The sequence below is a fragment of the Xenopus tropicalis genome, chromosome 8, assembly GCF_000004195.4.
Source record: "Xenopus tropicalis strain Nigerian chromosome 8, UCB_Xtro_10.0, whole genome shotgun sequence".
NCBI classification, from domain to species: domain Eukaryota; kingdom Metazoa; phylum Chordata; class Amphibia; order Anura; family Pipidae; genus Xenopus; species Xenopus tropicalis.
The window spans coordinates 102,830,800-103,119,157 of NC_030684.2; the positions used below are offsets into that span (position 1 = coordinate 102,830,800).

General features: G+C 40.1%; 6 protein-coding genes across 12 annotated transcripts; 4 read left to right on the plus strand and 2 right to left on the minus strand.

The window, feature by feature from the left end:
- Nucleotides 1-5,222: 5,222 nt before the first annotated feature.
- On the plus strand, nucleotides 5,223-96,744 carry rtn1 (reticulon 1). 2 transcript variants are annotated; one of them, NM_001085350.2, is given in 9 exon segments: nucleotides 5,223-5,463; nucleotides 52,703-53,467; nucleotides 55,560-56,336; nucleotides 88,800-89,007; nucleotides 91,019-91,157; nucleotides 93,028-93,097; nucleotides 94,644-94,690; nucleotides 94,779-94,837; nucleotides 95,736-96,510. In NM_001085350.2, coding segments are annotated over 9 exon segments (2,295 nt in total). In that variant the 5' UTR covers nucleotides 5,223-5,273; the 3' UTR covers nucleotides 95,776-96,510.
- Nucleotides 96,745-102,136: 5,392 nt separating this feature from the next.
- Nucleotides 102,137-129,181, plus strand: LOC101732248 (putative leucine-rich repeat-containing protein DDB_G0290503). Of its 2 annotated transcripts, none has more exons than XM_031890720.1 (20): nucleotides 102,137-102,441; nucleotides 106,700-106,785; nucleotides 109,701-109,812; nucleotides 110,331-110,466; nucleotides 111,400-111,628; nucleotides 111,931-112,053; nucleotides 112,712-112,821; nucleotides 114,321-114,402; nucleotides 115,175-115,311; nucleotides 115,954-116,064; nucleotides 116,145-116,216; nucleotides 116,804-116,939; nucleotides 118,475-118,606; nucleotides 120,947-121,085; nucleotides 121,568-121,647; nucleotides 122,741-122,893; nucleotides 123,868-123,970; nucleotides 124,059-124,102; nucleotides 124,936-125,087; nucleotides 128,998-129,179. In XM_031890720.1, the coding sequence occupies exons 1-20, from the start codon at nucleotides 102,360-102,362 to the stop codon at nucleotides 129,068-129,070; spliced, it is 2,292 nt and encodes a 763-aa protein (XP_031746580.1). In that variant the 5' UTR covers nucleotides 102,137-102,359; the 3' UTR covers nucleotides 129,071-129,179. The 2 variants fall into 2 exon arrangements, with proteins under 2 accessions (XP_031746580.1, XP_004917269.1); XM_004917212.4 differs by having other exon boundaries at nucleotides 102,142-102,441; nucleotides 124,936-125,083; nucleotides 128,998-129,181.
- Nucleotides 128,831-137,896, minus strand: jkamp (JNK1/MAPK8 associated membrane protein). The gene is made up of 7 exons (XM_002933734.5): nucleotides 137,728-137,896; nucleotides 134,408-134,499; nucleotides 133,695-133,849; nucleotides 132,684-132,890; nucleotides 130,908-131,089; nucleotides 130,312-130,388; nucleotides 128,831-129,845 (listed from the first exon to the last, which is right to left on the minus strand). Exons 1-7 carry the CDS (start codon nucleotides 137,729-137,731, stop codon nucleotides 129,627-129,629), a joined length of 936 nt encoding a protein of 311 aa, XP_002933780.2. The 5' UTR covers nucleotides 137,732-137,896; the 3' UTR covers nucleotides 128,831-129,626.
- Nucleotides 137,897-138,048: 152 nt separating this feature from the next.
- l3hypdh (L-3-hydroxyproline dehydratase (trans-)) lies at nucleotides 138,049-149,237 on the plus strand. Its single transcript, NM_001008127.1, is given in 5 exon segments — nucleotides 138,049-138,685; nucleotides 142,790-142,959; nucleotides 143,184-143,306; nucleotides 145,096-145,233; nucleotides 146,346-149,237. Coding segments are annotated over 5 exon segments (1,047 nt in total). The 5' UTR covers nucleotides 138,049-138,195; the 3' UTR covers nucleotides 146,472-149,237.
- A 1,678-nt stretch (nucleotides 149,238-150,915) lies between these two features.
- On the plus strand, nucleotides 150,916-156,715 carry gpr135 (G protein-coupled receptor 135). Its single transcript, XM_002933733.5, has one exon. The coding sequence runs from the start codon at nucleotides 151,358-151,360 to the stop codon at nucleotides 152,831-152,833; it is 1,476 nt and encodes a 491-aa protein (XP_002933779.2). The 5' UTR covers nucleotides 150,916-151,357; the 3' UTR covers nucleotides 152,834-156,715.
- Nucleotides 156,716-161,321: 4,606 nt separating this feature from the next.
- On the minus strand, nucleotides 161,322-270,593 carry daam1 (dishevelled associated activator of morphogenesis 1). 5 transcript variants are annotated; one of them, XM_004917214.3, is made up of 27 exons: nucleotides 270,081-270,593; nucleotides 243,668-243,722; nucleotides 216,483-216,702; nucleotides 207,344-207,433; nucleotides 201,442-201,507; nucleotides 195,582-195,676; nucleotides 193,412-193,745; nucleotides 192,639-192,749; nucleotides 192,446-192,549; nucleotides 192,242-192,308; nucleotides 192,036-192,153; nucleotides 190,419-190,557; nucleotides 189,081-189,139; nucleotides 188,367-188,554; nucleotides 186,706-186,999; nucleotides 186,128-186,235; nucleotides 184,249-184,278; nucleotides 182,286-182,392; nucleotides 179,111-179,195; nucleotides 177,362-177,468; nucleotides 174,865-174,953; nucleotides 174,419-174,587; nucleotides 172,277-172,384; nucleotides 171,262-171,322; nucleotides 170,056-170,187; nucleotides 168,292-168,462; nucleotides 161,322-166,788 (listed from the first exon to the last, which is right to left on the minus strand). In XM_004917214.3, the coding sequence occupies exons 3-27, from the start codon at nucleotides 216,663-216,665 to the stop codon at nucleotides 166,579-166,581; spliced, it is 3,225 nt and encodes a 1,074-aa protein (XP_004917271.2). In that variant the 5' UTR covers nucleotides 216,666-216,702; nucleotides 243,668-243,722; nucleotides 270,081-270,593; the 3' UTR covers nucleotides 161,322-166,578. The 5 variants fall into 5 exon arrangements, with proteins under 5 accessions (XP_004917271.2, XP_012824478.2, XP_012824480.2 ...); XM_012969024.3 differs by lacking the exon at nucleotides 270,081-270,593 and adding an exon at nucleotides 266,001-266,094; XM_012969026.2 differs by lacking the exon at nucleotides 243,668-243,722.
- Between the last annotated feature and the right edge of the window lie 17,765 nt (nucleotides 270,594-288,358).

Below are 288,358 nucleotides of genomic sequence, written 5' to 3' on the forward strand. Positions count from 1 at the left end.
CTCATTGGTTGGAAACTCCTTGGCATTTTAAACCCTGAATCCAAATAGAAACATAATCCAAGCCAATTTGCAATGGTTTCATGGAATTTATTCAGGCAGGTGTTGTCTGAAATGTATTGAGGTAGCATGCAGGGTGATTATGAATATTTTCTTCTCTCAGACGATTTTCAACACGGCAGGTAATAGCAACACATTTGGAACTTGTCCATGTTCATTTAAAAGGGGACCTGTCACCCTAAGAAATAATTACAAATTATTTTCTATTTTTTTTTTCAAGCAAAATAATCTTTTCTTACACTATATACAGTATATACAGTAAATAATATAAATCTTGTTTTCTTCACTCTTGAAATAACACAATCACAGAAAGCAGATAGGTGCCATTTTATGTGACAGAATGGGGGACCTGATGTACAAGCCCACGCACTGGCTACACAATTAGATGGTGGGGAGGAAGGGGGAAAGTGAGTGCTGAATGAAATATAATAGTAATTGTCTGCCCTGCCTCTATGTCTAAGACATAGAGGCAGGGAAGGCAATATATGATTGACATTTGGGAATTTTAAATGCCTTTATAATGGGTATGAATGTATTAATAAAAAAGGGGATTGGGTTTCATTTTAATTTGAAAAATACTTTAATCATACAGCTTTATATGTCTGGGTGACAGGTCCCCTTTAATGGCAAATCCATGGACTTGAAGGTCAGATGATAGTTTCCAATGATTGTCATCTTAACCATCAGTGCATCTGTGAATCAAGTTGAATGCAACTTGAATGAAAAGGGAGCATTTTTGTGGCTGCCCACTCAGCTAGAAATAGCCCAGATGGCAAATTGTCTGCAATTGCAGTTTTTGCTATTGCCTTTACCTCTACCATTTGTCTCCTTGCTGCAGTAATTCATTTTTGCTCTGTGTTGCTGTCACTTACTGATTTTAGGGACCAACATTCAATATACTGTAAATACACAATATAAATGTCACAATATATGGCAGATTAGTAATTTATTCGGATTAACATTACATGGCAGCTCTGAAACCAGGACCACTAGCATCAGAATTTAATAATCAGCCCTGTAATTTCAGCTTATATTAGAGGCCAACATAATTTTTTGCCTGATAGTTTGTGATGACCCCTAAACAGCTGCTCTGAGCATGTGAGTGTCGCAGACACTTTCCAAGATTGGGAGCTCCTGTGACAACTGTAAAGTCCTGGATCATTGTTGCTATTGATATGCTGAAACTTTATGCTGGTGCAGTAAGTTCAGTATATTAAATATGGAATTTTTAGCCATATTTATTATACATTGTAGGTGGTAGTTCAGGATCTCCAGAGCGGCCTGCACCAATAGAGATCTTGTGCCTAAGGAATTGGGCACAGATGTCCTTTTGATGCAGAGTGCCAGAAATGACACAACAAAGATTGCCCTGGCCTGGATGCATTTCAGAAATAGCCTGAAACCACCCTTGCTTCCTCCAATTGACTGTTATGTAAACTGCCTAAATGTAAAAATACTGTAGTAGTGTGTGGTTTTAGGCTGAGAACCAAAAGTACTGACACTTGTGACTATTCCTTACTATGTTCCTATACTACACAATGATTACATATGCTGAGTATGTCACTTAGGTTCACAAATAATTCATGTAAGTGAAAGGATTTGTAAATGATAAAACAATTCATGTAAAATTACACAGGGTGCTTTTCTAGTTATTCAGCTTTTTATTAAAGGTTGATATATATATTTTCAAACAACAGTCCCACCTGCTGGTCAATTCCTTTGACTGTACAGTCAGAGAGATATATATGTTCAGGAGGAAACTGTTCTGATGTTGCTCTGCTGATCAAAAATATCAGAAACCTTGGATGGCTTTTCCAATTTCTTTCTTCAGCAGAGAAACATTAGAACAGTTCCTGTTATCCTTCTGAAAATATATTTTTCCAACCATACAAGCAGAGAAACCGACCAGCAGATGGCAGCGTTGTTTTGGGCCACAGTTTTTGGGTTACACAGTTTGCTATCCACAAAAATCCCTACATCTTTCTCAACTAAAGGAAACTGGGCCACCAGTGCGCCTCATTTGCCCATCTAAATTATGAAAAAGTTAAGTGGAGGGGAAGCCTACATGCCTCCTTCATTCCTCCTCTCAGGAATAAAGCACTGCTCTATGCTGGCACTGCTGTATCCATGGGCGGAAGTACATGTCTTTGAGTGAAAGGCCTACAGTGGTGCAAAGTACTGGTAAGGGTATAACATACAAAAAACATAGTGGACATCCCATTGGATATTTGTGCTAAAAACACATGCAAAGCTTTGCATGCCATCTTATTATTAATTTATTTATTTGTAAAATCTTACACAACAGGAGCAGCAAGCCCAGACTGGCAATCTGTGGATTCTGGCAAATGCCAGTCAGGCAGTTGTAATATGCCATAGACAATCACTATTTAGTGGGCTGGTGGGGGGCTGTTTGGGCCTCTCTGTCCTAGAAATGCCAGGGTCTATTTTGAATCCCAGTACAGGCCTGGTTGTAAGACCCCCTAACTACAAAAAACCAACATGATGCCCACTATGCATAGATATACCAAGTATGTGGCATTCCCAGACCCTGAATGAAAATAGCGTATATGAATTTTCTCACGTAAGGAACATACTCCTACATTAATCCCAGGACTTGATGTCCGGAAAAGGGGCACTACTCCAAAAAAAAAAAAATCTGAGCGGCAAAGTGCTGACGTAATTTAACATCCAGCACTTACTTTCGGAATACTGAAGGGCAATTAAACATTGAAATTATTTCCCAAAGTAATCTCACAAGCATCAGGAATGTGTATCAACTGACTTATCATTGCCAGTAATAAAAAAAAAAAATTTCTTGTGACAGTTGCTTTCAGCTGCCATAGACAGCACAATTCCACTACTCGTGACAGGGAGAACCAGCTGTAATTATGGTGGGAAATTTGATCACTGGTATCATAGATCATTAACTTCCCTTGAAAATGCAAAAAAACAGGATTTGTGGGGAAACGTAAATGTAGCCACTGAAAAAGTCAAAACAGTACTCAAGCTACCCATTTCTAGGCAAACTTGTTGTGCCAGGACACTGGGAGGTTTAGTGACTTGTGCAGGGTCACAAGGAGATGCACAGGAGGTAACTGAACCCGAGTCCCAGAGCGAGATTTCCCACTGAAGGCCGACGCCCTAAGCACTAGGATAGCCTCCCTCCTCCCACTTGTAGGAGGTCTGGTCTCTTGTCTGTTACATTTGAGCGGTTGACATGTCCTAACTCTGTGATTGAAACATGCTGGGTTAAAGCCCACTGCTTGCACCAAGACCTTGTATAACTAGGGGTACTGTTTAATAAGTCCGAGTATGAATCTGGAAAATGTGCTGCACTATGTATAGCACAATAATAAGCAAAATATCTATTTGAAAACCATTTGACCTGAAAGCAGTTGCTTGTGTGGTTATCCAAGCTGGAAGTAAGCCCTATGTAGGTTATATGAGAGAGGTTCCATAGCAGGCTGGCTGCCCACTATTATATGGCATATGTTCTTTTTGGTTTTTAAATGTTTGTATTGACAGACATATTGCTAAATAGTTTAGAAGTAGGATGGACAAACAGGAACAGAGCTGCCAATCAGTGGGAAATGCCAGAACATAAGAGACTTTAAGGGAAGTGGAATAAACACAGATTGGGATTAGGTGAGTTCCCTTTGTGCTGCAGCCATAAACAGCCATGCCTCCACCCAGGGCCCACCTATTGGATCGATTGGGTCTGATAGGGCCCCGCACCCATGCGGGATTAAGCACAGTGTCGGACTGAGATGCCAGGGGCCCACCAGAAAACTTTGGACCATAGGTCCACTTTCTAAACTATTATTCCTTCTCTCCTCCCTCAACCTCTTCATTATCCAAATCTCTTTTCTCTCTCCTTCCATCTCTTTTTGCCATACAGAAATAGGAAATGACCATGCAATTGGCCAAATAGTTAGAAGCAAGAGGTCCCACTGACACCCTGACAACTGGGTCCACCGGGAGTTTTCCTGGTACCCTGGTGGGCCAGTCCGACACCGAATAAGCACACAATGCTGTCCAGCCCACCCCTAACAACATATGCCTGACAATGCAGCTATGTGTTCCTGGACATTAAACACAAATTGGGCACTGCATTCATAATGATATTCCAGGGAGTAATAGGCAGGCACTATTTCCCCACCCAGCCTTGGGGGTCTCCGCAAAAATGGTCCCAATAATTTATGAGGCCCTAATATCAAATGGTCTAGTGGAGTCTAAAGCCGGCCACACACACACACACACACTGATATCGTACAAAACCTAGTTTCGTACAATATTCGGTGCGTGCAAGGCGCATCAATGAGACGAACAATATCGCAGGACCGTCAGATATTGGTTGCCTAGTCAATCGGGCACCGTTGAGCAAAAGCTACATTTAGGGCTGAATCATCAGGTGAAAGTAGAATCTCTATTGTTTCTACCTCCATATCTGACGATTCAGTTCTGAACATCAGTGGCGGGAAGAAATGATCTTAGAGCATATGGCCACCAAGGGCAGGCCAAGCCGACCGGGCCCCTAGGCAACCTGGTCGGCCACCTCGTCCCCCCCCCCCGCGTGTGCTATAGCGTGCATGCGCAGTCGGGGGAGGGGGCGGTGGTTCGCGATGCTATAGATCAGTGCCCCCACTGCGTAATGACAAGCGGTGGGGGCAATGACTAAAGTGAGTGGGGCTAGGGGTAGGCAGGAGCGGCTGCCTGGTGCCCCCCAATCGTTGCACCCTAGGCAGCTGCCTCTTCTGCCTACCCCTAGTTCCGGCCCTAATGGCCACCTTTAGTAAACCAGGTCCACTACCACTCCAATGTCTTCTGCTCCCTCTTTATCAAACAGCAATTAAAATCATCTGACAAGATCAATTATTAATGTGTAGAATAATGCAAATTAAGAAGCTGCAGCACTGGATTAATTTCTATCTGTTGTAACCTAGAACTGCAAGCGTTAATCCCTTCAGCGCCAGACCCTCTCTCCAAAGTTAGGCGCCGTGTTGTCCAGCGCTAGAAGGGTTGTAGGGCGGGGGCTTTGTATGCAAAACGCCAGGGTGTGATTGGTCAGTTTGTGGCATGACGTATGGGTGGAACTAGTGGAAACTACACAAGCCATTTGCACCTGCGTAACGCTCCAGTGGTTGTGGCACCCTTCAGGAGACATTGCGGTACTGACCCGTCCCCTCCCTCGCTTCGGATTCACAACTGTCAGAGCCATGGCCGCTAATCCGGAGGTTTTTAGCGGGCGGCTGGAAGGCAATGTGGCGGCTGCTAGGAGACCTGGGAGCGCACAGGAGGAGGAGGGCGAAGCTGCAGGAGGCGCCTTGAGCTGTGTGGACCAAGGAAGGACCATCAAAGCTGAACAGGCAGGGCATCCAACCGTTGCCATGGAAATTACATCCACAGGTAAACTGGGTGCCAATGAGCCCCTCGTTTTATTACTCTTTCTTTGTGGATAGTCCCTCCTAGGCTTCAGTAATGACAAGAAGTGAAATCCTTAAGGGAAAGGAAGATTTTTCTGTAGTGCTGCAAACTGGTGCCAGTGGCCCAGTCACAGCATAGCAACACTTTCTGGATATGTATCCACCCGCGGCCGCCTGGCTCTTCTACAACCCCCTGGCTACCCCCTGCTTGCCGTCCAGGGTATGCTGGGAATTGTAGTTTAATAGGAGCTGAACGGCCACAGGTTTGGAAATTATTGCTGCGTGGATAGGTAACTTAACTATACACATCCTGGTAAAACTTAGGGAACTCCAATGCTGCTGCAGGATCTCTTGGCAAGCTAAGGTGTGATTGATTGGCAAGCTGTGCCTGCTGTTTTTACTGGGCCGGCCTTAGTAGGGGGCAAGTTTCATGGCAAAGAGAGTGATATTGTTTGGATTTTGGATGAAAAGTGACATTGGTATTGTGTTTTTGGGTAAGGTTGTTAGCTCTAACAGCAGCTGTAAATGTATTCAGCATGCACCTGGAAGGCATAGAAATACCTTGCCATTCTCCCATTTCACCTTCTCTCAAGCTGTCACATTTATTTCATTTGTTTATTTCATTTGTTTTGAAAAGTCAATGCCATAGATAATTAAAGGGGGGTTTTAAATTATTTGCCTTCTTGTGGGGCTACAGTTATTGTTTATTTATTGTTACTTTCTATTACTTATTTTCCTGATTGAGCCCTCATTTATTTTCTAGCCTCTCGTTCAAACCACTGCCTGGTTGCTAAGGTAAATTGAACCCGAGCTGCTGAACTAGCCACTCCTGGTAAATCTAAGGGCTGGACATCCCAACGGCGAGAATGTAAATCGCCGGTGGGATGGCATACGCGGCACCGGGAGAGGCAACTTTGGCGATTTCAGCAAATCGCAGGCGCCGCGTATGTTATTCCACCAGCGTTCCACCACCATTCTCGCCAGTGGGACCACAGTTCACGGGCAACTAATCTCCTTGTCTGTCACGGCCCTAAGAGCCAAGTTTTTTTTAAACAGAAATCAAATCCAGCCCCTCCCTTCCATGGTCTCTGCATTGGAGGTAAATTCATGGAGCACAGAAACAGAAATGGTACTATAAGTAGAGAGGATATTTTATACATGAAAAAAGTATAAACCTAGAGAATTACAGCAGAAATTACAGCAGAAATTAATTTAACCATTCATGGTACTTGAGGGTTTTGCTCTCTCGATAATGTGACCCATTGTGAGTAAGCAAATACCTGTGCTGGTTGTGTTGTGTGGGGGGTCAGGAATAATTGGGTCCCTATAATAACACCACCGCTGAACATGCATGTACAGAGATTTTACAGAGTATGATCATTTTCTGCCTGAACTGTATGGTCAGTTAGTGTAGTGACTCATTCACACAGATGGACCATGGGGCTATATCAACTAAAATGTAGCGTGAAAGCAGTTGAAATCACCCCTGCTGCCTCTTACTTTGTTCAATAAGAGTCACTAGAATGTGCCACCGTTGTTGTTTACCTGAAAACGCATTTGTGCTTTAGGATACTGCCACATGGGGCTGATTCTCAGCCTGTGAGTAAAGACAGACTGAAAATCAGCCAATCAGCTGGCCTCTCTCGCTTCTGTGTCTGCACTCACAGGCACTGCATCAGCCTGGGTGCAGACACACAGAGCGGATGACAACAATATGCAGGCAGAGAATCAACCATGTGTGGCTCTAGCCTTAGTTTTGATAAGAGTGGAAACAATTTTGTCTCAAACAGTCCCTTTAAATCTGTTTCAGATAACCACTATTTTTTCGGCCCTGGGCAGTAACCCAGCTCCCCTGATCTGCCACAACCAGGCCCGGAATTGTGGCAAGGCCACAAAGACCCAATTGTAGGGCGGCACAAATTTAGGGGCGGCATGCCGCCCAAGCTGCAATTAAACTTTGCTCACATACGTAGCAATGGGGACCGGACACGCAAAAACTTTAGTTCATCGTCTCCCCACTGCTTATGTGAGCTAAGTGGGCGCACATGCAGGCGGTGAAAGGGGGCGACCTCGGGGTGTGGGGTTATCAAATCCGGCCCTGGTCACAACTCAAAAATGGCAAGTGTAACTTCTCTCCAGTTAACCCAATGACAGGTTGACTGTGCTTGGTCCTTCTTGTTGGAGTCAGCAAAGTGATTTATTTATGTGACAATATGGGCATAGTGCCCCAAACAACTTTAAGGGCTTTTTTCAAGCCCTTTGACTTGAGAACAGGGGCGTAACTACAGAGGAAGTAGACCCTGCGGTTACAGGGGGCCCAGGAGTGTAGGTGGCCCCAAAAGGCCCTAATTAATGAACAATTTTAATATATCTTGATAGAATAGGTCAACTTACCAATGTTTTGGGGTCCTAAATTGAATTTGCTGAGGGGCCCTGTAACATCTGGTTATGCCACTGCTTGAGAAAGTGCTTGAGGAAGTGCAAAATGTTGTTTGGGGAACTGTACCCATATTTTCACATAAATCACTTTGCTGATTTTGACTTGTGCTGTAATTCAATTTTATTAATGCAAAGGACCTGTGACTGTCTTTTGTGGCTTGTGTTGACTTGGGGAATGCACTGAAGTGCAGGTATTTTCAGTGCAGAGTACTTTTTGTCTCTACAGAACATCACACCTTTGTCTTTTTACATTTCCTAAGCATATCAATTGGAGCTGTGGTTGATAGTTACAGGTGCCCTTCTGCTGACACCATGTGGGACAAAACAGTAAAATGTAAATATTTTAAGTTATTATCATAGAGTTTAGTATTCAGTCTGAGAGGGATTCTGTGATGAAAATAAAGTATTGTAGTTTTGGATGGATGTCACCATGGGTTAGTTTAATGTGTACTGGCATTTTTCGAGAGAAAAGTTGTATAGTAACTGCTTTAAAATGTATTGGCACATCATTGTAATTGCATGAGTATTGATTTTCTGGGAATTTCCTGATAATTTCTCTTTTCTTTCTGGCCAAAAACAGAAGCTCTATGTTGCTTTATGGCATGGATTTTAGATGTATTCCCAGAATCAGAGCGTGTGTTTGGACACATGCCCTGACTCTGGGAATACATCTAAAATCCATTAAATACCATTTTTCTGAAATGTTCTTATACATAACTACATTGCTGCTTGGAATGCCTGTGGCTGCCTTAACAATTAGGTTGCAGTCACACCTGGCATATCATCCCCTTGTCTCCTGTGCACACGCTTTTTTTGTGCTTTTTTTGTGTTTTTTTTGGGCCGATGTCCATCCCATGTAGCTGCACTAGGCCTGCGCTGTGTCTGTCAGTGCAGCTACACTGAGCTGCAGATAAAAGCAGAGCTTCTATTTTCCTGCCTACAAAATGTAGGTAGAGAGAAGAATACAGTAGGCTTACAGTAAAGGCTGTTGTTGTTCTTACAGTAGCTTAACTGTACATTTTCCCAAATGCAAACTTGAGTTTTACTCTGATAAATAGGCTCCTTAATGATTTATTTGTTTCATGATGACTGTATGGTTAGCAACGTTGCCTTGCAGCCCTGGGGTTCTGTGTTTGAATTCAGGCACTATCCTTTGAGCATTCTGGTTTTCTTCCACATACAGGCAGGTTAATTAACTAATGCTTAAATTAGCCCTGGTGTGACCCTGGACATTTTAATGTTTTCCACACAGCGTGGTACCATTTTTTGTCCAGGGAATAATGTAAAAGGTGAAACTGATACTGTTGTTATTCACAAAATAAAAAAGATGAAACAAAAAACAAGAAGCCCTAGTATGGGGAATCTAGATTTTGAGCTCACTTGTGCTGGGACTGATGTGAATGATAAATACTGTATGTGTCATTGCTTTATACATTTAGAATAATAACCTTAATATTTTTCCAGCTGCAAGCAACACACTCATGCTGTGAGCCACTGAAAGCCTTCCCCTGGTATGACTGGCTGATTCCAGCATGAGTCAGCTGTTTGTACTGCACTATTGAGAGACAGCATGGCTGGCTGTGATGCAGAAAGCTGATATGAAGGTTAAGGGGTTTGGCACTCATTGTGCATTTCACTAAGAGGAAATGCACCTCAAACTGCTATTGGCATCTCTTTTTCCCTTAAATAAAAAATGCTTGACAGCACTAGAACTTGTGCTTTTCAGCCCAAAATGATCTAGTAATAATTTACAGTCTAATAGCTAGCTAGTACCAGGGAATTAATGTGCTGAAATGTTCTGTCTCTGAAAGAGGGAACACACCCCATGCCATCAGTATAAGGAAACACAATAATAAACCCCTTATAGCTCAAAAACCATTAAATAATAGTATAGCCACTTATGAAAATGGAATTATTCAGCGTCTTTTACAGTTTGGGTGTGTGTTATCTGAAATTGTCATATATTTTAGACAATAGTTATGCAAATAGTTTTCATTTGAAAACAACAGGATTTGGCTCTGCAAGTCTAGCAATTCCAAGTTGTGCAATCTGAGAATATTTAATTCTTTATCATACATTTGGATAAATTAAAAAAATGTGCAGGGCAGCAGAGAGCGAAAAATAGAGATATATAATATATAGATACAATTATACAAATTTAAGTTATTTGCTTAAATATTTATTGCTAAGCAATATAGCAGAATATTTTATCATTTTATAACCTATTTCCACTGTTACTAGAAATACTTTTACTATTCATATTTGTTTTGCCCCAAAGGGCTTACAGCACAGGTGTTGGTGACAGTGGAACAAAGAGACCTACTGAGAGACAAGCCCAAGATCATAAGCTATCACGAATCAGCCTTTTACACCAGGTAAAATCTGTCAGTGACTCACAGCATGAGTGTGTTGATTGCAGCCTGAAATAAATGTTAGGTTGAGGAATATAGACTTAAATAACTAAATTATGGATGCACCAAATCCAGGATTTGACCAAGATTTGGCCTTTTTCAACCGAATGCACGTGCCTTAACCGAATCTGAATCCTTAATATCACATTGGTCACATAAGCACGGAAGCTGAAATTTCTTCACAGACCTGCGCGTGCAGATCGCTTTTGCCTTTCCATGACCTAAATTGCATATGCTAACAATGATTCAGTTTGGTTGATTCGAACTTCAGGCGAATCCCAAAATAGTGGATTCGGTGTTCCCCTAAACTAAATATATAAACAACTACAGGTAGAAGAAAAAAAAAAAATTCAGAAACTATTTGTGAAACAGGTTTTATAAATATCGACAAGCAAGCTGCTTTTCTGCTTTCACTTGTTGTGGCAGATAAAGCTGACTACCTAGCAAAGTAACTAGTTCTTTGGCCATACTTAACTAGTTGTTCCTGGCAAGATTGAAAAGAGTTAAGACTAAAGAAATCAGCTTTCAATGAGGCATGAAATAAAGGTTACTTTAAAGGAAAAGTAACACCAAAAAATGAAAGTATATTGAAGTAATTCATATTTAATGTAGTGTTGCCTTGCATTCGTAAGACTTATGCCACATGTGGTAGATTATTTAGTATTAAAAAGGATCAGGCTACATAGCAGATAAGCTCTGTAGAGTACAGTAACATTCTACAGAGCTGTTATCTACTATTGCCATTTAGCCCTATTTCAACTTCCTCCATGGCTACACCACAGCTTAATTATATAAACTATTGTAGTGTTCTGAAGCAAATACATCAGATTTTGTAGTTTTAACAGCACATTATATTTTAATTTATTTAACTCTTTTACTGCCAAGCACGTATGGCATACGTGCTGGCAGTAAAAGGGCTTAAACGCCAACGACGTGTCTCATACGTCGTTGGCGTTTAAGCGCTGCCCTCTGCAGCGGCGGCATGTGCCGCCGCTGCAGAGGGCTTCTAACAATGACAGCCCCCCTGGGCAATGTGCCAGGGGGGCTGTCATCAGGGTCCTGCGAGCCGATCGCTCGCAGGACCCTCCAGGAAGCAGCAGATGCGATCGCATCTGCTGCTTCCTGCTTCCTCCCTCTCCCCCAGCGCCGGCCCAAATGAGGAAGGAGGCGATCGGTCTTCAGGAACAGGTAAGGACTTTTTTTTTTATTGCATTTACACACTTTTACACACTTATACACACATTTACATACATTTATACACACTTACATACATTTACACACACTTACAGCACACATTTTAGCATTTTTTTATTTTATTTTATTTTTTTTTTTTTTTCATTTTTCACACTTTTATACACTTATTTACACTCATATACACACTTACACACTATCACACAACTTTTACACATGTACACACATGTATACACAAACACTTTGGTTTTTTTTTGTTTTGCTTTTTTTTTTTTTTTTTTTCATTTTACCACTTTGTTTTTATTTTCTTTTACCTAAAAACTGTTTATTTTGACAGCGTAACTATTGGATCAGATATTCTGGCCACTAATTACACTGTCATGTAACTTATTTTGTTGTTTCACTGATTTGCACAATTTTTGTGGTTTTATCACATTTTATCCCTATATAAGTGTTCCTGATCTGTTTTTAGCGTAGCTTTGCCAGGTGTAACTTTGGTGTACAAAAATAACTTTACCTATTTTGAATTCATCAGAATGTGTACTTTCCAAAAATATATGGTTTTCTGGGGGTCACTGTATAGTTAGGGGGGGGTTACTGCACATAATACGCTGACAGGGGGCTCTGTGTGCAAAAGCTGAGCTGGCAGGCGAGAAATCCTTATGCGCTATTTTCATTTAGGGTTCAGTACATACTGCAGACTTTGGTATATCTATGCATATTGGGCATCAAACTGTTCAGTAGGCCTCTGGTGTTCCTATTGGGGACGATTTGCCTTTGTACGCAAGAAATTGTGTGAGATAAATGTGACAAATTGCAACATTTTTAGGCAATTTTCTGAAATGTCATAAAAACCAATAACTTTAGGAAAGCTCTGCAGATTGGTACTTTGGTGTAGAAAGGACTCTTTACCCTTGTTGGATTTGTCAGAATGTGTACTTTCCAAAAATATATGGTTTTGTGGGGGATCTGTATAGTTAGGGGAAGTTTTGGCACATAATACACTGACAGGGGGCTCTGTGTGCAAAAGCTGAGCTGGCAGGCGAGAAATCCTTATGCGCTATTTTCATTTAGGGTTCAGTACATACCGCAGACTTTGGTATATCTATGCATATTGGGCATCAAACTGTTCAGTAGGCCTCTGGTGTTCCTATTTGGGGTGACTTGCCTTTGTACGCAAGAAATTGTGTGAGATAAATGCGGCAAATTGCAACATTTTTAGGCGATTTTCTGAAATGTCATAAAAACCGATAACTTTAGGAAAGCTTTGCGGCTTGGTACTTTGGTGTAGAAAGGACTCTTTACCTTTGTTGGATTTGTCAGAATGTGTACTTTCCAAAAATATATGGTTTTGTGGGGGTCTCTGTATAGTTAGGGGAAGTTTTGGCACATAATACACTGACAGGGGGCTCTGTGTGCAAAAGCTGAGCTGGCAGGCGAGAAATCCTTATGCGCTATTTTCATTTAGGGTTCAGTACATACTGCAGACTTTGGTATATCTATGCATATTGGGCATCAAACTGTTCAGTAGACCTCTGGTTTTCCTATTTGGGGTGACTTGCCTTTGTACGCAAGAAATTGTGTGAGATAAATGCGACAAATTGCAACATTTTTAGGCGATTTTCTGAAATGTCATAAAAACCAATAACTTTAGGAAAGCTCTGCAGATTGGTACTTTGGTGTAGAAAGGACTTTTTACCCTTGTTGGATTTGTCAGAATGTGTACTTTCCAAAAATATATGGTTTTGTGGGGGATCTGTATAGTTAGGGGAAGTTTTGGCACATAATACACTGACAGGGGGCTCTGTGTGCAAAAGCTGAGCTGGCAGGCGAGAAATCCTTATGCGCTATTTTCATTTAGGGTTCAGTACATACCGCAGACTTTGGTATATCTATGCATATTGGGCATCAAACTGTTCAGTAGACCTCTGGTGTTCCTTTTTGGGGTGATTTGTCTTTATCTGATCTTTATCAAGAAATTGTGAGAGATAAATGCGGCAAATTGCAACATTTTTATGCGATTTTCGAAAATGTCATATAAATCTGCAAACTTAGGAAAGCTTTACAGCTTGGTACTTTGTAGCAATAAGAAATATTTACCCATTATAGATTCGGGGGGATGTGTATTTTCCAAAAATATATGGCTTTCTGGGGTGAATGTACTTTTTTTGTAGCATTATCCCACATAAAGGATGTAAATGTGTTGATTTTGCAGGAGCTGAAATGATAGATCATATGGGGGTATGTTCCCATTGGGGCCCCTACATGCCACATACTTAGGTAAACCTATACATATTGGGCATCAAACTGTTCAGTGGACCCCTGGCGTTCAAATTTAGGGTGTTTTATCTTGGTACCTAACACTATGTGGGAGATAAGATGCTGCAAAGTGGAAGCTTTGAGGGGATTTTTGGAAATGTCATCAAAATTGCTAACTTTAGAAAAGCTGTGAGGCTTGGTACTTTGGAGTAGAAAGACATGGGTACCCATTTTAGATTCGGGGGAATGTGTACTTTCCAAAAATATATGACTTTCTGGGGTGAGCGTACTTTTTTGTAGCTTTATCCCACATATAATGATGTAAATGTGTTGATTTTGCATGAGCTGAAATGACAGAAATGACAGTATATATGGGGGTATGTTCACATTGGGGCCCCTACATGCCACATACTTAGGTAAACCTATACATATTGGGCATCAAACTGTTCAGTGGACCCCTGGCGTTCAAATTCAGGGTGTTTTATCTTGGTACCTAATGCTATGTGGGAGATAAGATGCTTCAAAATGGAAGCTTTGAGGGGATTTTTGGAAATGTCATCAAAATTGCTAACTTTAGAAAAGCTGTGCGGCTTGGTACTTTGGAGTAGAAAGACATGGGTACCCATTTTAGATTCGGGGGAATGTGTACTTTCCAAAAATATATGGCTTTCTGGGGTGAGCGTACTTTTTTGTAGCTTTATCTCACATATAATGATGTAAATGTGTTGATTTTGCAGGAGCTGAAATGACAGAAATGACAGTATATATGGGGGTATGTTCACATTCGGGCCCCTACATGCCACATACTTGGGTAAACCTATACATATTGGGCATCAAACTGTTCAGTGGACCCCTGGTGTTCAAATTCAGGGTGTTTTATCTTGGTACCTAATGCTATGTGGGAGATAAGATGCTGCAAAGTGGAAGCTTTGAGGGGATTTTTGGAAATGTCATCAAAATTGCTAACTTTAGAAAAGCTGTGCGGCTTGGTACTTTGGAGTAGAAAGACATGGGTACCCATTTTAGATTCGGGGGAATGTGTACTTTCCAAAAATATATGACTTTCTGGGGTGAGCGTACTTTTTTGTAGCTTTATCCCACATATAATGATGTAAATGTGTTGATTTTGCAGGAGCTGAAATGACAGAAATGACAGTATATATGGGGGTATGTTCACATTGGGGCCCCTACATGCCACATACTTAGGTAAACCTATACATATTGGGCATCAAACTGTTCAGTGGACCCCTGGCGTTCAAATTCAGGGTGTTTTATCTTGGTACCTAATGCTATGTGGGAGATAAGATGCTTCAAAATGGAAGCTTTGAGGGGATTTTTGGAAATGTCATCAAAATTGCTAACTTTAGAAAAGCTGTGCGGCTTGGTACTTTGGAGTAGAAAGACATGGGTACCCATTTTAGATTCGGGGGAATGTGTACTTTCCAAAAATATATGGCTTTCTGGGGTGAGCGTACTTTTTTGTAGCTTTATCTCACATATAATGATGTAAATGTGTTGATTTTGCAGGAGCTGAAATGACAGAAATGACAGTATATATGGGGGTATGTTCACATTCGGGCCCCTACATGCCACATACTTGGGTAAACCTATACATATTGGGCATCAAACTGTTCAGTGGACCCCTGGTGTTCAAATTCAGGGTGTTTTATCTTGGTACCTAATGCTATGTGGGAGATAAGATGCTTCAAAGTGGAAGCTTTGAGGGGATTTTTGGAAATGTCATCAAAATTGCTAACTTTAGAAAAGCTGTGCGGCTTGGTACTTTGGAGTAGAAAGACATGGGTACCCATTTTAGATTCGGGGGAATGTGTACTTTCCAAAAATATATGACTTTCTGGGGTGAGCGTACTTTTTTGTAGCTTTATCCCACATATAATGATGTAAATGTGTTGATTTTGCAGGAGCTGAAATGACAGAAATGACAGTTCATATGGGGTATGTTCACATTGGGGCCCCTACATGCCACATACTTGGGTAAACCTATACATATTGGGCATCAAACTGTTCAGTGGACCCCAGGCATTCATATTTAGGGTGTTTTATTTGGTTACTTTATGACCTGTAGGAGATAAGATACTATAGACTAGAAGCTTTGAAGCGATTTTTAAAAAAAATCACAAATTTTGATAAAAACCAATAACTTTAGGAAAGCATTGCGACTTGATAGTTTGGAGTAGACAGACAGTTGTGCCTATTCTGTATTCCCCAGAATCTGTTCTTTCCAAAAATGTACAATTTTCTGGGATAAACCTTCTGTTAGTGGAATTTTGGCCTTGAAATCCAAAGTATGCAGTTTTTTTGGAGCAGTGCTTTGGGAATTTGGTAGTGTACTGCTGGGAGTTTTTGACCTATACAAGTGAGAAATCTCCATAAAACTATATATATTTGGTATTGGCACGTTCAGGAGACATGGGACTTTCCAAATCAGTTGTATATTCGTGCATAAAATAATTTTTGTTTCTAGTATGTGTGATTATATTATGGAAAATTTGATTTTTTTTGCATTTTTAGACATTTAGAAGCCTATATCTTGTTACAGAATTGGAATTACACAAAAATTCTACCATATTTTGAAAGCTTAGGTTGTTCTGAAAAAAACGATATATTGTTTTCCTTGGTAAACTAAAAGTCCCCCCGAGGAAAGGCCCCTAAAGTGAAACAGTGCAAAATGTTCAAAAACTGTCTGGCAATACAAGTTCCGCTTTGACCAAAATGGCTGGCAGTAAAAGGGTTAAAACTCCTTTTTAGGTGTTACTGGGCAAAAGCACCATATCAATTATTTATGTCAGAAGAGCTTATACTTAAAGGAGAAGGAAAGGCTTATAAAGAGTTAATCTCAAGCTGCAGGCATACCTTCAGTTGACTCAATAGTGCCATTAAGTCTCCCCATATTTCACCTGTTCAAAAGATCTGAAGCCAAACAGGAAGAAAAAACGCTGAGCTGTGTAAAGAAAGTTCCCATAATGCTTCACTCCTGCACAGACATGCAGACCAAACTGAACATGCTCAGTTAGTAAGACTATGGGGCTGATTTACTTACCCACGAACGGGTCGAATGGAGTCCGATTGCGTTTTTTTCGTAATGATCGGTATTTTGCGATTTTTTCGTATGTTTTGCGATTTTTTCGGATTCTTTACGAATTTTTCGTTACCAATACGATTTTTGCGTAAAAACGCGAGTTTTCGTATCCATTACGAAAGTTGCGTAAAAAGTTGCGCATTTTTCGTAGCGTTAAAACTTACGCGAAAAGTTGCGCATTTTTCGTAGCGTTAAGTTTTAACGCTACGAAAAATGCGCAACTTTTCGCGTAAGTTTTAACGCTACGAAAAATGCGCAACTTTTCGCGTAAGTTTTAACGCTACGAAAAATGCGCAACTTTTTACGCAACTTTCGTAATGGATACGAAAAACTCGCGTTTTTACGCAAAAATCGTATTGGTAACGAAAAATTCGTAAAGAATCCGAAAAAATCGCAAAACATACGAAAAAGTCGCAAAATGTTCGTTTTCAAGTCGGAACTTTTCCAATTCGGGTCGGATTCGTGGGTTAGTAAATCAGCCCCTATGAGTCAGCTTTCTGCTGATTGGCTCAGATCCACATTCCTAAGGGGGGGAGTGAGTTTTTAGCATTCTTGAGGGGGGGAGCCAGTGCAGCGTTTCTGTGAGTGCTTATGGCTGTATTTACATAGACCTTTCTGATAAAGCTTACTTTTTTTTACCTTTTTTTACCTTTCTTTTACCTTTAAAGGAACAGTAACACCAAAAAATGTATATATTTCAAAGAAATTAAACTATAATGTACTGCTGCCCTGCACTGGTAAAAGTTTTGTGTTTGCTTCAGAAACATTATTAGAGTTTATATAAACCCTGGTGTGTAGCCATGGGGGTAGCCATTCTAAAGAAGAAAAGGCACAGGTTATATAGCAGCTAACAGATAAACCCTGTAGAATACAATGGTGTCTTATCTGTTATCTGTTATGTAACCTGTGCCTTTTCTCCTTTTTTCCAGCTTGAATGGCTGCCCCCATGGCTACACAGCAGCTTATTTATATACACCATAGTAGTGTTCCTGAAGTAAACACACCAGTTTTACCAGTGCAGGGCAACAGTACATTATATTTAAATTACTTTAAAACACTTTCATTTTTTGGAGTTACTGTTCCTTTAGGAATACTGTAATGGGAAAACACAAACAGATTTTTTTATATTTAATTTTGACATTTTGCATGGGGCTAGTCATATTCTTCATTTCCCAGGGTGCCACAACCATGTGACCTGTGCTTCAGTCACACTTTACTGCTGATCTGCAAGTTTGAGTAATATCAACCCCCCTCCCTTTCACCCCCAGCAGCTGATCAGCAGAACAATGGGAAGGGAGCAAGATAGCAGCTCCCAGTAGATATCAGAATAGCACTCAATAGTAAGGAATCCAAGTCCAGTTTAGGACTCCTCCAGTTACATGGCAGTAGGAAAAACAATAGGTTATCTGAAAGCAGTTCTAATGTGTAGATGGCGCCTACACAGCAATATTACAACTAAAAAAAATACATTTGTTGGTTCAAGAATAACATTTTAAATGGTAGAGTGAATTATCTGCTATGTAAACAGTGTAATTTAGAAATAAAAAGTATGCCATAAAAATCATGACAGTATCCATTTAAAGGTTAAGTAATGCCAGAAAATTGCTTACAAACTTCTCTCCCTGAATTAAACTCTGTGATTTTCGCAAGCTCTTTAGCTGATACTGAGGATGTGTGCCTTCACTCGGAGCCATCCTTTTGGCCCAGGTGCAGGCACACTAAGCTGAATTAATTCTGTCTGCTGCCTTCTGCCTTCATTTATGTCATTGTCTGCTCAGTTTGGCACTTGAGCATTCACACTGTGCCTCTGCACTGTTGGGTGTTACTGTACAACTTCACAGACAAGCCAGGAGAACCAACAGTGCACAACTATCCATAATATGTTTAAGAAAAAGGCAGTTGTAAAGGCTTTCCTGTGATCACAACAAATGACCAACATTTGCAAAACAAAGCATTATATGGGATAAAACAGATGTTTATTCCATGTAAAATAATCTGTACACTCCACTGATGCTGTTTATTATTTTTATGATGATTAGCTTTTGCCTTTACTTTTAATTGCTGGTTTAAAGCTTAATATATGCCATAAAGTTAAAGTTGCTGTTACATGGTCCACTGCTCCACCCATCCTTATGATCATAAGCCACAGCTTGTGATTTCAATACATGTTGTGTTTGCAGGAACCATTAAATATCTTTGTAGGCGGAGGATACAGGAACACATGCATCTTGCAGTGCAGATATTTTCTATATCCGGATGCTACAGTGAAAACAGCTAAAATGACTAATTACTGCAACAAACCTCTCTGTTTTACTGTGGACAGAACAATCTGCAGTAAAATTATTCTAATCATGCCCCAAAAGAGCATACAAAATAAGAGATCAAAAATTAAATGACTGGTTTCATCATTTCAGTTTTACCTTATGTGTTGTGTGCCAGCTATCTGTGGCCCTTTAAAGAAAAATCTTGTACTTGACCAACCTACCTCAGTTAAAATAATCTAGGCCAATATTTACTATGAAACCTAAAAACAGTCACGTGTCAGAAAAGACTCATGCTCGCTACTACAGGGATGCGACCTGTTATACAGAATGCCTGGTGTTTTCCAGATATGGGATCTTTCTGTAATTTGTATCTCCATACCTTAAGTCTACTAAAAAATAATTTAAACCAAGGGTCCTCAAACTTCTGACCCAAGGGGCCGTATCAAGGGACCCTCAGACTGTTGGGGGGCCGGACCGCCATCAACCGCACACCCCCCCTGGTGACGGTGGCGGCAAAATGCGGCCCAAACTGGTCACATTTCCCCCAACCCCTCCCCCCTGGCGGTCCCTTCGTTCCCGCTGAGTCCTACCTGCCGTCCTCCCTCTCAGCTCCCCCGTCCCGATCCCGCTAAGTCCTCTCTCTCCACTGCCAGGGGTGAGGACGCAGTGGGGGGCTGGGTAAATTTCCCCTGGGGGGGGCCAGAGCCTGATTTAAACAATAAACATTATTCATAATTCATTATATCTTACCTGGGATCAAATACAAGGTGCTGTTTATCTATTACAGAGAAAAAAGGAAATCATTCTAAAATATTTTAACTATTTGATTAAAATGGAGCCTTTCCATAATTTGGAGCTTTCTGAATTACAGATACCATGCCTGTACCAGATTTCTAGAATCACTGTGTAATAGGCTTGCCTTTTAGCATTCTGGTAGCACATGCCATACTAAAAGTAAGCAGCCACTGCCTTCAACAATATCTACACCTATCTATCCCTACTACCAAGCCAACATGGGAATAAAGGCTTATAATAGAGCCTCACAGATCACTTGTACAGATCAACTATGGAGGATGTGATCATTTTATGTGAACTAGTAGCATAGTTACCTTTGTATTTACAAATGCCTGCCAAGTTTTGTGACATAGAATGGGTTTATATAAATGAAAAATTTTGAGAGAGATTTAATGGAGCAGGTATTTTTTACATACCTGTATATAGCCTTACTAGTATTCAACTTCCCACCTACTCAGCAAGCTGGCTGAGTTTCTTTGGGCAAGGGGAAAAAGAAGGGGGGAATGAAGGATTTATCTAACCCTGTTCTGCCCAGTGTTTTACATAAAGTGGGATGATTATTTTTCATACTTTATGTTTGAGGGCGCTATGGTTGTATGATAAGGGAAAACGCCTCCAATTCTGGGGACCAGCTGTGCATTTCATATACAGTAGTGCTCATCATGCCTGCAGTTATATACTGTTCTCACAGCCACTGTTGTGTACATTAGTTAGTGATGGCTTTTATTGTCACATACTGCTGTGTTGAACATTATAAATACTTGTTTTATAGGACAGATACTGGTAGCGTTGAAACTGTTGAGGTTCTCAGAATCATGTTAATGTAAGGCAGCGGTTCTCAACCTGTGGGGGTTGAACGACCCTTTCACATGGGTCGCCTAAGACCATCGGAAAACACATATTTCTGATTGTCTTAGGAATAATTTTATGGTTGGGGGGTCACCAAAACATGAGGAACTGTATCAAAGGGTTGCGGCATTAGGAAGGTTGCGAACCACTGATGTAAGGGCTTGGGCCACAGGTCTAGGAGTAGTTTAGTTGAATTTGCCCACTAGGCTTTAAGTTGTAGTCATCCTCTGCTTATTGTTTTCCACTGTACAATATGTATATGGAACTGATGAAGCAGATGAATGTGATTCTTGAACAATCACACAAGAATAGGGAATAATCTGGAGCTGTGCGTTGGTAGGGATAGATACTTGGCAGATATGGGGTAGAACTTCTGTATACTATACTACAAGCTACCAGCATGTATTTTGCTGAATTTCTCCCAATTTGAAATTTTAGAGAGTCTAAAAAAGAGACCTTGCTTTCCTGTGTGAAAATGTTTCTTCTCCACAATCCACTTTACATGTTCTGAGGCAACCTGTAGTCTTCTGAGTGACTTATTGATGATATTATGGCTACTGTATTGTTCTGCTTCACTGAGTGCAACACACCAGCTGAATTCCCTTCCTGCTCAAAAGCCTGTTCTGATGAAAAGCAGACTGGCTCTGTTCAGTGTCGGCTGGAACAGTGAAGGTGCAGCTTTATCATATGTTGGCTTTGCTACCTGAGATATTACAGCTATGTTATATTTGACAGATAATCATCTCCATCCTAGAAGCTTGATACCCTGCAATAAGAATGTGATTACTGTAGCTCTTGAGAGCTTCACCATAAGAAGGAAACCAGTAGATAGTGTGGGTAAGGAACCCATCTGTTGGGCCCTAGCCTTGTGGATTCCCAGCTCTAAGCTTAGCTTGTTGCACAGTATTTTTTCTTTTTATCGCATAAGTTATCATCTTGTTTTGTGACCTTGCAAGTGTAGTTATATATACTGTACTGTACTGTAAGTGGATAACGCCACATGTGCCTGCATGCGAGTGTATTTCATTCATTTGAGTGCAGGCACAGGTAGGGACATTTTTGAACTTATGGAGCGTATTCTCTGCAAGTGTTTTTGGGCTTGCCGAAAGTACGCTCCATACACTACGTGTGGCATTAGCCTTAAAGGACATGTAAAGCCTACATTTACCTACAATGTATATCAGTTGGGCACATCTCCCCCACCCAAATGACATCATTTGTACAGCCTTACTCAGTATACAGACCCTTATTCAGCATACATTTCATCAAGAATACAGGTTCACACAGGCAGAACTGTCTTTGATAAAAGTTCTGCTTTGTTTGAGGTGAGCTCAGGAGAGGAGGGTAGGAGAAAAAAATTGAAGCAGACAGCTAGAGCTGAGTTTCTATGAACCAGCAATGCCATCTTTTGACTGGCTGCTAGACTGGAGGGTGAGTATAGTAATCTGAGTTTAGAACAACTGAGCATGCCCACAAGCCAACAGCCAAAGCAAATTCCTGAGGGAGGGGGCGAGTGGGTTACAGGAGGAGAAGGAAATTTAAGTGATTATGGAGATGTTGCAGCCTTACTATTAACCTCTGGACAACCAGTGTGGCAGGTATTGAAAGATTTCAAAGAGGCTGTTCACTGATTAATTTTTTAAGCTGCAAGTCTCAGTTCCCCCAAGAGACCTGTTTAACCTATTAGTTACAATTATATCTCAGTGCAGGTGTGGCTTGTTAACTTTCTGGGCTCTCTGCCAAAAGCTACTTTTAAATTAAATGTGAGAAACAATGTTTCTAACTGCAGGTGAAGCTACTTTTTATGTCAAAAGAGGGACTGTCCCGGGAAAATCAGGACAGTTGGGAGCTATGTGAGAGAAGAGAACTCGGAGAACGTCATGTAGATGGTAATGCAGTAGTACTATATTTTTATAGCATTCAAATCTCCATATTGGAAATGTCTGGTTATCTCAGAATTTGTATTTTTTTTTTTATTAGCTATGTTGGGAAGAGGTTTACATGGCTGACCATAATAGATAAATAGAAATCTCAGCTGAACACATTTACCTTGCCAATCCTTGTGAAACTATATCAGCAACAATACATTTATTTTGTTAATCTTATATGCATATGATTTAACATGTATAGTTGTATTTTATTAAATGGTCATTAAATCATCAGTTTCAGGCTTAGCTTACTAAAGCAAACCTGAGTGTTATTGTGCTATTTGTACTAAGCATATGCTGATTTTTATAATACACAGGGGACTAGCATTTCGGGTGAAAGATAATGGAAAATATAAAAAAAAAATGCCAAGTGTTGTTTACCTTAGGTTATAATGGACAAAAGTATGGTCACTTGTATGGGATCTGCCATGTGACCTAGGACCAAGAAAGCTAAGATCTTGGAGGATCAGAGTGGAGTTTAGCCCAAAAATGCTTGCTTTTGCATTCTGGGGACGATCTTCCCTTTCACTTTGCTATGTGTAGCTTCACGCAGGTGGAAGCCGGAATTGTAAGTGGAGCTATAGGAAGATGCTGATTAGAGTTGATCCACTTCTTTCCACCTGATTAAAAACTGCAGGTGGAGAGCTTTAGAGCTAACGCTCACTGTGACCATGCTTTAAGTCTGACAGGTGCAGGGGCTGCCTGGCATGCTGGGGGAAGTTAACGGTGGCCAGCTCTCCTGAAACTTATTTTCAGGTTTTCCTTGTCCTTTAAACATAAAAAAAACTGTGGTTTGCTACCATATTTTGTACTCTGCACACTGCCTTGCACTTTGTAAATTACCCCAGTAATATTCTGTATAAGACTGATCGATTGCCTCATATTGCGTAATAATTTTAAAAAACTTGTCAATGAAAATCTATATTTAATCCATGAAGTTCACTTTGCATATCCACCTACTCTTGATTTTTAAGGATTGACTGATTATATCTTCCCCCACTCCCGTGGGAAGGGTAATTAGTGTGAATATTTTTAAGTAATCTCGACACCTGTAAAATAATAATCTTCAGTAAATTCCTCACAAGCATTGTCACCCTGGTTGTGGTATTTTAAAAAATAAGCAGATGTAGTTTGTGTAGCTTTATTTGTAGCCCTCCCTGCACGCCACTGAGCCAGGCTGGGTATGAGACTAGAGGGGTCACTTCCGGATACATCCAAAATGAACTCAATGACGAGTGCATATTGATGTAATTCATTATGATAGTTCTGTCCAGACACACTGCTGCACTTCCTATGCGTTCCAATGTGTCCATCTTGCCATGTCTGATGAATTGATGCTGGGAAACCCTAAAGCTTCTGCCACCTTGGACCACATTTGCATCTCATATCTCTCAGTACCAATCTTATACTAATCAGATATCATTTCAGGGGCATTTCCTTTTATTACTTTGTTAATAAATTCCTTTTCCAGACTCTTTCTTCTCCAGGGACACTCATACTCCTGTCTGTGAGTACAGTATATATTTGATTTCTTCTTCCTTAGAGTGAAAATCAAATTATACATTCGGGATACTTGTTTTCTGTTGCAAAGGTGCTATGATATGTATTCCTATGTTATAGAAGCTGGAAGTCTATTTTCTACTTTTTGTAGACCATGGTCCTTGGCAGCCTACTAACATCTGGTTAGGCACAGCCATATATATGAATTGTTCAAAAAACCTACTTCTTTTCATTCTTTTATGGCTCCTAGTTCAGAAGTGTGCCACAATAAAAAAGAGGACAGTTGTTTGATATTGTACCTGGTTTGTGTGCTGCATGTACTACTAAAACAGTAGACATTTTCTTAAAGAGATACATTAAATATTTTATTAAAATTACCTAATTTGCTAAAATAGCTTAATTTATGTGAAGGTGAACCACCCCTTTAAGCACACACTAACGCAGACATAGCACCTCTGAGTGTCCCTTTTTTCTTGAATAGTTGTTTGGTATTCCATAGCATTGATAAAAAGCTCCAAAAGCCTTAAAGGGGAACTATCATGAAAATGAAAATTCAGTATAAGCTTCTTCATACTGAAATAAGATTTTCTCTAAATATAATCAATTACAACAGGAATAAAAAAAAATCTAAATATCAATTAAAAATTTGATACAATTTCTGAAATAATTAAGTTACTTTTCACTATGCCCCTCTCTGCATTTCTCTTCCTGTTGTAGTTGGGAATCTGATTTTGAAAGACAGTTAGGGCTATTGCAGCCTTTGGGGAGGGCTCCTTTTGCCTAGAAGATGTATTTGAGCTCACTCTCTTAAAATCATCAGAAATACTGTCTCTCTGCTTGCAGGTTTTTTTTAATAGCTCTTTTTTTAGGGCGCTTTCTGCACACGTTCCACTGTAGTGGATCTTTTTAATGTGTTCCTTCACCTACCTTACACTTGCTTGCATGTGTCTCAGTGAGTACAGCACGATTTGCAAGAATGAGCTGAGTTTCTTTCTGCGTTCCCATGTAGTTGAATGCATGAAAGATCCATGCACATGTGTGTAAGAAGCCTTATAATACATCTCTATTTATTTTATGTGCTTTTATCAATTTATAGCACTGGTATTGCCACTTTCAGCAAGTATACCTGTTTGATAAAATTATAGTTTTCATATCAATTCTTGATTTTATCCCTCTGCGGCAAATTAGAGAGGCTTCAGATGGGGTTTTTTGCCTTCCTCTGGATCAACTAGCAGTTAGGCAGGTTATATATAGGCATTATGGTTGAACTTGATGGACGTACGTCTTTTTTCAACCTAACTTACTATGTTACTATGTAATCATCTGAATCATAGTGAATAGTTATAACTAAAGTGCCTCCAATATTTAAAGTAACTCTCATAATTCAAATGTCTATGTCATTTTCCCATTATACATTTTTTAAATTAAACTGTTATTATTTATTTCCTCCAAAGGCTCTTTCTTGCCTAACAACATGTAAATATTAGAAACAAGCATAACTACCTTGTCAATAAATAGTAAAGCAAGAAAATACAGGCACACCTGCCTGATGCATGTCGGTAATTTAGTGAGGACTTTACAGAAACTTAAACAAGCCCTTTTGAAAAATTGTAAAAGCTGGACTCCTGGGTTTCTTTTTATGGTTGATGGTATTACGTGTTTTTTTTCATTAGCATCAAACTGTTTGATTAGGCTTGGGTGTGCAGATTTTTCTTTTTCTATTGTCTAGATCTGTTGTTTTAACTTTATTTAGTTTGCGGCTGTAGTCTTCACCCAGTTTGAACATTTGCCCCCAAATTTAAAATACCCATTATCCCATAAATAAATTAAAATTAATGTTTTCAAATCATGATCCCATTGAGGTGAAGATGGAAGTACTCATCAAAAGTGTTCAGTCCTTATATGTACAGGTGGAAGTCAGAAATACATCTATGTTTAATCTTTAAAGGGGAGCTACTGGGAAAATTTATTATAAACTTCATCATGCTGGAATAAGAACATCTGTAAATATAATCATTTCAAAATCCTGTATTGTTTCTGACATAACCAAGTTACTCTTCATTATACCCCTCTTAGCATCTGTTTTTTTCTCACTTCATGTGGTAGTTGGGGGTCTGATTCTGATTGACAGTTAGATCCAATACAGCCCTTGGGGGGGGGGGGTGGTGCTTTTTTTTCCCTAAAGCATGTATTAGACATCACTCCTTAAAAATCACCAGAAATCTTCATCTATATGCAGGATTTGTGCCAAAGGGAGTCAGATTTTGTTTGTGCTGAAATCAGTTATTTGAGTGAACTTTAATATCTCTGCTAATAAAGGGTGCCCCCAAAAATATATTGGATTTAACTCAAAATCAGACTCCCGACTTCTTCATGAAGGGAGAATGAAGAGAGACAGCTGCTGAGTGAAGAGTAACATGATTATTTCAGAAGCAATACAGAATATTTATTGATTATATTTAGATAAAAGCATCAAATGAATGCTGTTATAGCTGTATATGAAAAATCTCTTTAATGTTAAATATACAGGTATGGGACTCGTTATCCAGAATACTCAGGACCTGGGGTTTTCCAGATAAGGGGTCTTAAATTTGGATCACCATATTTTGACTACAAAAAAAATAATTTCAATATTAAATAAACCCAATTGTTTAGACACTAGTAAGGATTAATTATGTCTTAATTGGGATCAAGTACAAGGTACTGTTTTATTATTACAGAGAAAAAGGAAATCATTTCTAGAAATGTAAATTATTTGATTAAAATGGAGTCTATGGCAGATGGCCTACAGATACAAAATACAAAAAATATATAAAAAATACAAAAATATGATAAAAAATATGTCAAAACTCCCTGCCCGGTTTTCCAAATTAGGAAAATTGGGCAGGACTCTCTGAAATTGACATGGTGATTGGCCAGTCGCCACATTATAGCCCTACTCCTGTGACTTCAATGGCCTTCCCCATGATCTCACTGTCTTCCCCTCCCCGCCCCTGTGATGTCACCACCTGTCCCTACCTGGAGTAAAGAGCCAGTTCATGCACTTATGACTATATTTAATTTGATTGAAAGCTTACATTCAAATAAAACATTAATTATTTTTCTTTAAATTAGAACACAATGTTTGCATTGCTATTTATGCTTTGCAATATTCTGCCAAATTATGGGGTTAGAGAACAATACATGCATTTCAAAGACATCACAGCCATGTTCACAACATAAACTACTTTTCAAGTTGAAGTACATAAAAGTCAAGGTATGTTATGGCAACATATGAACTAATGCTGAGCTGTTAGAATTTGCTCTATAAATAGAGCACTTATACCAGCTCTGGGGGTGGAAACACATTATTGGTCTTTCATAGTAAAGTGCTTATGTTTAGCAGGAATATATATATATATATATATATATATATATATATATATATATATATATATGCATAGTAATGTAAAGCTTACCCATCAGAATACTGACATCAGTATAGATTAAGTTTTACAAAATCTTCAGATTTACAGACCCAGAAACATCATATGCTTTGGATCCAATTCGTATTCTATGACTCAAATTATTTTGCTTTATTGTGAAGTATTCTTGTGCTCTGGTTTCTATTGTCTTACTCATTTAATAAGAAATATTGTACTATAACAAAAAATCCCTACTGACAGCTTGAAAGTATTTGTTTAGTGAGATTAATTACCCTTGTTGTTAAAGCTGATATTCAGTACATTGATATATTAATAGGAATGTAGGCTTTCCTTTTCTCTATTGTAACATGTACAGACTTAATCTGCCCAAAGCCCTGCATTGTTTTATGCATAAATAAAATGACAGTCAGGGTAGCAATTAGAGAGGGCTTCATATTGCTTTGGCTTGGTTTTTCATCCTCTGCCGCATTCCCAGTGGACTTCTTGACTTGAAAGAGGTCTGCACCAGTTTCAGGCCTTTTCCCTTCACTGAGATTGCTATTAGTGGAAATCCTACACTCCCACTCGAACACAGCAATATACTGTAATAACCCATTCAATTTAACTCTAGCAGCACCAAGCTGGGTCTAATTAACTTCTTTCTAATGTCACAAAAACAATATCATGTGTACATTTGTCTTTGGATCAGAATACTTTATATTCCTTATTACATTTATATAGCACAGGGCTTATACAATGTTATCAGAATAGTAGAAGATATGGATAGAACATTAGAATTTGCTTGCAATTATCATTAAAGCATGAATTAATGTAGCTAAGGTATCATCAAGTACAAAGTACTGTTTTATTATTACAGAAAAAAAGGAAATCTTTTTCTTTAAATTAGAATAATTTGCTTAAAGTATACTCTGTGGGAGATGGTCTTCCTGTAATAAGGAGCTTTCTGGATAACAGGTTTCCAGATAATGGATTCCATAGCTGTACTTATAAATTGTAGTTGTATCTGGGTTAATTATAGTGTTGTTGGCTAGGAATCAACTTGAAATAAGCCATTCTCAGTAGCATAATAATGTGGTCACTAAAAATAAGATCACAAAATCCTAGAAATCTCCAATCTCCCTCTCATCTAACTGCAAGATATGCACTTCTGTGGGGCATTAACATTTTATGGAGATCCCAAACTCCACTCTGTCTGGGAATCCGGCTCCTTATTAACTTGTAGACTGGAATAAAGCCTAATAACTCTTCCAGTGCCATGTGGTGGAATTCACAAAAATTTACTGCATGGTAAACAAATAAAAAAATGCCTGGGTGTGTTATCTCTTACAGATAGTGTCCTGAGGACCTGGATGTGCATGGTACCACCTTGATGCCCAATTACTAACATTTCTACAAATGTATTTGTGTAGCAAGTATATCTAAGGTGGATAATTACATCCAAATTTTTTTCTAAATACAGTGGTGTGAAAAACTATTTGCCCCCTTCCTGATGTCTTATTCTTTTGCATGTTTGTCACACTTAAATGTTTCTGATCATCAAAAACCGTTAACTATTAGTCAAAGATAACATAATTGAACACAAAATGCAGTTTTTAAATGAAGGTTTACGTTATTAAGGGAGAAAAAAAACTCCAAATCTACATGGCCCTGTGTGAAAAAGTGATTGCCCCCCTTGTTAAAAAATAACTTAACTGTGGTTTATCATACCTGAGTTCAATTTCTGTAGTCACCCCCAGGCCTGATTACTGCCACACCTGTTTCAATCAAGAAATCACTTAAATAGGAGCTACCTGACACAGAGAAGTAGACCAAAAGCACCTCAAAAGCTAGACATCATGCCAAGATCCAAAGAAATTGAGGAACAAATGAGAACAAAAGTAATTGAGATCTATCAGTCTGGTAAAGGTTATAAAGCCATTTCTAAAGCTTTGGGACTCCAGCAAACCACAGTGAGAGACATTATCCACAAATGGCAAAAACATGGAACAGTGGTGAACCTTCCCAGGAGTGGCCGGCCGACCAAAATTACCCCAAGAGCGCAGAGACAACTCATCCGAGAGGCCACAAAAGACCCCAGGACAACATCTAAAGAACTGCAGGCCACACTTGCTTCAATTAAGGTCAGTGTTCACGACTCCACCATAAGAAAGAGACTGGGCAAAAACGGCCTGCATGGCAGATTTCCAAGGCGCAAACCACTTTTAAGCAAAAAGAACATTAAGGCTCGTCTCAATTTTGCTAAAAAACATCTCAATGATTGGCAAGACTTTTGGGAAAATACCTTGTGGACCGACGAGACAAAAGTTGAACTTTTTGGAAGGTGCGTGTCCCGTTACATCTGGCGTAAAAGTAACACAGCATTTCAGAAAAAGAACATCATACCAACAGTAAAATATGGTGGTGGTAGTGTGATGGTCTGGGGTTGTTTTGCTGCGTCAGGACCTGGAAGGCTTGCTGTGATAGATGGAACCATGAATTCTACTGTCTACCAAAAAATCCTGAAGGAAAATGTCCGGCCATCTGTTCGTCAACTCAAGCTGAAGCGATCTTGGGTCCTGCAGCAGGACAATGACCCAAAACACACCAGCAAATCCATCTGAATGGCTGAAGAAAAACAAAATGAAGACTTTGGAGTGGCCTAGTCAAAGTCCTGAACTGAATCCTATTGAGATGTTGTGGCATGACCTTAAAAGGGCAGTTCATGCTAGAAAACCCTCAAATAAAGCTGAATTACAACAATTCTGCAAAGATGAGTGGGCCAAATTTCCTCCAGAGCGCTGTAAAAGACTCGTTGCAAGTTATCGCAAACACTTGATTGCAGTTATTGCTGCTAAGGGTGGCCCAACCAGTTATTAGGTTCGGGGGGCAATTACTTTTTCACACAGGGCCATGTAGGTTTGGATTTTTTTTCTCCCTAAATAATAAAAACCCTCATTTAAAAACTGCATTTTGTGTTTACTTGTGTTATCTTTGACTAATAGTTAAATGTGTTTGATGATCAGAAACATTTTGTGTGACAAACATGCAAAAGAATAAGAAATCAGGAAGGGGCAAATAGTTTTTCACACCACTGTATATAGCAAAGGTGTACAAAGTGTGGAGCTTCCCCACAGGGATTAATTTGACGTAAAGCAATGTTATAAGACAGGGATCCTGAAACTACGGCCCGCGGCCTGGATCCGGATCGGGGGAGCTAGGAGAGAGAGGATGGAGTGGATAGTGGGAAGCCACAGCAGGGAGCAGGATTGGACCATAGTTTGACCCCGCAGCAGGGAGGGTGGGGCGTAGTTTGATGACTATAGTCAACAGTCTGAGACCTTGAACTGGCCCCCTGTTGAAAAAGTTTGAGGAGCCCTGTTATAAGAAGTAAAATGATCATGCCAGTTTATAAGTCTGCCAAATCCTTCCAGACACAGCAACTTGATTCCTCTCATTCCTGTCCTGCGGTGTCTCCTTCTCTGCCTCTGCACATATCAAACTGTCACTCTTCTGTTGGCAATGGCAAACTGACAGGAAAAAGAAATGCCATGGGTGATTACCTGTTGCTAATAAAATCCAATAAGTGATCAACAACAACAACACATTTTCACACACCTATACACATATAATTTGGTAAAAATGAAACTCAGAACTGATTTCAGGTGGTAAGAAGTAAAAATAAAAAAACTAATTAATCTGTGATATTTTTGGGGTATAAATAAATAAATACAGCAACAGTATTTTCTGCAATATGTAGTTCTCAAATGTTTATTTGCTGATCTTTTCTACAAGTCTACATATTTCCTGCACTTTTGGTTATATGTAATAAAGGTTGTTAAAGAATAAGTAAACCTTTTTTTTCTATTAATAAAATTAATTATTGCTTACCTTTGTCATTCTGTTCTTTCTGACCTGGTTCCTCAGTTATAAGCTGCTCGATTCCTCTCCTTCCTTGTTCAGAGTGAAGCCCTACCCCCACTTCCTGTTCAGGTCTCATCAAGAAAAAAAACCCTGCTAATGCACAGACTGGCTCCTACAGGTATTCAATGTAATGAGAGACCTGAACAGGAAGTGGGGGCGGAGCTTCACTCTGAACAAGGAAGGAGAGGAATCAAGCAGCTTGTAACTGAGGAACCAGGTCAGAAAGAACAGAGGGACAAAGGTAGGCAATTCTGGGAAGCTATTTAGAGTAATTTTATTAACAGAAAAAAAGGTTTACTTATTCTTTAAAGGGAAAAGCTTAGCAATTTGAGCAATTTTGCCTTTGTGAGAAAAGTTTTCCTTTTCTGCATATTTAATATATCTTTTGACAGCATATTTTGCTATGAAATAGATTGGCCACCACTATGCTGTATATGTCAAAAAAAATCTTACTTAAATCTTACTTATACTCCTTATTTTTATGCCAAAAATACACCACCTCTTTGCTACCTGTTAATGCAATCAAAGAACACGGAATTGGGTATGCCCGGGTTTAATCACACATAATATACTTACAATATAGCAGTGTGTTTTGATTAAACAAACTCTGCCTTAGGCTAACGTCCCACGGCGAGATTATTTGCTGCAATTTTTAAAAAGCAAGTTCCAGCGACAAGTTGCTAATTTTGTCCCTACTTAGAGAAGAATATAAATTGCCAGTACCTAAACCAACGATACTACTTCAAATCGCTTATCCCTCCGAATCACTATGAGACCCTTTTTCGAGCGATTTTACAAAGAAAGTATTGTAAATCAAAACTACTGGAATTGCTGAAAGTAAAACTCACTGAGCGGGAAGTCGCTGCGATTTCCCCACAGCACACCCCCATTGTCAATTTCTAATTGACGTGTTGCTGGAACTATCTTTTTAAAAATCGCAGTGACTAAATCTCCCCATGGGACATTAGCCTTAAAATCTCATGCAGGGGAGGAAGAGTGGTTTTGTTGTTTCTAGACAGCGTGGTGCTCTGGAAGTTTTTGAACCCGAGTAAGTGACTCAACACAAGACTTATGGCTTTAACATTTACATGCCACAAATCGTAGATGCTACAGGGTCTGCTAGTCAATTACCTGACTGATAAGCTGTTTTAGTGCTGCGTATGTTCTCTGTGCCACTTGGCTCGCTTAGTATTTCTGTGCCTGGCTGCCAAGCATTACGCTTTGCTTTATAGAGCATATACATCATTCATATAAGTTAGCACTCCATATCACATTTACTTGGACCAATTTTAACAGCAGCCAGTGAACCTTCCTGTATGTTTTTGGAAAGTGGGAGTAAACCTAGGTGCCCATGGAGACACAGGGAACTTCTTGCAGATAGTGCCCAAGCTGGAATCAAATCAGGACCTGACCCCTGCAAAATAGAAGAGCTGCCCTTATTATTATGCCCTTATTTTTATTCAGAGTTTACAGGGGCAGATCAAATTTAAATTCTTTTTAATGTGTTATTATACATAGGAACTTCTCAACTTATCTTCATTTTTATTTAATATATTTTTAATTATTTGCCCACCTATTCAACACCCACCTTCAGTTTAAAAATGTAAAGTACTATCTGTTTGTCAGAGGTGACCAAACAATTCTTCCTGCATTATGTTATTGTGATTGCTACTTTCTGTGGCTTATCTTTCTGTTCAGACCCTCTGAGCAGTTCTTGGATAAGTTAATACATTTCTTATCGTTATCCCCTTTAAAAAGTATCATGTTTAAAAGCAGGAAGCTTACAGTCAGATGTATATTAATATGCACTGGGTGGGTTTCAAAGAAGGGCAGCAAAAAACACTGCTTTGATTAGCTAAAATGGGGATAAGATGATTTACCATGAACAGTAATACAGTAATTCTCTCATGGAAAAAAGTTCAAGACAATTAATGTGTCACAGAGTCATGTCTTCTTAGTTTTCATTTAGTAGCAGATTTTAAATGACTTAAGGGAAGCATATTTCAACAGAGTAATTAGATAACTGTCCTTGATACAGATTGCCATTGCCATGGGACCTAACATAAATAAATCAAGTAAGATAGGAGGCAGTTTGGCACATTTGCCTGTAGCACTTTTTATTTTAACAGCTTTTGAGAATGAATTCAGATTAAAAATGTATTTAAAATATACATACTAAGTATACATACTTGTCATTTTCTTACATCTGAATTCCAAATACCTACAGATTTTGTATAATTACGCTTGGCACCACTCAGTCCTTCCTACCTTCTATTCTGAGAGCTGCTGCGCATATTGACGCAGGGGAACCCTGGAGCTAATGCCACCTTCTGAACAGGCAGTAGCTCCAGGGTTTTCATTTGTGTAGCACACTTGCACCTAAAGAATTGGGTGCAAACATCGCTCACACTGCCAAACACCCAATAGGATGCCAGATGTACTTTCACACATTTGCATCTGATTTGCAACAAAATGTGAGTGTAGTTATGTTAATTTTGATGAATTTGATAAAATTGTAGTAGGCATCCTTGCGGCGTGACCACAAGGATGCTGAGATTTTGGGGGAAAAAACACTGCATTGTGGGAAAAAAACAGCACTTGCGCTCATGGGCGTCCGCAGAAAATTTTCCAAGGGGGGGCAAGTAAGCTAGCATCATCCTGCAACAGACAAATATATATATATATATATATATATATATATTTTTTTTTTTTGCAGGATGATACTAGGGGAGGCTAAAGATGGCCCATACACAGACTGACCTACAGCTAATGTGACACTTAGTGGATTCGCTGCTGGCGTAAAAAGTTAACCTCCCAACTACCTCTTGCCGTTCCCACTGACTCCCAGGGATACTGTACAAAAGTGCGGGTGGGGGTGCTTTTTTTTTTTTACCCTAAAATGTTTAGGATGTAAAAGTATTCATACGCGCACTTCTGTTAGGGGATCTGCAAACATTTGTGTTTGTGATCAGTTAGCTTAAAGGGGTAGTTCGCATTCGAATTCACTTTTATTTTTAATGGTTTTTCAGTTATTTAGCTTTTTGTTCAGCAGCTCTCCATTTGGTATTTCAGCAGCTATCTGGTTGCTAGGGTCTTATTTACCCTAGCAACCAGGTAGTGGTTTAAACAAGAGATGGGAATATGAATAGTTAAGGGCCTAAGCCTACTTAGAAAAATAAGTAATACAAAATTATAATAATAATAAAATTGTAGCCTCACAGAGCAATATTTTTTGGCCCCCATTTGAAATCTGTATAGAGGCAGAAGAGAAAGGCAAATTATTCAAAAAAATTAATTAGAAAGACCAATTGCAAAGTTGCTAGGAATAGGCCATTTTATAACATACTAAAGGTTAACTTAAAAGTGAACCACCCCTTTAGATGTGTTTATGTTAGTTTTATAGCAAGAAAGGCAGTGGGTACTGACTCCCCATTATATACAGTGAGACGCAGTCCGTATTTACAAACCCAGCACATTATATACAGTGAAACACAGTGGGTACTGAGGGCAGATATTCAGGCCCTGGCACTATAACACTGGCACTGATACACAACATTGGCCCCACTGTAACTTACTATAAATGAACAAAACAATGACAAAAAAAAAAAATAGTAAGTGCAAAAAACAACAACAAATATATAAACACACAATGAGCTTTTTCAGAGGGAAAGAGTTAACTTACCCTCCATGTGTTAGGGTAGGGGATAGATTATAAATTATTATAGATGTCAGGTCAGGCAAAAAACAATTTAATGTCAGCTAGTGATTCTTTAGAACTGTATAGTGCCTGTGTATAGTACCTGTGTATAGTACCTGTGTATAGTGCCTGTGTATAGTACCTGTGTATAGTACCTGTGTATAGTACCTGGGTATAGTACCTGTGTATAGTGCCTGGGTATAGTGCCTGGGTATAGCGCCTGTGTATAGCGCCTGTGTATAGTGCCTGGGTATAGCGCCTGGGTATAGCGCCTGTGTATAGTGCCTGGGTATAGTGCCTGGGTATAGTACCTGGGTATAGTACCTGTGTATAGTTCCTGTGTATAGTACCTGGGTATAGTACCTGTGTATATAGTACCTGTGTATAGCACCTGTGTATAGCGCCTGGGTATAGCGCCTGTGTATAGCGCCTGTGTATAGCGCCTGTGTATAGCGCCTGGGTATAGCGCCTGTGTATAGTGCCTGGGTATAGTGCCTGGGTATAGTACCTGGGTATAGTACCTGTGTATAGTACCTGTGTATAGTACTTGTGTATAGTGCCTGGGTATAGTACCTGGGTATAGTACCTGTGTATAGTGCCTGGGTATAGTGCCTGGGTATAGTACCTGTGTATAGTGCCTGTGTATAGTGCCTGGGTATAGTACCTGGGTATAGTGCCTGTGTATAGTGCCTGGGTATAGTGCCTGGGTATAGTACCTGTGTATAGTACCTGTGTATAGTACCTGTGTATAGTGCCTGGGTATAGTACCTGTGTATAGTGCCTGTGTATAGTACCTGTGTATAGTACCTGTGGGATGAAAACTGCAGCAAAAGTTGAGAGTTGGTTCTTAGGTAAAGTTACAGCTGCAGATTGTTCTTTTCAGTCTTCATTTCTGTTTCCAGTTTGCAAAATCTCCCGATCCCTGTGTGCATCTGTGCTCTGATTGGTCAATTTTACTGTCTGTCAAGGAAGCTGTGCTCTGATTGGAGAATCCACAAGAAGAAAGATCCAATCGGAGCACAGCAAAAACGGGCTTGAGGGGAAAGTGCAGAAACGGAGTAAGGTTTTTGTTTTTTTGCTACTTTTCCAGGGGGGGCAAGTGCCCCCTCTTGCCCCCTTTTGTGGACGCCCATGCTTGCGCTTGAAATTGCACTTTGCACTTGCTGACGTACTTGCATCAAGCTGCATATGATGCAGGTTTTATCTTCCTGCTGGAACAAGCCTTGTGGCTGCTGCAAGTTAAACACTAAATGCCATAGTCTACATGCCCTTACATTTTTACAGAATTAACTAAGCATAGATCAAAATAGGGTCAGGATTCACTTGTTGATAACATTACCGTTTCATTCTCGACACTGGTAATTTCATTGATTTTTTTTTCCCTGAATAAAAGCAGTCAATCAGTTAACAACAACATTATTATTCTGCTCAGCAAATCCTTCCGCCAATGCAAGCCTTCATTTTATAAATTCACCATAGTAACTACCTAGCCCTTTATCTGTAATAAAAAATTAATCCTTCCAGACTCAACACTAAAGCTTTGCATTAGATACTTTATCTATCTATCTATCTATCTATCTATCTATCTATCTATCTATCTATCTATCTATCTATCTATCTATCTATCTATCATCTATCTATCTATCTATCTATCTATCATCTATCTATCTATCATCTATCTATCATCTATCTATATCTATATATATAATGTGTGTGTGTTGAACTCTTTAACACCACATGCATCTCATAGATTCAACTGTCATGGGAAAACATTTTTTTTCCCTTCAAAACACATCAGTTAATGGAGCTTCTCCAGCAGAATCCTGCATTGAAATCCATTTTTGAAAGGAGAAGGAAAGGCTAAGTCACTTGGGGGTGCCAAAATGTTAGGCACTCCCAAGTGACTTTAATCGCTTACCTTGTACCCTGGGCTGGTGCCCCTGTTAAGAGAAAACTGTAGCGAGCGCTTCCTTCCTCCGCGTTTCTTCTGCCTGCAAAATCCCTGGGCCATCGCACGCGCATTAGAGTGAAAAGCCGACTTTGTTAAAGTTCGGCTTTTCACTCTAATGCGCATGCACAAGCGTGCCAACGTGGAAGAAGGAGGCACTCGCTGCTACCCGGGCTGGTGCTGTTGTCTCTTAACAGGGGCACCAGCCCGGGGTACAAGGTAAGCGATTAAAGTCACTTGGGGGTGCCTGACATTTTGGCACCCCCAAGTGACTTAGGCTTTCCTTCTCCTTTAAAAGCACAAACATTTTTTTTTCATATTTAATTTTGAAATTTCACATGAGGCTAGCCATATTCTTCATTTCCCAGGGTGCCACAGCCATGTGACCTGTGCTCTGATAAACTTCAGTCACACTTTACTGTTGTACTGCAAGTTGGAGTGATATCACCTGTATTGCTAAAAGTGGTAGATATCAGAATAGCACTCAATAGTAAAAAAGCCTAGGTCCAGCATGACTCCTCCAGTTACATGGGAGTAGAACAAAACTGTTCTAATGTGTAGCACTGGCTCTTTCTGAAAGCTCAACTTAAAAAAATACTTTTGTTGGTTCAAGAATTACATTTTAAATGGTAGAGTGAATTATTGCCTATGTAAACAGTGTAATTTAGAAATAAAAAGTATACCATAAAAATCATGACAAAATCCCTTTAAGAAAAAAGTATTATGCACTAATACTGTTTACAGATATTGTTAAGCATGTGTTTCTAACTCAACCCATATCAATGCATGGAGAATACAGTACACACAACTGAGAAAACCTGTACTAAAATCTTAAAAATAATTTAATTTATGCAAAGGCTCCAGACATCACTTAAAGCAGTCCTCTCAGCATTTTTATCACTTTCCCTTGGATAATAACTTGAAGCAGATTCCCTCCACAGACTTAAAGCGGACCTGTCACCCAGACATAAAAAGCTGAATAATAAAAGTCCTTTTCAAGTTAAACATGAAACCCAAATTCTTTTTTTAAATAACACATTCATACCCATTATAAAGGCATTTAAAAATCCCAGCTGTCAATCATATATTGCCTGCCCCGCCTCTATGCCTTAGGCATAGAGGCGGGGCAGACAATACCTTTAACGTTCCTTTCAGCACTAGATGTCACTGCACTTCATATTTTTTCCCCTCCCTCCCCATCACCTAATTATGTAACCAGTGCATGGGTATGGGCATCTGGTCCTCCAACAAGATTTTGGGGTGATGCAAAGCTTGCCTTACTAACAGTGTCCACAAAATGGCAGCTGCCTGCTTTCTGTGATTGAATAGTTTCAAGACTGAAGGAAACAAGATTTATACTATCTGTATAGTGTAAATGAAGTTTATTTTGCTCAACTAATATGATAGAAAATAATTTGGAGTTTTTTCTTAGGGTGAAATATTTGAATCACATAACCACCAGAAATGGCCTTCTCATTAATTTTACTGAACATAGGGTACTGTAAATAGATATTTTTTTCTTAGCGACAATGACATTGCTTTATTCATTTTAATAAAGCTGAAACACTCAGCTGTTATCATGAACTTGCTAGCTTTTACTTGCCAAGTTTTTTCACATTTTTTTTAAATAAATAATGACTATTTGAGGTTTCAGAAAATACTTGTGCATATTTTTTCATTTGCGTTTTTTAAGCAGTTTTTTGGGGTAGATGAATGATTGTTCTGCCCCAGGACATAACTGGCCTGCCTCCTGACATCACAATCACTTAACCAACATCACCAGCCTATCCCTGTGATGCCATCACCCCATCCCCTTTGCTCTTGGCAAAAGTGGCTACAATACTTAAGATCAATCATGAGTGCCACAAGTAGGGGAATAAGGGGTCAGGTAGGTAGCACGGCCCTCTGAGATTCTACCTGCTTTATACCTGCTTGGATTTCTTGTATGGGAGTGGTATGATAGCAGTTGTTCTTATTCTACTTTTCTAGCTGTAAGCTTTGTACTGCTGGATAAGGTTGGAACCTATACGCCAGAGACAGAACTTGGTAATAAGAAAGAAAACTACCATGAGTCCGGTAGACAGAGTTGCAGCATCAATGTGGTGCAGTGTGCAGTGTGTGAATGGCTACCAGATCAGCCTGTTATAATTGCATCATTTAGCAATGCACCTTCATAACAGTCATCTCCATTCTGCAGATAGCAAAGAAGTTAATAAGCAATATGAATCACATAGTGTTACTGCTAAGTAGTAATATTGTAATGCATATTTAGGTGTAAATTTCTTTTCATATGGTGTCTCTTCATTTTATTTTTAATTATCTTATTTGGATCCAGTGAGACATGTTCCACAATTGCTGCAGATCTGTGCCAAGATCTTTACTTGTCATCAGAACTTAAAAATATGAGCTCTTACATGCAAAGGGAGAAATTTCCATTCATATGCGTTCATAATATTAGAATTAGCAACTAGTTTATATCATACCCTTAACACTGATGAAAAACTTACCTAAAATAGCAAATACACATTAATTGGCCCCCTAACTTTGTCTTTGCCTTGTCATTGCACGGCGAGGGCAGTGACCCCCCATGACATCATTGCGCAGTGCGGGGGAAGTGCTGAGGCGGCCGACCGGGTTGCCTAGGACGAGCAGTTGGCTTGGCCAGCCCCTGTCTCCCAATGATCCTGAAAAAATAGATAGCAATGGCACTCGCCCTTGCAAATTTTATTAACAAAATTTGTAAGGGCTCGACCTGCTTGTAAGTGCCATTGCCCTATATTTTTTGGAATTATTCAGGAGGGTGCCGATCCTTCAAGCATTGTGCACCGAACTCCTCACCTTGGAGTGCCAGGGTGTGCAAGGAAGGTCTCCAAGTTGTCCCAATGATCCTGAAACATGGATCCCAATAGACGTGGGGCTCACAAAGAAGTTGGTAAGCTTTTTCAGTGGATTAGGGGTTAACTAAATTGTGCTCAGTTTCTGAGAGGTATGTAACAGGGGGTCTATTATTGCCTGCACTGTCACCTGGCCTGGCTGGTAAAAATTATGCTTGGGAAGAAAGGAATATAGGAAGGAAATATAGGCAGACCAGTATATTTTTCCAGAAAAGGGGACAACCCTATATGCAATAAAATGTTATAGATGCACATCCACATTTTTACTTTTTGTCCACCTCTGGAATTTTCCTAGGGTAGTTTAGTGGTTCAGCCAAAGAGGGCATAGACTGGAATAGGGGATATTGGTGGCTTTAAGAAGCTGATCATGCATTAACCTTGTACATTTGCACAAGTATGTAGGCAAAAATGTTACTTGGCTTTTAGTGCTAATTTACAAACAAACTTTGATAAATATAGCACAACACTACTGCTTTTGAAAATATTGAACAAATGTGTTACATTCTCAGATGTCTATTATTACTGAGATTTATGATCTTACGTCTTTATACCCTTGAAAAGGCTCTTGGAATCTGGAAGGTTTCCATTTAAAGCCGAGACCTCCCAGACCCATTGATTTTCTGAGTAATGCAATCCATATTAAGCCACATAAAGACAGTTTTGGCAGAGACTCAGAAAGTGCTAATCGATTTATATTAGGTACCTTTTCGAGTGTTATGCAAGTAGAGTTGCCTTATACAAACTTTACTTAACTAATTCATATGAAAAGTTTACAACAAAAATGTGTGTATAGGAAAAGTTGACTTATAAGTTAGTGCTTGTTCTGATGGCAAACTGTAACCATGGTTTATTCTTATGCCTTTATATACAATCCATGTGTTGTTTGAAGGGAAAGTGAATAAAAAAATCTCTGAGAGCCAACTTAGTTCCACTGATTGTTACCTCTACCAACCACATTATAAAAATCCTTCCCAAAGTATCCAGAAGATTACAAAGAATTCTGACAACTGACACAAGGAATACTCACCTTTTCTTATTTAGCTGACAGATGTTAAACTGATAGAAAGAAGATTTTGCTGCCATACAGTAGTTATTGGTTAGGTTATCTCAGATCATAGATCACCAAATAATTGAGGATATAAGTAATGGAAGTGAATTTGAGCTGTATAATACTATACTGATCTGCTTCTGTTTATTTTCCTGGGTATCAAGCATCATGCTTCATGCTGAATATCATTATGTTGCTTCTGTGTGGATACACTCATAGAAACATATTTACATCTACAGATTTTTAATGCAATTGACTAATTGGCATCTTTGTGCAATATACATCCCATAGTGGATGTGCATACTTTGAAATCCCATTTCTATCATGGTAACAAATCCATAGGATTACAGGGTATGTGTGTCACTGTGATTTAGGCACCAGCTTAGTTGAGTTGGTGGCCACCATCTCATGCGTTATCACTTTTTAATTGGTTAATTTTGATTATATATTTTTTTTTTATTTTCAGTCAGGAGTTTTCATGTGTAAGGGGAGGGATTCTCTCCTGGGTATACCCATGTGACCATTCACCAGTTGCTAATAAGGATGAATTGCTTTATCCTTCTATAATATATTGTCTGAGTGCTCATTATTTGGGCCCATTATTTTTTTTAGTATTTTGATTATATGTTTACTTATCAGATAGTAAACACCTGTCAGACACCTGTCAGATTTACTGACTGTTTGTTGGAGCTGAGATAAAGAATAACCTCTCCTGCACTTCCCACAATGGATCAGCACCTGGGATTGAGACAGGACTGGTCACATGAATTGTCAGGCAATCAAAGTATATGAGGGGCCGAGGGTCAGGGCAGGCAACAAAAGATCAAAACCTGAAACAGGCAAAGGTTAGCAGGGATTCAACAGGCAGGAAAGCCAAAAAGTCAGGCCGGGTTCTGTAACAGGTTCTGGAATATTCAGTAAAGGCTCAAGAGTAACGCTGGTAGGCAGTGATTACTTCCCAAGGAAGTGCAGGCCTTGGCATCTATTTAAGCTCATTGTACATGCAGGCAGAGTTCAACACATGAGCGCTAAAAGCGACACAACACGTTGCACATGGGTGCCACAATGCGAATGCGTGTGAGCATTAGTTATGACACATGCATGACTCCAGCAGCACGAGGACAGGGACAGATGCACCCACGTGGTCTTAGCACCTTACAATTGGGAGCTCTAAACAAATTGCCCTGTTTATAAAGCATGGTGGAGGTGAGGTCAGTGAAAATAGCCTTGCTTTCAAATTAGTGCTTTATAATAGGAAAATATGGATTTTATATTTAAAAACAATTGGCAGAATGTAATTTCAACACAAGTCCTATTTATTGTGTTCATTTTTAGCAACTGTTTTTAGATTAACATTTATATACTAACATGTACAGTATATATTGTGAATGGCTTATCTATTAACTGCTATACAAAGAGAGACCCTTATCCCTGCTCGGCTGCTTCCATTGGTACAAATGAGATTATTTATTTGAACAATATTAGTGCTTTTAAAAAAATGCAGTTTTTATGAAGGCATGGTATTTGTTTAATTGTATATGAAGCCCTCTATTTTTTGGTGTTATTGTGCATTTTATTTATAGTTCTCCTAAATAGAGAAATACAGTTGTTATATCTGGTAGTGAAGTGGTGAATATGTCTTTAAGTAAAGGAACTTGATGCTGAACATTACTGTTCCTTTAAATTTAGTCAAATGAAAAGAAACCTTGGGCACACAGTCAGAGTCTAATTCATTTTGTATTAGGAATCAGAAAATGCATGCTGTGAAGCTGGGTGTCCTAAAAGCCCAAAGCAATGCAATATACAATATTTATATAAAGAGGAAGCCTTCTGAAGTACTGGCTGACCTAATTCTATTTCAAGTTTCTACATATTACAGATTAATGACTTTGCAGGGGAAGGATCTTGGAATAAAAGCTAAGATATAAATGAATCCCTTGTCTGTTGGTGAGGCCTTCATTGCAGTGCATATTAGTGAGTAGTGGGAAAGAAATGACAGGGAGATTAATGATTATCAGTGTCAGCATACGTCAGGCAAGGATACCTGCAGCACAAATGCTGCACTGTTCTTTGTTGTGAAAGGTTGCAAGATATTTATATCCCTTAGATACTGATCAGCAATCTGATTGGGTTTAAAATAGTGACATAGGTTTCAAATGGGTTTCAGTAATTGCCTTTTTTGAAACACAAAGTGACCTGTCCAGCTAATTAAAGTTGTAGCATTGACCAATAATACTTGTGGCAAATATAAATGTGAATGAAAAACCATGCTGATGTATATGTCAGTGTATTCATGGTTTGAAATGTTGCAACATTCTCATATTCATTTTACTGATCTGTAGACCAGGGCTGCTCTCAGGGGTGGATAGGCCGTAGTCCTTTTAGAGGCATGATCCCAGTTGGGGATGGGCCTGCAGTGGGAATGGGAGGGATTTGGGCAGATTAGGGATTGATGGGGCCACGTGATTTTCAAGTCAATTTTGGGTTAGGAAAAAATGGCACAGGTTTCAAGTGAGCTCCAGTGTTTACTTTTCTAAAACACAAATTCACCTAGCACTTTGCAATGATAATCCAAAACTAAAGAGAAACAAGCCACACCATTCCTCAGAGAGAGAAAAATCAAGAAGGCCCCCCAGCATGTTTTTTTTAGTCTACAAAAGTTATTCATTTCCTAGTCAAGATAAATCTATACTTGCTCTTTAACTATTGCTCTATGTCTATAAGACCATATTACTACCATATTATGTTATCACTGTTGCCAGTGTTAGTAGGGCAGAATCATATTCATTAGCTAAATCAAGTCAAGTGTGAAGCCCACTTTTTAAAGGTGGTGGCAACCATGGAGATTAGTCACCTGCAATAAATCTCCTATACCACAGGTGACTAATTTCAGAGCCATTGCATCATTGCAGGCACACAGAGTGGATTTAATTGCGTAATTGCGCAAAATCTGCACCATATGCCTGCACCCAGGCCAACACAGTGGTTTTTATCAGGTTTTATCATGGAGTTCTGAAGGGTGGGTCTGTCATACTGTATTTATTGCTTTGTTAATTCATGGATCGCAGAGTTGGACTGCCTTGCAAAAGGATCTCCTGGTGGACCTAGGCTCTAGTAAGCCCCAATGGAGCATAGTTTCTATTAGACCATTTTTATTTGCAACATAGAACTTTGTAAACATTTAGCACTATCTGCAACTAATTGCTTTGAGAGTGGTCCCTATACGGTGCTCTAGTGTGCCTTAGGAGGCCAGGTCAAACACTGATCGTTGCCTTACCTCCTCTAGTTTGTACTACTGACTATTCTCATTTTATGTTGGCTGCTTTAAACTCTACCTTTCCCTTTGTTGCTACTGCATCAGCCGATGTCCTTGGCTCTAACCTTGGCAACATATTCAGGGAGAGTACTTCCATTAAAGCGAACCTGTCACCTTAAGAAATAATTTCAAATTGTTTTCTATTGTGTTTGGCAAGCAAAATAAACTTTACTTACACTATATAAATTATTTTAATCTTATTTTCTTCAGCCTTGGAATTCACAATTGCAGCAAGCAGGCAGGGGCCATTTTGTGGACACTGTTATCAAAGCAGGCATTGTATCCTGCCAATATCTTGTTTCTGTGCCAGTATGGGGGGACCTGATGCCCATGTCCAAGCACTGGTTACACAATTACATGGTGCGGAGGGAGGGGGAATGTGAGGAGGGCAGCAACATCTAAGAAGTTCTGAATTGAAAGTGAAAGTAACTCTTTGCCCCGCCTCTATGCCTAAAGCATAGAGGCGGGGCAGGCGTTATATGATTGACTGCTGGGATTTTAAAATGCTTTTATAATAGGTATGGATGTGGTAATAAAAAGATTATTTTGGGTTTCATGTTTAATTTGAAAAGGGCTTTTATTATACAGCTTTTTATATCTGGGTGACAGGTCCACTTTAAATGCCTCTAAGAGACAAGGTGATTGTATCCTAGCTCTTATTGTACAGTGGACCAATGGCTAATTGCAATAGAATGGACAGGTCCCTTGTTACCTTTAAAAAACATGTATTAAAAGCTTTTGGGCCAAACACAAAATAAACAGTGGTGTTACAAGTACTCTTTATTAAGCTAAATTCAACTACGGTACATACTTTGTATTGCTTGACTCTTACCTTGGCTACGTCTTGTTACATACTGTTCCCTTCCTTCCTTTTGGAGCTCTAGCTGTTCCCCTAAAGGGGTAGTTCATCTTTACTTTTAGTATGATGTAGATAGTGGTAGTCTGAAACAATTATACAAGTTCTTTATATTTTTTTGTGTTTAATGAATTATTTACATCATATGTTCTGCAGTTCTCATCTTTAGAATTTTAACTGCAACTTGGTTCCTAGCAAAAAAGCAGCACTTTGAAAGATACAATGGAAGTTGAATAGCTGAGGGCTTGAATAGAAAAATAAGTAATAAAAACAAAGACTTAATAGAATGATTAAGCCTCACAGTCTACCTATTTTTGGTTACTATGTCAATGAACGCAAAAAACAGAATTTATCTTCAGGCATAATAGGGAAATCAAAAAATCATAAAGAGAAATGAAAATTGAAGGCCAATTAAAATGTTGTTTAGAATAAATCCATTTTATAACATGCTAACAGTTTGTTGAAAGGTTGTTGAAACTTCTGGTTAGAATGATAAATTTGATCCTGGTAAAAATCCTTGCAGCAACTGGTAGGCATGGCTCAAAGAAAGAGAGATGTATTCATTTGGATAGTATCTGAACAGTGGAAAGGGGTAAGGAAATACATAAAAGAAACCAAAATTATTGGTATGATTTTGGAACTGTGCATGCATGTAATATATATATATATATATATATATATATATATATATATAGTATTAAAATAAGAAGATGCATTTTAAGGACCGCTTTGTAATTTGCACTTGTGCTACATAAACAACTCTTTTAGCAAATCCAAAGCAAAAATAAAGTTTCGTAAATTTCCGCGACTTTTTCGTGCTTTGCATCTATTTGTGCAACAAAATCATATTTGTCGCAACGACTATGAAAGTTTCGGAATTCATTCAAGCTTCGGTATTGTGACTTTCTTTTGGACATGTTGGAGCTGCATTGGAGCTGCCATTGAGTCCAAAGTCAGAAAGGTTTTCGTGGCGCTTACGATCGTTCGGATATGAAAATTTCGTAATTTTTGTACAACCATCATACAAATTTTTGCGCAATTAATGCACATCTGAAATTATCGTGTTTAATCAAATTTTTGCCAATCATACTTTAAATTATCCTAATTCTACCCCAAAGTATAGAATTGTAATGGGATCCTCAAAATTGCATACATTTTTGGAAATGGCTATTTGTGTTCTAGGACATGTATAAAAATGCATAATTCTGGATATAATAATAATAATATTCTGGAATAACATTTCAGTAATTAGCAAACAGTTCACATAGAAAGACTGATCACTTGCATCTGTCCACCAAAAATAGATTCACCAGACTAGCAGTGAGGCCATTGCTGCTCGCTTGCGTCTTGCCAGGTTAAGTAAAAGTGCTATAATAGTGTGTATTTTTAAGTCTGATCCGGTACTAGAACTTCTCATTGCTACAAAATGATTCTTTCCCTAATAAAGAGATGTAAAAGTTTTGGGTTTTCTGGTATGCATGGCAGTTCTCTTGTGCTACAGGTAAATTAAGTAATACAGGATCCCATTTTTAAAATGTATATACATGAAGGTATATAATAGTAAATCTTTGTAGACTTTGTGGATTGGATGTTCACGAATCTCCTTCCTATACACAATGGATTTGGTTAGTCTCTGCTTTATTTTGTATGCGGAGCATGGTTGTGCAGACTGGAAAGCCCCCTAACACCTAGAATCCATGGGTTGAGCACGTTTAGATTCCTTGAGGTTTAATATGGGTGGCAGGCTCAAACTGCACTAAGACGGCATATGGACCACACTGAAACAAACAATAAACAAACACTCTTGGTCCTTTAACTTTCTTGTATCTACTTGACCTTACTAGCTTTGACATGGCTGACAGGTTTGAGTCAGATAATGGGTATACTTTGTCACTTTTTTTTGCTATTAATACTGAACGTTTTGTTGGGAGTGGGCAGGCCAGGCAGAGGAATGGGTGGATGGGGCAGGGAAATGGGTGGGAGGAGATAATGGGCAAGGCCTAGGCTGGTCTCTATATAAAAGGGGGTTATCTGTCGTAGAAAAAGGCATGGAACCGAGGAATTTTAGGTAGGGTCGCCACCAGATATGTTGCTGGTAAATTTGTAACAACAGCACTGGCTGTAGCTGGCGATTTGCCGGCTAGGCCAGTTAGATACTGTTGACAGCTTATCTAGTGAAGACAAGTATTGAGAGGTTTAGACAATAGTAGATTGTAAGTTCTTGCGAGCAGGGCCCTCTGATCCTATTGTTACTCTATATACCCTTGTTTGTTAAACTTTGTATGATCCCTGTTTGTTAAGATTTATTGTGAAGCACTGCGTAATTTTCTGGTGCTATATAAGTAGATGATGAGAGGTTATTTGTTTTGATTTTTACAAAAAATTCAGTATGGCCACTACTTTATTTACAGTAAAGTAGTACTCCAAAGTAATTATCTAAATGTTAGTATTTCTGGGTAATTAAAATGAACTAGTAACAGATAGCATATATTTCTCTCTTATTTGATAGAAAATGAAATGGTTCCTTGCTTCTTCCTTGTTTTAAGTGTCGCTTCTGTTGGTCTCTCGTCTACATCCCATGCAATTCAGCTAAGAAGATGCAGTTTAAATCAAAGGCTGAAATTGACAAATTATTTTGACACAGTTTCTGCTAACCCTCCCACACAGCTTTGCAGCACCACAGGAGCTGCTTACTGCAGTGCAACTAGCTCTCACAGCCAGGGGACAGAGAGATCATTCTTTCGCTGAATGCACATCTTCTTTGTAATGGAAAACTACTGTTCAATAAGGTTCAAACTGCACTGTCTATTATTAATGTTATTGCTGGTCCCCAGGCCCAAACTGGAAAGCTGTCCATTCTGGCAAACGCCAGAGGGGCTGCTGGAAGATGTCATAGACAGTCACTATTTATTGGGCTTGTGGGGGCTGTTTGACTAAAGAAGTAAGCTATAAATGTACATTGTGTGTTTGGTTCCTGTACCAGCCCTTTAGCAGGGAAGATCTGTGCCCCTGAAGAACCCCCAGTAGCTCCCCATTTTCTTTTCTGCTGATTCACTGCACATGCTCTGTGCTGCTGTCACTTACTGAGCTTAGGGACCGACTCAAAGTATATTGTATATAAAGAATATAAATGTCCTAATATAAGGCTGACTAGTAATTAATGCAGATAATTACTATATGGCTCTTAAACCAGTGCAATTGGCAACAGAATTTAATAATCAGCCCTGTAGCATCCATTTTTATAACAGACAAACCTCATTTTCTGCTTGATAATTTGCTACAACCCCTAAGCTCAGCTTCTCAACAGCTGCTCAGAGCCCACTGAGCATGTGAGTGTTGCATACACTTTCCAAGATTGGGAGCTCCTGTGACAAGTTTAAAGTCCTGGATCATTGTTGCTAGTGAGATGCTGAAACTTTAGGCTGCGCAGTAAGTACAGGGGTAATAAGGGATAGGGTACTTGAATACATTGCAGTTCACAATACTATTAGTTTGTGCCAGCATGGTTTTATGCGTAACAGATCTTGCCAGACTAATTTAGTCGCCTTTTATGAGGAGGTGAGCAGGAACCTTGATGCTGGAATGGCAGTTGATGTCATCTACTTGGACTTTGCTAAAGCGTTTGATACAGTACCTCACAGAAGGTTAATGATCAAATTAAGGAATATTGGCCTAGAACATAATATTTGTAATTGGATAGAGAACTGGCTGAAGGATAGAGTACAAAGAGTGGTTGTAAATGGAACATTTTCTAATTGGACCAGTGTGGTTAGTGGAGTACCGCAGGGGTCAGTCCTTGGGCCTTTGCTTTTTAACTTGTTTATTAATGACCTGGAGGTGGGCATAGACAGTACTGTTTCTATTTTTGCTGATGACACTAAATTGTGCAAAACTATAAGTTCCATGCAGGATGCTGCCGCTTTGCAGAGCGATTTGACAAAATTAGATAACTGGGCAGCAAACTGGAAAATGAGGTTCAATGTTGATAAGTGCAAAGTTATGTACTTTGGTAGAAATAATATAAACGCGAACTATCTACTGAATGGTAGTGTGTTGGGGGTTTCCTTAATGGAGAAGGATCTAGGGGTTTTTGTTGATAACAAGTTGTCTAATGCCAGGCAGTGTCATTCTGTGGCTACTAAAGCAAATAAAGTGCTGTCTTGTATAAAAAAGGGCATTGACTCAAGGGATGAGAACATAATTTTGCCCCTTTATAGGTCCCTGGTAAGGCCTCACCTTGAGTATGCAGTGCAGTTTTGGGCTCCAGTCCTTAAGAAGGATATTAATGAGCTGGAGAGAGTGCAGAGACGTGACACTAAACTGGTTAAGGGGATGGAAGATTTAAACTATGAGGTGAGACTGTCGAGGTTGGGGTTGTTTTCTCTGGAAAAGAGGCGCTTGCGAGGGGACATGATTACTCTGTACAAGTACATTAGAGGGGATTATAGGCAGTTGGGGGATGTTCTTTTTTCCCATAAAAACAATCAGCGCACCAGAGGCCACCCCTTTAGATTAGAGGAACGGAGCTTCCATTTGAAGCAGCGTAGGTGGTTTTTCACGGTGAGGGCAGTGAGGTTATGGAATGCCCTTCCTAGTGATGTGGTAATGGCAGATTCTGTTAATGCCTTTAAGAGGGGCCTGGATGAGTTCTTGATCAATCAGAATATCCAAGGCTATTGTGATACTAATATCTACAGTTAGTACTAGTGGTTGTGTATATATAGTGTATGTATGTGAGTGTATAGATTGGTAGGTGTGGGTTAAGTGTGCTGGGTTTACTTGGATGGGTTGAACTTGATGGACACTGGTCTTTTTTCAACCCTATGTAACTATGTAACATAAAATATGGCATTTTTATCCATATTTATTTTAAGGGGTTAGTTCTCCTTGAGGGCCTATTTTCAAACCCAGTCAAGACCTGTTGGCTCCAAAACATGTTTAAAATGTATATAGTAACAGATTACATGGATAGTCAAATTATATAACAGAAAATAAATCTTACTTTGTATATGTACGTCTGTAGAGAAATATTTACAATGAACAATGAATCCTCAATGGACAGAATTCTCCTTATGTGTCTTGTTCTGTTGCTCTATGGCGGCATTTGTGCTTTAATCACATGGGAGAATATCAGCCAAAAACACTTGTCAGGGAACGTTGCAAGTCTCTTTCCCAAGGGGGCACTTGCTAGTTGCTCCAGTAACACCTAGCCCTGATATCCAGTCCTGGCATGGTTCCTGACCCTGCATGGCAGAACTGGATGCCATATATACAAGGGCTTGTGCACCACACATTTTGATCAAGCTGAACCCCTTACTTTTCTGCAATTTGAACCTTTATCACTTGTATTGTTAGTGATATATGTTGATTCAAGGTCAACAGTGAGATAATGATTGAGTATGAAAGTCATACCTAGGAATATTCTTCCAAGAACCCAGGGGAAGAACCTCACGCAGCACTTCTGACCCCAAAATGTCTTTCTTATGACTGTCCTGGATAATCATTATTGTAATACATTTGAAGTATTATAGTACATGATATATAAAAAATATGTGAGATAGATAGATAGATAGATAGATTATACACAGAAAGTCACTTCTGGCCTCCAGTTAATCAACCCTGACATGGATAGACGCCTTTATGTTTTAAAAGTAAAAATAATTATTTTTTTCTTCAGTCTAACCCCTCCTTATATTCTTTTAAATAGTGCCCTTTGCTTTCTGCTCTTTAGCTCTTATAGAGTCCCCACTGTGAAGGAGATGTATTTCCAATGCTGTATTACAGTTATATAACATATATAATGTACACAATCACTAACAAATTTGACCAGAGAACAATTTATCTTAATAAATGATAAAAGGAGTAGACCATGTGATACCATTGGTGTTGCTAGATATTTGTATATAGTAACTTGCAGTAACTGGGAGAAACATTGAGATTTATCTGAACAGCAATTAATTCTCATAGAACATTCTGCCTTTCTTGTGCTAAAGGCTTGGGAAACCATCCGTATCATACACATATGTATGAAGCAGCTAGTGGTTTGATATTGGAAGCCTGGAATGCCAAGGTCTTCTGGATTTGTAGATGTCTTAGCTAATGATCTAGCACAGTGCTGTGCAACTGGTGGCCCATGCCCCCCTCTTTGTTTGGCCCCCACTAAAGTCTGGCTGCTGTGTTTGCTTACCTTTGTGTAAGATTTAAATGGGATCAGTACTGAGATTAACTGGCCACTGCGTTGTTCACACCTCAGATTCAGGCTGTAAGCCCCTGTACTATTCACACATGTAAGCCCTTGCATTGTTCACACCTGTAAGCTACTGCATTGTTTACATCTGTACCACTCTTCATTGCTCACACTTGTGAGACCCTGATAGGTTTCCTTGTTTCATGCCTTTCTTTGTCTGTGCCTGCTCTGCCCTCCCTGTGTGTGCCTCACTCTGCCTGCCCTATGCTGCCTGTGTGTGTCATACTCTGCCTGCCCTATGCTGCCTGTGTGCGCCATATTCTGCATGCCCAATGCTGCCTGTATGTGCCATACTCTGCCTGCCCTATTAATATGACTTTATAAACTTTTTTTATTTACATATGAGTGATATCCCTGCAGTGAACACCAACCATTTGGATTTTTGGTGTGCTACCACCATTAATGTGGATATGGTCTTAAAAGGTCTTTGATAACATGGGTGTGGTTTAAAGTAGGTATGGTTTAAAAAAGAAAGTGGTCAAAACTGGCTTCCATTATTGGCCCTCAACCATGTAGGTCAGAAAAATTATGGCCCTCAGTTACCATGGATATTAAACAGCACTGATCTAACAGATGTAATGTTAGAGCTGTGTACTTAAAATGTCAGGGCCCATGTATACAGAACTGCATCTACAGTCCAATGTCGATCCCACCAATTCTTGCCAAAAAAGATTTTCCAGCCTTCCAGAACAATAACCTTACTAAACCTACTCAGCAAGTGAGTGAGCCTGCAACTTACCAGTAGTGAATGGTAAATGTTTTCCTGTGGCTTATGTCACACAGGGCTATAAACAACTGCTATTTGGAGCTGCCTACGTTTCATTCTTTCCTGAGAGTGCATATAGAAAACCTGTTTCAAACAATTTGGTAACTACCCATTGACTCACTTTTTTTGCTGCCTCTTTGCTCATGAGACCCCAATAGTTCTAATGTGGTAGGGTCAAGAAAAGGTGCACGAGTTCAAGTGTTTTTTCAAAACATCTAAAATTAACTTTTGTTTATCCCTATGAGAATCACCTAAAAGTGCAAGCCCCACCACTTGCAGAATACACCCAAAGACAAGCACTCCCACTGCATGTTAAAAAACCATACAACAGTGTTAATAGTGCTATTATAGTCATATAAGTTTTTCTTTGTTTTTCTTTGTAATTTTAGATTTCACCAGTACTCTTCATTTACATGATGCTGAATCCAAGGAACTACCAGGAGATGAAAATGGCTTGTCTTACACATATCTGTCTTCTGATAAGCACTCTCATACAGATTCCACCTACTTTACTGGTATCTCCAAGAAAGGAACTGAGTCCCCAGACATAAAGGAATTCAGCGGTGTTGGGCCTCGATCACCCAAGGAGATACCAACATTTGATTCTCGTGGGTTACTTAGTTCGGATTCAGGAATAGAAATGACACCTGCAGAATGCAGTGAAGTGAATAAAAGCTTGGCTGACCCCACAGAGGAGGAAAAACAAGAAGCTTACAAATATATAGATATTAGCAGGTCACCAGACATGAAACCACAACAGGTTCTGGACAAGGATTTTGGAGAAAATAAAGCAAGCACCATAGGCCAGGCTGCTCCTACTGAACAACAAGCTTATGACAGTGTAACAATGTCTTGGCAAAAAGACCATTACAATGGGAACATATCTGAATATTTGCCCTATGTACCATATATGGAAGAACCAAGAAAAGACTTTGGCTTATATAATTCACCAACATCCAAAGAACCCAAATCAGCACCTGTGACAATTAGCTTTACTGGGATGGAAACTACATTACAAACAGAGTACCCAGAAAATCAGCAAGGCAAATCAGATAAAGGCTTAAAGCTAAGTCCTGATATGGTACCAACTGTTACTGTTTCAGAGCCAGAAGACAACAGTCCAGAATCTATTACACCCCCATCCACAGATGCAGGTAACAAGTTTTTGAACAAAATGTTTGGTCTAAAGCAGATCGTAAAAAATAATGACCACATGTGACCTACCAATAGGATGAACTGCCACAATTTGCCAACTGTCTGTGTTATGGTGCCTGGTTCTCCCTAAAATCTTACTGGTGTAATATCAGCAGTACACTCTTTAAAGTTAAACTATAGACCCATGTTCAGCATGAGCCAATAATAAGGCTGGTGTTGAAATGTTGCCAGGGGAGTATCTCAGTTATGGATTTAGAAATTATAAATTTCTAGCAGTTGTGATTAATCTGTTAATCTCAGGGCTCTCTTGTGTCTGTGTGCGCTGTACAGGTATAGGACCCGTTATCTGGAAACCCATTATCCAGAAAGTTCTGAGTTACGGGAAGGTCATCCCATAGACTCCATTATAAGAAAGTAATTATAATTTTTAAAAATTATTTCCTTTTTCTCTGTAATAATAAAACAGTACCTTGTACATTATCCCAACTAAGATATAATTCATCCTTATTGGAGGCAAAACAATCCTATTTGATTTAAATAATGGTTACATTATTTTTCAGTAGACTTAAAACTGCAGGTACTGAGCTCCCCCATTTTGCCCTTCTCTAATCATTGCTAATCCCCTTTTTAGGGCGAAGACACACTGGGTGATTAGTCGCGGCACGCGATTGGTAGCGGCAACTCGTGCATAAACCTTTGGCAGGTAAATCGTTGTGATTAGTCACTGCAGACGAATTATTACAAGTCGTGGTGACTAAGCGCCCCTTGTGTCTTCGCCCTTACTTTTGTCCCTCTTGTGCTTTTGCCCTGACCTGTCACAGTCCCATGGCTAGATCCACAGCTATGCCGGCTAGAATGTAAATCGCTGGTGGGATGGCGTACGTGGTGCCATGATTTGCCGAAGTCGCCCAAAGTTTCCCCTCAAGGCAACTTCGCGACGCCACGTATGCCATCCCACCGTCGATTTACATTCTAGCCGGTGGGATGGCATTGTGGGGAGATTAGTCGCCCGAGACAACAAAGATTTGTCGCGCGGCGAATAATCTCCCCGTGTGTCACTGCCCTTAAGCAATTATCAGAACTGATTTGTTTATATTTTTGCCATATTACTACCAATTTTTTTCCAGGTAGGAGTGAGCCATATGGGGCTTGTATATGGCTAGAATTTCACATTGGAATCTCCTGTCAACTATCAATCTTGCTTCAAGCTCACTTCTGCCTAGAAAAAAACTGTAGAGAAATTTGTACTTCATATATACTGTTTATATCACAGAATATTTTTGGTAGACAAATAGGGTTGCCACCTTTTTTTGCCGACAATACTGGCCTTGGGGTTGAGGTAGGCAGTGATGTCTTTTGGAGGTGGGTGTGATGACATAACAGGACAGGGAAGTAGGTGGATGGGGCAGGGCAAGGACGTGCCTTTGCTTAAAAGTTTTTGATTGGACATGGAAAGGGTCAGCGAAAGGCAAATACCTTGCTGGTAATTTAGTTATAACAGCACTGGCCCTCGATGATAATTAACTGGCTAGGGCAGTTAAATACCTGCCTGGTAGCAATTCTATAGATATATTAAGTTATTCTACCTTTTTGGCAGTTTTTAATTAAGCTGTATAACATATAAAACATGTTCTTGTAGAAAATATCTAGTTTGACAATAATAAAATGCCACATATTCTCTTCTCTGGTAGAGTTTTACAGCTTAGCAAATAACTAATCTGACACTGATTGTGCTGTGTTTAAATAGAACATCTGAAAATCATGTTTGACTATTTCTGTAACCAAATGCATTACACATTTCATTTTCATTGTATACCTGTTGTGTGTGTTAATACATAAGAATGTATTTGTTTTAGATTGAACACAATCAGTGGTAAAGCCATGATTGCCAAAAGTGTAAGCTTTTTATAATGTGGAACATATGAAAAGTTTTTTTTTTTTTAACATATTTGAGTTTTTGTTTAATTATTATTTTGTAGGATACTTTGTAGGATACCTAATATTGCCTTATCAGTATTAAAATATCCATTATACAGAAATGTTGTCACTATATAAAAGCAGTCTCATACGTTTTGTTTTGTATACACCCAGACGGATACACAGAACCATCTGGCTTGGAAGAGCAGAGAAAATACAAAATATCTGAAGACGAACTTATTAGTGCCATAAAAGCAAAGGAAGGAACAAAAGGGTTTTCTTCTGAAACAAATGAAGAAAAACAGTCTTATAGTTTTAATGTGGAAAAACAGGATTTTACAGTCTTGCCTACGCGAGATGCACCTGCACCACTTGATATGGAAGGTTCCAGCACAGAATCAGGTGACTCTGAAATAGAACTAGTGTCAGAAGATCAGGTGGGAGCAGAAGAGGCCATGCAGTCTGCATACATGACCTTCAGTCACATTGGTGGACCTCCACCTTCACCTGCCTCTCCTTCCATACAGTACAGTATACTTAGAGAGGAACGTGAAGCTGAACTGGATAGTGAACTCATCATTGAATCATGTGATGGTTCATCAGCTTCAGAGGAAAGTCCAAAAAGAGACCAAGACTCCCCCATGATGAAACCAATGATTATGGACATCATAGAAGAAGAAAATTTATCAAGAGCTGAAAGTTTTGATGCGTCAGACTTTGAATCGTGCAGTTTAAAAGAGAGAAAGCTGAACATGGAAAACCTGGCAGAGTCGGCTTGTTATTTAAAGGGTACATACCACACTGAAATAAGAGCAGATATGCCAAGCACTAAGAAAGAAGAATTGCTTCCACAGAAGAAATCACCAGAAGGTTCTGCTTACCAAAGTAAAGTCCTTGGAAAGACAAGTACACTGCCACTGAAGCCATTGCCATTTCTCAGTAAGAGAAAAGGTAACAAACTTTCTTTATTAAATATAAAATGTAAATTAAAAATGTGTTTTGCTTCTCTGGCCCAAAGGGCCTACAACTTGTTAGGGCTTTGGCACACGGGGGAGATTAGTCGCCAACGCGGGTGCCATCCCGCCGGCGACTTACATGTTCGCCGGCGGGATGGCGGGTCATGGCAACTCGGGGAGATTAGTCGCCCGCGAACAGGGAGTTTTGTCGCGGGCGACTAATCTCCCCCGTGTGCCAGAGCCCTAACAAGTTGTAGGCCCTTTGGGCCAGAGCCCTTACAGTACATATAGAATATGTTTGCCAAGATGCTTTAATCTTATTAATAGAGCTAAACAGGCCTACACTTCACACAGGTTAGTGCCTGCACTCCATTGGTCCACATTATTATTAAAAAAATTGGAAAAAGATTTTATTATATGTGAAAGAATTAAACTTTATATGGAAAGTTGCATGTCTCCCAAACATGGCAGTGCCAAGTATGTACAGTTTCATGGATATTCCTTGCATGTATAGACCAACATTTTATAGCAGTACACTACAGAATTGGTACCACAGTACCACACCGGACATTGGCATCTTTTAAACTGCAAGGCAAAAACTGGTACTAACAGCTAGTTCACCTCAGAAAACCATATATTTTTAGAAAGTAAACATTCTACAGAGTTTAAAATGAGTAAATATTTGTTTTCTCTTCCTATCTACCTGACTGAAACTTTTTTCAAAATTTTCAGTACTTGCACTTGATAGAATCTTATCTCCCACACGTCCTCTGATACAAACATAAACCGTCCTAAATGTGAATGCAAGGGGTCTCAGTTTAATTTCATCAAGTTTTTTTTATATTGAAATGTTTTAACAAATAAGCATTCAAGTTTGTTATACAGGTATGGGATCCGTTATACGGAAACCTGTTATCCAGAAAGCTCCGAATTATGGAAACCCTGTCTCCCATAGAGTCCATTTTAATCAAATAATTTATATTTTTAAAACTGATTTCCTTTTTCTCTGTAATAATAATACAGTTTCTTGTACTTGATCCCAACTAAGATATAATCATGCCTTAAACAATCCGGTTGGGTTTAATTCATGTTTTTTATGAAATTACAGAAAGATCCCTTATCTGGAATGCCCTTGATCGCAAGCATTCTGGATAATGGGTCCTATAACTGTAATTTAAAGTTTATTTGAATTAAAAAAAAACCTCTAAAATATACAAATTAAAAAATTGATTAAAAAGCCTCTGAGCTTGATTTAGAGAAATTAGATAGGCCATGCCTACAGAAAATATGCAGTGGAGGAAAATTAGCTTTACATTTTTTTAAAAAATATTTAAAAGGTCAGTGCTTATCCCATGAACCAAGCAAAAACAAATTCTTCTTAATTTTGTGATATAATATATTTGTGTCCTGTTCAACCCCCGTGATGGTGTGGTGTGAAGTGGTTTGAGACTTTTATTTCTTTTGGGAGGAGCTTGTGTCCATACAATACAGTGTATGCTCAAAAACTGGACTAAAATTAGGAACGCACTAAAATGAGGAATGTATATTTTTACTATATTTTCTTTGCCTTGACCAAATGTTTAGAAAACAGACTGCCAGCATTTAAATTGCTGTTGGCATACATAGCTGTTGCAATTACAATCTAAGCATTTCAGTAGCTATAATAGATAAAGGCATGCAGGCAATTTTAATTAAATACATTTGTAACACGAGGCATGTTTTGAGTCAGTGAAACCTAATTGATGATCACATATTGTTTACAATAATTTAATATAAACAGTTTCCCAGGATACATTAAATTTAATGGCAGATAAAGTGTTCTGGGTCATCTAATTTGCCCATGCTATAGCTGTATTAAAAAGATCAGGCTGTTATTTTAATTCTCATTCGGAACATCCCATGCCTATTGTTCTAATATCTACTAGGAACAAAGACTTTTTAGCTTGTCATTGTCTGTCTTTGTTTTTTAAACTAAATATATGGATTTGTCCTATGGAAAAAATAAATACATTTTGTAAATTTGTGAACCAGGTGTAGCTCCAGTTTTGGAGGATTTCCAAAATTGTTATGCTGTTGTTATGCTAATTCTCTCAGGATGCTTCCGCTCTAATTTAAGCTGGCCATCCAACGAACATTCGGATATTGATTGTAAGTTTAAATGCAATGATCTAAAACTAACATTCAGACTGAAATTGTAGGATAAAGCTCTAAAAATATCAAATTGGAAGATTTTCTGAACATTAAATAGTTGTCAGCAAGGATATTGTCAGATACACCTAAATTTTCTAACCTGCCCAGTCAACTAAACAACTGGTTGCCCACCCGGTCGGGAAATCGTAAGAAGCTATATTTCATATGATTATATCGGTGCATGTATGGCCAGCTTTAGTGATATAATGCCTTAGTTTCTACACAATAAAGACAATGTGCATCATTTAGAGCACTCATGTCAAACACAAGGCCCGCGGGCCAAATCCGGCCCGCCAGGCCTTGCAATGTGGCCCGCACTGCGCTGTCATAGGAGGCTTGTGATCTTGCGCCAATCTATTACGCATGCGCAGTACCGCCGCTCCCTAAGTCTTCGCCAGTGGCTCCTTCTGTCTTATGCCGCGGCAACAGGCCCTTTTATAAGGTTGCGCCCGTGCGTATGACGTCACACGTCAGCGACGAGGCGCAACCTTATAGTAGTGCCTGTTGCCGCGGCATAAGACAGAAGGAGCCGCCGACATCACAGGTCTGTTGGGGGTACTTTCTGTGGGGGCTCTGTGTGTGCGGGCTGGCTACTGTCTATGGGGGGTACTGTGTATGAGGCAATTGGGGGCACTTTGTGTGGGGGCTACTGTCTATGGGGGGTACTGTGTATGAGGCAATTGGGGGCACTTTGTGTGGGGGCTACTGTCTATGGGGGGTACTGTGTATGAGGCAATTGGGGGCACTTTGTGTGGGGGCTACTGTCTATGGGGGGTACTGTTTATGGGGGCAATTGGAGGCACTGTTTATGGGGGCAATTGGGGGTACTTTCTATGTGGGCACTGTGTGTGGGGTCTACTGTCTATGGGGGATACTGTGTATGAGGCAATTGGGGGCACTTTGTGTGGGGGCTACTGTCTATGGAGGGTACTGTTTATGGGGGCAATTGGGGGTACTTTCTATGGGGGCAATTGGGGGCACTGTGTGTGGGGGCTACTGTCTATGGAGGGGTACTCACTCATTTTAAATTCACATTTCTGGTTAACATTGTCAGTTTATGACTGTTCAGTAAACCATTCGGCCCGCGATTTAGGCTGGATTTTAGATTTTGGCCCCTTCTCTGATTGAGTTCGACACCCCTGATTTAGAGATATAATGCCTTCAGTTCTACACAATATAGACAATGTGCATCATTTAGAGATATAATGCCTTCAGTTCTACACAATATAGACAATGTGCATCATTTAGAGATATAATGCCTTCGGTTCTACACAATATAGACAATGTGCATCATTTAGAGATATAATGTCTTTGGTTCTACACAATATAGACAATGTGCATCATTGAAATCAGATGATTTTTTGTGTATTCAGGGGAATGTTTCTGCACATTTAATTTTCTGCTGGATTTGTATCCCTAGATAATTTTAACACTTCTATGGTATGCAGTAAGGGCAGGGTTAGCTTCTACCCCTTGTCGTTGAGCTCTTTACCTAGCTTCAATTGTGCAGCATTTCTTAGAGCACAAGTGCTTGTTAAATGAGTGCTAAAGAGTGTGCTCTTGCACTCTTTAGGGCTTTAGGACTTGCGTCCACTAAATGATCCCTATTATGCTTTAATTGACAGCTTGGCAGTGCCCTGCCCAACCGATATCTTGGCAAAATATGTCAGATATCTATTGACCAGGTTAGAAAATCTTGTGGGGTACTGCTTTGGCACATTGATGAAGTCCTTTCCTGACAGAACCCTCTAGATGCCTTTTTTTTACCGAAAAGTATTGGCCTATCCTGACTTGGTGGAAATGTGTAAGCCATCATAGCTTCATAGCCAGGCCCGGCTTTGTGGCGAGAAGACAAGGCTCCTGGGCCTAGGGTGGGACAAATTTAGGGGTGGTATGCTGCTCAGCAACCTGAACTTTGCTCACATACGGAGAACTGGTGACAGGACGCACAAAAACCTTCATCAGGTCCTGTCCCCAGTGCTCCGTATGTGAGATAAATGGATGTGCATGCGTGCGATCCTGAGCGAGGGGAGGGGGGCCTATGAGCACCATAATTAGAAGTACAGCATTGCATTTAGCAAGGCTTTATGCCATGATATAAAAGCATATTTTCAGCTGCAGGAAACGTGGCCAAAGCATTTCTAGAAATCACGGAACATCTGTTCTAATCAACCAAAAAAGGATAGTTTTAATAAGATTTGTTAACTTGATTTTGTGGTTTTGTTACAGTCTTTTTTCTCTCTTCAACCTGAAAGCTTTACTGACTTTTTGTTGCTAGGATTTTTGATTATAGCAATCATAAGTGCTTTGAATGATTTTGAATATTATTTTTAGACAAGGTCCAGGCTGCAGTGATCATGTGTGGATTGTTATAATGTAATAGGGGATTTAATGCCATGTTTGGGTGGGGCAGAGATAAATATTTGCATTTGGAAAAAACAGTATTTGTAAGGGACATTTTTGTGGTTATAATAGCTACTTAAAATAATGTTTCCCCACTTTCCTCTTAAATACCATCTTTAAGCACTAAGGTTAGAAAGGGGACTGCCAAGTCCCAGGTCCAGCAATACAATTCTGTATTAACTTTTCTTGCAGACAGTCAGTTTTATTAGGAGACAGTTATCTTGTCATTTTGTATATTTGTGGAATCTAGTAGGAAACCGGATTACCTTGTGGATACACATGCAGTCACAGGAAGAAAATACTAACTGCATTGTGCAGATTCCCCAGGTCTGAACTGAAGTCAGGACCACAAAGCAACAATGCAACCTCTGAGATGCAATTTATGTTGGGTTCCAGTTATCTCCTATATTGTAAACAAATATGTGCAGAATTCCATTAAATTTTATTCTTGTCATAGCCAGAATGGAAACTCTGCCCAGATACTGTACTCAACCTTTTTATAATTGGTAATAAAAGTGCCAGCATTTTGCTAACCCTGGAATCTGGAAGCAATTGCTCATAAAATTGTTATTTTTATCTTCCACATCCCATGTAACTTGAATAAGCTCACACTTCCAGGAATTGTGCAAAAATTATTTTTTTTCCACCGTTTACTTTCTTGTCAATTAGCAGTTCATTATCTTTCATTAACGCTGTTAAATCTCAGAAGGATTTTTTATGGCTTATTAGCTTTTAGGTGTTTGCTTCCAATGCAAAGCAATGCCACCATAAAATGCTTGTGGAATTAAATATTACAATATGCATATCAGTGTGCAAAGAGAATGTTTTGTACTGGGGACTAAATTGCAGGATTCAGTGGTGTGAACTAACAGCTGTAATGCAAGGCAAAGGTGGCCCCTGTGGTATTCTATAAAAAGAGCAAACATTTGGGAATTCAGTCTTGGTAAAGAAGGGGTGTTAGCTGGGGCAGCCATAGTACAGCCAATGATTTGAAGGTGTTGTTGTCTACAAACATGACAGCTTCTTAAGCAGTGGCATAACAACAGAGAAAGCAGGGACGACAGCGGGGCCCAGATCTTGGGGTCTGCTTCCGCCAATTTTTTTTCCTGCTTCCTCCAGTGGTTTAAATCTCTGCTCAACGCCAGCTCATTACTCCACTGTTCTGAAGAAAACAGTATTTGCACCTGGAGTACAATTCTACAGTACAGAATAATTTGACCCTTATCAGAGTTGTGGTCAATAGTGTGGTTTGAAGTGCGGCTCTTAAACCTTGCCAGGTATAAGAAACTTAGAAGTTTGCTCACCTCCTTTATGCAGCAAGTGCAAGTTGTAGTTTTTGGAAGTAAATGACATCCAGGCTGGAAGCAGAGCCAGGATTCCCTAGCTCTGTGCATGCTGTTACGCACTGTTTATCAGAGCAGACTGGATGGGCACACGGGTACTCGATGGTACAGTAAGTACCAGCAAGTTGCTACAAACTTATGTGGCCAAAAGTTCATTTTGTGAATAACAGCAATGTGTCCTCAGTTTTATGCCCAAACTAGAGTATGTTAATAAATGAGCCCTACTTTATCACATCACATGTTTTGTACTTGTTGGTATTGTCCACTGGTTAGTGCAGTTTTTGCATGGCAACACTACTATAAATGCCAGCCCTGTGAAAGGTATGTACTTCGTCTCACATGGCAGAATGTACAGGCCAGAATTTAAAGGGTTTTTCTTAAAGGAAGCCTGTACCCCCAGAAGGAATACTTAGTCAATATAGTTTATCATTTTAAGTGGCCTATTAAAAAATCTTAGCTAACTGGAATATATAAATATCAGTATTATTGCCATTTTACATATCTTCCCTTGATCCACCATTTAGTGATGGTCTGTGTGCTCCCTCAGAGATCAACTGACAGGAAATAATGCAGCCCAACTGTAACAGGAAGTAGTGTGGGGTAAAAGACAGCCATTCATTGGCTGATGTGACCTAGCATGTATGTGTGCCCTTTGTTTGTTTGCACTGTGAATAGTATGATCCCAGGGGGTGGCCCTTAGTACTTAAAATGGCAATTTTCTATTTAGGAGTACCCATTGGCACATACTTCTAAAAAAGTATATTTTTATGTAAAATGGTTTATTTAGATAAATCAGGGTTTAAAATATGAGCTGTTTTATGCAATATATTTATAAAAAATGCATTGTTCAGGGGTATAGTATGGGAAGCACAAGATACTACCAGATATAAAGAAAAATATACATTTCTGCTTTCTCTGCTGCCACAAGAGATGGAACTTTCTGTGATATTCAGAACCCCCTCATACTGTAAGTACAGTCGTTTATTAAATCTTAACCCAGGGGCCTAGGTGATGGTAATTAACTATTATTTTCAGGGTAGATTTGCAGAACATTTTCAGTCTAGTTCAGGAACCCTGACACTATTGATTGCTTGGGAAAGCATTATCGATAATATAACACATCACACAAACTCATGACATGATTGTGTTTTTGCAAGACAGTAGAAGAGGCCAAAGAGCAGTGAGATGGAGGAGTGTGTCGTGACTGCTTTCCTGTGCGGGAGGGAGATCCTCTTGCCTGAAGGGCATAAAGGAGCCATAAAGCCATTACAGTGACATGATCGCTTCAGTCAATACCAGAGAAATCTCTTAGACAAGATGCTCTGTCTCCTGTCTCTCCTGTGAGTGATTGAGCTGTGCTTACTGAATATACCCTAAGGGCAAAGAGACGAGCTGGGTGCATCGAGTAGCGGATACAGTGTACCTGCAACAGCTACCTCTCACTGGCCTTACTCTGGGTTTCTTTCTCTAGGATTTACCATAGGGCAAACACAACCAAAGGCTAAATCTGTTGTTTAAAGGAGAAGGAAAGGCTAAGTCACTTGGGGGTGCCAAAATGTTAGGCACCCCCAAGTGACTTAGAGCGCCTACCTTGTACCCCGGGCTGGTGCCCCTGTACGGAGGGAACAGCACCAGCCCGGGGCACCTGTAGACACCGCTTCCTCCTTCCTTTGCGCGCTGCCGGCGAAATCCGCCGTCCGGCGCATGCGAGGAGGAAGGAGGAAGCGCCGGCAGCTACCCCGGGCTGGTGCTGTTCCCTCCGTACAGGGGCACCAGCCCGGGGTACAAGGTAGGCGTTCTAAGTCACTTGGGGGTGCCTAACATTTTGGCACCCCCAAGTGACTTAGCCTTTCCTTCTCCTTTAAGTCCCATCCACTATTTTTCTATTCTATTTATAAATGAAATTACTGTGGGAGACAATAGTACTAATGTGCTCGTAAGTATTAATATGTTTTTAAGCTATGATTATGCAATGCAGGGTATATGTAGTTGTACAAATATAAGAAACATAATAGGTTTGAGACACTATTCTGTTGATCACAGACCTTTTCCATATGAGCTGTGGAGCAGCCATGTCTCCACCTAGAGTGTGAATGAGAGACCTACAGCCAATTAACCTTTAGGGCTCCTCTGCTGCAGAAGGTTCCCCCTTATAAAGGCACATGAGCTACCTGTGGCCTCCAGATATAACTGAACTACATTTTCTTGCATCCTTTGTCATAAGTAGTAGTTCAACAAGATCTCAAGAGCTGTAGGTTTCCCATCACTTGCTTTTAACTTTTCCATGTACTTTACAAACTATGCCAATAAAGAACAGACTCTCAGGGAGCAGATTTATGAAAAATCTAATTGTTTTGCTGTTGATTCATTTTTAATGATCCAGTTCAGTTATCAAAGCATTTTCCCACTTCACCTATTTTAACCAGAAAAAAAACCCATGCTGCCCTGAATATTGCATCTGCTCAAAATTGTATTTATTGTCCAAGGTGATATAGAGGTGTGAGAAGATTTGTGAGAAGCTCAGGCAACTTAGAAAATATTTTTAACATGTCTTTAATCAATTGTTTGAAAGTTATGAATGCTGGGATTTTTTTTTTTTTTTTTTCGTTTTAAAAAAACTCCCATTTTATTTCACTGGTGATAAGAAATCAAAGAAACTGACATTTTCCCCTAAACCTCTTTTAAATAAGTAGAGCCTCAGGTCCTTTTCCAGTTAATTATGTGATGTTTTTTGATCTGGAGGGATGCATTAAAGTAACAACTGTTGTAAATAATGATGTTGCCCTCAAGTGGTCATTCATGGAATAGTTTTTTTCTCTTGAAGCAGCTCTGGGAAGGAGGATTGCTTGTTTTGAGCCACTGCTTTGCAGATGGATCGCGTCTGGGCCGCCGGGGCCTACCAGGTTTACTCCCAATTCCCCAGCGGTCCAGTCCGACCTTGCCCCATCATGCCAAAGTCCTGCCCATTATGCACCCAAACCCTGCCTGGTCCTCTATGAGCACCACCCCCTTTGTGACCCATAAATCACACCTTTGCACTTCTTGGACGCCCTTTCTGCCATTGGGCCTGTGATTGAAATACTTCATGTACCCTCCTGATGGAGGCCCTTTCCAACCTAAAGTGAAAAAATGCTCTATTTATGAGTAGCCATTACATTTACATTATTTTTCTTGTTGAGAATCTAAGAATATTTTGATCTCAGCAAGAAAGCTTTTTTGCATGTCATTTTACTTATGGAAAAGGATTACTATGTAGGATTTTTACAGAGCCTATGACCCAAGGTGGACATGAGATCCCCTGCTTACCTGTATCTGCTTTCTTTCTTATTTCATATAATAATTAGATAAAACAGAGGGGGCATTATGAATATGAGCAGAAGTGCATATAAGCTCCATTAAGAGCATAGAAGTGTATATTTGGATCTTAATCTTCATTCATAGAGTTGGTTAAAGTTATTAAGCCTCTTTAAAAAGTTGGAGCTGAAAAGGCTATAAATTGATCACTGTAGCTCCCTGGGTTTTTAGTAATGTGCATGTCTCCTCTATGTGGCAAAAGTTTGGGAGGCAGGTGATCTATTGTTAAACACTCCATTCACCTCCAAATCACCCACTTGTGTATTACTCTAAACCAGGAGTCTTCAGCCTTTTTTACCTATGAGCTACTACATTAAAATTTAAAAAGAGTTGGGGAGCAACACAAGCATGGAAAATGTACCCAGGGGTGCCAAATAAGGGCTGTGATTGGCTATTTTGTAGCCCCTATGTGGACTTACAGCCTACCTAAGGCTTTGTTTCAAAGTACATCTGTTTTTATGCAACTAAAACTTGCATCCAAGCCAGGAATTCAAAAATAAGCACCTGCTTTGAGGCCACTGTGAGCAACATCCAAGGGGTTGGTGAGCAACTCGTTGCTCCTGAGCCACTGGTTGTGGACCACTGCTCTAAACTAGGGATGCACCGAATCCACTTTTTTGGATTCTGCCTAACCCCTGAATCCTTTGTAAAGGATTTGGGCAAATCCTAATTAGCAAATGCGAATTAGGTTTTGGAAGGGTTACATGTGAGCAGTGAAAAATTTTCAATTTCCGTGTTTACATGACAAAAAGTCACATGACTTTTTGGATTTGGATTTGGTTCGGCCAGGACCATGAATCTTGGCAAAATACTGAGCCGAATCCTGGATTCGGTACAGCCCTACTCTAAACTATACCCAAGGTTATCATCTTATTTTGATTTAAGCTTTTTTTTTGTAGTCCAGCCATTCCCCTCTTAAATTTTAGATTAAAGGAAATTCAAACTTTCCAAATAATTTTGGTTCAGAGATGGCACTTCTGAGCACTTTAGCAACTTATCCAAAATTAGAGAAAATATGTCCAAAACTTAACACAGATAGGAGGAGGCTCAGGTGCTCCATCCTGAGACTTCAACTAGGGGAGCAGATATAACCATATATTGGTAGTTCTCAAGGTAGATGTGTAAATATTAAGTAGAAGTCAGATGTAGCCTTACATATTTCGTGTTCTCACAATATATACTCATAGCATAAGCAGGGGCGATTCTGAACCTATCGCCGCCTGAGGCGGCTCCTGGATGCCGCCCCCCCCCCCCCCCCCGCTCCCCAGCGCTTACCTTCTGAGCGCAGGAGCGGGTCCGGGGGCGGTGAGATCGCTAGTGCAGAGAGCGCACTGAAGAGCCGAATTTCCGGTTTAAAAACCGGAAAGTCGGCTCTTAAAGTTACCAGGAGCGGCTTTTTGCCGCCCCTGGTAACTGGGGCGCTTCTGCCGCCTGAGGCGAGTTTCTCAACTCGCCTAATGGCAGAAGCGCCCCTGAGCATAAGTCTAGACAACAGGTGAAGACTGGTATTCAAAATGGGCTCTGGCATTTGTTACACAGAGGCCCAAACAGCCTCCCACCAGCCCACTAAATAGTGACTGTCTTTTTTGCCAGAATCAGCAGATTGCCAGCCCAGGCCTGACTGAGAACGCAAAATGCATATGGCTACCTCCGACTGTGATACTTCAATATTGATTTTAAACATCTGCCTTGAGAATGGCTCGATAAGTGGCTGCTGTACAATATATGGTTGTATTTTTGTAACTGATGTTTTTTCTACGTTTTAAGTCTTACTCTTAATATAATGAAATTAACACTACACCACCACCTTCTGGTCAGTTCTGTTAACTGGTCTGACAGTAGAAAGTTTCAGAAGAAAGGAAGCCTCCTGATGTTGCTCTGCTTAGAAAAAAGAACAGAGAAGGATCATGTGACATTTTTTCTACTGTTAGCCAGTATATAAACACTGTCAATATTTTAACTGGAAAACAAATTATTGTAAATTGCAAGTGTTTTAGAAGAGCACTCTCAGAAATCCATTTGTTTGAAGGGTTTAACAATCAAGCAACTATTCAAGGCCAGTCACAAAGGTTTAGTGGATTTGCTTTTCCCACATAATTGTGCTCTCAGAATTTTACCAGAATGATCTGTGTCCTCTGATATAAAGAACCCACATTGCATCCTGATAAATACATAATCACAAATCAGGGGCAATTTCAGACTCTTGAATCCTGGGAAAAACTTAATGGAACCTAAAAACATCACCTGAAAACAGTCATATGGCAACCATAATGTGCCAGATACAACAGTGTTTTGCTATGTACTATTATGGCCTGTTCTTTTATAGGCCCCCTAGTAGTCTGTAACCAAACATAAAAATGCATAAGGGTCTGTCCTAAGGCAAAACATTTAGATTCAAACTACAGCTTTCTCTGCCATATCATGCCTCCTCCTCTTGAGTCTGGTCATTGGTCATTGCTGTTTCTATTATCATTATTATCCTCATAATTGGCTTTAATATAGACATGCTCTGCAGAGCTTTACTGCAGTGGTTCATCATTCACATGAGCCTCTGTCCCACAGATCTTATACTAGAACATATTCCTCCCAGCTATTATTTACCCAGCACTGTTCCCTTAGATCAATTCCTCCACTTGCCCCAAGTACAGGCACAACTGGAGATCAGCCATAGTGACCTGCTGCATCCTTTCCATTCTGTACTACGATTATCCCCTTAGCTCATTCAGGTGAGCAGCTGACCCAGGAGCCTAAAAGTAGGGTCAACACATCGAGTGGTTTAGATGCCCAGTAACAGTACATGTCAGAACAGGTCACCTTGTATTGTACATCCTACATATTCACATACTTTTACCCAGGAGCTTTTCTGGCTAAGTGTTCTAATATGGCCCAAACAGGAACATAATGTGGAGTGCAAAACACAGCAATAGAATGTGTTACTGCATTGTCAAATCAATGCTATATCTTCGTTCTGCAATTCTAGCCCAAACTGTGCCATAATCCCACTGGAGATGTACAAGTGTTAACAAGAAAGAAGCCTTGGTGGGAATGGTCCCTGTGGAAGAATAAATGCTGGTGTTGCCATGGAGAAGCAGTCTGTCTGCACTCTAAATCAATAATTTTGCTTTGCCCTCATTACTAGGAGCTAAAAATAACCATTCCTCTCTTTTTTGTTAATCCCAACTAAAATATGCACAAAGAACCCAGTAAACTGTCTTAACAGAAAAAAGAAAATAAAAAATCATAAGGCTTTGGATTTGGATCAGGGCCTTATGGACTTTTTGTTGTTGAATTAAAAAGAGATGCTTAGAAATGTTTACTATAGAAATGGGGATATTGCTGCTGTCAAGGTAGAGCACTGATACATGTGACTTTGAAATCAGCCGGGCCCTTGTCCTCGCTGTAATGGTTCTAAGTGTATCATACCAAACTGATGGGCTCACAGAGCAATTCTGCCAGATTTTAAAGAACATGTTAAGATAATTTGCAGATTTTGAAAAGAAAAACTGGCACTTACTGCCTTAACTTCTGACCAGTAAATGTGTGGGAAGTCCACAAGTCCCCAGATACCTATGGGTCATCAGCTCACAGTAACACAAACAAAGAAAAGTGCCCTTACAGAGGTAGCGTGGTTACAAGAATGTCAAATGTCTTTTAATCACATTAAAAACTATTTGTCAAGCGCTCCTATATTAAAAAGTCTGCATTTTGCAATCCTTTATTTCACAGACAGATGTCACTGAGGTTGGTCTAGGGGGAGTATTTCTTTTTTTTGGGGAGTCAGGTTTTGACCTGGACAGCATGGTTTTTTAAGCGGCTGTCTGGGTCAAAACCTTTTGCCCAGTTTTCAAAATTCCAAAAACCGGACTGAAACCCTCGGAATTGCATCTGACGGACAGAATTAACCTGGCGGTTTGCTTGATGATGTAATCACGCATGCCCCTTTGTCCGGGTTTAAAGCTCGGCAAAGGTGGCAACCGTAATATATATATCATAATCAAAAAGTAAGGTGCACACTGAGGACCTTTTTGAACAAAGATTGATATGTTTTATAGTTTTTGAAGTATTTTGTAATGGAGTGCTGAAAACAACTAGTAAACTGTGTGTGTATATATATATATATATATATATACAGTATACTAGTCGTCCAATATACATAAACACATGATCAGTTGAAAGCACTCACGGCTCGGTATACTTCAAAATATCAAAATAAATTTTATTGCTCCACACTCACATCAACATCAACGCGTTTCGATCCACAGGGGATCATCGTCAGGATGATAAACAGAAGTGTCCAATGTTTAACTAGTATACACAACCAATCATTTTACACAATCAATTAAACATGATAATACAGTCATGGCCAAAATTGTTGGCACCCCAGAAATTTTTCCAGAAAATCAAGTATTTCTCATTTCTCTTGTGTGTATTGGAACAGGACAAAAAGGGAGGGAAAAAAGCAAATTGGACATAATGTCACACAAAACTCCAAAAATGGGCTGGACAAAATTATTGGCACCCTTAACTTAATATTTGGTTGCACACCCTTTGGAAAAAATAACTGAAATCAGTCACTTCTTATAACCATCAATAAGCTTCTTACACCTCTCACCGGGAATTTTGGACCACTCTTCCTTTGCAAACTGATCCAGGTCTCTCTTATTGGAAGGGCGCCTTTGCCCAACAGCAATTTTAAGATCTCTCCACAGATGTTTAATGGGATTTAGATCTGGACTCATTGCTGGCCACTTCAGAACTCTCCAGCGCTTTGTTGCCATCCATTTCTGGGATATGTTTGGGGTCATTGTCCTGCTGGAAGACCCAAGATCTCAGACGCAAACCCAGCTTTCTGACACTGGGCTGTACAGTGCGACCCAAAATCCTTTGGTAATCCTCAGATTTCATGATGCCTTGCACACATTCAAGGCACCCAGTGCCAGAGGCAGCAAAACAACCCCAAAACATCATTGAACTTCCACCATATTTCACAGTAGGTACTGTGTTCTTTTCTTTGTTGGCCTCATTCTGTTTTCGGTAAACAGTAAAATGATGTGCTTTACCAAAAAGCTCTATCTTGGTCTCATCTGTCCACAAGACGTTTTCCCAGAAGGATTGTGGCTTACTCAAGTACATTTTGGCAAACTGTAGTCTTGCTTTTTTATGTGTCTGTGTCAGCAGTGGGGTCCTCCTGGGTCTCCTGTCATAGCGTTTCATTTCATTTAAATGCCGACGCATAGTTCGCGCTGACACTGATGCTCCCTGAGCCTGCAGGACAGCTTGAATTTCTTTGGAACTTGTTTGGGGCTGCTTATCCACCATCCGGACTATGCTGCGTTGCAACCTTTCATCAATTTTTCTCTTCCATCCACGCCCAGGAAGATTAGCTACAGTGCCATGGGTTGCAAACTTCTTGATAATGTTGCGCACTCTGGACAAAGGCAAATCTAGATCTCTGGAGATGGACTTGTAACCTTGAGATTGTTATTTTTCCACAATTTTGGTTCTCAAGTCCTCAGGCAGTTCTCTTCTCCTCTTTCTGTTGTCCATGCTTAGTGTGGCACACACAGACACACAATGCAAAGACTAAGTTAACTCCTCTTCCTTTTTATCTGCTTTCAGGTGTGATTTTTATATTGCCCACACCTGTTACTTGCCCCAGGTGAGTTTAAAGGAGCATCACATATTATTTATCCACAATTTTGAAAGGGTGCCAATAATTTTGTCCAGCCAATTTTTGGAGTTTTGTGTGACATTATGTCCAATTTGCTTTTTTTCCTCCTTTTTTTGTTCTGTTCCAATACACACAAAGGGAATAAACATGTGTATAGCAAAACATGTGTTACTGCAATACTTTTCTGTGAGAAATACTTGATTTTCTGGAAAAATTTCTGGGGTGCCAAAAATTTTGGCCATGACTCATGCCCTCCCATATTAAAGGGGAACAAACATGCTAATTTCTTATCCCAAATACATCTTTTCATTCGAAAGTGATTAAAAGTTAAAAGAGTGATTATAAGAGGGCATGAATTTGGACATATTATCATGTTTAATTGATTGTGTAAAATGATTGGTTGTGTATACTATTTAAACACTGTGGAGCAATAAAATTTATTTTGATATTTTGAAGTATACCGAGCCGTGAGTGCTTTCAACTGATCATGTGTATTTTTTGGTGAGCACCCGGCGTGTGGCTCTGGAGTGGTGAGTGCCGTCAACGGAACAGATATATATATATATATATATATACTGTATATATATATATATATAAGAGAGAGAGTTTAAAAGGCACTCACCCAAATAAAAGGCAAGAAAGGCCCAGGTGCTGGTGCAGAGCAGTTATATTATGTGCAAATTTAATGGTCAACTTTTACCATTAATGCACATAATTTAAGTCCCATGAGCGCTCTGTGTTCTACATGCTGATATATATATAGTTTGTATTTTGGATCATTTTTTCATCACAGGGCCCTAGTTGCCACAAATGTTTTGCATCTCTATAAATAGCAATTTGTATTATGATTCTTTGCAGGGACACATTATGCAATGTGCTTCTGTTTTTCAATTATATTAAGTGTAAAATATTTTTTTTTAAATAATATTGTTCCAGTATATAAAATATATTTATGTAGTTTTATTTTTTAGCCACCATAAATGAGTTATGTAGCCATATTTGCCCACTAGATGGAGCATATGCAAACAGTGTTTTTTTCTATTCACAGAAGTAGCTTGCCATCCTGGCTCTGTGCTGTGACAAAAAATAAATGGGTTCATTGTATGTATGTATGTATAACTTTATTTATAAAGCACCACAAGGGTATGCAGCACTGTACAGTCTTACAGAATACAAAATTACACACAGGGAGGACAAGTGATATAATAAATAAATACAATAAATACATATATGTATATATATATATATATATAAGTGCCATGTGGTATGAGACACAGTAGGAAGGAGGTCCCTGCCCCGTAGAGCTTACAATCTAAGTGGTTGGGTAACATACAGGCACAAACTAGAAGGTAAGAGTGCACCAGGTATGGGCATTTGCCCTTAAGCGCAGGACTGGGCAAAATAATGTTTTAGTGCTCCAGAAGGTAACAGCTGAGCTTTTTCTTAAGGAGAGTGGGTGAGTTTTCCCTTCGGAGGGATTCAGGGATAGAGTTCCAGAGGTAAGGAGCAGCGAGATAGAAAGGTTTAAGACGAGAGAGTGCAATGGGTGTGGATGGTGTAAAAAGACGGAGGCTCTGAGAGGAGCGGAGGAGACGACCAGGAACATGTAGGGAGACCAGTGAAGAAATGTAGTGAGGAGCAGAGGAGTGAAGGGCTTTGAATGTCAGCAGAAGGATTTTGTAAGCTATCCTTTGCTTAACAGGCAGCCATGCAAGAGAGCTTAATTGAGGCTGAGCAGGTACCCTCTTCGGAGAGAGCAGGAGGATCCTGGCAGCTGGTTAACAGGAGATTGCAGTAATCTAAGCGGGAAAGGATAAGGTCATGGATTAGTGTTTTAGCTGTCACTTGTGAAAGAAAGGGGCGTATCTTGGCAATATTGCGGAGGAAAAAGCGACAGGTTTTGGCAGTGTTATCAATATGGTTAGAGAAGGAGAGGGACTGGTTAAAGATAACCCCAAGGCAGCGTGCAGAATTTACAGGGTTGATGGTCATGCTATCAATAGTAATGGTGAAAGGAGGAGGAGGGCCAGGTTTGGGCGGGAAGACCATGAGCTCTGTTTTAGCTAGGTTAAGTTTGAGCTGGCGTTGGTTCAACCAGGAGGAGATAGCCAGGAGGTTACCAATCTGGGTTTGAACATCAGCAGTTAGTGCAGGGGTGTCTAAATATATCTGGATGTCATCTGCATATAAGTGATATTTAAGACCAAAAGAAGAAATAAGGTCTCCTAGAGAGAGAGTGTACAGGGAGAACAGCAGGGGACCAAGCACAGAGCCCTGAGGCACCCCCACACTGAGCGGAACCGGGGTAGAGGATTTGTTAGCAAGAGCGACCGAGAAGGAGCGGTTAGAGAGATAGGAAGAGAACCAGGATGCAGCCTGATCCCGGATACCCAGAGAATAGAGAATTTGCATAAGAATAAAATGGTCGACAGTATCAAAAGCAGAGGAAAGGTCTAGGAGAATGAGGACCGAGTAGCGTCCTTTGGCCTTGGCAGTCTGGAGATCATTTGCCACTCTACATAAGGCCATCTCAGTGGAGTGCGCAGGCCGAAAACCAGACTGCATAGGGTCCAGCAGATTATGGGTGCAGAGGAAGTTAGTGACACGAGAAAAGACAAGACGTTCCAGGAGTTTAGAGGCTAGGGGCAGGAGAGAGACGGGATGGTAGTTAGAAAGGCAGGATGGGTCCAGTGTAGCCTTTTTAAGGATGGATTTGACACATGCTTGTTTGAAGAGAGAGGGAAAAGTACCAGAAGCCAGAGAGGAATTGAATATGTGGGTAAGAGCTGGAGTAAGGGCAGGGGCACACTGTTTTAGTAGGGATGAGGGCATAGGATCCAGCGAGCAGGTAGTAGGCGGAGAGGATCGGAGAAGCTGAGAAACTTCAGACTCTGTTACGAGATTGAAGGAGCTGAATACGGAGAGAGGAGTTTTAGGAAGGTTGAGATTACTGGTATCTGAGGGTTGGGAAAATTGTTTGCGGATAGAATCGACTTTGCTTTTAAAGAAGTCAGCAAAGTCCTGGGGGTTGTGTTCAGATATGATTGATTCATTAGGTGAAGGATGAAGTAGCGCGTTAAATATGGAGAATAAGCGCCGCGGGTTTGATTTATTATTATTTATAAGTGTGTTATAGTATGCTTGCTTGGCCTGGGATAGGGCAGTATTGAGGCACACCATAAGGAATTTATAGTGGAGGAAGTTGGCTTTCACACGTGATTTCCTCCAAATGCGCTCAGCAGATGCACAGGAGCGCTGAAATCGCGTCTGAGGGTTAAGCCAGGGACGGGGATTGCGGGCACGACTGCGTTGGGGCTGCAGGGGGGGCACGGATGATAAAATAGAGTTGTAGGTATTTACCAGTAACTCAGGATCAGAGGAAGCACAGGAGGAGGAGAGGCTAGAACTAAGAGAGTTAGAGAGAGCAGTTATATCAACCATTCGCGTGTTGCGAATCAGGGTTTTAGGCTGAGAGTTAGAGGGAGAATGAGACACGTGCGAGATAGAAAAGGAGATAAGATGATGATCTGAAAGAGGAAAAGGCTCACTGTTAAATGTAAATAGATCTAGATTTTTAGAAAAGACCAGATCTAGAAAATGACCATCCTTATGAGTAGCTATATTAGTCCATTGCCGGAGATCAAAGGAGGAGGTTGTAGAAAGGAACTGGTGTCATTTCATCCCAGGATATTTAAACTCTTTTAATTTAAAACCAAAATGTTTTTTTTTCTCCTTTTTCATTTGTTGGTTTTATGGGCTCAAGAGTCACTGGTTTTTGTTCCTTGTTGCTGGGTATGATACACTGCATTATGTAGCTGGTATAGAGACAGACAATATGCTTATTATTTTCACAGCTATACACCTCCCCACCTGCAGTTCCCTGTCTTAAAGAGCAACACATGTATTGAACATACGCCCAAAAATCAGACCTTGTCTTAGAAATAATTCCTGACTATTCTTCCTGAAGGCAAAACTATAAACTCCCATATGTTATTGGGTATAAACTGATTTAAATGATCTAAATTTAAATCTAAATTGCCCTTATCATGCCTATGTTGCGTAACTATAGAGGAAGCAGACCCTGCATTTGTGTGGGGGTGGGGCGGGGAGCAGGCAGGCAGCAGATCACATTTGGTTAGCTGTGCACCGGGTCCCTCCAAAGATTTTTTGCAGGGGGCCTGGTGCAGACTAATTACACCCTAAACCTCACCCCGCTGCCTCCTCTCTCTACAAACGGTTGTGTCATCTTATTGCAGTGAGTGTATATATATATGCCTTGGTACACATTGGGGGGAAGAAAATACAAAATCTTACACTCACAATTTTGACTCACAGTTTTTCCAGAGAAAATGTAAAACAAACAACAGAAACAGAAAAACTGAATAGAACAGGGAAAAGAAACTGAGTAGAAATAAAAAGGATGATTAACCCCATTGACAATTCGAATTATTTAGTTTCCTGGATGATAACTATCCAATACAGGGTATGTAATAAGAAGAATGGGGACAACCAGATAAAAGGATGAAGGTCAGACTGGATTAGAACCTTGTGTTGCAATGTAATTCAAAGCAACTTTCCATTATAAATTAAAAAAATTTCAGTGTTTAAAGTTGAACCCTGTTATCAGAACTGCCACTATAGCTGCTCCGTTTTTTCTACGTCCCTTCCATGTCAGTACACATGGGCAGTATTGCCCTTCCCAGCCTGGAGGTAGGACCTATACCAAAGCCAATCAAAATTAATCCCTACCTATAAGCCCACCTGACTTCCTTCTCACCACTGTTATTTTTTGTCCTACTGGACAGGAGGACACCTCACCCATTTGTCTAGAAAGTGATTTTGATTCTTCATTTTGTCTTTTTATTTATTTATTTTTTTTATTCTGTGTGGACACAGAGGGGTGATTCCCAATACACATAATATGCACATTGCTGACTAGTGGGAAGAAATGCAAGTGTGGCAAACTGGTGCTTATTGGGAAGGTGTGGATATTCCCACATTCCTGCCCATGAGCCTCAGTGCACTGGGCCTGGGGTCTTGTGGCATCCTGCTGACAGTCACTGCTATCTGTTAAGGTACATGTGTTTCTCTGGGTCTCTTTGCTATTGCTGTTTGATATCTAAAGTTTTTATTGTGAAAAATAAAAGTCCTCTGAGCAGACACAGCAGGTATGGGTGCTCATTAATAAACCAGGTGCTTCCAGGACTGACTGGGGGTTGCACTGCTGTAGCAGTATGGTATCTCCTTCCTTTCTCACAGGCAGTCTGCACCTAATAAGCAACCTTTCTCCAGGGTTATAACTGAAGTTTGCATTTTGCTGACAAGCTAGTGTTATCTAGTTATCTAGTTATTGTTATCTAGTCTTGGTGCAGGTTGCTGCCAGCCTTGGCCCTTGGTGCATGTGACTGTTGGTCTTTGCTGTGGTCCTTGGCATATATGGCTGCCAGTATGTGTTGGGGTCTTTGTCGTGTGTGGCTGCTGGCCTGGGCTGTAGCCCTTGGAGTACGTGGCTGACAGTTTTGCCGTTTGGCGCAGGTGGTTGCGGTCTTTACTACAGTCCTTGGCCCATGTGGCTGCTGACCTTGGCTGCATTTCTTAGCACATGTGGCTCTCAACCTTTGCTATGGTCCTTGGGGTATGTGGCTGCTGACCTCTGCTTTTGCAGGCATGAATGCTGCCCCTTGCTGGAGCTTTTGTCAGGCATGGCTACTGGCCTTTGTTATAGCCGTTGGCTAGCAGGGCTGATGGTTTGGTTTTCTATGACCTTGCTTTAGTCTTGTGTGCTATGGCTTACTAGCAATGGCTGGTGTGGGGACAAGTGTTTTTGCAGAAGCAGTAACCATTAGTACATCAATGGTTGCATGTGTAGAGGTTGTCTTGAGAGTCAAAAGTTGCAAGCACAGTGTTAGCTTATATGCTATTGCTTGTGTGCTAGCTGTATTTTGCTCTGGTGTTTTGCATGAATGGAAGCTGGCATGTCCTCCAGTGCTTTGCTGGTGTTGTTGCATGCATGTTATCTGGCTGTGCACTGGTGAATTTCATGCTGGGTGGCTAGATTGTGCAGTACCTAGCATGAGCATTGGCTGGTTGTGCACCAGTGGTTACACGCATGATTGCCAGTTGACTCCAGTCATGGTAGATCAGCTAACCAGCCTACAATCAGCAAGTTGGTTGTACAGTTCCTGAACCTGGCACCAGCAACTTGGTGGTTTGGTAGCCTCTTGAAGTTAGTAGTTTCAGTGTGTGTTAGGTATGTTCTGTATCAGGCTTGGGCCCCCTGGTATGTCCTTTTACTATGGGACATCTTCACATTGCATCAGCTCTGTTCTTGGATGATCTTCTTCTGGTCTCTGGTTGTTGTTGAGGTTGACTGCTGTCAACGCTGTTAGCTGCTACCTGTGTGATGGGCTAAAAATGGAAGCTTTTATACAATTTTCAGAAATGTCATTAAAACCAAAGTTTTTCAGTGTGGTAGATTACAGTAGAAAGACATATTTAACAATTTTGTACTTACCAAGTATATATCATATTCTGCAGGACTGCATTTAGTTCTGATGCAGCCCCAGGCACAGTCCTCCCTGCCCACCCCCTTCCTTTAGTCCGTGCATGTGCAGATTGTCCTGCTGTGCTGCGCATGCGCCAGAGGATCACAGTATCCCCCCTCCTTTCAGATTTGTGAGGTGCATTTTTGAAACTCTTTATAAAAACCTAGCCTAGTTAGCACTTCGGTGAAAGACTTATTTGCCCATTTTGGATTCATCAGAATCCAAAAATATATGGTTTCCTGGGATTAACCCAGTGTTAGTAGAATTAAAACTATTAAACTTTTGTGCATACAGGAGATATGGGACTTTCCAAATGAGTCGCTTTGTTGATCTTTCTGTTATATATCCCTGTACAATAAAAAGAAATATGATTTTAGCTTTTGCAGAATGGGGATTTAGAAGGCTAAGGTTGTCCTGAAAAAATGCTTCTCCGCCTTACACATTGAGACGAAACAGAGTAGCGCAGTGGGGTTCACAGGCGACATCATGCACAGCTTAATCTTCTGCTGTAAGCAATTGGTGACACTGAGCATAGACAGCGGAAGACGATCTGAACTGCACATGCTCAATTTCTGCCATCTTTGTGTGAGATGGTACCTGTGCATCCTGCTGCTTCTTGTCATTATGTGAGGTGGATAGGGCATTTAACGGGGGGGGGGGGGGGGGGGGGAGGGGGGCTGTTTGGCTGTAAGTTCTTGGTTTTTCTGTGCTGTGGAGCAATATCTCCCATTCACTCCCATAATGTTCCCATTACTTTTTCATATCCAAGGGTATAAAAACTTGTTTTTTCTGTACTCTGACTCCGGAGTGCAGAATCTACACAGTTTGTGTCAAATAAACTTACACCTCAAGTGGTCTCCCGAAACTGAATTTCCACCACAATAGCACAAACCATAAAAAACAGCCCCAGACCAATATTCCTTTAGAGTTGGTGTTGCACATGAAGGTAGGTTATGTTCTCCTGGCTTCCACCAGACACGTCTGATAGACTGTTACATGTAAAGCATGATTTATCACTCTTGATTTTCACCTCTCCAGAATCCAGTGGCATAAATCTTTATAGCACTCCTGTAACTCATGACATAGCACGTGGAGGTGTTAGGCGTGTGCATGGTTGCTTACTTACAAGGCCCCCCTACAAGTGAAGTAAAAAGAAAGGAAAGGAGCAGTGGGTGGTCAAGCAGCTGATGAGGAGGGGGAATATTCCCCTGAAGATTATTAGGTCATAGTTATACTACTGACTACAGAGATGCCAAACCTTTAGACTGGTGCAATAAATTCAGTAAATAAAACATGGCTTTTCTAGCCATATTCATTTTTAGGGTTTAGTTATCTTTTAAATTGCAGTTCTACAGTGTATACATGAGCACTTTACTGTACCTTTAGTTTTTGTTGACCTCACTTCCTAATGTTTTTGATGATTCAACATTTACCATAGATGTTATTTCATCAGCATTCAGGAATACAGTGATTGCACTGTGATAATTATAGAATTTGGATCAGTGTTAGAGCCTGTGACAATAACAGTAATGCACTGTAGGGACATTTACTACTAGCTTTTACTTGCTATAAATGTATTATTGTTTTTAAATTTAAACTCTTTAAAAAGCAATGCATATGAGATGGGACAGCATCATTTCAGTGAATTTTCATACCTCTTAAAATTGAAAAAAGGATAGAGCTACAAATTGTTCAAAACTGTGTAAAATATGTTTTGCTGCCACCAGAATTAGTTTATACAAAGAATTTAAAGAAATAGCACAAGGGTAGTGTCAGACTGGGCCGGCGGGGCACTGGGAGAAAACCCGCTCCTTGCCCTGCCTGGAGATAGGGATAAGGTGGGCACAGGCAGCGGCAAGGGAACAAAACTACAGGGTGTGGGGTACATGTTGGGGAGGTGCAGCTGGGGGATTCGTCACCATGTGGGGGCCTCTGTGGCTAGGGTAGGGGGGCCTTGAGGTGGCAGCTGTGGTGCAGGTCTGGACTGGGAGTCAAAATAGGCCCTGGCATTCAAGTACACAGAGGCAAAAACAGCCCCCCCCCCATGTCTATGGCATCTTACAGCAGCCCCTCTGGCATTTGCCAGAACCCACAGATTGCCAGTCTGGGCCTGCCCTGGTGGGCCCCTGACACCCCACTCTGAGACTGCATAAGGGTGATAGCAGACACAGCCTGAAGGAAATGTCCTGTCCTGCAGGCAATCATTTGATGCACTTGCTATACTTACATGCAATTATAAATATATCTGTTAGTAACTATTATCTCTGACTTGTAATTGGAGTTCTCTTTTTTTTCTGGAAAAAGAGCTGTGGCTGCTAGCATTGTGGCTGTCAGAGGTTTAGAGAGTTGTAGTTCAGCAATATTTGGCAGCCAGCTGACCACTCTTCTTAAAAGATGATGGCTCAAAAAAAGAAAAGAGCAAATTCAGTAATAGAAGAATACATAGATGGGATGTGGGCACTGGAAGGCTGTACAGTTTCTGATACACTGATGCTTTACAGCCATAGATCAAATGCCTGCATTATGAAAACAGCTAAAACTGGAAAGCAGAAGGAGCATTCAAATGGATGCAGCTATATGTGTCACCCTTCAGTGCCGTAAAGCTAGCGGGCTAATGCTTTCCAATTAGGAGACAAGCGTGCATCCCTGTTCTAATGGTACATCTCTGAGGCAGTCACATCACCATGCTGATTTGCTGCAGTAAAGACTGCAGCGTCTCCAGCCTGCCCTCCCCAACCCCCCCCCCCCCCCCCCCCCGTTCTGCTTACAGCATCAGTCTGTAGCCAGTGCATGCGAGCAGCAGTGATACCTCACCTATTCATGCTTTGGAATGCTACAGCGGTAATACTCAGCCTCAGAACACAGCAGCACTCGTACGCAACAGCACCAAGATGCAGGCCAGCGCCGACTCAACCCGGATGGAATGTCTCTGGAGCAACTGGAAATGCCAGGGTATTTTATTCCAGCTTTTTAGCCTAGCTTAGCTGCACACAAAGAGCATGTCTGTATGTCACAGCAGAGCTTTCATCTATTTCATTCTATATGTCTGAATTCTCACCAGGGCTTTGATAGCGTTATCCTGCAATGTCACCCAGGCTTACAGTGTGCGGGGCCACGCTTGCATGTTGTCTGCTCTTTTTATTTTCTGCCTTTTCTGGGCATAATTTGTCATATGGAATTAAGCCTTAAAAATAATCGCTGATCGATGATATGGAAGAACAAAGCCAGGGGCTTATATTAAGGGGACTCCCTGGCAGAGGTGGCACGCCCATCGTAAAACCCATGTCTGTTAGCGACACAAAGAAACGAAAGCTACAAGCCCCATAGCAATAGTACTGGATATGGAACCTAATTGCCTGCTCCCTTAATGCCTCATTGTTGGGAAAATATTAGGGTAATGTGTTGCTTTTCTAAATGAGATTGTGTATATATACCCATGGATTGTATCTAGCTGTCCCTTTTAGTAATGGGAAGAAAAGGATTTCCTTCAATGATACAGTTCTTATTATAACATCTGGGTGTGGCCCCTGAGCCATCCCTCTGTCTGCTCTTCAGCCATTTTTTTTCTAAAATTACATTTTGCATTACCCTTTGTTTTTTCTCGAATATTCAGTGGTGCTGGAGAATCACATTGCTCTACACTCAATATTTACTAAAAAATATATGACTTCCCCTGCAAGTAAGGAGATGTAAGGTGAGGGCTAAACATGTTGTTTTTTACTCAGCCTTTATGTATATTAATATTTTAGTTTCTTATTGTGTAAAAAAAAAAAAAATAACAAGGCTGTCTGATAATATCTAAAAACAACATGTATTTTGCATTTAGAAAATCCCAGCTCTCTGCTATGTCTCCAGTGATTTAATAATTCAGTCTGATACCTCAGGTCTTTGGTATCCATGGTTACACTACCCATCATAGCAGCAGCTCTCCACAGAAATAACACATTTACCCTTTAGCTGCTGTAGGGGCCTAATGCAGAGCAAAGAAATGTATGTTTGTATAAATATGTATCCAACACTGAAATTGAAATGCTTATTAAATATGCATCCATGCTTTATTGACACTAGGTCACACTGAATCTAGTCTTTCCTCATAATGGGTGTCATATGTAGTTACTAACTACAACTCCCATCATTCTTGGCAGCCAACAGAGTAGTTCAGCAAAAAACAGAAGCTTGCAGGTTTAGATATCCCTGCTGGATACATATTGATTAGCAAGGTCTTTGTCCTAGAAGTGTGTACGCCACAGAGGCAGTAAGGGAAATATTCATGTAGCCTATTGGGAAATGTGCTTGCATTTAATGTGTATATGTATATGTAAAACCTTACAGAAAGATTCACTATTAAATGCCATTTGTTGCTGGTAGCAAGTGGATTATTTTGTATCTAGCTGCAGGCCTAATTGGCTGTCACGTGCTTTTGCCCTATTGATTTTGTCTCTCCCAGAGCCTACATAAAATAAGCAGCAATAAAGAAAAAGCCGCTTCAGCCAGAAACATATTGTATTAAAAAGCAAGTATTTGCCACTGCCTTACACTCTAGAAAATAGAAGGAATCTGCCTCTAATAGATGTATTTCAATGAAAATGTCCCCAAAAACCTTGCTAGCAGCAGTCACCTGTTCCACTTCCTGCTGGATGATTTCCCAGCAATCTAGGATAGCCATCAGCTCTCAGCACTTTATACTGTAGGGTGCCAGCCAGTCAGCAACGTGGTGGACCTGACAGGGAACTGTAGACTATAAATGTCCTTTTCATAAACACAGAGCTGTCATTGGCTATTTGCATCCTACTGTGCTTCTGGGAAAGGTCCATTAGGGCACGCCCATCGCTAATCTGTGACGGATGCAGACATATAGTGCTTTTTTAGCCCAGACTAAAATCAGGATTCTTATATTTGTCATCACAACCTACATGATGTACAGCACCCTTTATGTTCCCCCTAGGGAGTCTGCTTACACTTGTTTGCCATATATTTGAGTCTAATTGCTCCGGATTTTTTTATTTGTGACAAAAAATTGGGGCATGAGGACCAAAGATTACCTAACCCCATTTACTTGTCCAGAATATTGCAGACAAAGGTTTTGGGAACCTGTGCTCCAGGGGCTGCTGCCCCACGCTTACCTTTTTTGCTTTGGAGTGGGTCAAAAGGGGACGCATCACTAAATCTGCACTTTTTTACAAAAAAAAAGATCCAAATTTGCAATTTAAAAAAAATGGAAACTCAGCTCTTAATCTTACTAGAAGCAGTTTATGGCCACCCCTGGTTTTCACCTTGCCTCATGACCCCGCCCTTGCACTACTATCATTTATTCTCGTGGTTATTGTGCTGTGAGTTTCTTGACTTGTTCCTCGGTCCCAAATTAAATCCAGACTATAATTCAAAGAACTGTTTTAGAATTAATTAAAACTATACAATAATTATTATTGCATATTTTAGCATGGAGACCCACCCTTAACCACATAAAAACCCAATTTGGGATTCCAAGCTCTATGTTAAAGGGGAACTATCATGAAGTCAAATTTACATTATAACTAGTTTTTGTTGAAATAAACATATTCTTTCATATGATTTTTTTTTTTTCTTCAGATAATAGCTTTTTTGTTTTCCACCCCTTTCCTGAAATTTCCTACTTTGGTCCTGGCAGTTTTCAAAGATCACCGTTGCCCACTTGAAACTTGACATCTAACTCAAGGTCTACATTGGATACATACCTGCAATGATATATAATGTTATGGGAAAAGTGTCCTAAGCAAGTCAGCCCCATAATGAGAAAACAGCAATTTCTTACTTTTAGCACTCCCACTATTGGCTGATAGATCAGAAGTTTTAGGTTTTTCAAAACAAAACAAGCTGCCAGCACCAAGGTAGGTAAGTTTGAAGAAGGAATTGGAGAAAAAAAATTAGAAAATATCTATTAAAATCATATTTAAAGGAGAAAGAAAGGTAAAAACTAAGTAAGCTTTATCAGAAAGGTCTATATGAAATAGAATCTCTCTGTTAAGCAATTCCATTTCCTACAAAAAGATGAATTAACACTATCTGAACTTCCAATAATACAGTACATATAACTGTTTAGTTACATAGACATAATTGATTCCATAGATTGAAAGGAACCTATGATAGTTTGTCTTTGCACACAAGGACTATTATCTTACCCCAATCATGCAAACCCTCCCTCACCTTGTTGAATTGTAAAATGATGGATTCTGGGACTTGAAAGTTACTTCACAATGGAACAAGGTGAGGGAGGGGTTGCATGAACTTATGTGGTGGGGAAATGGTCCGTTTGGGCAGAGACAGATTATCATGGTTTACTTTTGTTTTGTGGAGTCAGGTATGTCTGTGTTAAAAAAACATTAATATTTATTTTAGGCAATTTCAGATAGTGTTTATGCAATTTTTCTACAAACCCACAATAAAATGTGCTCTAGTTGATTGTAAGCTCTTGCAAGTAGGACCCTCTGACCTAATTATTTTAAGACCCCTGTTCATTGTAAATTTTTGTAAAGTGCTCTGTTTTTCACTTCAGAATGGTAAGGCAAGGGTTGCATTACACAGTGAGCCAAAGGTGGGTTAGAAAATAGGAGTATCATGGTTTCCTTTCAAGCTATGGAATCATGTAGGTCTGTGTAAAAAAAAAAATCAAAAAGTTCAGATAGTTCCTTTTATTACATATGGAGGATAAACACTTAGTTTGCCCATAAGCAGTTACCCATAGCAACCAGATGTTTGATTTTAAAGAGGTGACCAGTAAATGCTACCTGCTGATTGGTTGCTATGGGTTACTGCTCCTGGGCAAACTTAGTGCCTTTTATTACATAAATCCATGTAGCAAGGCCAACTAAATGGCTTCATAGCAAAAGGAGGGTACTACCAGTTGTGTAAGCAGACAGGATTTCAGGTGCAGGCTTCTTTGTCCTTATACTATAGGACTGGACACAGGATACAAGCAGTGATGTACTAAAGAGAAATTAGACCCCACGGCCACTGGGGGGCCAAGTCTGCTTCAGTGGCGTAACTACTCTGTAGTCTGGTCTCCCCTACAAAAAAATCTTTGGAAGGGCCCAGCACAGAGTGGCAAACTTACGCAGCCTCCATGCATCATCCCTATGTGTCGTCCCTACGCTATGACATGTTCCCCGCCCCCTCCTGCAATTGGCAGTATGGAGGAAGCAGCCCCACAGTCCAGGTCCAGTCTGCTTTCTCAATTGTTATGCCACTGGTCTGCTTCCTCTTCAACGGGTCCACCAGGGCAGGGTATTCCAGGCACAAGGCTGAGTGCTCGAGTGAGAATATGAAGCCCCATTAATAGAGGGATTAAATAGTGTGTCAAAATTCATATTGGTTGCACTGAAAGAGGAGAAAATGCAAGCAGGATCCAATGACAGCTATCCATTGTGGTGTCCTGGTCAAAGTATATCAAAATAAAAGGCAGGCTTTTGTACCAGACAAAAATCTAGGAATTCACTGTGGAGATCTGGCACAGGACATGGGCCTATATAGTTACATAAGTGCTCCCTTTTCTCAAGGGATGCATCCACGCAAAATGAAAGTGGCCCATATTACATGTTGTACTTTAGCTAATCTATATCTATACATGGCACTGCTGGAAGGGGTTGCCTCCATACTATTTTACTTGTACCCAACCACTTATCAACAGCATAGCAGAATATATTTTTTTTATCATTCGTCACATTTCTCCTCATATGTCATCTCCTCCACAGACTTATGGCGTTTAGAAACTTAAAAAAGAAAAGTTAAAATGTCTCCCATGCTATATAATAAGGCACAACAGGGTACTCAGTGCCAGAGCAATGCAATTCAAAGCAGCAGAGAATGAAAGAGCTGCTGGGTAAAAGAACACATGGAACATTATACAAAAGAAAGGAAATATGAGGGGCAGCACCATTGCACGATTAAAGCTTAAAAATCATTTTATGGTAGAAAACGCCTACTTCAGCTTTGCAAGAAATAACATTACTCTCTGCAGGATAACAGCTTTTCCTATGACTGTATGTGGAAATGGCCATTATTACATTTCCATCCCATTTCAATTGCTTATATAAAGTAAGGAAAAGGAAACATATACAGATATAAAGGTATTGCTGTTTGATACAGTCAGCAAAAATTCATGTTTAGCAATCAGGCTTTTATCCTTTGTGGGTGGGATTAGATCAGAGGGCAATGTTTGGATAAAAAAAACTCCAGGTTATTTCACATGGTGCTTACAGAAAGTTACTTTGCCAAACTGTTGCCATAAAGGATGTAGCACAAAATTGTCAAGAATATCATTGTTAAATGTAATGGAACCCGTGTCAGCAAAAGTAAGAGTGGCTTACATAGGCAATTCCAATAATAACAAGTGGTGTTCACGTGTGTTATTTTTTTGCCATATAGTGTTCGATAATTAAGTACCTTTAAGTCATTTCACATGCGTTACTGCTTATATCGCATGCGCTAAAATCCTGATTATCGCAAAGCGTTATTTCCATTGCATTGAGGTAATTATTGAATAGAAATTATGAAATGTGGCGATAATTACTGTAAAACTTAACGCCTCCCAGGAGTAGGCGTTACTAAACTAAATTGCACCTGGTGATTGTCTGTGGTGGCAAGATGGAGTTTGCAGCCGGATTTTTTCGTATGTGATTGCCCTAGAGCAGGGGTGGGCAAACTGCGGGCCACATCCGGCCCCTTGGCCTTTTTAATCCGGCCCGCCGCCGACGCCAAGTCTCATCACGCGAGACTTGGTGTCATTGGCGGGCCGGAATTAAAGAGACGAAGGGGGCGTAACGCTGGCCTGGCCCTGCCCGCCCTGGCCCGGTCCGGCCCGGGGGTAAGTAAATGGGGCCCGTGAGCCAAAAAGTTTGCCCACCCCTGCCCTAGAGTGATGCAGCCTCCAGTTTTCAGGGAAATGGTCATTTTCAGAACAGTAGTTTTCAGAAAGTAACAGTTACGTGCGTAATAGCGTGCGCTAATATCGCGTGCTACAAAATAATGCATAAATATATTGCATGCTTTAAAATAACGCTTAAAAATATGTCATCACTAGATACATAAAGACAATAACATCGCTTCTTAATTCTGACAAGTATCCTTTTAGTGAATCGATCGTTATTTCTGAAAATTAAGAAGTGAGAATATTTTTAACGCATGCTATACATATCACTCGTTTTTTCGGACTTTAGTGAATCAGCCCATAGTTGTGGTGACATAATTAAACTCCATACTTACCATCTTTGAAGTGGCTCATGGGTTAAAATAAGGTGTTCTTACTTACCTTTAAATTAGATTTTGCAAATATCTAGCTAATTATCTAGATTATGTTTTTTATTTCCTGTAAAAAATTGAACAACTTCTTCCTGGATCCTTTAAATTCACTTGCTAGAAGGTTTAACTTCGAGAATCAAAATCTCTAAAATCACATTATATTTCATGTGAAGATCTGTAAGATAAGTCAAAACTTACTTGCAACTTTTAGGCTCACTTTAAAGATTATTTGTATGACACATATATCTTTTAAGAGTGTTAGGATCGGATGTAATCCTTGCCAAGAACCTACAAGTTCTCCTTATTATTAAGCCAGGAGAGAATATGGTGATTTCTCTCATCCTCATTAAAAGACAAGTCAACCCAGAATATAATTTTTTGCCTAATAAAAGAAAACAAAATTCTTAGCAACTTTGCAGTATACAGCTGACAGACCTGGAGGAGACTGATCTTTGCAACATTGTTTAAAAAGTAACAACCAGGAGTTCAGCAAATGCTGCTTTCAATAGCAATTACATTTACAAATAATTTTTGAAGAACTGAAAATTTTTAATAAATTCATATTCTAAAGTTGCTTAAAATTAGGTTGCTTTTATTAGGCAAAAACTTATTTTTGGGGTTGACATGTCCCTTAACTGTCAGGTTTTCACCTTGCTTTCCCATCACAACCCACCAGCACTGTTGGTCAGAAAATGGCCATCCCTATTTAAACTCTTCCTTGACCTCACTTCCTTGCCTGAGCATTGGCCTTTAAAAGCTTTAACACAATGGCACATCCATAGTTATTGCTCTGTTATTGCTCCTGTTTCTGCTCTAGTCCTAGTTCTGTTCCAGTCCTATCTGGTCTTGCTGTTTCAGTTCTGTCTGGTTCTGTTCCTACTCCAATTCTGTTGCTGCTCCAGTCCCTGTCTCTTCGCCTGCTCCTTCTTGCCCATACCTGTGTCTTCACCCTCTCCAACCCACTCTTACCTGTACCTGTCTCTATGCCCCCTCTGTCCCGCTCCTGTCTCTATGCCTGCTCTGTCTCACTCCCGATTCTTCCTGCCTGTCCTTGACTCTTCGCTCACTCCATCCCACTCCTGCCTGTCCTTTACTTTTTGCTCGCTCCATCCCACTTTTGCCTGTGCTTATTCTTTGCCAAATCTGTTGTCCTACTGCCTGTCCCTGATTCTTCGCCAGCTCTGTTTTGCTTCTGTCTGCCCCTGACTCTTCGAAGGCTCTGTTCTGCTCCTGTCTGCCCCTGACTTTTTGCCAGCTCTGTTCTGCTTCTGTCTGCCCCTGACTCTTCGAAGGCTCTGTTCTGCTCCTGACTCTTTGCCAGCTCCTTCCCGCTCCTGCCTGTCCTGACTCTTCACCAACTCTGTTCTGCTCCTGCCTGTACATCCTGCTTCTGCATGTCCCTGACTCTTCACCATCTCCATCCCGCACCTGCCTGTCACTGACTCTTTGCCCTTTTCATCCCGAGAACTCACCAGCTGCTCTCCTGGCCTAATGGTTAAGAAGAGTGGCCAGAAACCTGTAGGTTCTTGGCTCAAACTGATCCTAACAAAGAGTGACCCTGTGCTGAATTATCCTATTCTAAACATTAAAACAGATATGTAATTGAGTACTGCCTGTCTATAGGTATTGTCCATGCAAGGTTGATGTAAATAATTCTCTTGTTTCTGCTTTCTTTGTAGCAATTGAATTATTATATTGGCGAGATATCAAGCAAACTGGGATTGTCTTTGGAAGTGTCCTACTGATGCTCTTCTCTTTGACACAGTTCAGCGTTGTCAGCGTCATAGCATACTTAGCACTTGCTGCTCTCTCAGCCACAATCAGCTTCAGAATTTACAAGTCAGTCTTACAAGCTGTACAAAAAACCGATGAGGGACATCCTTTCAAGTGAGTTGCCTTCTTTTTTTTTCTAGAGATGCTTATATATTCTTTCCAACCGCATTCCTTACTGGAGGCAAATAGATCAATCTAGGTGCATAATAACATCACATACAGAGCAGTTTTACTGAATGGAAAAAAGCCCAATGGTCTTATTGACCAAGCAATAAAGTTACTGCATCTCTATATATTGATCTCTTTTTCTGCTTAGCAACAACTGTAACTAGTATTGTTTTCAACACCTTTCCAAACACATATGTGTGTGTTATATTTAGATAGATGAAGACATAAATATGTGTGTTGTATGGTGTGTTTACAACCAGGAATTGGCACACACAAAGCATTGCTGGGTACAATTAAACCAAACAATAATACCTCCACCAGCCCAGTACAACGAAGGGAATTGAAGTTGCACTTTTTTGCCTTTAAGGACAGAATGCAAAATGGAACAAATGACATAATACTGCTGCTGTAAGCAGAGTTCCTCTCTGAATGGTATAACCTCCTCTTTATCAATTCAGACCGCCATCTGTCCACTCCATGTATATTCTGTAATGTATTTTTCCCCAGATCTACTATCCTACAGCCCCAATCAGAGGTTTGTTTTCAGATGTAGAGTGAGTACTACTTGCTGATTGTTTACTTGGGTTACTATACCAGTAGCAAACTTTGCACCTTTTTCTATATTACCCCTCAAAAATATAACCATACAATGGGTTCACCATGTCAAATCCTCATACCTCAGTATCCTTGGGCAGCACACATGTTGCAACTAGCACAATGTGCATAGAGATAATTAATTCTTCCTTGGAGACTGTACATTTTGGTAACTGTGGGTTAAGAAAAAGTGGCATTTATTTTAATGATTTACTGGCAGAGGCAAGTTGCAGTGTAGTCCTGAGTCAGGCATTTTTTTCACATTTGACTTTAGATTCTTTCCTAATAGGCAGAATATAAAGCTTTCTCTCTGGCATAGGCACAGCCTTGGACTAGGCACAATAAACAAAAGGAAAAGACTAAGATGCATTTAAGCCTTTTTGTTGAGCATGCTGACCTAGTTTCAATAACCATTGATGCTTCTGTACATTCTTGCCATATTAGGACCAGTCAAGCATCATATGCACATGAAATACTTACGTCAGTTATGAAGATTATTATTTTTTCTTGTATCCTGCTAAACTAATTTATATTGATTTTAATTGTTTAACAGTCTACTTACCCAAGAATGTTCTAGGTAGCTACAAGATAAACCTTCTAATCTTCCTGTGTGATATAAACCAGAGATTTGGCCTAGCTATATTAGGTTACTGCTGGAATATCATACAGATATCATACAGCATATTAAGGCAACTTTGCATGACTTTGGAAAACCAAAGGGATGCATAGGCCTTTCCATTGGCAATTCCCTTTCAGAGAGATCAGTTTCCAGCAGAGATCCATTGCAGGTGACTAATCTCTTCATGGGACATCAGCGTAAGAGAGGCAGTACTGCATGAATAATGCAGATAACCAGGGGCTTTACAGTGCTGCTGTAGAGACTTTCTTCACAAACGCAGTTATTCGGATGTTATATGTTAAAGGACAAATACATCACAAATACGTCACATCAGCAGAAAACCGTATTTACTGCTAATACAATTAAGACCCCCCCCCCCCCCAAAAAAAAAGATTTTATTGAATGCATGAGTTTCTATGTAAACTCCACAAAATCTGGGATAGGGACTAATGTAAATGTTAAACAATCTGTGAACAACCTCTATAAGGACAAAGACAGATGGGGCGATTAATCGTTCAAACCCCTGTTGTGGCAAATAAAAACACAATCATGGTGGCGATTAGTCTTCATGATTGGATTATAAAAATTGTATGTCTTTTCCCTATAGTGCTGCATAGTTGTCACTGGTACATATAATATACTGCTACATAGAATATTAATAATATATAAAGCAAATCAAATAGATGATGTGCCATTAGTTTCCTGATATAGATACAGATAAATGATGTTTCTTTGTCTTCACAGGAGCTACTTGGATATGGAAATTTCTCTGTCTCAAGAACAAATACAGAAGTACACAGACTGCCTTCAAGCATACACAAACAGCATTGTAAAGGAGTTGAGAAGACTTTTCCTAGTACAGGATCTGGTGGATTCACTTAAAGTAATGTTCTTTAGTAATAAGTTCATAAATACATCTACAAAGTAAAATGTTGTACTTTTACTAATACTAATTACTAATAAATTTGTTGCTTGAATTTCATGCTTCAGCTATGGCATCTGCTGGCTAATAGAAATATATTTGCTTTAGCAATGATTTATAATGGGTTGATTAAAGGCAACTATAATAAAGGCAGATAATTCACTCTACCATTTAAAATTTAATTCTTGAACTAACAAATGTATTTTTTAGTTGTAATATTGGTGTGTAGGCAGCCATCTCAGTGCCTGAGTCTGAGCTTTCAGAAGGAGCCAGTGTCTTGAACTAAAGATCAGCTAAAAATAATGTACTGGTTAAACCAGTACCCTGTGGGCAATTTTGATGGCTTTACAGATAATAGGTTCCATTCGTACAGACCTATCAGACTCTACTTTCTGGCTGTAGCCTAGAGATGCCTGTGGCTGATTTAGTGGCATGAAAATATAGGCAAAACACAATGGGGCTGATTTACTAATCCACAAACAATCCGAAGGCGTCCAAATGCGTTTTTTTCATAATGATCGGTATTTTGCGTTTTTTTTGTAAATTGTTGCGACTTTTTCGTAGCCGTTACGACTGTTTCGCAAATTGTCGCGACTTTTTCGTAGCGTTACGACTTGCGCCGAGTACGAAAGTTTCAGATTCATTCAAGCTTCAGTATCGTGACTTTTCTTGGGCCAGGTTGGAGCTGCAGAGTGCCATTGAGTCCTATGGGAGGCTTCCAAAATCATGCAAAGTCTGAAAGTTTTGCCCACCGTTTACAAGCGTTCAATACGAAAAAGTCGCGACAATATACGAGCAATTCGTAACGGCTACGAAAAAGTTGTGACTTTTCGCGCAAGTCGTAACAGCTACGAAAAAGTCGCGACAATTTACCATAAAGTCGTAACGGTGACGAAAAAATCGCAAAAAATACGAAAAAGTCGCAAAATCCGAATTTTTCCCATTTGGATTCGAATTCGTGGATTAGTAAATCAACCCCAATGAGTTAACGTTTAAACTTGTAGAATACATGATGAAACTGGAATGTGAGAGAAAATACTACCCCAGGCCAGCACGTATTTAGCAAAGGGGCATGCCAGCCTGCGGTCTGATATAAGTGATTACAATTATCTTGGGGTGCTTAACAAATTGACCCCCCCTCTGAGTCATTATCCCTTTCTTTGTCCTTTAATGCGGTGCACTCCTTCTGTTTGTTCTGCTGGGGAGTAAGTATGGAAATCAACTGAATACAGGGGGAACAACAAGGGGGCAAGCAAAGAACCTTGAGGCACCCGTACTTGTTAATACTTGTGGACAGCAGGGGATACCCCATTAGGAGAAGCCACTGGAACATTCCTATTTGCACCCCTGCAGCTTTGTGGCAATCAGTTATTCTATGTGCAACAATTAGTATGTTTAATCCAGTATATGGAATTTGCAGTTACATTAATGAGGACTTTGTTACAGGCAACTGCTGCCTGAAAAATTTATTGTGCAGCATTTAGAAGCAATGTGTGCCTATATCATTTAAGTACAACTGTACTTAAAGTTTAATTGCTGCCAGTTACTGCCTCAGCCCCATGAGGCGGCCTTCCTGATGCCACTGTTTTGCACTGTGACCAAGGCAAGGGGAGGGGGGGAATATTGCACTTTCTGTGCTAGAAGAAACACATTTCTGGTTCAATTGCCATGCTTTTAGGTTTGTACTGTTCATAAAATTCTCAAGAATTCCCTTGAGTTTATGAAGCAATGAAATATGGTATTGGAAGTAGCAAATATAAGGTTTTTGTTGCAGTGATTTATGTTGCTGTTCATACTAATAGCATCCTTGTGCCTTGTTTTTGTTTTTCAGTTTGCTGTCCTCATGTGGTTACTGACATACGTTGGAGCTCTCTTCAATGGACTCACACTTCTTATCATGGGTAATTAATTTTAAATGCATTTTAGTCCAATATATACCTATATTTTTATGTCTTGTATGGGATCATTTAACCAGAAGGCTCGAAAATATAGCAATGCCATTCCCCATAGTCACCTACCACTTTGTCTCTGTAATAAGACCGTGCCCTGCACTTGATGTTAAGGGAGCTAGTTATTCTAATAGTTATATGTTTTTAGTAGTCTAAAGACCCTTTAGTTGAAAAAAACCACATTGCAAGTATTCCAGATAACTGATTCCATAACTCTAGTGTGATTTTCATGTTAATATCAAAGTAGAAGAGAGCTTAATATATTACTTGTAACATGACTTAGCAATGTTTGAGCTGTGAGCAAGGTTGTAGCGACATGGCGATGGCGCCGGGCCTCCATGCAAAAAGATCTTTGGAGGGGCCTGGCATGCTGCAATGTGCTCATCTGTGGGCATGTAAATTATTAGTAGTGCGTTGTTGTATAATAATGCACAGTAGAGTAACTATAAAGGAAACTAAACCCCCCCCCCCCCCCCCGTCTGGGCCCTCATGAGGAGAAGAAAGCCTAACTTCTAAAATCTAGTTAGACTTTTTGCTCCATATAGATAGCCACCTCTACTACCGTTACCTATTTACTTTCCTACTAATTTCCTACTAATTCTTTAACAATTTTGTTCTGCACATTGTAAATTTTGAATTGAAACTGTTCTAGTTGGTAGGCTTCATTGGTCCTAGCAACCAGGCATGTGGTTGCTAGAACCAATAGAAGCCATTTGCTTATATCAATCCTACCTGTTTTCTAGTATAAAGGAAAACTATACCCCCAGAATTAATAGAATTAACCAATAGATAGTTTATATTATGTTAAATGATATATTCTTGCCAAACTGGAATATATATATCAGTAAATATTGCCCTTTTACATCCTTTCCCTTGGGCCACCATTTAGTGATGGGCTGTGTGCTCCCTCAGAGATCACCTGGCCAGAAATAATGCAGCTCTAACTATAACAGGAAGTAGTGTGGGAGCAAAAGGCAGAACTCTGTCCATTAATTGGCTGATGTGATCTAGCATGTATATGTGCCTTGGTTTGTTTGTGTGCACTGTGAATCCTATGATTCAGTTCCTAAAATGGCAGTTTTCTATTTAGGAGTACCCAATAGCACATACTACTAAAAAAGAAAATTTTTATGAAAATGGTTTATTTAGATGAAGCAGGGTTTTACATATGAGCTTGTTTCTACAATATATGTTTTTTAGAGACCTACATTGTTTTCCTTTAGAAATTACAACTTAGGTAGGTACTTAATAATAATATAAATAAATAATAAAGATCATTTTTTTGTAAATTGCATGTGACCTAGCCACTCTTACTTTGCTATTTAATGAATATAAATGGCATATTTAAGCAAGCCAGACACCATGCAGATTTTGGCTGTGTTCTTTCTAGAGTAATGAAGATAGATATTAAAGGGGGGGCACATATTTGCCATAAGAGTTGCATCCTACATAAGGTATTCAGATTAGTTTATAACCTTTCTTGTTATGTTTTTTACAGCGGTGGTGTCCATGTTTTCTCTCCCAGTTGTATACGACAAGTATCAGGTAAGCAAAAATAATGTCAGATAAAAAATATCAGGACTATAAGCCAGATCTACGAAGAGTAAACTCTGGCACAATTGCACTTTTTCAGGCGCAGATTGATCAGTACCTGGGACTTGTTCGGACAAATATGAACACCATTGTGACCAAGTAAGTTGTCAGATTTAATATAGTGTCATTAGTTGGAAGAGATCTGATATGCTTAAGTGACATTCAAATAATTGTACAGTATGTATATCAAACACATATATCTAGAAATGTCCCAATTAAAACAAAATCATTCATAGTTATCTACTAAGCTTTAATGTGACCACATCAATAGGCAAACCCAGGTCCTAAACATGTCACCAGATTGGTAAGCATGTATCTATGGCAAAAGCACCAAAGTGTGCAAAACCTTCAGCTCTGGTTTAGTAAAGCTTTGCAGTAGTGCTGCTCCTTTTCTGTATCATGGGCATTCTCATGTAAACCTTTTGAGATACTACTGAAATAGAAGTTAACAAACTGGCAACACCCCAAAATCTTGTGTATGTGCCAGAATGGGGGACCAGATGCACATGCCCATGCACAGGCTACACAATTAGATGTTGAGGAGGGAGGGGGAAAGTGAGTGCTGAATGGATGTAGCAGGCAATATATTATTGCCAGCTGGGATTTTTAAATGTGTTAATAATGGGGTTGGATGTGTTAATATAAAAATGAATTTGGGTTTCATGTTTAATTTGAAAAGGGCTTTTATTGTACAGATTTTTATGTCTGGGTGACAGGTACACTTTAAGTAATAAATAGTACATCAGTAATAGACAATTTTGGAACTGGTCTGTTTAGTTTTGGCAGGCACTGAATTCTTGGGTCAGGATTTGACTAAATCATAGTATGATAAATCCCAGCCCTAAAAGTCATGTGACTTTTCAACTTTGGAGTCTTCACAATGGATACATTTTCTTAATATTATGGTTTGGATTTGGTTCAGGATCTGATAGATTCAGTGCATCCTTAATTTCGTTCTGCTTTGAGCATTCTGACTTAAACCTTGTTTTATTTTCAGGATCCAGGCTAAAATCCCAGGAACAAAACAAAAAGAATAAAGTACACTGGGGAAAATTCAAGTGTTGGTAAATTATTCAAGTCTAATGTGGAAACAGCCGTGTTGCTACACTTCCGATTTATTGCACCGTTCTTTTTAACACACCGTGTTCCCAGAAACATCCAGAAAAAAAGCAAAGCAGCTCTCGGAGACCTGCTTCTCTGCTGTTAGAAATACTTACAATCAGCTGTGTCAGACACTCGAGTATAGTGAAGAGATTCAAAAGTGTACTAGTTGTGTTCTTCTTGTGTTGCTATAAAATGCATGACGTTGGAAGCCTATGTAATTTTTATCTCCCCCCTTTTTTTAGTGTTTTTCTGCTTCTCTCTGCAGCGCTTCTATAAATTAAAATGTGATATGTGGCTAGGGCTTCATGCTTAGGGCAATGACGCAATAGTACAAATTTGCTTCTTTGTCTCTGGGCCGCTGGTTGGATTTATCTCAATTATATATATATATATACGTAGAACTGTAGACTAATGTTTCGTGTTTTCCAGCACAAAAGTGAAAACAGTGTACGGTACCTCTATCCGTTTTGTATGACTAAACTTGCAGTACTCATGTTTTAAGGGATTGAGAGCCAGATATACATGTATGGTATGTAGAGAGCGTCAGCTTGTTCAATTTATTACGATTTGTATTACTTTCTCTGTAGTTCCTAGTGAACTTCTGGACTGAATATTTGCACTTATTATGTACTTGACACTGAATGCATAAATAAATGTTACTAAATGTATAAGGTTCTCTTTTTGTTGAGCTTGTAAAAATATTGCTATTCTACGAGTTAAATATCCTAGCATCGCCCAAACTCCAAGGTTAAGACAAGTATCGATTACTTGACTGTAAAAATCATAATAAATGTCCCTTTTTCACTGGTACAGACCGAATATTTACTGTATCTTTCTGCTGGCAGTATCGTACCTCACCTACTGTTTAAATACAAATGGGAATAAAGTGAAATGATTGCCAATGTGTTGTTCTCTATGTACTCATTCAGTGCATGTGACTAGGCCATTTGGTAAAACTGCCTCTTGATGGAACCCCGGCCCACTTTAAGTAGTAAAAAAAATGTCCAAAAGTGCCCTATAGGTATAAAGCAACTAATAAAAAACATAATTACTGCAGATCAGTGGTTGTCAGATTTTTTATTCAAGTCTACCTTGGAGGACTATATTTTGTTTTAGGCTTCCTGTATGAGCCATACATAAATATTTCCAAGAATATCTAGGGGAGTTTTCACTTCCAAATCTCCTAGCTGTGCTTTTATGAGTATCTAGAAGAACAAATTTGTATTATCCATAAACAGTAGCATAACTACCAAATAGCAGACCTCACTATTGCAGGGGGGCCTGGAATGAGGGGTCTAGTGTATGGTAGACAGTGCCCTACATTTCTCCACCTGCTGCAGACAAGATAGCCAATCCGGGCTGTGGACGGCCCCCTTGACATTGTTTTTGAGGGGGGAGGGGGGCTGGTCAGTTACACCACTATCCCCAAATCTCAATTTATTTGGTCTTCTGGATGACCCCTCTGCCAATGCTCCAGACTCATCTGGAGGGGACAGCCCCACAGTTTGGAAACCACTGACTGACTGGGCATTTTTGCAATAGGCAAACTATGTTTATGTATAATTGCACCATAAGTACATAAGTAGACAATCGTATCGCAGCAAAGTGTTTTTGGGTTTCTGTTTTGCAGAATACCACACTTTGAAGTGAATTTAGAGAAGCTAAAATGAAAATGACCTCTCTGTAAAATCACTCTCAGGTGGCAATAGATTTGTGTCTACATGAGACTTCATTATTTAGATATTTTGGGTCTCACCAAATTGCATGTTTGTCTTTGCATGTATAGCCCTTTTGAATCCGTTTAATCAGGCTCTGGTGGGATCAACAAAACAAAAAAAGGAACTCCAGAAATCCAAAAAGAAAAAAAGTCTTTATTGTACACTCATCTCATAAAGCCTAACATGTTTTGTGTCCCTCTGACAATTATAGGCTCTGGTGGGATCAAACCAAAGTTGCAAGGCCAAAATGGTGCATGCATGAGGTTAGCTCTCTATACAGAACTTCCTGGATATACAGTTCTCACTAATGATCCAATTGTTCTGGCCTGCAGGCCAATCCATCAGTGCAATCTGACCACCAATGTGTAGTATTCCAGATGGCATTTTAAGCGGCCAATTTTAACCACTTATTCCACAATACAGCTGAGCAAAGGAGAGGTTGATTCAAGTAAAGTAGCTTAACAATGTAGATTTTCCTCTAAAGAGAACAATACAGGTATGGGATCCCTTATCCGGAAACCCGTTATCCATAAAGTTACGAATTGCGGAAAGGCCATCTCCCATAGACTCCATTATAAGCAAATAATTTTAATTTTTAAAAATGATTACCTTTTTCTTTATTAATAAAACAGTACCTTGTAATCCTTATTGGAGGCAAAACAATCCTACTGAGTTTATTCAATATTTAAATAATCTTTTAGCAGACTTAAGATATGAAGATCCAAATTACAGAAAGATCTCTTATCTGGAAAACCCCAGGTCCTGTGCATTCTGGATAACAGGTCCCATACCTGTACAAACATTACAGGACATGCTATGGTTATAACTGGTACTAATGATATAACCACTAGTAAAAATTGTATGGTGAAGGTCAGTAATTGTAAACTGATTATGAAACAATGCTTTCTCATGCTTTGTTTTTATGTAACAAATTATCTACATTTTGTGTATGTTTTCTGGATTTTAAAGGCAATCTGCATAAATACAAAATGAGTATAATACATTTTTTTAAATGCGATTACACTTATTTCTGTTTTCCCTTGTACTGCTGTATTAAGTTTTTGCAAGCATCCTGTAATGTGTGTTACTCTGCGACAGACAGAAACAATTATAGGTCTTGCCAGAGTCAGCCTAAACAATCACAGTGAATAGGTATTTCTGAAATGTTGGAAGTCAGTTTCATGCAGATTTATGCATGGAAATAAATGGGCTAATTACACTGTGGTTTAATTTAACATGACTTCTAAATTGTATGTAACAAAGGTATTACTTTGTAAATAAACCATATTTTTTACATATTAGGTTATTCTCCAACAGCAAATTAAAGGGGAACTTAAAAAGAATGAATTGATATAAATGTACTTCTCTGGGTACTTTTGCAGTTATCATTCATTAGTCAGAAATTCTAACTGTCTATGCATTTTCTAAGCAATTCCTAGATTCAGTAAACCCTGGCATTGCTGAGCTGAGCCCAAAGTCTTGTATAATCAATCGGAACTAAATATGTAAAATACAGTAGCAAATATAAATTTGTATCTATAAACCTAAAGTGCATACATTTGGATTGCAAATACCATAAAAATAAATAAATTATCATTCACAAGGGAGCAAGAATTAGCACAGAATACTCTGCTAATACATAATGTGTGGACTAATATTTCCCAGTAGTTGCAAACAAATACACGTAAGATTTGCATATATGGTGTAATTATGGGGCTGACTTATTTTGTATTACTTTACAGAGATTATGATTATTTTGACAATTTGCAATTGGTCTTCATTTTTATAGTTTATGTGTTATTTTAATTATTTTGCTTTTTGTTCAGCAGCTTTTCAATTTGGAATTTCAGTTGGGATCTGGTTGGTTTGGTTTAAATCACCCTTGCAACCATGCAGTGGTTTGAATGAGAAAAATGAACATCAATTGAAAAGTTGCTAAGAATTTGCCATTCTGTAACATACTAACATTTAATTTGAAGGTGAACTACCTCTTCAAGCTGAATTTTCTATTTTTAACTTACATTACCCTTTAAGTTACACTACCACTAGGTAGTACAATGCAACAGCTTCTTTCCAGAAGGGTGGCAAGTTTGCTACCCACTGGACCCAGATAGGCAGGAACAGGAAGAAAGGAAATAAGGGAGTTGTCTATGAAGATTTTCATTCATCCAGGTCATGGTATATCCAGTATAAATACATTTAAAGCAACTGGACTTGTTTGGTAATCAAATAAGGGAGTTCTGGCCACCAAAGCCTTGCACTACCACATAAGGCAACAGAATGAAACAGTTAATAAAAGTGGGTCTATATGTATTGCGGTAGAATGGCCCAACAAATTAGAGAAAAGGTGAGTTTTCCCTTCAAGTTCTCCATAGTGGGAGATGTAACCTTTAAGGTAGAGGTTGATAAATGGAGAAGGTTTGCTCTGTTTAAAAGGTTGTGCTGTCTGGCCCTGGAAGCTATAGGGTTCTGGATAGAACAAGCGGATCAGGCAATCCATTCCAGTAGTCCAGCTCACCTATTGGAGCATACTTTCCACAGGAAGGCTGTCCTGTGGAAAAGGTATTTAATGGTATAGAAAGGTGTGAGACAGTCTCTCAGAGCAGGGCACAGAGCAGGAAGGATACCTCTCTGTGTTAGGACTCCCAGAGGGGCTGGGGTGCTGCCTGCCACTGCCAGAAGCAGAGGGAGCCCAGAATTGAGAAAGCTGCCAAGAGACTGAGGATCTAAGGAGCTGAAAGGAAAGCCAGGAGGCTGAGCTAATTCCCCAGAAGTGTTGTGAGTACAGGGGTGACCCCAACATTTGTGTTTTCCCACTGGTAGTCCAAAAGGGGCCCAGGTTAGTGAGGGAACTAATCTAATGTGTGAAGGTAGCGCCCAGAGGGCAGGATTTATTTTTATGATTTGTTTTGTATGCTGACATGGGCACCCCTGTGTAAATAAACTGCCTTAAAGCCAAGAAAGTGTCTGTCCTGGATCCCGCTAGTTCACAGTATATTAATTTTGAAATAGCTTGTCCCTAATTTTCAACCTGAATATATTTGGATCAGAGGTGCCCAACCAGTTGCTGGTGAGCAAAATGTTGCTTGCCACAATGCTGTTGCAGCGTCTAATTGCTGTGACTATCCTGCGTAGGCTACTGTATAAGTTGCTGTGTGGAGTAGTCGCCACAACTTTTTTAAAAAAGTTGCAGTGACTAATCACTGCATGTGTCTTTGCCCTTAAAAGGGGGTTACACCAAATCCGTGAGTACGACCTCTGGGGTGTTGTGAATGCTACAGCTGAAAAGTAGGAGTAACATCTGAGGGCTGAAAGTGTTTGATATTTGTACCATCAGAACAGCACCTATTAACAAATTGTGAACCTTTTCAGTGACAACCAAGTTATTTGAGAAATCAAGTTCTGTGTGTAAATTCACTGTGGTTAAATCTTCCTCCAAAAGTACAGGGAGGTCTCACCTGAAAAGAAAGAGTAACATACAAGGTACCAGTTAGCAACCTCTTTTCTAAAAGGTGTTACATTAGAATGGCTGGAATTTTTTTCCAGAAAAGGTGGCAACCCTACAATGGCTCTGTGTGGACCCAAAAACCGGCAGGGGTATGCCTGGGTGTGACCGGGTATGCCTGGGTGTGACCGGGTATGCCTGGATGTGACCGGGTATGCCTGGGTGTGACCGGGTGTGACCGGGTATGCCTGGGTGTGACGGTATGCCTGGGTGTGACAGGGTATGCCTGGGTGTGACAGGGTATGTCTGGGTGTGACCAGGTGTGACCGGGTATGTCTGGGTGTGACGGTATGTCTGGGTGTGACAGGGTATGCCTGGGTGTGACAGGGTATGTCTGGGTGTGACCAGGTGTGACCGGGTATGTCTGGGTGTGACGGTATGTCTGGGTGTGACAGGGTATGCCTGGGTGTGACAGGGTATGTCTGGGTGTGACCGGGTATGTCTGGGTGTGACGGTATGTCTGGGTGTGACAGGGTATGCCTGGGTGTGACAGGGTATGTCTGGGTGTGACCAGGTGTGACCGGGTATGTCTGGGTGTGACGGTATGTCTGGGTGTGACAGGGTATGCCTGGGTGTGACAGGGTATGTCTGGGTGTGACCAGGTGTGACCGGGTATGTCTGGGTGTGACGGTATGTCTGGGTGTGACAGGGTATGCCTGGGTGTGACAGGGTATGTCTGGGTGTAACAGGGCGTGGTCTAATGTGTCCCTCCTTTGAGGATTCAATTGTTAGCAGGTATATATTTGCATTCATGGCATTGGGGTGAAAATACAACTATAGCAGGTCAGGTTGTTCCTTAGGCCATAAAACCCCCAGGCAAATGTTATACTAATACATATAGTGTGGGGGACCAAATTTTACTTTCTCAGGCCCATGATTGAATAAATTGGTAATGGTCTTTCTGATTAAACTGTTATAACCATGACCATTAAAGTGGCGTCATTAAAATTACATTTTAGGATGGCAGTAACGTTATTTATTATTCACCCAGGTTTAATTGCAGCTTCGGTATAACCGAATACCCCTCACCACAATGTCTACATTTCTGTGCTTCTGCTTTTTGAACATACGACGTTTCATGTTTTCGTTTATTTGAATATCCAAATGCCACCCCCATGTACAGAAGAGTTGGTTGCGGCCGCCCCGCAGCACGAATGTGAGTTCCAATACGGGAGCTGGAGGAGCGTTCCATCTGCTCTTACAAGAGGGGTGGGAGAGCAGAGAGTGTTGGCTGTTGCTATAGCTACGAGTTGTTGAAGCAGCCGGCCTGGACCCTGTGGAAAGTGAATTTAAAATGGACCAGAACAGGAGCTCAGAACTGAACGTGTCCGACTGTACAGCGGTGTCAGCAGCATTAGTGCATTTGCTAGAAATCGGTAAGAAGACTCCACCGAAATATCAGGGCTCTCGTTTTACTCGCTAGCAGGTCCGGACTGACAATACATTTATTCGGGCAAATACCTGGGGGGCCGCTCAGTGCAAGTCAGTGCGTTTTCAGAGCAGCAGTGCACTTACCTGCTAATCCTTCTAGTGTGGCTGCCTGATTGCGTATCAACCAGTGGTGCCCTCTCCCCACCCTCTTACTCCCCCCCTTCTCCTCTCCGGGCACCCCCCCACCCTTCTCCTCTCCGGGCACCCCCCCACCCTTCTCCTCTCTGGGCTCCCCCCCCCCACCCTTCTCCTCTCCGGGCACCCCCCCCTTCTCCTCTCTGTGCTCCCCCCCCCCACCCTTCTCCTCTCCGGGCACCCCCCCCTTCTCCTCTCTGGGCTCCCCCCCCCCCCCCTTCTCCTCTCCGGGCACCCCCCCCCCCACCCTTCTCCTCTCCTGGCTCCCCCCCCCACCCTTCTCCTCTCCGGGCACCCCCCCCCTTCTCCTCCTCCGGGCACCCCCCCCCACCCTTCTCCTCCTCCGGGCACCCCCCCCCCCACCCTTCTCCTCTCCGGGCTCTCCCCCCTCCCCTTCTCCTCTCCAGGCACCCCCCCCCCCCCCCCCCCACCCTTCTCCTCTCTGGGCTCTCCCCCCCCCTTCTCCTCTCCGGGCACCCCCCCCACCCTTCTCCTCTCCGGGCACCCCCCCCCCCCCCACCCTTCTCCTCTCCGGGCTCTCCCCCCTCCCCTTCTCCTCTCCGGGCACCCCCCCCTTCTCCTCTCCGGGCTCTCCTTGCTCAGGTTGCTAAAGCACAGCGAGGGGCCGTAGAAACTTGAATTGGTGGGTGGGGATTGAACGCAAAACACCTGCATGACGTCACATGCATTGCTCTAAATACAAATACCCCAATGGATGTGACATCAACATTTTCAAAATCACTTGTATCCTGGGGCAAGCTGAACCGTAGTGAAAATGGGGAGTCAGACTGATCAGCAGTGTCTTCTGATACCTTGAATCATGAAATAAGAAACAGCAGCCAGCAATCCTACAGCTCAAGTCAGGTGACCAGCACCTTCATTTCTTAAGTGAGTAGGGGGTGCACATGGCTTGTTTAAAGGAGAAGGAAAGGCAAATTCACTTGGGGGTGCCAAAATGTTAGGCACCCCCAAGTGACTTAAATCGCTTACCTTTTACCCCAGGCTGGTGCCCCTGTTAGGAGAGAACAGCACCAGCCCGGGGTAGCTGTAGCGAGCGCTTCCTTCTTCCAAGTTGGTGTGCTGTGTATGCACAGTAGAGTTAAAAGCTGAACTTTAACAAGAAAGTCGGCTTTTCACTAATGCGCATGCGCCCGCCCAGGAAATTTGCAGCAGAAGGAAGCGCTCGCTAACATTTTGGCACCCCCAAGTGACTTTGCCTTTCCTTCTCCTTTAAGACTTTTTGGGTAACTGTCAGTGTCGGACTGAGATGGCAGGGGCCCACCAGAAAACCCTGGACCATGGGCCCACTTTCAAAATTGAATTCCTCCCTCAAACTCTGTATTATCCCAGTCTCTTTTCTACATATATTATATGCTCTATTCTTCCATCTATCAAGCTTCCTTGTTCCCATACAGAAACAGGGAATGGCCATGAAATAGGCTAAATAGATAGAAACAAGAGGGCCCACTGACACCTGGTACCTGACACCTGGTATCCTGGTGGGCCAGTCCAACACTGGTAACTGTGAACCTTCAGGTAGTTAACTGGCTGCACAATTCAGAGGATAGTGGAGGTAGCACTAATGCGTGTGCAATATACCTTTAAAGTATAAAGTTCACTTTTAGTGTGCTATAAAATATTTATTATTTAAATATTTTTAGTATCCGTGCAATTGGTCTTCATATTTGTTGTTTTATTTTATTTAAATTATTTGCTGCCTTTTTCTGCCTCTTTATGCTTTCAGACAGGCAGCCAAAAAACTATTGCTCTGAGAGGCTATTGTTATTCAGTACCATATCTCACCTAGTTGCTAGTTTAAATATGATCCTAGCAACCAGATAGCTGCAGAAATACCAAACTGGACATCTGTTAAACAAAAAGCAAAAGTCCCAATTAAGTGAGAAAGGAAACTCCTTATGGACCGTTGCAGGTTTATACGTGGGCTGCTTTTTACTCCAGTCCGTCCTGCTCACTATGGTGTCGGGTAGGTTTTGTGGTTAGTGCAGAGTGTGTAGTTTAGCTCTACATTCACCACACCCACACCCAGTACTCCCAATTCCCATCACTTTCCCCTATAAACCATAACTACCCAATCGCTGTATATGAAGGCCCTGCATTCTGTGGGTGTGTTGCCTCCTGCTAAAGAGCTGCCTGTGGGAAACTTTATATTATGTATTTATAGTATTTCTGTGGGCAGCACTTTAATATATTTAAAATATTTTCCAGTGTTGAGCCTCCTACAGTTAGGTCTACTACTTGCACATCAGCATACACTTTCTCAGAGGGGTGCTATACTCTTAGGGGTATATTTATCATGCTGTGTAAAAAGTGGAGTAAAACATTACTAGTGATGTTACTTATAGCAGCCAATCAGATGCTTTGCTTTGGTTTTCTAACTGTTGAAATCTAATTGCTGATTGGTAGCCCTGGGCAACATCACCGACGGGGTTGGACTGGGGAGTGCAAGGCCTCGGGGGCCCCTGCACCCCCAATGGCCCCCGCCGTGGCCTTCACACACCACCCCAGAGAGCCCCCCCCTCGGCCGAGCGCGCATAAATGAAACTTACCTGTGGTGCATCGGGGGAGGGAGACCGGAGGATCGGTGGAGAGCAGAGAGATCTGGGCTACCGGGGCCCACCAGAGCCAGGTTTTTTCCCAGTGCCCTGGCGGCCCAGTCCGACCCTGATCACCGGTGATGCTTCACTCTACTTTTTACACAGCATGATAAATATACCCCCTTATTGAGCATTGAGGGTGGCAACTTTAGGTTTGGAACTGTTACCCTGCTACAGCAGACACTTTTTTCCTTGGGACAAGGCATGTGACAGAGAAAGAACTGTAGAAAGGATGCCTACATAGAGGGATCCACTGGAGTCCAATGAAAACTAGGGAAAAATAAAACAATTGAAAAAATAGTTAATTCATTAGATGAATACAAAGGAAATAAAAAAGGTATGGTTTAGTTGCCCTTAAAGGGATTCTGTCATGATTTTTATGTGTACCTTTTTATTTCTAAATTACACTGTTTACTTAGCAAATTCACTCTACCATTTCAAATTTTGTTCATGAACCAACAAATGTATTTTTTTAGTTGTAATATTGGTGTGTAGTCAGCTATCTCAGTGCATTGTGCCTGAGTCTGAGCTTTCAGAAGGAACCAGCGCAACACATTAGAACTGCTTTCACATAACCTATTGTTTCCTCCTATGCCCATGTAACTGGAGGAGTCCCAAGACGGACTTTGATTTCTTACTATTGAGTGCTATTCTGATCTCTATTGGAAGCTGCTATCTTGCTACCTTCCCATTGTTCTACTGATCGGATGCTGGGGAGGGGGGACTGAATGATCAAATTAAAGCTCAGGGTGCCGTCAGATCAGGGACCCCATCAACGAGACAAAGCAGTCCACAATCTTATGGAAAAATCAAACCTGTCCGATTGAGATCTGCCCAATTTCAGGCTTGATGTTAGTCGGAGAGGCCCGTCGGTGGTGTCCATAAACAGGCAGATAAACTGCCAAAGTGGTCTAAAGGACCGATTTCGGCAGCTGAAATGGACCCACCTTAAAGAGTGACTGACACTTATCAGAGCACAAGTCACGTGGCCGTGGCACCCTGGGAAATGAAGGATATGGCTAGCCCCATGTGTAATTTCAAAAGTAAATATAAAAAAATATGTTTGCTCTTTTAAAAAATGGATTTCAATGCAGGATTCTACTGGAGAAACTCTATTAACTGATGTGTTTTGGACAGTATTCCACTTCCCTTGCAAAAATTGTGTTATGTAACAACAGGAGGTCTGTGCATAAACTAAATTTATTGTTGATAAGGGCAAAGGTACACGGGCTGATTAGTCACCCCGACTTTTTTAAAAAAGTTGCAGCGACTAATCAGCATGCCGCAAACGGCTATTTGTTGCAGTGACTTGTAAATTAACTTATGGCAGGTAAACCGCCACAATTAGTCGGCGCAGCCGAATTTTTAATTCACACCGACTAATTGCCTGTGTGCCTTCGCCCTAAGGCAATATTAATATAAATTAGATTCATGCTTTATATGTTTACTACAGAGAAACAGCTGAGACAAGAAGAACTGGGATTTGATGAAGAAGCTTTACAATATCTGATGGGGATTGCTGACGCCCTAAAGGAATTGGTAACTATTCATAAACTCAAGCATAACAGAAGGAGAACTGTCTTGAGGGAAATTTATTGCTGAGGGAAATGTATTTTTCATTCATTTTTTCATCAGAAATCGCCACTATAGTGTATAACTATTTGTATGCATAATACTGCAAGGAGATACTCTAAAGGTGCCCAGTAAAAGCTGCCAATTCTGTCCTTCCAGACATATCTAAGAAAGATATGCTCATTTGGTTAATCTCCTCAAATGAGCTGATTTTTTAACGTATTGCCATCTTAATTCTTGATAAACCACAGTGCAGGTAAGACGGGACTATGGGGTGGTCCATTCCTGCCAGGGGCGGGCCAAGCTGACCGGGCGCCCTAGGCAACCCGGTCGGCCAACTCCGCCCACCTCCCCGCCCCCCCCGAACAGCACATGCGCGCCAAAGTACAGGAGGAGGTGCCATTAGATCGGTCATTGCCTCCGCCGCTAATGACAAGCGGCGGAGGCAATGACAAAGTAGCACTAGGGGTAGGCAGGAGAGGCTCCTGCCTGGCGACCCTCAATCATTGCGCCCTAGGCAGCTGCCTCTTCTGCCTACCCCTAGTTCCGGCCCCGATTCCTGCCATCTTATGGGTGATCTGGTTCAGCCAAGGCTGTAATGCACATAACAGGGCTATGACTTAACTGGTGTTTTGACTGTGTCTGTACTATCAAGAAGTAATATGGCAGTCTTCACTACTACATGTCAGACGTTAGTGTTCCCGAGATGTTCCACCCTGTCACTGCTAGCTTCTGCCATAGGCATTGATGGAAAGCAATACAGACACTAAAGAACATTATGACTGCCATAAATTGGGAAAAGGCAAGTAGTATGTCTGTAAAGAAGAAATCAAGCAGCATGAATATTATAAGTGTCCAAAGAAATAAAAAACTGTGTTAGGGTGATGGGGTCATCATGTTATTGTTTGCAATAAATGGAATAAAATCTAATTTTATAGAATGACATTGTGTCATATTTATTATTTGTTTTTGCTTTCGTAGAATATGTTGAACAAACGGACTCACCAACGAGTGACATTTAATAAAGAGGGAAAACCTAAAAACTTTTAAAAAAAGTACATGCATAAGAAGAATCTGCTGGTGGTCTGTTGCTTCAGTATTTGAATAAGTGAATTCATTAACAGACAGACAGTAATATTTTAAACCAGTGCTGTCCAACTGGCGGCCTGCGACCCCCCTCTGTGTGGTCCCCCACCTGTCTGGCTGCTTTGATGGTTTACCTTTGTGTAAGATTTAAATAGTATCAGTACTGAGATTAATTGGCCCCCTGCATGGTTCTCACCTCAGATTCAGGCTGTAAACCCCCTGTGTTGTTTAAACATGTAATCCCCTGTGTTGTTCACACCTTTTAATCCCTGCATTGTTCCCCCCTGCAGTGTTCACACCTCAGGTTTAGGCTGTAATCACCCACATTGTTCACCTGTTCACACCTCAGACCTATCATTGTATGTACTGCCTGTATGGCACACAGGCAGCATAAGGTAAGAAGATTATGGCACATAGGCAGTATAGGGCAGGGAGGGTATGGCACAAACAGGTAGGGCAGGCAGAGTATGGCACACACAGGCAGGGTAGGGCAGGTAGAGTATGGCGCACACACAAGCAGGGTAGGGCAGGTAGAGTATGGCACACACAGGCAGCATAGGGCAGGCGGAGTATGGCACACACAGACTGCATAGGGCAGGTAGAGTATGGAACACAGGCAGCATAAGGTAGGCAGACTATGGCACATAGGCTGTATAGGGCAGGGAGGGTATGGCACAAACAGATAGGGCAGGCAGAGTATGGCACATGCAGGGTAGGGCAGGTAGAGTATGGCACACACAGGCAGGGTAGGGCAGGTAGAGTATGGCACACAAAGGCAGCATAGGGCAGGTAGAGTATGGCACACACAGGCAGGGTAAGGGCAGGAAGAGTATGGCACACACAGGCAGGGTAGGGCAGGCAGAGTATGGCACACACAGGCAGCATATGACAGGCAGAGAATGGCACACAGGCAGCATAGGACAGGAAGAGTATGGCACACACTGGCAGCATAGAGCAGGCAGAGTATGGCACACACAGGCAGCTTAGGGCAGGCAGAGTGCTGCCTGTGTGTGCCATACTCTGCCTGCCCTATGCTGCCTGTGGGAGGTGTACCTGGCAGGGGGTTGTTCTGGGAGTCTGTTAGTAGTTGGAAATAGCCATTAAATGGTCTCTAAGGTGTGTAATTATGTGCTGGTGGTTGCTGTGCTATCCACAGGGGAGGAGGATGCATATGGATTTAAGGATATGGCTTAATATGACATAATATAATTCTTTCACATATAAATGACGGTTGTTTTTACTGCACTAGCACCATTGTGATAAAATAGGTGTGGTTTGAAGTGGGTGTGTTTTAAAAAAGGGGAGTTGTCAAAACTGGCTTCCATTAGCGGCCCTCCACCATGTATACTAGAGAAATTCCGGACAGCACTATTTTAAACTATAAGGTAGGTAAGTTGGGTCTGAACTGTAGCCACAACCTGTTTGATTTAGAAGTCTGGGTGGACCCTTACTTAGCTTTAACATGAATGTCAGTCATTACATAAGCAAGTGCACAAGTTCTCCTGCACTTTGTGTGTTGGAAGGCAGAAGTGAAGGAAAGCAGGCCTGGCCAGAAATGTAAAATAGTCCCTGGTATTTCAAGTACACAGAAACCCAAACAGTCACCACAGGCCACTAAGTAGTCACTGTCTATGGCATCTTAGAGCAATATACAAGGCTGTCCAGCACTTTTACCCTATGTTTTCAGCCATTTGTAGATCTATAAATATTTACAGATAGTGAGTAGACTTCAAAATTTCTCACTGTATGATACATGCAATAATTACTACTTATATAAAAACTTTTTGGACCATTAGGAACATGCTAGAAGGGCTACACGTGAGCTCCTGGAAGAAGAAACAATAAGGACCAGCAAATTGAGATACAGAATTCAGCACCTCCCAGGAATGATAACAAAGGAGATAGAAGGTGATAATAATTTTATGGACTGGTATATGTAATATGTGCCAGCACTTCTCTCAGTGTTGTGCAAACTTTATAGGATTTGTAAGCAGGCCCGGATTTGTGGCGAGGCCACAAAGGCCCGGGCCTAGGGCGGCATAAACATAGGGGCGGCATGCCGCCCCGCCGCACGCAAATTTTTAAAATTTTGCTCCCATACGGAGCAATGGGGACCTCTCCCCACTGCTCCGTATGGGAGTTTTAACTTTGGCGCATGCGCATGCGCGTTAGCGCGGCGGCAGGGAAGGAGGAGGTGGTTTGCGCATGCGCGCTCGCACGGCGGGTGGGGGCGCCGAATTGGGGCGGCCTCGGGGCGCGTCGTTTAGAAATCCGGCGCTGTTTGTAAGGGCAAACAATAAGAAATGATGTGCCCCCACGTTCAGTATTCCCTGCTGTGTTGGTTTTACTGTAACAATCTGAAGTTAGAGTTATGGTTATATGTAATTCCCAAGGTTTGGCTTTATATTTGTTTATTTGTGTTTTAGAGGCAGTTTTAAGTGCTCGCCTGTTGAATGCCTCTGAGCTACAGCAGCTACAAAGTGAGTTAACTAACAAAATGCAGAAACTGGAACATGCTGTTCGGAGTCAGTCAGAGCTTGAAGAAATGAATTTATTTCTTAGGTATATTTTATTTCTTCCTAAAATTTATCCCAACAGATTACGTATATGGATTTGTTATCACAATAGTGCTGTAATCTATTTATCTAAAAAAGCTAAATATGGCTGAAAAGAGTGAAAATTAAAGTTGAATTCTAATCCCAGTGAGAAAAAGGGTTTCTATATGTTTGTGATGTGTTGCTTATTGTGAATGTTTGAGGTCAGTGCATAAAACGTAGGAGACCTGCATAACTGGATAACATTCAGCACCACACCTCAATATTAAAGACCTAAATACATGGGCCTATGTTGTCCTTTCATTATTTATAGCCACTGAACCTTTATAATTTCTGTGTGCATATGTGCACACCTGGGAACAAAGGGAATGGGGGGAGTCTTCAAGCATTTCTGTGCATTGAAATCACAGCCCATTTTAAATGTAATTGCAAAATGAAAGATTTGTATTCCAAAAAATAGTATCTACTACAGCCGGATTTATGCTGTGCAATTTCATGGATAGTTGACAGATTCCTGCGGCTTAAGGCCTATAAAAACAGTTAAAAAATTAGAAACACTCACTATCAATTGCAGTTTATCCAATTATTATAAAATTACATATTTCTTAATAATTTAAGATGTTTTTTTATTTCCATGCAAGGAGTTTAGTAGTTAAGGAATGATTTTATTAGGACCTTTTTCTATAAAAATGGTAAATGAGACATTGGAGAAAGACTGACATTATTTGATAATACAGTAATCTATAACTGTACTAGACAAGAACAACTGAATAGCTAATTGGATACTGCGGATTACAGGACCATGTTTCTTTTTCACCCACAAAATCTATAGTCATACCTGGGAAATATTTTCATTTTGTAATTCCATGTAAAAAACTTATTGCTGTGGACATTAATATGTATTAAATAATCACATTTTGTCATTGCTTTCAAATCCTAGTCAGCATGGTAAAACACTGGGGGATGCATACCAACAAGCTGTTGATTTACTTAACCAGCATATGGCAGAAAAGGCTTCTCTAAACATTATCGTAAATGAGACTCACGTGAAATGTAAAGATGCCCAAGATGCAGTTATTGAATACAAAAACCGAACTGAAGACCTGGCAGAAGACATGATAACTGAAAGGGAAATATTTTTTGAGGAAAAAAGACACTTGATTGATGAGGTGCCACTGCCTATTTATATTCTGTACATATATTTTATTTTTATATTTACTTTTAGGTGTATTACTCCTGTTCACTGTGCAGTAATGTTCAGGAGCACTATAAATTTACATATAATTCAATACCAGTGCATACATCCTAATTGTTTTGTTTTACATCTATCCATGTTTACTGTAGTGGCTTCACTGCCTCTTAAGGATTATACACCCTAATCTTTCCTACTCTGCCTTACTAGGTTATGTCTTAACTAACTTAAGGCAGTTTCAGAAGTAAAGTAACCATCTCAATACACCTCATGTTGCAGATTAAAGAGACAGAGCTAAATACAAGGGCCCAAGAAGAACAAAATAGTAAGAAAAAAGAAATTTATGTCCATCTGACCTCACTTCTATTTGATGAAGAGGAAAAGATAAGTAAAGAAAAAGAGGTAAAGAAAACGTGTTTTTTTTTTAAGCTTCTTGATTTGTTTCTCTTAGTTAAGGCTCACCAACCTCAACTGTAATAAACTTTCCTCAGCTATAAGTATTTTCTTTTATCAGACCTACAGCTTTTTATCCCTAGAAAATAGCTCTTTGGTCCCTATAGGTTTTCTACTGCAGACAAATACCGGTAACGGTTTCTTTTATAAAAATATAAAGTTAGCAGTATTACGCATATTAACTTATTGCACAAAAAACAGTTTGGCAAAAACATTATCAGAAAATTCATACAATACCAAATGACATCAGATTTCACCTGATGACCTCATCAGGTGAAATCTGATGTCATTTGGTATTGTATGAATTTTTTGATAATGTTTTTGCCAAACTGTTTTTTGTGCACTAAGTTAACATGTTTATGATACAAATTACCCCAACACTTTGTATTGTTACTGGTCAGTTCATTGTAGTTACAACTAGAATTTCTGTAAAAGGCCCTTGATTTGTTAATGTGGCATCATTTGAGGCTTCTTGCGGTGATCCACTGCATTTAGATTGCCACTGCCTTTTTATAGTTATTAATATACCTTTTGCGTTATATGTCACAGGCCAGCGTGATGGTATCCTAAAATCTTTTAACCAAATTCTTTATCTCTTTGCTAACAGATTATAGGTGGTATTAAAGATGAAATATTACTTTTACAAGCATCACATGCTCGACTGACAGAAAAGCTGGATGTCAAGAGACAGGAGTCCCAGAATTTGGCTCAAAAAATGTGAGACTATAACATAAACTGTAGTTAAAACCAAACACTTAGGGGCGTATTTATTATGCTGTGTAAAACTAATTCGCCGAAAAAACGGAGTAAAAAGCTGTGTAAAATAAATGGAAAAGATCGCCATCTGAACGCCAGATATTACGCCGGATATTATGCAGTTATTTTCCATAAGTTCCGGTGGAAGAAAAAACGCGTAAAATAATTACGCCAATTTTACGCCTTTTTACGCCATTTTTACATGGCGAAGCCTGGCGATGTGTGGCGAATTTTCTCGCCGTTTTTTACACAGCATAATAAATATGCCCCTTAGGGTGTAATATTGGTTAAAGAAAAACTGTACCCCGAAGAATGTAGGTCTCTGTGGTACCAAGGGCAGTAATTTTTCTGGCCTATGTGGTGGAGGGCCGATAATGGAAGCCAGTTTTGACCACTCCCTTTTAAAAACCACACCCACATGGTTATCAGGAGAGCTTTTAAGACCATACCCACATTAATGGTGATAACACACACAGGCAGCATAGGGCAAGCAAAGTATGGCATACACAGGCAGCATAGGGCAGGCAGAGTATGGCACACACAGGGAGCATAGGGCAGGCATAGTATGGCACACACAGGCAGGGTAGGAGATGGGCAAGTAGAGTAGGGAATGAGACGGGAAACATATCATGACCAATCATCAAGTAACTGATAATGATGAACAGTTTGTGCTAATATGTACAGTGATACAATGTTGGCACTGTTTCTACAGTCTGGTCTGCAGGTGCCAGTGTATGAAGTCTTACAGATATGAACAATGCAGGGGCTCACAGGTGTGAAAAGGGGATTACAGGTGTGAACAGTCCAGGGGTTTACAGCCTGAATCTGAGGTGTAAACAGGGCAGGACTAGTTAAGTGTCAGTACTCAGTACAGATACCATTTAAAGCTTATACAAAGGTAAGTAGTCGCAGCAGCCAGACAGATGTTTATTAGTATGTGCCACTTAATAATCCTAAATATAAAGTATGCCATTGTAAGTACTAAGGGCAACCCCCTGGGATCATATAATTCACATTACACAGAAACAAACCTAGAGCACACATAAATGTTTGGGCACATCAGCCAGTAAATGGACAAAATTCAGCAACTTTTTATGTAGATTCATATTTTAAAAAGTTGTTTTTTTGTGTCAGTATCACTTTAAGTATTTATACTAAAGGTATAGTTTTCTTTAAATAATATCTAGAAGATGTTCTCCAAGAAGATCAGTAAGACAGCTACTGGAAATAACAAGAGGGCTTCATGAGAAAGATAATAATATAAGGAATGCAAGAAAACTTGGGAAAACTTAAGTCCCAAGCCAAATCCGGTTTGGCTACACACATGGATTTTACCAAATACTGCAGAAAAATGCTAGGATTCCACCAAATACAGGAGTTGGTGCATTCCTAAATGATATCTTGTTGCACCATCACAGTAATTAGGAGTATTTTATACAACGTATATTTATGTTTTCTAGTTATCATTTTGAAACATGCATTGAAGAAATGAAAGACAGATACACAAAAGAAAGCAAATCACTAAATGAAAAGATATCAGAGGTAAGGAGAGGTTGTACTATTAAAACAAGAAAAAACTGTTCTGTAGAGGTAGAAAACCCAAACAGATGCTCAGTGCTAGGTGTACTACATAGGGTCTAACAACTGATATAGTGTATAGCGATAGTTTAAGTACATGACAGTGTGTTATTAGTTGCTTTGTTGATTTTATGGTGATATAGTTTTTCAAGATATATACAGTATTATAGGCACTAAAAGTGTTGCATTTGATGTTTATATCCTGTAAACTTAGTAACATGTCTAGCTATAGTATTGCTCAAATAGTACTGTAGAAAAGTATGCTTCTGTGTGGGTGCAAGCATTGTAGCCTGCAGTAACAGGGCAGTGGCCTGACAACTTTATCTGCATCTATATTTTGAATGCAGTACTGTAGTGATTCCAGTGGCCTTAAAGTACATGCTTAATTTTAAGCTCCTGGCTTGGAGGCAAGTTTTGGTTGCAAAAACAGGTGTAATGCCAAACAAAGCCTAATGTAGTCTGCCAGTCTACCGAATAACCAATCACAGCCCTTATTTGGCAGCCCTAGAAACATTTTTAATGCTTGTGTTGCTCCCCAACTCTTTTTACATTTGAATGTGGCTCATGGGTAAAAAAGGTTGAGGATCCCTGCAGTACTGTATAAATACTGAAATAGCATGGCAGAAAAATCCCCAACCGTCCCTTATCAGGGTTGTAAAATTTTGCTGATGTCTCTGTGTGTGAAGAGTTATTTGTACATAATGGATGTTTATGTTTCTGCAATAAACTTTTTTAGCTGGGTGAAGAGATGGATATAGTGAAAAAGCTTCATCAGACACTAACAGAACAACATAAGCAACTGATGGAAGAAAACCAGACGACTAGAGAAAGAGAGGACAAAGAATATGCAAAAAAACAAGACACGGCAAAACAGTATTCATATTCCTATGATAACTATTATTACATTTCTCTCTTAACGACCTGTCTGTTACACTATATATGTGCTGCCATACCCTGAATGATGTAACTTTAGCCCTTCTAGTACTATATAACTTATCACATAAAAATGCAGTTTTTATGTGATGGCAAAACTAGAATTTTTTTTTTATACTTTCTGTTTTTATCTTTAGGGTGTTATTTGCCACAAACTTTTTATAATCATGGTAGAATATTAAATGCACATAGTTGATGTCCTCAGTTACATACTTGTGCAAAGTGCAATATTCAGATACAAGTCGCCATTTTTTCTATAACATACTTAAAGTTAACTTAAAGGTGAACAACCCCTTTAAGATGCTGCCACTGCAGTGGACATAGTACCACCCTTCTTGGTGTTCAGTAACCTCTGAACTCAGGACATCAAAAAGTGGAAGTAAAGGGCTGCTTCTTTTGTATTAGTCTTCCTGTCCTGACCACTGCCATGCTTTAGTCCAGGACAAACAATTGGGGCACACAAAAATGTTCTGTAGTAACCCTTACTACAGATTCCTTTTCATTTATAATATCTGTAAATGAGGCAATAAATGAAAGAAATGAATTAGAGGCTTACGTAAGATGTATTGTTTCATCTGACAGACTTGAACAAATAAGAGCTGCCCTCAGTGAAAAGATGGAACTTTATGGAAAACTCAAAAAGGAGATTAAAATTCTGGAACTGGAAACTCAAAGACAAGTAGAAAATGGCAGGTGAGTTGCTGTGAATAGGAAAACTGAACAGTATTTTGTCATGAGAAACAGTCCCCAATTCTATCTCTATTTTCTTTCAGAAATCGCACAGAGCAATTAGCAGCTCGCGTTGAGGAGTCTAAGGAGGTGCTTGCAAAAGAAACACAGAATAGGTATGAGGGCTCATTTACTAATACCATAAGTGCAAATGCAAGAATTTGTGAAATTGCACCCATTCAGAATCAACCACTGATGGATGCTGTGCTTTGTATCAGGCCAGGCTTGTTTCAGCCAAAGCAAGTTTTTTAGAAACCACAACTATACTCATTTCCATGAATAGCTGTCATTAAAAAGATTAAAAGGTCATTAATGAAAAAAAATGAAAAAATTAATGAAAAAAATGTAGAAAATGCGAAAACCGCAACTTTTTTGTATTGACATACAAATGACAGTGTCAAAAAAACCTGAAAAGCTCTAAAACCACGAAGCAAAGAAACATCTTCCATTTGTAATAGGGACATCTGTCGTTGACTTCTACATTGACTTCTCAGCAGGTTTTAGATGGCGTATTTTTGCTTTCAGATTTGTCACGGTTTATTGGCAAAATAAATCGCAAAAAATTGTGTTTTTTTCCCCACAACAAGGTATATTACAGCAAAAATCATGAATCATGACAAAAAACTTGAGCATTACTAAATGCCCCCCTAAATGTGTTCATATACCAGTGTCAACATGCAATAAAGTATTTTACATCAAACAGGAAGACACTTCAGGTTAAGAGAGAAGAATTATCAAAAGACCTAGAACTCTGGAAGATCGCTGAAGAAACATTTACAAATCAGCTTAAAGAGAGAATTGCTAATGGCAAAAAGGATATTGCTGCCCTAACTAAAGAGGTAACACTGATTATGGCCTGCATGTTTTGATGAGCGTATTGGCAACATGTATGTACAGGTATAGGACCTGTTATTTAGAATGCTCGGGACCTGGGGTTTTACAGTAAGGGATCTTTCCATAATTTGGATCTCCATAACTTAAGTCTGCTAAAAATCATTTACATAGTAACATAGTAAGTTGGGTTGAAAAAGACATATGTCCATCACGTTCAACCATAATTTTTGTTTTTACATTTATTTTATTTTTTTTTAAATGTAAATTTAAATATTGAATAAACCCAATAGGATTGTTTTGCCTCCAATAAGGATTAATTATATCTTAGTTGGGATCAAGTACAAGGCACTGTTTTATTATTACAGAGAGAAAGGAAATCATTTTTAAAAATCAGAATTATTTGCTTATAACAGAGTCTAAGGGAGATTCCATAATTCGGAACTTTCTGGATAAGGGATCCTATACCTGTACATGTTTATTATCTGATACTATTGTATACCCACTGTCTTTTTAATTTTTGTTCTTGTCCATGCCATCCTGTGAAAGAAATATACATCCGAGATTGAACAGAGTCCTGTTGGTGGATGTGCATATGCACAATTGATAACAAATTATCTTGTGTATATTAGTTCAAGGAAAGCACAGTGTTTTCTGGACTGGCAATAAATGCTAACTTTGCTAAAATCTTTGAGAGAAGCTATATTTTATTTATTACAATGCTACTGACAGGTTTGAGATAAGTGAATATTCTGAATTCCAGTTACCTGCAAAGGCACATTCTTGATGTATTTGTTCTGATGACATGATAGAAGCACTGTAACATATCATAATAGTATTTGTGTATTCCTGGACTAAGCTTTGTTACTTAGGCAGATTCTTGAAAGTACAGGTATGGGATCTCTTATCCGGAAACCCGTTATCTAGAAAGTTCTGAATTATGGAAAGGCCATCAGCCATAGACTCCATTATGAGCAAATTATTCAAATTTTTGGAAATTATTACTTTTTTCTCTGTAATAATAAAACAGAACCTTGTACTTGATCCTAACTAAGATATAATTAATCCTTATTGGAGGCAAAACAATCCTTTTAGGTTTATTTAATATGTAAATGATTTTTAGCAGACTTAAGTTACGAAGATCCAAATTATAGAAAGATCCCTTATCCGGAAAACCCCAGGTCCCGAGCATTCTGGATAACAGGTCCCATACCTGTACATGTTAACTATAATTGCAGTCTTTTCCAACTCATTCATATCCCAGTAGATTAGAATAGCACTAAATAGCACTCATAAGATTTACAGGATTTAAAGAAAAAAATAAAGACCTGTGCTTTAGTAACCCATTAAGATCTATATCCATACTTGTGCACTACTGTTATTGTTAAATAATTCACTGCAAGCACAGATAATAAAGCTTCACATTGCACTGCCCTTGAACTTTCAGTGCCTGGTGTTTAGGAGTGCAGGCACTCTCTCAATGGTAAAACATTTCTGTTGGTATAATAGAATATGTATTCACTGAAGGGTTTTTATCCATTAGGTAAACCATCTTCTCAAAACCATAGAGCAGTGGGATAACCAGATCCACACCCTGACTGAGGAGATTGATAAAGCCAAAGAAGCATATTCAGACATGGAAAGAGGGTTGTCAGCAGAGATAGACAAACTACAGGTAACATGAGTTTAGCACATTCATTATTTTCTTTCTCTCTCTCTCTATTTTTAAAACAGTAAATTGTTGTGCTCAGTTTAAGGTCCTGTGTATACAGATAATTATAGTCTTCATTTAGTGCCCTTACAATGAATAGCATTGTTTGGCCAAAAGTGCAGGGATTCTGTCTCATTGTTTTTTGCCAAAAAGGTGGAAAATAAAAAAATGTTAGCTTAAATGATAGATCCCATACCTATATAAAAGTTGTCAAGAATAAAAACACCTCTATAGACCAAATGGCAAATATGTTCTATGGATGCTAGCAATAGAGGAGCCCTCTGTGCAGTATTCTTGGCAATTTTACAATGTGTATACAGGTGTTGGAAATTGTGTAGGAAAAAATGTTCTCTGCGGAATGGTACCACATAGAGATCAGGGAATTAGTTATGAGGGTATTGAGATTAGTAAGGGGGTTTGCAGGGTGACATTGTATGAATATCTGCTAAGCAGGTCCTATTACACACCAACAGAATGATTAGACATCAATGCAAGATTTTTGGCAATGGACATAACTATCTAATATCTAGGATTAGTAATATAGATGATTATTTTGTTATCTATAAATATAAATGAAAAACCTTGAATTATGGTCATCATGGAAATTTAAAATATTATAATATTCTGCATTAACTTCATTATCGTATTTTCCCTTATACAGGTATATATGCATATATAAGGTTTGTATAGGCCAAACTATATGTTTACCTCTAAACTAGCATATTCTGGCCTTATTTCAATATTATATTTCTGAAGGTGTATAGTATAACTAATATTGCGCTAAGGACCATGTATTTTAGGCTAAAATCTATGTATTAATTTAATTATAATCATTTTTGTTTTATACATAAAACATTTTGCTGCTCTTTTTGTTTTTGGACCCCAGCCCATATTGGAATGTGTTCGGGTTCACGAGCATTTAGGCCTGTGTTTACCAGTCATTAGCTTGCATATAAAACTGGATGCAAGTGCTTGCTGAGGTACATAGTACTTCCGTCCATAGACTTGCATTAACACTACTTATCAATCTGGATGACTTGCGGCTCAGCTTTGCTGTGAGTGTTGGAATTTACCTACCGGTACTTTCAAAATTGGAATACTTTGCACCTGCTCTGGCATCAAAAGATTTTACAACTTGGTTGACAGAGGAAATCTACAATTTTTTATTTTTAGTAGCTGGTTCTTTAGAAAGATTAGACTAATTATGCTTGGCAAGGCCAAATAGTACTCTTTCAAAATTCCATTATTGCCAATTAACATACTTCTACAAGTACTTAGGAATAATAAAGTACTTAGATAACAAGTACTTAAACAAGTACTTAGCTAATAAACACTTGGGTAGAGGTCTCACCCCCTTCGATGACCTTTGCATTAGCAATACACCCTTTACGATTACAATCCCAACTTTGTTGTTGGCTCCACCTTTGTTGCTGGCTTCACCAGAATCTGAGGTTGAATCTCCCAGAAAAGATACATATGAAGGGGTTAGCCAATCTGATATAGATCCAGGTGTTATAGTGCACTGGATAGTAATACAAACCCTATAGACTAAAACAAATACACCCAAGTGTTACCAACATATGCTGAAGGTGTAACCGGGCCACCAGCAACCTCCATCAGATCTTTTGGATCTGTTCATTTCTTACATCTTACTGGCAAAAGGTCTTATATCTATGTTTTATGATACTGGGTGATAGTCCCAATCCTGCTATTTGGGTAACACAAGGGGACACCAACCAGGATAAAATGAAAAAACAGCAGCACTCCGGAAATGTTGTAGAAAAAAGTGACTTTACTCAAGTGCACATAGCCAACAAGGGGACACCAACATTCCCATCTGGACCTTGGAAAGGCACCTGTTAAAATACCGCAAGTCAGTTACTTCTAACTGCGATTAGATGCTATAGAGGCTACATAGGCTAGGCAATGTCTTGTAAGGCGCATAACTATACTTGTAACTAAAATATGTTTCCAATAAAGCTCAGTGTAATGTTATTCCACTAGAAGCTGTATTTAGTTGTTACTTAAATGCTCAGTAAGAAAAATCTGTACTGAAAAATAAAGAATACTTTGCACAAGTGCAAGCCTATAGAGAAGGGAGTATACTGTGCACCAGTGAGCACATTCATCCGGTTTTATAACACGTTATCACAAATTAAAGTGCTAAAGACAGATTCAGATTTTTCTTGCACAAGTTTGGTGTAACTTTGTGTGACAAGTCTACCTATAGCTCCTTCATAATAATCCACATTCTCTATAGAAATAAATCTAATCTGGTCTTTCTGGTTCAAAATATATTTATAGGGACAGTTAAATCTTTTAAGTGAAAATCTTGTATCAGAGACTGAAAAATTAGCAAGTAAAATCAACCTCCTGAAGGAAGCAGAAGAGAAACACAGCATGGCAGAGAATAACTATGAGCGACTGAAAAATAAAGTTGCGGGTATGGATTAAAAGAAAATAATATACATTTTCAAAATAATGCCAAGTTTGACTAGCCTGACCTTAATGTATGTTTTTGCATGTGAGACTGCTTTAGTTTTTTTATGCAAGTTTAGTGTAATCTTTAGCAATAAATAAGCAGGACATTGCTGTTGTGAAGTTTGAGGTCCATGCAGCCCTATTAACTTACAGTGCCACACTTGTGCCTTTTTTGTTATTCTCCTTTTTGTAGGATTAAACAGAATTTCCCCTTTCTACCAGTTGTCTGTAGCAGGATTACCCCCACCATTTAGCAGCATCATCTCACTGTGCCTTAGCTCTCTGTGGCACACAAGGTGATTCCAGTTGTTTTATTGCTTGAGTGTTTTGTAGACTGAGAAATCACTATGATTTTAATTTTTATGCCAGGCCTTTCAAACACCGGGCCTTTCTATAATGTATGTTTTCCAAAATGTTTATGTGTCATTTTCATCTTTTTTCTAGAACTGAAAAACCAGCAGAGGTCATTAGAAATGTCAATGAAAAGAATTATCAAGGATATAGAAACAAAGTCAGAACTGAAGGTGATTTAACGCCCCCACCCTTTCTTTATTTGACACCACTGGCATAACTACATGCTGGCAAAGCCCCCTTACAAAAAAATCTTTGAAGGGACCAAGCAGCTGGCACACACAGCAACCCCTATTTCCCCCCCCCCCACTCACTTACATTCTTGCTGCCTGCCCCCTCTCTGGTAGGAGAGCTGCAGGAATGGGGTATTTCTGTACTATAGAGCAGGGCTGTCCAACTGGAAGCTTGCAGGAAGTATGTGCCCATCTAAAGGACTTTTATCAGCTCAAAGGCTACAAAAACTTCAATATATGACATCATCATTTTAATTGCATCTGTCTCTCCAACATGCTCTTTGAGCTATTATTGGCCCACTACATGTAATAAGTTGGTTGGACAGCACTTTCCTATTTGAACAACAATGTAATAAATAATTATTGTAAGCTCTTTTGAGCAGGGCTCTCTTCACTTCTTGTATCGGTTATTGATTGCTTTATTGATTGGCTTTTCAATAAAATGATCCAAGGCTATTGTGATACTAATATCTACAGTTAGTACTAGTGGTTGTATTTATAGTTTATGTATGTGAGTGTATAGATTGGTAGGTGTGGGTTAGGTGTGCTGGGTTTACTTGGATGGGTTGACCTTGATGGACACTGGTCTTTTTTCAACCCTATGTAACTGTAACTATATCCATCAAGTTCAACCGTTTTTGCTAGAAAACCTGCCTACCTGCTAGTGGCTCGTTTGTGTAGTGCACAGGGTTACAGGGCTCTCTTCCCAAACCTGTGTATCTGTATATACATATCTATAATAAACAAGAGTCCTGAGTAACCCGTTAAATTATTTCTTATATATAGTGCATTGTGTTGTCATCAGTAATTATAAGTGCTTAGTGACATCCCTTGTCATTTGACTCATTAAATGTGTCTGAAATAACGTCCTGTTGTGAAATGATTAATAATAAACTAAACATTTTTGCAGTTCCTTTATAAAGAAAAGATATAATTTGTGCAGCTACTTTATTCTTTCTATAGTTCTTTAAACTCTCAATAGAAATGAAAATAGCTGTAGGCAAATATGACTACTGTTTACTTATTTTGGCAGGAAACAAAGGAAATTGCATTGAAAAACCTACGCAGTGGTTTATTTGAAGAGCTGCAAAGTAATCTTGGGAAAATACTGCTAATTGAAAAGGATATCTATGAAGTGAACAGAAAATTGGAACTCGTCACCATTGAGAATTGCCGCCTGAAATTAGTGAGTAGTTTTATGCACCTTAATCCATCTGCCCACTGCACCAATTCAAACCCTCAACTCTGGCCTAGATATTGAAAGAACAGGAGCAAAATATGAAAGTAGTTTTGAAGAGGTTGTTCGCTTTTAAATGAACTTTTAATATGATGTAGAGAGGGATATCCTGAGACAATTTGCAATTGGTTTTCATTTTTTATTTTTTGTGGTCTTCAACTTTTTGTTCAGCAGTAGGGAGGGGGGAAATAATTCATGTGGGTCACTTCCTTTGATGCAAGCATTGCTTTCTATGATGAATTAAAAGCTGATGCACGGGTCATATAAAACAACGCCCGCATAAAAGCAATTATTTCGCCCATCCCTATTCAGCAGCTCTACAGTTTGGAATTTCAGTAGCTATCTGGTTGCTAGGGTCTTGTTTACCTCCTTAGCAACCAGGCAGTGGGTGAAATGAAAGACTGGAATATGAATAGGAGAGGGCCTGAATAGTAAGATAAGAAACAAAAAATAACAATACAAATACATTTGTAAGCGCACAGAGCAATAGTTTTTGGCTGTCGGGGTCAGTGACCCCCATTTGAAAGCTGGAAAAATGTAGAAGAGGAAGATACTTAAAAAACAATAAAAAATAATGAGACCAATTGCACAGTTGCTAGGAATAGCACATTTTATAACATACTAATAGTTAATGCAAAGGTGATCCACCCTTTTAAGTAATTAAAATATAACGTACAATTGCCCTGCACTGATGTGTTTGCTTCAGTATTGCTACTATCTTTCATATAAAATAGGACATGAATTGTCATTAAATTGTCTATTTGTAGCTTCTAGATCAACCAATATACACTTTAAATGTAGCTTTTTGAAGTTACTGGGCCTGTAATCATAGGTGCAAGTGAATTCTGGTGTAAGGAGAGGGTTGGTTTTTATAGAAAACTCTATCAAACTAAGCTATTTATCTAATACAATTTTATTTACAGTGTTGTGCACAATTCAAAGAAGATATTGATAAATCAGTCATGGAAGCAAACACACACTTGTCAGCTGCGCAACAAATACAGAGCAATTTGGCTATACTGATTGGTGAGTTATTCTTTGTATTATTGGTCTGACATGTCTCATCATTCTTTATGGTCTACCTGATCACTGTATATTTTTATTTTATCTTCAGAGCAACTCCATGACGAATGGGAGAAGGATAACTTTGTATGCAAAGTAAGTTTGCTTGAAGGCAGCCATACACAGTGCAGCCCCACATAGCATTTGACCAGGGGCGCTGTTGATAGTTAAGAAACTCGCCTTAGGCGGCAGCAGCCCAAAGGTTACCAGGGGCCGCAAAATCCTCAGAAGGGCCTGGTGCGGCCATTCCCTCTCCCTGGCCCTCTAGCGCCGCACTTCCCAGCCCCAACTACGCCGCCATAATTAAAGGTAGAAGAGAGGCCAGGGAGGGGGGGGAACACTACTATGTATACATAGTTATGCTACTGGTGCATCGGCAGATTACTTTTTTAAACCTTCACTATGGATAATTGGTTGGGATTGTTAGCCGACAATACTCTTAGCAAAATGATACTAAACAATACTATCCCTGTTTATATGGCCAACAGTAAATCTCAGCAAGGCTATAGCTCCAGTCCATAGTTTTCTCTAAAGATCCATGTTCTAAAGTGCCTGTATGAATGGAATGGCATATGCTTCAGATTCAGCAAAAAAAAAAAAAGGAACTAACACAAGTAAAAAAAAAAAAGGAAAAACAGAAACTTTTATTTTATATTAACTAAAAAATAATTGAACCTTATTGGAAGCAAAACAATCATATCGGGTTTAAGTAATATTTACATGATTTTTGTTAGTATGTGGAGCCAAATTAAGGAAAGACCTCTTATCTAGAAAAACACAGGTCCCAAGCATTCTGGGAAACAGGGCCCATACTTGTACAAATTTTGGAGGAGAATTTATTTCCTTTTAGTTGAATTTCTAAGAGTGAAGGCCTAAAGTAGACGACCACACATTTTCTTCCCTTAGTTATACTTTAAAAATGTTCTCAGGATTTTTCAGATCGAGATGAATCAATATTAGATGCTCTTGTACAGCTTATTAATAAAATTAATCGCCGAGCAGAGAAAATGGATTTTCTTAAAGGCAAGCTGCAGGACAAATTTTTGGGACTGGCTGCCCTTCTGGATACCAAAGAAAGTAGGTAAACTTAATATAAGTTGAATGTACACTATCACTTTTGCCTTTTCTCTAACTTTATCTTACATTAAATTTCAGTAACCTTTGTAGAAACACTTTTATTCATTTATAACCTGTCAGCTTGTAAATATCTTTGTTAACATTCTGAGAACAGGTACAGTGGCTTGCAGAAGTATTCGGCCCCCTTGAACTTTTCCACATTTTGTCACATTACAGCCACAAACATGAATCCATTTTATTGGAATTCCACGTGAAAGACCAATACAAAGTGGTGTACACGTGAGAAGTGGAACGAAAATCATACATGATTCCATACATGAGTCAATACTTTGTAGAACCACCTTTTGCTGCAATTACAGCTGCCAGTCTTTTAGGGTATGTCCCTACCAGCTTTGCACATCTAGAGACTGAAATCCATGCCCATTCTTCTTTGCAAAACAGCTCCAGCTCAGTCAGATTAGATGGACAGCGTTTGTGAACAGCAGTTTTCAGATCTTGCCACAGATTCTCGATTGGATTTAGATCTGGACTTTGACTCGCCATTCTAACACATGGATATGTTTTGTTTTAAACCATTCCATTGTTGCCCTGGCTTTATGTTTAGGGTCGTTGTCCTGCTGGAAGGTGAACCTCCGCCCCAGTCTCAAGTCTTTTGCAGACTCCAAGAGGTTTTCTTCCAAGATTGCCCTGTATTTGGCTCCATCCATCTTCCCATCAACTCTGACCAGCTTTCCTGTCCCTGCTGAAGAGAAGCACCCCCAGAGCTTGATGCTGCCACCACCATATTTGACAGTGGGGATGGTGTATTCAGAGTGATGTGCAGTGTTAGTTTTCCGCCACACATAGCGTTTTGCATTTTGGCCAAAAAGTTCCATTTTGGTCTCATCTGACCAGAGCACCTTCTTCCACATGTTTGCTGTGTCCCCCACATGGCTTGTGGCAAACTGCAAACAGGACTTCTTATGGTTTTTCTGTTAACAATGGCTTTCTTCTTGCCACTCTTCCATAAAGGCCAACTTTGTGCAGTGCACGACTAATACTTGTCCTATGGACAGATTCCCCCACCTGAGCTGTAGATCTCTGCAGCTCGTCCAGAGAAACCATGGGCCTCTTGGCTGCATTTCTGATCAGCGCTCTCCTTGTTCGGCCTGTGAGTTTAGGTGGGCGGCCTTGTCTTGGTAGGTTTACAGTTGTGCCATACTCCTTCCATTTCTGAATGATCACTTGAACAGTGCTCCGTGGGATGTTCAAGGCTTTGGAAATTTTTTTGTAGCCTAAGCCTGCTTTAAATTTCTCAATAACTTTATCCCTGATCTGTCTGGTGTGTTCTTTGGACTTCATGGTGTTGTTGCTCCCAATATTCTCTAAAGCTGATGCCACACGAGGCGTAGGGCTGAAATTTCCGGCAAGCGGAAAAACGCTTGCTGAAAATTCAGCCCTACGCCTGCTACTTGTGCCTGCACCCGAATGAATGGGATACGCTCGGGTGCGGTCACATGTAGCCGATATACGCATGAAAACACGAGAGAATGCAAAGTCTCGCGTTTTCATGCGTATATCGGCTACATGTGCCTGCACCCGAGCGTATCTCATTCATTCGGGTGCAGGCACAAGTAGCAGGCGTAGGGCTGAATTTTCGGCAAGGGTTTTTCCGCTTGCCGAAAATTTCAGCCCTACGCCTCGTGTGGCATCAGCCTTAGACAACCTCTGAGGCCGTCACAGAGCAGCTGTATTTGTACTGACATTAGATTACACACAGGTGCACTCTATTTAGTCATTAGCACTCATCAGGCAATGTCTATGGGCAACTGACTGCACTCAGACCAAAAGGGGCTGAATAATTACGCACACCCCACTTTGCAGTTATTTATTTGTAAAAAAATGTTTGGAATCATGTATGATTTTCGTTCCACTTCTCACGTGTACACCACTTTGTATTGGTCTTTCACGTGGAATTCCAATAAAATTGATTCATGTTTGTGGCTGTAATGTGACAAAATGTGGAAAAGTTCAAGGGGGCAGAATACTTTTGCAAGCCACTGTATATACCAATAATATACATGAAAATAAGCAGCAGGAAATAATATTCTTGGAAAAAGGTTTCAGACAGCACTGAAACTTGTCCTCATAACACTTATGTCCACTTTTCAAGGTAAACTACAACACCTGTGAAGAGATTACTGCTATTGACTTCTTAGGGCTGTGACAGATGAAATGCCATCAGCTAGAATGTAAATCGACAGTGGGATGGCATATGCGGCGCCGAAATAGCGGAAGCTTCCTCTCAAGGCAACATCTGCGATTTTGGCTAATCGCAGTGCCTCGTACGCCATCCCACCGGCGATTTACATTCTAGCCGGTGGGATGGCATTTCGGAGAGATTAGTTGCCCGTGACAAGGGAGATTTGATGCGCGGTGACTAATCTCCCCGTCTGTCACAGCCCTTAAGAGCTACTTCACTGCCTTCATTTTAATATTATCTGTATAGATTTGCCTAAATGAAATATTAAGACTTTAATAGATTTGATATTTTCTACATTTCCTTAAGTTTCAGTAAATGTAAGGACTGACCGGCCTAACTCATAGTTTATAGCTTTGCCTGATTAGCTATTGGCGCACTTGCAGCCTGGCAAAAAACTCTTTATAATCTACACTATGGCTCCTATTATGTTTATAATCCTATAGAAAAAATCAGATAGACGTATAGCTCTCCAGGGCACAACATGTGACACGACTGGGCCAAACAGGGCTGTAAATTTCACTTACCATAATAGACACATCTCTGTAGGTTTTACCATATAGCAAGACATCTAACAGCATAAGTATTTCCATGCACAATTTTGCTTGCTAATGTTTGTATATCTTTATACATAAGTCAATGCAGCCAAGAACTCTGGTTTTTCCTTACCCTTACTTTGTCAGCCAGTGGTACATGTAGTCAATGTTTAATCTCCGTGTGCAAAAGTCTTGAAAATACACATCATATGCGTATGGGCATTTAAATTACAATTTTTTTTTTTCAGGGAATGGTTATTTAGACTGATGGGTGATTTAGTTTGTCTCTCAGGAAAGATTTCAGCAAGATTTTCCCCATATTACTTACCCTTATTATTATGGTCAGTGGCTCACAACCGTAATTATGACCCCAAATACACAGGAACAGCTATTTTTAGAAGGCATTCACTACATGGTGCAATAAATGCTTTTGCTTTCTTAATGGTCGTACACTGCCAGATCTGCGAGGTTGCTAAGCAAGCAGATAAGCTTCATTTGCCCACCCACACACAGGTTCAATTATATCCTGGGTCCTATGGAGGCCTACTTGACAGACAGTATCAGTCTCCTGATGCAGTCCTTGTACAAGAGGATTTTCAAATCTGCACACTTGATATCTGCCAATTTTTGGCAAGATATCCGTTGGGCAGGCCCGTCCGTGGGCCCCATACATGCACCAATCTTTTTTGCCCCATGTAAATAAATGATGAACACTAGCCGAATAGACTGTAGCCTTTAGCAAGAATTAATGAAACTGTTTTTTTCTAAAAGAAAGCTATTAAGCTATTGCAGGAACCAAAGCAAACCTGTGTTTAAACACCTCAAACTCAAGGCATTAGCTCAAATAAGAGAAGACAGGGAAATTAATTAATGATAGAATTCTCTTTCTGTTTGCATTCCTCATATGAGCATTCCAAAAAAATGAAGGTGTTGTAGGAGTAATGCAAATTTGAAGTTGGGGCCATGACTTCACAATTCATTTTGTTTATTAAAAAAAGCTCTAACTTGTTTGATCACAATTTTTGCCTGTTCATCTTAATGCCTTTACTTTCACCCATATTTTTTAGTTTTTAGACACAGCACTCAATTAACTACATTTTCAATAACCAGAAATTAAGCAATCTTCTTTTATATTTTAGGTCAGCCTACATCTGTCATTGCTCACTGACTTGGAAAAGAGCACCAGATCTTTTCACTGATTTTATTTGTTGATGACGCAAACAAAACATATTATAGTTATGAACATTAAAAAAAAAAAACAGTTCCCTCGTTTCTTTGTATTCAAGAAACAATGTTTTAAAAAATAAATATATTAATGCTATAGCTTTTGGATGTGTTGCTTATTTCACCATCCATTATGTACAGATAAAGTCCATTGCACACACCATTGCTCACAAAGACAAAAGGATGCAGTAAGTAAAGCTATGTGCTAGAATTATTAAGGCTAATGTTTCCAACAAACACTAGCTTGGCATTTTTAGAGCCAGAAGGCAAAATGTTCCAGAGTGTAACCCTCCACATAATAATGCAGAAGAGCAAAGATAATGATGAGTCTCTTGTTATTATTTCTTCCACAAGAACACAATGGTAAAAGCACATGTGCAAAATATAGCCATAACCACATTTATCACATCACTGACGGCTGGTTTGGAAAGGCAGAACCAAAAAGAACCATAGTATTATACTCTTCTTTCCCTGATAATGGTGAAATAGTTGTCAGTTTAGGAATCTTCCTGGGTTAAATTAATACCCTATACCAAAGTTCCAGTTAATGCCCGCTGCCTTCTTCCAATCGTATCCGCGATGGGTCAGTGAATTTCGCAGTCAGCAGGTAGAAGAGAGTAGGCCCTGGGACTAGAGCAAGAAGAGGCAGATCTTTCTCAAATTTATCCACTCTTGAAATGGAGATGATTCCATATGCATGAATAACCCAGTGGCTGAAAAGGACGACAAGCCGTTTTTTCCTCACCAGGAGGTCCTTAAAGGACTTAAAAGAAAAAAGACAATAACATAAGCATCTACAGCAGGTATGAACATGTAATTCTAACTGTTACATCCACATGTTTTGGAATTATCCACACTCTCAAAAAGAAAATCCTTATTCCTACCAAATGTTTGTTTCCAGCTGTTTTTTAGTGGCTGTGTGTATAATTACTGTTACATAATGTCTTAATTATTCACTGTGAGGTTTTCATTCACACAGCTCCAATTACAGACAAATTCAGTGATGCACTTAGGTAAAGTATGCGGTTTAATATACCCTGTAAGTAATAAATGCCACTCTGAAGTCAGATGTAGTTTTATATAAGGTTAAACATTGTGGGAAGTTAAAATAATTTATAACTCTACTCACCCTATATAAATCTTTGGTTCCTAATCAACAGCGAACAGGAGATAACTAATGTATCACAAAACTCAACTAAACACCCAAACATTGTAAATGATAGTCATACCTCTATTTCTGAAGCAGACATATAGACAGCCAGTGTTATTAAAGATAACACAAGAATGATGTAAGGAAAAGCATAATCTAGAAAGCAAAAGAGAAGATTAGCATAAACAAATGGTTTTCCTCCTAAATTAATGTGAAATGTTGATGCAAAATGATCATTTGTTCTTTTCAGCTTTAAAGGGGATATATATACCCACCCGTATAACTAAATGCAGAATTGCTCAGTGTTCAGAAAAGCACTCTGATCAATTATACATTATTACAATACCTGGAATATGTCCCCTATAACAAATGTGAAATGTTCACAGAATCATAGGTAGATTATACTCCCATGATCATGTGAAGAAAACCCTGGGGTCTCCAGTCCCTCCTTTGCCCTGTAGGAAGGCTGCTCTAGATAAAACGAGCATTACACCCCTAGGGGTGGTGAATTATAATGCAGCAATTTGTCTCTTGCCACCTGTGCATAATAAAGACAAGCACCTTTACATTCAGAGAACGTTAATGACACAAATCTGGCTAATAATATTTTTTTCTCAAATAAACCAAAAGGAATTTCATTTTTACATTTGTGCAGTAAGATGTATTATGACTTACAAAGCAGACCGCCTCCTACTGCCTGGATAACTGTTAGGATTGGGAAAAAGTAAAGGGCTGCATAAATGCTTTTAAACCGGTCTGACTTTCCCAATCCGCAAGCAATCTTCTTTATCAGGAGAGGTCGGAGAATCATCATTAACACCAGGGAAAAGGCATAGTAAATAAATACAATTGTGTACCTGTAAAAAAGTATAAACATATGCAGTGAGATACCAGAAACACCAAAGTTCCTAATAGTCTAGATATTTTTGAATGTTGAATAATAGATTTAAATGTTGAAATCTAGATCCCTAATCACCATGCTAATTTCAAAAATGTTAGCTGCTAGATAGTAATATAAACCTTACTGCTAATCATAAGTAGCATTCATAATACCTGTACAGTCTTACATTGAACTTCAACATTTAAAATGGTTAAAAGCCAAAACAGAATGCTAAAGAACATGCTCAATAATTAAAAAGCTCTTAAAAAAAGAAGAAGAGTAGATTTAAAGCTGGAATATTAATAGATGAGGCCCTGTATAGAAAAATAAGTAACAGTAGCAATAACAATAAAATTGTAGCCTCGCTGAACAATAGATTTTTTTGGCTGCTGGGGTCAGTTAAAAGTCAGAAGGCAAATAATTCAAAAAGTGTAAGAAAAGCTTCTAAGAAGGGGACATACTAAAAGGTGAACTACCCCTTTAAGAGTTACCAAATTGGCAACCAGTGTCATTCTATGTACAGCAGACTGTAGCCACTAGGTATCCCCCATGGATTTGTCAGATGAATTTGAGCTGAATACAAATTTAACCTAGCTCTATCGGAAAGGTGAGCTTCAATTTTCTTTTATTTTATTATTAGACTTCTGTTCTTCTAGGCCTGCAGCTGAAAATGGTAACTAGTTGTCTGGTTCAGTGACTCCAGGAAAAAAAAATACAAGACTAATTATGAGGCTTATATTTTATCATTATTTATTATTGCTTATTTTCTACCCAATCACTCTGCTATTAATGTATTCTGACTTCCTAACTGCTGCCTGATCACTAGGGTACCAAACAGAGGAATAAGGGGCAAAATAAACTTTTGCTACAACTGAACACAAGAAAGCAGAATTGCTCCTACAGCTCCCCATTATGACTGTTTGTACTGTCAGGTTAAGGGAGGTCTGGGTGAGTTTTCTACAGATAAAAAGTTGATGGCCTAACTTTGGTAGTAATACTGGCCTATTCCTATCAGTTTTCATAGGAGAGTGTCAGTATCACTTTAAGAAATTATTTAAACCATAAATACAATGATACATTTAAAGGAACAGTAACACTAAAAAATAAAAATGTTTTAAAATAATTAAAATATAATGTGCTGTTGCCCTGCACTGGTAAAAGTTGTGTGTTTGCTTCAGAAAGACTACTGTTGTTAACAGAAATAGCTGTTGTGTTGCCATGGGGGCAGCCATTTAAATTGAAAAAAGGAGAAAAGGCACAGGTTACATAAGAAGATAACAGATAACTGTGTAGAATACAATGGGAATCTATGCTACTTATCTGTTATCTGCTTAGTAACCTGTGCCTTTTCTCCTTTTTTCAATTTAAATGGCTGCCCCCATGGCTACACAGCTGGGTATTTATATAAACTGTAGTAGTGTTTATGAAGCAAACACACAACTTTTACCAGTGCAGGGCAATAGTACATTATATATTAATTATTTTTATACACTTTCATTTTTTGGTGTTACTGTTCCTTTAAGCCGGTTGTGCCTTAAAACCCTTGCAAGTTATATGCCGGTAGTACTTACAGAGGATAGACGGCTTCGTGGGTACAGTGCAATGTTTTCACATAATCAGGGCTTGGGTTATAAAGCATCGTATACCAGTCTGACAGCTTCTTTACTCGGCACGAATTAAGATGCAGGGATCCTATGGGGTCACTCACAAGTAACGTTGCCAGAGCAGCTACTGTGCATTCAAATAAAGCTGTGATGTGTTGAAAAAGTGCACTGGAACTAAAAAAAACAAAAACAAAAAAATATATTTTATCTTACTGGAAGCATGGATGAATATTATCAAAATTCGTACTTATGTAATTTATATATTTTTTTCAAATAACATTTTGCTTAGGGAAGCCCATTGACTTCTACAAGACCTTGCAAGCTTTCAGATGCTGAATTTCTACATTTGAGTTTTTTTGCGTTTTTTTTCCCTCTTAATAAATATTGAAAATCTGCATTTTTTAAACCATACTTTAAATTCATGATTATTGGAGGAAAATGAATCACGTGAAAAAAAAATACAAATGTTGATAAATACCCCCCTTAGAAGAGAAAGTATGAGATAGCATGTTAAAAGTGAACATAAACTAAATTCTTCACTAAAGATTTCTATCGGCCCCATTTCAGTCCTTATAAAGGGGTAAAACATGGGGCTGATTTATGAATAGTTAAACTTCACAAATGTGTTTGCCAGCAGCAACCAGTCTGCATTTTGCTTTTAATTTTTCAACTTGTTGTAGATGACTGAATTACGGGAAGGCTGTCTCCAATAGACTTATTTTAATCAAATAATTCATATTTTCAAAAATAATTTCCTTTTTCTCTGTAACAATAAAACAGTAGTTTGTTCCCAACTAAGATTTTATTAATCCTTATTGGAGGCAACACAATCCTATTGGGTTTATCTAATGTATAATCATTTTTTTGTAGACTTAAAGTATGGTGATCCAAATTACAGAAAAGTCCTTTATTCAGAAAACCCCAGGTTCTGAGCATTCTGGATTATAGGTCCCATACCTGTATATTAAAACCAGTTACCTTTTTTTTCCTGAATACCACTCGACGAAAAACCAGTGCAATATCAAAGGCAGCATAGCCATAAAGCCTAGGTATAACCAGTCATACAACTCTGGAAATTCTAAACACTGTCTGCAGATCTTACTGTGATCAATGGTTTGACCCCTTGGACAGACCTGAAAAAGGAACAAAGAAGCAGCTTGCTTAGACAATGTTTTCACAATTGGCAGTGTATGAAAGTGGGAGCAGCCCATGCACTTCATGGTTTCAAACCTTCTAACCTTCGCACAGCTAATACATGGCATCTACAGTGTATCTGTAAGGCTGATGTCCCATGGAGAGATTTAGTTGCCCACGGCAGATCTCTGTTACCGTGAGGGACTAATCTATTCAGAATGCCTTTCCACTGCCAGCAATACGAATCGCTGGTAGAAAGCGCCTACTTATTGCTTCGATTTTCTGAAGTTGCGCAAAGGTGCCTGCAGGAAAAAAATGGTAGGACCAGCTTTGCTCATTCAATTGCCTGTGGTTTGTAATTTGCACATCACATCAAGCCACATATTCCCAATGTGCCATTTTCCAACAATACCCTTGCTATAGATGCTGGGCCTGCAATAGGAAGCCTGAACTAGATAAGCCTAACACTGGTTGTACAGGAAGCTAACACCAACACCTAACGTAGTAAATATGAAGGATGGGAAGATACAGATAAATACGTATTTTGCAAAACTCACCCCACAGTCTCCATATATTTCTGTTGTCCCATTAATTTCCAGCACTGGTTTTCCACAGTATTCCCCATAGCATGTTTTATGCATGTCCACAGCTGCAATATAAAATGTTGATAGTAAAGTATTTTCATTAGTGAACTACTGTTTTATTTCTGAGATAAGATGAGAATGAAACTATTAAAATTACAATGTAACCTTAATAACAATATAATACCGAGAACAACAAAAACATTAATGTTGCAGTGCATTATTACAAATAATATACAGTTTTATTTCTTCCATAAGACACTAAGTTTGGATTTCCACAACTTTTGACTATGTAGATTGTAAGCTCTTTTGGGCAGGGCCCTCTTCACCTCTTGTATCGGTTATTGATTGCTTTATATGTTACTCTGTATGTCCAATGTATGTAACCCACTTATTGTACAGCGCTGCGGAATATGTTGGCGCTTTATAAATAAATGTTAATGTAATGTAATGTATGTACACCAGACAAAGCTGTCTCAAAGCAGAGCTAACTGCCCCAGGCCCCACAGAGCAGCAAGTGTTCATAACAAACCATAGAGTTACCTTCTGACTGTGGACCAGCCTCTAATGTCCTCTGTGATTAGAATGGGATATTAGTGGAACTTCAGGTGCTCTATTTTGCCTGAAAATGGCCACGAACACACATGAATTTCCTGTTTAATCAATGGGATCCTTGTGGGCTGTCACGGGCACTTTTCAGCTGGCTAAAATGTGATATTTGTGACAATATTCTGTTAGTGCAGGGGTCCCCAAACACTCAAATGTAAAAAGAGTTTGGGAGCAACACATGAAAAATGTACCTGGGGTGCCAAATAAAGGCTGTAATTGGCTATTTGTTAGCTCCTATGTGGACTGGCAGCCTACAGGAGGCTCTGCTTGTCAGTACACCTGGTTTTTATGCAGCTAAAATTTGCCTCAAAGCCAGGAATTCAAAAATAAGCACCTGCGTTGGGCCACTGGGAGCAACATCCAAGGGGTTGGGGAACAACATGTTGCCCCAAAGCCATTTGTTGGGGATCACTGTGTTAGTGGCTACTTGTTAAGACAGTTACAAGCAATAAAACAAAGTGTAAGGCTGATGTCAGACGAGGCGTATGGCGGATATTTTCGGCAAAATTTATATTAATATGTATATTTATGAATTTTGTTTTTGTTCTGTAAAACATTGGTAGGGCTCATTCTTAACATGCCCTTATTTACCTGCATTACTCAATGTATTCATATGAGTGAGAGGTTCCATAATATTCCAATGGGTATTTGTACAATATCTAAACACTCAAGAAACAAAACCCTAAAAAGGTGAATTACTAGGATGTGATATTCATTTAGTATTGCTCTTGTTAAACATTTTCAGATAGTGAAGTTAAAAAATTGTAGACAACTCCATGATGTTTTGACCTTTCCTGTACACTTAGGGGCTGATTCTCCAAAGTACGAGTTCGAATCCCGAAATGAGTAAAATTCGGATTAGATACGATAATTTCTGATGATCGGAAATGTCACAAAAACGCTTATGAAAACATTGTATTAGTATAATACGATAATATCGTATTGGCGATCTGAAAGTTACAAAATTTTCGTATCTGAACGATCGTAAACGGCGGGAAAACCTTTCTGACATTGATCCTTCTGTGCATGTTTTTGGAAGCCTCCCATAGGGCTCAATGGCACTCTGCAGCTCCAACCCGGCCCAAGGAAAGCCTCCCATAGGGCTCAATGGCACTCTGCAGCTCCAACCTGGCCCAAGGAAAGTCTCCCATAGGGCTCAATGGCACTCTGCAGCTCCAACCTGGCCCAAGGAAAGTCTCCCATAGGGCTCAATGGCACTCTGCAGCTCCAACCCGGCCCAAGGAAAGTCTCCCATAGGGCTCAATGGCACTCTGCAGCTCCAACCCGGCCCAAGGAAAGTCTCCCATAGGACTCAATGGCACTCTGCAGCTCCAACCCGGCCCAAGGAAAGTCTCCCATAGGACTCAATGGCACTCTGCAGCTCCAACCCGGCCCAAGGAAAGTCTCCCATAGGAATCAATGGCACTCTGCAGCTCCAACCCGGCCCAAGGAAAGTCTCCCATAGGGCTCAATGGCACTCTGCAGCTCCAACCTGGCCCAAGGAAAGTCTCCCATAGGGCTCAATGGCACTCTGCAGCTCCAACCTGGCCCAAGGAAAGTCTCCCATAGGGCTCAATGGCACTCTGCAGCTCCAACCCGGCCCAAGGAAAGTCTCCCATAGGGCTCAATGGCACTCTGCAGCTCCAACCCGGCCCAAGGAAAGTCTCCCATAGGACTCAATGGCACTCTGCAGCTCCAACCTGGCCTAAGGAAAGTCACGAGACCGAAGCTTGAATGAATCCGAAACTTTCGTAATTGGCACGACAAATACGATTTTGTTTCACAAATTGTCACGCTTTTTGTTGCAAATTTTAAAAAAGTCACGCAAATTAATGAAAAAGTGGCAAAAAATATGCACAGTACGACAGTACAATTTTTGTATTCAGAAGCAATCGTACTTTGATAAATGGGCCCCTAAAGCTGGCCATACACGTGGCGATCTGACAATGTTTTGTGCGACCATCGGTCGCACGAAACATCGTCAGATCCGCCACACACCATTCAGGGCTGAATCGGCAGGAAAGGAGGTAGAAACAATAGGATTTCTACCTCCTTCTGCCAATTCAGCGCTGAAGGGAGATTTTGGTCAGGCGCCTGATCAAAATTTTCAAACTGGTTCGATCGGCGAGTCGGCTGATATCAGCAGCTTCCTGCGATATCGGTCGACTCGCCGACATACCATACATGCACCGATTATTGTACGAAACGAGGCAGGAGAACATTACACTACTGTTAAGAAGTTAAATGATATAGCCAAGTACTTTGTTATATAGAGATCATAATGAGATCCCAAATAGGCATACGAAAGAGCACAGTACTCTGTGTTGTTGGTGTTGTTAATGTGTAAGCAGTCTTTGATGCGTGGGCTGTCGCTCAAGGTGTGCTGGGAGTTGTAGTTCAATGGCATATGAATGCAGCTTCTGTAACAGCTTCTTCTTTAGGTGCTTAAAATACATTCATACACTGGGAATTTTGGGGCATCTAAGACATATGAAGGTAGAGCGCAGTGAGACCCAACGTACCCCTTCATGTAAAGCACCCATTATGACAATGAGACAAATATGTAGGACTCCATGGGAACCAGCGTTATGCAGATTTAGCTTTGTATTTTTCTAACAGAGTTAAGTTCACACTACCGAGCGTAACATACATAGCGAAACGTCCTCAAATAACAAAGAGCTACTCACCCATCCCCAGATGAGCCGAGGTTCCCCGGGACCCCTTCCTACCAACCTGCGGTAGACATAGCGAAACTTCCGGCTTGGGGGCGTGGCTATTCAACGTCAAGCGCGGCGCTTAGTCAGCTGACACTAAGGCGACATTTTTCATGTGGGCAAACGCGCTTACCTTATCATAATTCTCCATACTTTGACACAAATCATATGTATACAACCTCATGCGGTACCATTCGCTGATCGCTTTAATTAAAAGAGCATTATAGTAATTCCTTTTTTTTTTTATTTATAACTCCCGGCCTATTGGCGATTACCAAAATAAACATGGCAGCAGTTCTAAATGCGGACTCTTCACACTGCGGTAACCCAGGCATTATTGGACTACAACCCCCACAATACACAAAGTGATGGTGGCAGTTGCGGTATTCTGGGGATTGTAGTTCCGTAACATAAGGTCTCTATCCCACAACACAGGCAGTGATGGCTGCCCCTAGATTGCCACAGTTGCCCCCTCATGATGGGCCTATGCTGTCCGTGGTGGATATGCACACAGGGGGCGAACCTTTGAGGATCGTACTTAGCGGGGCTCCGGCTCCCGAAGGCCGCACCATTCTAGAGAAGCGCCGCTGGGTGAGGGAGAATGCGGACTGGCTCCGGAAGGTGCTTATGTTTGAGCCCCGGGGGCACCGAGACATGTACGGCGCCCTGTTAGTGCCAGGGGATGAGGAGGAGGCCAACATCGGGGTGCTTTTCATGCACAATGAAGGCTATAGCACCATGTGCGGACATGCAATCGTTGCGCTCGGCCGCTTTGCGGTGGATTATGGGTTAGTGAATGCTGCGCAGGGGCCGGAGACTGCAGTGAATATTCAGTGTCCCTGCGGACTGATCCGCGCTTACGTCTCCTATACCGGGGGGCGCTCCGGCTCTGTACGCTTCCGCAGCGTCCCCGCCTTTGCTTTTGCCACAGGTACATTACACAGGAACTCTAATTAATATCTTTTATTGTTTAATGGTTTGTTTCTGAGTCACTATGTTTCAGCCCTCAATTGGAGGTCCTTTTGACAGACTTCTGGTGTAGCTCAGGGGTTTATACCATGAACCTTTTGTTTCCACATGGGAGAAAATGTTTCTTTGAGGGCAGAATGTAAAACAGGGCTAAATATTTATTTAGGCCGTTACATGAAGACAAGACATTTCATTTGACTGTTCCTTACAGGATCTTCCATACCATGGGTCAGTGAGTTGTCCTTTATATCAGTGTTTTTCAACCTCTTTTGGGCAAAGGCACACTTGTTTCATGAAAAAAATCACAAGGCACACCACCATTAGAAAATGTTAAAAAATTTAACTCTGTGCCCAGCAGCAGTGCCCCCCTAGTACACTGGTGCCCAGCAGCAGTGCCCCCCTAGTACACTGGTGCCCAGCAGCAGTGCCCCCCTAGTACATTGGTGCCAAGAGCAGTGCCCCCCTAGTACATTGGTGCCCAGCAGCAGTGCCCCCCTAGTACATTGGTGCCCAGCAGCAGTGCCCCCCTAGTACATTGGTGCCAAGAGCAGTGCCCCCCTAGTACATTGGTGCCCAGCAGCAGTGCCCCCCTAGTACATTGGTGCCCAGCAGCAGTGCCCCCCTAGTACATTGGTGCCCAGCAGCAGTGCCCCCCAGTACATTGGTGCCAAGAGCAGTGCCCCCCTAGTACATTGGTGCCCAGCAGCAGTGCCCCCCAGTACATTGGTGCCAAGAGCAGTGCCCCCCTAGTACATTGGTGCCCAGCAGCAGTGCCCCCCTAGTACATTGGTGCCCAGCAGCAGTGCCCCCCTAGTACATTGGTGCCCAGCAGCAGTGCCCCCCTAGTACATTGGTGCCCAGCAGCAGTGCCCCCCTAGTACATTGGTGCCCAGCAGCAGTGCCCCCCTAGTACATTGGTGCCAAGAGCAGTGCCCCCCTAGTACATTGGTGCCCAGCAGCAGTGCCCCCCAGTACATTGGTGCCAAGAGCAGTGCCCCCCTAGTACATTGGTGCCAAGAGCAGTGCCCCCCTAGTACACTGGTGCCCAGCAGCAGTGCCCCCCTAGTACATTGGTGCCAAGAGCAGTGCCCCCCTAGTACATTGGTGCCCTGCCTACGGCACACCAGGCAACATCGCGGAACAGTGGTTGAAAAACGCTGCTTTATATCACGTTTGGGGCTGGACTATTACAGATCTGTGATATCATACAAAAATGTCTGTGGTTAATCTTGGGCATATGGGGGCAAATCACTTGTAGTGCCATTGTCTTTCAGTTGGACAGACCTGATCGATAATGTGATGCATTTTGTTATATGGTATGTGCCCTTTATATGAAACTGGTATATTTATGTTATTTAGTAAACACAAACCCACCAAAATTGTATTATACAAAATAATGTGCCCCTGATAAAATATGAGGATATCAGAAGTCACCTTAGAGTTCCATGACCTGTATAAAAGCACTCAACTTTTATGCCTTTTACTTATAGATGGTCATTGAACTCTTCTGTCATTTCTAATATAGGGAATAATGTACTCCCATTCTAAAACATAAGGATGTTAGATGTCAAAGAGGAGTTTCTAGACCATAAAAAACCACAAGAACACAGGCAGAGTACTTTTGTACAGGTCATGGAAGTCCAAGTCATGACACATTATAGCACCGTGACATCATTAAGCACCATTTATAAGCAGGGCTGTGGAGTCGGTATATAAATATTTCAACTTCTCAGTTTATGGTACCTTCAACTCTGACTTCAACCCCTCTTTTTTAATATACTAGTGTATTCTTTATCAAAAGAACACAACCCTCCATAATGTTTGGGACAAAGACACAGCAAAATTTTAAATCAAACAATTCAGACATGATTAAAGTGCATATTCCACTTTCATTTAAAGTGATTTGAATACATTTCAGTTTCACCATGTAGTAATAACATCACTTTTTATACATAGTCCCCCGCATTTCAGGGCACCATAATGTTTGGGAGAATTGGCTTCCCAGGTGTTTGTGGTTACTCAGGTATGTTTCATTGTTCCATTAGTGCAGGGATAAGGTACCTAGGCTGCATCTACCATTGGAAGTCTGGAGTTCAACATGAGGAGAAAAGCTGTGCCAAAGAAAAACAAGAATATAACCATTAGAGATATTGGGCAAACCTTAGGATTACTGAAATCAGCTGTCTAGAATATCATTAGGAAGAAAGAATGCAATGGTGAGCTCTGTATTGACAAAGGGACTAGTAGGCCAAGGAAGACCTCCACTGCTGATGACTGAAGAATCCTCACTATAGTAAAGAAAAACCCTCAAACACCTGTCCAACAGAAACACTTAAGGAGGCAGGTGTGTTTTTGTCAGAGACTACTATTCGGAGAAGACTTCATTAACAGTAACAGTAGTTAGCTACAAAAATGGCCGGATTGCAGTTTGTTAGTAAAGTACTTAAAGAGCCTGCAGAATTCTGGAAAAAGGTGTTATGGACAGACGAGACCAATATTAACCTGTACCTGAGTGATGGCAAGAGGAAAGTGTTGAGATGAAAAGGAACTGCCCAAGATCCAAAGCATACCAGCTCATCTGTTAAACATGGTGGTGGGGGTGTTATGGCTTGGGCATGTATGGCTGCCATGGGTACTGGCACACTTATCTTCATTGATGATGTATCTGCTGATGGCAGTTGCACAATGAAATCTGAGGTGTATAGAAACATCTTATCTGCTCAAGTTCCAGTAAATGCCTCCAAACACATTGGATGGCGCTTCATCCTGCAACAAAATAATGATCCCAAACATACTGCTAAGGCAACACGAGAGTTTCATAAAGCTTAAAAGTGTAAATTCTTGAATGAAAGAATAGTAGAGGAACTTCAAGCACGACCGGACACAGGAGTCTGCTAAAAAGCGATCTTTATTCTTCCATTTAAAATCAAAGTGCCAGGCACTTTGATTTTAAATGGAAGAATAAAGATCGCTTTTTAGCAGACTCCTGTGTCCGGTCGTGCTTGAAGTTCCTCTACTATACTTTGATTTTCTTCCCTTCGGCTACGGGTTCGGGGCCTTGAGCACCCGGACCACCTCTGAACCTGGGTGAGCTTTGTATTTACATTAATTTTGCTGAACTTGGTAACTCTCTATGACTGAGTGGGATTGAACACACATGTGACGGGCTCGGGGTTTTTACACCCGGGTCGATATAAACATTTGGTATGTTATTTTCCCACTATAGACATATATTTATACACTCTTTGGAAATGTTCATTTTGTAATCAGCCTTGACTCCTTGTGGGTTTTGGATTTTCAATCTTAAATTCTTGAATGGCCAAACCAGTCACATGATTTAAATCCAGCTTAGGAAGCCTTCCATATGCTGGAGAGGAAACTTAAAGGGACAAGCAGGAGTTGCAAATGTCAACAAATAACTTTAAATGAAAGTCTGGAATGCGCCCTTTAATCATATCTGAATTGTTTGCTTTAATATTTTACACTGAGGAGCAGAGCGATAAATAAAAAAAATGTGTTATGGAGGGCACCTGTATATGAAGATGGTGCCTGCTTTTGGGAACAAACCAAAGAACTACTGACTTAGAAGCTAACACACTACCCTATTGGCTACCCAAGACCGGCACTGCCAACATGAATAAGGACACTATTCAAGTTTGGGTGTGAATCTATAACTAAGCCCATGTCATTAGTGGCTTTTTATTTTTTTAAAGAAACTTTTCTTAAACCTAAAGTTTAAGCAAAAGACAAAATTAAAATCATAAGGTGGTAAAAGCTCAGCTGGACTTCACACTAGTGAAACAACTGTGCACTGGGCTTAATTATTACAGCAAAAAGTACTTTGTTATGACTATTATCTGTGAAATAGGACATTGTGACATTGAATTTTTTTATTACAATTTCAATTTTTTAGGAGTCTGTACATTTTTGCCAACTTTGACTTCAGGAATTGCTCCACAGCTCTGCTTATAAGGATAGAATTTAAAGGATATTCATGCCAGAAGCCGAGGCTAGATGGCAAAACAGTTACAGTACATGAATGTATTCTGGTGTTTTGTGCTCTTAGATGTTACTGTTGATGTCCCTGGATACGGGAAGGTAGTAGTGGACATTGCATATGGTGGAGCATTTTATGCATTTGTTAGTGCAGAGACATTCGGGTTGGATGTATGCTCCTCAAGGACCAGGGATCTTGTAGATGTATCAGCTGCAGTGACAGAATCTGTAAAAGCCCAGGTAACTGCTATATTATTAACTATCCCCCCTCTGATGCTGACTTAGATATTGATCATGTTGTAACCTGGCTGAGAATTAATAGCGTACTAATCTTTCACGCTTATGAACATAACCATGTTTGTGTGGTTGTGATATGAAGCATTAATCAATAACACACTACTAACAGCTACACCTTTTAGTCTTCTTGTTGTTCATAATATGTTTTTCATTCAAATTTATTACAGGTTAAACTGAATCACCCAGACAGCGATGACCTTGCTTTTCTCTATGGCACTATATTAACAGATGGCAAAGATTCTTACAGTGAGGAACCGACTGCCAACATATGCATCTTTGCAGAGTCCCAGGTAACATTGTTTTGTATCTTGCTGTACTGGATAGGGAAAATATATCAATTGCCCTGTGCTTCACAGAGTGCTCTTATTTTCAGGGGAAGGGGCAGCAACTGCGGAATAGAATCTATAGAACGGCAAGATAGTGTCAGTTACAGGTGACCTGACATCTTATGGCACTGATATCTAATACAAATAATTTTATCTTAGAAATTTCACGTTCTTCATTTCCCAGGGTGCCACAGCCATGTAACTTGTGCTTTGATAAACTTCACTCACACTTTACTGCTGAGCTGCAAGTTGGAATGATATCATCCCCCTCCCAGCAGCAATCGGCAGAACAATGGGAAGGGAGCAAGATAGCAGCTACCCAGGGATTCAGCCAGAGTGAAAGCCGGGGAATTTGACAAACTAAATTTCAGCACTTTTTAGTTGATATCACAAAATGGGTCCATGGTATAAAGAACCCAGTGAGTGATTATTTTTTTCCCTTCAATATAATCTGTAGTACCAAAAGATGGTGCTGATGAGTAGAAGAAAAAGTACCAAATGGTCATCCAGTTGCTCTCCCTTTTGTACAAGAACAAAGGGTTTTTTTGCAGCAATTTCCAGTATGCTAAATAAAATCCCAGTGACGGACAACCTGCATTGATCATTTGCTTTTACAAATGTAGAGGCATACCCCCCACAAGGTGCATACACCTGAAAAAGGGGATTGTACCTTCTGTGCTCACTTCTGTCTAAAAAAATCTGCATAGTAGGAGGTATACTTCTGTGTGCGCCTCAGGTAATGAAGGTCTGAGCCACTTTTATTGTTTGACATTTATACAGTTTCGGTGACTGGAACACACTTACTTGTATATACAGTACAACAAGGTGTGCAGGAGGGGTACATACAGGAGCTGATCAGGCAGCATTCAGTTTACACCCTGTCTGGTCTGCACTGCCAGGCCTCTATATAGCTGGATGGATTAGTGGCAGAAACAGATGATAGAAATCACACTTCCAGTACTCTGAAGTCTGCGCGGTCGCTAGGTTTTGTTTGTACACCCACACATTTTCTTGTATTTGTGAATGATGTGTAACCTAGGGGCATGCCACCCACCTGTTGCCCCTCCTGTAGGCAGTGCTGAGGCACAACTCTGAACTTTTACAACCAATCGATAGGTTCTTGCATTTTAATGTTGAGCAGGACACTGTCTAGATTGAGTTTGCACAATCCTTGTGTTCTTATGTTCCCTCTAGCTGCTCATATGTCCATCTGCAATCAAACAGCACACGAATATTTAGCTTCTGATAAAACTGGCTGTAGTATATTTGCTAATGTGGTGGTGCCATTATACTTTAAGCTACACTGTGGGAAGGGACTGATAGCAATGGTTTAACATTCTGTCTCTAACTGCCTGTGTAGCACTGTGTATATTGCCATTATAAGTCCCTTAGACCGATTCGGCAGCTAATTGGCCCGTGTATGGGCACTACCGACGGGCCTGCCCGACCGATATCTGGCCTGATATCGGCCACATCTCAATCGGGCAGGTTACAAAATCTAGTCAGTTCGGGGACCGCATCGGCTCGTTGATGCGGTCCCCGGACCCATCTGCCTATACACGCCATAATAACTTGAAGAAAGAATTAGCCTGAATTCTCCCGATATCGCCCACCCAAGCGAGAAGATCTTAAGGTGTATGGGCACCTTAAGACTGGCCCTACTTTTAGTGACTTTAGTCACTCACTCACTAAAGTGATTTATTATGAATACTATTAAAGACATATTTCAATGTGTAACCCCTCTTCCAATCAGGTTGACCGAAGCCCTACTGGTTCTGGTGTGACAGCACGCATTGCTCTGCAGTACCACAAAGGGTTAATACAGCTGGAGCAAATAAGAACTTTTAAGAGTGGAGCAACAGGCTCTCTCTTCACTGGAAAAGCTGTTAAGGTAGAGTATATGGGATACTCATTGTCTGGCCTGGCCTTGTCATGCTGTTTGTTACAATTACATTTTGTGGCTACATTACTAAGCATATCCAAAATAAGTGACCTGAACAGGTGGGGTTATCATGGTTTTACCATTTGGGGTACATATGTACATTCCACATATTCCATGTAGGGTGAGCAGAAATCATATTCATTCAACTTGTAAGGGGTTTTGCAAGGGCTGAACTTTGACGGACCTATCACTGTACAGTGTAGGTGGTAATGCTGCTCACTGTGCATTTAATCCCACCCATAATAGCCTGATTGCACTGTGTACGGCCATAATACATCATGGAACAAATAATTGTGCTTATTTAACTTCAGTCGTTGCTCATTTCTTCTGATTCCACTTGAGAGTTTCCCTGCAAGAATAGAAGCAGATAAATTGAGCTGCAGCTAAAAAGCAGAATTCCAAATGTCTGTCTGGATAATAAGTACTGGGAGGAGGTGAGCTGATGGGTCCCAAGTCAAGTGCCCAGTCCTTGACCCATTCATTCTGCCATGAAAAGTAACATGGTTTTAGCATCAGATTACTTGTTCCTCCTAGATAAGCAATTAACTACCAAAATTGAGTTAGAAAATGATTTTTTGGAAGCTGCGCCTCTAAAAATCTTTTTGTCGTGTTTCCACAGGAAGTAGGAAACACCAAAAAGCAAGGAACCCAAGAGCTTAATTAATATAGGCATGAACTGAACTGAGTAGTATTCAGAGGCACCCCCTAGTGATCAACAGAGGTCAGCTACAAAATATATATACTCATATACTACTTGGTTTGTTAAAAAATGTACATTTATTTTACTCTATTAAAAACAATAGCCACCCCATAGATCTAGCCTAACTCATTTCATTCTTACCCAGCAATTAATCATAGGCTCCAGGGGGGAAATACACATACAGGAAGTATATATAAGGATCAAACCCCAGTCACCCCTTAAAAACAACCAATGTGCAACACATCATTAACCATATAACAGTGACTTACAGGTCACATATACAACTCTGTATTGTCATGATATGAAACCTCTACATTATGGGGTTAGCTACATTCTATTCTAATCTAATGTTTTTATTTAGGAAACTTTGTGCGGGAATTTCAAAGCAGTGGTGGTTGAAGTCTCTGGACAAGCCTATTATACTGGCGCCTCAAGCTTTGTCATTGAGAATAAAGACTCGCTAAAGGATGGATTTCTTCTTAAGTAATTACATTTATTGTGTGAGAAGTCTGAGAGAGCACTTTTATATGATAATGAACAATTTTCCATTACAAACTCCTTATTGTATCATTTAGAGCACAGAGCAGCTATGAAACTGATTTAGTAACAGTGCCCATACACACACTGATATTATCGTACTAAATGATGGTTTTGTATGATATTCGGTGAGCGTATGATGAGTTGACGAAGCAATCAATATTGCAAATGCCTTGGATATCGGTCGTCTCAAAGACTGGGCAGGTCAGAGAATTTGGATGGTGCATCGGTCCCATGCAGTTATGTAGAGCTGAAGCTTAATTATAAAACATAACTAGAAGCCAGCATTGGGCATTGCCTTATTTTTGGAGTATAGCGAGTTAATTGCTGAATATGAAATTCTCCAGGTTTAGCATTAGTGGGAAAAAGCTCATAGCCTGTAGAGAGGCACCATACCATGTATGGATAAACATTCCTGATACTTGGTTATATTTCCCATATAGGTGCTTTGCCACTTAAAAATACAAGTCTATGCTGCTATCAACAGTGCAAGCTACACTACAATAGTAAGGGCCTAATAGGCCTGGATCTGCAGATGTCCCACGGGGAGATTTAGTCGTTGAGATTTTTAAAAAGCGAGTTCCAGCGAGTCGCTCGTCTTTCCCTAAAAATCGATTACTAGAGATTTCAAACAAGGAGCGATGCTATTTCCCACAAATCCAGGTGTCATATTCACCGCCCACAATTAGAAATTACACTCGCAGCGACTTCCCGCTCAGTGGTTTTTACTTTCAGCGATTCCTATAGTTTTGAATGACAATGCTTTCTTTGTAAAATCTCTCAAAAAAACGTCTCATAGCGAATCGGAGGGATAAGCAATTTGAATTAGTATCGTCTGTTTAGATACTTGCGATTTATATTCTTCTCTATGTAGGGACGAAACAAGCGACTTGTTGCTGGAACACACTTTTTAAAAATCGCAGTGACTAAATCTCCCCATGGGACATTAGCCTAAAATGGTTCTCTGGAACATAGGGATGTCTAGATGGGGTGTTGCAGAAATCCTATATATATTTGTTACCGGATTATGATACTGAAAAGATTATGTATTAAGAAGGAAAATTGGAACCCCAGAGTGTATGCAATCATTGAAAAAGACTTATTGGCTTCAGCAGGAAGCATACAACTGGAATATGTTATAGAATATGTGACCTATAGTACAGAAGCCTGTGATGTGGCTAAAGCCTCATCTCACAGTTATTAGAAATAATCAGTCAGTGTTCCATATTCTAATTTTTCTAATGATCAGTAAAATGTTTCTGCTATTCATACTGTACTTAACGTTGACACAAACATATCTGTACAATTTGTATCTGATGATCAAAGGAACATTATCACTGGAAAGCTTAAGTTTTGAGGAACACTCCGCAGTTCAGTTCATGCTATAACTTCTCCCCATGCATGACAAATGGACTGCATGAAAATAAAGGGTTTAACGTCCCCTTTACAGTGCCCCTTAAATCTGCACCTCCACATTTGTGCTTCTGGAAGATCATGCTTTGGCAACCCCAGTTAAATATAACTTTTAATTGTGTCAAAAGAAAACCCCCAAGAAACCCATTATAAATAGCTCTTATTATTATTACAACATGCCTATGAGTACCTCAGTGTCCCTCTTTTCCTTACATGAGTTACTATCGCTCCCCTAGCACATGTGCCACATTCCATCCACCTTCATTCACCCCCCCCCACCAGTGGTACCGGTATTCACATTTCCCCCCCACCAAACTTTAAATGCAATCCCCACAGTTAAAACTGAAAATAACAATGAGCTGCCTAACATGTGTTTTGCTGTCATCCAAGAGCTTTTTTCAAAAGCTAGCTTGCCCCCAATCCATGTGTAGTACATACAATAAACCCTTTTGCACCCCCCTCATTAACTGAATTGTGTGGATGATGCAGATATTGTTTTAGGCTAATTGCATGACAAATGGACCCTGCTGAGATTTTCTTCTGACTCCTAGCAGCTGGAATGTCCATTTGCAAATCACCACTTGCAAGGTAGGCACACAGCATTCCCCTCACTTCATTTACGTATGTCCATATGTCCTTCATTTCATTTATACCCTAAAAGGTCTGTCTGCCCATGAGCACTGATGTTGAAGGGGTTACCTCTCAGTGTTCCCCTCTTCCTAGAGCAACACAAAAGCCCAGTAACACCAAAGAAATGAAGGGTTTTTATATGCACTCAAACAGAATGTATTGTTACCCTCAGCTGCCAACTGTGTGTTTGCTTTATAAAATATAGGATACAATTTAAACATCATTTTTTTTATTTACTATTTTGGATGTCGTTGGAAGTATAGGAAAGTGATTATAAGGACCCAGTTTTCATATATCTGTAACCTTACAGTGAGCTAAGTGGGTGCCTGAGCCCAAAACATTTAAAGAGCTGAGGTCTACACAGAGAATGCCCTGTGTATGTGTCACTAATGCACACCCTCGGGTATTACCTGAGCTCACCGCTAGTGCCATGGAGATCTGCCAGGCAAAGGGTTAAGTGCCAATGGCTGATTCTTTCATGTGTCACAATTCCTTTGTAGCCAATGTGTGTTTGTGCTAAATTTGTGTTTCCTAGTGATATCCCCCCTTACATCCAAAGTGAGATTTTGATTATATTGTATAACATAAATGCTTTTTGTTTGTACAATTGTATAGATTTTAACATTTGTATCAAACATTTTAATAAACCACAATGACTTTTCTTTGTTCCTAAGTTTTAAAGTTGGTGAAATAAAATGTAACTGCATCGTAGCATTTGCAAATAGGTTGTGTTTAACCTACTGGTTCCTGTATTTATGAACTGGTTTTCCACTTACAAAACTCTGTATGTCATTTGGCCAGGGGTGCCCAAACGTTTGCATTCCCCTGTAGTTAGTTAAGGTGGCAAATCTCACACACTTGCAGCAATATCTGCTCAGTAAAGTTCTTATAACACTTACACTCTATACCAGGGATCCTCAAACTACAGCCCGTGGGCCAGATCCGGCCCCCATGGTAATATACCTGGCCCCCGCTGCTTCCTCACCCCTGATTACTACCTGTCTGCAGATGCAGCGGGGGAGCAGGGAGCTGGAGGACTACAGTCCGGCCCCCCAACAGTCTGAGGAACCATGAACTGGCCCCATGTTTATAAAGTTTGGGGACCCCTGCTCTATACACTTTGTGAAAGTGGAAACCCTCTGCTCCACCAAATAACTGATGCGCAGGGCATTATGGGTATCAATTTGTGAAATAAAAAAAAAATGTAATTTTATTAAAAGGGGGCATTAGCAGACCTGAGCCAAGGAGCTGTTGGCACCCAAGCACCCTCCCCTCAACCCTGTTCCCAGCACACCATTACCTGGCAGAGATGGGGCAGACAGAGACCATGAAAATGCTCTTCCTGAACGTACTTATACCGCCCGTAGCTCCGACATTACGGCACCCCCATCGACAGAATGGAACTTGGCTGACTTGAGGGATGTACAGATGAATGTGAGACACTGCAGGGTTTGTTTTCAATGTCAGAGGCATCATGATACATCCCAAAGGTGTTTGGCACCAATATTAAAGAGAAACTATATCTCCAAACAATGTTCACACAGCTCATATGTAAAATCCTGCTTCATCTAAGTAAGCCATTTTCATAAAAATATACTTTTTAGTAGTATGTGCTATTGGTTAATCCTAAATAGAAAATTGCCATTTTAAGAATTAAGAGTCACCCCCTGGGATCATAGGATTCACAGTGCACACAAACAAGCCAAGGCACACATACATGCTAGGCCCCATCAGCCAATTAATGGGCAGAGTTCTGTCTTTTGCTCCCACACTACTAACTGTTACATTTGTGAAAATGATTTATTTAGACAAAGCAGGATTTTACATATGAGCTTGTTTATGTAATATATTTCTATAGCGACCTACATTGTTTGGGGGGTATAGTTTTCCTTCAATATGACCTTGGACCATAAAGCCACCACAATAAAGAGATTTGCAGTAATTGCACTTTCCCCCATTGTGCCCTAGGCAGGTGCCATTACATATAGAGATATATTCCTGCGCACAATCTCTACATCCGGACTGACAAACTGCATCTGGCACTGCCTTTGATGTTATATGTGTGCAATTGTAGCAAAAAAGCAGCATTTACACCAAAAAAGGCTCAGAGGATTGAGTTCCTATGGCTCATTTATCAAAGCCATGTGCCAGCGCTAGAGTTCTAATCATTGCGTCTATTGAAGGGTGCAGGGGGCACATAGTAACATATATAATATATACAGCCAGGTACCCAGGGAATCTGCGTGTGAATGATGATCATGGCTAGCCCTGCGCCCCTCTATGTGCAGCAGCAGGAAGCGCTTGGCTTACAGAGATTACACATCAGGCCACAGACTGACTGCCAGTAACAAAGTGCCACTTGTATTTATTAGAAAACAGGGGAGCCGGACAGACACAAGCAGCGGAAAGATTAATATCACTATTAGCGCCATTATGACATTTAGCGCCATTAGGAACTGGCCATTAATACACAGCTCGCAGGCTCACTTCACATTCGGACTTCCCTTCATTGTACTGATCACATCGGCAGCCGATGGCCCCACACACGCAGCGATGCGAAACATCGGTCGGACGATTTAGTTTTGGCCCTTCATTCCAGGAAAACACGTACCAAACTTTTATCGGCCGACTACCCCACACACAGCCCGATTTCCGTAGAAATGACCGATCATCTGGCAAAGCTGGTGATTCCTGGCAGGTTTTTCCGATAAAAGGGGGGAATGGCCCCACAGCCCCCCCGCACCTCCCCCAACCCATTCTGTGCGTAAAAGAACAGAAGCAGTCCCTGTTTCCATGGCAACCAGCAGCACGTCACGCACCACGCCCCGTATCTTCCATCCCTGGCACCGCGGCCTGACCCACCGCCCGCACCGGGACACAGACCGGCAGCCTGAGGGATGCCTCCCCCCGGCCTCTCCGCGACACATGGAGCCGCGCCTGTTACAACTCGCACTGCTCACCAACATGACGGCTCTGGGCAGCCCTGGGGCCGGAGGGACCGCAGCCGCATCTCCAGGAGGAGGGAGACATGGCAACGAGCTCACAGCCACTTCCTCCCCATCGCCCGGCGGCAACCGCAGCACCCCGGAGCCCGGGCCGGCACAGGAGGCCGAGGGGAGCCCGCTGTTACACGGGGTATCGGTGGCTTGCCAGGCCCTTCTGCTCCTCGCCATCTTCCTGCTCTCTTGCCTGGGCAACTGCGCTGTCATCCTGGTGATCGCTAAACACCGCCAGCTGCGCACCGTCACTAACGCCTTCATCCTGTCCCTGTCTGTGTCCGACCTGCTGGCTGCCCTTCTCTGCCTGCCCTTCTCCTTCCTGCTGCTCCTCAGGGGCGGGGCCTGGCCCTTTGGGGACCGCCTGTGCTTGGCCAGTGGTTTCCTCAACTGCTGCTTTGGAATTGTGTCCAGCCTCACCATGACCCTTATCTCCATGGACCGCTATTATGCCATTGTGAGACAGCCCCAAGGCAAGATAGGCAGGGCCCGGGCCCTTCAGCTGCTGCTGGCTGCCTGGCTCCTAGCCCTGGCCTTCTCTTTGCCCTGGTTCCTGCTGGCCCGGGAGCAATGGCAGGTACAGAGGAAGGGCCACTATCACTGCCTGTATGTGTTCCACTCAGCAGGCTCCAGGCTTGGGGCGGCCTACTCCATCTCACTCATTGTGCTCTGCTACCTCTTGCCCTTTGCCCTCATGTGTTTCTGCCATTACAATATTTGCAAGGCCGTGAGGTTGTCGGAAATCCGCGTCCGGCCTGTGACCACCTACGCGCACTTGCTTCGCTTTTACAGCGAGATGAGGACGGCAACCACTGTGCTGATCATGATTGTCTTTATTATCTGCTGCTGGGGGCCATACTGTATCATGGGGCTGGTGGCTGCGGCCGGGGACTATCCATTCACCCCTTTAATGGACACTGTGGCTATCTGGATGGCATGGGCAAATGGGGCCATCAATCCGCTCATCTACGCCATTCGCAACCCTAATATCTCAATGCTTTTAGGCCGCAACCGCGAGGAGGGCTACAGGACTAGGAACATTGCTGCCTACCTGTGCACACAGGGTCAAAACAGAGATCCTATCCATGACCGTTATGGGAACAGACATGGGCAGGGCAGCAGGGTATCCTCTTGTAGCCCAGCCAATGGTGGCGACGTGGCCATGTGGGCCTGTAAAAACCCGACTGTGCTCTTTTGCAGAGATGGCCAGCCAGACACTGTGACTGATAATAGTGTGGGGATTAAGCCAGAGACAGTGGACACAAGCCTGTGATATCCAGTTGCACAGTTACATGCACTAGCCAAGAGCGGCCAACTAGAAGAGCTCTGGTCAAGCAAGATGTGACCAACAGCCATGTTAGGCCCTCAGTGACTGCAATGGCACATGGTTTAGCTGTTTGGCCTACAGGGTTTGCTCTGTTGTGTAAAAGAATCCTCACTGCCAAATACCTGCTGTCAGAATGTGCCGCCCCTGGGACTGACAGCAACCCCACTGCCATTTGCCAATCCCAATACTCTGTACAAGAGAAGGGCTTTCAGTTGCCACAGTAGGGCTAATGCCCTTCTTTCATTCATGTGCGTACAAGTTCCAATTTGGGTTTTCTAAGGAAACTGCAACATGTACACGTTATATATGCTCAATACTGATAGATGTGCCTATGGATATTGGGTTTTCTAGCAGTCCTTTAGGTGACCTCTGCTATTTTTCCTAGGCTAAAAACACCTTTCATGTTAGTTGGGCCCCCCCCCCCCAACTAACATGAAAAGGCCAATTGATCATACTAAATCTAGATTTTGGAAATTCATGCACCATGGTAAAATAAAATCCCTTACTCTAACGCTCAGACAATATGGGTTGTAGGCTGGCCAAACACAGGCTGATTTAGCAACTTATTGGCCTGTGTATGTACCTTTCCAATGGCCTGTCTTATTGATATCAGTCATGTAAGTGGGTAAGGGTCGTATTGGTGTGTTCATGTTATGGGACCAACAGAATTCAGTCAAATTTAGTAACCATAGCCAAATGAGCAGATTGTATTACGTAAGGCCAGCTTTAGGGCTAATACAGCGCCATTTTTCCCATTGGCCCATTCATTGGCTGGTTTCTGCGTCCCACTGCACGAATCCACTGACCCGCAGCACTAAACAACTGGCTGCCGGCAAGTGCAACAAGCAGTGCTCAATGTGAGCTCAGTAGTGTGGGTACGGGCGCTACAGGATAGAATGGGCTCCGGTAACTTGAGTTCTGTTAAGTAAAACGTGTAAATAGACCCCCGCATGGGACAGTACGAAGAAATGACATATGTAAGAGCCTTCAGCCAAGAGCTGCTATGGGCTGTATGAGAAGCGCTGGGAATTGCAAACCAAAGCTTTGTTATTATGAAAGTTCTCAACATGCCCTTTTTATCCAATTTTAATATATTTTTGGGAAACAGTATCATATATTGTACATATCTGGGCTTTACCTGGCACTGCATTTGGTGCTTTGCTTTGGGGCGTCCCCTTCTCGTCTGTACAGGTGTTTTCATCTAATGGTTTTGTTTTTTTATTTAATATGCTCATAAAAAAACCCAGATACTGATGCCATTGTTTTACTGCAAAATTACATTTCTTGTGGGCTCTCCAGTACAAATAAGGGGCAGTATTAGGGCTCGTACTCACAAGCGTTTGTTTCTGCGTTTCCCTGCGGATGTAAGGCGAATGTAAGTGCTGAACGCAGGTGGAGCACAGTATGTTGCATTCCACCTGCGTTTGGTGCTTAAATGTGTCTGTGTGAGTACGGGCACATACGGGAATATGGAATGCATTTGTTTCTGCGCTCTGCTGCGGTGGAGCGCAGGAAGGAACACTCATGAGTATGAGCCTTTAAGCTGGCCATACATGGGCAGATTTAAGTAGATTTCAGCCCCTTTAGACCAAGTTTACAGCTTATCTTCCCATGTACGTGGTTCACCCTCAATGGATTACTGATGGGCAGTTTTAAAAATTGAAATAAGAGCTGCATGGAATAGAGTTTTCTCCTCAGTCTGCATTGGCTTCTGTTATGATTCATTCTTTTGGCCCTTGGGCCAGCTGATTGGATGAGTGTGATATCGGCAGGCACAAGGTGGCCACATAAGTCAAAGATCTACTTGTTTGGCAAAGTTGCCAATATTAAGGTGTCCAAGATATTTGATATATATAGCCCATGTGATTCAACTGCACGTGTGTGTCACTTGTACATTGAAAAAATCATTGGAAGAGTTTAGTGACCAAAATGGATAATTCTGCAGACCTTCCAGATATTAAGTGATGGGATAGAAATAGATCTGTCCAAGCTCCTTGTTTAGTCAGATACTTGAATATCTGGAGAGCTCCCACTTAGATATAGAATGTGTAAGTGCAATTGCTTTGGCCCAGGAGAATCAGCTGGAATGATTCAGTTATACATTGGTTATAACATTGCTCTCCTCGCACAGGCAGAAATGCAGGCGGAGAGAAGTGTGCCCTCACCCTGAGCACTGCTGCAATAAGCAACTGTTAGTAAATCCTTAGTTTTATTTTCTCTTGCAAAAGTGCCATATTATTCCGGTTGCAGGAACATTAAAATGTCTGTTATCACTTGTGGGAATGTTCCTGCAGTTCAGATGCAGTGAAATCCCATCAGACTAGAGGTGGTGAGTCCTGCTGAAAAAGGCAGAATCTTGGCCAAATCCCCAAGCAAATCCTGGATTCAGTGCATCCCTAATTTTCAAACCTACACAATCATTGATTTGACAGGATCTATAGTACATAAATATTGGCTGGGATGGTCTGATCACTATACATATACATAATGTTGTATTATCAGTACAGGTATAGCCAGCTGAAAGTGTGGCAGTGTCAGACAATCATTGGTGACATAGAATTCTACTGACTGCCACCGCAGACTGCCCTCTAATAGTGCCAGTTTGTAAAGCCACATTACATTTGTGATAAACTGGTATTTGGCCAAGGCAGAGGCAACCTCCTGTATAATGGCAGCCATTTTTGGGAACTTGTCCCAAAAGGTAAGGAGCACTTGGGCCCCTAAAAACACTGTGAATGCATATTAATGGGTGAAGGGTTCTATTTAAGTTGTTTAGTTTTTAGTGTGTAATGTATGTGATATAAAATAGCAAGGTAAGGTGCCAATATAAAAGTGCCATAGAGCCATGTGCCACTGACTGGATACATAATGGGAAGGGATTCTACATCACCAGGGGGTGCGTATTGGATACCGTTGCAGCATGCAGCAGCTATTGCCAGGGAAAACTTCCTCTGAGTTGGTTTCTTATTCAGCCAAGCTGAGTCCCTTCCAGCTGGGACGTTAAACCTGTCCTCCTCCTGATGTTGTTTGACTGTAATGCACTGCATCCTAAGGCACTTGTGGTTACTCAGCCGCTGGAGAGATAAATGCCCTCACTATACAGATCTGCAGTCTGTCTGGCATGGCTTCAGTGTTCTATGGATATTTATTTTCTTCTATTTGATGTGTGCCAGTTGTACTTCTGTCTCTTTGTACTCTGCATTCTGTGAATCTGTATATACTGACTGTGTTACTAACAAGCAAAATAGAACTTATTGATGACTTGGGTTTATCATTTATGTGTGTTTTTCCATTCATTTACTGTTATATGTGCCCAGAGCATTTTTGCTATTTAATGGGGTGCTGCCATGTTGCTTTTGCACTGTTGTTACTAATATTCCCCCATGCCCCCTATTACCCGTCTAGAGAGAGATTAATAAAGGTAAGAGGGGAACTAAAGGCTTCTATAAGTGAAACCACTCGCAGGGGCACAGCACTGGCGCAGGGGGAATCCTCACTTTTGCGGAGATAAATGTGCCATCAATGCTACTTGTATATAGGATCTATTTGTCCTTAAAGTAATTGTCCCAGAATGATTGTACAGATAAATACTGAGGATTATTGCAAAGCACAAGTTCTTTTACATCTGAAATTCTAATGTTAATTTGAATATTTCTGACTGATAATCTCAAAGCCTTAGAGCTGCCCTCAGTTTCTTGCCTTCAAAATGCCAGTATTTTCTTCTGTATGAAACAAAAGAAAAGTTTTATGAAGTTTATAAAGTTTGTCAAAAGTGGATGTGTATTATATATGTAAATAATGCAAATACAATATCTTATGCAGCATTCATACCGTGGCACGGCTTATTCCTCTGCTGCTTAGCTTGCCCGACCAAACACTGCTGCACGTCAGTACATATAAGCAGCACTACATCAACGAGTTGTACATTCATACAGACGGCCATGTGGGGCCCCTAAGAGAAGGATATTGTACAAAACACAATACACATGCAGGTTCACCCTTTACATTGCTCCATTATTACAGGCCGACCACCCAATATCCTTATATAGACTCTGATGCTTACAGTCTGTAGTCCCTGTATCACATTCACACACAATAGGGTCAATTTTATGAGGAAAGAACCTGCCTGTATGTGGTTGGAGTGCGGAAGGAAACCCGCGCAGGCGCAGGGAGAACGTACACACTCCATAAGGCAAAGTCACAATCAGATTTAACACCCCAGCGCTATCACTTTCCCCTAGACTTTAATAAGCAAAATTATACAGGAGCAAAAAAAAAAGTTCACCACAAGTTCTTCTTTTCCTTTGAGGTGGGATGTATTAAGTGCTTGCTGCCCCTGTAACCGGATGCCCCCCCTGACTGCGCTGCAATACGTAAAGCCTCTGAGCCAGCCTGCGGAGCCTGTGCTCCTCTCTTAGGGGGTTTGCTTGCCCATCAAATTCAGCTTCATAATATGTATATAGACACCATGTCTATTGGAATTGGCTATTTAAATCACAGTCATCATTGCCAACAGGTGCCAGGACATCATACAATGACATTCTGGACAATTCTGTGTTTCCTTCTATAAAGCAACAGTTTGGGGAAAGTTCTTTCCTGTTTCAGCTGGATAATAACCCTACGCACTAAGCCATCAATGCCCAAACTGTGGTGCATAATGGAAGCAAACGCCATCATTAATATGCCAACGTATAACGGAAAGGCTTTCTTTAGTTTCTACTTATTTCAGATGAAGTTTCATTAAACAACATATAATGCAGAAACTCAGAATCCGCAGCATTATAGGGAATAGAAAGTACTGGGTTAAGGCTGTTTTAGTAAAGACGATGACTAAGGTCATAGTACATTGGAATGAAATGTTGGACTGACAGGTGCCTCATACTTTGCCCATTTGTGGACTTGTCTTCCAACTATTAACTCACCTTAGCTAGCTGCATTACATAAAGACTAGACACCCCTGTGCCTCAGGTTAAAGACTGTAAAAAGAATGATACAATTGGGTTCATAAACACTAAAGCTAAATATTAATAACCAAAATCAAACCCCAAGCGTTGGGTTGCTGCCCAGGGAATAGTTAGTATTGATTGGCTAGAAAAAAAATAGTCATGGGGCCCCTTGAACTTATTTTCAAAATAAAGTTGCATCCCAGCTGTGTTTGGCGCTTACATGTGCCTGTGTGAGTACAGGCGCCTTGGGAACTGGATGGGCTCCATCATTCTCTTCCCTGCAGTGGAACTGTAGCGGAACTCTCATGAGAACAAGCCCTAACACCAACCTGGGGTGGGCACGCTGGCTTGCTTCCGTGCCGGTGGCTTTGGGGGGGGGGGGGTTGGATTCAAGAAATGAGGAGAACATCAGACAGGTGGCTTACATGCATCTGCCACTGTCTATGGCCCTTATGGCTATTACACCCCAGGGGCCACATTTTCCTCCTCTCAATAAAGGCCTAACAAAGGAGAAGCTTTAGAAGCCCCTCCTGCAAACAGAAGCCCAGCAGACTGTGGAAACTACATTTCCTGGAGCCTAAAAGGTTATAAGGGAATGATTGAGTAAAAATAAAATGTAATCTGAGCTTCAGTTATGGAGATATAAACATTTCTATATATAATCAAATTAAGATTCTGCGCTCTCTCTCAGATAATCCAGTTACTGTTCCCAGCCCCCTCTCAGCAGTCTGTCTTTCTACATGCAGCTTTGTGTCAGAGTCAGATATTTTTAAAAGACATTTATTGTCACATGCATAGCCACAGGGAACACATACCAACATATTTGACCTGTCTATCAAAAACTGACTCCATCTCCTGCATGTAAAATGATTGCTGAGAGGGAGATAGTGAAGAGTAACCTGAATGGTACAGAATAATTTTTATTTAGAAAGTTCCTTGTTTCCCTGCTTATATTAATGATACATGTTTGCAGTAGTTTCCATTTAAAGAAGAAGGAATGGCTAAGTCACTGGGGGGGGGGGGGGAGTACCAAAATGTTAGGAACCCCCCAGTGATTGTAATCACTTACCTTATACCCCGGGCTGGGGCTCCTGTTAGGAGAAAACCTCACTGACCTGGGGAACCTGCAAGCGTCTCCTCCTCCTGCTTCTGTCCTCGTGCCCCTTGCGCATGTGCAGTAGTGAAAATCTGAACTTTAACAAAAAAAAGTTGCCATTTTCGCTCTACTGCGCACGCGCCGGCCCAGGGATTCAGAAGACAGAAGTAAAAGGAGACACCCCGGGCTGGTGCACTATAATCACCCTGTGCTGCTGTCTGCAGACTCGTACTGTGGTTCCGTATATATCAGCTGATATATTTATTATATTTATATAGTACTGACATATTCCACAGCACTTTCTAAAGATTATATATCATTCAAATCAGTCACTGCCCCAGTGGAGCTTACAATCTAAGGTCCCCATCACATTTACGCACACATACTATGGTTATGTGGCGTGTGGGAGGAAACTGGGGTACTTGGAGGAACCCACGCAGACATGGGGAGAACATACAAACTCCTTGAAAAAGTAGTTTTGCCATTTCTAGGTTCTTGGTTTGTCATCATACAGCTGTGCCTCCACATTACCCATAGGTGGCAGTGTGGTTCCATAGCAATTCCAAAGTGGTCCTTTGCCATAATGGGCTTTGAGTCACAATCACTTTTGTTCTAACCATCTCAGCCATGTTTTCCCTCTAAGATTTCTGTGATGAGCCAAATGCATCAATGTATTCCGCTCCTAGGTATGTACTTTCCTACAAGTAATACTCCCCTCTGCATCAGCCTCTTCTATAATTTGCTCTGTTGGATAGAATACACACGGTATATAACATCGAGTTAATGCCCTGGCACTTTACAGGGAGAAGGGCTTGTTTTATTCAGTAGATTTTTATACTGAGAAAACTGGTTATCCCTGCAAACACATATACGCACGTCTGTGCCTAAGGCGGGATTTTAGCCCCCTTTTTAAAATGAATAACGATGCATTGTTTCATTCGCATTTGTGGGTCCGTACATCAGTGCCTCATATTCTTTCTTAAAGTGGACCGGTCACTCAAAAAATAATTCTACATTTATTTCTATCATATTGAGAAAAATAAACTTCTCATACATTATATAAATAATATAAAACTTGTTAGCTTCAGTCTTAGAATTGTACAATCACAGCAAGCAGGCAACTGCCATTTTGTGGACACTGTGAGTAAAACAATCTTTGCATTATACTTGCTTATGTAATAGAATGGTGGGGCTGATGCCCATGCACTGGCTACACAATAAGATGGTGAGGAGGGAGGGGGGGAAAGTGTATACAGTATATGCCTAAGACATAGAGGTGGGGCAGGCAATATATTAATCTCCTTTATAATGGGTATGGATGCATTAGTAAAAAGAAATTTGGGTTTCATGTTTAATTTGAAGGGTCCCTGCTCAAAAGCCTAGAAAGTGATGCTTAGGGATTGGTGGCCCCTTAGAACTTTAGGCCCGGTTGTAGCTGGATGCCCACCAGTTCCAGGAGCTATGCCACTCTATTAATACCATTATCCCCCCCTGTATTTCACCAGGTGCAAGGTACGGGCATATATCTAGTCCTTCACATGCCAAACACAGCACAAGCTGGCATATAGTCTGCTTTATAGGAGCTACATTGCCGTGACATTGTGGCCGCAGTGCCAGTTTCAGTTCTCCCATTACATCACTGCCAGGGGCACTTGTACTGAGCTTTGCTGAACTGCCCCTGGGGTTCTATAGTCTGGCACACCCCGGAAACGTTGTGTTTCCACTTTTGACTAATAAACCCCAGAGGTACATCCCCAGGCAAGTGCTTCCATGTGCTGGTTCTGTTTGTGCATACACTGCCTCTTAATGTCGCCAGGCTCTTGTAACTTTCAGAAATGGATTAGTGTCAGTCTTGCCAGTTATACGTTAGCCCCAGCAGTCGCTAACAGAAGAAAGGTGGCACTTCAGGCAGTCCTGTTACTCAATCCCCTTGGTAGCATAATGGCAGACTGGGCAATTCTGAGTGCCTGATACTACCTAGAGTCAAGCACAAATGTTGTACATATAAGGGATGGATACCCTGCACCACTGATCCCCAACCAGTGGCTCGGGGGCAACATGTTGCTCCCCAACCCCTTGGATGTTGCTCCCAGTGGCCTCAAAGCAGGTGCTTATTTTTGAATCTCTGACTTTTTTGGAAGCATAAAGAACATGGGGCATATTTATTAGTGTGTAAGCCAGCATTACCGGTGTTGTTGCCCATAGCAACCAATCTGCAATTAGATTTGAACAGTCACCTACAAGTTAGAAAACAAAAGCAAAGATTTGATTAGCTGCTATGGGCAACATCACCGGTGAGGGACCTGGTTGGGGACCCCTGTGGCCTGCACAGTAGCGCTAACTGGCTGGATACAGCTACATATCTATTGTACAAAAGGTCAGATTTCCAGGACTTTATAAAATGGTTTTATTGCACGTCTGGAGCTCAATGTACATCATAGTAAAACAGTGTTCCTTCTTCCAGTCTGACTCTAACATGCTGGTTCCTAGTAACATGATCCAATTACAAGCTGAAAGCCTGGGACAGAACAAACATTTTATACAAATCATTGACATAATTACAGAATAAAAGGCAGAACCGCTACTTACTCTGCGCTGACCCATATGCTTTGTACATCAATGGCACCTGTTAAAGGATGGGGGGGGGGGGGGATATACACAAAGGCTGAGTTAATTAAAGCTTTATTAGTGGATAATAAACAAATAGTGTCATAAAGGAACATCGGACTGACACAGTCTCAACTCACTGTTGTGTGAGTGTGACATTCTTGTACGCTTTGGCGCCACTTTATGAATAAAAACGCTAGAACTACTAAACCACAATCTGAAGCCTCAAAGCTTGTGTGTTACAAACAGCATTATTCTGCCGTCACTTACGTCAGACCCAGAAATGCGGTTGCTTGGGGTTAAACAACGCATTTACGTATATGCCAATAATACATTTAAAAAAAAACAAAAACAAGGCGAACTGACATTAAGGGGTATATTTATCACTCTGTGTAAAAAGTGGAGTAAGACATTACTAGTGAGGTTGCTTATAGCAACCAATCAGATGCTTTGCTTTGGTTTCCTAACTGTTGAAATCTAATTGCTGATTGGTTGCCCTGGGCAACATCACCGGTACTCCACTTTTTACACAGCATGATAAATATACCCCAAAGACTTTTACGAGTTTGTCGTTTAAGTTTTTCGGGTGACACTTTTGTGAATTCTTCCCTCAGGCTCATTTACTAAAATAGTCATTGTGCATTAAATTGCATAAGTCCAGTTGCCAATAGCAACCAATAAGCAATTGGTTTACTGTACTATGAGTTAAAAAATGAAAGCCAATATCTAATTGGCTGATATGGATAACTGTATTGGTTCAACTTGGCATGTGTTAGTAAATCAGCCCTAAATGCTCAGCTGGAATAGAAAGGGAAATGCAGACAAACAGAGGAGAATTCATTCTCAGCTGGAGATTTCCTCTGATTTGTCTTGTTACAAAGCCAAGAGGCACATCAGAAGAGACATACTTGGGGAAAACATGAGAGCAAAGTTCGGCCCTTACAAGCAGCAGCTTTTCTTACTTTTTTACTTAATGGAAAAGAAACAGCAAAACTCCTGAATGATCTACTGAGAAATAATGCACAGTACTGAATGGGTAGCAAGACTCAGCATGGCCACATGGGATGGGGACATTCATATTATGTGGGAATGCATTCTCTGTAGGAAGTAATATGTATGTAATCTGCCTGTGAAAAGCCCTGAGCAAAAGCATGTGGCATCTCCCAATCATACAAACGTTTGCAGAGCAGGGCCAGGCTTCTGCCAGCGCAGCTTTACATTGGGGCGGGTAAAATGACAACTCATTGCCTTTGCTGGTTACACTGGGAGACATTGTTCTGTAAAAGTTGTAGAAAAGCCTGTTGGTGTAGAAAAGCCTGTCTCTGGTGTATGGCCAATTCTAGTGGATACCCTCTCATTAAATTTTGAGGTACAGGTATGTTAAGTGCTTAGGTTGGCTTTATTACCTGCTTTTGAAGGTTGAGTCTGGGGAACCTCACGTCATTGGAAGACACATGGCCTCCTGCTCTCAATCTATGAGGATTCTCCAGCAGTATGAGGGGTAAGTGAGTAGGCTTTCAGTGATCACCTCTCTTATTAAATCTGTTCAGCTGTCAAGAATCCTCAGCTAAATGGACAGAATGGCTCCCATACTTGTTTGTTTGTCAGGTGACTGCTGAAGGACAGGATCGGGCCCAACGCAAGGTTGCCAAATGGGCCAAAGAAATCCCGAAGCGTACACAGCATTAGGGCTTCCCAGGAAACGTTACCATTCCTCTAGCAAATGAGTCTCACCCAGTTCTATTGTGTCTGACTATGTGCATATGGTCTGACTTCCCACTACAAAGTGTGCCGTAAAGCAAAGAGGGTGCCATGTGGGGTGCACTGAAGTGACAGAAAGAAAAACCACCTCTTAGAAACTCACCGGGAGCTTTTATTTCACAGCTTTCATGAGGCACAAAACATTGGCTGTGCTTGGAAATTTTGTACATGAATGATTAACACGCTAACCCTAAAGTGAGAGAAAAACGTGAATACATACAAAGAGTTAGGGGACACGCTGCAAAAATACAAGTCTTGTCCTTATAAGAGAGAACAAAAGAAAAATGAAAGGCAAAGTGGGAAACAAACGGGCACGGCTCAGCACCATCTCAGCACAGGCCACAATACTGCACACAGAATATGGGCCATATTGTCCCCAGGTTCATGCGCTCCCTTATCAAAGCTATTTGTATTTTAGCATGTGTCCCCTTAAGGATTCAAAGGTGCATTTAGTCCTGTTGAGGAAAAAAGGAGATCGGTTGCATCTTGTGACTAACAAAGGTAACCGAGACAGACAAGGAAACCAAGAGTTGTGCATATTTGTCTGGTAAGTTAAACCATAGCACCAAGGATTGACTCTCTGCAGGGAGAATAAAGATGTACTGCAGCTTTAAATCACACTGTGCCCCCATTAGGCTTTATACACATGGTCTATTTTACATGCATCTTCACATGGGTTGGATTTATTGCTGTTCTACTACACAGCAATGAACATTTTAGTCTCAGTCTGTACTGTGAGCCTGCATGCATGGGGATGTGTAGGTAGCAACAGCCATATGTATGAATGAAGCCTGGGAAACTGCTGACTGCAGCGAATCTAAAGGTCCCTTCTGTAAAGTCCCTGCCATTACTCTACAACAGGAATGTTAAACATGGGGCCCGCCAGCTATCTACAGAACAACTGCCCTGACATTCCCCATTAAAGCACTTTCAGTACTAATTAACATGAAAGGAAGGGCTGTATCCTTAACATAGCAGTTACATGGGGGCAGCTGCACAGCAGGGATCCATCATCAGTTGGTCACGGAATAGATCAATGTGAGCAATGCAGATGGAGGTGGCAATGAAATCCATGCAGCACCAGTTCAGATTCTTCCTGTGTCTGAGAGGTGGGGGAATTACACACGAATACCCCATTTTGGTGTAGGTCTAGGAGTTTGTGGGTCCTACACTTAAATCAGTAAGTGGCCCCACAGACTGCAAGAAGCCTTTGAGTGTGCTGTCCCTAGGGATGTGATAACTACTCTATTCTACATGCAAGTTGTGCATAAAAACCAAACCAAATCCAAACCCTAATTTGCATTTTCATAGTTGAACAAAATTGGGTCAGTTTTATTTCAGATTAAAGCCACATGACATTAGAGGTTTAGATTTTGGGGCATATTTATTATAGTGTGTAAGCTAACATCACTAGTGATGTTTCCCATAGCAATGAATCAGCAATTACATTTGAACATTCAAGTTAGAGAACAAATATCCGATTGGTTACTATGGGCAACATCACCTGTAATGTTGGCTTACACACTATAATAAATATGCCCCTTTGTGTAGCTGAATCTTGCTGGTAACGATGCAAACAGAACCCTGCAGTGACACATTGCGATTTGCCGAAGTCTCCTCTCAAAGCAACTTTGGCAAATTGCGCCGACGCGTATGTCATCCCACCGGCGATTTACATTTTAGCTGGTGGGATGGGATTTCAGGGAGATTAGTTGCCCCTGACAAGGAAGATTTGTCACGTGGCAACTAATCTCCCATTGTGTCACTGCCCTAATAGAACCCTCACCCCACCTATCCAACCGCACATGCACTCAATACTGTTACAATAAACACTAAGTAAATTTGCTTCTGGGCAGTAATGCATAGCAACCAATCAGTGATGAGCCTTTTTTACGCCAGATGCAGGTAGAACAATGGAAGCAAACATCTGATTGGTTGCCCTGCATTACTGCCTAGGAACAAATTTGCCCAATGTTTATACATGACACACTAGTGTGAGTTGGAATCCGTTGCACTAGTTTATTAGCACGGTGCTCACAGACTGTCAGCGGGTCGTACAAAGCTGGTCTGTACTCACAACTTGGGGTGCAAAGCTGCTATTTTATATTCCAGACCACTGAACTCTCCGGCTCAGCAATGAATGGAGTTCTCCCTGCAGGTACAATATAAAGCATTTAAGAGAATGAGACATAATAAATAACAAGTAAATAAACAGTCCTGAAAGTGGGCATGGCTGCTGGGTTGTGGGTGCCTCTTTGCACAGCTATGCCCGCTGACCGTTTGAGGGAGGTTATTCGCGGTCCCTGAGAGGTGCGCTGCCAGAAAACCACCGTAACAGTTTTACAGAGTCTACAACCTTAAAAAGGTTCTGCAACAAATAAACAGAGCTTTTGGGGGCATTTTACAGAAAAAAAACAAACAAAAGAAAAAAGCAACTTTCACCTAAATGCAAGATGATTTTTTTTTTGCACCATTTAATTGAATAAATGTTTTCAAAGGACAGAAACATGGCATTCCCTATTCCAGGGACAAATCCATGAAGCCTTGCAGCTGTTGCATTCTGGGAGTTCTAGAGCCAAATCGTTGGAGGCCTTATTACATGTACTGTCCTGCCCATCACTGCCAAACCATGCAGTCTCTGAGCTGGCCAGTGGGCATTCTGCAGTATAAAAATATCTTTTCTTTTCTTGGGCACAGTCACAATAAGAGATAATACAACGTTAGAACCAAAATGCCTCATCTAGTCTGGCCCAAACACACACACAATGCCATGAGATGACATTATCAGTGGTTATTATGCATATTATTACTCAGTTTTATGAGTGGCGTGTCAGATATTTCAGGACAGGTCCTATGAACTTATTATTGGTCCATTGAGATTTACAGAAGATGCAGAGCTTTTCACCATTGACTTTACATTCCAAATCCCTTATATACAGACTGCTCTGTGTATAGGAATGTAGTTGCCCTCTTTCTGCAAAATAGCTTGTGCTTTTGCACGATTAAAAAACAAAACACTGCAGTGCTTATGTATACATGTGCTGGGTTCTGTACACATATACACATAATACTGCTGTAATTACACCTACTCTCTCAATCTATATACATACATGTGTGCATGACTATGCACAAACATATGCACACGCAATATTTTACATATGGTACATATGTACACAGACGTTTACCCTCTCTCCTAACCAGTGGGTTCCAAGGCAGTTGAACAGGGGTTTATATATATATATGTATAGTCTGCTAGGGGGTTTATAGGCAGATAACTGAAATTAATAGTTCAGCTTTGTCACAGGTCTCTCCCGGCTGCTCTCTGTATTTTGGCTGGCTATGCGCTTGCGGTTCCGTTTCAGTTTGGAAAGGTCCTTATCAAAGACTTCGCCCGAACGTAAAGCTGAAACCAGATCATCAAATTCGCCCTCTTCTTCACCGTTTTCCTTGGCTTTCCTTGCCTTGCGCTCTCTCTCACGCTGTTCCTTGAGCTGAAAGCACAACAAGCAAAATGTAAATGAAAAGCATCAAAAAAGCTTCCGTTTAACTTTATATCATGTGCATTTTATGCCAGCTTCAGCTGTTCCATTGATTTCAATGGGCAATGCCAGGTTGAGAATAAGGTTGTTATTTTTAAATGCTTCTATTAAAGCTTTGTTACGGCGTTAAAAACATGGGACATATGTACACAGGGCTTAAGACAGGGCATACATACTATACTACAACAGATCTATAGACCTTTTTTTACTTTTACACTTTATGTAAAATATTTTACTACCCCTTACAAATATGCCCCTAAAAGCGCAGCACATTTCTGGGATGCTCCTTAAGAACTTTTTCCCAATGCAAATAAGACACCGAAGATCCAGGACTGGGGTGGGGCTTGGTGTGGAAATACGGGGTTAATTCAGGAGATATTTCTAAGGTATGATAAGTCACTTTCATGTATTATATACTGGGATAATTGCTGCTGCCTCAAAAGAGACCAAATTCATAAATTTTACTGGCGTCAGGGAGTTAAAAGGAAACACACATCAAAGGGCAGATTGTCTGGAGATGTTCTCTGTATTGGCGACTGCTGTTGTTCTTGCAGGATCTCCAGCTGACTCAGGCTTGCTAATTACACGTGTGCGCGGAGTGACACCAAACAAGAACACATGAACATAGCTGAACTTTAGCGAGTCAATGACTCCACTTTAGAAGAAACAGAGTTAAAACCTTCTAAGCACAGTAGCCCTCTCAGCAACCTGCAGCACTGGCATCCTGGATAGGAGCCATGACACATGCCCAGCAGAAGCCCAAACACTAATTAAACTTCCCCCAGGCTTCCATTCCACAAATAATTTTAAGCAGTCTCTAACAATGGAAACCATAGCTAGTTTCTAAGTATGACTTATCTTTCATTCCTACATAAATGCAAGCACTGTGCGTTCTTGATTCACTATCTCATGTTTTATATTAAGGGCATAGGACGTGTTCATGGTAAAAGAATAAAAATACAATACCTGCAGCCAACACACTTGGGGTTGCAAGTATTACTACTTAGACATTCTTCATAGATTCAGTGCAGTAACATATGACTACTAGATGGTGTTGTTTCATTTAAGTCTATGGAGAATGCCCCTGCAGTGGCAGTAACCTATCTCCTCATACCTTAGGGGCAAAGCAATGGATGATAAACAGTTGTTATAAACAACCAATCATTTTACTTTTACAATTGCCTTTAGCAGCTTTTTTATTAAGACCTCAAGGGCGCTCATATATCTCAAAACATTATTCTTTACCTTGCAGCCCCTTACCAAAAAGTGCAAACCTAGGTGATTTACAACTTTGTGTTTGTGTACTTGTTCCCATAACATTTACTACTTTTAAAGTAGTAACGTAAACTACTATTATAGTACAAGACAAAGCACCCTTAATTCAAGCATGAACTCATCAAGTTCCTAAAAACTAAGGTGATGGGAGAGATGCTGCTGCATTAGAACATCCCTTACCTGCGCCTCCATACGTATTCTCCGTTCCTCCTCTTCTTTCCTTTTTCTAATATTCTCATTCTCCTGTTTGGCCTCCAAGAAAGCTTGCAAAAACTGATCGAATATTCCAAAGAACTCATCTGGCTGCATTTTATTTGTCTCTTCTCCAAAATGTTTGGCCGACTTCATAAACTAGAATAATGTTAGGGAAGTGTTAGGATGAGCAAATTGCTATCTTCTCTGTAATGTAGGTGCCTTTATGGCAGCATTTTTATCACTTATTCAATTCAAGTTCCCCTTTGAGGCCCAACATTTAATCAGGTGCTCCTTTAGTTTATAGCAAGGTTACAAATATATGAGAACATTGCTATAATAGCCATTCTGCCATGATTCCAATAACCAATGAGTTCTCACCCAAAATCTTTCTCTAATTGACCTATACTGAAGGAGTAGCTAGGATGGCAAATTGCAATCTAACCAAATAAGTCCCAAAGTGGGCTTGGCATCTCCCCAACAAAGACTTTGAGCCCTGTAGGGGGAGTCTCTGCTGCTAAGGCTTAATGTGCCAAAGAATTGGGTTTGATGCCTTTACCAGCTTGGCCTTAAGCAACTGACTGTATCTCGTGGGCACCAATAATTGGAATCTATAGGGGACGGCAACTCTGAAAAAAATCATGTGGGCTGCTTAGGATCCAATATATTATTGGGGTTGATGAGGAACCCAAACAGTTAATAAAGATGCATCTATTAAGGTTGCATCACAGAAAAGGTCACACAAACACAATAACCTGCACATATGCTTGGCTTTACTGTTGCCTTTCATTTAACTAACGGCAGTAAAATCAGCAGGCCAAGTCTCGCACATAAGGCTTAAAGCTTGCACTCTGGGAGGCAGCTCTAATGCAAACCTCTCATTTACCGTGTGTGCTTGGCATCACTTTGAAGTTGTTTTCCTGCTAGGTATCAATTATAGCCACATGGCCCTCAATCAAAAACAAATGTGTTTGGGGGAGAGTTGGTGCTTGTTTTGGGTAGGCCATTCCATTTCTCATGGGGATATCCTATCTCTGTACTTTGTATAAGTATGGTGTAATGACCAACTGAAAGCATGTTAATGAAACTGATGGAATTCTGGTTACAGATGTATAAACCTAGATAACAGAAACAGCTAACAGGACAGTGCTGGGTAATACAATATGCATAAACTCCTATTTACACAGGCAGCATCTGCAAGCTCTTTGCTAATAAAACTTTACTGAAACCTGATCTGAAAGCAGTGTATAGCAATAAGGTCAGAAAAACAAAGTCCTGCAAGAGATGCTGTTCATTAGCTATGTAAAACCTCTAAAAACTTTAGAGCACAAAAACTTTTTTCTCCCTAATTCATGGGTTTAATGATCACATTTGCATTCACATGAAAAGAAAAAGCTACTGAAAACATTACTGCACCTTTTCTCACACAGGGCATGAATGCCTGTCAGAATTCTACGTTCCTGGCTTTAAGGTGGAATTCCTTAAGCTCTGGATGTAAATCAATATTCTGACTGCAATCAGCGAGTCTGTTATTGTATACCTGCTGTGCAGTCTGCCCTGGGACTGTATACAGGCAGTACAGCCCCTGTCAGTGCTAAGCCCGCAGGTTTATATGGCCAGAATGCTTGAGTAACTGGTATGAGACAGCCGCTCATGCTTCCTCTACATTCACCAGTTCCTGGGAAGGTTCAAATGGGCAGAAAGCCTGAGTAACTGGTATGAGATGCTGCTCATGCTCCTCTCTATACTCACCAGCTCCTTGGCTTCTGATAGCAGATCTTCTACATCACAAAAGCTGAAGCCGGCAACAGTGATGAACTGGCTGACAACAGAGACAAATTTATCTCCGGGGAGCGTGGGCTGAGTCTTCTGATATTCCAGTTCCTAGAAAAAATATACAAGTATTTAGAATTCTCAGATCTGTTTATTGTAAAGATATCCCAACCAGAGCGACAACTAAACTTCATTGCTATCATCAACGCTGACCTCATCTAAGTATGTGTAAATCAACTAGACCAGAAATTTCAATGTACATTGAGATCCCTTTAATAAATAAGCTTTGCTGCTATAGACAGATGGGGCTGTTCTGCGGATGCCTTGAAATCTGCATCTCTGAACAAAGCATTATAGGACCCCTCTAATATTTGTGATTATAGATGCACCTTGTGCTTCATCGTGCCCCTTTCTCCTATTAGATTGTAGCAGTTTTGAGCCAGGGCCTCTTTACCTCTTGTCATATTTTTGCATGTAATCTGCATGTTCCATGTGTACACCCATTTATTGTACAGCACTGAGGAATATGTTGTTGCTTTATAAATAATAATACAGGATGATCTGATCAGTTAACCAAGGAAAGTGCATAGGTCCCTAATAACCTAATAGTTCACTTATAACTTAATGTTGATTAATCATCTCTAATGCAATTATATCTGATTCACAACTGTCACACAGGGGGACCTTATACATGGACATACAGTCAGGCAATATCACTGGAAAGTGCTAATTGATTGGTGTGTGACCAGCTCAGAATATTGCCACAGGACAGAAATCAGCTCCTTGTTTTTCCTTACTTATCCTAAATATAACAGAGATGATCAACAACAGGAACAGAGACAAACATCCCACTCCCCCCCCCCATTTTTTTTTCATAATGAGCATCTTTTCCTGTTTAAATTACAGATCCTTAAACATGGTAAGTGGTGTTATATTGTTAGCTTGATCATAAATACCCAAAGTCAAGAGTTCTTCTTACATCAGGGTAGTTTTTTCTTTGCATGTTGGTGGGGGGGGGGGGTAGAGAGAGTCTGGAGGTGGGGGTCCGGGGGCACATACTGCACATGGGTCTGGCCCCCGCTAGTTACACCACTGCATTTAGATCCATGTTGGAACAACTTGACTGCACATTAAAATTATCAGCTCAATGCATTATTATTGACATTATAATACAATTAAACTTACATTTTCCACTGACTTTAAACCATTTCTCAGGGTGCCTATTTCTTTCTCAAGTTCAGTCATACTGAAAGTAATAAGAAAGGTTAATCAATCATTAGGACAAGATGACCATAAAGGCTTTAGGCTACGTTGGGCCAACTCAACAGAAAAAGGCTGTTATAACAACAATACAGGCTTTAAATATTCTCTCAACTGCATTTTCACATATTTGTACTTTTTCTACCCTGCCAGGTCTTTACTTGCCACACCATTTTAATTATGGGTCCTTGCATGGAGTCTACTTTTTTAGATTCCAAGGCTGCCTCAACAAATGAGCAACGAGTTTAGTGACGCAAAGTGGGTGGCAAAGGCAAATCGGTGAAAAGCGTAACTTTAAAACAAGGGTCTTCAGAATTTTTTTCAGGTTCACATCTGTTCACATCATTCCTCAGATATCTAAGACAGTAGACCAACTGACTATATCTCACTAAAAGTGGCCTTCAGTCTGACTCCTCCCACCCCAAAGATGCTACTCACAGTTTGGAAAGCAGTGGTTTCTATCTATCTGTTTTAGGCATGTGCTGCCTAGGGCCTAGACTGTGCATAATGATAGGTAAGCCAAGAACCAACAGGGAACATTGGATTGTATTTAAACTTATATTATACAATTTTTAACATGGTCCAGACCATATGCAGTCCTTTCATTCAAGTTTAACTGTGTATGTTTGGTATCATGTTGAGCAATGCTTCTCTTAACCTATAAACTCTCTTACACAGGTACATGGACCACACAATATATAGATCTGGGATTTAGTAGACCACCCCCCATACAGGCATGTGCTGAGTTTTGATCCAGAAAGTAAGTATGAATATAGACATACACAGATACAAACTTTCAACAGGATGGTACTCTGAATGGCAGTATTTTTATTTTGAAATCAGGGCATCTCCCAGTTACCACAAAAGACTAAAATGTTCAGCTGAGTTGTGTTATACAGTAATCTCATACAGACTGTTAACCAGATTCGCTATCACTTACTTCACTTTTGCTGCCACAGAGATGGCCTGTAGTTCTTCATGCAAGTTTACAATTTTAGGGTACTTCTTCTCAACAACAGTTATAAGGTAGTGCAAGAGGGTGATGTTCCTGCAAACAAACATGGACTTTATTGGGAAGAAATGCAATTTACAACCAGGGGTAGAACAAACCTACAGTAAGCTCAATTATCTAAAAATAAGTTGTTTCTTAATACTTCATGCAAAGCTTCTAGAAGCTTCTAAAGGGAAAAATATGGTATGGAAGAGCACACTTCAGTATTAACAACAGACTGCACGTATGTGTGATCTGTGAGTTCTTACATCAAGCCCTGGAATTATACTGGGTGCCAGTGCCTTGCACTACATTTTTACTGATAAGTCACAACTCACAAATATTAATAAAGAATTGTGCTTACAACAGGAACATTTCTATCCTGGCATAGAGATCTCTCAATGATTTGTATCTCCACACCTTAGGACTACCTAAAACATTAAAAACCCAAAAGGATTAGTTTTAAATCATTTTGATTCAATCAGCTTAGTTACTTATAACAATGCAGTTGTTAGTTAATGTTAATGTTAGTTACTTATAACAATGCACTTCTGTGGAGTGTTCCACTAGCAGCCACTGCACTGCAGAATGCCAAAACATGCCCAATTTCCCTGCATTTGGCTGTTCTTAGGGCAGTGGTACTTGAGAAATCCTCCCACTATACTATAATGGCTTAATAGCATTACATTGTGTCTTGGGCAGTATTTTCCCATTTAAGGAAACATCAAGGATCTGCTGATGAAGAAGTTTATTTAATAACAGTCTTTCAAAGACTGCAACAATGAAAAAACCCCATATGCATATAGGCTAGCCATATTCTTCATTTCCCAGGGTGCTACAGCCATGTGACTTGTGCTCTGATAAACTTCAGTCACACTTTACTGCTGTGCTGCAATCTGGAGATATATCATCCCCCTCCATTTACCCCCCAGCATTTGACCAGCAGAACAATGGGAAGGTAGCAGATCCCAGTAGATATCAGAATAGCACTCAATATTAAGAAATCCAGAAGTCCAATCCAGTCTAAATCCAATGGTAGATTGAATTATTTGCTATGTAAACAGTGTAGTTTAGAAATAAATGTATACCATAAAAATGTAATAGGAGGGCTATGGAAGTATGAAGCTTGTAGCCAGTCAGCTTAATGGAATGGTTGCTTAGGTGTAACAAAAAACATGAGACCTTACTATAAAGGTTGTACTAAGGCAAAACAACTACATAGGCTTTAACTGTAGTACACACAGGGCATTACTACTTACGTACAATACAGAATAAACTAACATAATCAGAAAAGCCTCCTACTAAGCACTGGACTGAAATGAACAGGCCCATCTAACTGACTTTGTAATGCAAACAGCTGAATATCATCAGAGATTCCCTGGTTCTAACATTACATCATTTGGCCCCCGCAGGAACCATTTCTCCATGCATTAAAAAGCCACAATCCTGATGGGAAATTAGTGACTATCCAGGCCCACCACCCCTTCTCCTTCTTAAGGGATGTCAGCTGCAGGAAAATGCAAGCACTTCCTACAGGAATACAGTCATTCCCTGAGATTTATTACTGGGACGCCAGAAGAAATTCTGACACAGGCATTTCCTGCTTTGTAGGAGGGTCTCACACAGCTTAACTGCTTGCTGTCAGAGTGGCTGAAATAGGGTTGGGCCAGTAGGCCTGCAAAGAGGCTTCAGAGTTTTAAGAGTAGTCAGTTAATCACAACATAAGTAACAGTGCAACTCCTAGGTCAAATGCCAGGCCCAACATGGACACCAACAAAACTAATAAATGGGTCTCTAAAATGATGGGGCAGATTTATCAAAATGTGAGTTTAGAGCTTAATACATAAAAACTCACCCATGTTCTATTCATTCCTATGGGATTTTTAGAAGCATATTTTCAAATGGTGAGTTCTAACTTTGCTTCTAATAAACCTATAGGAATGATTAGAATGTGGGTGAGTTTTATGCATTAAGCTATAAAGCTTAATGCATTTTGATAAATCTGCCCGATGTGTCAACAAGGACAAAATCTAGTGTCCCCTGTCAAATGCTTCCTTCTTTTTTTATTCACACACTAGTCCATCAACTTACTTGTCAATACTGGATTTGGTATCAGCAATCTTATTTAAGCTGGAGACTTTAAACCCGTAAGCATTGCCTCTTTGGCCCTTATTCATGTAGTTCCCAAAGGCGAGGACCACCTCTAGCAGCTGTTTGAGGCACTTACTCTGCAGAACCTCTTTGGAAGCATCACGGATAGCTGCGGGAGAAGGCATTTAGCATTACTATGGGGTAATTTGTCATCTTAAACAATACAAATTGTACACTGCAATGCACTCTTCATGACACTGAGCAATGCAATACTTTTGTCAGCTGGCCTATCAGCTCCTTTTGACTCCAGGCACCAGTGTTAGGCACCAAAACTGAAGACTGATTAATTTACCTTTAAAAACGAATTGTCCTGCACACAAGCCAATGTGAAATGGCTGCTTTTGTATGCATAAATACTTAACTACTCTGCCTAAACACAGTCTTACCTTCCACCTTTGGTTTAACTTCTGCAACCCTCTCAGCAAACTTCTTCTTGAAGTATAAAGATTGCAGTCTCTGCTGATAATGATTAATCCTGCGATAAAAAAGAGAAGTTTTGTTACTGATACACTGACAAAACCCAGAGACAAAATTCTACAAATCTGCCAGCTGTGGCACATCTAAGCCTCTACTGAGCTCAACAGATGATACCATAGTAAAAATAAAATGTAATGGACATACTGTACCATAATTGGCACTGAGGGTTCTACCATGTGACTTCCTGTATAATAATAAAGCTGAGCTCTGCCTAGTGCTATAACCCTAGCCCTACAGCAGTGCAGTTGCACCATACAGCAATATACTGCAACTGGCTTGAGAATGCTAAAATAGAATAAGACAACTCAAACCTAAACGCTAAATATCCTAGCACGAGCTTTATTACTTTTCATTTGGCTGGCATCTAATCTTATCAGAAGCGGTGAGGATACCTGGCTACCTGGTTGGATAACAACATGAGCAATGCCTGCTGAGTGCACAGTAGGAAGCAAATAGTTTTTATGCAGTACAACTTCTATATCCCTCAGCCACAGGCTATTTCTCTTTATGTTAATTAAAGTCCCATAATTTCATTTTTACCTACTCATCTGAACCTTATTATGAGCCAGCCACATGCTGCAGAATAAATACAACCACTGGCTGCCCCACAAGAAGAACACAAAAGTCCAGACTATTGGGTTATTCTAGAATACAGGTATATTTTACCTCTAAATTTGTGGACATTTTAATAATGGTCTTTGTCAGTTCTGTCTAACTGGTGGCCTACGCCCCCCACTGTGTGCCCCCCCCCCCCACCTGACTGGCTGCTGTGACTGCTTTGTGTAAGCTTAAAATGGTAACAGTACTGAGATGAACTGGCCCCCTGCATTGATCACACCTCAGACTCTGACTGTAAGCCCCTGTATTATTCACACCTATAATCCATGGTATTAATCACACCTTTGAGTTCCTGCATTATTCACCCACCGCATTCTTCAAAACTCAGGGTCAGCCTGTAAGTGCCCAAATTGTTCCCCTGTTCACACCTCAGACAGACTGTAGGAGCAGTGCCAGCATTGTGTTACTGTATGTTCATCTCAGTACTGATACCATTTAAAGCCCTATGCTGCCCCTGTGTGCCATACTCTGCCTGCCCTATGCTGCCAGTGTGTCCCACTGTCTGCCATATGCTGCCTGTGTGTGTGCCATACTCTGCCTGCCCTATGCTGCCTGTGGGAGATGAAACTGGCAAGGGTTTGTTCTGGGAGTTTGTTAGCATTTGGAAATAGTCATTATATGGTCCCTAAGGTGTGTAATTATGTGCTGGGGGTTGCTGTGCTATTCAAAGGGGAGGCATATGGATTTAAGGGTATGTCTTAATATGGCATAATAAACCTCTTTCACATATGAATGAAAGGTGATATCCCTGCAGTGAGCACCAACCATTTGGGTTTTTGCTGTGCTACCATATTGGGGGTATGGTCTTAAAAGCTCTTGTGATAACATGGGTGTTGTTTGAAGTGGGTGCAGCTTAAAAGGGGTAAGTGGTCAAAACTGGCTTCAGTTATCGAACCACCACCATGTAGGCCAGAAAAATTCCAGCCTTCAGTAACACAGAAGTTGGACAGCACTGGTCTATGTTAATACTAGTTTTTCCACAATAATCAAACTAGCATTTTGGTGTGAATTTCCCTTTAACAGTAGAGGCTTGCTGTCGATTCCATGCCTTATGACTTTTTTGGTGGCCTATTTTACTAATACATATTTTTATTACCTCTATAAAAGAGCAGTGTGATTCTTGGCATAGTGACTGGGGCTTCTGAAGACAGTAAATCTCCTATAAGAATCTACACAAGCCTAAACCAAGCCTCCTGCTGCTGTAATCCTTATTGGGAGGCAATACCAGGCATGCAACTAGTGTGCTGCAGAGCTGGGAGTAGCACAGCAAAGTTCACATTCCCTCCAGTGGCAAACTGCTATAAATTGAATATTAACGTTTTTCTATAATGTGAAAACGAAGGAAGAGAAAATCTTTTGCAGCTGGGAGAATAACACTACTCTGATTTCCATGACTTTACTGGACAAATCAAAAAATCATGAGCATGGAGCGCCAGGGAATTCTCCGCAGAAATAACAGTTTCAGTTTTACTGTAATGTTATCCATCTGCTCCGAGCTGCCCATTCTGCTTGTTTAAGGATCCTTACTGCTTACGTTTGTGTGTGCTTTCTATTATCTTACACACAGAGACGGAATGTTGCCTCTTGACAGGGGTGGAATATTTAATCTATTGTAGGCCAAAAAGATGAATATTGGGCGTGGAAACATTTCAGAACAATTTTAAAGAGACAAAAGCATTCACATATCAAAATTGCTGCTTGTCTGCAGAGCTGGTGGAGGCTTGCTGATAATAACAGATGGAGATAATTAGAAACAGAATTAGGAATTAATATAACAGAACTGCGTACCGACTCATCTCAAACAGAAATCGGTCTGCTTTGGCCATACGATCCAATTCATGCTTGTGCTCTTCTAGCAAGTCTATGTCGCTCTTCTCAGGAACAAATTTTAAAAGCTGTAAAAAGTGGATAAATAACTAACGGTTATAAGATCCCCAGACACGCAGGTGCCTACATTTGCACAGGCATCACAATTCTCATTGGGAAGTTATTTGAGACAATGTATAATGATATGCTTTCCTCTGGATGTAAATATGAAATATCACACACTCTGCACGAAGTTCAGATAATGGAGACTTTTATTAATTTATTATAAAATGACTAGCAAAGCATATCCTTATAAATAGCCCTTAGTGAGAGCATCAGTTATAAGTGTTGCTTACCAATGCAACTTGTGTCACATGACCCACTGAAACTTATATTTTATAACAACATAATATAACTTTACTTTATAATAACAGGATATCAAAACTATACATTTATATTCTTTGGTCTGTGGTCAGTAACATTTTTTCCAACACAGACAAACCAGCAATCATAAAGAATGCATATAACCTTAAATCCTTTAGGAAAGCCTGAATCCAAAACCCTTTCCAGTTATCAGGACTGCTTTGCTGCTATAAACTGTTAAAAATGTATATCTGCTACATCAAGAACCTGTTAGCACACAGCTGCCTAGATAAGGGGAAAGGAACAATATGTATATATATAAATATATATATGCATAGACAGGCTGCAAGTTTCTGGAGTACAACCAGAAAGCAATGGGGCAAGATGCCATGGGAGTCAGAAATTCTAATGGTGACACCTGCTGCTTGATTTATCCTGCGCCAGCCGTGACTAATGCATAGTATTGGGGCCCCGGCATTCTAACAATGACCATTATTTCATTCCTTTTCCTTTCCTCTGAAATCCTAAACACTGATATATTGCGACTCAACACTTTCAAAACCTACTCAGTTCCTATCAGTTTGATGGGAAGTATTTATACAAGAAGAAAAACACAGCCCTCCAGACAAGGATCTCTCCCAGCATCCTTCAAAAACCCGTTAACAATCAGTGAACAAACGATTTGGTCAAATACTGACCTGAATATGAACCCTAATTTGAATATGTTACAATTGCACGCTACAAATTGTTTCATTCCGTTTCCCTGAGCTTTAAATTAACATGGCTTTATAGTTTGGCTGAATACCTAGGATTTGGCCAAACCAAATGCTTGATTCCAGTGATCTCCAACCAGTAGTTCATAGGCAACATGTTGCTCCCCAACCCCTTGGTTGCTGCTCCCAGTGGCCTCAAAGCAGGTGCTTATTTTGGAATTTCTGGCTTGGAGGCACATTTTGGTTGCACAAAAACTAGATGTACTGACATACAGAACCCCCTCTACGCTGCTAGCCCACATTGGGTCTGCCACAAAAAATTCCAATCACTGCCCATATTGCTCCCCAACTCTTTTAAATATGAATGTGGCTTTAAAAGGTAAAAAAAAAAAAAAAAAAAAGGTTGGCAAGCTCTACTTAATACAGTGCATCCCTAATATTTCTGCATCCCGCATACTGCTCAGAAAGCATATGTAGTACAGCCTCAAAGTTTCCACAGGTGAATAAATTACAATTTTGTCTTATGATGTGCAGAATATTAAATTTACATAGGTGAATTATATTCTCCCCAGCATGACACTGCTGTTCAACAATAGTGTGAAAAATATTTTTTTGTCTTTTCTTTTGTCTTTATATATTCTTCCATGTCATTTACCTGCTCTAGCATATCCTTTGGCAAATCCTCCTGCTCATCCATTGTCAGAATGGCTCGTTTGATCTCCTCATTTGTCAGCTTTAGCCTGCAAAAGCACACAGAAAGGGATATTTAAATGACAAGATTTCTCTGCCAAGAACCAGATAAGAAATCAACTCATCCCACCCAATAAACTCCTTCTACACAGGGCAGCAATGCAGGGAAGGTAGTTAAGGTGGAGTAAATTTTAAAATTAAAACAACAAATAGAACACATTTTCTTTACAAGCCCTGCTTAGCTGAGCAAACATATATTGCCCTGCGTTCTCTCTCTCTCTCTCAGATGCGCAGCAAAGTATCGCGTATTGGCCTAGGGCTAATTCTCTGTGAAACAAATCTATAGCTTTGCTATGTGTAATAAATTTAAGGCTCTTACTGCATTCTTGATAGCATACAGATCTATGTTGCTAGTTATGGTGCAGGCGAAGTGGAATTTCTGCACGTCACCTTGTTGTTGTAATGATATTGATACTCTAAAAGGAATTCTAGCACTCTCAGAAGCAAGAATGTACATGTTAAGAGCAATTTGTGCTGGCTTGTGTCTCTAACGCTATAGCTTTTCCAGCTGTTGCAAACCACAGCTCCCAATATTTATGGGTGCAGTGACCTAGTGGTACTGAAAATAAGTTGAGCTCCAGTTCATCAAAAGCCAGATAAATGGATCTGACCTGAAGAAACTCATTTCAGGTTTGGTAGTAAGAGGCCTTTCTGTGTATAGTAAGAGTGCTCCTATGGACGGAGAAAAATACAAGACAAAACAATGGCAGAGAATGGAGATTTTATTGCTAGCAAGCCAAAAATAAATCCTTAGCCGTTTTGTTTTTGCAAACTGCCTAATTTATAAATTTTGGAATTTAGAATTCCTATGAAATGCTGTTCTTCAGAATGCTGCTTTAAGACATTCTCACTGTTCTTCTCTTCCCTGCTTCTGTTTGCCAACTGCACAGCAGATAAATAGGAAGGATACACACCCTGCATATTTTTAGTGGAGTTTCAGCATAAGCACAGATAAATAATGTGCCAGCATTTAGAAAGTGTTGGGAAGTGTTCTGTGGTGTCTATTTAAAGATTTTTGCTTTGTGCTGAAGGTGTGGCCTGGGAACTGGCTCAAATCTTTGGCCAGTTTAAACTCGCACTCATCCAAATGTTCTATTGAGGTGTATGGTCAAAAAAATAAATATATTTGGTAAGGACCAGCACTCTCTCTTATTAGACTTAAAAACACAAGATGTCCTTATTTTACATACCACTTGTGGATATATATGTGAAAAAGGACATTTTGTGGTAACATGAGATACGTATGAACATGTACATTTTCATAAGTATGTAATCTTGTTATGACCAAGTCTGAAACTATTTTATGCAATGTGAGGCTAGAACCCAAGAGACATTTGGAACAGTGTGTGTGCTCTTCAGAGCAAGCATATTTTAATATTGGATAATGTTACTTTACTTCACTTTTTTTTTTTTTTTTTTTTGCTGTAGTGGCCTTTTAACATGCTGGTTGTAAAGTCAGTACAAACAAAAAATCCTGCTAAGGAGAGGCTGGCAAAGACACAAGCAACAGGTATGGTTGCCACCTTTTCTGGAAAAAAATTAGGGATGCACCAAACCCACTTTTTGGGTTTGGCTGAACCCCTGAACCCTAATTAACATATGCGCGTGTGGCGAAAAAATGTTTCACCTGACCATTTAACCTTTTCTGGATGCTAATTAGCATATGCTTATTTATGCTAATTAGATCTGGATTGTTTGGCCAGGACCGCAGATTCGACCGAAACCGAATCCTTCAGAAAAAGCCTGGATTCGGCCGAATCTCGAACCGAATCCGGGATTCGGTGCATCCCTAAAAAATACCAGCTTTCCTTAATTTTTATGTTCATTTCCCATTGGCATCAAGCATCATTTTTAGCGGCCAGGCCAGGTGGCAACTCTAGCTACAAGTGTGGTATAAATAGATAAATATCAGAAGTCATGAATTAGTTTTTCTCACAGTGGCTGAAGTATGAATCCACTGTGGAAGAATGTAACTGTACATAGTCCCTTAGAGATGAGCCAAATCTTCACTGGCTCTAGATGTATTTCAGGCTATCTGCTAGGCATGCAGTGGAAAATAACTTCTGTTATATGATTACTCTGGATGATTACAACTGTTTAGTTAACACAATTGCGTGCCAAAGAACATTCTTTTGTGTTTTGTGAAGAGCAGGGTCTGGTTGCGTTATGTTATCAGAATTTTCTAGTGTTTCAATAAGCTCGAAATAGCATGCATAGCTCCATAGCAGTGTATGAGAAGTTTCAGTAACCATTTCACTACCAGAGGGAACAGCAAGGAGGCTTTTTAGACAAAGTAGAATAACACGTATAAATACATGTTAATAATAATAATGATAACTTAAAAACCTAAAGGGTTAGAGAAGAACGAAAGGTAAGTATAAGCAGTTTGTCCCTCTAGTAGATCTCCTAGTGTAGTATCATATCACTAGGTTTTAAGCACACCAGATCAACTTCTTAAATAGTTTTAGGCATTCAAAATTCTTATCCTAGGTCTCCGAGTGCCAGCACAGTCTTTGTAAAGGAACCTAAACTTCCTTTAACTACACTGCGTTACTGCTGCTAATGTAGCCAGGAGCGCATCTGCACTCTGTTTTAAAGCATGGAGCTACCCCCATGAATACAGTGCATGCACTTTGCTGCTCATCCACAAAGCGCTGTGTAGCCTGTGCTAGCTAAAAAATCCAATACAATACACAGCATAGCTTCAGGGGGATAGAGGGTGCCTACATGCCTCCTGCTCACCCTAATGAATACAGTACTGTAATAATGGGGGTAACCAAAGGTATCTGTGCTCTGAAATGGAGTGCAGTGTCCTGCAGCAATCCTTTATACAAGGAAGGCAGTATGCAAAAATGCACATAAAAATAGCATATAATGGGGTGAAGTGGTATCTTCTTTGCACACAGTTTCAAAGTAATAAATGTCTCCTTTGAGTGGCACCTGGAGGGCCACAGTTAGACACAGGTATGCATAGGTAGGAGGAAACAAAAGGCATGCTGGGAGCTCTGCTGATATTGAGCGGCACCTGGAGGGCCACAGTTAGAAACAGGTATGCATAGGTAGGAGAAAACAAAGTTTACCTTGAGAGGAGAATGTTACAGTTCTGAGCTCTTCTTCCATCTATCACCGAAAGTTCCTTTACTTTCATTTTTGAACTGAGCGTATCATCAGTGCAATCAGTTTCTTTCTGCAAACAGCACAAAAACATATTTCACTAATATTATATGTGTGTGTGTGTAAAATTCTTACAAAGCAATGCAAATTTGTTAGGACCTACCCTAATTTGTTAACTTTCCTTTTAATTGCCTTACTTTAGCTAAAAAAAAAAAAAATGTCTGGAGTCTTTCCTTCAAATTTTATTTTTTCCGCTGTTAATACTACAATACTACAAATGTTAAAAATAAATCACACAACAAAAAACTGTTGTAAATAGCAGGTTTAGATTTCTTACAGCATTAAACTCAAGTTAATTTTGTTATAAAATGCAAAGCAATCATCTATCAGAGCCACCACCGTATAGGGGAATGTCCTAGTAAAGTTACAAATACGTTTAAAATTTCTGGTGGTTTCACTTCTGTGGCTACATTTGCTCATGCATACGGCGGCATATTGGCAAATACAAGCACACATCTAGACATTCAGAAGTAAGACTAAAGGCCAGATCATTAGTGGCCCTTGTGGTAAAATAAGTATCACAGTTTATGTGATGATCAGTCGATAACATATTCCAAGCTGCCTGATTAATTTTATTTGATCCTGAATAGCTTTTCTTTTCGGCCAGCACAGTGAGTACTGAACAATTATGTATGGTTTTTATGGAATTAGGGGGATTTTACACTGAATATGTGTATTTTCAGATGGTGGCCCTGAATGACAGTTTACCAATACAGTATGAACACCAAAACACCAATACCGTACCGGAGTATTAAATGTTTCTCTCCTTGAGAGTGCCTGTGGTTTTAAAGTAAATAACTTTAATATAATCTTTGTTTGCCATCTCTTTACTATACATGTAGAAGCATGTATTAGGGCTCTGGTACACGGGGAGATTAGTCGCCCGCGGCAAAACTCCCTGCTCGCGGGTGACTAATCTCCCCGAGTTGCCTTCCCCCTGCCATCCCACCGGCGAACATGTAAGTCGCCGGCGGGATGGCAGACGCGGCGGGGCGATTTCGGGAAATCACCGAAAAAGCCTCGCAAGTCTTTTTCGGCGATTTCCTGAAATCGCCCCGCCGCGTCTGCCATCCCGCCGGGGACTTACATGTTCGCCGGCGGGATGGCGGGTCATGGCAACTCGGGGAGATTAGTCGCCCGCGAACAGGGAGTTTTGTCGCAGGGGACTAATCTCCCCCGTGTGCCAGAGCCCTTTATAGAGGCTGTTGAAAATGACATTTAAGGCAAAGTTACAATACTTGTTGCTGGAATTAAGTTATCAAAAATGATAAACAATATAAGGTACTGGAATTTGCCTGTAAGATGTAATGACAATTTTATCATTTTTTATCATATCTCTCTGTTATAAGATAGGCCTGATTTGTTTACACTGGCCAAAACAGCTTTTATTGGCCAATGTAAGGCCACCTTATCTCAGGTGCAGTTTAAAGAATATCTAGGACAACAAATAGCAGTTCACCCCCAAATCTCACTCAAGCTGGGTTTTCTGAAGGAAAACCGGCCATAAGGTTTTGCAGATTAGGGTCGGGCACAGCTTAAGTTTTTCTTGACCTGCAGGTCACTTGTGAGACCCCCCATGCACTGTTATTTGGTGCCCCAAAGGGGCAAGCTAAACAAGACCTGTAATGTTGTAACCCCACTTCCAGTCCTGCCCTAAAACTGTGTGCAATGGGTCACTTTATTGAAATACCCAAACCTGTTCATGTTTAATACAAAATACATTTTCTCAAAACTGCACCTTCCCCATATTAAACGATCATTCAAATAAGATTAACGCAGTTCCAAAGCAAAGGCAATTGTCTCCTGTACAGTAACCATTAGCCCTCCCTATCAGTCATTTGGCTGGAATGAAAGCAGCAGCGTACTCACCTGTTTGATGCCGTTATTCATGAAGAAATCCTGAAGCCATATCACAAGCATTGGAAAAGGCAATCATTGCGTGCAATTCAGCGGTCACAGCAAATAAGAAAAGATAGAAAGTAGCCAAAGCAAAGTCAGCAAGATTTATAGTACATATCAGAGTGGCTTGCAGCAGAGAGGCATGGGGCTCAAACACTTGCTCAGGGGCAAGATTTCAGTCATTGAGCTGAATAGTGAAAGCATGCAAATCAACAGCATATTGTGATAACATTCAATGCTACTTGATGCGATTTGCCCTTACGTGAAAAGGACATGCTACAGATTATATCATCTATATGTAATAATGATGCTGATAATTATATATAGCCATGCACCTACAAACTGGCACTGGTTTTGCATAAAGGTGTGCAGCCCTCTGTGTTTAGTCTACTGTGGAACTACAAACTTTAGAATGTGCTGCGGTAGAGTTGTCATTCCCCAACAGCACATCTCCAATACCTCCAATAAGATTTATGACTGGCTAGGCTTGATTCATGCACAGTTATCATGCTTACTGGAACATTCCCATAAATCACCATGCTGAAATTTGCAGCCCTGTCCAACGTGTACCCCCAACTAGTGATGAACTACAACAAACTGTCCTAGAAATGTTGGATATAGTAGGAAGCAGCAGGTGACAGATTCTGCCCTCCCATAATGATTAACAGCACAAAACAAATTTCTTCTGTACATTTATCATGCTATGGAAGCTGTCCTATAAGCCAAGAGGCACTACTAATGCTTGAGATAGATGCAGGTCTGCACTGTGTCTCGCAGGACAATATGTCAGAGACACATGGAATACCATGACAGTTGACATGCAAGGCAATGAGGAGGTGCCATGATATCCTAACAGTTATTTGGCATTATACTGTATCACATCATTTACTATTCCAAATAATTTTATTTTATATTTGTATGACTCCAATTTGGACTTATAAACAATTACCCTCCTGCATAAATGTGTAAATGATGCAAATAAATATGTTTACACTTGAGGGTTGCAGACTGCTCATCACTAACTCAAAAAAATGTAATATTATTTGTAATATTATTATGTTTATCGGTTTCCTTTTTTAGCAGAATTTCTTCGTGGTACTTGGGTAAGTAAAGGAAACACACATACAATAAGAAGGTAAGCAATAACACGGGGTGCTAAAAGAAGTGCATCTTGCAACACTTTAACAGTATTCACAACCACTTGTCATTTAAAGGAGAAGGAAAGGCTAATCACCTGTAGTGACTGATTCCTTCTTCCGGGGCGAATCCCTGGGCCTGCGCATGCGCATTGGAGTGAAAAGCAGAATTTGTTGTTAAAGTTCGGCTTTTCACTCTAATGCGCATGCGCAGCGCCCCAACGTGGAAGGAGGAAACACTCGCTGCTACCCCGGGCTGGTGCTGTTCTCTCTTAACAGGGACACCAGCCCGGGGTACAAGGTAAGTGATTTAAGTCACTTGGGGGTGCCTAACATTTTGGCACCCCCCAAATGACTTAGGCTTTCCTAAACTTCTGCCCAGAGAACAAATGCAACTGCTTGTCAGCTGTTGGGGAATTATAGTTCCCATCATCATCGGAAATAAGGGAAGATTGTGTGGACTGTAATTCAGATACAGTTTCCCCCTGCCAGTTCATTTCAGACATACTGCCAATTCTGAATTTCTCTCATGATGGATCCCTGCATGACAACACGATTCTGCGACATAACGAACACTAGAACCCTTACATGCTAGTGCTGTGTAGACAAAGGATCAGATTGCTCATGCAATGTTACTCCTATTAGAACCAAACTGCCCCTTTTCAAGAGGGTTCTGCAACTAAATATCCCCCAAACATAAAATGGATCATTACCTGCTGTCTTTGGTAAGCAGAAAAGGTGCGTTCAATATCTTCTAGATCTAAAATCTTGAATACTTTTGCATCATCAAGGTCAATCCATAGAGTTCCCTCCAGCTTGTTCTGTAATTCAAACTCCATTTGTTACATTATCCAACCTAAGACCTAAAGGAAAAGTATCACCATACACTGTACTAATGAACTGCCCAGAGCACACTGAGCATGTAAGTGTCACTGACACTTAGAAAAGAATCCAACATGGGGAGATCCTGTGACAACTTTGAAGTCCTGGCCCAGTACTACTATAGAGATGCTGAACCTTTGGCCTAGGGCAATAAGTTTGGTATATAATATGGCATTTCTAGCAATATTCATTTTTAGGGGTTAGTTCGCCATTTAAGAGGTGGCCTAAACACCATCTCAGTATCTAAAGTAACATGCACATAATCACAGATAAAAAGTGAGTACTGAATGTAGGATATGTTATATGCACTTTGTGGGGCCCACAGCTAAATAAAAAACCCTCATATTAATGTTGGACATAAACAACAACACTGCTATGCAGTTATACAAAGAAGGGTGAACATACTTACATCTGCAAGCTTAACCCAGTTGAAAGATTTCAGGGGGTTTTTGGGTTGAGGAATGTTTTTCCTTTTCATAGCAGGACCCATAGGAGCACCTGGAGGTGCAGTACCTAATAGTGGGGGACCAGGTGGAGGTGGTGGCCCTCCTGGTGGAGGCGGTGGAGGGGGTGGCGGTGCAATTCCACATAGCATAGGTGGTGGCGGAGGAGGTGGGGGTGGCATAAAATTCCCAGACATTGGTCCACCAGGGGCACCAGGCGGAGGTGGGGGGCAACCAGGAATTTGGGCACTGACTGCCCTCTGAAACAGAACCAGAACATACACTATTAATAATCTATTCTTAAAACATTAATGCTTTATTTTACACTTGCCATTTATTAGGGATGTAACAGTATAATATATTGAGTTTGTCTGTTTTGCCTGTTTTACTTGCAGGTTCCATGATGATCAGGCAGGTGGACACATGTACTACTGTACGTAAGCATCACTAATTGATGTCTAGACAGAAATAAATCGGTCAGTGCACTAGCTGCTGATGCCAATTGTGATTAGCAGTGGTGAATGAAATGGTCATTCAGGTCAAGAAGTAATTAAAAAAATCATAATCTTTTCAGTTAGCCTAAATCAGATGCAGTCAGAAGTTAAATTATGTAGGAAAGAGAAAGCTAGCAATCAGATGGAAAGTTAGTTTTACGGTTTAACATTGGTGAATATATGACACTATTTTCTAATTATTATATATTCAAATATTGTTCTTATACTATACAAAATAGGAATTCACAAAACTAAAGGTGGCCTTACACGGTGCAATCCACTCGTTTGGCGAACTCGCCAAACATCTTCTCCCAATATGCCCACCTAAGTTAAGCAATATCGGGCTAATTAAAACGGCAGGCATATATGCCATCGGACCGCATCAACAAGCCAATGTGCCCGATCAAGATCTGCCCAGGTGTTGGCCAGGTAGGCCTGTCAGGAGTGCCCATACATGGCCAGATAACCTGCCGAATCAGCAGAGGAAATCTGCCCTTAAGTTATATTTAGGGTACCTGCTGGTTTTCCGTTTGCATCATAATTGCTATGCTTTGGAAAGGTACCAACATTTATCAATAGTTGTGTGTTTTTTTTTTCCCTCCAACAACTAACTGTACATAAAATATCAAGGACACATACCCCTGGGCCTCTGTCACTCACTGCAGAAATTACAAACCTGGACATTAAACTGCACCATACAACGAATATGCCCAGGGTGTAAAAGTATAGGTTGCAAAACCTGAGTGGGAGTCAGGGAGTGCAGAGGAGCCCAGTGTGGTCCCTGTGATGTAATATTTTATACTGTCGTAAAAAGACCATTTTTGTGGGGGATGCAGAATGACTTTACATTGGGGTTCATTAACCTTAAAGGAGAAGTGACTAAATCGCTTACCTTTTACCCCGGGCTGGTGCACCTGTTAGGAGAAAACAGCACCAGCCCGGGGTACCGGCGAGGGGCACCAGCCCGGGGTACAAGGTAATCGATTAAAGTCACTTGGGGGTGCCTAACATTTTGGAACGCCCAAGTCACTTAGCCTTTCATTCTCCTTTAAGTTATGCCACCACATAAGCAACTTATATTGCTGTTTTTAAAGAAAGAAACAAACAATAAAAACATATGCCAAGATGCTTACGCTGTTCAGCTCCTGGATCTGTGCGGTCAGTTCTGCCACCTGTTGTTTAACATTTTTATATTCTGTGGTCTCTTTCTCCAGTTTTTCTTTCATTTTATTCAGAGTCTGCATCATCTCCTCTTTCTCTTGGGTTTTGGCATCACACTCTCTTTCCTTCTTCTCCAGTTTTTGTTGCAGTTCATTGTGCTCTAAGAAGGTGGCAGACACCGAAAGGATTGCACTGATTAAAGCAGAAAGTATCTCTGTACAATATTGCTTTCATTTCATTCTTATTTTATTCTGTTATGAACAGTAGCTACATTCAGCATCCTACAAGTTCACTACTTTTGTGTGACTACCACTTACCCGAATAATTTATAGGTGTGCGGCATTATCATTTAAATGGAACCTTACATCACAAAAGGGACATCCAATGATTTCATGGCTGTTAAAACCCTCTGGATGTTTGGCATAAGGGCAACCAAACTACATAGAACCCGCTATAAAAGGTTTGGTTAAATTATTAATTAAATCCAAACCCTTATTTGCTTGATTAAATGCAATAAAAAAATGTTGCCTTCAGTTGCAAAGCTCACAGCTCCCATACTGCAGTGTCTGCTTCTGTACCTGCCTTTGACCTTAATGCATTTTATGGGGATACATACACACACATATACATGACTATATAGAAATAGAGCTGCCATAAGGTGCAGAATTGGATTTAAATCCACTAACCTTTTCTCATTTTTTCAGCTTGTTCCTTCCACTGCTTGACTTCGTTTTCATTAACTAACCTAAGAAAGATAAAAAAAGATTTGAAATTGAGGGCTGGCCTTCATGGTCCCCAGATAGGGCTTTGTAACTTGGGCATGCAGGCAAAAAAAAAAAAAACACATAATTTATATTTAATTTATACATATTTATATTTTAATTTCAAAGGTAAATAATTACATTTTTCAAGTCCATCATCATCCCATCACACTTCACATAGAGCATAAAAGCAGCAATATTTGAGATCCCTGTGACATCTAGACATGACCCTTTCCCCAAGTATGTTGAAAACACAATTAAATTCAGAATAGTTATGTTTATATTAAATTACTAGACTATTCTAGTCTACAAATTCAGAAGGGGCATTTACAATAAATAAGCTATATGTCTGAGAAGGGGCTAGGAAAAATAGAGAGTAGAGATAGAAATGAACTAGAATAAGAGAATTCATAAGATTATTGACTGGAGAAAAGTCAGTGAGTGGCAAGGGTGTCAATTCTGTCACTTTCTAACTGGGAAGTTATCTTGTGAACAGGCAGAAATATTTTTCTCTTTTTATACTTTAGGTGAAAAAAATACAAGCTCATATAGTGAATCAGCAATCAGGATGGATGTACTAAACTACAATGTGCTATGTTAAACTTCTGAATGTAATGCTCGTTTATTTTTAATAAATGCTCTGGTGCAGATGATGCATGATTTGCTAATATACTAGTATGTTTGGGTTATAGGGTTAAACAGGATTGGCCAGGCTATGTATGTACAGTAGTTTTGCAGTAAGGTCATAAAGTCTGGTTTATCATTTCAGGCTGAATTAGATGTTGCCTACAGTGTATATATAATCCCAGAGAGAGGCATTTGAAGGTTTTGAATAAAAGAGATTACAAAATGCTCTGTGAATGAGATTTCCACTTATTTCTCACAATTTTTTCTTATATTGTAAGCTCTACGGGGCAGGGACCTCCTTCCTACTGTGTCTCACACCACATGACACTTACTCCCCCTGTGTATTTATACTTATTTATTGTATTTATTATAACACTTGTCCTCCCTGTGTGTAATTTTGTATATTGTAAGATTGTACAGCGCTGTGTACCCTTGTGGCGCTTTATAAATAAAGTTATACATACATACATACATACAATGTCTCACATGCTTAGCATTTTCACCACCCAGGCCTCACCCTTTTGTAACACTGCCAAAATTACGGTTTGGACTATTGTAGCATGGCTGACCTTTCCTTTATTTCTCTTTGATAAAATAAGGCAATCTACAGATGAGAAACATTAAAGCACCACTTACATCCGAACCACGTTTTTAACATTAAAATTTTCCAGTGGAGAGATGTCCGGATCCTGTCCTTTTTCATTCTGGATAACTATTTGTTGTACTATCCGGTCAAGCAACAGCCAATGGTGGACAGTGTTACCACTTCTTTTATCTGCCAAAACAATACAACAAGCGCGATTACTTCTATACATACATTATAGTTGCAGAACACAAAGCACAGTCTGTTCTTAAGGAATTTTATAGAATAACATTTTTCTCTGCTCAAGGTTAACAGATACGCTTTGCTGGAAATAAATCAACTGTTGTTAAAACAACTGCACTCTAACGGGAACAGTGGGCTAAAGGTGAAAGAGTAATAGGCACTAAGTTATTTGCTGCTATGCAGGGCAGGGGGCAAAAAAAGACAAAAATAAATGGTGCTGGTGCAGTTCTGTTCTTTCCTGAACAAACACAAGAATACCACAAATCCTTTACATAGCAATAGGCTCACCAAATTCCATGAGGATTCTAGGATCTATGATAACACAACTAGAAATATGTTTAAAATATTAAAACAGGGATAAGAAGACATTAGCCAGTAAATACTAGCTTAAGAAAACACACATAACTAACGAACTAATCATTATTAACTCTTTTTTAGCCAAGACTGGTGATTTAAGAGGAAGCTTAATAAATGTATCAACCTGAGTGTTGTAACAATAACAATACATATAGATGTAAAGTCCAAGTCAGAGGCACTATTGATAGGTAAGTATAAAGCATAGGTGGCAGTCATTAATAGAAAGAAGGAAATAAACGTACTGAGAATTCTAATGGCAGCAGTTCTGATTTGATGTAATTAGAATCTGTGGAGTAACTTTTTTCACAGAATATTCCAAATATAAGGAGTGTGGAAGAAAAATCTTCAATGCAACTTAGAGTTTCCAGACACTTAAATGGATCTAGTGCAATGCAGCAAACAAAACCAAATGCCCAGAATCAGGCAGAACATTGAAAAATAACCAGCCACTAAGTCATGCTTGCCTGCATCAAGCTTAAAGTCCCTCCAAGTTGTATAAAGGTGTAGATGTGGTGGCGTGGTGCTATAAAACCCGACACACATTTCAAACTACAATGGCAGAATTTGGAGACAGTAAAGGGTTCAATCAGAACCACTACATATGGCCAAGGGCAAGATTATTAATTAAAAATGGCCATAATGCCATACAATTCAATAGGAGGATATTTAGCTCAATCTGCCACCTTAATATTTGGCTTTTGTATGGAGTAAGGCAAGCTGACAAAGTGAGCAATTAGAGTGGATTGTCTTTCTTTTTGGGAAATTTCTTGAATTATAATATTATTCTTAACTGAATAAGTAGTTGGCTGACCCTTTGCTCTGGTTCCATGAAAGTTTTAATTAAGAGTTAATAAATTCTATGTATCTTTACCATGTGTTTTCTTTTTCTTTTTCAATAGTTGCTTACATATGTAATTCACATCAGGCCAGGGTAATGTGGAACAGTTATGGAGAGATGAATTATTCCAATAAAGGGATTTATTTATTGGGATTATCTGTCTACATAACTGTGCCACACAACCCTGGTGTGAGCATGTACCACTGACTTTACCCCGCTGCATTATACTTACAAGGCATTTGGAGACAGTGGTGCATTATAGACGTAAAGTGTGGGTAGGACTCTGTGTGTGTTAAACGCTTTCTTATTAGTTCAAACATCTGAGTTGCACTTTTGGTGTCAATGTGAACCTGCAGAATGGAAAAAGCACCCATAAATATATATACCAAAGGAATTCTTCAATACCCATTATTAACAATGGAGGTCTATGACACATACCAGATCAAATCTTTTAGCAAACTCCAGTTCATCTTCATTTCGCAGCATTTCAAAGAAATCTAAATGTCTGGTTAACAAAACAAAACATTTTTGGATGAGCAGTGAATCCTGAACTTTGGGGGTGCACTGTATGAATGATCATTTTGGTATGAAAAACAATTGTGGGGCTGTAGTGGCGTCAACCATTTTGGCATCGTTTCTTACCGATCTAGTGTTGAATTTTCATGTTCCCTCAGTTTATCCATAACTGGCTGGATTCCAAGCATTAGAAACTCGTATCGTAGATGAAGCCTGAAGTCCAGGCTTTCCTGGGAACAAACCATATCAGAGTATATCAATATTCTAAGCACTCCTACAGCTGTTTCAATCACTACACAAAATGGAGAAAAACCCTTACCACGCCTGCCCCTTGGCTTAGAACAGCATTAATAAAAGACATAATTGCTGTCTTCAAACTGACTTCATCCCGATACCTTCCTGTACTCCGATCCAAGTCATTTATGAGGGTCTATAAAAGGAGATCACAAACACATTTATAGTATTAATACTGTAGAGTACATAAGAAAAGATGGGCATATGAAAGGCTGCCATGCCCTACAGAGACCACTAGCTTTTGACTTCGTGTGACTTTGGAAAACCAAAGAGATGCGTAGGCCTTTCCACCAGTGGAAAGGCTTTCTGGGGAAAGAGCAGAGATTTATCACAGGCGACTAATATTCCTGTGTGACATTACCTTACTTATACCCTGCCCTCCCACAATAAAGTGTCATCAGTGTGTTTCTGGTCTGGCCCGTTTCTGGTCCACCACTTTAGCTTCTGGCCTACTGTTATCTGAACCCTACTTGAGAAAAAAGATCTTACCTATAACTGCCAGTAGTTTAATTATTTTATTGCTTCATGTTGCTAGTTTCTTTAGATGAATGAATTATGAACCTTAGTTTATGATTTATGAGCCTTAGTTTAGTTCAGATACAATAAAAATGGGACAGCAGCCTACAGACATAAGGAAAGGGAGTTGTTTACCATTCTAGAGCATGTAGAAAATCAAGGGGAATTAATATCATGTCCTGCTCATAACAGAAATAAATGTATTAAGTCCTTTTTGATAGTAGTAACAAAAGTGTTGCCCCTAAGCGGTGTACCATAAAAGCCATCTTGCCTATACAGCACCTGGAAGCGTGTCCGCTCGCTGGCATATCGTTGGTAGTGTAACATGGCTTCTAGAACTTTCTTGTGTCCTCCCGGAACTAAACAGACAGCTCCCATTATTTCCAGCACTGCTACTTTTGTTTTTATGTTCTCAGTGGCGAGACTTTGGGCGATCACATTAATGCTCTCTGAGTGGGCCAAGACATGTGCCCGTCCCTGAGAATTGTTCATTAGTGCTTTAATGCAGCCAATGAGAGAGGTATGTATTTGAGACTCTGCTATTTCATAGTCCATGCACTTCAGAAAGTTTAGAATGCACGTTAACCCATCCAGGTCGATAAATCTGGTCACAAACCTGTTGCAAAAAAAATATGTTGATTACATACAGGCTGGTACTATTATCTTATTCAAAATATTTCAAAGCTCCACATTAGAATATTGGACTACATATTCTTTATGTGCTGAAACCTTAGCACGCATTCTTTCTTTTAGTTCAAGGCCAGAGGAACAAGTAATTTCACTTTTCATTTATAGCTGTCAAAGGCAAGAGTACATTTTGGAAATTCTTTAGAGAAGGTTATTGATCCACAAAGCTAAAGGGCACATAGAAGGGCTGCTTTTTTTCTGCTGATCAAATCAATAAATAACAAGACAAAGAGTACAGATGCATATTTCCATTATCTCCTAAGCCTAATCACCACTGCCATTAAACTTGCTTACAAATGTACTGTAGGCAATAAAAGCCTGCCCTCTGACTAGGAAGAAAGACTACTAAGTGCACTTATGTTAAGACATCATGAACCCCACCTCCTCAGGATTCACTTCTGCTGCATAAGCACTTAACGACAGAACACAAAAATATCATTAAATAGATAGCAAGCTCTTCAGGTTAAGTACTTCTTTCCCCAATTATTTTTTTGATGCTGAATGGGTTTATCTTGTTGCATATAAATGTGCTTATCTTTCTAATGCTCTACATAGAATATGTAAAGCTAAATACATTACGCCAGGGATAATTTCCCTAACTTTACTTATTTTTTTATTCTTAGACAAATAAGACAATTGTCCAAGATGCACCATGCAAGACAACTTTAGTTGGCCACTATATTTCATATTTGGTACCAAGGAAGGCTAGAGATGGGAAAGATTGCTGTTATCTAATTAGCAAGTGAACACATAAGCTAGGTCCATAAGCAAGCACAGAATAACCCCATGCAAGATTATCCTTTGCTAGAGGGTCAGAATAGCAGCTTCCTCTCACTGTTTTATCACCTTCAATCTGCTGTCAAATTTAACATGAAAAGAATGCAATGGTCAACTCAGTTTGTTTTGTCAGTCATAAGCCAACAATGGCACACTGCCAGATGGGGGACAGGTTACTTAATATGCAGCCTCATCCAGAGACAGGGAGAGCCACTGGAGAGTGCTTGCCTGTAGGCCTGCTTTGTGCCCACACCTTGTACTGAGGATTCTCACACCTAACAAAAGTTATCAAGTCTTCTAAGCTTCTTTTGCCTTGCCTTATCTCACTCTTTATTGCTGATTAATGTTCACTACCCATTTGAGTAGTAAAAAATTAAGCAGAAAGATATTCTTTGAAATTTCTTGGGAGGAGTGCAGTAGTATCCCCAGTAAAACTAAAGGTGGCCACACACGTAAAGATCCGCTCGCCTGGCAAGGTCGCCAAGCGAATGGATCTTCTCCCGATATCGCCACCTACAGGTGGGCGATATTGGGGGAATTTAGGCTAATTCAGTCGTTTGGCCCTGGGGTCCGATCGATTTCTGGCCAATTTCAGGCCAGATATCAGTCAGGCAGGCCAGTCGTTGTTTCCCCTACATGGGCCAATAAGCTGCCGAATTGGTCCAAGGGACCGATATTGGCAGCTACAATCGGCCTGTGTATGGCCACCTTTAGGCTAATATCCCATGAGTGGGACATTAAAGTAGACCTTAAAGTTTTAATAAAAATGCCAAACAGATTACGAACAACAAGTATTAAGGGAAAGAGGCTCTAAAAAAAATGTTGCTTTGGAGAAATGGCGAAATGGAAAGAGAAATGGCGAATCATATTCATAAATGCAGAATAAATGAACATTATGTGCAAGCTGCTGTTGCTGGTTAAGAATTTCTACAGCACTGTGCACTACAAAGTTAGCATACATATCATATAAAAAGCTAAAATATATTGCCTCATAGGTTTGGTCCTAAGTGCAGTCTTCAGGCTTTCTATTGTTTTGTTTCTTTCATCTTCATCTTCCTTGTCCATCGCAAAAAGTGTCCTTCTCTACAAGGCAAATTAATAACATTTAATACTTGTTGAAACACAGACACATTTCTGCATTAAAAAAAAAACACACCATACCGACAATAATATGTAAACGTGAACTTGGTGATTATATTATGGAAGAACACATTTTGCACCCATTTCATCCATCTGTCAGGGATACCCATGAGCATATTGTCCATTTATTTTTAAATGTTTACACTTAGACACACTGTAGAACATTAGTACTTTCAGAGCACTTACTCCCTTTAAGGAATGTACTTCAAATGGATTTCTTAGATATGTTGTTAGTAGGTTGTTAGTCCTCATATTGCAAGTTATAGATGCACATTACACTGTGCATGTAACTTTAAGGGCTGTAAGATTAATCTCCCCGAAATGCCATCCCACCGGCTAGAATGTAAATCGCCGGTGGGATGGCATACATGGTGCGGCGATTTGCCAAAGTCACTGAAGTTTTCTCTCAAGGCAACTTTGTCACGGCACGACTAATCTCCCCGTGTGTCACTGCCCTAAGAGCCAAACTTAGTGTTTTAAACAATTTGCTGCAAGGAGTAATATAAAGAGAAGTGGGAGACCTGCAACTGCTGTCTCATCCATGTTGCCTATTGACCCCTACATGCACTGATAAGAGCCAATAAAAGAAAAGATTTCAGTGCAGTATGTATAAACTGACTTCTTGGGGGAGACACTGGTTGGAAAATTTTTGAGAGACAAATCCGGGGCCATAAGTGTGTTTGTTTGTGTGTGTGTGTGTCTGTGTGTGACCCAGTTGAGAAGAGAAAGTTGATTATCATGATAATGCAGTACTTGCCAGTTGAAACAGAGTTCCTATTTGGTCCAAATCTTAAAGGAACAGTAACATCAAAAAATAAAAGAGCTTTAAAGTAATAAAAATATAATGCACTGTTGTCCTGCACTGGTAACACTGGTGTGTTTGCTACAGTAACACTACTATAATTTATATAATAAGCTGCTGTGTAGCCACGGGGGCAGCCATTCAAGCTGGAAAAAAGGAGAAAAGGCACAGGTTACATTGCAGATAACAGATAAGTTCTGTAGTATACAATAGTGTTTTATCTGTTATCTGCTATGTGCCTGTGCCTTTTCTCCTTTGAATGGCTGCCTCCATGGCTACATAGCAGCGTAAACACACACTGAAGTAAACACACAACTTTTACCAGTGCAAGGCAGCAGCACATTATATTTTAGTTACTTTTATACACTTTCATTTTTTGGTGTTACTGTTCCTTTAATAAAATCCTTATCATGGTATATTCCAGCATCCAGTGGCTTCAACATTAAGGGGTATATTTATCATGCTGTGTAAAAAGTGGAGTGAAGCATTACCGGTGATGTTGCCCAGGGCAACCAATCAGCATTTAGATTTCAACAGTTAGCAAACCAAAGCAAAGCATCTGATTGTCTGCTATGAGCAACATCATCGGTAATGCTTCACTCTACTTTTTACACAGCATGATAAATATACCCCTTAGAATCCAGTTGCTGTACAACTGCTGCAGGTCAGAAGCTCACTGCTTCATCAGAGAACTTTTACACACTTGTATACAAGAACATTTATCTGTCATGTTTCTCAAACAACAGGTTTAGCTAATAATAAAAGAGAACACAGTTTGCTGATAACCAGCTCTGTTCCTGAAACTCTATTGCCATGGAAACACACGTCACCATAAACAGCAGTGGAATCTGGTTAAGCTATGGTTATAAAGCATGGCTAAAGTAGTACAGCATTATATATTAGCACTATGTCAGCCTTATTCCAAGCCATTACTCTTCTGGGTTTGTATTTGTCCTTATACAGAATTTTTTTTTATCCCCACTACAATGACTTATTTATTGTGTGCTGGGCCCAGGATAAGAAATATATGGGATAAATAAGTACATATCTTTGCCATGGAATGTTCTAGCTTGAAACAGAAGTAACTTTGCATGAATATTCTCATTGTCCTGTAGAAATCTGCTCCATGGTAATGCAATCAGACAGCTGTGGCCAGTACAAAGCAATCATGTGCCCAGTAGGGATATCTGACCAATGATGTCACTGACTGCAGCCCTCCGGCAACAAACAGAAGAGGGGGGATCAATTGCTATTCGAAACGCCACATCATGCAAAGAAGCAGAAGCTTTTTTGCATGCTGTTACATGGGATTGCTGAATGTACTGTTTTACATGCGGCTATTGGCAGAGTTACAGATGCCAATGTATTTTTCGCAGGTGACAGAGTATCCTCAGAACTACAGAAGAGTGATTGTAATGACTTGGTACAGATTAATTAAAGCAAGGCTCACTCTTTCAAATTGGAGCAGCCTTTCTCTTTATTAGAAGGAATTGTTAGTTATATTGACCGAGTCATCAAAACTAGTACAGCTGGTTACAAGCTCAATAAACAAGGCCAAAGCCACTGGTATTACACACCGGTGTGCAATAACACACAGCAGCCATAAGCTTTTATGGACCTAATACAAATTAGACTAATGAAAAGAAGTTCTTGACTTGTCCACTTTTGTGCCATTATTAGTAAATAAGTGGAGCAGTATCTAGTGCCCGAGTGACAACATTAAACCATGAATGTACAAGGAGCCTTGCATATTTCGTACGATATTTGGTGTGTGTATGGCAAGTCGGCGAGTTGACCGATATCGCAGGAGGCTGCTGATATCGGTCGACTCGCCAATCGGCCAGGTTAAAAGATTTTGATTGGGTGCCATAGAAGGCAACTGAGCAAAATCTGCCTTCAGGGCTGAATTGGCAGAAGGAGGTAGAAATCCTATTGTTTCTACCTCCTTATCTGCCATTTCAGCCCTGAATGGTTAGTGGCTGATTGAACGATCTTTCGTGAGACCATCGGTCGCAAATCGCCACGTGTGTGGCCACCTTAACGGATAGTGATAAGAACTTAAGAGGGCTGGTTTTCTTGTTGTCTTCAATGCCATTTCCCAAATATTTTCTCTATAGAATGCAGAATCTCTGTTATCAAATGTTAATATGATTTATAGTGTGGGATAAAAATATAATTGGAGAAAAAAAATCATTGAAATAATAAGCCATAGTGTCCCTTAAAATGTAATTTAATTGTTCTTTTCAATGCGTTTAGACTACAGATCCTTTATAAAATTCAACAGAGCCAAATGAATTACTAAGGTAACAAATACTGTGATCCACCTAGTATTTGATTTAAACAATCAAATTATGGCAATTACAATAATTACATTTTACTCTTTAATACTAATTAGCTCCAGTCAGGTTCTCATTTAGTCTAAGCAAATATCCCTATAATAATATACATGTAGGTGTCCCTTTTCTAGTGATGCTAGAAGATATTTGGCAGAAAGGGCCGGGGGGGGGGGGGGAGGAAATGACACAAACCTGCAGGGAATAGGAACAATACAATTCTCAGCATGCAGAACACAGCTGCTCACTGGGTTAAGCTGCCTAACCTTAGGCAATGCAGCACCAGAAACAAAGGGAGCAAAAACGTGAGTATGTAAAGCTTTTGGGAATAAGCAGGTTCCAGAACAATTGCAAACAAGCTCCTTTGTCTTCTTGGTGGCTTTTTGACAGGTAAAACTATATCACAAAGTTCCAATAGAGGTAATCTATTTACAGAATGGGCACAACTTTAATAGCTCTCTTTGCTTCATCTAAACAAAATTGGCCATACCTTGGCCAGTAACCAATGTTGCAAATGCTTAACTGGTCAAGAGTCTGTAATGTTAAGGGGTTATCTGTGATGTCATCTGAAGGCAGCGGGTGGGAAGGGAGGCAGTGCCAGGGGCTTGGGTAAGTGTAACTCAGATGATTGATGTGCACTGACAGACAGGAGGTAATTGTGTCTGTGAAAGGGGAATATATTTTAATGGAGAAGCCACACTCTCACCCATGCATTCATAAAACTCTCCAGGGTAGCAATTTAACTCTGCCATTATCTGCATATCAGCAAATAACAATATTAACGACATTGGCTACTGATTTCCTGTAATGGAGCTGTTTGCCTCAATGCATGGTAATCCGATTGTGTACAATTTGTACCAGCTATGATGGCTAAGGCTAGGAGGCGTTTTCTCCTCTGGTGTGTGATCTGCTGCCCTCTGCCCTGAGTTTAAGTATGCCCTGAATTTCACCCCCTGTGTGCATTGACAGTCAGCTACCATGCTTGTTAGTGTGTACTTGGGTATACAAAAAAAAAAGTTCACAGACAAGAAAAGATGACTCTACTTAGCCCAGTGCAGGCTCAGACAAAGAGAGCCATGGCTGGATATGGCAAAACATAAAATAAATCAGTTAAGTTATATTTCTTTCAACTAGATTTGCGATCACAAACGCACAAAATAAAGACCACGATGCTCACCTTACAAATACAATGTAAGTACACTTATGGCAGGTTTCCATTTTATTATTTGCAGTCAGCTTGATACATGCTCATTCTTAAATGCACTGTAATGATTAAACTAGACAAAGATCAATCTGGCTTTCAGTGGGTGAGCTGTGCCAGCAAATCACTGATGAATACGGGAAAGACTGGCACACAGCTGTTGGAAAGGCACCTCTTGTAAAACTATATGGATTTATTTTTTGGGGGGAAGAAAAATGGCAATGGGTGGGAAGTTATAAAGTCTTTAAGTTGGTAACAAAAAGATGCATTTAGAATTTTTCTGTGGCAACTACAAAACAAGTTATATAATGCATATGTTGATATTTGTTCATTTGCTTTACAATAAAAACATTGTCTCTGACATCAGAGAACCATCCTAATAACAATATTGTGTTACAATTATGACAAGACACTCAAAAATATGGCTATAAATAAAGTTTGTGAAACATTTATTCCTACAGCTGTTGTAGGCCCATGCCCACCTATCAACATAGGCCTTTACATTTTTTTTTTTTTTTTTTTTTTTGCATCGACCCCATCCTATAAAGTGCCACAAGAATCTCATACATAAAGCCTTATGAGCAGGTACCTCCAAAGTTCAGGCTTACAGCTGTTAACTTGTGACCTACAATGTCCTTCAGCTATAAACCTCCTACCCATTTTCATGGCAAATGTGCTGCCATCATGCCACGCTCCTGCGTTAGGTATCCAAAACATTTGTAACAGCAGGCCCTGGTATTTAGAATAATTACATGGCTTCTATTTAGAAATCATCTATTTCTTTTCAGAACACCCCCTCCTCATTTTAGTTATCTTAAAAAGATATTTGGAGATATTCCCTCTATCTGGTTCTTGCACCTGGCAGGCTTCCACTGCAGTTGCCTGACAGCTGTGCTGCGCAATGGGCTCTCCACATTGCCCTTGTCAATGTTATCATTGAGAGCAATTCAATAGACACAGATAAAGGGAAGGGCAGGAAAACAAGACAGCAGTGTGTGACCAATGCACAGAGCCAAGCTTTTAACTTGAGGAGGAACAGGGGCTTTATTCAAAAGAGATAAATGTGCAGTGTGTGTAACCCTGGCAGAATGGCCTTCCCATGGTTGAACATTCACCCTCTTCATTCTTTCTAAGCTAAACAGAAGCTCTCCCAACTGCTAAGGCTCTTCAAAAGTGTTCTTGGCCTCATACTGTATGTGTTCCATCAACACCAGCCATACTTTCCAGCTGGGCATGCTGAGCCCATCTCTTCAGCTGCACATAGAATTTCTATATATCAGTAATTCTGCTTCCCGAGTCGCCACAGATTTTCTTACAGAGATCTCCTTTAAGCATTGCACAAAAGCAACAAAGGAACAGGCAAAATACTTACAGCAGCCAGTGAATTCAGCTGATCGATGTAGAACTCAGGCCAGCTTGTAGCTCCTTCTTCGTGATCCTATAACAAAAAATATATATCTGTAACTAGGTACCAACAGGGATTGTTTACCTTTATATAAACACAACATCAAGGATATATAGACTATTATGGTTTCGATTTGATGACCCTTTAACACTCTTTATTCTAGACTGGAGTTCACGCTTTTGATCACTACTTATCAACGTCTTTTACTTCTAAAACAGAGCTTGTTCCCGTGTGTTTTAGGGTGAAGACACACAGAGCTACTAGTAGCAGTTACAATTCATGACTACAGAAACGGACAATGCTGATCATTTACTGATAAATTTCTCTACATGTGTTTTAGGAGAGGCAATTGTCTATGGCAGGGTATTTTCTAGAGTTTAGCAGCTGTGAAAAAGTATCAGCTACGAGTAGCTCAGTGTGTCTTCACCCTTACAATAGTAGGGCTTGTTTCTATGTACTGCTGGTAAAACCAATTGTGGTTGCTCCTATATATCTCACTGATAAGCCATTCTGCATCATACTTTGGTTAATATCCAATCAATAAAAGATATTTAAATGGCAATTATAAAAAATAATATTGCTATATGAACAAAAGCATTTTCTTTTAATGTTGGCCAACATTTTCCATGTACTGTACCAGTTATTAGATAATATACTACAAGTTGGCACACCAAGTTATAATAAAAAGATGAGCTTATACAAAGTTGTTTGTCCTTTTGATAGGTTGGAGTTGTAACAATTCTTTGAAGGCCCATTTAGCCCACAGCTGGATACTTCCTTAAGGCTAAATAACCACCACGCAAAAGGGGTATAAAGTACAAACTCCAATTCAGAGACAAATAATCAGATGTGGCCATCTAGATTAATTTTCTTGGTATACCCGAGATATAAAGTTTATGTACAGATTCTTATTTCTGTGCACAAAAAACAATGGCCTGGGCACTCTGCAAAAAAAAATTATGTCCATGCAATGGTCCAACCTGATGGCATGCTAAGTGTGACTGTAAACCATATACAGTGGATCCACTTGTTTGGCGAGTGGATTGTCTCCTGATATGTCAACTAAAGGAGGGCAAAATCAGGCTAATTTAATTATCTGGCCTTAGAGCTAAATGGCGCATTAACATGGCGGGTACATTGGCCATCAGACTGAGGACCGCATCAACAAGCCAATGTGGTCCCCAATCCGACGGGAAAATTAAATCTGCCGATTGAGAGCTGGCCAATTTTAGGCTAGTCGGGGGGTACCCATACACAGGCAGATAAGCTGTCACTGGTCACCTTAAGACATTGATCCCCAACCAGTGGCTCATGAGTAAAATGTTGCTTACCGCCCCCTTAGATGTTGCTCCCGGTGGACTCAAAGTTGGTGCCCATTTTTAAATTCCTTGCGTGGAGGCAAGTTTTGGAAGCACAGAGACACAGATTTACTCCAAGCAGAGCCTCTTGCAGGCCAGCAGTCCACATGGGGCTACGAAATAGCCAATCACAGCCCATATTTAGCATCCCCAAAGAACTTTTTCATGCTTGTCTGGCTCACAAACACTTTTTATATGTGAGTGTGGCTCACAAATGAAAAAGGCTGGGGATCCCTGCCTCAAGACATATACACACACACACAAATTTAGTACCATTATTTGTCATTAAAGCAGGGATTCCCAACTTTTTTTACCCATGAGTTACATTCAAATGTAAAAAGGGTTGGGGAGCAACACAAGCATGAAAAATGTACCTGGGGTGCCAAATAAGGGCTGTGATTGGCTATTTGGTAGCCCCTATGTGGACTGGCAGCCTACAGGAGGTTCTGTTTGGCAGTTCACATGGTTTTTATGCAACCAAAACTTGCCTCCAATACAGAAATTCAAAAGTAAGCACCTGCTTTGAGGCCACTGGGAGCAACATCCAAGGGGTTGGGGAGCAACATGTTGCTCCTGAGCCACTGGTTGGGGATCACTGAATTAAAGCAATCAAAACGAAAATATGACAGAAGCTGAAAAAATAATCTTTACACAGTTTCAGGAGAAAGGTGTGTTATAAAACTCCTGCCTTATAAATCCATCATCTTGACTAGATGCCACCCACTATAAAATAAAAAAAGTCTTTATTCTGTTTCCAAACTGGTGTCATTAAAAGGAAACACTGTATTTCTCCTCATCAGAATATTACCATTTACTTTACACCTGCACATAACAATTATTTGGCTAATTCAGGCTATTAACTTTTCATTTTGCAGTAATGTATCTAAAAGTCTGCATCAGGTCTATGAACAAAGCAACCAATTTGAGGTTTGCTTTCAAACAGGTGACCAGTAAATCCTATTTGCTGATTGGCTGCAATGGGATACCAGACCTGGTGAAGCAATGGCACAGGGCGTTCCTCCTGCTCCCCCCTCCATTGCCTTGATAATCGCCTGAACCAGTAAGTATTATTGTTAAGAAATGGGGGGTGACAACAAGTGCTTCTGTTGCCTGCCCAGGGGAAAAAAAAAAGAACAGGTGCTATTACCAATTGCTAAAGATTACTGCACACATGCTATAGAGAATTGTCTATTTCATTTGTAGGTAATTAGAAACCATGCATGGTAAGGGCTCCCAATTTAGGAGGAAGGGTGGGAACTCCTTTGACCTCCTGGCCTCTGATGAGCTCTGTTTTTTCAACATCAACTGTGTCTACATAAGCTATCCTGCAATATACACATACATACATATATATGCACGCACACATGAAATAAATCAATGTTTATCATAGCTTAGGAATATTGCATGGCAGTGCAAAGAGATCGAATAGAGACTGGGGATTTAGTCCTGTAAAAGAGCAGATGGTCATTATAAAACACCAGAAACAATAAAAAAAAAATTAGTGTTTTTATGTATTTATATATAATAAACAAACAGTTACCCTACTAAGCTACTGCCAAAGTCATGGGGCAGCCATTCAAGTTGAAATTAGGCTACAGAATACAAGCATACATAGAAGATGACAGATAATTTGTTTAGAATACAGTGGCTTTAGTTCTTACCCAGGAAGATAAAAGGGGTCAAAAGTCAGTCATTCATTGCTCTCTACAGGACTACAGGCTAAAAACCTCTCAGATTTGTAGCCAAAAATGGTTTATTTGCAAGTTCACCTTGGAAAGATGCAAAGCCAGGCAATATGCAGGTTTATATGTTCTTTGTCCTATCTATGGAAAGCTTACACAGTTGGAAACCTTCAGAAAGTGACAGTCGGGAATCCCTTGTATATGCTTGGTATGCATACCAGAGTAGTGAAACTGAAAAACTGAAACAAATTAATCCTGTGTATGAAACAATGTCAAAAATGAACTCTGCTAATTGCCCAATGCTAAACTTCTTTTTTATGAAGTTTCAATGTATAACTTTGTGCATCAGCGGAAAAAAGAAAAAAGTTTATATTTCCCCTCTTTGGCAAATGGTTCAGCCTTAGCTTTATTATAATTTATGTGCCTTGCAAGCCTATATAAATTTACATTCTATACCCTTAATTGCACTTTAAGGCATCCTGGAAAAATAAATTAACTTATAAAAAAAAAAAAAGCAGCAGACTGCAAAACTGAAGAACAAAAAGGATGGTCAGTGAAGAGACTAAACATTTAGGTTGATTAAGACCAACTTTGTTTTATATACTTCCCCTTTAATCATCTATCTAACCAAAGGAATAAAGTTTCTACATCAAGGAGTGACCTTGAAAGACACACAAAATACAGAGGATAGGCAGTATTCTTACTGAAACTTCATGAATGTTTTATATTTAAAATGAAAGGAAAAAGTAATTATGTTAGGCTCCAAGTTTACTCTTTAAATCCATAATTTATTAGAAGAGCACAATATGGTTCCCACATTGTACTGGTTTGATGGTCTGCTGGAAAAAGGAAAAACTTCTCATAAATTGCAGCCAAATCCAAATTTGGGCATTATTAAAAAAAAAAAAAAAAAGTATTTTTCCTAGATAGTTGCGAGACTGCTGTTCTAGAGAGTGCGCCATTGCATTTAGACACTATAAAATGCTGTGCTTAGTTCCTTCTTACGCGGTGGTGTGGCTTAAAATACCCTTAAAGGGATTCTGTCATGATTTTTATGGTGTAGTTTTTATTACTAGATTATGCTGTGTATGCTGCAAATAATTCATTCTAACCTTTAACATTTTATTCTTGAACCAATAAATGTATTTTTTTTTAGAAGTAATATTGGTGTGTAGGCAGCCATCCCGGGTTTTCAGAAGGAGCCAGCACTGCACAATATTACTGCTTTCAAATAAGCTATTTTTTCTCCTATTAAGTGTTATTTCCCAAGTTCTTAGAATTGCTTGGCTTGTCTCTTATTTCTCCTGCTTGCGTGTTATTCTCATATCTCATGGTAGTGTTTTTACCAATACAAATGATTTCTGACTTAATTTTGATCTATACAATGTCAAAACTTTAAAACAAATTTTAAAGACAGACTAAAAAGCTGCTTAATATAGGACCATATGTAAAATACTATAAGGTGAACTTCCCCTTAACAGTTACAGGATCTCCTGTAACTATGGATAGAGCAGGATTTGTGCTACAGGAACTAGTCTCCAGCATGCTGTTTAACAGGTTTGTTTAGAGTTGGGAATTTGGCATTCTTAATCTAGAACTTTATTAGAAGAGAAAAAAAAAAACCCTCATCTTCCTATACTCTCAACTGCAAAACTCAAACTGCTACATAGGCAGCTCAAGACTCCTTTGAAGACTCCTGGCACACTGTGCTTTGTTTATTGTGCAGAAACCACATGAGAGGTTGCAAGTATAATGCATATTTGTTCAGTATTTTTCCTTGCCTTTTCATCTGCTTTTCATTGGTTTCCCATGTGTTGTACTTGCATTATTTGTTCTGTACTTTACTGTCTCCCCAAAGTTGAGGAAAACAGAGAACAGTTAATGTTGTGCGCCAGATTCCTTATAGTACATCTAGAGAAAAAGTATCTGGATATCTTGAAAGCGCAAAGTGGAGTCTGTGAATCTGAAGATTTGACCACTTTCAGGGGCAATGCCATACCACAAGATGTCCAGGAGTGTCAGGCAAATATGGCACAACTCGGAAAACCCAGACAGGTGTGTGGGTGCCACATTAAAAAAAAATTGCTGCAGATTTTTGTAGTTTCCTGGCCTAATACAGGATTTAGACTTTTGAATCAGAAGAGGCCCCTTTAATTCCGGACCTCTGTAAACAAGCAGCCTCTTCATTTGCAGTATTAAAGCCCCCCAAACATATGGCCACAGCGGTTATGGAAACATTGCTAATTTGGGGCCAGTAGCCCCAAATTTATTTTTTATATAGTGCTGACATTTATTGTTACAGAGATTATTTACACATTATTCACATTAGTCCCTGCTCAATGGTGCTTTACAAGCTGATGAAATAGTGGGGTAGCAATAAACAACCTATGTGATACTCCCCATAGAGGAGCACTGGCTGCAAGAGTGGGATTCATTATCACACAGCATTATCTCTGGCTCAAGCAAGGGCAGTTAGTTCAAAATGCTCTGTATATACATTGTGGGAATTTATTATGCAGAGACCCAGGGGAATGCCCATATCTGGCAGAAAGTATCAGTGCTGTAGCTCTCCCATTCATCTCAAACCTGCAGGTTTACATCAAGCTGGCATGGAAGGAATGTGTTTACTGAAGGATCTGAGCAGACATTTTAACCATTTGTATATTGCTTAAATGTGAGCCATTTGGTTCTCTCTCTGGCCTTAAGAAGAAAATTAAATATTGATTAAGGCACTTAAGGCAGAGAGTCATATTTTTCAAAAGGTAAATAGCATTTTAGAATTTGAACATCTTCACAGCTAAAAAGACACTGCATGAAATACATCCTTACCTTTTTCTTGCTGCAGTAGATCTGCCATTTCTTTTCAGCTGACAGGGCAAACATGGCTTCCCTGTGCTTTTCTGATAGGTCCAGTTCATCCTAGAGAAAATAAAATAGACTTATCACACACACAGGCATGGCTGGACATGGCGAGGCTTCTCATTCCATTTAGCATTATCTTCCTGTGCTACATTCTGGGAACAATAATCCTTACCACTGCCTTTTGGTACCTGCACATACATTTGAAAGGCAAAACACACAAACACAAATATGTTTTTTAATTTTTTTTTTTTTTAAGATAAGCTGAAGTCTTACATTTTATTGAGTTTGGTAGTACAGTGGTATATTACTGGCAGAGTAATGAAAGCAAATACTGCCTTCCTGACAGGACCTTTTTTAACATGGGAAATGTCCAAAAAAGCTCTGTGCACCATCAGACTAAGCAAGGAAACACCACTCTTTCATGGAAATGATTTTATTACTGTGGCACTAGGTAGTTCCAGTATAGTATAATGTACATACATGTACAAGCCAGATGTGGTCCTCCAACAGAATTCTATTCTATTAGGCTGTAATGGTGGTGTATCAAGATAGCTCCTTTTCTAGTTGTCGTCTGGATGGTTTTTACCATCCTTCAGTTTAAAAGATTTTGGATGCCAATGTTATTTACAAGGAAGAAATAACAGACTGGAAGGCCAATGTTTTTTCCACTGAAGCCAGAACCCTATTCATTCTGTAGTAACAAGTTAACAAGGCCACCGCCTGGGTACATTTTCTAATCACTCAAGGCCTTAAGATAGTGGAATGTGCAACTCTGCAAAATATACAGTGTAAATACAGACTAAAATCTGTGCAGGCTACATCATAATTTTTTGCCATAAAAGGTCACTAGAACATTATCTTTAGTTTATTCTGTACTAGATCAACCGGATATTGTGCACCTTAAGTTAGGCACATCAGGGAAAGATCCAAAGGAGTAGATCTTTCCAGCTTGAGGTTACATGTGCAATTTGTCCCAGCAGTTATGGGTAGCTATCCCAAATCTGGCTCACTCAGACTGTAACTAATACAGTTTTTGTTTAGCCAGTAACCATGTAACAGAGAGCTCTGACAGGTAAGTTTTATGCTTTGCTTAGTATGGCAGTGAAGAAGGTGGTTCTTCCAAGCCAAGCTGCACCCTGAGTTCTTTGCTCATTCGGTTCTATTCCTATAGCTGCAGTTCCAGAGACAGGCAATCTAGTGGTGGAAGAACTAAAACTCATAGAATCCCCAAACCAGTTCAAGGTAAATAGGCAACCTGTGGACCTCCAGATGCTGAACAGAGATTAGGGAGTTGTAGTTCAGTAGCATATATCAGCCACATGGCGGACACACCTGAATTAAATGGATGTGCTGGAAATCCTTAATTTTACTTCCACAACAGCTGTCATAACTTGTCTATGCTTGGTCTGAGTCACCCTAAAGCAGACTCCAGGGCAAAAACATGGGTTAGGCAGCCTGTCTAGGGTGTGTCACCTGGGCTGTGGTCACCACTTGCTTGTCCTGATGGGAAACAATGTGGTGGGATGGGTGTGTGTATGTGCCGTAGACAGTCCCCCTTGCCTTAAGTGCTTACACTCCTTGGCCTCTTCTGAATGACGCAAAGGATGCAAAAATGGAGACTGCTGCAGGGACCCTAAAACAGGGGTCTCCAACTTTTTTTTACCCTTAAGCCACATTCAAATTTCAAAACATTTGTAGAGCAACACAAACATGCAAAAACTTTGTGGGCATGCCAAATATGGCCTATGATTGACTATTGGTAACCCCTGTGTAGGGAATTTAAAAATAAGCACTTGCACTGAGGCCGCTGGGAGCAAAATAGCGGCCTCATATGGTGAGTACATTTTTGCTCATGAGCCACTGGTTGGGGGATCACTGGTCTTCACCGATGTACAATTTCAATAAAAGTTTGTGAAAAACACCATCTTCCTAGAGTTTCAATGCCAAAAAAATGTTTGTTTTATTATGGGTTGAAGGAACTTCTAGATACTTCTCTGGAACAAGCTGATCTACTGGCTGTATGAGCAGGCACTGTACTACCAAAACACTGCTCAATACTCTGTAAGAATATAGAATAAAATCTCTTTTGTGAATTCTAAGAAATTGACAGCCACAATTTCTCTTTTGGAACTGCCACAGAAATATCTCTGAAAAATTTGGCTGTAAGAAAGACAAAAATGTACTCATTTCTGCATATGTTATCAGTCTGTTCCAAACCAGCATGTTTGCTTTAAAAAGTGGAATTCTGGTAAATGCGCCATGAAATATGAAACAAATGTTTCACGGCTAAAGGCTACAATATCTACAGCACCATAAGCCTGCTGTTATCAGATCGGGCCTGCAGTCTGCAAATACACAGAGAAATACCTGGTGTCTGTATGAGGGAGACAGCCTCCCTAGAGTGGATTTATGAGCCATTATATACTCTCTTGTGCACCTGGCTGAAAAATGAACACGCAGGCTTTCTCTAATCCCACTGTTTGCGTGCAGGCCCTTTTTCATGCAGCAAAAAATAATTGGTGCCTATAGCAGCTTAAGTGCACAAGTGATTGATTTATCTCCCTTACGGATTGAAAAACATTGTCATCGTACAGATATCATTCGTCTCATTCCAACTAAGCAACCAATATTACTCACTAAAACAAAAAAGGCAAGAATGACAGCAAAATCTCTATTGGTTAAGACCAGGACCAAGACAAAAATGTCAGTAGCTAGGATTAGACAGGCAACTTTACATAGCTGCAAAGTTAGACAAAATTAGCTTCCCATGTGCAGCAACACAATTTGGCAAAAATGGGACAAAAATGACACCATCCAAATGTCACTGTGGAAGATATGCTACAAAGTGTGGTGAAGAATTATTATGGAAATTCCTGACCTGTAGTAAACAGACACCACTAAATACATTTTAGTCTGTTAGACTATAGAGGATATTAAGCAATTTAGAGGGTCTCGGGGTACATCTATATTAAGCAGACTTGACCCAAAATGCCTTTCCCTTTGGCAATTTTTATGCTTCTTGTAAGTAGACGGCTATCAGTAAGCAGATCTTTGAAGTTAGGATGCCGACAAGTAATTTCTCAGCTTCATGCCTTCAATCCACATGGTAAAAATGCATAAAACAGTCTGCCACTTACTGCTTGATTACCCAGCCTAAATTCTGGATCTTGGTCCTTCTTTGCTGTATAAATGAAGAGCAGATGTTTGGGGCGCAGAGACACCCTTTTGAAGTAGAAATAATGGCATCATTTTTCTTTAAGTCATTATAAATCAACGTAAAACACTTGTATATTTGACCTACTAATAGGCTCCACCCTTTCAGATTAAAGCAGTTCTAATTAACTTATGGAAGTCAACTCTTTATTCCTTTAGCCAGCCTTTTAACATTGGTTCATTTAGTGCAGTTCTTCTTTTCACAATTTCAAGAAACCCACTCTAAAGGGACAATGGGGTAAAGGCCCTCTGAAATGGCTACAGTTCCATGAGTTCCACAACCTATCAGCCTGTAGGCCTTTGGTAATTAATTATGACACACCTTCTTGCAATCCCCTCATGGAACAGAGTAAGGCTGGAAAAGTATTGTTAATGTCTCCTGGCTGTATATACTTCCTTTAAGTTCATGGTCAACCCAAAAAAGACAAGGGAACACCACAGCACTCTCGGTTTTTGTAAAGCTGTGATCCCTTAAAATAGGTATCATACTGCTATTATGAGACTAACCGAACATCAGTGGAACATTCTACTTCCTCCTAAAATCCCCCACAGAAATTCATGCTTAGACAAAATAATGTAGGTTTCTATAAAAATATATTGAATACAATATACACTGCTTCATCTAAATTAACAATTTTCATACAAATATACTTTTTAGTAGAATGTTCTATTGGGAAACCCTAAATAGAAAAGTACTAAGGGCCCACCCCCTGGGATCATACAAATCACGGAGCACACAAACATGTTAGGTTACATCAGCCAATTAAAGGAAAACTATACCCCCAAACAATCTAGGTCTCTATAAAAAAACATTGCATGAACAAGCTCATATGTAAAGACCTGCTTCATGTAAGTAAACTATTTTTTTTTTTATAAAAATATACTTTTTTTTAGTATTATGTGCTATTGGGTACTCCTAAACAGAAAATTGCCATATTAAGAATTAAGGGCCGCCTCCTGGGATCATAGGATTCACAGTGCACACAGGTAAAAGACATAAATGGGCACTAAATAGGCCTGTTAATATGAAATGAACTATCCACTGATTAAGTATTCATTCTGAAGGTATAGTTTTCCTTTAATGACCTATGAGGTGGTTTTTAGTAAATAAAATAGATGGGTCATGCTTCAAAACATAACCCCTGATGTCTCGTTAGAATTATGCAACTGCCTGCTAAATTGCGACCAGTAAATCTTTCCTTGTTACAACCCAGTTAGCAGCCCAGAATCCTGTAAATTGGTTGGAGCAGGTGGCATCTTACAATCTATTGGAGAATTTTAACAGCATCCAATATTTTGAGAAGGTTAAATTGCTGGCTTATCCAAATAAAATACAACCTCATTTTTTCCAGTCATATTCTGGCAGAGGGTTACAATGTGATCATTAAATAAGCTAATAATTTCAAATTCAAATCCTATAAAAAATATAAAATAGACACTTAACTTCTTTATAAAATAACTTATACAAGACTTTCAGTAAAACAAAATATTTATGTTTACATAAAAGATCTAAAAATATGTCCTATGCCCTATAATTACTAGCCATCACATGAATCATGGCATGCCCCACAAATTCCATTATTATATAAGAGAAGAATCAAGGTGCTGCCATTAATACTCCGGGACTGATACAAAATAGCTGTAGAAAATACAAACTGAGAAGCAATTAGTGTGGGTGCTGAATACTACGAGAGCCAGCAAGAAAGGATTTCATTGCATTTAGGTACACACACAGTTACAATAACAATTCCATGTCACTTTCAACACCATACTTCTGATACATACTACAGAGGATGCATGATGCAACATCCCTTTCCTCAGAAGCCTTTTGGTTTCCGATACTCATATACCCAATCCCTAGTCAGATATGTCCAACAATATTGCTGGGTCACAGGAAGCACATATCAGCACTTCCTTCTCCTACTCATCTCCTTCCTTTTTACTTCTTAGTTGTCCCAGAAATTAGTCTTTCAGTCCACAATCCATAAACTATGCAACAAAGATTTTACACATAAAGAATTGGAGTAAAATGGGCTGTCCTCTAGCTGTTATAAACTAGATCTCCCAGGCTCCTTCCTTGCCTAAGCCACAGGTTCACTACATCTGGAGGGTTCATCTTACACTATCAGCAAGGATATTTTGTGGTTGTCACTTATCCCAACGGAGAGTTTTTGATGTTTGGAAATTCTAGGGTTTTTTTCCACAATAGAAGTCTAAGTGCACACTTTTTCTAATTTATCTTATTACATGATGTTTTGGAAGAGTGCACAGTTGTCCTCTACTACACTAATGTTTAAAGGGAATAGACTACTGGTTAAATGGTTAAAGTTCACTTTGCTGCTTTCTTAGTGTTCATCTCTACATGAATTGACCTTAGCAATGCCAGCTTGAGTAAAAGAGGATAACACCAAGAGCCATTCAGCTGATGGTGAAGTACAACTGTACTGTATTTACAAACCGGTGGAAAATAATAATAACCCAACAGTTCTTGCAGCTACTACTGTGCTATTATCCCTGCCGCTACACGCAATATTTGAGTTGCTGAGCTTTTCCCCTCTTGTCATGCTTACAGCTGGTTCTCCAAGGGGTTTCACTATGTTTAAGAAACTTTGCACCCCTGTCCCAGGGCATCTTAAGAAACATATCTGCAATGGTTAGGACTTTCTACCCTTTCAGTGCATGGGGCAGATTATAAACTAAATGGTATTGTGACACAAATAAAACAGGGCCCTTAGGCAGATCTTGGGCAATAAAAATCCTAAGGAGGGTCACATCCGGCTAACAAGCCTTGAGAAACTAAGTCAATTTAATTTATAGACTGTAGTGATGCAGTGGCCAAACGATCAAGCTAGCCCTGCTTAGTTTAGCCCATGATTACATTTGAAATGTAACACTTAACAGACATATGGGTGAGTTCAAAATTCAGATCCAATGAGTAATTTGTACTGTAAAGTATGCTCAAAGCATCAAACAGTCTGATGGACTGGGTCATCTCAGCAAATATCGGTAGACAAAATTGTGACCTTTGAAGAAGAACTATGTGCCCATTAAACTCAAGATGAAAGAAATATGGAAAACCCTTGAATACTTGAAACCGTAACTACACATAATGACAAACAGGCACCATGGTTCAGTAATTCCCTCAAGCTATTTCATTATACTTTCTAAGTTTTATTATTCATGGCCTGGCTTTCCAAAATGTAAAAAATTAGTGTAAAGCTGTGGAAACGTCAAGAGAAGAAGGAACCTGGCTGAGTGGCTGCACAATAATGCAAGTCAGAACAGTGACCCACACTTTACCCACTCCAAAAATGGTTTGCATGTTAATGAGCATAGGGATAACATGATTCAGCTGCCTTAGTAAAGTATGGAAATACAGCAGGCTATTCTTCAACCTGTACACCCATAATTAGAATATTACTCAGACTGTTATAGTTCATTAAGATAATCATAATATTTTTGAGCACTGTACTGTAAATTCCAATTTAATTCCTTAATAATACCTATGGTGATACAGTGTGCAACAGGGATTTAAATAGTGTTAAAAAATAACACAGTTAAAATTAGGAGAAGTGTTTCAGTATGCACTGCTCAGTTTGCCTTAATAAAACAGGCCTCAATTGAAAAAGTCATGGCCAAAATGGGAAATGGCCCTTCTAATCCTTAAACCAATCTTAAGCTTTGTATGTTTCTAATAACACATGCGGTGCTCTGTCAGGATACTCCATTGCTCAAGAGTCCATATACTATGCAAAGCCATATGGCATTCGCAACCAGCATGCATGCTACTTATGCCATAGAGGGTCACAAATGCAGAGAAATATATACACATTATATATATATATATATAAATTATATTATATATATATATATATAATTTTTATTAATTTGTCCATATTCAAACAAATAATCTGTCTAAAATATAGTAAGATAAAAAAAAAAGTAAGATTATGCAAGCTGCAAACACAAACATATAGCAGGTGACTGCTGTAATAAACACTGTACAATTTTTAGTGGGGAAAAAAGCCAGAGCATTAGTCATTTCCAAGTATAGAATAGAAACCCTGTACATATACATTAGGCTCTGCAGCAGACTGTGTTGGAAGTTACAGCATACATTGCCTTTGAACCCATTATATCTATGAGGCCAATGTAAATATTAATTGTTCACACTTTGTTCTCAGAGAATACAATATGCCTAACAATTGCATCCCTTTAACACTTTGTGTGCCAGAAAAAAAAAAAAAAAAAAGAAATGCTGTGTGAAGCACACTCCCATTTTTACAAAATTAGGCAGGTTATTTAAAGTTTTAACACATTTCTGGGGGTTTTGTTTTATGTGTCATTACAGTTTTGTAAAAAAAAAAAAAAGTGAAATTCCCTTTTAAGCTGCAAGTCTCCATTCCCCCAAGAGACCTAGTTAGCTAATTATTCTCAATTGTATCGAAGTGCAGGTGTAGTTAACTTTTCTGGGCTCACTACCAAAATCTACTTTTTAAATTACATTTGAGAAACATTGTATCTTTTTTAGCTTTCAGTGCAGGAGATCAAAGAGAAATGAGGGACTTTTCAGTAAGAATCCAGGACTGTGGGCTAAGCTGTTAAAATTGGGACCGTCCTGCAAAAATTGGGACAGTTGGGAGGTATGCATCATCTCTCTTGTATAATGCGTCAAATATAAATTTAATCCGTATACTGGATTCTTGCTCTTGATCCCACTAGTCATGTGAAGCAATAAAGGCCTGACTTCCCTTTTCAAACCAACCTCAATCATATCTCCAGCATGAATGGGTGCTACTGAGTTTTGTTGCCTCGGGTGTTAGAATAGCCTAACGTGGCCCCAAGGATCACAATACCTCAAAATCTACCAATTTAATTGTACCTTGCAAATACCTATGCTGGAAGTGTTTAAAGGAGTAGTATACGTCCTTGTCACATTATTTTACTAAGTAGGGCTTGTGCTGAACATTCTTTTGCCTATAGCTAGGAAATACACATTCTGCTTCCTGTTTGTACAAGCACTATCAAAACAAATCACCACTCCACTGAGAATCCCTCTGTATGAGCTGTTCTTAAATCACAAAAACCTAACAAAGGCTGTAGCTGGGCAAAGGGAAGAAATTGTTTATACAGAGGTTTTACACTGTTGGTTTAAAAAGGTACCTTTTAATACAAACAAGTTAGCGGAAAGCTTTATTTATGACTCGATTTACTTGGCCATATCCCCAATAACATCCATGAGTTGCTGTGTGATGTGATACCCTCTTCTGATTTTTGCTAGAGAAAACAACGCAAGTGGATTGCTATAGAGAAGCTTGTGACCAGTCTGCCAGTGGGACAATGACTAGGCAGGCAAGCAAAACTCATAATATCTTGACCCTCCTGCATCCTGGCAAAGCATTAGTAGCTAGTAGGAGTGTTACAGGAAAAAAAAAAAAAAAAAATATTTATACATCCACCTCTTAATATTTTCATACAAATACAAATTGCCCTTTGCAATACAATGGCCCTTTAATACATTTCACAGTCAGCAACATCTGACAGCAATATAGATATCAGCTATTTGTATAGAAGCTCAGGAATGCCCAACACACAGCCTGTAGCAAAGAACATCTGCAACACTTAAAGACTTCAGTAGTTATTGATGCTGGTAGTTTCAGAACCATTTGTGACCCAAATAAGTGGTACTAGAGTCCATCAACTCCAGAGGTTGCATTCCCATCATCAATATATCCATGGCATGCAACCCCACAATTTTACTGTTGAGTTTTCTAAAAAGTCTTTATTTATCGTTGTGTAACTTTCTACCCTAACCAAGTAACCTCCAAAAATCTATTTACACCTGTGTGACAATAGTCAACCAATACTTCCTAAATGCACAACCAACACTTACCACCAGTTCGACAAACATGGCATCCAACTCCTCCACAGGAGGCACTGGCAACGCTGGCTCCATCGACTGCAGGGCAAAGTTACTGTCATTTCGTAACCGATACGTGATCTCTGGGTGCTCACTGCTCCTAAAACAGCAGAAGATAAAGGAGACCCCTCTGCTATTCCTCTTTCTTGGCGCCATGGCCACAGGTCTGTCAGTTGCTTTTACCTATGAAATCCTAAAAAAAGACAATAAAGAATACTGTAAGACCTTGTTTTAATTGCATTTGTAAAGTACTTATAGTGCACAAAGCATACAAATACTTTATTTAGTAGAGGATAAAAATAGAACAATATTTTACACAACTCACACAGAATTTTTCCTAAAATACTTAGGACAAAAAAGGCAATTTAATTTCCATCAACAAAGTAATTAAATCCAGATATTTGTATCATGGTAACAAAATAAATATTTACTTAAAATAGTGTACATATAAAATAAATCTCAGCTACTACCATTATAAAAAGTTTTAATTATTCATCAAATTACACTTATAGCTGACCTATCTTCCCATGTGATGAAAAGTGGTATATCACAATACTCAGCCATTGTGTAGCCAGCTTAACCCAACCCAAATACAGTACAGCAGTAGTGTGGACAGATGAAATGGAGAAAGAGATACTGTGTGTGCTCAAAGTCCATAAAAATCTGAAATATTTTCAAACTACTCTGTGAATGTTACACCTTTGTGTTCAGTTCATTTCAGACTGTACAAAGCAGACCCAACCTATTCATTCCATAGCTTGAGAGTGGAAACTTATAAATGGAATTATTCAGTCAGGGACAGCAGATGACTTGAACCAGACTGTCTCATTTCTTCACTGAAACGGTCTACTCTAAAGGGCCATTTTTTACAGGTGTGTAAAAACACATCAGTTTACACACCAAATATTTGCACTTTAATGTCATAGTACAACCCGTACAAATTACATGTATTTATAATTCAGTGGATTGATTTTCCAAATGGGTGGTCAATGCATGATGAAGAGAGAGAGGTAAATTGCCTAAAATTCATTGAAACCTGATTTGGTCCCATAGTCATAGAAAAATTATGCAGCTGCATAAAAGAGAAAATATCCCCCCACTAACATAAATGCATTCAGTTGAGCTCATTTATAATATGTGCATAAACACTAAATATTCAACTTCAACACCGAACTTTATAAAAACAGTAGACAGTTTACCACCCCCTTAGGCTAACAGAGCAACATCACTCCTCCCACACCTTGCTCCAGAACTTGATGTCCTTTTGCTTTCCAGAGATTCTGTGCACCATCCACTATGAAAAGCAGTGGGTCTTTAAGTCCCAGATTCTATCAGTTCACAATGGGGATGTAGGACACAGTGAGCCTATGGGGGGGGGGGGGGTCAGGGGGTGGGAATAGAGATAAACTATCATGGTTTCCTTTAACTGTGGAATCTGGTATGCCTGGATAAAATACATTTATGTTTATTTTTTTGGAAGTTCATATAGTGTTTATGTAGTGGTTCTACATAAGCCTAACTGAATGAGCATGTCAAAAGGGGGGGGGGGGGGTGAATATTATCCATTTAATAGAAGAACATGTATAAGACTGCAACAGGATGTTTCCTTGAAACCTGCTGCCAGGCTATATACCATAGCAAGTTACCAATGCATATGCAAGCTTATGCATGCAGAGCCCTTTATACAAAGTGTGGTCGGCTGAAATCACTAATCTCTTGGCTATAGCCTTGTAGTTACGATTATGTTTCAAGTGCTGGCTCTTGCACGTTTGCAACAGTAACCAATTTAGTCATCAATAAACAAAGCAGAATTCATTTCGGCTCGATGTCAGCACATTTACAAGTTATTTTCATCACATATAAAAGCTTATCTAGTAATTAAATTAAGATAACTCTTCTGCGAGCCACAGATCTCTAGCGACTGTAAACGAATATACCCGGCATCCACCGCCAGCTGTTGCTGGAAACGGCAAGTCCCAACAGTCTGAGGTTTGCAAGCTTTAAATTCCTGGTCAATACGTATTCCTTACATTGGATTTGCCTAGAAAGCCAAGTGTAAATGAAGAGAGAGGTGACGATAGCAAAATGTAATCCTCCTGTAGCAGGCCAGAGAAATAAACTGCCCTTTGAATCATGCAATAGGGAATCAGAAGGCAGTTTACGGTTTTACAAAAACCGATTATATTTCAATGAATGAATCTGACACCATGAGAAAAAAACCTTTTAAACCACAGTGACATAACTGCGCGTGTTAACCCGAACGTGTTCCACAATCCTTTCACAGTGTTTCCTAAGGGCAGAAATAGAACATTCTATGAATGTTGAATTCACATGGAGGTTGAGGGGGGAAGAAACAAAAATATAAAAAAGCCAAAATAAATCACTTTGTAATCTACTTGTTTCATTAGTCTAACATCAAACATGAGTTCTGGCTGCAGATCTGAGACAAGGGATAAAGGGAGAGAAACTGAATATGCTCCGATAACCCAACCTGCTATGGCTCAGCACACTACAATAATGTCTCAATGGCCCAGGATCAAACTTACACCACAACATTTTATAGTAAGAACAAAGATAAAAGCAGGCCTTGCTGCCAACAATGCCCTGCCCTTGGGCTGCTAAAAGATCACTGGCCATTCTTTTACCCCAGAACTCATAACAAGGACAATGGCTGAAACACATTATGCAACAGACAATCACTTACAGACTAAAACGTATGATACTATCATATTATCTAGGGTCATCAAACCTAATGAGCCTTGCTTTAAAGCCACAAATATCTTTCACAAGAAGTGTGTTAATCCATTAATCTTTGCTTAGTTATTGTGATATCCCAGGCAAGAGGTAGTATGTAGTATGCCATACCAAGACAGCATTTTGTTCAGGTCAATCCAACAGCATCCCACAGATGGAGCAGAGTTGCAGTGGCAACCTTTTTATGAGAATTTGTATGTTGTTCCTGAAGACAGGACAATCTGAATACATTTGTTGTTGTATTTCTAAACTAGATGGGGAAACATTTTTACAAATACTGCTCTTTGCTTGAGAACCTTTAAATTAAATAATTTCATTAAAATGAAGATGTGTTAACATTGAGCCAACAACAAGAATATACAAACACCACACAACATATCTGAAATGTGCAGAATAACTTTTTTGCCTGGCAACATACCTAGAGGTCCCCTTAACTACTATGTCTAAACACCTTCAGAGCCAAATGATTTTATTAATATATTCACCCACTGCATGCAGGACTGTAAATTAGACCCACTAGAGCCCAGGTGTAGTATCAACCCTTGCAGTCAAACCCAGTCTGATAAAAGTGTGCTCCTCAGGACATTGTTCCCAAATATCTTCAGTTTCATCATATTCAAAAGAATAAAAAATGTGTCTAGTATTAAAACACAAAATTACTGTATTGCATCAATAACTGTACCTAAATACAAATAAAGCAGTATGTCTCCCAGTACATTTATTTGGCTCCTAGAAAAGGATGCAGAAAATAAAGTTTATTTTCTCACTTTTTCATCGCTTGTTTTTATGCAATATTTGTTTCCGACACTGACTGATAGCAAACGGTAGATGCTGTAGTAACGAGCAAAGGGAATGTAAGGCATCCTCAGCCTACCCATGGTCCTGGTGGAAAGTGGCATTAATAATGCAGCTTTCACAATATTTTATTTAAAACAAGTGACCCAGGGACTGCGTATTCACATTTAGACCAGCTGAAAGCGATACAGCCCAAAGGAACTTGCCTTTTCCTACAACTTCCTATTAATGTGATATATGAGTGGTCTCTTCCTTATGCGTTATCCTGTTTTGGAATGCCCATAGGAAATCCCATTTTACATCTTAAAGTGACCACAGCAGATTGCACCGTTAAAGGCTGAATCGACCGCTAGTCATTGCATAGCCCCAAGACAAGTGTGCCAGTAGAAAAAAGTGCATACTGAATTATGTATCAGGACCCATGCATAATAGATTGATGTACTGGCGTAAATGAGCAGACATGGAAGATTATGGTAAGCAGTACACTACATTAATTCCTACATGTGCAGGCTTAACTAATGGAAACAAAACCAGCTGCATTTAGAAAGTTATAATAACGTATAGAATTATTTCACTGGTGTATGGCCAATTTAATATCTCAATTCAACGCAGAAGGACTGCAATACAATGCAGGTATGGGACCTGTTATCCAGAATGCTTGGGACCTGGGGTTTTCTGGATAAGGGGTCTTTATGTATTTTAGATCTCCACACCTTAAGTCTACTAAAAATCATATAAATGTTAAATAAACCCAATAGGATAGTTTTGTCTTCAATGAGGATTACTTATATCTAGACTGGGTTAAGTACAATGTACTGTTTTATTATTATAGAGAAAAAGGAAATTAATTTTAAAAATTAGAATTATTTGTTTATAATGGAGTCTATGGGAGATGGCCTTTCCGTAATTTACGCAGACAATTAACAAAGACAAGAATCTGACGAAGAACAGGACCAGTTAGTCTATCTAGTCTGCTTTTTATTTATCCCATGCATGGAGCGAATTAGATCCCACCACATGTACATGAAGGCAGAGAAAGATTTTCTCCCTGCAGCTATATGATGATTATTAGGGCACTGCTTCCCTTTTGGGTACCACTGCATAAGATCATGTTGTGGATCCTGTGTTTAGCACACTGTGCCAACGTTTTTAATCAGGCTGGTGCTTTGCACATGTATCCTAGCCAGTTTCTGGGTGGAACACACAGCACAAAGTGCAAGGGAGTTTTCTTCCCTTAGGTTTCTGGAGAAGTTCTGCTGCTACTTAGATATGTCAAGTTCCATATAAATGCCACTGTGCTTGCAAGAAGCTACTTTATGTACTATTAAAATATTAAAATGACACACAAAAACAAATGACACTTAGCACTGATCTTTACACTGATCAAAAGGCTGTTCACTGATTAAATGTGTGTGGGGTTTACATGTCCTTTAAGTGGAGGCCACAGGTAAAACAGTATTAACTAGAGCAGCACTTTAAGTTTATTAGGTTTATTACATCAATTCTATGGTTAAAATTACTCAGGATGGTACATGACATTATTTGCCATCTCTTTTACCAACGTAAAAGAGTAATGGGACTAACCTTTGCTAGTTAAGTCATAGGCAACAATATCTAGTACATTAAAGTTTGGAAACCTTGTGATATCAGATTTGTACATAAAAACTGAAAATAACCCCTGGAAATCAGAACATACTAAGTAGATATGTTCTAAAATCAAAGGTACGAGGAGGTTTCCTCTCGTTTCCCTTTCTTCAATCAATAATTTGTATCCAAATAATTTGGCACACACAGTGTATATTTGCTAATCTAATATAAACCTCCTGAGCAAAATGAACCAGTGCCGATGAGAAACATTAACCGCACAGCCCCCATACCATGTAATATTTCATTTACACATGTCCTGGGAATCTTAAAATTCCTCTATAACATGCAGATTAGAATTGCACCAGCAGCACAACTTCAGAAGAGTATTTTCCTGCTGTTTTATGCTAGGCTCCAGGTCCCCTAACAAGCAATTAGCAGCCATATAAAAGCCTTGTTTCACATCAGGTTTTATTCTGCACGCTCCATGTGGATGGCCCCTTATTAAGGCAGCTCTGCGGTGCCACTTGTTGCTGGTGAAGCAAGATTAAGCACAGCAGAAATTTCATGCAACTAAAACATCTACTCACATGTACATTTATCTGTGATCTTATTATATCACACTGACACATTTCCATGAATGCTAATGAATAAACATAATTCTTATGTTGTCAATTTGTACATAAGGTAATTTACTCCTGAAAATAAAATGCCACTTGTTCCAGGGCACACCAAAAATTCCAATGCATACTAAACCTTGAGCAGAGGAGGTCCAGATGTAAATCTGCTGGGCATTCTATCCTATCTTCTATTGTGAATATCATGGGACCATTCATGCATAAGCTAGTGAGTGGGGGGCAACTTAGTTGCAACCCCTAACTGGGACACAAATAACTACAACTGGTTAGTGGGATAAAAAAAGGTTTTTAAAAAGAATGTAAAAGAGAAAGACCACTGAGTCATCACTAAATATATCCATGAACAGGATTATAGTAACTGGCCTATGACACAAGTTAAGTTATAAAATCACTTCTGTGACATTTTGTCTTGGTAAAGCACAAAGTTTTAACTATCTGGGGCTTTTAAGTAGCAAATCACAGCAAGCTGGGTTTCCTAGTGGGTGACACTTGAAGTAGGCCTTCATGCAACAGAAATATTCTTTATATTCTGGGTGATACTGTTTGACATAAACCAATGCTAAAGCAGGATGGAAAACAACCAAAAGTAAACAGGCTATGGGAAATCACATGAACCCTAAAAAATTGGAATTTTAAATCTTCCTTATTATAAGAAAGGACTCGGCTGTGTAGAGCACTAACACTCAGTGTAAATATATGAGGAGGTACCATATAGACTATTGATAATCCTAAATAGCTGAACGCAAGATTTACATTTACAGTTAGCATAGAAGATCCAATTTCTAAAATCAATACACAGGTATATGCAAGTTGGCTCCAGAAAAGAGCCTTTTTATATTTTGGCAGGCTTCATGGGATCTGTATTTTAAAGCAATGATTCTTAGGAGATTGTAGACAAATAATACAGGTTCCCAGGCCAGTACAATACCACTCATTCAAACATGACACACAGACTTCTGGTTCCACCCATCCTATTTACAAAAGTTCCAGTGTCACAGGCTGCTGTTGATGGCACAGTATTCTGTTTTCTCTTGCCGCAGGACATTGCCAGCAAGGAAAATATAAAAGATGAAACCAGTTACCTACCCTTGTAAATTTCCTCAAAGTAGGATTACCCGAGAGGTTTGTAGAAAGTGAATAACAAGAAGAGTACCGCACCCAAGCACATGACATGGCTTCCTGAAGAACTGTGCATTGTGGAAACTAGTAGTTGTAAAAGGGAAACTCAGAACATTAAAAAGTATCTCTATAAATAATATAACATAATGCCATAACAACCACAACAACTTTCTTGCTTTGCTACATCAGAATGGATATTTGATATCAAATATGATTTAGTGGTGGATGTAGTGTGTGCCATGATTGCACCTCAGTTATGTGCTAAGATCTGAAGAAGAGCATCTAAGGGGAATAAGACCATTACCTTGAGTTCAGCCAACCCAGTCTTTAAAACAAATAGTTAATTACAACAGAATTAAAAAAAAAAAATTGAAGGTGTTTTGTAGACACTGGATCTTAAAGTTAAACTACTCTATGGTTGCAAGAGGAAGTAAACCTAGCAACCAGACTACACAGAGAGAGTAGCAAGGTAAATCAATCAAAACTACAATACAGCATAATACAGGAAAATCGCAGATGTAATTAGATCATAACTGTCTTCAACATAAATTACACTTGAGAAGTACAGTCTGCAAAGAATTTCTGTATTCTGCATGAATTTCTGTATTCTGCAGAGGATGCTGGGGCACCAGAAGAGTATGGTGCTGTGGCGCTAAGAGGAAAAGTGGCCTCAGACTTGGCACCGCTTTCCATGTCCTTTAAACACTTCTTTCATTTTTTGGAGTTACTGTTCCTTTAAAACTCTAACAATTTGCACACAATGATGCTGTGCTACTCTGCTACTGCAGAATTCTAGCCATTTGTTTACCCTGTAATGACTGAGACTGTAATAATCATGAAGCTAACACTTAACAAACGGTTCTATTACACAGAAAACACTACTACACAGAAAATTCATTTTCTAGATAAGTCCAAGGTATAGAAATGCCGTGTCTCAATATTGTATTTATGCAAACAATTATTTATTTCCTTGTTTCTCTATATTAATTCTGGATAATAGATCCTGTACCTATACTAGTTTTAAACAATCAAAGCTACCCTAGTGTTCATGGAGGTAAAAGTTACTTCCTATGGACTGATTTGTCCCGATATGAAACCTTTTAAACCAATATTAATGTTGCTATATAAAGAATAATATAAAATCACGTTGCAGGTTAAACTGTCCAGATGCCTATAATAGGACAAAACTTACTATTTCTCCATTACCACATTACCAATTCATTGCCAATCTTTTGTCTCCTTTATATGTGTATTTTCACCCATACACTGCACTGTTAATTTCACTCCCCATATGGCAAGGCACTATCTGTAGAAGTTTTCAGGAGCCATGCTGCTTATTTTCCATTCATAACAAAAAGGTAGTCAGGAGTTAGAACTAGTCATAAAATGAAAGGTGGGGGTGGGTTGAGGATACATATTATCAGAGTCACCCAGCCGTTGCACAGTCACTACCAAATAAATCTGGTGGGTGGTTACTGTTCTGACTGGCTATTAATCCCAGCCTTCTCAAAATAACTTTGAATAAAATAGGGGCATTTTTGTAATGTTCAGGTCTCTTGACAAGAATAATACATTCTTCACGCAATGAAATTTTTGCTCCTTAACCATGATTTACTGAATGCAAGGCACCGGGTTGCTAGGATTTCCATTCCACTGCACTCTATTTTATTGTTAATCCCATGAGACAATCTGTGCAATTGCAAAAGGCTGGTGTGAGTAATGAGTTTTCCCAGTAAAGTCCCTAATTAATCTGGCATGGAGACTCGCTGTAATCTTTAATCATATACTACCTAACATTTACTACATACACACCAATATGAGACATCTATTAGAATCACCATGGTAACAGCCTTCTTGTGCACTGTGGCCAGCCAACAGCGTGCAAAATTCTGCTAGTGACCTGGTCACGCTTGGTAGCATTTAGCCCATATACCTTTAGAAAATATTTGATTTGATTGAATTATACATTATAAATAAATAACAATAACAAATAAATAAATAACAAAAACTCTAAATCTGATCCCCAAAATGGGAAGCATTTAATACAGGTTTAAAAAGTACAAGGTCTGCCAGTCATCTAGAGTAAAGTCTTCTTTTAAATACATGACAATATATATAAAAACAACCCAGTACGTTCAAGGTAAATTAGTGGAGGAGATTGAAAAAAAAAAAAAAAGCCTTAACGAGATCAGTACTCAGTAGGGTACCCTTGGGCTAACATAAAATGGCAGAAGGGTTATAGGATTTTGAGGCTTGAGTATTTTGCCTAGATTTACTAAGCTACAGCACAGCAAAATATCTAGAAAATAAAACACAATCTAATGCCACAGAATTATACATTTCAATTTAATTCTAGAAAAAATACAATAAGAGAAACCTCGCCTGTTAGTACATTCACACACACAGTACATACTCATATACACACACACACATATCCATCGACACTATTTGCATGCTAAATCTACAGTACACACAGAGACACGGATGTATCGTTACCTGCTGAGAAGGGACAGGCTCAAGCTGCAATCTGATTCCTTGCTCCCACAAGGCGAGTCCCGGCAAGCCATTAACACAATCTCTCTAAGCATCTAGTCACCTTTTACCATTCCTCTCCCTCATGACAGATGTTGTCTCCTTTAAAGCCTGCAAAATATTCCACTACCCCCTTATCCCCTCTCCAGCCGGGCTGCACTGAGTGTCACAGATGTGGCTCCTCATTGATGTGGTGGGTATGCCATGCCTCCTCCTCCTCTCCCCAGTGAGACAGATCTCATTGGGCAGAACCTGCAAGTGCCAGCCCACTAGCATGAAGTGACAAGCAGAACTGTCACTGGCACGGCTGAAGGTACACACGATAATGAAGAAATGACAAAGCAGAGTTTCCAGTGTTTATACCAGCTGTCTGTTAATGATTAATCCTCTAAGCAACCTCTGCACATATAATTATGCTATGCAATCAGCTGAACCATACAATCTGAACAGTGAATGCTTCCTTTTAATGCAACTTAACTGCACCATGTATGGGTTTGCTCTCCCAGCATATGTATCATGTGTATTTATCAATAATTAACTGCTCTGCTATCCCTTCATTTCCATTTACTTAGGATAGATGCTTTAGTGACAGTAATTTCTGTGCCTTCCCTTTAACCATTATTTCATCCTCCGAGACTGTGGTGTAAACAATAAAAATCCCAAAAAGCTTTATTCCCCAAAAGGTTTGACCAGTTTAAACAATGGCAGAAAGCTACTTCAGTTTAAATTATGAATGCCAATGAGATCCACTGAAATACACACATACAATACAGCATATATTATATATATATATATATATATATATATATATATATATATATATATATATATATATATATATATATATATATATATTATATATATATATATATTTTATATCTTTACAATATAAATCTCACATTCCAGTCATAATGCATGACAGGACTGATATTTTATGATTACCAGGAAATGCTTATACATCTTTATTTTTGATGACAGCCACCATTTAGGAATGCAGTGCTACTAAAGAAAAAGAAGAATTTATGTCACAGAATAAAAAATTTTGGGCATCTGATTTAGAGTTTTTGGTCTTTATTTATAATGCAAAATTTGTGGTCTTTATTTATAAGGTTTTATGGGCTAAATGCTACTAAATGTGACCAGGTCACTAGCAGAAATTTGCACACTGCACAAGAAGGCTGTTACTATGGTGACTTTAATAGGTGTCTCATATTAGGGCGTATGCAATAAATGTTAGGTAGCGTATCATTAAAAATTGCAGCAAGTCTCCATGCCAGATTAATTAGGGACATACCAATAGTGGGTGCAATGAAAAGATGGGTACATAATTTTATTTGGAGGGGGGAATAAGACATGATGATATTGTACTATGGGATCACTCTTTCTACAGACCATTAGAAAACTCTGGGTGTTGTTCAGGGTGCAGATACACCTTTTTCATCTATTTCCAGGTGGCACTGTCCCTATTAATGAATGACTGTTTGCCTGTAAAGCCACAGCTTAAATCTGCCCATGCAGTGCCACTTATGCATGCATAATACAACAACAACAACATTTGGAAGCAACAAGAATTTTCTGCAAAGTCAGTAGGAAAGTGGCTCTCCCAACTTGGCTACTTAAACTCCCAGCAGCTTTTATACCCAGCAGGTATAGGGAGTTTAATGTTGAGCCACTGCAGAGCTATGTAGGTCTATTGAGGACCACCATCAAAAAGAACTGAAATCCATTGTACCAAAAAAAGCTATAATCCAACCAGTAATATCAGCAGTAACATCCATGGAATGCAATACAAGCACAGTTGAATTTTGTACTCTTTGCCATGTGCAGTTAACTCCTTACTAGAACTAGCTACATCAGACAGGACCACATTTACTAGTATAAAACCAGCCAAAGAAGTTCCTGGGATGGATAGGTGGCAAGACACAACTTCTTATTTGTTTTATGTGTGTATTTTACCATGCTACCAACTGCACTGCACATTTACTACTGGTAATATTATTTGTCCTTAAAAACATATATGGGTGGTGGGTGGTGTTACTGTGCTTCACATCCTCAGGAATGCATCACATGGTTAAAAAAAATTTTTTTCTAAAGTATAAAAGATGTGCACAAGATGTACACTGCTCATCGGGTCTGGGGAATGCATGCTGGATGCTGGTATTTACTTTTGGATTTTCAGTTTATAAAGTTATTTACAACCACATTATTTGAGTACAGATGTATGTATTATTCTGAGGTTGCCTTCTCCTGTTCAAGGCTTTACAGCCCCTCTTGCATTGCAGGCACAAGACATTATTATTTGTCCTATAAAAAAAATTAATCTGAGTGCACGGGCCGCTGCCTAACCACACACTGCACCCAAAATGCCTGACTTATACAGAAATCATCTAAGACTGCATGTGCCTGTTAGGTAATTGATGAATGCAGAAGTGGCAGTTTATTTTTCCTGGTAACAACTGCTAGCAAGAGCAAATTACAGAACACATGATGATTTACTTAAAACTTCTGGAACCAAATTTCCCAAAATTGTGCACCATTGCCCTGAAAATATATTATCATGACTGAGCTGAGAGAAATTTTCTTTTGAACATACCGCCCAGTAAAGCCCAGTATTACACTTTTTTTAATGACCCCATGATCACTAGATGCCACTATGCATAGGAGTCTTTACAGCATTTCAGTAATATTCTCAGGCATGTGTTACAAGGGGAACTTTAAATTGAATAAAACAGTGGAATGCCAAGGAGAAATCACATGGTTCAAAAAGCCACTTCCTCCTCCATTCCACCACCCTCAGGCAAACTCCGGCTGAGGAGGTAGGAGACAAAACTCTAAATCACCAAAAAATTCATTTCCAGTAGTAATCCTGAGTGCACCACGTGAGTCAAGGTAATTGCCTTGAGGCAAAATTTGTTTAGTTGCCTACCCACTAAAATAGAAAATCACTTATGTGACATAACGCCCTGAATCTCCCTGTGTGCTTGCTACTGCCCTTTGGCACTGCTATAGCACCAGCTACCACTGTATTTGCCAACCTATTTTCCATCCATGCAAGACAGATCACCACCTTTATAAACTGTTAACATTTGATACATTCCTTAAAGAAATGCCAGTGACTAATAAATATGTTTTCGACAGTTTAGTAATTTTGACTATCAGGCTGAAATGGTCTTATCTGCATCTGACCTATCCTGCTGTTTGCCAACCCAAGCTCAACCACCACTAAAGTTCTCTTTAATTTTATAATCCAGATCCACAAATGGGTGGCGTTACTGTGTTTGTGTCATTGTATAGATGGAGCTAGTGTAATTCTAGAGCTGGGCGGTATGACCAAAAATTTATATCACGGTATTTTTCAAAATGATATTGGTGTCACGGTATTTGACGGTATTTTTTTTTTTCCATGGATGATTAGGTGTTAACCCCATTTCCTAATAAATTAGAGAATAATTACTGCAGTATTGAAAATCAGATTCAGGCAAGCGAAGGATCGGCAACAGAAAGTCGTAAGGTAAATCAGGCAGGCTTGGTTTCCCAGGCAAGGCCGCAGACAACATAGCACAGGAGGAGGCGTTTGATAGCTTTAAATACCCCCCCCCCGCATGCGCAGAACCGGCGCCGTCAGCGTGTCGCGGACGTGCACGCTTTGACGTGTACGTGCGTCAAAGCACGCGCACCTGGACGCGCATGCGCAACGTCCTGCGGACAACGTGACACGCGCACGCACGCAAGGAGGTGCACGAGACCGGCCCGCACGGGTGAGTACCTTGACACCCCGGTATTGCGGTATCTGAAAAATGAATATAGTTTTAAAAGAAAACACCGGTATTCGGTATTAAACGGTATATCGCCCAGCCCTATGTAATTCCATCACAAACAAGGTGGAAGTCTGCACATGAATATTTTGCAAAGCTCAGGGATCATCATCTGTAGAAACTAACTGCTGCTACTGGATAGCATGAGTGGGGGAAATATTAATCTAATCATTTTTTTTTTAAATCTTACATAAACAATTAAACAGAAAGCAACTTAAAAAAAGACAAGAAGAAAATTCATGGTTAGTGACTATAATATGGGATAGGACATACAGTGCTACTTGCCGTGGCTACAAAATGCCAAAAAATACCCTGCCATAGATAATATTGAGAATTGCCTCTGCTAAAAGAAATGTAGAAATAATTATCAGCATTGTCAATTTTGTAGCCACTACAAGTAGCTTTGAGTGTCATTGCACTAAAGGGCTTTTGACATGCTGATGGGCATCCCCAAAACATAGTAACATAGTAACATAGTAACATAGTAAGTTGGGTTGAAAAAAGACATATGTCCATCAAGTTCAACCATAATGCCTACATATAACCTGCCTAACTACTAGTTGATACAGAGGAAGGCAAAAAACCCCATCTGAAGCCTCTCTAATTTGCCGCAGAGGGGAAAAAATTCCTTCCTGACTCCAAGATGGCAATCGGACCAGTCCCTGGATCAACTAGTACTAAGAGCTATCTCCCATAACCCTGTATTCCCTCACTTGCTAAGAATCCATCCAGCCCCTTCTTAAAGCTATATAATGTATCAGCCAGCACAACTGATTCGGGGAGGGAATTCCAGAACTTCACAGCTCTCACTGTAAAAAATCCTTTCTGAATATTTAAATGGAACCTCCCTTCTTCTAAACGAAGTGGGTGCCCTCGTGTCCGTTGGAAGGACCTACTGGTAAATAAAACATTAGAGAGGTTATTATATGATCCCTTTATATATTTATACATAGTTATCATGTCACCTCTTAAGCGTCTCTTCTCCAGTGTAAACAGACCCAACTTGGCCAGTCTTTCTTCATAACTGAGACTTTCCATACCCTCTAGCAAATTCCATTATCTGATGCAAACATGGCAAACTCTCTGCACTCCATTCTCCTCATTTAAAACTAAAAGGCTGATGGCAAAGGTTATCAGTGTTTTGTCACCAAAACTGCTTAATGCAGCAGGATTTCTCCCCCAGGTGTGGCAGACATGTGGCCACAGGTTTAACATGAAAGGTGTTTTAAATGTTAAGCATAAGGGCCATAATGTATAAAACTTGAATCTAAATAGCAGCTACACTAATAGCCAGTTGTTTTGTGTTTTATTATTTGCCTTTTGTAACAGCTCTGCGACAAATTCCCAGTGCTGTAAATAAAGTGAATTGTAAGTCGCAGATCTGGCAAGTTGTCCCTCGGATTTATGTATGCACGAGTAGCTGCCCACTACTTCCATTAATGAATAAGCGCTGAACAGTTATGTTTTGAAAAATTTGTAAACTGGCAACAAAAGTGTCTATTCATACATTTCTAGCAAAAAGAAACTTGCTAAGAATAGGTGTAATGGTGCACCCAGAATACAGACTCATGTCTGCCTCTTATCCAGATATGTTATGTACACAAAACCAACGAAATCATGCCCAATACTAGCATGCACTTAAATAGATGCCACAGTAGAGTTCAGCCTTATAAAAAGCACTGGAACATTTATAGTAATACAAACACACAGCACAACACATTGGCCCCATGAAGAACACTCAAGAACACATGTGTACCTCATGTTTTTTTTTTTTTTTTAGAATAAAGAAGAAAACCATTTATGAGGGCAAGGTGTACACTGTAAAATTTCACAAAAAGACGATCTCAACAAAAAAGCATTTCACTGTTCCTTTAAATGAGCTAGAGGTAAGCATGCGATGTGCATCCTAAAAACAACTGTGTAAAACGGTGACCTAGCCACATGTTAAATATATAATTATATGTAATAGGTATATATAAGTTTATAAAACAGTAAGGCAATTCATTTTTCGTTGGCTCACATATCATACTCTATGTTATAGTTACAAATTCCACACTGTTCCTAAATATGGACATAAAGTTTGCACTCAGAACCATGTTCTTAGGAGGCCAGGGTGTATATTCTCCTCTGCAGAGACTCTTGATGACTATGGGAATGTTTACATTTTGTTCACATGGTTGGGCTGCACATTCTGTCACTGCTGTACAAAATGCCACTGACTTACAAAGAAGCCATTTTAATACCTGTTACAGTAACAGGTCGTGTGTAAAGCAAACATGATTTAAGGGAAGTATATATCATGCTTTGTTACCAGGATTTAACTGAATCAGATATAGGTCGGTTAGGCTCACTGGAGGGCTCAATACATGGGCAGACAATCTTCCAAATAATTCTGAAGAAAGAAAGTTCCTAATTATCATCAGTTAAAAACTGTACCATTTCTGAAAGGTCTCTCTTCAGTATGTTTTCCAGTAATCGGTCTCTCTATATGCAGTTTTAAAAAGAGGCCGATTACGGAGAGGGGGATACTAAAGAGTAACTTGATTACAGACATTTTCACTGGCTACATTTAGAAACTCTCTCAGTTCCACGAGATAAAGTTATAATACATTTGCATTTTCATGACAGTTCTCCTTTTCCCTTGCTGCATATATGCACTTAAATATAAGAAGGAAGCTGTCATACTGTACTACTCAGCCAAGGTAATTTTTCATTTCAAATTAGAAACATACCCTATTGGTTACAAATGAATTATACAGACTTCGGACTGCATATAAAATGCCTCAATATGTCAGCTCAAACCCAATGTGTAGTGAAATATCCAAATGATAAAATAAACTAAACTATGCTTACGCTTACTTCGGTAATACTATTTTATATTTTTTTAAAAATCCCCTTCAATTCTAGCAGCATGTTATCTCCGAAGTTCTTTTACAGTTGTGTTTATGCAAGAATAAACAGTCTTCTCAAGGGGTAATTAATTTTACTGCAGGAGTTCGTTGAAAACACAGCTAAAATCATGCCTGGGTCCATGCACATTTCAAAAAGGCAGCAGCCCTTTAACAAGAAAATCTGGAATGCTGGCCAGTCACGAAACTTCGTCAGGTTCTGAGTTTATGTAGCAAAGGCAGCCTTTCTAGTGTTTTGCATTAGAAGAGAAACAGAATAATCAGCCAGGCAGCCCTCTACTGCAAAATATGAATACATTGCCCCAGTTGTCAAGCTTTCCTTTTAACTGTGCCCGGTAGGCTCAGCATGGTACTCAATAAAAGATCATGGGGTATATACACTGGAAAAATCTTTTTATGGGCAGAAGGATAGTAACTGATAAACAGATGCTTCTACAATGAGTACAAGATGATCTTACATAAAGAACATGTTGAAACAGCCATGGGTCTGTCTAACCTTGTCCATGTCTGAATAAAAGACATTACGCTTGGGTCAAATAAGCAACTTTTACACCATGTTTTTCTAGTCCAGTGAAATATGTACAATGAGAATTTTACTGTAAATTTACATAGGAGCAGGGTGACTTTTTTTTTTTTTTTGTTTGTGGAGGCTAAAGATGGGCCATACATAGACTGACCTAAAGCTAATGTGAGACTTAGTGGATTTGCTGCTGGCGTAAAAATGAACCCCACAACTACCTCTGGTTGTTCCCACTGACTTCCAGGGATACTGTGCAAAAGTGTGGGTGGGAGAATTTTTTTCACCCTAAAATGCATAGGATGTAAAAGTATTCATACATGCACTTCTGTAAGGGGTTCTCAATCCATTTGTGTTTGTGATCAGTTAGTGTAAATGTGTTTTAGTTAGTTTTATAGCGAGAACAGCAGTGGGTAAGGACATCCCAGGCACATTATTATACAGTCAAATGCAGTCTGTATTTACAAAACCCACACATTATATGCAATGAGATACAGTGGGTAAACATGGCAGATATTCAGGCATGCTACCAGCCATCTAGGCCAGTATGGCAAGAATGTGATGAGAATGGGGCAACAGAATCCATGAGCACACCCAGACCTCTATATTAGATAATCCTGCCTGATGCACAGACCCTGGGGAGACGGCACTCCCCCAAACAAGGCAACAAAAAAAAAAAAAAAATAGGCACCGGCACTGAAGGCGATGCAAGTGGGGAACAAGCCCCTGGTGTTTAATGAGTCAAACTAAGCAGAACAACATTTCAGGGGTGTGACCCTTCCTCTGGTGTTGAGAATGAATAAGGTTATACAATTCAGGGAACTGCAGACATTGTTTTGTTTATTACAGACATGGAAAAAATAGTTTCTGGCTTCAAAAAGTTAGGGCAAACTCTAGTGAAGAGATCATATTTATAAAAATTTTTTTTGTATGTTTATACAGTATTTTAGTACCTACCTGTATAAACAACACACATACACTAAGTATACAAACCCTGGAATGTGTCGAACAGCACTACAAATGGTATTGTTGAGAGACTACGAGTTCCATCTTGCACAGACTGGATCATCTGCCAGTTAAACTCTGACACCATGGGCACTGTTTGACACTACTCTTTCAGTGCTATGTCTAGACACCTCCAGTGTGTGCAACACACACACCAGATAATTTACACAATACACCGAAGAGATACATTTCCCTGTAAAGATTTTGTATGTTTATTTTAAACTAGCACAGGTATAGGATCTGTTACATGGAAACCCGTTATCCAGAAAGTCCTTAATTACAAGAAAGCGATCTCCCATAAACATTTTTAATAAAAAAAATTTCATTTCTAGACAAGATTTCCTTTTTTCTGTAATAATTAAGCATTTCAGCAAAGAATGTTTTCTAAAGAACTTCAGTTTGTCCCCTACTTCTTTTCTACTGTGCTTAGATTACGTTATTGTCATTTTTAATAATGGACAGAGTAATATACAAACAAAAACACTGTAGCGATAAAACATGTTTAATTAAGGTTAATAAACCTTAAAGGCTAAGGGTGCAGGCACACTCAGCGAACAAAAGAAAAGTTTTGTGTTTTTTGGCAGATATCAGCATAACTAAAAAAAATTTCTAAAGGAATACTGTTATGGGAAAACATGTTTTTTTCAAAACATATCAGTTAATAGAGCTGCTCCAGCAGAATCCTGCATTAAAATCTGTTTCTCAAAAACGCAGATTATTTTATATTTAATTTTGAAATTTCACATGGGGGTAGCCATGTTCTTCATTTCCTAGGGTGCCACAGCCATGTGACCTGTGCGCTATAAAATGCAGTTACACTTTACTGCCCCCCCCCCCCCACTTTGAATCCTTTGAAATGTACTGCCCTGTGTGACCTTGCCCTAAAACGTTATTGGCTGAAGATCTACAGACTATCAAACTGCAAGAACCAAAGCAATGCGCCTCTCTGCAAATAAATTAAGGGCTGTGGCACACAGGGAGGTTTGTCACCCGCGACAAATCTCCCTTGTCATGGGTGACTAATCTCCCCGGAATGCAATCTCACCAGCAAAAATGTAAATCACCGGTGGGATGGCATATGCGGCACCGCAATTTCCACGAAATCGCTGAAGTTTCCTCTTAAGGCTTCTGGGAAATCGCAGCGCCGCTTATGCCATCCCACCAGCAATTTACATTCTCGCCAGTGGGATGGCATTTCGGGGAGATTAGTCGCCCGCAACAAGGGAGATTTGTCGCGGGCGACTAATCTCCCCGCGACTAATCTCCCCGTGTGCCAGAGCCCTTACCCAACAGTCCCAATTTATTCTCCTAAACCAGTGCTGTCCAACTTCTACGGTGCCGAGGGCCGGAATTTCTCTAGCATACATGGTGGAGGGCCGCTAATGGAAGCCAGTTTTGACCACTCCCCCTTTTGAAACCACACCCACTTCAAACCACACCTATTTTATCACAATGGTGGTAGCACAGCAAAATCCCAAATGCTTGGTCCTTACTGTGTGGATATCAACCATCATTCATATGTGAAAGAATTATGTCATATTAAGATATACCCTTAAATTCCATATGCCTCCTCCTCCCCTGTGGATAGCAGAGCAACCCCCAGTACATAATTACACACCTTAGGGACCATTTAATGGCTATTTCCAACTGCTAACAAACTCCCACAACAACCCCCTGCCAGGTTCACCTCCCACAAGCAGCATAGGGCAAGCAGAGTATGGCACACACAGGCAGCACTCTGCCTGTCCTATGCTGTCTGTGTGTGCCATACTCTGCCTGTCCTACCCTGCCTGGGTGTGCCATACTCTGCCTTCCCTATGCTGCCTCTGTGTGCCATACTCTGCCTGCCCTACCCTGCCTGTGTGTGCCATACTCTGCCTGCCCTACCCTGACTGTGTGCCATACTCTGCCTGCCCTACCCTTCCTGTGTGTGCCATACCCTCCCTGACCTATGCTGCCTGTGTGTGCCATACTCTACCTGCCCTATGCTGGCTGTATGTGCCATACTCTGCCTACAGTACCTATGTCTGAGGTGTGAAGAAGTGAACAATGGGAGTGATTACAGTCTGAGCCTGAGGTGTGAACACTGCAGGGGGTGAACAATGCAGAGATAAAAGGTGTGAAAAACACAGGGGATTACATGATTAAACAATACAGGAGGATTACAGCCTGAATCTGAGGTGAGAACCATGTAGGGGGGCAGTTAATCTCAGTACTGATACCATTTAATGCTTACTCAAAGGTAAGCCATCAAAGCAGCCAGACAGGTGGGGGGCCACACAGAGGGGGGTCGCGGGCCGCCAGTTGGACAGCACTGTCCTAAACCAATATTTACAAACAGTTAGACCAAAGAAAATAACTAGTTCTATATGTAGGGTGGCTGATAATGGTCATTAAACAATAGAAACTGGCAGTAAGCCTTATCCAGCCAGCTGCCCCACCACCCTCAGCGTGTTAAAGGAACAGTAACACCAAAAAATGAAAGTGTATAAAAGTAACTAAAATATAATGTGCTGCTGCCCTGCACTGGTAAAAGTTGTGTGTTTACTTCAGAAAGTCTTCTATAATTTATATAAATAAGCTGCTATGTAGCCATGGAGGCAGCCATTCAAAGGAGAAAAGGCACAGGCACATAGCAGATAACAGATAAAACACTATTGTATTCTACAGAACTTATCCGTTATCTGCTATGTAACCTGTGCCTTTTCTCCTTTTTTCCAGCTTGAATGGCTGCCCCCGTGGCTACACAGCAGCTTATTATATATATTATAGTAGTGTTACTGTAGCAAACACACCAGTTTTACCAGTGCATTATATTTTTATTACTTTAAAGCTCTTTTATTTTTTGGTGTTACTGTTCCTTTAAGATTCATCTTGCCGATTACTCAAGGTCAGGAGAAAGTGACTGACAAGACACATGGTAAGGCCAATTGAAATTCGTCTGAAAAACTTTCAATTAAGCATTCTCTGGATTAACAATTCCAAGATCGACACTATCACACCAGAGGACAGTATGCCCTGTGTGCAATCAGACTCAGGCATTATTGTGAAACAGAAAATGCACCAGCACCATGATAAATAATGATTATATGTGCACATGCATGGAATTTGAGTGTCAAACTATGTTAGTTAGCTTAAAAGATAACACAAACAGACAATCATTTCAGATCATTTGCCAAATTATTCTAGAAACGCAAATATTTAACTGCCTACTCTTTAGGGCTCTGGCACACGGGGAAATTAGTCGCCCGCGGCAAAACTCCCTGTTCGCGGGCGACTAATCTCCCCAAATTGCCTACCCCTGCCATCCCACCGGCGAACATGTAAGTCGCCGGCGGGATGGCAGACGCAGCGGGGCAATTTCAGGAAATCAGCGAAAAAGACTCGCGAGTCTTTTTCAGCGATTTGCGCGAAATTGCGCCGCCGCATCTGCCATCCCGCCGGCGACTTACATGTTCGCCGGTGGGATGGCAGGGGTAGGCAACTCGGGGAGATTCGTCGCCCGCGAACAGGGAGTTTTGCCGCGGGCGACTAATCTCCCCGTGTGCCAGAGCCCTTACCAAAAGATGTAAATGCTTGAGGGTGGGTATACCACATCATGTTTATCACACATTTCTGATACAATTTCAGCATCTTTTTGATAGTACTTTTTATGCTGCTGCTCATTCTCATAAGGAACCGTTCCACATTTTGCTCTAGGTCAGTGCTGTCCAACTTCTGTGGTACCGAGGGCCGGAATTTTTCTGACCTAAGTGGTGGAGGGCTGATAATGGAAGCCAGTTTTGACCACTCCCCTTTTTGAAACCGCACCCACTTGAAACCGCACCCGTGTTATCACATGACCATACCCATATTAATGGTTGAAGTACAGCAAAAACCTGCCATACTCTGCCTTCCCTACCCTGCCTGTGTGTGCCATACTCTGCCTTCCCTACCTTGCCTGTGTGTGCCATACTCTGCCTGCCCTACCCTGCCCTGCCTGTGTGTGCCATACTCTGCCTTCCCTACCCTGCCTGTGTGTGCCATACTCTGCCTTCCCTACCCTGCCTGCGTATGCCATACTTTGACTGTGTGTGCCATTCTTGGCTGGTTTGTGCCATACTTGGCCTGTGTGTGCCATACTCTGCCTGCCCTACCCTGCCCTGCCTGTGTGTGCCATACTCTGCCTGCCCTACCCTGCCTGTGTGTGCCATACTCTGCCTTCCCTACCCTGCCTGTGTGTGTCATTCTTGGCTGGTTTGTGCCATACTTGGCCTGTGTGTGCAATACTCTGCCTGCCCTACCCTGCCTGTGTGTGCCATACTCTGCCTGCCCTATGCTGCCTGGGTGTGCCATACTCTGCCTGTCCTACCCTGCCTGTGTGCCATACTCTGCCTGCCCTATGCTGCCTGTGTGTGCCATACTCTGTCTGCCCTACCCTGCCTGTGTGTGTGTGCCATACTCTGCCTGCCCTACCCTGCCTGTGTGTGCCATACTCTGCCTGCCCTATGCTGCCTGTGTGTGCCATACTCTGCCTGCCCTACCCTGCCTGTGTGTGCCATACTCTGCCTGCCCTACCCTGCCTGTGTGTGCCATACTCTGCCTACCCTATCCTGCCTGTGTGTGCCATACTCTGCTTGCCCTATGCTGTATGGCACACACAGGCAGCACACAGTGACACAATGCTGGCACTGCTCCTACAGTCTGCACAATAACTATATATTAAAAAACTTTATAATTGCAGTACTACCTCAGTATATGTTCTTTTCGTAGGGTGAAGGGATAATTTGTGGGTTTCTACTGCTCCTGAGGTGTGAACAGGGGAACAATGTGGGTGATTACAGCCTGAGCCTGAGGTGTGAACACTGCAAGGGTTGAACAATGCAGAGATTAAAAGGTGTGAACAACACAGGGGATTACATTTTTAAACAATACAGAGGGATTACAGCCTGAATCTGAGGTGAGAACCATGCAGGGGGCCAGTTAATCTCAGTACTGATACCATTTAAAGTTTACACAAGAGTAAGGCATCAAAGCAGCCAGACAGGTGGGGGGCTACACAGAGGGGGGTCGCGCGCATGCGGCCCGCGGGCCGCCAGTTGGACAGTAGGTTGTGCATGTGGTAGCCTTATACCCTTATCTTCCTTCTACACTTTTAACTGGATATCAGATTGCTGAGCCACACACCCACTAACTGCCCCATCCCCTGGAGTCCTGGGATAAAGGGTAAGCTTAGGGCAGATCACTAGGGCTGGAAATGTTGGAAGGAATATTATCCAATAAAGACAGAGAGAAATACAAGTATGGGATCCCTTATCCGGAAACCCGTTATCCAGAAAGCTCCAAATTACTGAAAGGCCATCTCCCATAGACTCCATTATAAGCAAGTAATTCTAATTTTTAAAAATGATTCCCCCTTTTCTCTGTAGAAATAAAACACTACCTTGTACTTGATACCAACTAAGATATAAATAATCCTTATTGGATGCAAAACAAGCCTATTACGGAATTACGGAAAGCCCGCTTATCCGGAATATCCCGAGCATTCTAGATAACGGGTCCTATACCTGTACTGTTATTAAAATATTATAAAGCTGTAGAGTGACAAAATGGTGCTCTATGGCTTTTTCTAAGAAAGGAAGCTGTAGGAAAATAAACAGCATTTATTTGGTAGTGTGCTTAAATAGCTATTGGGGCAAATTATTGCCTCTGTTTGGGTGGGCCAGACAGGGCATACAATCTAAATCAGTGTTATGTGCTCATACATGTGATCAGACTATAAGAACTGCACTGTTAAGTTGGCCATGCATGAACCGATAAAATCACAGACCGTCTGTAAAGTCAGTCAGTAAATTATTACCTATATAAGTGGGCCTCAGACGAACTAGCCCAACCAATATCTGCCCAAAATCAGCCATGTCAATTGGGTGAGCTCCCCAAATGAGCAGATCTTTTAGTGTATGGCCAGCCTTAGAGCCTCTAGGCCAGAAAATGGCCCTATACACAAGCTTAACATGTGTTACATCGTCATAAACCATTTTTGTTAAATCAAAATAATGTTGTTGGGGCTGCACAGGCATTAACCACATTGTAAATTGTGCAGCACCAGCTGTAAGGGACCCAAATTGTGGTTTCCAGGTTACTCTTTGATCTATGCCACTGGTAACACACAATGAGGCAAGATCAAAAAGAAGTGGCAGGCATGAGAAGGGGAGGCGTAATGGTTAGATTCTCATTAAAACTATAAAATTGGCTGGCCTGACCATCTGTTTGGGGCCAGCTAAAGCAGAATAGGGACAGCGGACTGCATGATATTCAGAACTTGGAGAACTAGAAAGTTCTAACTTAGGAGGTACAAAGCTGCTGCCCAGACTACAGGCTGTTGGTGTGCCAGGATATAATGTACAGGAAAATCTGGAGGGTCACAGTTTACCCATCGCTGTTCTAGATTGTATGCTCCTGCAGACAACCTGCTCTTGCCTTTATATGTCCTTGTTCTGTCTCTTGGGTTCCTCTACATCACAGGTTCTGACTATTGAAACAATGTAGAAGAGGGCTGTCCAACTGGCGGCCCGCGACCCCCCTCTGTGTGGCTGCTTTGATGGCTTACCTTTGTGGAAGATTTAAATGGTATCAGTACTGAGATTAAATGGCCCCCTGCATGGTTCACACCTCATATTCAGGTTGTATTTGTAATTGTTTAAATATGTAATCTCCTGTACTGTTCACACCTTTTAATCCCTGCATTGTTCACCCCCTGCAGTGTTCACACCTCAGGCTTGGGCTGTAATCACCCCCATTGTTCCCCTGTTCACACCTCAGACTGTAGGAGCAGTGCCAGCATTGTGTCAGGCAGCATAGGGCAGGCACAGTATGGCACACACAGACAGGGTAGGGCAGGCAGAGTATGGCACACACAGGCAGGGTAGGGCAGGCAGAGTATGGCACACACAAGCAGCATAGTTACATAGTTACATAGTTACATAGTTACATAGGGTTGAAAAAAGACCTGTGTCCATCAAGTTCAACCCATCCAAGTAAACCCAGCACACCTAACCCACACCTACCAATCTATACACTCACATACATAAACTATAAATACAACCACTAGTACTAACTGTAGATATTAGTATCACAATAGCCTTGGATATTCTGATTGATCAAGAACTCATCCAGGCCCCTCTTAAAGGCATTAACAGAATCTGCCATTACCACATCACTAGGAAGGGCATTCCATAACCTCACTGCCCTCACCGTGAAAAACCACCTACGCTGCTTCAAATGGAAGCTCCGTTCCTCTAATCTAAAGGGGTGACCTCTGGTGCGTTGATTGTTTTTATGGGAAAAAAGAACATCCCCCAACTGCCTATAATCCCCTCTAATGTACTTGTACAGAGTAATCATGTCCCCTCGCAAGCGCCTCTTTTCCAGAGAAAACAACCCCAACCTCGACAGTCTAACCTCATAGTTTAAATCTTCCATCCCCTTAACCAGTTTAGTTGCACGTCTCTGCACTCTCTCCAGCTCATTAATATCCTTCTTAAGGACAGGAGCCCAAAACTGCACTGCATACTCAAGGTGAGGCCTTACCAGGGACCTATAAAGGGGCAAAATTATGTTCTCATCCCTTGAGTCAATGCCCTTTTTTATACAAGACAGCACTTTATTTGCTTTAGTAGCCACAGAATGACACTACCTGCTCTATGCTGCCTGTGTGTGCCATACTCTGCCTGCCTTATGCTGCCTGTGGGAGGCGAACCTGGCAGGGGTTTGTTCTGGGAGTTTGTTAGCATTTGAAAATAGTCATTATATGGTCCCAAAGATGTGTAATTATGTGCTGGGGGTTGCTGTGCTATCCACAGGGGAGGAGGAGACGGCACATGGATTTAAGGGTATGTCTTAATATGACATAACATAATTCTTTCACATATGAATGAAGGGGGATATCCCTACAGTGAGCACCAACCATTTGGGTTTTTGCTGCTCTACCACCATTAATGTGGGCATAGTCTAAAAAGCTCTTGTGATAACATGGGTGTGGTTTCAAGTGGGTGTGGCCAAACTGGCTTCGATTATCGGCCCTCTACTGTGTTGGTCGGAAAAATTCCGGCCCTTGGTACCGCAGAAGTTGGACAGCGCTGCCAGAAGATGCCAGCTGATTAACAGATCTATGATGAAGCACGTAAGGCACTGTGAGAAACAGTAAGAGAAAGAATACTGCTTTCCATACCAAGAACTTTAAATCAATTACATGACCAGGATTCGTGAGCACGTGGTCTATCATATAATCCACCTGCTATAAGGTAATGCCACACAGGATGATTCTTGGCCCGAGGATAAATTGCACAAGTATGTATTTTGATGCTGAAATCTGCTCCATTTGCCTGCACCCATGCTGATGCAGTGATTCCAGGGGCAGTCACAGGAGAAGGCTAAAGTTAACAGTGTGGCATTAACCTAAAGGTGCCTATACATGCACTAATATTACTGTACCAATCAAGGTTTCATATAATTTTCAGTGCGTGTATGGTAGGGTTGACCAGGGTGGAAAATTTTGATTGCGTGCCTGAATATCGGCAGTAGGTTAGCTGAATCGTCAGATATGGGTAGAATTCTATTGTTTCTTTAGAAATTTGTTAAAGAGTTCCAAACAACACATAAAAACCTTAATAAGCCTTGCACTGTAATCTGTTCCCTCAAAAAGTATGAATAAATACCATTTTTATATGCTGAAATCCAACTGCAAAACAGTTCTTCACTTTCCGCATCATTTGCAATCCTGACAGGGGAGGAGGGACTAAAACATGTTACAAATTGTAACAACTTCTCCACAGCTTACAGACAACATGCAGGAAATACATAACCCACAATGCATTTCACTGTGATGTTCCATTCCTTATTGACTACCGTTACATTTTAGTCTCAAAGTAGTCAGCCAGTTTAGAAGGAGAACAGGGGGCCAGGCTAACATAACTGTTCCAAATCATTTTTTTATATTAAAAGTCATGAAAAAGCTGCATGTATAATTGATGTAAATTGCAAAGTTGCTTAAAATTGTGGTTACTTTTCAAAAAGCTTAGGTTGTGTTTGGGTGGAGTTCCCCTTTAGCATTAGTAGAATGGACAAACAGTCTTTCCTGCAACCAATGGCCAGATCTCAGCCAGTGCTTGGGCGCACTAAGGGCGCCCAAGCAAAATATAAGTTCAGGGCTGAATCGGCAGGTGGAGGTAGAATTCCTATTGTTTCTACCTCCATATCTGACAATTCAGCCCTGAACATCAGTGGAGAGTGGGAACGATCTTTAAAAATCGTTATTGCTACGTGTATGGCCACCTTAAATCTCCACCTTAAAGCCAGACAGAGCTGTGCTGAAGAGTGATAAGGGACAGGGAAAATGTTTTCTTTGATCTGTAGTAACACCACATCCCAGTCAAGATATGGAAACTTGTGACTGATAAATAAGCAAACATTACAGCAGTATTGCTGCTCCTTTAAGTCATGTGCTACTTACATATCAGTGCAGAAGAAAAAGGATGGCAGCGTCTTAGATAGGGGATAAACTTTGCCTAGAAAACAAAGAGCAACAATTAAGAATTGTATCTAGTATTGGCACGCTTTGTAGCAATCCCCCCCCCCCCATGCACACCTTTAAATATCATAGGCCAGAGATACAGAAACTCAAATATCAGAATTCAGTGATAGCATTGAAAGGAATAGCAGACTGGCAACCACTAGAAGGTTGCAAATCTTTGTTCAGACAAAAAAAATAATATTCACAAAACAATTATCTTTCAACTTATAAAGAATATTTTTATTATATTAATCTTTTATAATAACTGGCCCACAAGGTCTGTCTGTTATATAGAGGGTAAAAGGTGGTTATATCCTGGTGTTAATAGAACATTTCTACATCTTTACACATTTAGGACAAAAGCTTTGTGGCTGGGCCTATAGAATCAAAACCAGAATACCACCACTGTAGCCTAGAAGGACAAAATAAAGTTACATCTCACAGATCATGACCCGCTAATATATCCTTAAGAAACAAACAAGTATTGCTAATTCCTACTTGCACAGTTTCCATAAATGTATCATACATAAGGTGCAAGGCAGTGGTAAAGACGACAAGAGGTGAGATTGGCCTATCTGCCAATCAGAATTCCATCACCTTGCATTTTGTAGTTTCACATAAGGTTGGAGTGCTCTACCCGTGAATGACCCTAGGGTCAAATAATCGAATAAAAATGGCGGATATAGGCAGGTATAATCAACTTAAGCTCCACTGGGGCAGTACTGCTTTGCATTATGTATAATATCTGTAAAGTGAAATGTGTCCATGCTATTTAATAACAGAACAAAAATGAATAAATATACTATCCCTTTAATGCATGAATTGTTTTTATTTTATGTTGTCTGTATTAAGATTATGCCCCAGGACTGAGACATGTAGCAGAATCTGCTGTGCTGTAATTATATGGGATTGAGCTCATGAATTAGCTGAGCAATACTCTCCTTTTCACTTCCTCAATTAATTCCTGTTAATATTTAACTACTCAATGTATGGAGTAACCACAGACAAGGATTTCCATCTTGCTTATAATAACACAACTTCTGTCCCCATAAAGCATTAGTGTGAGGAGCAATCCATAGGGACTAGGCTGCTGCACTAAACAATGCTGTATAAAATTTACACATAAGACCAAAAGTATTACAGATGGACTTTGCTTGCAGGATTATACCCTCAAGAGACTGTGTAGCCAGACATTTCCCTTGCAATCCAGGTGTACAGGATACATTCTGCTCCCTTTGTTTATTCAGAGCAGTTGCTTGTTTCCTTAAAGGGAGGAACTTGTTTGGAGAAAATGTTAAAACTTCCTATGAGCTCTGTAAAGAGCCATGCACAATACGACACAACACATGGAATAAGAAAGGACATGCATTTATGTTGCAGGGGAAACTATAAAATATGCTCTACTATGTTTTTAGACTTTAACTGTATTAAGCATTTTTGCATAAAACTTTCCATTTTGATCCCTCTTATTAATTTACTGTTGGCTTCCAGCGCACATAATGCGTCCTGAGCTTGCTTACTTACTACCAATTATAGCTATGAGAATAACAAAGCCTATCTGCCGCTCCAGATTCCCTTGCCACGAACCACACCAATATGCCAAATCTGTCGGCTACTAACAGAGCACCCCAAACTTTGAGATAACCTGTTTCACAATATATGAGATCAAGGCCAAAACTCTACTTATGCCTAAGATGAAATCTAAATACCAAACAGTTTGGTGTGACAGCCCAGATGTTCTACAAGCAATGGCTGACATTTATATTCAACAGCAAGGCTGACAAAGCAGGTCTCTTCCCAACCTGGGCACCCATGCGCTAAGCCAAATCAGGCTAATTCAACTGTTGGCCTGGGGGGTCAAGACTGGATTTTACAGTGGGCCTACGGTGCCGTTAGACAAGGGTCACAATACTACCTTTTAGCGGCCAGGTCACATAAAAAACCCCAATCCAAATAAAGTAAGACAGGTAAACGTGCATGTCAGGTGATTGTCACTTTAGCAGCCAACAGCTCAGTCAAAATGCTGCATATACAATTGCAGATGCATAGTAAGGATTGACCCAGTCCATCTCCTGAGCACACTTGCGTGAGAAACAGTACTGTTAGGATTCTTCTTGCTTATCAGAGCTAATCCAAGCTTGCCAATGAGAAAGAAAAGAAAGGAAAAATAAGGAAAATACATTTTTACCACACTTGGCTGAAATTAGCCAAAGTAATCAAAATAATATCTGCCTTATACAAACAGAGATGCAATAAAATTTCTCTCACCATTGCTGCCTCTATGAATGCCCAGCAACAACCTCATCTAGTCCACTACTTTGTGGCAGTAGGGAAACAGATGTAAAGAATGGCAAAATTATCATCAACGCTCTTATATGAAAGCAAAAACAAGAACTGAACTCTTTTTGTTAAACATATTAACATACCTATATTTCCACACGGTTTTAGAGAAAAAAAACAAACAAAAAAAAAAAACGAACAGGAGTTTGCTTACAGTTCAGGCAGTACAGTCTGCAGATAACATGTTTTTAAAAAGGTCTGCACTGTCTAATTTAGTAAATATTCTCGCATCAATTAAAAAACAGTCCTTCAATCACCATGTTTTGTACTGCATAATATATATACTTTTACAAACTATTCGTGTTGACAAGTGTTCCAGAAAGACTGCCACAAGCAAGCAAATATTTGTGAAAGAAATCACATTCCCCATCCCCACCCCCTAAAAAAAATATAGCAGATGATACACAAGAAATGTATCATGTCCCTGAGCAAGAGCAAACTCTTATCAGCTGTTACTGGTTTGCATTCCACCCTAAAGCTGGACATACCAAAAGATAAAAGCTGGCAAGGCTAAAGCAGCTTTAGGGTGTTGATGCGGTCATTGCTCAACCCTCATCCCTGTAGGCCAGCAGTATGATCCGATTGCTGTCCCAGACCCATTTTGTCCATGGTCATGGGTGACCATAGGCCCACTTTACAATACAATTTTTGGCCCCATATGCAATGATTGGATAAGCTTGATTTAGCCCTGCAGGCAGGTAGCCAAATCAGGCAAGTATGGCCAGCTTTAGGTCCTGTCTAGATGAAATTTAAAGGGATATCTGGCCAAGCTATTTTTTTTTTTAAAGAGACTTTTAAACAGTGTAGCAGGAGTCAGTTTTTTTCCAAGCAGGGCTGGACTGGGTTTCACCAGGTCTGCTACCCCAGGGGCCCCCACACTTCTTCTAGGGCCAACACCACCCCCCTGCTCACCCACTCCCAGCCCCTCCCCCCACACCCACACACATCATATACTTACTAAATTAACTTTAGCTTAATTAGCTGGCTGCTGCTACCTTGTTTCAAGAGTCAGGGCATATATTCAATAACAACATTTAAACCAAGGAAACATATTAGAATCATATGTTCTTTAATTATGCAAAAAAACTGTGCAAATAGAAAATAAAATCCCCATAAATACATTGCATGGCCTATTTAACACCGATGATTGTCATCGGAGACACTATTTCCCCAGCAGCAAGGAATGCAGAGTTTCTATTCTCCACCACTGGCTACTGGACAGACTGAGAGGTACCTTTTTATTACATTAGTTCTGGTGCACTAGGCATCAGTTGAGACCACCATCTCACACAAACTCTGTAAAAAGCAAAGCTTTCTCATCACCAAAGCAACTAAAATCAGATAGGAACACTTTGGGAGACACAGCTGGGGAAAACTGCCCTAAATGTATACCTTTAAATTTACTTTAAATATGATGTAGACATGATATTTGAGACAAACTGCAATTGAACTTTGTTTTTATGTTGTGTATATTTTGAGTGAACAGCTCTTCAATCTGGAATATTAGCAGTTTTGCACTATTCTAAGATTTTCCAGTTTGGCATTCACGTTGGTCACTGTTAAATTAGGAGGTGGCCTATTCTGCTTTCCCAACAGAGATACTGCCAACATATTCCATGTGGAGGGTCATTCCTCTGCTTCATGGTGAAAAAATACATTTGTGTCTTGAATCGCGTAAAATAGGTTTCATAGAGAGAAATATGAATCCTAAACATAGTTTTATGGAAATCATTTGGCCCATCAGACCATTAGGGTGAATTTGGGAGAATATATGTAGACAGAACAATACATCAGACAAAACAAGGCAGAATCTACATGTACATTATATATTACGGTTACTATCTTTATTCCACATGCTGAAAGACTTAATACTTTCACTATATTTAGCCATACCTTGGCCATCATGGCCCCATGTATGAGATCAACCTGTCTGATTGATATCTGAATGGGGATCATTCATTAATTGATTGGTCAGGTTTGAAAATCTTGTTGGATGAGGACTGTATTGGGCTGTTGCGATAGCCCACCCAGCACGTATCAGCAACTTTAAGAGCAAAAAGTATTAAAGCTGTTCTGTTACCTCCTTCAAGCAAGTCTAAAAGAAACAACTCTAGCAGTTTGCCTCCAGAAAAAGTATAAGTGGATAAAACTGGGCAAAACACACATTAAACTTTCTAAAAACGCCACATCTGGACTGACATACAGATTATTGGAATCCGGTACAAATAAACAAATTTTGTAATTCTTATTTTTTTTATTTTATTTTAATTTTTTGGTGTATTGTGGTGCTTGTGCTTAACTAGTCAGTTGTCTGGAAACATTGGGGCCCCCTGTGACAAGAGAGAGCATTTAAAACACTGTTTGTAAGGACCCATAGAGCTGTACATTTGTGCCTTGTATTTAGCCATTTCAATAAACACATACCCTGCAATCAATGAGGAAGAAGTGAATCCTGGAGAAAGTATTTTCTTGTACAGGTATGGGACCCATTATCCAGAATGCTTGGGACCAGGGATTTACCGGATAAAGGAACTTTCCATAATTTGGATCTCCATACGGAAAGATTATGAACAACATTAAATAAACCCAACAGGATTGTTTTGCTAACAATAAGGATTATTTGTATGTTAGTTGGGATCAAGTACAAGGTTCTGTTTTATTATTACAGAGAAAAAGGAAATCATTTTTAAAAATTAGAATTATTTGATGAAAATAATGGAGTCTATGGTAAATGGCATTCCCGTAATTCTGAAGTTTCTGGTTAACGGGTTTCGGAACAATGGATCCCATACCTGTACTGTTACAAATACAAACAGACCAGTATCAGGAAAAAGTTCAAAAAATAAAAAATCAGTATTAAAGCACTACGTACAGTTCTCGGACTGCTATTTTAGAAAGCAGCAAAGTATCCACAAATCAGTTACTCACAGGAATAAGGCATTTATTAGAAGCAGGAACAATACAACTACACCAAAGGCCATGCTTGGCTTCATTGTGCATGAGTGGATCCCAGGAGGATACGGGCATACTGTTGGTCCTCTATGGCCAAATAGTGCATATCTGCTAATTTAACCTCAGGCCAAATACCACATACAAAGGGCAATGATCTAACCAAATAGATGTCTCTCCTATCCTAGTATGTAAATATTTAACATTTTAGCAATAACACTGTTTTGCCCTAACACAATGTCTACCAGCTTCATTAAAAAAAGTTAAAAAAAAAAAAAAAAGTAATTACAGGGAGATAATTACAGTGATACAAATGGAAAATGAAAACATGTTGATTGCATAATGATTGCACACAACCCATGATATTTACCAGTTCAATGTTTTTGTATGGTTTACATTCAGTGCTTTCTCTTAAATTCTCAGTAAAATATACAGCCAGAGTAATCAGAAACTATAAAGCGACTTTTGAAATGCTGCATGTTAGATGGACAAACACCATAACAATCTAAATAATGCTATATTAATTACTAATATTAGGGTCACTGAACAGGTAATAGTATCTTCATTCTGCATCTCTGAGAGGAAGGCAATAATGGCTCCCAATACAATGATGTAGAAAATCTCTTATGACACTTAAGCAGGGACTGTGGCACAAATAGGACATCTGGCCTAGATTTGATGGAGCAGAGTTACAGGCTTCCACACTGTGCATTGAGGCGTAGGAAAAGGGAAAATATAGAAAATCAGAAACTATTAATGGAGAGAAGCCATTGTAGGCTTACAGCATTTCCATCCATCTTTTAGAAAAGGACAATGAGCCTAGGCAGCTAAAAAAATGTTTCCCTATAAAGAGTTCTCCATAGACATTAACATTCATCTTTGTGACCTATCTGAACTTTCCTTCTTACATAATCGTGCTGCTCAGTCCAAGAAGCTAATTGTTTTCATTATTCAATTGAGAGTGACTGGCGACATTCCCTCTGCCAGATTCATCTTCCAAAATAAAGGAAATACTTGTGTAAAGGAGGGATTCAACGTGGAGTGAAACCAGATGTTCCCACACAGGTGTTGTTCCTATGCTGGCTAAAGTTTTTATTAAAGTTAAATACACTTGTGGCATAGGACTATTGTTATATTCCTACATTCAGCAACCCTGTGCCACATATGATAGAATTACATGGATTGTGTAACTTATCTTTGGGATAATTCTAGCACAGCCCTGCAACTCCAGGTCTAGACACCATAGGGCAGTGATCCCCAACCAGGGGTGCATGAGCATTATGTTTCTCACCTCCATCTTTGATGTTGCTCCCAGTGGCCTCAAAGTAGGTGCCCATTTTTACATTTCTGGCTTGGAGGAAAGTTTTGGAAGCACAGAGACACCAAATAGCCAACCATAGTCCTTATTTGGCATCCCCAAATAATTGTTTTCATTCTTGTGTGGCTCACCAACACTTTTTACATCTGAGTGTGGGTCATGAGTAAAAAAAGGTTGGGATTCCTGCCATAGGGCATAGAGTAGTTAATGAGCTTTTTCATCTGTACCTGGCTCCCTGGAATGGTGTGCCACAAAGGATAATGGGTCCAAAAGACCAAAATGGGCCAGTTAGAACTACAAAGTGTTTTTCCGAAGGGATAAAGGCCTGATAGTAAAGTGCAGGCAGCACAAAGACCCTATATTATGTTATTAAAATTCAATGACCTTAGCGGATAGTTCCCCTTTAATTAGTTAACATCCCAACTTTATTGGAAAAACTATAGTCCAGATATTTGACTATAGTTTTCCCAAGGTTATTGAGAGAAATCATGCAGTATTTGGGACATTGGAAAGGGTATAGTGTGAGACTATATAACAGGAAACAGTTGCAAGTAGTTCTAAACATTCTAATCACCATAGCTTCAAAGTAAGAGATTGTGATAATCAAGACGCAAATTGTGACTGTGCCCTTAGTGTCATGTATAAAAATACATAGCATAATATTTACGCCTTCAGTCAAAATTATTCAGGATGAGACAGGGTGCGCATTCAGTCAAAGTTATTCACTCTATTATAGTTTTAGGTGCCAAATTGTAATTTAGTGGTGTGTAATCCTTCTACACAATCCTGTCAATTTTTAGCTGGTGTATTTTTTTTTTTTTAATTGCATTAAATTTCGGCACCTTAAAGACTGATCCAAAAAAAATTATGCTTTAGTAAATGCCCTTAAGTATAGTGCTCCTATGCACAACTGAGCTGCAGAAAACACCTACCATTGGGCTATGGGTGTGGCATAAATTATTTTTGTATAAACCACTAAGGGGTGCAATATTAGCCCAATTTAGGGTACTTGCACAGTGCCTAAGGTTAATGAGTCCAAAGCATTACAGAGAATATTTATTTAGTTTCCACTTCCATATTTATTTAGTGAGACCTTATCATTATCATACCTTATCATTATATGCAGAAGCCTTGAGGCAAAAATAACACAAAATATGTTGTTATTATTAATGCACAAATTGTGAACTCTTCATGTGTCCAGAGCACATGCCTTTCAGTAAAAGGACTGGTATATAAGCCTCACAACCTGCTTTTCTATTCAGTTCTTTGTAAGGCAGTCGCAGATAATTTGTATGACCCAGATTTTATTCTGAGCCAGACTGCGAAGTGACCTCAATTCTACTGCTCGCAGGACAGTCACAATATAACCATGTACGCTCATTGCATTGTGGGACAGATCAATTTAATGATTCAGACATGACAGTAGGAAAAGAAAGCACAATATCACAGAAGTGATGAAGTGAGAAGTGATCATCAGGGAGTCAGCTTCATCTCACTGCAAAATGAAATAGGATAAAGGGAGAATAAGGATTAAAAACATTTTCCATTCCAACAGTTTCCATTCTGTTGTAGAAGAATACTTGTAACTCATTTTACTTTTAAACATCACCTTTGGCAAAATACAAAGCCGAAGACATAATTGCATCTTTTTAAAAAGTTGTGGCAACTAAACTCACCATGTGTCTTTGCCCTTAAAGGACAAGGCAACTCAAAATATAATTTTTTGCCTAATAAAAGAAACCAAAATTCTCAGCAGCTTTGCAATATCCATTTATTACAAGTTTCTAATGGTTTTTGAGTTATTTGTATTTATAATTGCTATTAGAAGCAGTGCTTGCCTGTCCTTTTCTATTCTCTGCCCTGGTGACTGTTGAAACATTGCAATACAACGCAGCAGACTGACAGACCTGTATTGCTGGAGAAGCAAGACCTTTGCAACATTGTTTAAAATGTAAGAACCAGGAGTTCAGCAATCTAAAATTGAACACAAAATTCATATTTTCCTTTTTTTTTTTTTTACAGCAGAAGGATGGGCTTTATTATCGTATGATCGTTTGAACGGTTCCATCAACAATACCTTTCACTGCGATGATAAATAACAAATTGAGATCAAACTGATACACAGAGCCGAGCAATTCTCTTCTTAATGCTGGGCTTCTAAATAATGGGGTGTAAGAGATCCAATGGCACACAGCATATTACATTATGAACCAGAAACAAAGAGTGTTTGGCTGCGCTTAGAATACTGTCAAATAAGAGCAACCATATATCAGTCAGTCTGCAAAATTCAATTACATACAGGGAACAGCCTTGTGAATTATTTGTTTATTCGACATCTAGGCGTTTAAAAAGAACGTATGCATGTGACAGAAAGATAGAGAGAAGGGAGAGCTGAGGAGAAACTGGCAAAGGTGGAAACATTTGGGACAGTGTAGGAAACAGAAAAGTCTAAAGGTGGCCACACATGTGGCGATCTGACGATGTTTCGTGCGACCGTCGTTCGCACGAAACATCGTCAGATCCGCTACACACCGTTCAGGGCTGAAACAGCAGATAAGGAGGTAGAAACAATAGGATTTCTACCTCCTTCTGCCGATTCAGCCCTGATGGCAGATTTTGGTCAGGCGCCTTCTATGGCGCCCCGATCGGCGAGTCGACCGATTTCAGCAGCTTCCTGCGATATCGGTCGACTCGCCGACATGCCATACACGCACTGAATATTGTACGAAACGAGGCTTCATTACGATATTATCAGTGCGTGTATGGCCAGCTTTAGTCTATTAGGCTTAAGGTGGCCACACACGTGGCGATTTGCGATCTTACAGATCGTACAATCAGCCACAAACCATTCAGGGCTGAAACGGCAGATAAGGAGGTAGAAACAATAGGATTTCTACCTCCTTCTGCCGATTCAGCGCTGAAGGCAGATTTTGGTCAGGCGCCTTCTATGGCACCCGATCAAAATCTTTTAACTGGCCCGATCGGCGAGTCGACAAGGTTTCGTACGATATTATCGGTGCGTGTATGGCCAGCTTTAGAAAAGGAGAAAAGTCAGGTGGGCAAAAAATAAACAGAAAATGGTGATTGGTGCTGCTGTAGGTAGGGTTCCAAAGCCCACCCAAAACAAAATAAGTGTCAGTTGAGGTCTACACTTATAAAAGTACCCCGTTTAGCAAATACTTTGCATTATGTCCAGACTGAGGCCTTCTGGTGGTTGTCTGACAACTCCATGAACAGTGGAAGACTAAGTATCTTTTGATAGAAAAGGATGATGAGATAAAGGATAAAGGGTTTCCATTAACCCTGGCCCCATATGTTTCAATTTGGTTGTTTATTTTGTTGTCAACAAACCAGAAATACTGAGTAGTTAGGGGGGTCAATGACCAAGCAGAAACAGAGAAAAAGCAATGTTTTGGAGCAATTTGATTGTTTGACTTCTGGCAGAAAAATGTTATGCAATCTGTCCATAAGAGGCCAAAATGGACACAAATTATACAATTCAGTGATCCCCAAAAAGTGGCTCATAAGCAACATGTTTCTTACCATGCCCTTGGATATTGCCCCCAGCAGTCTCAAAGCAGATCCACATAGGGACTACCAAATAGCCAATAAACTAGCATCCTGGGACTTTTTCATGCTTTTGTTGCTCCCCTACTTTTTATATTGCTCACAGCAATATAAAAAAAAAGGTTGGGAACCCCGATATAATTTTATCACATGATCTGTAGGCACTGATGAATGAGGACCCACAAAAGTAAGGAAACCATACAACTTAAATAAAATGCATTCACAAATGTTAAACAGTTAAAGGTTATTTTGGGGTTTTCGCTCCTCTAAGATTATACCATGGAATGCATCCACATAACAGATGACATGCAGTGAAAAGAGTTGAAACATTTTAATAAGATCAAAAGGCCTGCTTTCTATAAGCCAAGAATATTTATTATATCATAAAATACCTGCAAGCACTTTTGGTCTTCAGAACACAACAGAAAGTTGCTTTGACATTTCTGATAACTATTTGCAAGAAAAGATTAGCCCAGCCAGAGACTTAAATCATTGAGGGGGGTTAAGGAGGCTACAGAACACCATATGTTGCAGAACTACAACCTCTAAAAACCCTGCCAGCTTAAATGGTTGGGGAGTAATGTTAGTTTTGTCCTTAGTGGTCATGGGCAAAATAACCTTTGCGGAACCTTTATTTATTGATTCAACCTGAAGCTCTCCTACTGTATGTGTGACGATACACACACAAAATACAATTATAATTTAATCAGGTACATAGAAGCCCAAAGAGCTATAGCAATGCAATATTGTATGTATGTATGTATGTATGTATGTATGTATGTATGTATGTGTGTATGTGTGTGTGGCCAAAATTGTTGGCACCCAAGAATTTTTTCCAGAAAAATCAAGTATTTCTCACAGAAAAGTATTTCCGTAACACGTGTTTTGCTATACACATGTTTATTCCCTTTGTGTGTATTGGAACAGAACAAAAAAGGGAGGAAAAAAAGCAAATTGGACATAATGTCACACGAAACTCCAAAAATGGGCTGGACAAAATTATTGGCACCCTTTCCTGCAGGCAATCAAATGAGTGGGGGGGGGGGGAGTGACCCTTATGACAAAATATGCCTGTGTATGGCCACCTTAACTTAATGGATTGGACTGGTTAAAGGAATACTGTCATGGGAAAACATGTTTTTTTCAAAACATATCAGTTAATAGAACTTCTCCAGCAGAATACTGCATTGAAATCCGTTTTTCAAAATCACACAGATTTTTTTTTCTCTTCTTCATCTCCCAGGGTGCCACAGTCATGTGACTTGCGCTCTGATAAAGAGAGCTACAAGTTGGAGTGATATCAACCCCTCCCAGCAGCCGATCAGCAGAACAATGGGAAGGTAGCAAGATAGCAGCTCCCAGTAGATATCAGAGTAGCAAGTCCCGCTTGGGACACCTCCAGTTACATAGAAGTAGGAGAAACTATAGGTTATCTGAAAACAGTTCTAAAATGTAGCGCGGGCTCTTTCTGAAAGCTTAGACTCAGGCACAATGCACTGAGATGGCACCTACACACCAATATTACAGCTAAAAAAAATATACATTTGTTGGTTCAAGAATAAAATTTTAAATGGTGAATTATTTGGTATATAAACAAGTGTAATTTAGAAATTTAAAGTATACCATAAAAATCATGACAGTATCCCTTTAACTTAATGCTGGCGAGAATTTAAAGTTTACTTTCTGTTCTGCTAAGGCTATGGTCACACAGGGCATTGACTCTGCTTTTCTCAGCCTGTGTGCAGCTACATGTAGCAGAGATAGTACCGAAAAAACACAAAAGCATGAATTTTTGTGCCAATCTCCACTTTTGCACTCAAAGACGTGCCTGTCAGTACAGCTATACGGAGCTGCAAAAAAGAGAACAGATCTGCTTCTCTCTGCCTACCTACAAACCACAGGGATCCCCCAACCTTTTATACCCATGAGCCACATTTTAATGGAAAAATTGTTGGGGAGCAACATAAGCATGGAAAAGGTTCCTGGGGGTATAAATAAAAGCTTCCTATCTGCATTGAGGCCACAGAGGCAACACCCAAGGGGTTGGTGAGCCACTGGTTAGGGAACACTGGGCTGAGAGAAGCAGGGCAAATGCTGTGTGTGACCAGGGTTTTATTTAGAAAATTGTGTGTAAAGGGTTTTAGGAATGCATCAATTTTCCTTCCATCCCCCATTCATATAACTGATATTTTGCAGTCATACAATACTCACTTTCTACAGTTTTTGCTCTGGTTGGAATTGAACTTGGTACCCCTGTGTTGCAAGGCAGCATGAGCATGGAGGGGTCATTACTAAGACACATACAATGAATGTCTGTGTGCGCGTGTGTGTGTACCCTGTTCTTAGATATTATGAAGGTTGCTGGTTTAGAATTTACCAAATATGTCCAAATTGTCCTCAACACACTCTTGGTATAGCTATGAGTTTTGTTATCCATCCACAGTCTGCATAGTTCTGCAATATGGGTAAAGATACGCTATTAATAACTAACATCTGACCTCCAATTAATAGATCATAAATTGGGAACAGTAAACAGCGCTATTTTGCTAAATTCAATGGGCAAAGTAACTTTACAATTTCCATATATACACAGATGGACTGGAATACTTTACTGTCAACTTATAGAAAAAAGGCATTAATGTGATAAATATATCTGCCCACTAGAATGGTCACTAAATTTGTTTAGGTTTTAAGCACTATGAATAACTTGGCCCTTAAAATGGGAAAAAAAGAACAGAAGGATACGTGTTCATACAAGCTCCTATTTTAGAATGAAAAAAAATTTAAAGTATGAATCATGTGTAAATCTGACTGACTGCCTTTAACCACCCAAACAAGAACAAAAATCCAGATTACAGTATATCAAGTTTAATCTATTCTGGGACCAAGAAAAACAATTGGTAATTAAATAAAAATGTGAGCCAAGTTTCTACAGACCTCGCTTGCTATTTCATTATGTGCCTGGTGTGGGGAGTATTAATTCCTATGTGATGAATCACTGTAAAAAATGTCTTAATTAAAAAACATCTGACGGTGCATGCAGGTAACAAAACTCAGCAAAAGCTGGAGGGTTGCATGGATTTTAAAGGGATATTATACTATATATTAATTCTGATCACAAACTTTCTTTCCGGTACTGCCATGTGGAAGGCATTGCCACAAGGTGTGGCTAGGCAAGCAACCAACCATTTTTTTATGACAACCTGGCCAGCAAAGGCCACTTATTCACTGGAATATACAGAGAAGTTCAAGTGGAAGGTGAATGAACAAAAATAAAAAGTAAATGTAAAACCCGCTTATAAACAAGGTATAAGTTTCCCTCTAAAATATATGACAGCTTGCATTAAAAGAGGCAAAAAAAAAAAGGGAAACAAGTATATCTCAAATTGTATTTTACTGTGGCACCCAAAGCACGTACAGTAGTATAATAGGGGAAATGCAGAAAGCTGCATTCTCATAAGATTCTCAGCTGATAACTAGTCATGTGGCTTGTCCTACAGGGGAACCATTCATATCATTTCTGCGTAATGAAGTACAGCATGGAACTGCATGGTCTAACACTTACAGGGATAAATCACTTTTAGGGGCTGATTTACTAACCCACGAATCCGACCCGAATTGGAAAAGTTCCGACTTGAAAACGAACATTTTGCGACTTTTTCGTATGTTTTGCGATTTTTTCGGATTCTTTACGAATTTTTCGTTACCAATACGATTTTTGCGTAAAAACGCGAGTTTTTCGTATCCATTACGAAAGTTGCGTAAAAAGTTGCGCATTTTTCGTAGCGTTAAAACTTACGTGAAAAGTTGCGCATTTTTCGTAGCGTTAAAACTTAAACAAAGCAAAACATACGAAAAAATCGCAAAATACCGATCATTACGAAAAAAACGCAATCGGACTCCATTCGACCCGTTCGTGGGTAAGTAAATCAGCCCCTAAGTGTGTTATAGCATGCAATATTCTTAGCAAATTTTCAATTGGTCTTTATTTATTCTTTTTTTATTTATTTGCCTTTCTTTTTATGACTCTTTCTATTTTTAAATTGGGGGTCACTGACTCCAGCAGCAAAAAATCTATTGTTCTGTAAAGGTGGCCATACACGGGCCGACTATAGCTGCCGATATCGGTCCCTTGGACCGATTCGGCAGCTAATCGGCCCGTGTATGGGGAGAGCAGAGCGGCCTGGCCGACCGATATCTGGCCTGAAATTGGCCAGATCTCGATCGGCCAGGTTAGAAAATCTGGTCGGATCGGGGACCGCATCGGCTCGTTGATGCGGTCCCCGATCCGACTGCCCCATTGCCGCCCACATAATCCGATCGTCTGGCCCCAGGGCCAAATGATCGGATTATTATTTTTTTTTACCTAAATGGTCCCTGATATCGCCCACCCGTAGGTGGGGATATCGGGGGAAGATCCGCTCGCTTGGCGACATCGCCAAGCGAGCGGATCTGCTCGTGTATGGCCACCTTAAGGCTATAATGTTGCTGTTATTTTTATTACTTTATTTACATCAATACCTGGTTGCTAGGATAAATTACTAAATAAAAAAGCTAAATAAATTTTAAAACTACAAAACATAAAAAATGAAAACATTCTCAGAACATCAGTGTCTTTGTCATACTAAGAGGTGATTTAAAGGAAATTAATCACTTGACTTGGGGTTTTCCGGATAAGGGGTCCTTCCGTAATTCAGATCTCCTGCCTTTAGTCTACTAAAAAAATTATTTAAACAGTAATTAAACCTAATAAGACGGTTTTGCCTCCAATAAGGGTTAATTATATCTTAGTTGGGATCAAGTACAAGGTACAGTTTTATTATAGAGAAAAAGGAAACCATTTTTAAAAATGTGAATTATTTGATTCTATGAGAGATGGCCTTTCCGTAATTCAGAACTTTCTGGATAATGGGTTTCCTGATAAGGGGTCTGATAATATAGTTACCTAGGGGCACATTTACTAAAACTTTTTTTCTGGGTAAAAATTTGGAGTAACCACGATAATTTCTGAAGTTCTAAAATGTCTTTAGGTTATTTAGGTTATAACAGGGCATCAAGCCAATGGACAGTCTTATCTAGGAGAGAAGGCAAATAGCCACCAAGCCATGCCTCATAATTCCTACACAGCTCACATTAACTTCTAATTCTTCGTTATTATACTATAAAACTAGTTTGAAATTAACACTATGCCCTGAATTTGCAATTATCTCATTTACTAGAAGGTAACAAGCCCATAGCTTTGTCTCATTTATGTGTTTATTTTTGTAACGTGGTTTTTGTTTTATGGGTTTGCTCACTGAGCACGGAGATATGGAATGTATGACATCTTTAACCGTGAATATTACACCACTCTTCTTCATCCAAGATCAGCTTGTAATTTTCCTCTAAGGGTAGGGATCCCACAACCAAAATAGCAGCAAGTTCTTCAAATACATATGGCCAGCAATGTTTGGACCTGGATCAATACAGCTATTTAAATCTCCCCACATTCTAGTGAATATGCTCATTTGTGAGGGATGAACAGTGAGTCCTGTTTGTGAGCCTTCAGATCTGAGCATTCCAGGCACATAGACTTGTTTCATCAGTTCCCTCCCAAAGGAGAGGCGAAACAGAAGGGAATAGCATAAGGACTGTTATGTGTGCCTTCAGAGTATTCACTTTCTGCTGCTTCAACACAAATATGGCCAGCTGTTTATCAGAACATGGCAGTCGGCCTTGACGTGCTTGGGAACATAAAAAGATTGCAGCACCTTGTACAAGAGGCATAATGATTGTCATAGTCCTTTAAGTAGAAATCCTTCCAACCAAATGCCTTTAAAGGACAATGAAAGGTTAATATAAATTAAAAGTAAGTCTAAAAGGCATTTTTTAAGTACTTACTGCATATCTAAATTCCCTGACCCCTGCTTGCTTCTCTGAGATACGGTGCTGGCAGCCTACAGCAGTGTGAAGACTACAGTGACATCACTGAAATATCTCTTCCCTTCCTGTAGGTGCCAGCGGCAGCCTTCCTATTCTCTGAGCATGTGTGTAACTGGATCCTGTCTCCTGTGCTGAGCTACACATGCCCACCAGCCAATCAGAAGCGGATCTGCCAGAGGGGAGGGGGGGGAGGGAATGAAACACATGTGCAGTATGAAGCAAGGAGGGAAAGGAAGGGAGAATACCTTTTTAGAGATGGCTGTCTGTTCTAGAAAATGTGAAGTAAGTGTGGCTGAGTAAATATTTGATTAGGTGAGCCAAAAGTGTGGTGTTTTTACTAAACAATAGGAGGACTATTGGGCAGTATGCTTTTTAAATTTTGACTTGTATTCTCCTTTAACAACCAGCAGCTACTTCCCAATTTAGGAGCATAAGAATCAGAATTTTTATGGCACACAATAGTGCCACAGAGTATCACGCTGCTCAGTAATGCAGAAGAAGCCAATGTTACCACCATAATTCACACTAATTATCCCAGACATTAGACTATACCATAACTGAAAATATGTCCCTCCATCCTACTGCCCATAAAACAATCACAGATTAGTCAGATGCGGGTTCAGCTGTGTATGGCTGCCTGAAGTCTGATTACTCAAAACAATCCTGCAGAATTATCCAAGGTGTGCCTTCTTAGGATCTATACAACATTTAAACGAGAGCTAAACTTTTCACCCTCCATTTTTAACGAATAGCCCCCCTCTTCAGAGTGCCCCTGCCCCAACTGTATTCAGTGCCTGAAGGCAAAGGTCCTGTGGCCCCATGTACCAGCTATGTAAGTGCAGAGTAGTGGAGCACGGTTGGCAGCTGGCACCCGCAAAACAATCATCCATGAGCATACGCAGTGGAAGACAATCTAATCATATCTGCTTGTGATAAACTGTGACTGTATAATCTCACCCTGCTGTACAAACTAGGACAGAAAAAAATAAACCTACATTTGCTAAGTTATATACATTTTCTATTCTAGCCATTTATGAAAATGTTCACAAAGGATTAATCATATGCCACAAAACACTCTCCATATATCAGTTATAACTCGCCTATAGTTTACCTTAAAACAAGAGGGTTAAACCACTGGTTTAAAGACTTGACAGATAAAATGTATTCTACACCCCTGAAAGATTCCCCTTCAACTGAAACCTGAGAACAACAGGCAGACTCCTCAGCATTCCATGTAATAAGCAAAACAAAACAGGAATCCACTTGCCTGTCGCAACTAATAACCCTGCATAGAGAATGCTGTATTCTCATGTATACAGTCTGGGAATTCTTTAGTACATGAGTTACAGGGAAACATACCCAAACATGAGCTGACAAACAAACAAGAGCTGAATTTATATCTAAATATGCTTCAAGTTCAAGAGAAAAACACATTGTCTTCTATGATGGGAAATGATCTACTGACAGTCACATGAGAAATCACACTGTATATTAACCCTATTAGTAACCCTTTAAAAAATGGAATGAATCAACATGAAATTGCTTAGGGGATGAGTTGCACACAATACAATGGAGACAGGCAGAAATAACGATACTTTTAACATACCTATAACATACCTATAAGTAGGTTTTATATTTAAATGTATTTTCCTTCTCATGCATAGCTGTAAAAATATACATCACATTGTTCTCTATGCCTATGAGTAAGTGCGTTCGCGCACGAAACATGTCAGGCGTCTAGTTTTTAGATGGAACAATAAAGACCTGGTTTTAGCAGCATGTCGTGTCCGGAGATGTTTGGAGCTCAACTGTATATGATATCACATTGTTCTCCTGCTCCTCTTCTAGGAGAACAACGATTTCTAGGTCAGATATAGGTGAGGTAGGCCTATCAGAAGGCCTCATACATGGCCAGACAAGATGCTGAATCGACAGCTTAAATTTGCCTGTGTATGGACACTTCCTTCCATAATGGCACTGCCTTGTTATTCAAGTCATACCTGGTCAGTATGATGAGGAAAACAGAGGCAAACTACTTTGGATACAGCTTGTAAATTTGCAAGTTTTAATTGCAGACAAATGGAAAATTTTAAATGAAGCAGAGACAATGCCACTGACACTACAATAACTCTGCTTGGTGGGACACCACATGTACACTTCCCGGAAGTGGAGCACAGGATCCACATGTTCCAAGCACACTGCTTGGTTTTATCCTGCTGGTTAGGTAGCTACACACGCAAGACAGTTAATAAAGAACCAACAACACTTGCTTGGTGAAGCTTACATGCCTCTAACAGCTAACCTGGGACCCTGGGCTGGCACAAGGGATCCCTTGGAAAAGTGTCATGGAGTCGGAGGTACCATAAACTGAGAAGTCGGAGTCGTAGGATTTATGCACAGTTTTTACAGACCTGCCAGGGCTGTGGAGTCAGATTCGTAGAGTTGGAGTTAGTGAAATTTTAGTTACCTGGAGTTGGAGTCAGTGATGCCATAAACTAAGGAGTCAGAGTGAAATGATTGTACAGTCTCCATAGCCCTGGATGCGGTGTGGCTTTCTCATGTAAATAACCTAGGCCAGTGTTTTTTTTCTTTCAGAGAGGAAGCAGTTTGCCCGGTCCCAGATTAGCATTATTAGTGACTGAGGGTTGCCTGTTGTTGGGGTGTCAACTACACCAAAAAAGCATCTTGGTCAGTCAACAAGGACATACACACAGTAACTCTAAAAGGTGGCTATACACGCTAAGATCTGCTCGCTTGGCGAGGTCGTCAAGCGAGTGAATCTTCTCCCGATATCTCCACCTACAGGTGGGCGATATCAGGCTAATTTAGAACTATAATGACAAGTATAGGCGCAGTCGGTTCGTGGACTGCATCAACAAGCCAATGCGGTTCCCGATCCGACTAAATTTTTAAACCTGCTCAATCGATATCTGGGCGATTTCAGGACAGATATTGGTTGGGCAGGCCCGTCGTTGGTGCCCATACATGGGCCGATAAGCTGCCGAGTCAGTCTAAGAGACCGATATCGGCAGCTAGAATCGGCCTGTGTATGGCCACTTTAAGAAAGAGCAAGCTGTAAGATGAAGATATCTGAAAACATGTCCTTGCTTCAGTTGATAATAAGATAAATAAAAGTTCCTCTGCATGTTGGATTGTTGCAGATACATTCATATGTGCACATAAAAATATCAGTGTATATCTCACTTCCTGTTCTGCCACGTACAGTCAAAACCAGCATTTACAAAATATATACAGTATGTAAGCGCTAGATTAAACTAGACATGCATGACACATGGTCTTGCTGGACACTGCCAAGCAAGACACTGTCTCACATTTGTTTTATAGCTAAGATCTACCAAAGTGGTTCCCAAACTTAGGGCCTGATACGCTAGGGGGGGGGGCCAGAGCAGGGGATGGGGGACCCAGGCAGAAGCACAGTAACTAAGATTTTCTTTTCTCCTATTTAGTTAGAATGGGATTTGGGGGTAAATACTTGTTTTCTGCCCTAGATATTCTTTAAAATAGCTGACACAATGTTTTCCTAAACAAAATACAGCTCTACCAAGATGTGGAGACCCATTTATCAACATTCAGATTTTAGTGGTTCTAGAGTTTCTTGAAAGCACAAATAAACTCATTTCCACTAAAACCACAAATGTCTAGTCATTTAATAAAGATCCAAATTGAAAAAAAAAACAAATTAAAATGCAGAGCGAAAACAAAAGCACACAAACCATAAATTTTTCGTGGTCTTGATGTTTCCAACAAATTTGTGTTCTTGTAAATGAAAAAAAAACTGAACTTCTAAAACCATGAATTAAATAAAGATTGTTACAATTTGCCTAACAGCTCCCATTGCCTAACCATGTCTATGGAAGCTGGATGGTTCAGCACATATGAAACTTTTTTTATCTGCTGATCCACCATAACTGCCAGTGTATAAAGTGAAGAGTAAATAGTGCGGAAATAGGGTTACAATGGCGACTAGAACGCTGCCACACTGTACCTGGAGCACAGATGCATAATCTATTTGTGCCTTTAATGCAGGCACTAGCAGTGGTCTGAACATTAAAATGGGATCTCCACCAAAGAAACACAAAATATCATCTAAGCGGCTTTCCAATATTATTATTTCTTTCTGATATCATTATTAGTTGTTTGGAAATCAAGCAGAGGCCAGACTAGAGGAAAATGGTTCCTGTAACACTATAAGATTCTGAACCAGACAGGGATAAACAAATATTGCTTTCAATGTCAATTATAATAAGCCTATAGGCAAAGAATACAAATAAAAGAGACCTTGGTTATCAGAGAGGGTTTGATAAGAATGCCAGAGGGCTGGTTTCATTGTAGTCTGGAAAATTTTTAGAAATGCTATTTAAAGGGGCATTATTTAGAGGTTTCTCTAAAGAATAAAGGAATAATATTTATAAGTTGGACAGAATAAAAAGCAGAGGCATACATTTTCAGCTAGAAAAATCCCCAAAATATCCCCGTGTCTCATGATCTTGAATGGAAGTGCAATAAAAGTTTGTTTTACAGCTGAAAAGAACCACAACTGGTACTGTCAACCAAAGTTTTCAAAGTCTTGCATAGACTGATGCTGACTGCGTGGCCAAACCAACCCTTTATCAAACTGAATCAGACTGGGACTCTTTTAGGCACCAGCGAGACAGGCTGACAAGTTTGGTTAAAGACCAAATTAGTGAACTTGTAGAAAGAAGCATATCTTGACATACATGACCAGTTCTGATAGACATCAACGTTGTATGCCACTGACAAGGCTAGGAACTATATCAGGAAATAGATAGGGAAGCTGAGAACAGGATACTGTAGGGCTATTGGGTAGACATATCTGCTGGTAGCTGGGATTAATATTTATAAAGTTCAGCAACATAAAAACAATTCCAGTTACAAGCATGCTGTCCTCTAATGGTAATGTGCCAGATGCCCATCTGACTCATGTGAAGCACTCCTATCCCAGCCCCTAAATCAGTCATTAATCTGTGCCGGTGCACTCTGCTGTGCCTTATCAGCGGCATGCAACAGGTCTAGGAGGCAGGAAAAGAGCAAAGTTCACAATCAGCCTTTGACTTGAGCTTCTCTAAACACCAGACTAGGTGCTAACACCAATCTCTGAGCACACAGAGCACAAGTAAACAAGCGCTGTAAGCAAATAATCCCAATGAGCGAGTCTGTATATCATGCAAATAGGAACTGGTCACTTGTGCACATGTGGTAATGAAACACTCATGGGGGGTGGGTTTGTACTATAACAGGTATGTGTCTCATGTACTTATGCACAGAATCCCATAGAGCTTACAATCTATTTAGGACTCTAAATGAAAAGTGATAGATGAAACAGGTGACTTCAGTTTCACTATAACCCTTATTATGGAAAACACAGGGTCTTTGGAGAGGGAATGGTGTACTGATTAAGATACTAACTCAAGCTGGCACAGTGAAGCCTGGGCACTGTGTGACCTTGGCCAAGTCTGTTAAACTCCCTGTACCTCAGGCAATACAACTCCTCGCTTCACGCAATTCTACATTCATCATTTTGTAAAATGAGCATGTCTGTATTAAATATGCATCATGTATACACATTCTTTGTATTTATACATACAATTAGCGTTCCTACCCATGGCTGGTAATGGGCACAAGTAAAAACACTAAACATATCCAATTCTGTACATTTGTAGGTGATTGTTATGCCTCCCTCAGTAGCAAAATCCAGTAATCAATACAGATGCACACATCAGGCAAGTGTGGCACTGCTTAATGTGTGCCTTCCCAAGAGGTTCTGCAGCAGCTGCAGTTTTCCCATTCTATTAACGTACAACGTTTGGCCCTCCAGCCATCAGCTGTCAATGGATAAAAGGAGGGCCGCCGGCTTCCAGAGCTTTGCTAAAGGATTTGACACATATTAGGCACATATGTGGAGAGACTCCAAGCAAATAGGGGAAGCTGAAGTGCAAACAGACAGAGCTGCTAATTGCATTTGAAAGGGGAAAAAGTGCCGTCCAGTCACCATATAATCGCGTCCGGGAATGAACTGAATATTAATAACTGGCGCAGTGCGATTGCTCTGCCCCCTCACACTTCCATATAGCAGTACCCGGTGCTGCACCGGCACCTAATAGAGAAACAGAAGGCAGGAGATCTCGCCTTACTCACCTCTCACTCACTCCCCGCTTGCTCCCTCGCCCTCAAAACACACAGTAACACACCGGCGATAGCGCACCAGCAGAAGCGTGCAGCTGCCTCCGCCCCCTGGAAACGCCCCGCACTGCCTCCAGCGCCAGGCGACCTCTATAGAAGAGCTGCGAGCAAATACGAACGCTCCATTGGCAGGGAGCGTTACCAAGGCAACGGCAGGCCCATCTCTCTCCCCCTTTGCCAGACAGATAGGCAGTCGGCCAGATCCCTGTCTCTCAGCTATCCCGCAGCTGTGCCACTGTGCAACCAAAGCGCTGAATGCATTGACAATCCGAATGGCTCGCCATTGTCTAGGTGACATTGTTATAGGAAATTCATAGTCTAAACGGAAAATTGCATTTGATGCCATACTCATTCCTTTACTAGCTACGCTGGGTCTCTCACGGTAACAGTGCCCTCCTTTTGCTCTGGTGGTGTTACTGGGCAAACATTACCCGCCTTCTGTCTCATCTGACAGCTATATGGCTCCCTCCATAGAGAACATCTGACGCCATTTCTTTCTGCACTTGTGGGTAGAGTTCTGCCTCTTGAGACAATGTAGCAGAAGTCAGAGTTTTATGCTTCAATCACAGGTGCGTTACTGGCTTCTGCTACAATGTTTCAAAAGTCAGAACCAACAAGGAAGAATAGAAAATGAGAGGTAATGTTTGCAAGGGCAGCTTTTTAACAAATGCATATTGAAAATCAATTTAGAATTCTAATATCTTTAATCAGGCACATTTTATTTTTAGGTTTACATTTCCTACTGTAGGGTGACCAGATCACTTAAATTCAGGGACCTGTCTAATAATACATGTTGCAGGGCCGCACTAATTGCCTTTTAAAACTGCAATGAGTTCAGCCCTGCTAGCTGGATTTTTTAGACCTATCCCAGAATTTTCATTTGAACTGGTCACCCTACTTTAATTTCCAATGAACTGCATTTCTGCAAGTTGAAGGTATGGCCTCATCCATACAACAGCTGTGGCTAATGACCTCTAATAGGCACAAAAGCAAAACAGGCACAATTCAATGGAGATCCCTCACCCCCAAACAAACCTCTAGCTATTACCTGCATCTAACGATTTCCAGAAGACATGCATATGAGAATGAATGTACTAACTAGGGCCCCTACATGTGTAACATCTGTACCACCACCTGTGCTATACAGAACCACACCAGATCTTAGTGTTGTAGTTACACATAAATGACACAGATCATACCATATCATTCAATATGTCAGAAAGAGATGGTGTAACATAATACAGTTGAAATATCAATACAAGCAAATAAAATATATGTTGTGATGCATTCTTGAGCTTCTAGTTACCAATAAGTCATCATAAAAAATTATCACTTTGAATCTAGCTTCAATTATCACACCTCGCACTTCTTTTCTGCTTTGTTTTCAGGTACGTGTCTAATGAGTTTCTTGATAAGAATCAGCAGGGATAGACTGTGTGCATTCTATAGCTGTGTAATGGTAGAAAACAGGGATGGGTGTAGGCTGATAATCATCATAGCCTTGGGCTAGGGTTGAACTAGAGAACTGTATCAATACTGTGAAAACCTGATTATCTAGTCCTCTGCCCAGAGAGAGATAGTCAGCCCCATGAAGGTATATTTCAAATGTTTTATGAATACTGATGCTAACAAACTATTCACCAGATGTGATTTCACAGAAACCACTTTATCCAGGTAAAGGGTGGGCTGGCATTTATTATTATTAGATGTAGTGCTATACAAACAAACAAGCAAATAGTCCCTGGCCTAGCAAGCTTACATTCTGAGATGCCTGAGGCACAGGAAGATTAGATGATTTGCCCAAGGCCTTAAGGAATTGTTACAGTATTTAACCCACATATAGAGATGACAATTTAACCTTTGTCAGGTCACCAGCCTACTGGACAATGTATGTGTCAGAAATGGTCACGTTTTGCCAGTAAATATACAGACAGAAATGTTTAGATATACTTTAGTCCTAGCAAACACTCAAGTTAAATAAGGACCATATAAGTATACAGTTTGCAGCTGACCAAATTTCACTGGCCCCCATCCTAAAATGATCTCATTGCTGGCTCAAAAGAGAGTTGTTCATATCAAACCAATTTGGCCCATAACCTGGGAGGTGAAGTCACATAAAGATCTGCTCATTTGGCAGCCTGAAGAAGCAAACAGATCTTTAAATGTATGGGCTGTTTGGGGCCACTGATATAACTAATCTCTGCACCTGAATAAAAAAAATTAGCAAAACAAGTGGAATGTGTGGTTAAGATTTACAGCTCCAGCTTTGTGACTTGTTCTGTTGAGGATTATTAGTCACAATTTTACTAACCTCACTCCCTGCCACTAATATGCCTATGTTTAAAGTGGTGTCCTGGAAATTTAGTGCGCATTACCTAGTTACCCCAATGTAACCAGTGAACTAAATGTGTCTGAAGAGGAGCTGCCAAGAATTTTCAATCTAGACCAGCAATCTAAGTATTGGTAAACTGTGAATCACAGAAAACTTTAAAAAGAAAATCCTTGGTACAAAACTATAAAGAGAACAGTGTGGAAAGATGTTGAAGCAGAATCGTAGTAGGCCTGTCAATCAGCTGGTAATAAAACCAAAACATGGATCAGCTCTGATTAAGCCTCTCTGCAAAGTGCTTCCCTGTTGACATCATTCAGTTCCACAGGATTTCCTTTGGTGACTATTCTATGGGGTTAACCACCCATAGCAACCCATGCAAGAGAGATTTAGAATACTAATTACCCAATGTAAGGCCCAGCAAAAGAAGTATCATATTAGATATCTACACACACATATACCACAAATCTAGATGTAGACAACACTGTTTGCACTGCTTTTAAATTAACATACTATTTACACCTTTGAAAATAAACCATTTAAAACTAGAACAAGACACAGCAGAGAAACCATTGTTATGCAGTGACTAATACAAAGTGAGCAGCAGATCAAAAAAGGCAATTCAATGAACAAGAGGCTTGTCTCGCTTGAATATGACCTTATTCAACAGATTAGCAAAGCCCCCAATAACCCTTTATCACAAAACTCTAACCAGGGTGGCAACTGCCCCTCCCCTGGCTTTGAGTCACCACAGCGGGTCATTTATTCAACACCCAAGTCCAAAGCTTGCAGCTATCATAGAATCTAATGATTCACATGAATATTTAATCTCTCCACTCTCCTCTTATAGGGTTGTAGCCCCTAAAATAAAAATTAGCATAAAGGAAGAAAATGTAATTCAAAACAACTTTCTAATATAAATTTATTGCAAAATTTCAATTAATTTCAAGTTATTTGAAAATGTAATTGCTATTGAAAGCAATTATCTGTCCTTTGCTATTATTTGTACTGCTGCATCTGACTCTTGAAACAACGTAGCAGAAGCCATCTGATTAGCAAAAGCATAAAAGGGCATTGTTGGGATTGATGTAAGTAGAAAGACAAATACTGCCTTCGACTGCAATGGCAATTACAAATAATTTAAAAAAAGACATTTTTACTTTAGGTAGAAGTAAAAAAAAAACAAAAAACTGATTGACAGAAGTGCTGCAGTTGCATACAAAAGTACAGCTTGAACATTATCAGACTCTTTCTAGTTCAAACATGGGGTTTGTATGCCCTTTAAACGAAAGTATGTGGAAGAATGACAGATATATTCCATAAAAAGTTCTGCAGCGGTTGCTCACAAAGGTAAGGCCTGAGCGGTGTCTGTTTCCTCTTATGTTCACTTTAGTTAAACCATGAGTGCCCATCCTAGGAACCTCCTGCTGCAACACTCAGTATCCTATGGAAATGGGGGACGCTGCTAAATGGTATCCTAGTTGAACACCATAGGTACACCTGCAAGTTGTAGAGTAAATAGTACAAGGAACAGCAGCGCAACCATAACAGCTTTCCCCTGGCACACCCATAACCTGAACAACTGGTTTATAGGTACCTCCTTGTCTCCTGGTTTTCAAACACACTGGAGTTTACACCAACATGCAATTTAAATGGCACTGATCGCAGTTGCCCAGACAGCTGTGCAAGATCGCGCAGTACCTTACCTGCACAAAGCCATGCTTTTCTAGCACTCCAAGCTGAACGAAATCTGCATACAATAGAATCTATAGAAACAGTTTCCTTCCTAGCCGCTGTGTGTAGCAGTGTGCAGGTGACATCATCCTTCTCTGTTGTGATAGGATACAATGGAACGCTTTTACCCGTGCGCATGGAACGCTGATAACACGCAGGGCATTCTGGGGATTGTAGTTTCTTTCTAACCTAATTCCGTTACCAACTTTCTTTAGAAAACTACATTTCCCGGCGCAGCATTTCAAGAGCACCGTTTCCTCTTATCTGTAGGGAAAGAGATCTGCTGTTCCCAATAGGAGGCAAGTTGTGGACTGACACAGAAGACAATTGGGGTGGCTTTGTATAGAAGCAGGGCAATTCCAATCTGTTTAAAAGTCATTGTTTCATTTAAATTGCTTTGATTACTCAGTATTCTGCATACGGTAATTAACTTTTTAACAGCTATCGAACATTGTATGAATTTGTTGTATATAAATATTGTTATAATTATATATCATTTGTAGCGCTTACTTATTTGTAGAGGCCCTGGCTTACAGGGGACATGCACAAAGTGAGGATATATTTCTTGTTTGTTAAATACAAGTTTGTTTTTCTCAGACTTTACTTGCACTGCTGCCTTCAGCTAACCGGTTGTGTAACAACTTCCAAATCCTTTTACCCATTGTTATTTATTGAAGAATGCTGGGAGTTGTACTCAAACATCTGGGGAGCCAGTGTTAAAGCTGCCCATACAGGGGCAGATCCGCTCGCTTGGCGATGTCGCCAAGCAAGCGGATCTTCACCCGATATCCCCACCAACGGGTGGGCGATATTGGGGAACCTGTAGGCGAATTCGATCGTTTGGCCCTGCAGTCCCTGATCCGACTGAATTTTCTAACCTGCCCGATCGATATCTGGCCAATTTCAGGCCAGATATCAGTTGGCCAGGCCCATCGTTTCTGCCCCTACATGGGCCGATAAGCTGCCGAATCGGACCAAGGGACCGATATCGGCAGCTACAATCGGCCCGTGCATGGGGACCTTTAGGAATCAGGCAGATAACCCCCATTTGAAAGCTGCAAAGAGGCAGAAGAGGAAGGCAAATAATTCAAAAACTATAAAACATTATGAGGACCAGTTGCAAAGTTGCTAGGAAGAATACATTCTGTAACATGCTAAAAGTTAATTTAAATGTGAACTACCTCATTAGGTTCCATGTGCTAAGTTACATAGGACAAAGAAGGTCCCTAGTAGAAGTTTAGGTTGTTTGACAAAAGTCCCAGTATATAGTTTTCTAAGGTTAACATTGTTTCCAGGGAATGCCTCTATAGAGAGAGAGAGAGCACAAAATGTCCACAAATTCCTTGGCAGTGGGTAAATTTGTTTGTGTAGAATTGTCGGGTTATAAAGGGTTTAATAAAAATGATAAGCTCTGTGCATTTATTTTATGTATGTTTAATAACTGTGGGTGCCTTCATAACAATATTTACAATTTTGGTAAGCTTCCTGCACAAGGATTCGCAGCACCAAGTATATTTTTGCAGTTTCAAAACCATGCAGGCAGTATGGGTCAGTATAGACTTAGGGTGAAGACACACTAGTAGCACTGTCATAGCAGATATATAAAGATATATAATTCTGATAATTTAATGATAATTGTCTCTATGTGTGTTTTAGCAGAGGCAATTCTCAGTATTGTCTATAGCAGGGTATTTTCTGGCATTCAGCCATAGTCACTAATTATTTATTAATCATTTATTTAATTATCTATTTATTGGGCTGGTGGGGGCCTGTTTGGGCCTCTGTGTACTTGAAATGCCATGGTCTAGATCCCAGGCTAGCCTGCTGTGTTGAACACGGTTTGGTTTAATGGGGCAGTTTACATTCACAAAAGTTTTTTACACTGTAATAGTACACCACAAAAAACTCAATTTCTTTTTATTGTTTTACACTTTTTTTTCTTCTTTTAAACATGTATTTAACTGGGAATTCCGGCTTCCGAACCAAAATTTGTTAATTTGTTATCACTGTAATCTGTTCCTTTAAAAAGTATGAATACATACCATTTTCATATGCTGAAATCCAGCTGCAAAATAGTTCTTCTCTTTCTGCATCATTTGATCCCTGGCAGGGAAGGAGGGACAAAAACAGGCATCCCCAACCTTTTTTTATCCACATTCAAAGGTAAAAAGTGTTAGGTGGGAACGCAAGCATGAGAAATCTTTTTGGGGATGCTATATAAGTTCTAGAATTGGCTATTTGGTAACCCCTATGGGGAGTGTCATCCTACATGAGACACTGTTTGGTGGTACACCAGTTTTTTATGCAACCAAAACTTGCCTCCAAGCCAGGAATTCAAAAATAAGCACTTCCTTTTAGGCCACTGGGAGTAACATCCAAGGGGTTGGTGAGCAACATGATGCTCACATGTCACTGGTTGGGGATCACTGGACTAAACATTGATGTTACAAATTGTAACAACTTCTCCACAGTTTACAGACAGCATGCAGCTTTCATAACCCACAATACATTGCATCATGTGTGAAGGGAATAGTGGGATTTGGAGGATGCATGCAGGCTGAGTACAGTCGACTGTTTCATTTTATTTGAGTCTCAATAGTATTCAGCCCGATCAGCAGGATAACAGGGGGCCAGGCTTAGGTAACCGTTTCATTAAAAATCACGAAAAGGCTGCATATTTTTAATTGATGTATATTGCAGAGTTGGTTGAAATTATATTTACATTTAAAAAATCTTAAAGGAACAGAAACACCAAAAAAATCAAAGTGTATTAAACTAATTTTATATTAAGTACTATTGCCTTGCACTGGTAAAAGTTGAGTGTTTGGTTTAAAAACCCTACAATAGTTTATATAAGTAAGCTGCTGTAGCCATGGGGGCAGCCACTCAAAATAAAAAAAGGAGAAAAGCCACAGGTTACATAGTAGATAACAGATAAGCTACTTGGATTCCCATTGTATTCTATAGAGCTTATCTGTTATTGACCATATAACCTATGCCTTTTTTCCTTTTGTCTAGCTTGAATGGCTGCCCCCATGAATACACAGTATCTTATTTATATAAACTATAGTAGCTTTTCTAAAGCAAACACAGAACTTTTACCTCTGCAGGGCAACAGTACATTATATTTTAAAATATTTTAATTTTTTTGGTGTTACTGTTCCTTTAAGTTGTGTTTGGGTGGAGTTCCCCTTTAAATTTACCTTTCTCCTTTTCATGCTTTCCAGTAGATGCTCATTAAGTCAAGTCAGATTCTTTAATTGCTATAAGTCAGTAAGAGCTGACTCATGTCATGGAGGCACCCATATGTAGTAATGCTAAAATAAATATTCAAGAGATGCTATGTTCACACATTTATTAGAAATGCTGTCTGGAAAGGTCCCAGCCATAAAAGCCTTAGATTTGTGCCATACAGGACTGCTGACTCCTGGAATAGTGACAGTTTGATGTGGCTGCTGGACTCAGGAGATCCAACATTTATCCACTGTGGGATCAGACTGGTTTGTTAGTTTGCACAGAACCTTATACAGGTATGGGATCCCTTATCCGGAAACCCGTTATCCAGAAAGCTCCGAATTACGGAATGCTCGTCTCCCATAGACTCCATTTTAATCAAATAATTCAGAATTTTAAAACTGATTTCCTTTTTCTCTGTAGTAATAAAACAGTACCTTGTAATGATCCCAACTAAGATATACATAAGCCTTATTGGGGGTAGAACAATCCCATAGGGTTTAATTCATGTTTTATTGATTTTTTTATCAGACTTAACGTATGGAGATCCAAATTACGAAAATACCCCTTATCCGGAATACCCTTGGTTCCGACCATTCTGGATAATGGGTCCTATACCTGTACTGTAAAAGCCATGGCACACATTGTGACTAGTCGACCATGATAAATCTGCTCTACCACGGGCGACTAATCTCCTGCAAATGCTTTCCAACCAGCAATTTACATTATGTTAACATAGTTGGTGCTTCGTTTTTCAAGTAGCTTGAATGTTCCTCACGACACAACTTCGGGGAATTAAAGTGTCACATATTTTTTTCCATATGGGCCCTAAACTTTATTTTGTTTATGGCCAAAAACCTACTGACATTCCTGTTACTGCAAAGCATATTTTCCCCAAGAATTACATTCCACATACACTAACGATTAAACACAAGAAATATAAATAATCCATAAAGATGGGGGGCCTGCTGTGTTCTGCTTGGGTTGTTTATCATTTTTAACTTAATGTGGCTGAAAGATATAACCTAACTCTGAATAAAGTAATCCTTACTATTTGCAGAAAGCAGATAAACTGGCAAGGATAAGAAAGGTGGGAATATTAAAAAACAAGACATGGATACTTTTCTACAAATGACTGTGTGCTACCTGTACGTAAAATCATAAATATTCTAGAAATATAAGTAAATACAAGTAACATGTACTTGGCATGGTGTTACTCTGGCTAAAAAATACTAGTGGATGCAAGTTGCACCTAGCAGAAACAGCAAAGAGAAAAATGCCCTTTATATACTAATTAGCAAATTATGTGCACGGTTTTGTTTTGTAGTTGTTCAGAAAGGTAACCCTTCAAAATACCAATTTTACTGTTTTTCTTAAAGGAGAAGGAAAGGCTAATAAAGAGTTAATCTCAAGCTGCAGGCATACCTTCAGCTGTCTCAATAGTGCCCTTAAGTCTCCCCATATTTCACCTGTTCAGAAGATCTAAAGCCAAACAGGAATAAAAAACGCAGAGCTGGATAAAGAGGATTCCCATAATGCATCGCTCCTGCATTGACTATGTGACCAGAACACTGTAGGTGGCGCATGCGCATTGCTCGATTTTAGTGAGAGAAGCCGGCACGCTCCCCTCCCCTGGCCTCTGTGACACAGAGGCAGGAGCACAGAGCACAGAGCAGGAACGCAGAGCAGACCAAGGGGAATCCAGGAATCCAAGATGACAGCCGTGACAGGCTTCAAATACACCTAAGGTACAAGCCAATTTTTGTGAGATGTGACCATTATTTTAAAAAATAAATTTGGCGATTTGCTTTGGGCAAGGGAGCTCTACACTATATTATGGGCTACAGTAGTAGCCTTTCCTTGCTCTTTAAGTGTTAGCCTCAGATTGCAAAATACCCAAATGTATGAGCTGTAAATATGCTTTTTAACCATTTCTTTTCTGTGCTGTAAAAAAGATACATTTTCTTATAGTAAATCCCCTCATGTGATTTGAATTATGGATTAACTATTTGAAGGGGTGTTAGTGCTCATTGCTGCTTTTGTGCTGCCCTGAGGACTAACACCCCATTGCTCAAAACAGTCAAACACATTCTGCTGAATTGACAAAGGTATCTTACTTAATAAATGTATTTATTTGCTTAAAAGAGTAGTTTATTTATAGTATGTTAAAGAATGCCATATTATAAGCAACTTATGGTCTCTGAATTATTTATACCGTTTTCCAGCATTTTAATGTCTCTAGACTGGAGATCTTCTGAACAAAAGACCTAAATAATTCAAAAATCACAAAAGAAATAATAAAGGACATTTGGAAACTTGCACAGAATATTACTGTCTGCATTATACTAAAACCTCATTTAAAGACGAACAACACCTTTAAATACAACATGGCCTAAATATTTCACTGTAAATCAAAGGCAAAAACATTGCAGACCTGGATAAAATGAAGATCAGAACACTTTTGGATTGAGTTATTTTACAGCTTTTTAGGAAACTGCTTGTAATCTATTGGCAGATTTTGTGGGAAATTTCCATGCAGAAATTCCTTAAAGGAACAGTAACACCAAAAAATGAAAGTGTATAAAAGTAACTAAAATATAATGTGCTGCTGCCCTGCACTGGTAAAAGTTGTGTGTTTACTTCAGAAAGTCTACTATAATTTATATAAATAAGCTGCTATGTAGCCATGGAGGCAGCCATTCAAAGGAGAAAAGGCACAGGCACATAGCAGAAAACAGATAAAACACTATTGTATTCTACAGAGCTTATCTGTTATCTGCTATGTAACCTGTGCCTTTTCTCCTTTTTTCCAGCTTGAATGGCTGCCCCCATGGCTACACAGCAGCTTATTTATATAAATTATAGTAGTGTTACTGTAGCAAACACACCAGTTTTACCAGTGCAGGGCAACAGTGCATTATATTTTTATTACTTTAAAGCTCTTTCATTTTTTAGTGTTACTGTTCCTTTAAAGGACATGTAAACCCCACAAGCAAAAATGTAATCAGTGAACAGCCTCTTTGAACTGTTTCAATACCTGCCACACTGGTTGTCCAGAGGTTAACAGTAAGGCTGCAGCACCCCCTTAATCACTTCAATTTCCTTCTCCTCCTGTAACCTACTCAGCCCCCTCCCTCGGGAATTTGCTTTGGCTGTTGGCTTGTGGGCATGCTCAATTGTTCTAAGCTCAGATTACTAAACACACCCCCAGTCTAGCAGCCAATGAAGAGATGGCATTGCTGGTTCCCATAGAAACTCAGCTCTAGCTCCTTTCTCTCCTGAGCTCAGCTCAAACAAAGCAGAACTTTTATCAGAGACAGTTCTGCCTGTGTGAGCCTGTATTCTTGATTAAATGTATGCTGAATAAGGGTCTGTGTGTGTATGCTGTTTGCAGATTTAAATGTATCTGATTATGTATCAGAAGAAAAATGGCCACTGGGTGAAAGCTGCTATTTGCTTTAGGAAAATGGAATGGTGCTGGCAAACGGAGGGATCTATGCAGTACAAATAATGCCATTTGGGTGGGGGAGACGTGCCCAACTGATATACATTGTAGGCAAATGTATATTATATATATATAAATGTAGGCTTTACGTGTCCTTTAAGATTAATTCACTAAAGCCTGGTAAATTTTTTGAGTGTTAATACAGCCAGCCTTGTGTTACAAGTGTCTAAATCTAACTGTGTAGGGATGTGGTACAGGGGCATCATGAGCATAACCCAGTGACTGCTGGAGGGCTCAGTGGGGCATTTGTTGTATTTCAAAATATATCCATGAAAATGTCTTTATTTACAAACCTTCTGACCCCCTACCATCACTGGCCACACATAAGCTACAAGATCTGCTTACCTAATATTAAGATCTTTGCTCAGTAGTATAAAAGACTGGATTGTGTGTATAGAGTCTGGGTTAACACAGATGCCGTTATGAGCATGGGCGTCCGCAGAAAATTTTCCAAGGGGGGGCAAGTAAGCTAGCATCATCCTGCAACAGACAATATAAATATATATATATATTTTTTTTTGCAGGATGATACTAGGGGAGGCTAAAGATGGCCCATACACAGACTGACCTACAGCTAATGTGACACTTAGTGGATTCACTGCTGGCGTAAAAAGTTAACCTCCCAACTACCTCTTGCCGTTCCCACTGACTCCCAGGGATACTGTGCAAAAGTGCGGGTGGGGGTGCTTTTTTTTTTACCCTAAAATGTTTAGTATGTAAAAGTATTCATACGCGCACTTCTGTTAGGGGATCTGCAAACATTTGTGTTTGTGATCAGTTAGCTTAAAGGGGTAGTTTGCATTCGAATTCACTTTTATTTTTAATGGTTTTTCAGTTATTTAGCTTTTTGTTCAGCAGCTCTCCATTTGGTATTTCAGCAGCTATCTGGTTGCTAGGGTCTTATTTACCCTAGCAACCAGGTAGTGGTTTAAACAAGAGATGGGAATATGAATAGTTAAGGGGCCTACTTGGAAAAATAAGTAATACAAAATTATAATAATAATAAAATTGTAGCCTCACAGAGCAATATTTTTTGGCCCCCATTTGAAATCTGTATAGAGGCAGAAGAGAAAGGCAAATTATTCAAAAAAATCAATTAGGAAGACCAATTGCAAAGTTGCTAGGAATAGGCCATTTTATAACATACTAAAGGTTAACTTAAAAGTAAACCACCCCTTTAGATGTGTTTATGTTAGTTTTATAGCAAGAAAGGCAGTGGATACTGACTCCCCATTATATACAGTGAAACACAGTGGGTACTGATGGCAGATATTCAGGCCCTGGCACTATAACACTGGCACTGATACACAACATTGGCCCCACTGTAACTTACTATAAATGAACAAAACAATGACAAAAAAAAAAAAAATAGTAAGTGCAAAAAACAACAACAAATATACAAACACACAATGAACTTTTTCAGAGGGAAAGAGTTAACTTACCCTCCATCTGTTAGGGTAGGGGATAGATTATAAATTATTATAGATGTCAGGTCAGGCAAAAAAAAAAATTAATGTCAGCTAGTGATTCTTTAGAACTGTATAGTACCTGTGTATAGTACCTGGGTATAGTGCCTGTGTATAGTACCCGTGTATAGTACCCGTGTATAGTACCTGTGTATAGTACCTGTGTATAGTGCCTGTGTATAGTACCTGGGTATAGTACCTGTGTATAGTACCTGTGTATAGTGCCTGTGTATAGTACCTGGGTATAGTACCTGTGTATAGTACCTGTGTATAGTGCCTGGGTATAGTACCTGGGTATAGTACCTGTGTATAGTGCCTGTGTATAGTACCTGGGTATAGTACCTGTGTATAGTACCTGTGTATAGTGCCTGTGTATAGTACCTGTGTATAGTACCTGTGTATAGTACCTGTGTATAGTGCCTGTGTATAGTACCTGGGTATAGTACCTGTGTATAGTGCCTGTGTATAGTACCTGTGTATAGTACCTGTGGGATGAAAAGTTGAGAGTTGGTTCTTAGGTAAAGTTACAGCTGCAGATTCTTCTTTTCAGTCTTCATTTCTGTTTCCAGTTTGCAAAATCTCCCGATCCCTGTGTGTATCTGTGCTCTGATTGGTCAATTTTACTGTCTGTCAAGGAAGCTGTGCTCTGATTGGAGAATCCACAAGAAGAAAGATCCAATCGGAGCACAGCAAAACGGGCTTGAGGGGGACAGTGCAGAAACGGAGTAAGGTTTTTTTTTTTTGTTTTTTTTTGCTACTTTTCCAGGGGGGGCAAGTGCCCCCTCTTGCCCCCTTCTGTGGACGCCCATGGTTATGAGGTCAAGTTGGGATGGCAAGTCAATGAGGGGTTAGACAGAAAAGTGCCACAGTAGCACAGTGATGGCTACTGAGGTGGGCAGCTAAAAGCCCCAACAAAGACGTTTAGTGTTGCTATTGAGTGTAAGCACCTGATGTACCTGTGAAAAGTAACCTTTGTTGCTGCTCAGTAAATCAGCATATTTATTTGACTGAGTGGCAGAAATGGGCCAAGGAAATTTGGAATCTGTGCCCTGCCACCTTCATAGTCCCACCATGCTATCACACCCTGTCTGGCAGAGTTAGTAGCTGATGAAAACCTACTGACTTGGGTAGGGTGAGGCAGTCACATAGGGCTGATGCAGATCTGACTTTCTATAATAAAGATGCATGGTAATGTTATCATCTTGATTTATTTGCATTTATAGTTAATTACATTTAGACTATAAAAACAGCATAAAACATTTTCTAAATGCGTTCCCTCCTTTTTCAAAATGGTTGTGTCCTGAGCAGGTGCCTCTGCTTCCTACCCCTAGATTTCACCCTGTTCAGTCTGCTCTGTTCTCAAGTACTCTGTTTATTTTTCCGAATCTCAAGTTCTAAGCATAAATGCATGCCACAACTGCACTGTACATATTCACTTATAATCAGTAAATTACAATGATAAATATTCATGACAGGATTTGTGCTTTTTCCATTACACATTTTCATTAGTGCATGATTAATACTTTTCTCCAGCAATCCTTCATGTAAACTGCAGAGCACAGCAGAACAACAGATCTGCCCTAGAGTTCTGGGTTTTATCAAAGCCCTATCAGTGCATAGAACATGATTAATTTACCATAACACTGATAGGGGCTTGTGTTAAAAATGGCCTGCAGTCTGCTACAGGGAATGCAGCGTGTGATATAAAGAGCATGTTACATCCATTCATTCAGGGGAAAACTATTTCAAAACTGTAGATAATTAGATGTGTACACTCTGCCAGGAGCAGGTCAGCCCACTGAGGTATGTGTTTTATTTTCTGTTTTATTTAGTGTAATATCCATAGCAACCCTAAATTTAACATATATCATCCACATGCTCCCCGTTGTTGTTTAGCTTGCTCAATGCCATATGTGCTGGGGACACACTATAGTGCTATTGTATACCTGGGGCTGTAATGTTTGTTGCAGCCTCTCAAAGATTTACAGCGGGGAAGCATTAAAGCTGGCCATATATGCTAATATTTGCTTGTTTGGTGGGGTGTCAGATGAGAAGATGTTTGCTTGGTATGGCCACCCAGACAGTAGGCCAGATTGTGCTGATCCAGTTGTAAGCCGCCAGGACAATGATTGGATCACATGGGGAGTGGTGTGTGGTTCTTGTATGACAGGACATTCCAGCTAGCCAAAAGATATCTCTGTGCCCCAGTATGGGTAAGGGGGCCACTCTTGCTCCATACAAGGACCAATAAGCTGCCAACTAATTTAAGAGCGCCTGAATAACCAGGCTATATCAGCCAGAGTATATTCAGCATACTGTATATCCCACATACTGTGCTCCTGCAGTGTTGGGGCACTCTAAAAACCATGAGGTGATTTTTTTTGACCACTCCCATTACCTTTTCCAAATTTTGCATGTTCCTGCATCCTTCTATTATCTTCTACAGTGTCTCTATTCTTCTATATTTCTCTCTTCTGCTTTTTTCCACATCCACATCCCCTTTCCCTTTTTCTTTCCCTATCTCTTACTGTGCATAAAAGCACAAATGAGTAAAGAACATGGCCCACTGAGGCCCACTAAAATTTTCTGGTGCTCTGGTCGGCATGTCCAACTCTGCATTTCTCTCAACATTGACAAATACAAACACCTTTGGAATAGCTATGATAAAGGAATAGTATGCTGATGTCTCTAAATGACTGCAAGGGCCACTCTTTCACTGGTGCAGTTTGCTAACAATAGGATTCATTTATTTTAGATGTATTAGGTTCAAGGAAAGGTGATATCTGAGAAAGAACTTGAGTTAAAGGAGAAGGAAAGGCAAAATCTATAAAGGATACCATTTAACAGTCCTACTACTGTTAATCAAAAACGCTATAGTTTTGGTTCTATTATTGCAAGAATAACCGAGTTAAACTTACTTCAAAGTTTACATACAGAAAGCTTACATAAAATGTATTACTAGTAAAAAAATAACAAGCTTAGGCAGAACACTCACCTAGACATTCTTTCTCCAACATAAGCTTCACTGCACTGACTGCCTTACATAATATAAACATCAACTGGGATTGCAATGCTAGATATAAATTAAACAACTAGCAAGTTTTCATTTATGTTTAAAACAGAACTTTTGCCACCTCTTTCTCTTTCTTCTTTGCCTGTATATAAAATAAATAGCTCCCATGCCTCCTAAAAAGAATGCCTGAAGTTGTCTGACAGGACATCCCACATCTCATTGCTCTGACGGAAGCATTGCTCTGGCCCCATTTGGCGCCTTTGGGTTAAGTAAACTACAGAATTACCTGTACACAATGAGCAGAAATGTGGAGAAGTGTAGGCTTACACACCTACAAAGATATTTTAACATTTTTAAGATTCCTAAAATATCTTTACCTGTATGACTAGCCTCTTATAGTTTAGCTATTTATTGCATTGCCTGACACCAAGCCTCAGTGACTACTGGATCCATAGTTTCAACCCCTATACCGCATGGCCCCTGTATATGGAATGGTATAGAACTCTTCATATTGCAGCTTTTTTCCCTACTATACCTGTGACCCTGGAGCTTGGCCATAACATTCCCAAGAATGTGTGAATAATGTTCTCTTTATATAATTTCATTCTGCCAATACAACATGCTACACAAAACATACACAACATAGAGAACTAAAAGACAATTTTAGTTATGTTGAGGATGTACAGTTTTGTCACTGGAGCAGAGTGGGTCAAAGATTACCAAAGATTAATAGGCTACCATCTACACACATCTGAAAACACAGTTTAAGGGCAATGACATGGGACATAGTGTCGCAACTACAAAACGGCAAATAATAAATAATGAAAAAAAATACCATGCCTCTTAGGGGATACTGAAAATAGCCTTTGCTAAAACACTCATATTGAAAAATCACTCAAATAATCCTCTGTGCACATTTGAGTTTTTTTTTTAGCAAAGTGATTCTCAGTATGACCCATGGCATGTTATTTTCTGGCATTTTGTAGCTGTGACACATGTGGGTTTGTGTGTGATTGTCACTGTGATTGTGTATGTGTTTTTTTTTGCAGTTGTGTGATTGCCCTAAGACACTAGACATTGCTGGTGGCGTAGTAACACCCCCTAGCAGCTCTGAGATAGCCAAGTCCTGATTTGAAGGTCACTTCTGCACAACAAATATACAGTATTGACTGTATCAATATATATTTTGAATTGCAGCTTATTCCTGCTACCAAACTCTTTACTTTAGTTACTTGCCTACCCTGCCCATTCCCAGGGTGTCAACTTTGCACTGATCTAGGTAGTTTGAAATCTGAGTTTCTGTATCAGATAGGACCCTGCCGCATGACCTATTGCTTTATGACTGAGTGATAATATTTCAAGGGTAAAAACAGCTTCATTGCTGCAGGGTAACCAATATTCATCCCTACATACACTATACAATTAAATATACTAACTGCGAAATAGTGCCTCTTCCTTATGTTTCCCTAGAGAGAACCCCTCTACCTCACTGGTGGAGCCACTGTACATTCTAAGGACTAAGCCACATAGGGCTTATTATGGGCCTGTGGATATTAGCTCCTATGCTGTGATCAGATTCCAGATGTGCCTTCACCTTAAGTCACTGCTTCAGTCCAGGTGCAGGCACACAATGCGAATTTCAGTGCTAAAACACACAACTATGCATTTCAGTGCCAAAATCTGCTGGGTTGGAAGTAGGCACATGGAATACCTTTTCAAAGGCTAGGAGTCGGTTCTCAGTAGGCCTAGAATCAGCCCTGTGTGGCCATAGCTGCTATCTGGAGACTATATTGGGTTTCCTAAATTCCATAATGCACAGTATTCCTCATAGTACTTAACCTGTTACCAAGAAAAAACCTGGTGGGCCTTGACCCTGTTTGGCCCTGCCACCTGCCTGCACCTCGCTCCAACCTTTGCCACTCCGGCTCTGCTGCTTACTTTGTGAAAAAATAAAGATGGTTGTGTATTCCAAAGTGGAATGCACAGCCATTTTAATTTTTTCACAGTAAGTAAGCAGCGAAGGAGCTGGAGCGGCGGTGGCTGGCAGTGGAGCGGGGAGTGGCGGTGTGCCCTTGAGTTGTGTACCCAGTGGGCTCCAGGTACCCCAGTCTGACTAGAGGGATTGTATGTGCTTTGGTTACACAGGTGCAAATAGGGATAAAAATGTTTTCAAGACAAATGTCAATCTTTTAAAATGATGAGCCGCTGTAATTATGTAATAGAAATGAGGTCTACTCTAGCCAAAACTCCAATTCTTACAATGCCTTGCACTTCTTTAATTCTCCTTTTCATGTTTGTTAATTACAGAACTTGCAAAACATTTTTGGAAATGGAGCCTTAGCTATAGAAGAGCTGAATACTGTTAACTTGTAACTGTGCTACATATACAGTAGGTAGAACAGTAGTGCTGGTAAAAACAGATGCTTCTTTTAATAATAACTTTCTCATCAAAGAAAAATTGTAATTAATAAATAATAGAAAGTTGCTTAGAATTATATTTTCTATGCAAAATTTTATTTCTGGGTTTATATACTTTTAATGTCTGTTGTTTTTGTTTCTGTACAGCAACACCCCCTGCTGGCTGTTTGCCAGTCATGGTCTGTACACACACTCCCCAAGGCTGCTTAAAGGAACAGTAACATCAAAAAATTAAAGTGTTTTAAAGTAATTAAAATATAATGTGCTGTTGCTCTGCAAAAAAAATGGTGTTTTTGCTACAGAAAAGCTACTATATAAATAAGCTGCTGTGTAGCCATGGGGGCAGCCATTCAAGCTGGAAAAAAGGCACAGGTTACATAGCAGATAACTAGTAGATAAGCCCCATATAATAGGGGTTTATCTGTTATCTGCTAAGTAACCTGTGCCTTTTCTCATTTGAATGGCTGCCTCCATGGCTACACAGCAGCTAAAGGTGGCCATACACGCACAGATATTATCGTACGAAACCTCATTTCGTACGATAATCGGTGCGTGTATGGCATGTCGGCGAGTCGACCGATATCGCAGGAAGCTGCTGATATCGGACGACTCGCCGATCGGACCAGTTTGAAAATTTTGATCGGGCGCCATAGAAGGCGCCTGACCAAAATTCTCCCTTCAGAGCTGAATCGGCAGAAGGAGGTAGAAATCCTATTGTTTCTACCTCCTTACCTGCCGATTCAGCCCTGAATGGTGTGTGGCGGATCTTACGATGTTTCGTGCGACCGATGGTCATACGAAACATCGTCAGATCGCCACGTGTATGGCCACCTTTACTTATATAAACTATAGTAGTCTTTCTGAGGCAAACACACCAGTTGTAGCAATGCAGGGCAACAGTACATTATATTGTAATTACTCTTTAATTTTTTGGTGTTACTGTTCCTTTAAGGGCTTTGACACACGGGGAGATTAGTCGCGTCCCACTGGGACTGGCTAGAATGTAAAGCACTGGTGGGATGGCATTATGCGGTGCCGCGATTTGCCAAAGTCACTGGAGTTTCCTCTCAAGGCAACTTGAGGTGACTTTGGCAAATCGTGGGGCCGCGTATGCCATCCCACCGACAATTTACCTTCTAGCCGGTGGGATGGCATTGCGGGGAGATTAGTCGCCCGCGACAAGGGAGATTTGATATTTAATTAAGATATATTATTTATTTATAATCATTTGAGCATTAAAAAAAACAAAAAATCTGTGTGGGATGATGGCAGTCAGCATGTGTGAAATGCACAGTTATTAACAATACAGGCGGTATTAAATATGAAAAAAAAACCGAATGTGATTTGATGCCAGATATGACGTCTTTGTTGGAAGGCAAAGAGATGTTTTTTCTTTAAATAAAACATGTTTTAACTGCACCACTATATATATTTTTTTGGTCTAGCTTTCTTTAGGGCCAGCCCTGTTCTCATTTTTTGGTCTTTGTGTACTGATACAGTCACTTTGCTAGTGATCTAGTTTCATCAATTTGCAAGTCAGAATTTTGTACAGCAACATCATACTACCCCCTAGTGGAACTATTACTAACATGCAAGATCCTATTTGGTATCTACTGTAGATGATATTTTTATTTTAATTTTTTTTTTTTATCAGGAAAGCCTTCTGGGATATAATTCATTATTTAAGTACAGTCAACCAATCACCTTCCCTCTCCTTTTGGCTTAGGTGCCCATCTGTTTCCTGCAGGTTATTAGGTGTAGTAAAAAAAAAAAGTAGGGGAGAACTGTCCTATGGGCTTTTGGTTCATGTGAAAATGTTCTCGGTTGTCCCCAGCATTGTATATTTACCTGTTATGCATCTCCTCCATCAAGTTAAATGCCAATTAAATGCAAATTACTCAGTGAGATCTGCAGCGGTAGCATTTTCAATCAGTTAAAAATAGCAGCTATTGTAAAGAAATTGGTAATTCCAGGGTTTGGTTGTGTCATTGTGTGCCTTTATACAAGCCCTATATAGATTTAGGTTAGGCAAGTTAGAGACTTACAATTTCTTTAAAAATACAAGCAGCACAGTGGCGTAACTTTATATACAGCAGGTCAGCCGTACCTTATTACCCCTCTAGGCCCCTCTACTACCTTAAATATAGCGGTGCAGTTGGGGCCAGGAGGGGGGGGGCGAGGGATTTTTCTGCAGGGGGGCCTGGCATGACCAAGTTACAAGTGTTACCAAGTGCAAGTGTTCCAATTTATATGCAATAGGTAATAGGTCTTTACTTTTTTGTGATTTATGAATTATTAAACTTTTTGTTTAGCACCTGTCCAGTTTAGAATTTTAGCAACTGTTTGCTGAGGTCTAGTTTACCCTAGCAACCAAGCAGTGATTTGCATAAGAGACCTAAATATGAATAGGAGAGGCCTGAATACAAAAATAATAAGTATAAAAAGTAACGATAACAATAAAATTGTAGCACATACGGACTCTAGAAAACCTTGGAATTACCACCAACTTGGACGTGGCAGTAAATCCAGGGTTCTATCAATAGCTGCTACTGACTTGCGCCAAGCAAATGGTATTCTAATACCATTTTGAAAATGTTTGCCAAAACATGGCAAAATAAATGCAATATGGGAAAAAACACTGGAATTTGCCAGTACACTTTGCACCATGTGTTGCCTTTTAAACTGCTGATTCGGTAAACATCAACTGTTTATATCAAATAAACAAAAAAGAGCAGTGTCTATGAAGATTTTCATTCATCCAGGTCATGGTATATCTAGTATAAATAAATTTAAAGCAACTGGACTTGTTTAGTAATCATTGAAGACGTTGAACTGAAGAAGCTGCTCGGATGAGTAGTGAAACGTCTTCAATGATTACTAAACAAGTCCAGTTGCTTTAAATTTATTTATACTAGATAAAAAAGAGCAGTGTATTTCACATGTCCTTTCTAAATAAGGTGACAACTTCCATAACAAATATTATGCACCAGCATGGATTTTGTTGAAAACATACAGCATCAGTTGACTTTGAATTCTTTTAAACACTGCACTATAGCATAGCTCCCAACTGTCCCAATTTCCGCGGGACAGTCCCGATTTTAACATTTCAGCCCGCAGATTCTTATTGAAAAGTCACTAATTTTCCTTTGGTCTCCTGCACTGAGCGCCAAAAAAGATACAAAGTTTCTCAAACGTAATTAGATAAGTGGGCTTTTGGCAGAGAGCCCAGAATACTCAACACCTGCACTTAGATAAAACTGTAACTAACAAGATAAGCAGGTCTCTTGGGGGAACTGAGACTTGCATCTTATAGGGCAATTTCACCTTCATTAGCAAAACTGTAATAACTCATAAAACAGGACTCCAAAACACCCAGAAATGTGTTCAAGCTTTACATAACCTTCCAAAGTTTTAAAAATGGGAGTTTTATTTAGGGGGTGTTGTCACAAAAATGGGCATGTTCAACCATTTTACCTGCATGTCGCTTGGCATTTCATTTTGTCCCTCTTTGCATTTTTCAAATGCTGAGAGGTATGCAGAAAAAATTAAAAACACCAAATGACTGTGAGTTATTTATATATACTTTCCTGGAGTAAGTAGCCCTAGTACTTTTTGAGGCACTGTCAAGAAACAGCTTTCTGAGCTATTCAGACTGCCATTATACCTGTTTTTCCTAGTGTCAAGATTTTGGTGCGACGGGCGGCGGGGCAGCATGCTGCCCCAAATTTGTGCCACCCTAGGCCCGGGCCTTTGTGGCCTCTTCACAAATCCAGGCCTGGCTGTGACTGGCTATTTGGCAGCCCCATGTGAGCCTCTGGCCTGCAGGAGACTCTGCTTGAAGTAAGACTGTGTGTCTGTGCTTCTAAAACTTGCCTCCAAGCCAGAAATGTAAAAATGGGCCACTGGGAGCAATGTCAAAGAGGGTGGTAAGCAACATGTTGCTCACAAGCCACTGGTTGGGGATCACTGGATTAGTGCAAAAGGATATTTTAAAATACTTTTTTAGTAGGAATCTTCCAGCACAAGCCCTGTTAATTTGCTTCATGCGGAACAACAGCACAGGTTAGACTAGAAAGGGAAGTTTGGGAACAAACTTCATGTTGGGTTGAAAAACATGAAGTCACTGAATGGGCTCTGCCCACTTAAATTTCCCCACTAAAAGTCAATGAGTGACATCTGATTGGCAGTTGGTGGCTCCACCCCCTAACCTGGAACTGCAGTTACCCAGTGACTAAGGGGCATATTTATTATGCTGTGTAAAAAACGGCGAAAAAATTCACCACACATCGCCAGGCTTCGACGTGTAAAAATGGTGTATAAACGGCGTAAAATTGGCGTAATTGTTTTATGCGTTTTTTCTTCCACCGGAACTTATGGAAAATAACGGCGTAATGTCCGGCGTAATATCCGGCGTTCAGATGGCGACCTTTTCCATTTATTTTACACAGCTTTTTACTCCGTTTTTTAGGCGAATTAGTTTTACACAGCATAATAAATACACCCCTAACTCTGCAAAGTTTAGGGACCCTGGGATTAATAGTTAAAGAATGGCAGCAGTTTAAATTTAAACCAATAAAAGTCAATAGGTGAATTGTGGTTGGTGGGTGTGCCCAC

Coding starts and splice junctions, on each gene's coding strand:
- LOC101732248 (XM_031890720.1), top strand. CDS start 102,360: ATGGACCAGAACAGGAGCTCAGAACTGAACGTGTCCGACTGTACAGCG. Junction 110,467..111,399: donor GAAATGAATTTATTTCTTAG/GTATATTTTATT, acceptor TTCAAATCCTAG/TCAGCATGGTAAAACACTGG. Junction 116,217..116,803: donor GCAAAAGAAACACAGAATAG/GTATGAGGGCTC, acceptor TACATCAAACAG/GAAGACACTTCAGGTTAAGA.
- gpr135 (XM_002933733.5), top strand. CDS start 151,358: ATGGCAACCAGCAGCACGTCACGCACCACGCCCCGTATCTTCCATCCC.
- rtn1 (XM_012968532.2), top strand. CDS start 80,739: ATGCAGGCCAGCGCCGACTCAACCCGGATGGAATGTCTCTGGAGCAAC. Junction 94,691..94,778: donor TTGTATACGACAAGTATCAG/GTAAGCAAAAAT, acceptor GCACTTTTTCAG/GCGCAGATTGATCAGTACCT. Junction 94,838..95,735: donor ATGAACACCATTGTGACCAA/GTAAGTTGTCAG, acceptor TTTTATTTTCAG/GATCCAGGCTAAAATCCCAG.
- daam1 (XM_012969026.2), bottom strand. CDS start 216,665: ATGGCGCCAAGAAAGAGGAATAGCAGAGGGGTCTCCTTTATCTTCTGC. Junction 201,508..207,343: donor TCTACTGCAGCAAGAAAAAG/GTAAGGATGTAT, acceptor TTTTTGTTATAG/GATCACGAAGAAGGAGCTAC. Junction 168,463..170,055: donor TATCAGAAGCCAAGGAGCTG/GTGAGTATAGAG, acceptor ACATTATTCTAG/TTTATGAAGTCGGCCAAACA.
- jkamp (XM_002933734.5), bottom strand. Junction 132,891..133,694: donor TGGTATTCAGGAAAAAAAAG/GTAACTGGTTTT, acceptor TGTTTTTTTTAG/TTCCAGTGCACTTTTTCAAC. Junction 130,389..130,907: donor AGTAGGAGGCGGTCTGCTTT/GTAAGTCATAAT, acceptor TTTGCTTTCTAG/ATTATGCTTTTCCTTACATC.